This window comes from Coenobita brevimanus, chromosome 44, assembly GCF_032717465.1.
Source record: "Coenobita brevimanus isolate Jiangsu-jjx chromosome 44, ASM3271746v2, whole genome shotgun sequence".
Lineage (NCBI taxonomy): Eukaryota > Metazoa > Arthropoda > Malacostraca > Decapoda > Coenobitidae > Coenobita > Coenobita brevimanus.
In genome coordinates, this window is record NC_136997.1 from 15,950,410 (window position 1) to 16,217,192 (window position 266,783).

Sequence of the window (266,783 nt, forward strand, 5' to 3'; positions counted from 1 at the left end):
TATGGATGGGGTGGGATAAAAAAAACACGAGCAATGTGGAGGGGAAGGGCGTTGGTGATGAATGGTGATGGATGGAATATCCCAAAGTTGTTTATGTTGATGATGCAGTACTACCTGCAAATACCGGACAAGAACTTGGAAGACGAATGCAGAGTTTTGTTGATGTCTGTGAGCGTCGTGCCTTGACAGAAAATGTAGAAAAGAGTGAAGTGATTGTTACTGAGAGAGAAGGTGACTCCCAGTGCGATGTTACAGTGAACGGAGAGAAACTAGAATTGGTGAGTGAGTTCAAGTACCTGGGTACAGTGACAGAAAAGAGAGGAAAATGTGCAAAACGGTTGAAAGTAGAGTGACACAAGGAAGGAAAGTAGCTGGTGCAATGCAGGCCTTGATAAGAAACAGAGGATTGAGTGTTGCAGCTCCACGAGGCTTACATGAGGGAGTGTTAGTGTCAACTTTAACATATGGATATGAGACTATGGTGTGGCTTGAAAATGAAAAGACAAAAGTGAGAGCAGTGGATATGGGACAGCTGAGGAATGTATGTGGAATGCAGAGAGTTGATAGGATATGAAATAATGTGATTCGTGAAAGTTGTGGAGTGAGGAAGTCTGTGGACACCAGAATCAAAGAGAGTGTACAAAGATGGTTTGGTCATGTGGTGAGAATGAATAACAATAGAGTGGTGAAAAAGGTATATCTTTGCGAATTTGAAGGAGGGAGGAGGCGAGGTAGGCCAAAAAGAAAGTGGAGAGATATGGTAGATTAGTGTGTGAGGAAGAGAGGTTTGGAAGTCGGTGAGGCTATGGAACTGACAAGAGATCGAGCTGGCTGGATGAATATTGTGAGAAGTGCATGATAGGGGACTTGGCACCTCTTTTTAACGTGACACCGTCATGATTGAGTCAATCAGATACGATTATGTGAAGCTACAGAAAGTGGTGAATGTTTCTGGCATATTCGATAGACAGGATTCCGTGGGCTTGAAAGATGAGTGAATGGTGCTGTGGCCCAACGGACTTGGAAGATTTGGGCTGTCTGGACATTGCTACTCCTCACCCCGCTGTAGGGTGGGAAAGGAGGTCCGGACGATGATGATAATGATGAATGATACATACATTTATCTATCTGTATACCTAGGCTGCTTCCCCCAAGGAAAGGGAGGTAGTTGAGACAGGACGACACACTCCCTATTTACTCATCCATTCAAACACATTCATTCGCATCATAGCCCCAAAGGGAAGAAGGGACAGATCCTCACTGCACAACACCGCACAAGGGTCAACTGCGCAGTGCAATCAGTGACATCCGCAGCAGGGCCTGACAGCAAAGGTGCTTTACCCCTGCCACATCATAATAGACCAATCCCTTACCCACACCTGACCTGATCGGCTGATCAGACCAAATGCGGGAGAATATCCCCTCAGGGCTGCATCATCATTTATTCATTAACAATTTCTCTCCATTTATTTCTGTCATGCACAGCCACTCTTCCTTGCTCAACAGACATCCCTCTCACATCCAACACTCTCTTCACACTGTCCATCCATTCTATTCGTGGTCTTCATCTCAGCCTTACACCTCTCACATCAGATCTAGTTATCTTTTTCACCAATCGCTCATTATCCATTCTCTCCATATGCCCAAACCATCGCAACACCCTCTGCTCAACTCGATCAGCTATCTCCCGAACAAGTCCAGTTATCATTCGCATTTAATTATTTCTCACTCGATCCATATGCGTCAGTCGACAAATACTCCTCAGGCACCTCATCTCAATTACATTCAAACATTTCCTCCGTGCCACACCCATATTCCATGTTTCAGACCCATATAACACAGTCGGTACCACAACACCCTCATACAGCCTTCTCTTTACGTCCATTCTACACGACCAACATCTAAACACTGTTTTCTTTCCTCCCAGCACCTTTCCTACGTCATTCATTCTAAACCCCACTTCTGCATCTATTCTTCCATCCACAGCAACATGTGACCCCAAATACTAAAACACTCTACCTCCTCAAGCAACTCACCATTCAAATCAATATTCATCCTCCTACCATTACCAACCTCGTACAATTCATCACTTTACTCTTATTCTCATTTACTTTCAATTTCCTCCTTTCACACACCCTTCCACACTCCTCTACCAACCGTCTCAATCTCTCCTCTGAATCAGTCACCAGTGCAGTATCATCTGCAAAGAGCAGCTGCTTCAGATTCCACTCTCCACCATCAACATTCACCAGACTCAGACCTCCACCTAACATTCTTGTATTCACCTCCCTTACACCATCCATATAAATATTACACAACACATGCTCTACTATTTACATAAAAAATTTTCACCCCTTTCAGTAACCTACCGTCAAGTCCATACAACTTTAAAACAGTCCACAAAACCTCTCTATCAATTCTATCATATGCGTTCTCTAAATCCATAAATGCCCAAAACACATCCTTGCTTTTCGCCAAATACTTTTCACACACTTGTCTCACGGCAAACATCTGATCCACGCATCCCCACCGTCTCCTAAAGCCACACTGCCTCTGTGGCCTCTCTAACTCTCTTAATTAACACTTTACCATACACCTTACCTACAACACCGAACAGACTTATACCCCTAAAGCTAGTACTTTCATACTTATTACCCTTGCCTTTATACAACGGGACCACACAAGCACTTGCTCAGTCAACTGGCACCATACCTTTCACAAAGCACACATTCAACAATCTCACTAGCCAGTCAACAATAGTCGCTCCGCCACTCTTCAGGCATTCCACAGCACACCCATCCATATCTGCAGCTTTCCCTGTTTTCATCTCCTTTACTGCCTCCTGCACTTCCTTCTTCGTGATCAAAAAATCAATCAACTCTCCCAACACATATATTCCTTGTTCCCTTCCTTCTGCCACAATCTCAGCCTCCCTTTCCTCCTCTATATTTAACAATATTTCAAAATACTCTGCCCATCTCTTCTTTACTGCATCCATCACAATTAACATCCTTCCATCCTCTGCTTTTACTCGCTCTTCCTTCCCAGACTCTCCCTTTTGCACCCTTTTCACCTCCTTCCAAAACATTTTCTTATTCTGTTGAAAGTTCTCAGTCAACCGCCTACCCCACCTCTCACCTGCTGCCACTTTAGCATCAAGTACAGCCCTTCTCGCCTTATTCCTCTTTTCCTTATACCTCTCATATGGCACCTCATCCTTTGTAGCCACTCTTCATATGCACGTCTCTTCTCAGCCACAGCCCTTCTTACTTCCTCGCACCACCATTCATTTCCTTTTCTTACACCATCACCCACAAGGCTCACACCACACACCTCTTTTGCATGCCCCACCACAGCACTCTTAAACAGCTGCCATTCCTCGTCCATACTGCCTTTTCCTGATCTTTCACTGCCTTCCACTCATCTTTCAATTTCTCCTGATACTCTATCATTTTCTCTCTTTTATCCAACTCACTCACTTTCAAAACCTCCCTGCCACACCTAACTCTCCTAGCTCTCACCCATCTCTTACCTGCTCTTAACTTTCCCTCCACCAGGTAGTGGTCAGACATACTTCCACCCTCCCCTCTCAGAACTCTCACGTCCAACAATCTTCCTATTATATTCCTTGACACAACCACATAGCCCATCAATGCTTTATCCACAACCATTCCACTCTCCTGTCTCACCCATGTATACTTATAAATATCTTTCTTTTCAAACAGCGTATTTCTAATCACCATCTCTCGCTCGACACACATCCCTATCATTCGTTCCCCATTTTCCTTTCTTCCAGGCACACCATGCATACCAACTACACCTTTAACTGCTACATTTCTCACTCTAGCATTCAAACCTCCCATGAATACCACGTTCACATTCGCTCCAAAACTTTGCAGACACTCATCAACATCATTCCAGAAAGACTCCCTCTCTTCTTTATCCCTTTCACTACCAGGCCCATATGTACTCACAAACACCTCAACTCACTTTCAAATTTCGCTTTCACCCACATCAGTCTCGATGACACCTCCTTCCATTTAATCACACATTGCTGTACTTCTGGACTCACTAACAAGGCCACACCTTCTCTTGCCCTTCCTCTATCAACACCTGACAATCTTCCATTCACACTTCCAAACATAGACTCACCCTTCCCTTTCATCTTCGTTTTACTCGAAGCTAACACATCCAACTTTCTTCTCACAAACATTCTCCCAATCTCCTCCTTCTTAGCCTCAATCGTACTACATCCACGCACATTCATAGACCCAATCTTCAGGGTACGGGGATACCTCAGTCCCCCATCCCTTTCTCTGGCCTGACTCTTTCTAGGAACTAAAAAAAAAAAAAAAAAACAGAGGAGGGGTCCTTAGCCCCTCAACCCCCCCCCCTTTTAGTCGCCTTTTGCGACACGCAGGGAATACGGTGGCAGTATTCTTTTTAAAACAACCTGGCCGCAGAGTAGTAGTACCACCCCATAGTGCGGCCAGATTGTGTCCCCCCTCTGTGGCGGGGGGGACACAATCTGACCTCATACCTTTCATAGAGAGAGAGAGAGAGAGAGAATAAATATATATATATATATATATATATATATATATATATATATATAGAGAGAGAGAGAGAGAGAGAGAGAGAGAGAGAGAGAGAGAGAGAGAGAGAGAGAGAGATGGAGCCTCTGTGGTATAGTGGCAAAGTGTGCGTATTCGTACACTGAAGAACGAGGGTTCGGGCCCCGCCAGGGTAATAAACTTTGGGATCATTCTTCCTGCCATGTACCGCATTAGCAGACACAAGGGGTGCTGTGGTTGAACCAGTGTCGCATACTGTATATGTTTGCTTGCACACAGTCGGCTTGCGCGGGCCGATTACAATTGGTTCACAGACAATACACACATCCAAACATCCAAAGCCACTCCAACACTACAATTACACTTACAAGCACTTCTTACCCTACATACAATCTCTACCAGACAGCCTAAGCCACTTGGTAGAGATACATTGGCTGTATCATCCCCACTTCGGTCAGGATAGGTCGGTCCTACAGTTGACACTCAAACGTCTAATGATAAATATATATATATATATATATATATATATATATATATATATATATATATATATATATATATATATATATATATATATTGCCAAACGCCTTAATCCCTTATACGGGGTGGCCACAAAAAAATCGCCTCCACGTCACCCTTTCTCCCGCCATTTCACTGCCCCGCTTCCAATTGGCACCCCCCTCTTTCATATATCTCTCCACTCCATCCCTCCATCTCATCCTTGGCATTCCCCTCCCTCTCTCCCCCTCCACCTCACTCACATACACTCTCCTTCTCAGTCTCTCACTCTCCGTCCTCTCCACATGGCCAAACCACCTCAATGTGTTTCTCCTAATGCATCCTATCACATCCACATCCACACCACAATGCTCCTTCACATCCTCATTTGTCATTCTATCTCTCCATGTGACTCCACAGGCCCCTCTGAAAAAACTCATTTCCACTGCTCTCAGTCTTGACTTGTGTCTCTCCAACAACGTCCAAGCTTCAATTCCATAGGTCAGATTTGGTATCACAATACTGTTATGTAATCACTTTTTCATTTCCACGCTCACTTCTCTGTTTCTTATCACTGCCTTCAAGGAACTAGCAACCTTTCTTCCTTGTTGTACTCTTTCAAGCACTTCACCCTCCAAACTGCCATCCTCATTAATCACAATACCCAAGTACTTAATTGTACCCACATTTTCCATTTCCTTATCATCCAACCTCACTGTACATTCACTGACTTCACCTCTCTTGAAGACCATAACTTTTCTCTTCCCTACATTCACCTTTAAATTCCGTTTCTTACACACTCTCCCAAACTCATCCACCAAGCCTTGCAGCTGCCCTTCGTCTTCACTTAACAACACAGTATCATATTTTTCAAACAACAGTACAGGGACGGCTGAAGAGTCACACTATCGTGACCATGAAATAGGATACAAAAACCCACACTGGCAGACGAAAAAAGATGTATTCCAAACAGTTTCGGCGAAAGCTGTCGCCCTCTTCAGTGGATCTACAGACCAAGAGTGGTACATACAAATGCTGAGAAGCTGCTTATATGCAGGGTGAGGACACTTTTTCCCAACCACACCTGATGTGACCTCACCTGACTCTCCCTCTACTCTGTCCACGACCTGAGTGAGGGATTACAAGGGGCGGCAAGGACCTTGCCACTAATCCTCTCATCACTGGATCTAATTTATACATTCCTTCACTATGGTTAAAATTATTATATCTCTCTATACATACAGCTTCCACAATCCGACGTTTCTTATAGTTACTACATTTGTACAATATTTGGCTAGAATTCCAGTCGATTCTATGGTCGTTTTCCGAAAAGTGAACGGACACTGCGTTATTTATGTTGCCTATCATACAAGCATACTTGTGTTCCTTAATGCGAGTGTCCAAATCCCTTCCCGTTTCACCAATATAAACCAAATCACAGTCTCTACATGGAATTTTGTATACCCCTGCAGTTTTGTTACTAATTGGTTTATTCTTTACCAGCATTGATCTTAAGGTGGGAGTATATCTAAATGCAATGTTTACATCCAAATCATGACTCACAGACTTCACCAAGCTAAGATTTGACACATACGGAACCGTGATGTATGGCTTATTTTGCTGACTTTGTGATGTTGGTCTAGGTACAAAAAAGGCTTTTCTGGCTTTAAAATATGCTTGCCTTATAAACCAACTGGGATATTTTGGATCTAAAAATATTTTCCATATCTTGGCGTTTTACGTATCCAGATGTTGGGGACTACTAATTCTGAGTGCTCTAAGGAACGTAGAAGAATAACTGACATTTTAGTGGAACTGTGGTGATATGAATAATAATGTATATACAAATTGCACTGGGTTGGTTTCCTGTATACAGAAAAGCTAAGTGTCCCAAGTTCATCCCTGTGCACAAGTACATCTAAAAATGGAAGGGAACCATTATTTTCCCATTCAATTTTAAATTTAATTGAGGGAACCAGTGCATTTAATTTTGTAAGAAACTCGTCAAAGTTAGCGTATACGTCTGGCCAAAATGAAAACACATCATCAACATACCTACACCAAATTAAATTTTGAGGAGATATGGTGGTAAGAAGGTTGGATTCAAAATATTCCATGTACAGGTTACTAAGAATTGGAGAGAGGGGCGAGCCCATACCCATACCAAACTTTTGCATGAAAAACTGGTCACCAAAAGAAAATGCATTACACTGCACACAAAGGCTAATAAGTTGGAGAAAGACATCATGTGGCATGCCGAGATCAATGTTACAATTAGGTAATTTTTCTTACAGGAAACTAATTACATCTTCAATAGGGACTTTAGTAAAAAGAGAGTCTACATCAAAACTGACCAACCTGCCACTGGAGAAACTGAGAGACTTAATCTTATCAATAAAATCAGTAGAGTTTTGGTCATAGGATTTAGGGAATGTGCCAACCAATGGTGCTAATTTGTTCGCTAGAAATTTTGGAAGTTTGTAAGTGAATGAGCCACACTGTGAGATGATAGGACGAAGGGGAATCTGTGGTTTATGGGTCTTTGGTAACCCATAAATGTAAGGTAATTTTGGATTAATTTGAATGAACTTACTTGCATCAATGTTTGGCACATCCTTTAAAAGGCTTTTGACTTTCTTATTAAAGTCTGTGGATAACCTCTTGAGAGGGGATGACACAAGTTTTTTCGTAAGTAGTGGCATCACTCAACAGGCGGTTCATCTTTTCCACATAATCAGGTTTGTCTAGAATGACCACACAATTACTTTTGTCCGCTTTCGTAATAAGAATGGAATAATTTTTCTTGAGACTTTCAAAGGCCAAACGAAAACGTCGTGGTATGGAGTCATTGGATTCAAAATTTCCTATGAAACTGCTAATTATTAAACCAGTAAGGCACGGGATATCCAGCTTGCTGTTAAAGGTAGAAGAAACAAAATCAAGTGCTACATCATTTCCTGGTTTCAAGGCAAAGGACAAACCTAAATTTAACACTTGCTCCTCGACACGACTCAGTACATACGTAGAAAGAATTAAGATGGAATTAGGTAACATACACATACTCCACGGACTGTGGTTACACAAATCACAAAGTTTTTCTTGCAATCGGATGCGGGTGAAATAAGTTTCTCTGTTACATTTCTTATCAGCTGTTTCACATATTGCTTCAAATAAATCACTTGACATTTGTTGCTTGAGGAAACTCAACGTACGTCGTAGATGGTAGTATGTTTCATCAATTTCTCTCTTTACAGACTTTAATAAGAAAGTCAAAAGCCTTTTAGTTTTCTTCTATAATAAATATCTGGTAAACTGTGTACGACCTTCTTCTTACCTTCTTTCTACATACGTGTCGTGTGTTCTCACCTAATTGTATCTTTACAGGAATGAGTCAAGCTCGTACCGTCCCGTGTCTTAAACCATTTTCTTCATACATCTCCTTAAATTGATGAATTGTTTTGGCATAAACTATTTCATTCGGTAGTGCATTCCACTGATCAGTTGCCCTATTTGGGAAACTAATTTTCCTTACGTCTTTATCGCCTCTCTTGTTATGCAGTTTTTTTGCAAAGTCCTCTTGCTGATGCTTCCTCATAGGTTATATATTCATTTATGTCTATTTTCTCCTTCCCTGATATGCATTTATATAGCATAATCATGTATCCTCTTTTCCTTCTCTCGTGTAGTGTTGGCAGATTCAGGTTTTCTAGTCTTTCTTCGTAGCTTAGATCCCTTAAGCTTGGTACCCATCTTATAGCGGCCCTTTGAACTTTTTCAGTCTTACTTATGTGTTTTTTGAGATGAGGATTCCAGACTACTGATGCATACTCCAGGGTTGGTCTGATGAATGATGTTATTATCTTTCTCAGCAAGTCTTCATATATGTATGTTAATGTATACATGTTCCGTACCTTCTCACTGATGTGGTCAACCGGAGATAGTCTGTTATTGATATTCACACCTAGGTCCTTCTCTCTTTCTGATATGTGTAGGGTTTTACTTCCTAACTTATAATTCCAATCCGGTCTTTTCCCACTTTTAACAAACTTGATTACATGACACTTGTCCATACTGAATTCCATTAGCCATACATTACTTCATTCATGAAGTTTATTTATTTGTTCTTGTAGCTCTGTACAAGAGTCTGTGTTAGTAATTCTCCTATGTATTTTTGCATCATCGGCAAACATATTTTGGTAGTTTTCATTTCCAATATTACTATGTCATTTTCTACACTATAAACATAATTGGTGCCAGCACTGAGCCATGTGGAACTCCGCTGGTCACTTCCCTCTATGATGAGTAATTTCCCTTTAGTACTGTTCTCATTTCCCTTTCTCTGAGAAAATCTTGCATCTAACAGTACAGTTTGCCTCAGATTCCTCCTTGATGGTACAGTTTCCATAAATGTCTTTGGTGTGGTACTCTGTCAAATACTTTCTTGAAATCTAAATTGATATTGTCCACCCACCCTTCACTTTTCTGTAATGTTTCAGCAACTTTGTCATAGTAGCTTAATAGATTAGTAACGTGTGTGTGTGTGTGTGTGTGTGTGTGTGTGTGTGTGTGTGTGTGTGTGTGTGTGTGTGTGTGTGTGTGTGTGTGTGTGTGTGTCCCCATAGGAACCACCTTGTCGTGGTAGGGGGCTTGCATCCCTCATAAATCTGATGGGCCGTACCAGTAGAGGGAGATCACACCCGAACTCAGTGGGAGGACAGGGTTACCAATGGTGGAGGGGCCGTCAGCGAGGGTCACGCTAGGTGTTCCATGGCCCATTGCGTTATGGATTACCCTTGGATTGATTTAGCCACCGGAAGTAAAGCACACACGAAAAATCCGTGAGTGGAGTCCCACGAAAGGCGGGCCTCGACAGAGAGAGTTCCCGTAAGACTCCTGCAACCCTGAGCAGTAGACCGTCGTCGTCAATCTTTATGCTATCATCACAGGCTGAGAAGGACCAAGTCATGTGGTGGTAAGGACTGTGCACCCTCATCATCATATCAAATGCACTCACTGTGCAACCCCACTGCTAGACTCACTTCTCATTTCATCCGTTCAACAAAATCAAGAGACCCATGGCAACAGCATAGGGTGACGGTGACAGGTCATGTCAGTGCCTGGAAGTCGCTAACTTGAGTCCTACACATAGGCAGCACCGGACCAGTGGGCGCTGACATGATGGCATAGTAGCAGGTCATGCTTTCGGCGGCAATCAGTGCGTCTAAGCAGCCGGAAATGGACGCCAAACTGCTTACCTCTGACGAGGAGGGGTTTATAAGAGGAAACTTAATCAATTGCTGCTGCACACGACCTGGGCAGATAATCATTTCTGTTAAGTCATCCCACACCGTGGGCAAAAATAATGCCTTTCACTCTTGCTACCTGTAATATACAAACCTTGACTCATACCACTTAAGACACACGACCACGTCATAGTGTCTGTAACCATTTGTAATAATATGTAGTGTGTAAGTAACTGCTATATAAATGCATATCAGGGAAGGAGAAAATAGATATAAATGAATATATAACCTATGAGGAAGCATTAGCAAGAGGACTTTGCAAAAAAACTGCATAAAAAGAGAGGCGATAAAGATGTAAGGAAAATTAGTTTCCCAAATAGGGCAACTGATCAGTGGAATGCACTACCGAATGAAATAGTTTATGCCAAAACAATTCATCAATTTAAGGAGATGTGTGATGAAAATGGTTTAAGACACGGGACGGTACGAGCTTGACTCATTCCTGTAAAGATACAATTAGGTGAGAAGACATGACACGTATGTAGAAAGAAGGTAAGAAGAAGGTCGTACACAGTTTACCAGATATTTATTATAGAACAAAACTAAATGACTAGATATCTAGGGTAAGGCCATGACCTCACCAAATGCTTGCAATCGTGGCTGGTTGCAAGCACGAAATCAGAATCACTGTAAATCACAGCAGTTCTTGCCTGCATCCACCCCCCTCCACTGAGGCATCTTGAATGGATTATAGTCATGCAAATTCATGGCTGCATCTGCCCCTGCCAGAGAGTTGTTTGTGTGGAGTGGGGGTGCGGGGGAAGTGATCTTACTCAGTGGGCTGGAGTGAGGCAGAGTAAATGAAAGGTTGGGAAGAAGCAGGGTGCAGGTAGGGTGGGACTGACGCAGAGTGAAGGGAGGGCAAGAGGAGGAAAGTTAGGGGGAGGGCTGGGGAGAGGGAAGGGAGAGGAAGGACTGGAATGAGGCAGAGCGGAGTAAGGGCTGGGGTGAGGCAGGGTAAAGGTAGGGCTCGGATGAGGCAGGGTCAAGGTAGGATGGAGGAAGGGCTGGGGGGAGGCAGGATGGAGGAAGGGTTAGGGCTAGGCTACGCTAGGTTAGATGAGGTGCTCCAGCATCAGGGTGAGAGAGGCAGCAACCAGGCCCAGCACCAGCACGATGAAGGCGCCCTGTAGATGTCCCAGGTTCAGCACCCCGTCACCATGAACCTGAGAAGCACAATGAAATGCCAACACTCACTTGCTTAACACACAGATAATGTATGTAGTGGTTGAAATTATCGTTTATCTTTGGAGGAAATATATGTATTACACTGCTAGAAAGAGAATATAGGGTAATTCATTTCTTGATAGTATTTTTAAAAATGTTGTTGGTTGTTCATTGATTCTGCTTAACACGTTTACTTTTATACCTTTAGACGAGCAATAAGAGAAAGTATCAAACCATTGTTTCGTTTAGACTGGGATTTCAGCCATGGAAGTAAATTTATGCTAATGTTATATAATCAAGTGGAAGTGAGGAAGAAAAACAGGACTGCACACTGTCAGTTACGGTAAATGAGCAAAGTCTGTAGCCTAATACAGGCGATAATGTAAGTGATCTTTCCTCATTATATAAAAATCAATTAGTATAAACCCGGTCCTGCCTCTCCAACAACGCTATCATCAACAAAATGAGCGACCGAAATGGATAAAGAAAAGAGCTAGAAAACTTGAACTTACTGAAAAGGTTAATGTTCCCATTGTGATTACGTTCTACCCAAGAGCATCAGCTCCAGGCAGAACAACTGGTTATCATCCCTGGCGCTGCCCCAGCGGTCAACCGCGCTGCACAATGCAGCTCCCATACACAGCTACTCCAGATCTACACTGGCGATGTATGCGTTCTACCTCTTCCTACCTGTACACATCTGACTATGGTTGTAGCACTAAATTACTTTGTGTTCACACCGCCTTCTCTCCTCTTATTTTAATAAATTAATAATTGGTAGTCTCTGATAGATCAGATCTTTTAAAATTGCACTCTTTCATACTATACTCGTATATGCAGTTTGCATTTTATAGTCATTTAGCAACATAATGAACATGTAATGTGATCATGCCTCATAAATCCAAGTTGACAATTGTTCACACTAGGTATATACAGTGGGTCACTTCATATCATTGTGTAAAGCATATACATTCTGTGATATATGATTTAACATTACTGTTATAATTAAATACGATAATACCATTCTTAATGTTACTTTGATATTATTACTTTGATATCACTTTAATGCTTTACTACTATAATAAACATAAAATAATAATGACATATGTATAATATTTCACTGTTTAATGGTACTGTACAGCTAGTTTTAAAATGTTTAGTAATACAATGCTGTCACATTTTCTACAACCTAGAATAATGCTACAGAAATTCTGATGCTAATATACGTGACCATCATACTCTTACACTGTTTGACATAATGGTATTGAAATAGCTGATTGAGTAGCGAATGCTCTTTACATCTAGTTAGTCATCATCCTCATTTACACCACACTTATATTCACTCTACGTTAGGCAGTATGCTTGCACAACTTTATTATAAACACTGAGATTAATAACATAACACCCCTTCATTATATGAAATATCATTTCATATTAATTATATATTAATCATTTATAAAGCAGAGTATCACTGTAATAACATTACAATAGTTATATTGTAGAATTTGATGGCTGGGACAATGACTCATTACGGATGACTGGGTCTTACAGCATTGTAGAGATCATATGGCAAGTATTAATTAAACACGACATATTGCAGTGTCTTATTTGAAGTCGCATTTTATTTATTGTATATCGGGTAATAATCATACTGCTTCTTAATTGCTAATAATGTGAAAAATTATATTTGAGGTACAATGATGAGAGAAAAAGGTATAGCAATACCGCTATATTTAATACTGATTATATATACAGCATATTGCAAAGATATGGGAAAGTGTTTCACTAAGTTATCACGTACGAACCTTATTACTTGTTAGGGCTTAGTATTTGGGGTGGGGGCTGGAGCACTGTTACACGGTGTGTAAGTTTCACCGATTGTTTAACAGATTCATTATATGCGATAAAGGCCACACTTTGGACATATATGAGCGAGCTTTGATACTTGTTGCTTTGGTGTGTGTCGGGATGTTGGGGGTGGCGGGAGGTTCTCAGATGAGTGAGTAACTTAACACTGAAGTTTCTTGTTAACTGTTTTTAAAGGTCAACTTAACTCAAAATATTTAATGTGGTGAAGGTGTGTGTGTGTGTGTGTGTGTGTGTGTGTGTGTGTGTGTGTGTGTGTGTGTGTGTGTGTGTGTGTGTGTTGAAAAAATAACTCAATAAGATTTCATCCAATTTTCGGCAAACACGGGGGAAATGTTGAGGATATGAAATACACTTTTTTTTTTTTTTTTTTTAATGTCAGACGGTAAGGTCACAGGAAGAGGTCAAATTCTAAGTCGTAAGATCATCCAAAATACTTTTTTTTTTTTACCCACGTCACACCAAACTTAGCAGGAGTGTTGAGTGCATGGCAAGAACAAAAGGAATCAGTTTGAGAACAATCAATCAAAGGTCAGATTCACAAGGTAAGGTCGGATTCCAATCCGTGTGTCTGTACGTGAATAAAATATCAAAAATAATTCCGATCTGAGTTTAACCAAGCCAGATTGAGGGGAAGCGAATTATTAGAACAGTAGGTCACATGTCAAGGTCACTTGGCAAGGCCAGACTTTCTGAAGCGACCAGGGTAAAGGAAGCATAATGTGATTCGAATTTATTAAGTCACTCAAATATCAGTTTCAGTGGGCAAGATCAACTCAGTTATGATCCAGATATGGATCCATGCAGTGGATCTGACGGTTAAATTTTGGTCACAGTTCAAAATGAAAATTCACCCAAATTAACCATGATCAACAACTGAGATGCGCATCAAACCATGAAAAGTTTGGCATTAACATGACAAGGTTTGTTTGTCAGGACATTAAGCTGCATTCAAGGTCTGGAGAACAGTAAGTTCATGCATGGGCTAACAGACAGCTGAAGTAGAGCCGAGTACTGAGACTGAGACCCAGGATCTTCCCAGTAAGCCCATGACCATCACTCATTTCTCTGCATATTTAACACATCCAAATTCTATCGTTTTTCATATCAATTATACAGTTTTCTGGTATGTTGTGTGCTGGAATATTCAAGTAAGAAGCAGTATGCGATTTTCAATAAATCTGATACACTTTCAAGCAGTGTGCGATTCTTCCTACAGCATGTATAACTTGTACGGTACTTGCTAGCAGTGGTGAATGCAATTCATCAGACTCAGCAAATTCATCTGGTGATGAAGATGAGAAGTTCAAGCCAATGATGTACCCATGTGGAGCTTACAGTTTTCTGAAAACCCCAAGATATGCCATGGAACTGATTAGGGGTGATGTCTCTTGCAATCTTGGGGCAAGTCTTGCCAATGTTTTTCTCCTTGACCTACGGTCTATGCTTGCTCAAGCCTGGGCTCGTTGTCAAACAGATAATAGTTGATAAATCGAAAATTGATAGGGAAAAGGCTAGATTAAAAGTAAAAAGTGATGGAAAACACAATGAAGGCCTTCAAAATTTACTATGTATTGGAGCTGATGGGAAAAAAGACAAAGACACGTTGCTATAATATAAAGAAGTCAAAGATAAAGATGGTGAAACTAAACTGAAGAAAGGAAGAGAACAAGAGCACAATATGACTTTCACAAGGTAGCCAGGAACTGAAAGTGGAATATATCTCACTCACAGAGTTACTCCATGTACTGGTGCAACTGGTGCTCGACTTTGTGAAGAAACTGCTAGGGTTTTGGAGGAATTTAACAGTGTTGAAACCCCGGAAGCTGTACTACTTGACAACACAAGTACAAACACTGGCTGGCAGGGAGGGCTTGTCACATCTCTTGAAAATAAAATTGGTCGTAAACTGCACACCATCGGTTGTGCACTGCATCAGAATGAACTCCCTTTTAGAGCTATTTTCAAGCACCATGATGGCAGAGTAAAGAGTCCCACTGCTTTCACTGGTCTACTGGGAAAATTGTATGACACTGATTACGAAGATTTGCCTCAAGTGGAGTTCACCAAAATCAGCGGTGCTCTGGATGACATGGAGTTTGCTGAGGAGACACTGAATGATCTCAGTAATGACCAGAGGCTTCCCCTGGAGTAAGTGCATGGAATTTCCAGAAGGGTAGTCAATCCAAGGTTTGATGCATGGAAAATTGGACCACTAAACCCTTCTAGATGGTTGACTTTGGCCATTCGACTAATGTGTCTATGGACAAGAGTCACTTACCCTTCAGACTTTCAAGATAAACTTTATCAGCTTGTGAAGTGTATTGTGGAAGTGTATGCAGTCTGCTGGTTTGAAATTAAAAAGGACAGTAAGTTCCACAATCAGCCTCTGTATATATTCAACATAATCCAGAGGATCAAGATGCAGTCTGAGGAAATACAGACTGTTGCTTTCAACAACTTGAAGTACAATGCTTTTGCTCTGCTTCCTGAGAATTTGCTCCACTGCATGATGAAGTATGATGGCTTGGAAGTCAGAGAATCTGCTAACAGAAAAATTATGTCCATCAGAAATGGGAAGCCAGCCAAGCAGCGGCTAAAGAAGATCATAGCAATCAATACTAATGCTAATCACCGGTCAGAAGTCATCAATCTTTCTCAAAGTGGCATCTGTGAACCTGCTCTCACGGATGACTTCTCTGACCAGGAGCTTCAAGAGGCACTGCAGAATGGAGCAAAGCTGCCCCTGCCAGATCTCCTTCTCATTCACAGTGTTGAAAGAGCTATAAAGCTGACATCTGAAGCATCTCATGGTGTTTATGGACTTGAATCAAGGCACAAACATATTCTTGCTAAAGTCATTAGCCGCCAGATGATGCCTTTCTTTGCTTCAAAGGGTTCATACAGTGAACATTATTATGGTTTTGTTATCTAAGTAAGCCAGTTTAACCCCATAAATGTTAGTGTTAAGAAACTTTAAAAAGGTGTATCATTTTTCTGATCAATTAATGACATTATGATTCTTTTCTGTTGGAACTTGTGATGATGGTAGTAGCTGTGATGGTGTTGGTGGTGGAGGTGGTAACTGTGATTGTGATGGTGGTGGTAGTTTTTTTTTTTTTTTTTTTTTTTTTTAATGGGTCCGACTCTGGGCAAAGGCGCCAGGGTCTATATCTCGGGGGCAGTGACCTATCACAAGGCCCAGTAGTCCTCCTACACCTCCACATGTCACCACTTAGGGGCTAACACCCATCGTCCATATTGAATACGTGCTAGGGCTGTCTCATACAGGACTGGTGTATTGGTATTAGCGGGGGTACTTTTACGACATGTCGGCGGGTCATCTGGTAGATCAGGAAAGCCTGCTTTTGTGAAATTCAAATCCTTAAACTGTTTCCTGCCCCAGCCGGGATTCGAACTTGGGTCCATCAGGACAGCAGCAAGCCGCCTCTCTACCGATTCACCCACCGCTTCCCCACAGCTGTGATGGTTTTGGTGGTAGCTGTGATGGTGGTACCTGTCATGGGGATGAAGTAGGTAGTGGTGATAGCTGGTAGTAGTAAATATGGTATTTTATGATGAACGCAATGATGGCTGTTGACAGTGGCAGAAATTATGGCTTTTGTTGGCGGTGGTAATAGCGGTGGGTGGTGGTGGTAATTGGTGGCGGTAGTTATGGTACAGTAATAACATTTATGGTTGACGGAGTAATAATATAAGTGTCTTGGAATTATGCGATAGTGGTGGGAATGGCGATAGCGTTTGTTAGTAGTGATATGATGTTTTGGTGTGGATTGTGGCACCAGTTGCGTAATTGGAGAAACTTCCCTATATAGGATAAAAACTGGGCTTGTTGTCTCCATTGACCGTGCTATAGTTTATGTAATTGGCGTACTTTTCTCACCATGTTTTTATTTTTTATGCGAGGAAGAAGGAACCAAAGGCCGTGAGCCCGCAAAACAGTTCCCTCTAAGAGAACACAAAATACAACAGAGAGCCCAATTCAAGATCCGATCATTTCGAGATGCCTGGACACACTGCGTTTGAAAGACTGGAGATCATAGGCAGCAGAAAATACAGACAGAGGGAGACAGTTCCAGAGCTGACCTGTTGCATAAATGAAGGACTGGGAGTAACGGTTAACTCTTGGATTAGAGAGTTGGACAGAAAAGGGATGAGAGTTTGCTGCTAGATGGGTGCTACACGCCTTCGTAGAGGTGGAGGAATGCATGCAGACAGTTCAGAGGAGCAGTGACCATTAAAGTGGCGATAGAAAAGAGATAAAGATGCAACAGTGCGGCGAAGAGACAGAGGTTGAAGGGAGTCAGTAAGAGGAGGAGAGTTAATGAGGGGAAAAGCCATTGACTCCACCCTATTGAGAAGAGCTGTATGTGGGGGAGCCTCCCCACACATGAGAGTTGTACTCCACACAGGGGCGGATAAAACCCCTGTATGCTGTAGTCAACAATTGTGCAGGGGTAAAGAAAGAACGGAGTCGGCTTAGCACACGCAATCTCTTAGAAGCAGATTTTACAAGAGATGTAATATGATCTTTCCAAGATAAGTCCCTACTAAATGAAACCCCAAGCATGTTCAAGGATGATGCAGGATTAAGTTGAATATTATTAAACATTAGTGGGTATATCTGTGGAAGATTTTGTCGGGTTGATAGGTGTAAGAACTGAGTCTTAGGTGCATTAAAAACGATAAGATTATATTTACTCCAGTCAGAGATACGAGCCAAGTCAAACATTACGCTCACCTTCCACTCACTCGATGTCGTGCTGCTTTAGGGTGACTGCTCTTACCTCTCTCCCTTCCTTCCTTCTTTCCTTATCTGTCTTTCTTTCCTTCTTTCTTTCCTCTTCCGTTTGTCTACGGGTGATCTACTCTGAGTGATAGGCGCAATAGTTTACTGTACACCAGGAAACCATTTACTACGCTGGGTGGTAACCATATAACCAAACTATGGCACCTGATGATTTAATGGGTAATTAAGGCGCTTCAGCCGGATTGAGCCTGTGAAGTTTATATCCAAGGAGTGGATGGGGTTTATTGCTCACATAATGCCAGTCAGGGATGAGTGCGGCTGGTCATTCTCATTTTAAATGTTAGGACCAACTTGTGTAGCCCCGGGCTCCTACGCTCCTTATGGGGCAACACAGGAGTAGATGATGTGTGTATGTCTAGTTATATTTTTGGTCGGTATTTGACCAAATTCTAATGGAATCGTCTGACTCTTAGTAATATTGCGTATAAAGAAGACAGGTCATGGCTGCAGTTAGCAGTGTTGACTCATTGTCCATAGTCATAATATAGGAAGGAACACAATATTTGTAAGCTACACTACATGACAAGCATCACGTTCTTCTTTTTCAATGCTCAACGAAACGACTATCTCACAGGCACCTTGGAGCAGGTTTTCGTGTGAATCATTTGGCCTCTTGAGAAAGAGCCGAGAATTTCGAAGGCTTTGACTAAATGGATGTGCGACCCACTTCAGTGGGTCTGTTATCATTAGCGATGTATCTGGTTTCTTGCGCCCATTTCAGCAAAGTGGGATGTGATGATGATACTGGTGTTGTTAACGATGATGATAATAATATCACTTGCATAAATTCTAGGCTCACTAACGAGGCAAACTGAACATCTTTCAGCTGGCCTTTGCTTTATCCATTACAACGAATGTTGATATTTAACGGCTATAAAGTGTAGCCTGCCATGATAATTAACTTACCTGAGTTACTTTTTCGGTCAATTTTGTTTTGTGAGTTTCTACCATCTTGGGATATACTCCAGTCTCCACTAGTCGGGTGAGGTGATCAGAGATGATGGTGGTGTAGGGAGAGTTGCGTCGCAGATACCACGCCAAATAGCCTTTGTAGAGCTGTGAAGATGCACAGTAATCACCATCTCCTTGTACAGGACACAGACTTAATAAACTTAACCCCGAGAAAGCTGCACTGAGTAATGTTTGTTCTATTAAAACACTGCAGTATTTCAAGAGGAAATTGATTTAATCAAGTATGTTATGTATTATGACATCACAACTTTTATGGCAAAATAATAATCCTCTTTGAACGAGGTTGGGCTGGGATACTCGAACATATTTACAATCAAGTCCTTGTCTTAACCGTGGTCTGTTTTCGCAGGAAGAACTGACTACATGAAAAGTGTCTTCCTTCTTAGTTGTTCCATCCAAAGCAGATAACAACCATGACAATTTTCCTCTCGTAACCAGAAACTGTTTCTTACAAGAGACGCAAGGCAAGGAAAGATTCTTATGTCGCTAACCATCCTGTGAAATCCAATCTGAGATACGACATCGTAAATACCTTTGAGAATCCCATCCTTGGATATTTACCTTATCATTCATGACGTAGGTGGTATGCGTAACCTTTGCTTTGTGCAGGGTGAAGATGAGATAATCATAAAAACAAATCAGGGCATGAGTACCTGCAAGAACCTTTCTAAGCAGGAATCTATATGGGTCTGAAGCAATAAAGTTTGTGTCTATAAACAGCTTATCCCCCAGGGTTGCCAAAGTGGGGTTCTCGGAGGACTTCAGGGCTTCCGGCACTATATCTCCGTAGTCAGTCATGCAAGGTCTTAGTATGAGGTGGTAAGGAAAGAGACAGGAATGAATGGTTAGTCACTGGTAATGAATGAATGAAGGATTATATATATATATATATATATATATATATATATATATATATATATATATATATATATATATATATATATATATATATATATATATATTGTTACGGAACAGAGAAAACTGTCCCACAAACTTCCAGGTAAAAAAAAAAAAAAGAGTTAGGTAAAATTACAAGTTAAAGTTTAATGCTCAAACTAACAACAAAACATTCAGGACTCATAAGGATAATGTAATGGCAAAAAACAGGTTAAATATATGGTTAACTGCAATAGCCTCTATTATCACGAAATTAGCAAGTGTAAATTTATCTAAGTCAGCCCTGATAAAATGAGAAAACCGGATAATACTCAGTGAATGCAAGATATATTATTACAGATACAAAATATTATCAAAAAATGACTGACATAAACACACATGAATCACAAAAACCTCACTAGGCCTACAAATCATCACCTTATGCTGTACAGTACAAGGAAGAAATGTAATAACACTTATACTCAAATTACACAGCTGCTAGATGGTTGGAGACTTCCTGAGCACTCACAATAATAACAACTGTACAGGGGAGGACAGAGATGTGAGCAAAATGAGGAGTAGATCTAAGTGGCAAATAATGCAGAGACTAAGCTCATTATATAGGGGCCGGCAGAGCTTGATACAACTTGTAAGAAGGACGCGCAAATGAAACCAGAGGGGACAAAGAGTTGACAATCCTGCTCTGAACAACAGAAAGAACGACTTACTCTACTATAAGGAAGGAGGGGGGGGGAGTGAGGTAGAACACGGTCGTGATCAAACATGCAGCATACTGTACGTTAGAATTACACAAAGGATGATGAAATCATAGGCTATGTAACACCTCCCCACAAAGAAAAAGAAATTTACAAAGGAAATTTCTTATTACTATAAAACAATCTGTCTAAAGTCTAGATAAGCAATCTGCAATAACATTTTCTTTCCCCTTGACATTTTGTATGTCTAATGAATACTCCTGAAGAAGTAGACTCCATCTTGTCAATCTCTGATTTTTATCTTTAAACTTACTAAGGAATTTCAGTGGGTTATGATCGGTATAAATGACTATGGGGTCAAAACCAGAACACAAATAAAATGAAAAATGCTGTAAACCCAAAATCAAGGCCAAAAGCTCTTTCTCAATAGTTGAGTAGTTCTTTTGAGGTGGAGTGAACTTCTTACTGTAATAAGATACAGGGTGTTCAATACCCTGATCATCCTCTTGCAGCAAAACAGCCCCAGCTCCTATATCACTTGCATCAACAGCCATCTTAAAAGGCTTAGCAAAATCTGGAGTAGCGAGCACTGGCTGACTTAATAGGATAGCTTTAAGTTTGTTGAAAGAGGATTCACAGTTATCGGACCAGACAAATTTAACTCCCTTTTTCAGTAGGTCTGTAAGTGGTGATACAAGAATTGAAAAGTTAAGAACAAATCTCCTGTAATAACCTACCATTCCCAAAAATCTTTGTAGCTCTTTCCTAGTTTTAGGTCTGAGAAGATCACTTATAACCTGAACCTTAGCTCCTGGTGGTGCAACATGTCCATCACCAATTACATACCCAAGGTACTGAACTTTAGCTTGACCAAACTCACACTTTGATAAATTAGCTACAAGATTAGCCTGAACCAAATGCTCAAGAAATTTACTGACATGGCATAGGTGACCTTTCCAGTTGTCACTGAAGATTAATACATCATCAATATAAACAACACACCCTGCCAAACCCTCTGTTACAACATTCATGAGCTTCTGAAATGTGGCTGGTGCATTCTTCATACCATATGGCATTACAGAACATGCAAAAGTCTTTCCTAGTGTTACAAAACATGAGATCTCCCTAGCACGTTCAGTCATAGGTACTTGCCAGTATCCCTTTAACAAATCAAACTTACTTATGTACCTAGCCTTTCCGATCTTGTCTATGCAATCTTCCACGCGAGGGAGAGGGTAAGTGTCTGTTTTGCTTATCTGATTAACACGTCTGTAGTCGATGCAAAGCCGCTGTGACCCACCTGGCTTAGGGACTAGAGTGACAGGAGAACTCCACTTGCTTTGACAGGGCTCAATCATCTTGTGGTCCAACAGGTACCCAAGCTCCTTCTCGATGAGAGGAACTTTCACTGGGTTCACATGGTAAGGAGGCAGTTTAATTGGCTTTGCGTCTCCAGCATCGACATCATGCATCAACACAGTGGTTCTTCCTGGAGTGGCACGGAACACTTGCGGGTACTCCTGCAGTAATGCCGAAAACTCCTGCCTTTCCTCGGGAACTAGATGAGAAAGCTTAGTCTGGAGATCATTCATGATATCAGGATTCTTCCCCAAACTATCACTCAGGCTCATGCTGCATGGGAGAACTTCACTTGCAGACTCGGGTGGAACAGCTACAGTGCAGACTGGGTTATTTTTGTCCCGCCTGTGATATAACTTTAGCATGTTGATGTGACAAAATTGCTTGTTCTTTCTACGATCTGGTGTGGCGATGACATAGTTGACATCACTGAGTTTCTTCTCCACGAAATAAGGACCACTAAACTTGGCTTGAAGAGGTTGCCCATGCACCGGTAGCAGAATCAAAACCTGATCTCCTGGCTGAAAGTGGCGTAACCTGGACTTCTTATCATACCAATTCTTCATCTTCTCCTGAGCAGCTCCTAAATTCTCTCTCTCCAGCTGTAAAGCAGTGGACAGCCGTTCTTTGAACTTCATCACATACTCTAGCAGGTTGACGTCATCTTCCTCCGACAGCCAGCATTCCTTGAGTAACTTAAGGGGTCCTCTTACTTCATGGCCAAACAGTAGTTCAGAAGGTGAGAAGCCCAGTGTTTCATTTGGAATACAACGAATGGAAGACCTTTGTACCAGTCTTTCTGATGTTCCAAACAGTATTTCTTGAGCATCAATTTGAGTGTTTGATGATATCTCTCCAACGCTCCTTGGGTCTGGGGATGGTAAGCTGAAGACGTGATCTGGGTGATGCCCAACTCTTTCAGAGACTGCTTGAAAACATTTGACATGAAATTACTTCCCCGGTCAGACTGTACCTCCTTGGGCAGACCAAACTTTGTGAAGAACCCTAGCATTTCCTTAACCACGTTCTTTGCTGAGATATTTCTAAGTGGAATGGCTTCCGGATAACGAGTAGCCATATCAGTCAGGGTCAACACATAAGAAAATCCTGAAAAAGTCTTAGGAAGAGGGCCCACAATATCCACCAACACACGGGTGAATGGCGCCTCAAAAGGAGGAATGGGAACTAGAGGTGCAACCTTTTCGGTCTGATTACACTTCCCCACAACTTGACAGGTGTGACAAGACTTACAATACCAGGAAACATCTCTGAAGATACCTGGCCAGTAGAAGTGTTTCAGAATGCGTGCCACAGTCTTCCTCACTCCAAGGTGTCCTGCCAAACTGGAATCATGAGCCACTCTAATGATATCCTGCCTACAAACACGGGGGATTACAACTTGATGTACAACCTCCCATTCACAGTCGGCTGATGCTGTTGGGGGTCTCCACACTCTCATAAGTACTCCTGACTTTATATAATAACAAGTAGAAGCACCAGCTGACTCTTCCTCACTGCAAGCAGAGTTAGCTAGACCTTTCAACTCAGGGTCAGCAACCTGCAACTCAACCAACTCTTGACGAGACAAATTATCAACACTACGGGGTACTGCCTCATCTGGTGAGTAGTCCAAATTAGCAAGAAAAGTGTCAGCTAGGATAACATCATCATCATCATTATCATCTAAGTCACCAGTAACTTTAGACTTAGCCCTAGTGACAGCACATGCAGAGAACACATCAGGGATATCACAATCCTGGGCCGCAGCCACTGGCTCACTAGACAACTGAGGAGCCGGACTCACTTGACTTCCACCAATATCATTTCCAAGTAAGAAAGTTACACCTGACATTGGGAGTGTCTCAACCAACCCAACCATAACAGAACCATTAACAAAACCAGACTCTAAATTCACTCTGCACAGAGGGACAGAGAAGTAATTATTCCCTACACCTTGTAAGATTACAGTTTCATCAGAGGAATTAACATTAGAGCCTAGAACACTGGTCAGCATAAGGGATTGGCAAGCACCTGTATCACGATATATTCTAACTGACTTCCTGTCATTACTGTCCAGAGGACTGACAAAACCATCAGACAGGAAATTAGCACATGAACTCTTGAGAGTGTCACCCACGTTACTGCTCAAAAGAGGAGCTCCATCATGAGAATTTAATTTACCCCTCAAAGCAGGTTCAGTTAACTCAGTTAAAGAATTCTGGGAACTCTCAAGGGTGGACACTAGACCAATTCACTGAATATTTAAAGACTCCTATTTGTTCACATCACGCTGTCTCCTGAAACATTTCTCCTTAGTATGACCAAGCTTACTACAGTAAGTACATTTACTTTTCTGAAATCTAGAGGTGAAGCTGGTATTTACTTCCTGAGAAACATCATCTTTATTCTCTTTCCTGTTACCTGTACTCTGAGTAGAGGCAACGTACTTACTCTCAGCTTTCCTTTTTTCTTTAGAATATCTCTTGTGAGTGAGAACATATTCATCAGCTAAAACTGCAGCATCAGACAAATTATCTATTCTGTTCTCATCAAGATATAGGCTTACATCTTTATTAATACACCTTTTGAAGTCCTCCAGCAAAATCATCTGCTTAAATTTACCAAAATCAGTATCCACATTCTTAGAATTTAACCACTGCTCTAACAGATCTTCTTTGATTTTTGCATACTCAACATGGGATTGCTTATCTTGCTTATAAGTTGTCCTAAATTTTACTCTATAGGCTTCAGGAACAAGCTCATAGGCCTTAAGAATCAAGCTCTTAACTACATCATAATTATCAGATTGATCCTGAGGCAAAGATGCATAAGTTACTTGAGCTTTACCGGTGAGAACAGTCTGAAGGAGTACTGGCCAATACTTTTTGGGCCAATTAAAACCTGTAGCTACCCTCTCAAACAACTGAAAATACTTTGCTAAATCAGACTCATTAAAAGGAGGGACAAGTTTAACATTTTTAGCCACATCAAAATCATCAGAGCTAGATGATCCAGTTCCACCTTGTTTCATGCGATATTCATGGTCTGCCTGAATCCTAGCAAGTTCAATTTGTGCCTGAGCCTGTACCTGTGCCTCCTGAATACGAGCATTTGCCTGAAATTCAGCCTCCTGAATACGAGCCTGAGACTCCGCCTCCTTAGCATTTGCCTGAAATTCAGATTCCTTAGCACGAGCCTCCTGCAGAGCTAGCTGTAACTTAGCTATTTCAATCTGCGTTTGCTCATTTGGAGGAGTTACATTAAACAAGCCTTTATTAATCATGCCAACAATTTGATCTTTAGAATGATGAGAATGAACTGCAATTCCCAATTGTTGAGCAACAAGCTTAAGTTCATTCTTTGTTCTGTTTTCTACATCACACACTGTTTGCACATATTGACAAAAAATCTTTGACTTCATCAAGTGTAGTAATAGTAGACATCATGAATAAATCACAGTTACAAAATATCAAGCAATATCCTTATGATAATATCCTGAATATCCTGATAAGAGGTCGCCAAACTTATGTTACAGAACAGAGAAAACTGTCCCGCAAAGTTCTAGGTTCAAAACAAAAGAGTTAGGTAAAATTACAAGTTAAAGTTTAATGCTCAAACTAACAACTAAACATTCAGGACTCATAAGGATAATGTAATGGCAAAAAACAGGTTAAATATATGGTTAACTGCAATAGCCTCTATTAACACGAAATTAGCAAGTGTAAATTTATCTAAGTCAGCCCTGATAAAATGAGAAAACCGGATAATACTCAGTGAATGCAAGATATATTATTACAGATACAAAATATTATCAAAAAATGACTGACAAAAACACATGAATCAAAAACCTCACTAGGCCTACAAATCAACACCTTATGCTATACAGTACAAGGAAAAAATGTAATAACACTTATACTCAAATTACACAGCTGCTAGATGGTTGGAGACTTCCTGAGCACTCACAATAATAACAACTGTACAGGGGAGGACAGAGATGTGAGCAAAATGAGGAGTAGATCTAAGTGGCAATTAATGCAGAGACTGAGCTCATTATATAGGGGCCGGCAGAGCTTGATACAACTTGTAAGAAGGACGCGCAAATGAAGCCAGAGGGGACAAAGAGTTGACAATCCTGCTCTGAACAACAGAAAGAACGACTTACTCTACTATAATGGAGGAGGGGGGGGGGAAGTGAGGTAGAACACGGTCGTGATCAAACATGCAGCATACTGTACGTTAGAATTACACAAAGGATGATGAAATCATAGGCTATGTAACAATATATATATATATATATATATATATATATATATATATATATGTTATATATATATATATATATATATTTATATATATATATATATATATATATATATATATATATATATATATATATATATATATATATATATATATATATATATACTACATTCATTTAGTGTATCAAAATCCTTCATTAGTTATTGAGCAACTTAACTCCCTTATCAATTTTTGTCTCAGTGTAGGTGTTAATGCTAGGATCACCATGTTATTTAGTCTTTTAGCCTAAGATGCTATAATCATTATAAAGACATGATTAACACTGCTAGACTGGGTTATCCTTGATCTCTGAAGGCTGCCATCCACAAGTCTCAGTCTGGATGAGTGTCGTCTGAAGTCATGGGCATGGTTTCACCCACAGTTTATGATTATACAGCGTAATATTTCTTTTATATAAAATGAAACATGTAATTTTCTCTTATGATTTATTCCTCATATAACCTTACTTCATGATGTTCCTAATTGTTTTACAATTATTCAGTATTGCTGAGTTACTGTATTGAGAGTAATGAAGCAGATGTTGTCTCGTCTCACCGTATCATGTGCGAAGCTTACAGCACCCCCCCCCCTCCCTCTCTCTGACTCCATGTGGGGGATCCTCCCTCTTACCCAAGTGGGGTTGGAGATCACCCTCCCCCCCCCACCCTCCTTTACATGTCAGTTCACCTCAAAACTGTGGACAGTCATAATAGGTCATATAAGGACGATTATTATCTTTATGTAGAACAATGTAAATTATACCAATAATTCGGGTTGAAATATCAACCTTGCGAAATGGAGCTTACATACAACACACATCTTTCCTTAGCGCAACTATACCGAGGTTACTCCGCTTCACTCACGGGGAATGTTTCGTAGTAAAGAATCACAGTGGTGCCACATCTCTTCAAACCCTCGTGCCCCTGTAACACACGGGAGTGCTGGCACTGTGTATTAAAGGATGGTCTCATCAAACTCCTTTGTGAGATTTTTTTTTACATCATGTTCCTCTTCATCCTTCATTTCTATCCATGATCATTTATATATATAAAATGGATACTGTCTGAAGTGCCAGAAAAAAAAAAATCAAAAGCTTACACTGTATGCTAACCAAATGGAATAATCATTAGTTTTGTTACTGAATGCGATGAACTTACCCAGTTTGCTGGATTCTCGTCAGAAAATATACTCTACGATTTAGGCATAGAAAATACTGCCTGTCCCTCTATCCATAGCCAGACGCCATAATCCCGTAAGAGGTGACTTCTGGTCTTGGAGATATATATAGGGAGGTGAGAAGACAAGAAGAAATCAGTAGGATAGAAGTTGTGGAAGCAATGAAGAAAGTTAAATCGGGGAAAGCCCCAGGAATTGATGGAGTGTGTGGTGAAATGCTGAAGCATGGGGAGAGATAGTAGTAGAATGGATGTGGAAGATGTGCAGATTGGCCTGGGAGGAAGGTAGAGTCCCGGAGGATTGGAAGTCAGGCATAATTATTCCCTTGTACAAAGGAAAAGGGGAAAAAGAAGTGTGTGGTAATCAAAGGGGCATTTGTCTTCTTAGTATAATAGGAAAAGTGTATGGTAGGATACTTATTGACAGAGTTAGAGAAAGAGCAGAGAAATTAGTTGGAGAAGAACGGGGAGGCTTTAGGAAGGGAAGAGGATGTGTAGATCAGATATTCATTCTCAGATCTTTAGTGGAAAAGTTTCTAGAGAAGTGAAAGAAGTTGTATGCGGCTTTCATGGATTTGGAGAAAGCATATGACAGGGTGGATAGACAAGGATTGTGGAAAGTCTTAAGAATAGATGGAATAGATGGGAAGTTGTTGAATGCTGTGAAGAGTATGTACGATGGTGCGAAGGCTGCAGTGCGTGTGGATGGTGAACTAAGTGAATTTTTCTCTTTGAAAGTTGGGTTGAAACAGGGATGTGTCATGTCTCCATGGTTGTTCAATCTGTACATGGATGGGGTAATAAAAGAGGTACAAGGTAGGGTAGTGGATGTTGGAGTGGCCCTGGTGAGAGAGGATAGTGTTTGGAAACTCCCTGCACTGTTGTTTGTAGATGATACTGTGTTGTTGAGTGAAGACGAAGGGGAGCAGCAAGGCTTGGTGGATGAGTTTGGGAGAGTGTGTAAGAAACGGAATCTAAAGGTGAATGTAGGGAAGAGTAAAGTGATGGTCTTTGAGAAAGGTGAAGTCAGTGAATGGACAGCGAGGTTGGATGGTGAGGAATTGGAAAATATGACTACATTTAAGTACTTGGGTAGTGTGATGAGTAAGGATGGAGGTTTGGAGGGTGAAGTGCTTGAAAGGGTACAGCAGGGAAGAAAGGTTGCTGGTTCTTTGAAAGTAGTGATAAGAAACAGGGAAGTGAGCATGGAAGTGAAAAAGTTACTACATGACAGTATTGTGATACCAACTCTAACGTACGGAAGTGAAGCTTGGACGTTGTTGGAGGGACACAAGTCAAGAGTGAGAGCAGTGGAAATGAGTTAATCAAGAGGAGCCTGTGGAGTCACATGGAGAGACAGGCTGACGAATGAGGATATAAAGGAGCATTGTGATGTTGATGTGGATGTGATAGGAAGCGTTATGAGGAACACACTGACGTGGTTTGGCCATGTGGAGAGGATGGAGGGTGAAAGACTGACGAAGAGAGTGTATGTGAGTGAGGTGGAGGGGGGAAGAGGGAGGAGGAGGCCGAGGATGAGATGGAGGGATTGGGTGGAGAGGTATATGGGAGAGCGGGGTGTGAGTTGGGAGCAGGGCAGTGAAATGGCGGGGGGCAGGGCGACTTGGAGACGATTTGTTTGTGGCCACCCCAAACGGGATTGAGGAGTCTGGCAATATATATATATATATATATATATATATATATATATATATATATATATATATATATATATATATATATATATATATACCACGTTGAGTACATCGCTTCCCGTCCGATCAGCGAAGTTAAGCAACGTTGGGTCTGGTTAGTACTTGGATGGGTGACCGCCTGGGAACACCAGATGCTGTTGGCATCCCTACATGTCAAGTGGGGTTGGTGGAGGATTAGTGCCCCTCCCTGTAAAACAATTAACTCTAAGCCCTTGGCCACCCCGTTTGGGATACATGGCGTCTGGCAATGAATAAAATATATATATATATATATATATATATATTGATGGGGAGGGGCATCAACCCTCAGCCAACCTACTTGTCGGCACGTAGGGAACACGTATGGGATGGTTAAATGATTGCAACCCACAGTCGTAAATGGTTTCCTGGCTTACAGGTATCCTACGCTTGTCACTCACTGTAAAGCCACTTGAAAAAGAAAGACACAAACACACACACACACACACACACACACTTTCCTTGCTTCACCGTGTTCTACATGACCTTTTTTTTTTTTTCCTACAGTATGTGAATTTCGTAATAAATACTTAGTGTCAGCATAACAAAACAAAACAAAACAAAAAAAGGTTTACGGAATTACTCCGTACGAAGACAAGTAACTTCATCCCCATGTATAATACACACATCGTTTGCTTTATTTTGATTGCTGAAGTCTTGTGGTTTATGAATCAATCTTTATTATACAACACACACACACACACACACACACACACATATTGTCGATATGTTTGAGTGCCCGATTATCATTTTTGTCCATAAATATAAGAATTTCATTATTATTAAAGCTTGCATATGTCACATGGCATTAGAATAGGAAGGATATTTGTGTGTGTGTGTGTGTGTGTGTGTGTGTGTGTGTGTGTGTGTAACGGAGTACGATAGAAACTAGTTCACACCCACATCCACCAAAGTTTCCGTGTAGATAAGTACTTTGAAAAGAACAGAGCTCTGTCTTTTCCTAATTCACACACACACACACACACACACACACACACACACACACACACAATTGTTTGAAGTAACAAATGATCGTAAGGGTAAAGTATAAAATATGAACATAAAAACATATGAGGACTGTACAGTCGGCCTAAGAAGTGACGGCAGAGTATCTAGAAGATTTCGGTCAGCGACAATGCACATACTCTTCCTTATATCTTTAGTAGGTGAAACATTTTATGTATAACTTGCAGAAGACAGTAAGTAAATGCCGAAGTACCCCCTGGGGGTAGGGGTTTTTTTCAACCCCCTGGGGGTAGGGGGTTTTTTCAACCCCCTGGGGGTAGGGGGGTTTTTCAAGAATACTCCCCCAGTATCCCTGCTTGTCGCAAAAGGCGACTAAAAGGGTTGGCGGAGGGTTAGTGCCCCTCCCCGGAAAACAACTAACTAAAAAAACAAACAAGAAGCCTCGGACAAGGACTGACCAAACGTTGACGACCAAGGACCGCACAAAGGACATTGCAATTGGAACTTGGAATGTAAGGGGAGCAAATGATGAGGTGAAAGAGAGAGAGATTGGCCAGGTGCTTGAGGATGCGAAAGTGGATGTATGTGGAATAACTGAAACAAAATGGAGAGGAGAAAGTGTGAGAGAATGGGAGTATGGATGGGGTATATGTGCAGGAGTAGGTGAGAATGAGAGGGCAAAGGAAGGAGTATGTATAGTTGTGAGTAAAAGATGGAAGAGGAGCATAAGACAGTATGGATCAGTTGGATCAAGGATTGTGTGGGTAAAGTTGAAAGTTGGAATACAAATGGGGGCGATTGTATGTGTGTATGCGCCAACGCAAGATCGTGCTAGAAGAGTGAGAGAAGAGTTCTGGACAAATGTAGAAGTGTGCATGGAAAAGTTTGGAAGGAATGAGAGAGTGTTTTTGATTGGTGATATGAATGGTAAAGTTGGGAATGTGAAGGTGGATGGAATAGTTGGTGAGTGGGGTGTGCCTGCTGAGGTAGATGAGAATGGGAGTGCGTTAGTGGACATTTGTGCTGGGAGGGGGTTGGTGATAGCCAATACCCTCTTCAGGCATAAAATGATCCACAGGTATACATGGTGAGTGATGAGAAGGGTGGGTGGTGAACTGAGTGAAAGGAAGGCAGTGATTGATTATGTGTGTGTGGATGAAAGGATGCGAAGATGTATATTGGATGCAAGAGTTTATAGAGGTTGGGGGAGTGGACTTTCTGACCACTACTTGGTGGTGGCCAGAATTAAAGTTCAAGTAAGATGGAGGAATAGAAGAAGGGAAAGACGAGAGGAAGGAGTAGTTGCAAGGAGAGTGGAAAGGTTACAAGAGGATGAGAAAAAGGCAGAGTATAAGAGAGAAGTGGAGGAACGATTGGGCAAATATGAATTAGAGCAGATGGAGGACGTTTTTTTTTTTTTTTTTTTTACGTGTCCGACTCTGGGCAAAGGCTTCAGAGCCTATTTCTCGGGGGCAGTGACCTATCCCAAGGCCCAGTAGTCCTCCTACACCTCCACATGTCACCACTTCGGCACAAACACCCACCATCCATATTGAATACATGCTAGGGCTGTCTCATACAGGACTGGTGTACTGGTATTAGTGGGGGTATTTTTACGACATGTCGGCGGGTCATCTGGTAGATCAGGAAAGTCTGCTTTTATGAAATTCAAATCCTTAAACTGTTCCCTGCCCCAGCCGGGATTCGATCCTGGGTCCATTAGGACCGCAGGCCGCCTCTCTACTGATTCAGCCACCGCCTCCCCAAAGGTGTGTGTAGAATATTTACAGAAGAAATATGTGCAGCATGTGATGTGGTGTGTGGAAGGAAGAGAAGACGGAGGGGGGTGCAAGGAACAGCGTGGTGGGCTGAAGAGGTTAAACGGGCTGTGGCACAAAAGAAGAAAGCATACAATGAATGGATGAGAAATAGGGGCGTGGAAGAAGTTGAGAGGCGGAAGAGAGAGTTATATGTAGAAAGAAAGAGAGAGGTGAAAAGATTAGTAAGAGAGAGTAAGAAGAGCGTGGATGAGGAATTTGGAAGGAATTTGAGTGTAAAGTGGAGGGACTGTAAGAAAATGTTCTGGAAAGAGGTGAAAACAGTAAGACAGGGTGGAAGTGAAGTTAACAGGGGAATGAAAGATAAAAATGGTAGATTACTAGTGGAGAAGGGAGAAAAAGTGAGCAGATGGAGAGAACAATTTAAGGAATTGTTGAACGTGGAGGATGGAAGTAATGCGAGTATAAGTGGCTGGGGAATGGCTGGGAGAAGGAGGGAGGTGAGAAGACAGGAAGAAATCAGTAGGATAGAAGTTGTGGAAGCAATGAAGAAAGTTAAATCAGGGAAAGCCCCAGGAATTGATGGAGTGTGTGGTGAAATGCTTAAGCATGGGGGAGAGATAGTAGCAGAATGGATGTGGAAGATGTGCAGATTGGCCTGGGAGGAAGGTAGAGTTCCAGAGGATTGAAAGTCAGGAATAATTATTCCCTTGTACAAAGGAAAAGGGGAAAAAGAAGTGTGTGGCAATCATAGGGGCATTTGTCTTCTTAGTATAATAGGAAAAGAGTATGGTAGGATACTTATTGACAGAGTTAGAGAAAGAGCAGAGAAATTAGTTTGAGAAGAACAGGGAGGCTTTAGGAAGGGAAGAGGTTGTGTAGATCAGATATTCATTCTCAGATCTTTAGTGGAAAAGTTTCTAGAGAAGGGAAAGAAGTTGTATGCGGCTTTCATGGATTTGGAGAAAGCATATGACAGGGTGGATAGACTAGGATTGTGGAAAGTTTTAAGAATATATGGAGTAGATGGGAAGTTAATGAATGCTGTGAAGAGTATGTACGATGGTGCGAAGGCTGCAGTGCGTGTGGATGGTGAACTAAGTGAATTTTTCTCTTTGAAAGTTGGTTTGAAACAGGGATGTGTCATGTCTCCATGGTTGTTCAATCTGTACATGGATGGGGTAATAAAAGAGGTACAAGGTAGGGTAGTGGATGTTGGAGTGGCCCTGGTGAAAGAGGATAGTGTTTGGAAACTCCCTGCACTGTTGTTTGCAGATGATACTGTGTTGTTGAGTGAAGACGAAGGGGAGCTGCAAGGCTTGGTGGATGAGTTTGGGAGAATGTGTAAGAAACGGAATCTAAAGGTGAATGTAGGGAAGAGTAAAGTGATGGTCTTTGAGAAAGGTGAGGTCAGTGAATGGACAGCGAGGTTGGATGGTGAGGAATTGGAAAATATGAGTACGTTTAAGTACTTGGGTAGTGTGATAAGGATGGAGGTTTGGAGGGTGAAGTGCTTGAAAGGGTACAGCAGGGAAGAAAGGTTGCTGGTTCTTTGAAAGCAGTGATAAGAAACAGGGAAGTGAACATGGAAGTGAAAAAGTTACTACATGACAGTATTGTGATACCAACTCTAACGTACGGAAGTGAAGCTTGGACGTTGTTGGAAGGACACAAGTCAAGAGTGAGAGCAGTGTAAATGAGTTATTTAAGAGGAGCCTGTGGAGTCACATGGAGAGACAGGCTGACGAATAAGGATATAAAGGAGCGTTGTGGTGTTGATGTGGATGTGATAGGAAGCGTTATGAGGAACACACTGACGTGATTTGGCCATGTGGAGAGGATGGAGGGTGTAAGACTGACGAAGAGAGTGTATGTGAGTGAGGTGGAGGGGGAAAGAGGGAGGGGGAGGCCGAGGATGAGATGAAGAGATGGGGTGGAGAGGTATATGGGAGAGCGGGGTGTGAGTTGGGAGCAGGGCAGTGAAATGGCGAGGGACAGGGCGACTTGGAGGCGATTTGTTTGTGGCCACCCCAAACGGGATTGAGGCGTCTGGCAATAGATAGATAGATCGGTAGTATTGATTTGTTAGTTAGGATAATAGGATGTCCTAAACAGAAATAATTGAAATTTCAGAACTATCGCTGCAGGACACTCAGGAACAATTTGCGGAGTTCAAATCTTGTATGGTAACATGTAATATTTTTTTTTAGTAACGTAAGACTGAAGAGAACTGGGTTTCAATTAACATTTAAAATTAGTTATTTTTAATTATCAAATAATTTCCGTGACAATACTTGGAAATAAATTAAGGCATTTGTAGCCGTTTTTGTTGTCTTCATGGACGACACAGAAAGCGGGAAAGCAGGGTAAGCTAGTAGTCTGTTTTAATTAATTCGATCACCAAGCATGAGAGGAGACAACTTTTACTCAAAGTGTCAGGACACTAGAATATCATAACACGTTTCATAATAGCTAGTGACGTATATGCTGTATATATAATATGTATTACAGTGGTCTGAAGAAAGTCGTGCCTCAGCTCGAGAGATCTGAATGAAACAGCTATGCACATTCTAGCCAGGGAATTTCGCAACAGTGCAATGTGACACCGGATAGGAAACTTCCACAGTCGTGAAAAGTTCCTTGACACCTGCCTTCACGCTTTACTCAACCAGTCATATATAGGAAAAATTGGAGAGACGGCAGAAGGGGTTAGGAGAAAGAAGAGGCACAGTGAGAAAGGCAGGAACAGTGGGCACAGAGTTATCTAGCATAAACAGGTCTTCTTTTGAAGAAAACTTCCTCTGGAGAATAAAACTCCAGTCAAACCCTAGACTCATCTTTATCTTTCTCCTGCCATGAACAACGCGAACAACTTGAACATACTCTCCTCCTAAAATTCGTACAATCTAACACATTTTTTGGAAACACTCGGCAACGACTGATAGAAGACAAGTAATTACAATGCATTTCCCCAGTTTTCCATTAAGAAAAATCTGTGGAAGACTAAATATAAGCATGAGTACTATCAGTGGATGGAATATAAAGAAAGAACCTCGAAAATTTACCAAGAGTCAAAGCTCCTTGGAGAATGCCAGTTTTGTGTCATTCCCTAGTAACCCCAGTGCATAAACGATTGGCAAGAATATTAAAATGCATAGGTTCATAAACAAAATATCACTCAGTTCAGAACTTCTAAATCAGCATTTTCAGTTAAGCAGGAGATAGTGGTTCATTTAACCCCCTAACCGAGGGGATGTTGGGAGCGAGCCGTGCCCGTCCCACGGGGATAATCGCGATCCGACTGACTTTTTAAAAATATTTGCCAAAAAGCAGTTATTTGTCCTAGAATATTATAATTATATAGGCATATGGTACATACCTTCAGCTTTCTCCTGGGATGTTTTTTGATCCTTTGTCGACTACCCTAGGACTTGTGGAGACTTCTGAAGTAGGGTAACGAAGTCTCCACTTTACACTTGCCAATACCCCATAATATGGTTACCACTGTCTGATATTATCACTACAAACATTATTCTATCAGTTTCTAGTAGTGTGGAATCCATATTCCCCCCAAAATGTGAAAGTAATGTAAATTACGAATGCGTACGAGCTTTCCACCCGCGCTCATTCCCCACTGGTAATCTAAGGTGGAGATGTCATTTATTATTCATGAACACACTCACATTTTATATTCTTAGTACTTTATACACTTATTTATATATACAATATTTATCCATAAGTTTCCTGCAGTACTAGTCGTTTATTTTCACTCTGGGCATTCACTTTCTCATTCAGTAAACTAGCATAGAAAGCGAAGCTTTCACTTTCACTGTCATTGCTCCAAGTATTTGTACTCATATTCTTATATTAGTAGTTGTTTACATTTCTATTTCTATTTTCTATTTTGTTTACATTATTTACATTTCTATTTTATTTACACCAAGTTATGCACTGTCACTTGCAGTACGGTAACTTATAAAACTATTTTTCACTGTACAATTATATTTACATTCACTGCTTTCACTTGCTATTTACACATTATTTACATTTCCACTTGCACTGTTTTAGAACTTGGGACACAGAAGCACTCGTACTGGGGGGTTTCCATCACCATTTCCTCCACTGCCTCATCCCATGAGTCACCAGAAAGATCGTAGTCACTGTCCATCATTACCATGGAAAAACTAGCCAGTTCATGTTCCTGGGCAGAGTCACATAGCCTTTTACCCTTTCCCACATGAGGTTTAGTAGGGGTAGAGGTCACAGGGTCCTTTGCAGTGGGCTCAGAAGCGGCGGAAGTGGACGAGCATGGATCCGACATGGTTTCACCTCGAAAGATGATAGTAAACTGAATGATATGGTGTATTTGGGCTGGGAAGGATTGACAATGTCAGTGTGGTGACAGTTGCTAATTTATATGCTATGAAATGATTGGCAGGAAATATAGACAATACATAATAAATTAGGTAGTTCCAGGTGAATGTTAATATCACTTAGGCTTCTCCATTCCTTTCTTATATATATTTTTATTATGAGAACAGGTCATACGGCATATTGCAAGGGGAAATAAACAGGGAAAATTAGCGAACGAGTGCACGTGGGGTGTTGCCAGGTGATAATTAGCCCATTTCAGGTGTATGGCAGTATCAATTACCTTTTCTCTTTCTTTTATATATTGTTTTGTATAAGAATATGGCATAGGGATAAAATGAGTGGAAAAATCTGTCCAGGATTCGAGTAGTGCAGCACGGTTGGGCAGGCGGGAGAAGAGGGTAATGGAGGGGAGGTAAGGAGGAATGTCAAGGACAGGGGAAAAATGGCTAAATTGTCAACAATGGATGGGAGTACAGATGACATTAGCAGCACTGACTATAGCTTGACACTTGTGGTACTGATAGATTATACTAGACACCATTTGAAAGCCGGGGCAATTCAAAATAACACAGAATCACAAAAGTGATGCCCCGCGGTATAATCCCTTGTGCCCGAGCATCACGAAAGTGACGTCCCGCGGTTAAGGGGTTAAATAGAAAGATAGTACAGATTAACAGATAAACCAAAAGTATGTCCTTTTGAACTTCTAGAGGTAATAAACTAATATTTTGGTCCTCTTTATTGCATAGTATAAGAGAAAGGTAAAATCTGTCATACTTCCTAAAAACAGAAAATAATTTTGCATCAACTGGAAATACAGTAGCCATTTATAATTATTATATGACAAGGAATAAAAGGCAGAAAGGTGTACCTGCTACCACGTATAGGGTATCCTACGAATAATTTCATTGTTGTGGCATCCTTATTGTTGCTGTATCACCACCAAAGCATTTGACAATACAGTAATGTACTGCAGTTACAAGAATTTTCCTTAACTGGTCTTTGAAACTAGGACATCAGTATTTGAAATCCTGGGAAGCAAATACATTAGGAACACACGGTTATCCTGTGTGCTGTGCATGGAATAATACACATTCATTCAAATCAGGAAACATATTAAATGTTAACTTCTAATATATCGTTGTGTCATGTTATTCATTTTACATAATTGTTGGCGTGATATAGGCTACTATGAAGGCACAGAATTTTTACTTTATATTCTCTAAAATTTTACCGAACGTACGGCAGCACAGAGTGACCGAAGGACTCTGAAATTTTGTACGCCTCCTCCATCTTTTGGTCCTTACGTGGTAAATCGAGGGATGCCATAGTGAGGGGTGGACATGAGTTTCAATACAGTTCCATCATCCCATTTTTTTTTTTTACTTCCTTTCTGTGCTATATTGTGAGGAAAGATTCATCGTTTATTATTATTATCAAGATAGCGTGCAAGTTGATTTGGTTATTGAATTGTGGAAATATTGGGAGAAGGTATGTATTACTTGGTGATGTAGGAATGCCTTGCGAGAAATGACATGACTAGTATTTATGCTTTGTTAATGACTGCATAAAAGTTTTCATTATTATACTAACTTTTGGGTCGTTTTCATTTTAGTATATTGCATTAAAATGGCAGGCATATTATAAGCCATGATGATGGTGTTTAAAAATTTTGGTCTACTGAATGATAGACTTCTGTGGAAAATGTACATTTAATTGCCTGATTCAGTTTTTTTCCCTCTCATTTTCTAGGGTTCTAGTGTTAATTTTACTTCGTCAAACTGTACCAAAATACAAGATTGAAATATGTAGAAGTTGGTGAAAATGGAAAATCCAACCGTTTCCTGGCGACACTTTCATCCAACATGTACAAGCACAGTACTCTGCAAACAGGTGAGCAGATACTGTAAGACATGTCACTATTAATTATCTTGCCAGCATAACAGCTAAATCACTCATGTCCAACCAGAGCAACAGTTCATGGTATGCGGCAGGAATGTTTGTGTATTTTGTGGTGAACAACATTCCAGGGCATCTTGTCAACATTATCCTGATTATGCTTCTAGAGTAGGAAAGCTTCAGGAACTGGTATGTTTTATAATCTGTATGAATTCCGAACACTTCCGTGAACTGGAAAACTAAATTAAATCTTTGTTTTAAATGCAAAAAGGATCATCATCATAGTGCTTTGTGCCAAAGGATGAAAAATGAGGTTCCTAAACCTGCAAGTGTCAATATGACAATTGCTAGGTGGAATACTCTTGTAGTAATGCTAGCTGCAGTTCCAATAGCTGAGGTGAAGGTAATGACTGAGAATAGGAACCTATTAGCATGTACTCTTTTTGATACGGGTGCTCAGAAAACATTCATTTCTGCTGACATTGTGAAGAAATTAAAGTTACCTATTATTGGCAAGGTAAATCGAGTCATTACAGGATTCTTAACTACAAAGGAAGCTCTGTCCTTTGATTTAGTTAGACCTGTATTACAACTAGGCAGATATAAATGCCGTATAACAGCAGCTGTACTTGATAATATGGAGACAAGGATAAATATCAAAAGACTGAAGGAAACCTCTGGTCATCCACAGAGCTCAGGGATAAAGTTGGCTAAACGGAATGTGGAATCAGATACTGTGGGTCCCATAATAATGATAATTGGTTCTGATTACTGTAGAAGAATCAGACATAGGACTTTCAAGAAGAATAAGGTACAGTTGTTCAAGAGACCAGGAGGTAACCTTATTATAGTCAGTTGCCTTTTCCAAAACAAGTTAAAGGAGAGGTCAAACTAGTAGACTCAGTCTTTGTTATCCCCACACAGTCATCGATGGTAGCTAGAATAGATGTAGAACTGGAACCTACTCAGATAATTGACTTGCTGGATGAACAAATTGAACCTGTACACAAATATTGGGACCTAGATAGTGTAGGAATACACTCTGAGGAACCAACCCCTGAAGATAAAATAACTTTGGATTTGTATAATCAGCCAGTGGAATTTAAGGATGGACAGTATTGGATAGGATTACCATGGAAACAAAACCATACAGAACTACCAACAAACCACCAAGCAGCTAAGGCTCAGTTAAATCCTCTTCTAAGAAAGTTGAGAGATAAACCAGAACATCTAACCATATACGAAAATATTATAAAGGATCAATTGAAGAATAAATTTATTGCAGAGGTAGAATTGCCTGTTAACCACAAAGAAGGACATTATTACCACATCATGCTGTAAGCAAGGACTCAGTAACTACTCCCATAAGGATAGTTTTCAACTGAAGTAGTAAAGTGTCCAAGGAATCAGCTGTCTTGAACGATTGCCTATACTCTGAATGTACACTAACAGAGAAGTTAGGGAATGTGTTACTAAGATTTAGAGAGAAACCTTATGCATATACGGCAGACATTAGTAAGGATTTTCTCAGAATAGGACTGAGAGAGGAGGATACGAAACTTACAAAATTCCTCTGGCCTCATGATCCTCATAATGAGGATTGTCCATTGAAGACTTACTGTTTCCGATCGGTGCTCTTTGGCTCTTGTGCTAGTCCTTTCCTACTTTGCCACACTTTAAATCATCATTTTGGAAATGCCAAATGGCCAGAAATAGGGCAAGCTTTTTATATAGACGAATTGCAAGGCGTTGCTGATACAGAATCGGAAGCAATGAAGGCTTATGAAGTAGCCAATTCCGAATGTGGAAAGGGAAATTTGCCGTTCAGGGCTGGAATACAAACTCGCTGCTTTTGAGGAATAAAATACAAGAAGACTCCAATTAACGACATTCCCAAAATTCTAAATGTGTTGACTCTTAACTGGGATACAACAGCTGATGATATAAGTTTGAAACCAGTTACGTTCTCTGATGTCACTCTCACCAAGAGGTTCTTGTTAAGTCAGGTCTCCATGTTATTTGACCCATTAGGTTTGGTCAGTCCTATAGCTATTAGGGGCAAATGTTTATTGCAGAAGGCTTGGCGAGAAAGGTTAGGCTGGACACGGAATTAGGTGAGACATATGTGGAACAATGGGAACAGATTAGAAAGGAGTTTGGAACCACATCAAGCATATGTATTCCCAGGGAAATAAACAGTAATGAGAAGTTGCACTAACACATATTTTGTGATGCTTCATACAGATTATAAAACATACCAGTTCCTGAAGCTTTCCTACTCTAGAAGCATAATCAGGATAATGTTGACAAGATGCACTGGAATGTTGTTCACCACAAAATACACAAACATTCCTGCCGGATACCATGAAAGGTTTTACTTCCTTATCCCCTTAACCGTGGGGCATCACATTCCTGAAGCTCGGGAGCAAGGGATCATACCGTGCTGTGTCACTTTTGTGATTCTGTGTTATTTTGAATTCGCCTGGGCTTTCAAGTGGTGGTTTGTATCACCTGTCAGTAATGCCAGTGTCCAGCTATAGTCAGCGCTGCTAATGTCATCTGTACTCCCATCCATTGTTGACAATTTAGCCATTTTTCTGCTGTCCTTGACTCCCCTCCTTACCTCCCATCCATTACCCTCTCCTCCCGCCTGCCCAGCCGCGCCATGCTTTGCAAATCCTGACCGGATTTTTCCACTCAATTCATCCATTGAAATGTGCCCTATGTCATATTCTTATACAATATAATATAAAAAAAAAAGAAAAAAGGTAATTGACACTGCCATACACCTGGAATGGGCTAATTATCACCTGGCAACACCCCACATACACCTGTTTGCTAATTTTCCCTGTTTATTTCCCCTTGTAATATGCCGTATGACCTGTCCTCATAATAAAAAAATAAATATAAGAAAGGAATGGAGAAGGCTAAGTGATATTTACATTCACCTGGAACTACGTAATTTATTATGTATTGTCTTGATTTCCTGCCGATCATTTCACAGCATAAAAATTAGCAGTTGTCACCATGCTGACATTGTCAACCCTTCTATGCCCATAATATGCCACATCATTCAGTTGACTGTCATCTTTCAAGGTGAAACCATGTCGGATTCACGCACCTTCATTTCCGCCACTTCTGAGCCCACTGCAAAGGGCCCTGTGACCTCTACCCCTACTAAACCTCGTGTAGGAAGGGGTAAAGGACTAAGTGACTCTGCTGTGGAATGTGAACATGATAATGATGGATAGTGACTACGATCTTTCTGGCAAATAATGTGATGAGCCAGTGCAGGAAATGGTGACAGAAACTCCCAGTATGAGTGCTTCAGTTTCCCAAGTTCGTCCTGGCTCCAAGGGAAAGGAGCCCTTAGTTACTGGAAATGACAGTGCATAACGTAATGTAAATAAAATAGAAATGTAAATAATGTAAATAAAATAGAAAATGTAAATAGAAATGTAAATAATTACTAATATAATAATTTGAGTATAAGTACTTGGAGTAATGACAGTGAAAGTGAAAGCTTCTCGCTCTACTCTAGTTTACTGAACGAAAAAGAGAATGCCTGGAGTGAAATTAAACTACTACTAACTTATAGATAAATATTGTATATGTAAGTGTAATAAAGTATTAGGAATATGAAGTGTGAGTGTGTTTATGAATAATAAATACAGCTCCGCTTCAGAATACCAGTGGGGAACAAGCGCGGGTGGAAAGCTTGTACACGCTCATAATTTACATTGCTTACTCAGTGTTTTTTCTTTTGGAGTATGGATTCCAAACAACTTGAAATTCATAGAAATGTGTTTGTAGTGATAATATCAGGCAGTGATAACCATATTATGGGGTATTGGGAAGTGTAAAGTGGAGACTTCGTTACCCAACTGGTTAGGGGGTTAATTTCATCAGCTTGTCTATTCCTTGTTTTTAATATTTTATCCTTAGCCTTTAAGGTGCTAAGGAATGTACCTATTTCTTCTTTAAGCACATACTTAGCCTTCTCTGACTTAGGTTTCCCAACCAGTTGGTTAGTGTTTTTTTTTTTTTTTCAGTCTTCTGTTTAATCTCAGTAGGCTTTACTGTTCCTTGCAAATGTTTCAGAGTTGCATCAAGCCTTCCTCAATCTCTTCGCAGGAGAAATTATCCTTTTGATATCTACCATACAAGGCATCCTTGGTTTTTGGTAGAAGCTTTTAAGGACACAATTCTAGAAAGCACCCAATATGCTGCCTTATTATCTTCTTAAGTGTCTAAAGCTTTTAAATTACAACTCATTGCAATTTTAAAATTTTGCAAGGAATCAAAATCTTGTTTAGGAATGGGTAATTCATTTAGAGCCTTCAGTAATTGGGTAATAATCTGCTCCCTGTCTTCGAAGTTTTGTCTAAGGATAGTCAAGGCCACCTCATAATTGTTTTCTTCTATTGGTAAGTCTTTTGTCAGCTTGTAAGACGTTCCCTTGACCTATCCTAACAAATATGAGAGTTTGCTCACCTTAGGGAGAACTGTTCTGTCATGAACTAAGAATTTGAACTGATCCCAAAAGGATTTTCAATTTTGCTCCTCATCAAACTCCGGTAGCGTAATTTGTGGTAGTAAGGCTTTATACTCCGCTGTTCCACAACTTGCATTTCCTCGGCAGTCTCAGCCAATTTTGACCCTAGTGATTTCACTACGGTTAAATATTCTTCTAATTTACCTTCAAATTTAGTAGTCTCCGACTCTAAAGGACCTTTATTATTAGCTTTTACTATGGCCACTTCTAGAGTTACATAACCTTCTTCATACGTCTTAGTCCATCTGTCTTTCAGTGTATTCAGGAGACTATTTAATTTCTCCCTAGACAGAGGTATTTCATCTAATGATTGCAGTTATGTATGGCTCTTGTTACCCATCCTGCCTTACTACTAGAAAATCTCTGCAACAAGGAAACAGACATGTTGACTGATTTCTAATTTAATAATTGAACCATTAATATCAACTACAACTTACCCCAGCTTAGTAATATCTAATTATTCTAAATTTTGAAGAGGGTAGGGACAAGGTCCGTAATATCAAGCCTATCCCCATGGGTTGTTAAACCTCTAAGGTTATATCTTATCCCCACAATCAGTTTCCAGTATACCCATTTTCCCAGTTCAGCTAATTAATCATTTTAAATTTTGAGAAGTGTAGGGATTAGGTCCACAATATCAAACCTATCCCCCTGCATTGTTAACCCGCTGCATGCCAGTGCCGCTTTAAAATGGTCTGACAAAAATCTGCGGTCACTGCCAGTGTCGTTTTAGAATGGCTTAAAATTAAAATAATCACTGTGACCACATTTTTCAAGATTTGCGGGTAAAAATTGGCAGGCATGTATGTTAACTGTTCCTCTAACATGCCTCAGGCGGTCAAGGCCATACACCCAGTCACTTCCCCCCCCAACACTCGCTCTGCCTCACTCTGCCTGTGTGTCTCACCAAGTGCTGTACATAGTGAAGGTATGTTGTAAATATTTTCACGTAAATGTAGGGACTATACACAGTGACATCAAGTAGTAAATATTTTCTTGTAAGTGTAAGAACTGTACATAATAATGTTAAGTTGTAAATACCTTCTTGTAAGTGCCAGGACTGAACATAGTGAAGTGAAGTCTTACCTATCTTCAAGTAAGTGTAAGACAATGCATTCACAGTGAGAGAGACAGATGTTGAAGTAATAAGTACTCAGAAAAGTGTACTGAATATCGCTATACCTTCCCAACATAAATACCTGAGTTTACTTTACATAGAAAACGGCATTCTCTCACCTACGTGGCGAGCATGAGAGAACGGGAATACCTGTATACGAGTATGCAGGACTCAATAAAACCCATTTCCGAGCTTTGGTGAGTATTTTAATGGCGAAATTCGTTGTATTCACATAAAAATATATCATTTTAGCCAAAAAAAAAAAATGTAAAAAAAATGGCTGGCACGGGGGCGACATATAAGGCTAAAAATAGCTGGCACATGGTGGGTTAAACCTCTCCCAGGGTTATGGTTACCGAGGATTTACGTGAACCTTCTGTGGCTCCTACCATGACTAGAATGTTTTCCACAATTTCATTAACTTCCACATCTTCATATCATTTCTTCCCAGGAAAAGGTTAGTGCGGTCATGTTTCTAATTTAATACAGCATTTAGCCTTCCATCGCTGGAAAAGGAACCTGCCCTTCCACCCGGAGCTCAGAATATATGTATTTCCACATAATCCACGTGTACCGAAAGGAGTAGTAGGCTATGGCCAACAAATCCAACCTTACAAACATTCAATGCTTCTGCACACTTCTGCTTTCCTCACTCTCCAGGGGCACCAATAATGTAGAAAATTTTTAGTATACAAGTCATAGGCCTTCACTTGTAGGACACCACAAAATATGTGTAAGAAATTCTTATATACTCCTTTGATGAGTATAATAGTAGCTGCAGCGAGAAATGAACGCTGTGGTGGGGCAGGCGGGATGACCGGGGATTCCCCCACTGTAGCCATATCCACATGTCACCGACCATAGAGGTAGGATGTCACCATCCATCGGCCACCGCTGCAGCCCCGCTCCATGATCCTTACCCTGTGTCTCTGGCTTTCTCTTTCTCTCTCGGTTTCTATATAAACTGGTGTATTTCCGAAACTAATTATGAAATTATTATGACTTTTGTTCCACACCACCACTGAGGTAAAAATCAAGGAGAGTTTTCTGTATAAAGGTTTCCCCCCCCTTGTCTGAGGGCAGGTCAGTTCTGGCGAGTGTATAATTATAGGTCAGGCGGAGGTATCGGCAAGGCCGCACTCCCCCGCTCATATGCCACATTTAGGAGGGGGGGGAAACCTTTATACAGAAAACTCTCCTTGATTTTTACCTCAGTGGTGGTGTGGAACAAAAGTCATAATAATTTCATAATTAGTTTCGGAAATACACCAGTTTATATAGAAACCGAGAGAGAAAGAGAAAGCCAGAGACACAGGGTAAGGATCATGGAGCGGGGCTGCAGCGGTGGCCGATGGTCGGTGACATGTGGATATGGCTACAGTGGGGGAATCCCCGGTCATCCCGCCTGCCCCACCACAGCGTTCATTTCTCGCTGCGGCTACTATAGTCTAACTCGACCTTATGTAAATTCACTTAAGTCTCTTAGGAGGTTTACTTGTACCATAACTGATACTCTAACTCACCTAATTATTATTCTCCTAGCTATTCTCCTATCTCCTAGCTAATTCCCAATTGAATTGGCCAATTCGTAAAGGTTTCTTAGCTAGAAAGAGTCAGACAACAGATGATGATGAGCCTGATCTTTAGCTTGGTTGCCTGGGCTGCCAAGAATCCTTGAGATGCTTGTTTACAACGTGCTAACTCGACGAGATCTAGGAGCAAAGTGAACTAACATGGCAAGCTTCTTTCTTCCTCATAGGATTTGAAGAGATGCCAGCTATTTATTAATTTCAATGCTAAATACAGTTAGATTACATCATGATATATACAGGGCGAATCTAGCCAATATATCGTAGTTTTCATTAAACTAAAGCCAAAGCAAATATTCCCTTTATCTGTGTAAATATTTTAAACCTATGTCTGCTTTTATGTAAGGGCTTTTAATCCTTATCCTCAGAACACGTCATCTACCACACAGATGCAGTTTAGGTCAATGGAACTTTCCAAGTAATTACATGTATTTACAATATAGCTGTCCACGGGGCTTACGCGCTGTAGCATTTAATTTATTAATGATTTTTAAAAGTAGAGCGCACAACCGCTTTGGAGGAAAATATTTCCCACACCCGGTAGTCAGGCTCGAGGGCTGTGTGAGCGTGCCGCTGATCATTTAAACCAGTGTGACCTACTACCGCACCGTTAATACCTTACATGTGTATAGTGATATTGTGTTATATATAGTGTGGTGTACTTGTGAAGATCGTGCATATTTCTTATATATTTTCAGAGAAAGCCAGATTTGAAACTCCTAAATGATTTTTACTGTTCCCTTCCTATTTTACATTAAACCTACAGTGTCTCGAAAGGGCTTATCAGAGAAGGAGTATATGACATCTGACACCACTGCCATCACTCCTATGACAACTGACACCACTGCCATCACTCCTATGACAACTGACATCACTGCCATCACTCCTACGACTACTGACACCACTGCCATCACTCCTATGACAACTGACACCACTGACATCACTTCTATGATAAATGACACCACTGCCATCACTCCAATGACAACTGACACCACTGTCATCACTCCTATGACAACTGACACCACTGCCATCACTTCTGTGACAACTGACACCACTGCCATTACTCCACATACACACAATGCACGCACAGATCCACACACACACACACACACACACACACACACACACACAGGCTGTCATTGTACCTGTCCTCCTCTTTGCAACTCCATTTCCTCTCCAGAAACACCACAACACTGCTAGAGGACAAGAGTAGCCAGCTGATTTGTTTAGTTTTTATACTATTGTATTGTAAGGTATAAGATTTGTGTTTGCTATATATTTCTCATAGGGAAAATGTGGTGTATTTCATTGCTATTTTCTCAGTCACTATAGTCGTAAGAATAGGTCGCATCAAAAATCTGAAGAATGCTTGATCAAGCTGATTTCTTATGCATCCTTTTGTAAAGCAAAGTAACCTATGTGTGAAAATAATTGGGGAAAAGTTACGAAAGACGAACATAACCTACGGACTGGAGTGTAGGTGTTTGTGCGCAACCCATCGTAACTTTTCACAATTCATTTTCTCCATGACAATAAGGGTTATATGACTGAATTATATCATGGGCTTCCTTAATCTTTGGGCTACAAAATTAGATAGAATTTACTTATATGTATGTTACAGTGTCACTAACAACATACGAAATAATAAACAAATCAGTTTTTAGGCGATTTTCGTAGTTTTGTTTTTTTCATTTACTCCAAAACTATTGGACGTATCAACTTGAAACTTTCGCAGATGAAAAATCGTGAAATTCTACATATTGACATGTCCTTTGCAGCTGCGCACCACGGGAAAAAATTTTCATGATGTTGGAAAGTTATGAGAAGCTAGTTTTCACGAAAATAAAGTTTATTCAGGCTTCATTTCTGTGCATTTATTCCTCTGTTTTATGTTTTTTTTTCTTATCTGATAGTATAAACATCAACGAAGATGATGGGAAGCGATTTGTAACAATGTAAGCACTTTCCAAGGGAAACTTGGCTATGGAAAATTTTCCCTTGCCGCTCGGGCAGAACCAGCCTGAGCAAGGTTTTGGTTCTGTGCATGGAATCAAAACTTACTGAAAACTTATGGTTCGTGAGGGGGTTAATGTACAACTTACAAAACAACTAGGCTTACAAACAGCTAACTGGCAACTGTGACTCTTAACGGAACTAAGGGATATATCGGGAATTCTCCAGCACTACATAACTACCAAATCCCGCTTCATAACACTACCCCCTCTGTAGTCCTTTGTCGTCTCAACAAAACTACACAATGTGTGTAAACATAATCCTTAATCCAAAGTAACATTTAATTGTACACAAAATAATCCTTCAACATGTCAGCTCTTCTCCTATGCCGCTTCCAATGACGTCCTAGCTCCTCCACATAGTCCACTCCTTGGTCCTCTTCCTGATGCACTTCTTTTTTGAGGAAACAATCATCATCCTCTTGCACCTCAGCTCCTTGGTCCTCAACATCCTCAGCTGCAGGTGAGCACGATTCCTCAGAGACATGTCCTGGCCCATGGTACTGCCACAGACGATTCACGTGTACCACCTTTGGGCAAGACTTCCTGCCTGATAGGAGGTTCAACACAGTGTAAGGCCCGTCCCACGGGCTCTACAGCTTCGGTGATTGTCCCTTCTTCTGCTGATGATTGTAAACCAAACCCTGTCACCATGCTTGTAGCTCACCTCACTTGCCTTGGCATCATACTTACATTCCATCACTTCTGAAAACTTAAGGCTCCTCGCACTTGATGTACCCCAGCCAGCCTTTCCTGAAGATGCTTCGCATAGCTGGAGGTGTCTGTTGGTAGCCCTTCACCAGGTGGTCCTCCCATTAACAAGTCAATGGATAAAGGTAACTCCTGGCCCAGCATACAGTTTTGCACGGGTGTAGCCAGTAGACTCATCGGAAGCAGACCAATATGCCATCAGCAACGCAGGTATTTTTCTGGTCCCATTCCATTTGTCCCTCTATGCAGTACTTGGGCAGTTCTTGACCGAGGGTCCAATTGAATTTCTTCACCATCTCATCTGACTGTGGCCTTAGTGGGGTCGTCCTAGGCTTCTTGATCCCCAGTAACTTGCAGCACTCACGGAACACAGCAGACTCGAAGTTTCTACCGTGCCCTGAATGTAGCTCTTGTGGCATCCCAAAACGACAGAAAAACTGGTCAACCAACACCTGAGCAACAGTCGCAGCCTCTTGATCAGGGATAATATAGGCTTCTGGCCACTTTGTGAAGTAGTCCATGACAACACATATATATTAGTTTCCTCTTTCAGTGAGAGGCAGAGGTCCAGCAATGTCCACTGCGACCCTTTCAATCGGTGCACCCATTTGGTACAGCAGGAGAGGGGTGCAACCACGTATTTTAGGTCCCTTCTTGGTGCAACATACATCACAGACCCAACACCACTTTTCAACATCCTGACGCATGCCAGTCCAAGTGACCTTTGTTACAGCCGACTTAGAGTTTCCTTCATTCCCAGTGCCCACTGGTGATCTCGTATTGAGACTCATCCAAGATCCGAGACTTCATTTTCTTTGGAAACACCAGTTGCTAGTACTTGCTGAGGCCATAGGGTGTCTCCCACTGATGTTCCAATGGTCTGTTGTTCACATGAAAAAGGTCCCACTGACTACAGTAGCTCTTGGTTGCAGGGCTGAATCTAGAAACCTCTTCCCAAGATGGTTGCACTGTATTTCGCTGCAGCCACTCTAACACTGATTATAACTACGCATCCTCCATCTGCATCCTCTTCAGGTCTTCTTCATGTGACTCTGGCTCCATCAGAACAGTCTGTTGGCATTTCTTGCCAAGAAGCCTATTCCTGCTACAATGCTTTTCGTCTCTTGTTCAGTCTTCTCACACACTATTCATCAAGGTTCTCTTGCATTTCCTCAGTGGTGGGGCTTCTTGGGAAAAACTGGCTGGTTGTTGCCTCTTGTCACCAGCCTTCACAAAATGACTCTGATCCTTCTTATTGGGGCACTCATATCTGAGGTGTCCCACCTCACCACATATCCAACAACCGTTTGTTGCATTTGTGGGTTTCCTTGCACTGTCGTGCTCTTGCTGCTTCTTCCATTTGTAACACTCGTCCTTCTTGTGTCCCGGCTTCCCGCAGAACCAGCAACCTCCTCCAGTCTTCTTCTCTTCCCGCTTCCACTTGTAGCAGTCCTCGTCCGTATGTCCTGGATTTTCACAGTACCACCAATTTACTTCGAATTTTTCTGCTTCACATACCTGCCCCTTTCTTGCCTTGAATCCTGCACTATGACCTGCCTGAGAAGTGGATGTACTGGCCCTGACTTAAGACTCAACTTGTTGAGCCCTGGCTAGTGCTTCTTGCATGCTTCCGGGTTGTGCATGCTTCACTTGCACTTAATCTCTGCACTGTCATGAACATCGATGAACTGGTCCCTCTAAAGAATAGCCAACAGGTTAGATGTTGCTCCAGGGTATGCTTTGTATGCCATACTCTCCAGGTCATGAGCAAGCTGGTTTAGGGATTTTCCTCGAGCCTGTACTCGGCACTGGAATCCTGCTCTGTAAACCTCAGTCTGGTACATGGTTCTATATCTATGCTCCAGTACTTCTACTAAGAACTGATAATTCTTCCTCTCCTCTACTAGTATCTGGCCCATAATTTCCATTGTGGTACTCTTAAGACCAGTAGCAAGCTGCACTGCCCTCTGCATATCATCGAAACCATTCTGACCAGCAAGTAGCTCATACTGTGCACAGTAAGCTTCCCAAAATACTCGGCCATCAGATTCCTGAGGTTTCTTTTTAACCCGCACTGTGCTGGGCCAAAAAAAAAAAAAAAAATGATACCCCTCTATGTTGACAATTTTGATTTTTTTCATGGCTAAATGGGTTTAATACATCAATATAAGATCCCTGACACTAATAAAAGTTATCATTAAAGTCAGTAGTTAGCTGAATCGAGGCAGGTTGCTGCCACCCTACCTCTGGAATCTTCTAAGTTACTGAGAGCACAGAGTGGCTGTGAGCTTGTGAACCGATTTTGGATTTTTTTTCTGGCTAAATGGACTTAATACATCAATATAAGATTCCTGGAACTAATAAAAGTAATCAACAGAGCCATAAAGTTGGTTGAATTGAGTCAGGCTGTGCCACTTTACCTCTGAAATCTTCAAGGTTACTGAGAGAGCAGAACGTCTGGTCTGTGAGCCTGTGAAGAGTCACTCACCTGCCGCACACCTAAATCGGTGTTGTAAGTGTAGCGGAGAAATGTCTGAAGTTGGTGAGATACGATATTACCTTCCATTTTACTTCAGTTTGTTGCAATGACTTCTCAGTGCTACAGGTCACCAGCGTTTTGAAGGAGATGTAGATCTATGTCGCTAGTGTGGCACATTTTAATTGGATCCCCATTGTAGCCATGCACTTCATTGGTTTGGGGCCTAAAAATTGGGGCACCATAATTAAATCCAGGACTAAAAGCTGCATTCTAATTATTCAACCCTGTAATGCTACCCTTAGATGCTTGGAATTCGTCGAGCCACCGTACATTGTCCATTTTCATATGCACTAACCTGAGGCAGTGCAATACTTTTCTGCAGTCTTCTTTCATAAATTATCTTCAAATCACCATCTACATCCTTCAATTGGTCATCTACTTGCTTTTTGCACTCCATTACCATTCCCTCACTAATCTTCAGCTAGTTGTCTATATGCTGTCTGTACTCCATCACATTTTGCTTACCTCATACTTCTGCTTCTCTAACTTGGCATCTACTTCCTCCTCAACCCATTGGCTCCCAGATTTCCTGTGCAAGGGATTTTGCTGGAAGGGTGCTAGGTGCACCACCCTTCACCTGTCGGTTCATAGTTGCGAAGCTCATAGGTCCCTACCCTGGGGTTCCCTTCTTTATTAAGTTTTGAAAATGCCCAGTTCCGTCCTATATTGAGTACACTGGGCGCCAATGGGTTAAATTGTTGCAGTTCTTCCTTAATTTCCCCCATGAAAGCATGTAGCTGTCGTTGCATCCTCAGTTTTAATTCCCTCTGTTGCTCCTGTAATGCCTCTTGAAACTGTTTATATAGTTCTTTCTATTCTTCACTTTGTGCCTCTAGTTGTTCAGTCTGTGCTTGCAATTGCTCTTTGATTTATTTCTGTCCTTTGTTTTGTGCTTGTACATGTTCTTTGATTTATTTCTGTCCTTTGTTTTGTGCTTGTACTTGTTCTTTGATTTATTTCTGTCCTTTGTTTTGTGCTTGTACTTGTTCTTTGAGTTCTTTCTGTCCTTTGCTCTTTCCCTGAAATGGTTCTTTAAGTTCTTTCTGTCCTTTGTTCTGTGCCAATAACCATTCTTTGAGGTCTTTCTTTGAAACTTGTAATAGCTTCATAATTGCAGCCATGGACACCTCCTCCTGCTCAGCACGGCTCCTTGTCTGCACATCCCATTGCTCCATGTCGAAGATTAGACTCACTGCAGCACTTTCTAAAAATCCCACTCCTGACACCATTGTTACATCCCCATCCCATTCTGCCACAGGTTTTAGCAGCAGTAGTTCAGTAAAGGAAAGACGTTGTTCAGCGAGTTGTTCTTCCTAGAGGCAGCCTTTCAGTGTACAGTACACAGGGTCAGCTCAGGTGTCACAAATTAACACTGGCTTCTTAAGTTCGTTTTGTTTCGTTTTTAAAGGCTTCAACATGCTTGCATGCGTCGGCCTTGGTCACCTAATGGCGGCTGTCCATGCTGCACGATCCATCGCAGCCTCCCTGTTCAGTCCCTTAACCCTGAGGTCACAATGACCTAATCCCACGTCTTTCTTGGTCCACCCCTCGTAACCCTACCCCCAATATTAACATTTCTCACCTTCCTCACCCAATTATCATCCCCCATCCTCTTCACATGTCCAAACCATCTCAATCTACCTCTCCTCATCACAACACCAATACACTCCAGTCCCATCCTACCTCTCAACTCTTCCATCGCGAAACCAGCCCTCGCAGACCTTGGACGCAGGGATGCGCTACACATCCACCTAATCATTGTCATTTCTGTACGTCTGAGCCGGCGAATATCTTCCTCCTTCACTGCCCAGGTCTCACTACCATACAGCATTATGCTCCTAACACATGCTGCATACAAAGATCCCTTAGCACGTAGGGAGAGTCCTCTCAATGTCAGGAGGGGCAAGAGCTCCCCGAACTTCTTCCAACCACTTCTCACCCTAGCCACAGAGCTAGCTCCAGCCCCTCCTCCAGCACACAATATGTCTCCCAAATAACAAAACTCTTCCACACACTCAAGAGATTCGCCAGCAAGTTCAATTCTTTCACATCTGACAATCTCCACCTGCTCTCCCTGACACGCCGTACACATAAAATCAGCATTATCTCGCAGTCTACCTCTGATACCACTACATCTCTTATGCACCCATTTATCACAAACACTGCACAAGATGGAATTACTTCCCTTGCCCTTGTGGCAAACTGCACATGGCCACTCTCCCTCGTCTTTGACAGTACCTTCACCAACCCTAGATATCATCACTTTTGTTTTATCTGCATTTACCCTTAATCCCTTGTGCCCCATACCATCTCTCCACTTCCTAAACCTTTCCTCTGCCTCCCTTTCGTTCTCTGCAATCAACACCAAATCATCAGCATAGAACAAGTCCCACGGAAGTCTGTTTCTAAAGTCACGTGACAGGGCTTCAAGTACCATGATAAACAACATGGGACTCAAAACTGACCCCTGATGCACACCAACATTCACGGGAAACCCATCACTCAAATCTCCATTCACTCTTACCTGGGTGTGAGCATCCACATACATGGCCATAACCACCCTAACCAGCCACTCCTTCAAGCCAAGCTTCACCACCTCTCTAGGAACCCTGTCAAAGGCCTTTTCCAAATCAACAAAAACAAAATAAAAAGATCCCTTCTCCTACCAATATATTTTTCCTGAAGCTGTCGAACAATGAATATGGCATCACTGGTCCCCCTTCCTGGCATAAACCCAAACTGCATCTCATCAATATTCACTCTTTCTCTAATCATGCCTTTTAAAACTCTCTCCATTACCTTCATTATCTGATCCAAAAGCTTTATACCTCTATAATTTCCTCTTTCCAGGGCATCACCATTCCCTTTATACACATTTACAGTTACACTCTTCAGCCAATCATCTGGGACAACACATTCATAAATAATCCTATTTATCAGGTCAGTGACTAACTTCACCCCTATATCGCCTGAGGCCTTCAACACTCAACAAAATTCACTGTCTTTATTTTCCAGATAATTACAGTGAATGCTTACCACCTTCACTTCACTGTTTTCACAAGTACTGGAGATAATCTTCACTAACTGCAGTTGCACTGAATGCTTGCCAACAGCACTTCACTGTTTTCACAAGTATCAAAGATATATAATTTTCACTAACTGCGCTAACACTTCACTGTTTGCCAACATTATTTCACTGTTTTCAAAAGTACCGGAAATATGCTACACTGCAATGACACTGAACTACATTCAAACTGAACTGAAACTGACTGAACCTGCTCTACTCTCTTCCCCATCCTTATATAAGCTTGCATTACTGTGTACTTGAAATTTCGAGTATATTCTCAACGGGCAACAGTTGCCAATTCTGAGATATCCAAAACATGCCACAGTTATTTTACATTACATAACACTGTAAATTGTTTTGCATACAAACTTCAGTTAAAGTACATAATTTAACAATTACGTAAATAAAACGTTATAGAGAAAAAGAGCACAAAAATTAATGTACAACTTACGAAATAACTACTCTCACAAACAGCAGGCTAACTGGCAACTCTGGCTCGTTACGGAACTTCGAGAAATATCGGGAGTTCTCCAGCACTGTCTAACTAAGACATTCCGCTACATAACATTATTTATGTGCAAAGCCATGGGGGGTTGAGGGACCCAACCCCCACTCTCCATTCTCTTCCAAGGAATAAGGTAAGTGGGAAGATCGTTGTTCAAGGAGATCTGCCAAAGCAAATGTATCAAAGTAACAGAGAGAGAGAGAGAGAGAGAGAGAGAGAGAGAGAGAGAATCACACCAAACACCTATTTTAATAAACAATGAGCTCGGCCCTGGTCTGCATACTGGTAGATATGTCCAACGTAATTATGTAACTGATTAAATTTTATATAGGTACGCGAGGTTCACAAACAGGCATTATGCTCAAGGGAACTCCTACATGGACGTAGTGATGAGGTGCATGGCAAATCACTATTCATACACTCACGTTAGCGACCAATATACTTCTACTGTCAGTAATGTACCATATGATGTTTGGAGCAATGAACAGCGGAGTATGATGTATTTTTATGAATTTTTAACAAAACAGACGTAATTATAATTTAAGTAAATATGTATGGACATACGCTACTAGCCTTCTGTAATGTCAGTGACTATGGAAGTAACCCCGAAATTTGGCATTTTATCTTATTCCTAGTGACAGTATGATAGAAACGGAACTGAAGAATATCATGGTACGTGAAACATTTTTTTCGTCCGTAATAATAATTGAGATTTTCTGTCATATTCACCAAATTTGTTGACAGTTACATTAAAACCCTGCATGTTATCACCAGGAATGTTGTAGGAGTTTGAAATATGGGGTAAACAAGATTGATATGAAGGTAGTCAAAAAAGACAAAGTGCAGGATTAACAACCTGAAAAATTTCAGGTGGCTACTGGGATGGTCAGGCAGCGAATATTTTAGGGGTGGCCAATGCCATCTTGGTTATCCTTCTGGATACGCAACTGAACACTGCAGCGATTACAACAGACTTGGCGGATTATATGTACGAAGGTGTGGGAAGCATAACTACAATGTAAACTAGAGGTTGCATCTGATATCTGATACGAGATGGCATCAGCGTGCAGGTGGTGAAGGTTATTCCCGCAGAGAGGTTCTTCCCCCTAGTTTTGACCATGCACTTAATACATTTTCTTTTGATTTTCCCTGAATGCAGAATGCCGTAGTTTTTGGAATATGAATTGAATTCATCAGCAGCGAATACCCCCTAATTCCATAATTATAAAATAATTCAAATGGATTAAATATATTCAAGTAGCCATTCATTTATATTTTTATCTACCTACTCAGTTGTTGATGATCCTTTCCTGGGTTGCTTCCTTTATGTTTAACATGATACATATTTAGTAACACAGATATATAATATAAAAAATACTGACCATCATATATCAGGACTCCTTCCCATAATTAGACCGTTATGTTGGGTACTAACCATGTTGGCAAATTTAAATCTTTGTTCACAAGTATATAAAGAGAGGAACATGGATGTAGCAGCAGTGACAACATAATAAAACTCCAATGGATTGACCATTGTATCATTACCGGTGTTCTTTTAAGTATCCCGTCCACTAAATACTGTTCAGTAAGCCGCTCGGGTTTCTACAAATGCAGTAAAGACAAGTTTTGGAGTGAGAATACTTTCTGTATTAGAACGTGCAATACTTGGGGGAATTCTTTGCCGACTTAGTTGAAGAAACGCCTCAAGATTGTGAGTGTACATGAGCATCAGTGTGAATCTGATGACTAATCCCAGGATTAGTTTCAGACTCATTTATAATACAGAGTATAAAAGTTGCACATCGTCCTGTTTGGTGAGAGTTACCACTCCTACAGTATACATGCTGGGAAGAATTTCAATATACATTAACAGAGACTAGTCAGATTTTTTTTTATCATCGGGAATTTCAATATACATTAACAGAGAGTAGTCAGATTTTTTTTATCATCGGTATGGAAGAGAGATGAACTGATATCGAACTTCGTAAAATTTATTTTGTAAGTCTCCATATCAGATTCCTTGTATGAAATAACATTCGTAGGAAAATATTGTATACCGAAGGGCAGACCTATGTTATGTGGAAAAAAGGTTATTGGGAGAATATACCCTGTATTCACAAATGTTTATTATACATATTATTTTGCTTCTGGAGCTTTAGAAAACCCTGCTTGTCACATGATTGTAGGGAAATGGGAGGGTGTAAGTGTGAAAACCGTAGATATACAGAATGAGGACATCCAAGGTGGCATGGATATGGTGAGGCTTTCATCGCTGTAGGTAAGAAAGAAGGAAGACATGGAACCCCATCAAGGGATTCACCAGGTTGCCAGGTCGAAGCAAACCACATAGTCTCTATGTACTGTACAGGGTGTTCCCCTCAAAAAGGATTTTTTCTTTTTTCTGTAGCACAAAAGATATCAAACATAGAACGGTGAAATTTTGTCTACAAATAAACAACATTTTAGAATTTTATTTACAATTATAATTATATCAATATCATGATTATTATGGGCTCTGCATGGCGTGAATGACATGCTCAATATGAGCGCCGGAGTGATAAGGCATTCGCTGATTCTCACAGTAAAGTTCTGGATTATTGCCGTGCATATGTCAGCATTAATGGTTCTCATGAACACCTCAATCTTATTCGTGAGCTCAGGGATTGAGCCAGGGTTGTTCCGGTACTGTCTTTAGCATAATCCTACAAAAAGAAGTCCAACGGGTTGAGATCAGGCGAATGTCGAGCCTAGTGATCCCGTCCCTAAACTTCTCAGACAGAAGATTTCTAGTCCCAGTTGCTGTGTTGGGTGTCGCCCCATCCTGCTGGAACCACTGCATGTTCAAGATCAAGTAACGACGACGAAGGCAAGCACAAAATTTCCTTATGACACGGTGATAGTTTGCATTATTAACCATCACCGCATTTATGTCGTCATCCTCTAACCAGAAGGGTCCGATGATCCCTCTAGTGCTTAGTGCATAATCAGGCAGTGCAATTCTTGCTGTGGAGTGGCCTTGTAGCTAAAAAATCAGGAGGCTTTGTCCCCAAAAAGCGATAGTTCTGTCTGTTCATTACGCAATCCAAGTGAAAATGCGCCTAATCTGAGAGCCAAACGTTTTAAACCTATTGTTCGTCCTCTTCCAGCATTTGGTTAAACCATTCATACATTTGGACTCGCAGGGCCTTGGCATTATCAGACTGCTTTATTTGAAAATTTTATGGGTATGACTTGAGGTCCTGTTCCAAAAATCTTTGGACAGAAGATTTTGACATACCAAGTTCTTGCAAACGCCTACACAGCAATTTCTTCAGACTTCGTGATGTTAACTCGTGGACCGACTCAGTGTTTGCTTCGGTACAAGCAGATTTCTTTCTTCCAGAATTTCCACGATGTCTGTTCTAACAGGTTCCATGGCTTTTGAGTTTCTGGACAATTTTCTTGATTGCTGGTGTAGATGGGGCATCTCTAACACCAAAGTGTTTCCAGTATACTCTGTGAGTCTGTACTAATGATTTAGTCTGTAGGTAAACTTTAACAATTTTTGTTCACTGGTCGACTGAGAGTGTCATGGTTGAGCTAGGATGATGAAACTTTCAGGAAAGAAACTTCCACATGTCTAGAACACAATCTTAAAAAAAAAAAAAAAAAAAAAAAAAAAGAGTACAGTAGGCTATGTGGTTAAAGCTACCGTCATTTTTAGTCAAGCGAGAATCCCTAAACCAGGGAAGGAGACACCCAAAGACAATAATTGCGACAACGTTTTGCCAGCGTACTGGCTGTCACCTGAGCTTTAGCAGTGTAACAGTGTAATATGGTTTAGGTTCTTTTTCCTTCATTTGGTAGCCCGTAGTGTGCATAGCATTATTAAAAATTTTTTGACAACACATTAATTTTCCAGCATTTCACCTAAGGGATTGCACACACACACACACACACACACACACACACACACACACACACACACACACACACACAGACTCACATATAATGGGACTGGGCCAGTTCTTCAGCTGTCTGGATACGGCTGGGGTAGGCAGGGATGGTGAGGATGGCCACCAGGTTGCCAGTGTAGACAACAGCCAGGATTTCCACCACCAGCCACCAGGATGTCAACCACACTCGCACCCACCACATACGTATCTTCTTGTCATCCATGGCTTGACCCAGCAACACACCAGCCACCTGAAGCATCAGAACCCTTAGTATATATATATATATATATATATATATATATATATATATATATATATATATATATATATATATATATATATATATATATATATATATATATATATATATATATATATATATATATATATATATATATATATATACATATATATATGTATATATATATATATATATATATATATATATATATATATATATATATATATATATATATATATACATATATATATATATATATATATATATATATATATATATATATATATATATATATATATATATATATATATATATATATATATATATACGGAGTCTCTGTGGTACAGTGGTAGAGTGTGCGTTTTGTACACGGGTGAACCAGGGTTCGTGCCTCGCCTGGGTAATAAACTCTGGGAGTGTTCACCCGGCCACGTACTGCATTGGCGGACAGAAGGGGTGCTGTGGTTGAACCAGTATCGCTTACAATAAAGTATGCTTGCACCCAGTCGGCTTGCACGGGCCGAGTACGCTTGGTTCACAGACTACACACACATCCAAAGCCACTCCAACACTACAATTACACTTACAAGCACATCTCACCTTACATACAATCTCTACCAGACAGCCTAAGCCACTTCGTAGAGATACATTGGCTGTATGGTCCTGACTTCAGTCGGGATAGGCCGGTCCTGCAGTGGATACTCAAACGGCTGATAATGATGATGATGATATATATATATATATATATATATATATATATATATATATATATATATATATATATATCCCATACCACGTTGACTACACCGCTTCCTGTCCGATCAGCAAAGTTAAGCAACATTGGGTCTGGTTAGTACTTGGATGGGTGACCGCCTGGGAACACCAGATGCTGTTGGGATAACGTTCTCCCTATGTGTCAAGTGGGGTTGGTGGAGGATTAGTGCCCCTCCCTGTAAAACAATTAACTCTAAGCCCTTTGCCACCCCGTTTGGGATACATGGCATCTGGCAATGAATGAATTATATATATACATATATATATATATATATATATATATATATATATACATATATAAAAATATATATATACATACATATATATATATATATATATATATATATATATATATATATATATATATATATATATATATATATATATATATATAGATATATATATATATAGATACATATATATACATACATATAGAAAGATATATATATATATATATATATATATATATATATATATATATATATATATATACATATATATATATATATATATATATATTATGTATGTATATATATATATATATACATATATATATATATATATATATATATATATATATATATATATATATATATATATATATATATATATATATATATATATATATATATATATACCGTATATATACAAATCATGATGATGATGATCATCATCAGCCGTTTTGAGTATCATATGCAGGACCGGCCTATCCCGATCGAAGTCGGGGTGATACAGCCAATGTATCTCTACCAAGTGCCTCAGGCTGTCTCGTAGAGATTGTATGTAGAGTGAGAAGTGCTTGTAAGTGTTACTGTAGTGTTGGAGTGGCTTTGGATGTGTGTGTAGTCTGTGAACCAATTGTAATCGGCCACGCAAGCCGACTGGGTGCAAGCATTCTTTACAGTAGGCGACACTGGTTCAACCACAGCACCCTTTGTGTCCGCCAATGCAGTACGTGGCTGGGTGAACACTCCCAAAGTTTATTACCATGGCGGGGCGCGAACCCAGGTATATATATGTATATATATATAAATACATATATATATATACATATATATATATATATCCATCCACCCACCATCCAATTCTAAGTTGCCCCATGAGAAGCGTAGAAGCCCGGGGCTAGGCAATTTAGTCCTGACACACACGCACATATATATATATATATATATATATATATATATATATATATATATATATATATATATATATATATATATATATATTGCCAGACGCCTCAACCCCGTTTAGGGTGGCCACAAACAAATCGCCTCCAAGTCGCCCTGTCCCAAGCCATTTCACTGCCCTGCTCCCAACTCACACCCCTCTCTCTCATATACCTCTCCACCCCATCCCTCCATCTCATCCTCGGCCTCCCCCTCCCTCTTCCCCCCTCCACCTCACTCACATACACTCTCTTCGTCAGTCTTTCACCCTCCATCCTCTCCACATGGCCAAACCACCTCAGTGTGTTCCTCATAACGCTTCCTATCACATCCACATCAACACCACAACACACCTTTATATCCTCATTCTTCAGCCTGTCTCTCCAAGTGACTCCACAGGCTCCTCTTAAATAACTCAATTCCACTACTCTCACTCTTGACTTGTGTCCTTCCAACAATGTCCAAGCTTCACTTCCGTACGTTAGAGTTGGTATCACAATACTGTCATGTAGTAACTTTTTCACTTCCATGCTCACTTCCCTGTTTCTTATCACTGCTTTCAAAGAACCAGCAACCTTTCTTCCCTGCTGTACCCTTTCAAGCACTTCACCCTCCAAACCTCCATCCTTACTCATCACACTACCCAAGTACTTAAACATACTCACATTTTCCAATTCCTCACCATCCAACCTCGCGGCACATTCATTAACTTCACCTCTCTCAAAGACCATCACTTTACTCTTCCCTACATTCACCTTTAGATTCCGTTTCTTACACACTCTCTCAAACTTATCCACCAAGCCTTGCAGCTCCCCTTCGTCTTCACTCAACACAGTATCATCTGCAAAGAACAGTACAGGGAGTTTCCAAACACTATCCGCTCTCACCAGGGCCACTCCAACATCCACTACCCTACCCTGAACCTCTTTTATTACCCCATCCATGTACAGATTGAACAACCATGGTGACATGACACATCCCTGTTTCAAACCAACTTTCAAAGAGAAAAATTCACTTATTTCACCATCCACACGCACTGCAGCCTTTGCACCATCGTACATACTCTTCACAGCATTCAACAACTTCCCATCTACTCCATATATTCTAATCACTTTCCACAATCCTTGTCTATCCACCCTGTCATATGCTTTCTCCAAATCCACGAAAGCCGCATACAACTTCTTTCCCTTCTCTAGAAACTTTTCCACTAAAGATCTAAGAATGAATATCTGATCTACACAACCTCTTCCCTTCCTAAATCCTCCCTGTTCTTCTCCAACTAATTTCTTTGTTCTTTCTCTAACTCTGTCTATAAATATCCTACCATACAATTTTCCTATTATACTAAGAAGACAAATGCCCCTATGATTACCACATACTTCTTTTTCCCCTTTTCCTTTGTACAAGGGAACAATTATACCCGACTTCTAATCCTCCGTGACTCTACCTTCCTCCCAGGCCAATCTGCACATCTTCCACATCCATTCTACTACTATCTCTCTCCCATGCTTCAGCATTTTACCAAACACTCCATCGATTCCTGGGGCTTTCCCCGATTTAACTTTCTTCATTGCTTTCACAACTTCTATCCTACTGATTTCTTCCTGTCTTCTCACCTCCCTCCTTCTCCCAGCCATTCCCCAGCCACTTATATTCGAATTACTTCCATCCTCTACGTTCAACAATTCCTTAAAGTCTTCTATCCATCTGCTCACTTTTTCTCCCTTTTCCACTAGTAATCTACCATTTTTATCTTTCACTCCCCTACTAACTTCACTTCCACCCTGTCTAACTCTTTTCATCTCTTTCCAGAACATTTTCTTACAGTCCCTCCACTTTACACTCAAATTCCTTCCAAATTCCTCATCCACTCTCTTCTTACTCTCTCCTACAAATCTTTTCACCTCTCTCTTTCTTTCCACATATAACTCCCTCTTCCGCCTCTCAACTTCTTCCACGCCCCTATTTCTCATCCATTCATTGTATTCTTTCTTCTTTTGTGCCACAGCCTGTTTCACCTCATCAGTCCATCACGCTGTTCCCTGCACCCCCCTCCGTCTTCTCTTCCTTCCACACACCACATCACATGCTGCACATATTTCTTCTGTAAATAGCTTACACACACCTTCCACGTCTCCCATCTGCTCCAACTCATATTTGCCCATTCGTTCCTCCACTTCTCTCTTATACTCTGCCTTTTTCTCATCCTCTTGTAACCTTTCCACTCTCTTTGCAACTACTCCTTCCTCTCGTCTTTCTCTTCTTCTATTCCTCCATCTTACTTGCATTCTAATTCTGGCCACCACCAAGTAGTGGTCAGAAAGTCCACTCCCCCAACCTCTATACATTCTTGCATCCTTTACACATCTTCGCATCCTTTCATCCACATACACATAATCAATCATTGCCTTTCCTTCATTCATTTCACCACCCACCCTTCTCATCACTCGCCATGTATACCTGTGGATCATTTTATGCCTGAAGAGCGTATTGGCTATCACCAACCCCTTCCCAGCACAAATGTCCACTAACGCACTCCCATTCTCATCTATCTCAGCAGGCACACCCCACTCACCAACTATTCCATCCACATTCGCATTCCCAACTTTACCATTCATATCACCAATCAAAAACACTCTCTCATTCCTTCCAAACTTTTCCATGCACACTTCTACATTTGTCCAGAACTCTTCTCTCACTCTTCTAGCACGACCTTGCGTTGGTGCATACACACACACAATCGCCCACATTTGTATTCCAACTTTCAACTTTACCCACACAATCCTTGACCCAACTGATCCATACTGTCTTATGCTCCTCTTCCATCTTTTACTCACAACTATACATACTCCTTCCTTTGCCCTCTCATTCTCACCTACTCCTGCATATAAATATATATATATATATATATATATATATATATATATATATATATATATATATATATATATATATATATATATATTGAGAATTGACTTGAAAACTTTTGAAATACAGGACGTTAAAGCAATTGGACGATAGTTGGAGGGCTGGGAGTGGTCACCCTTCATTGGGACTGGCCTCTTACGGTTTCTATCCTTCTATCTGTGCCTTGTTGAAGTAACTGCTGAGATGGGCGTTATGGAAAGGTGAAGGGTGGAGTCATCAGCGTATGAGTGGATGGGGTTAGATGTACAGCTTAGAAGGTCATTGATGAATAGAAGGAAGAGAGTTGGAGATAGGACAGAGCCCTGAGGAACACCACTGTTGATAGATCTAGGGGAAGAACGATGGCCATCTACAGCAGCGGCTATAGAACGACCAGAAAGGAAGCTAGCGATGAAGGCACAGATAGAAGGATAGAAACCGTAAGAGGGCAGTTTGAAAATTAAAGATTTATGCTAGACTCGATCGAAAGCCTTTGAGATGTCATGTGCAATGGCAAAGGTTTCGCCAAAGTCCTGAAAGGAGGATGACCAGGAGTCTGAAAGGTAGGTAAGATCGCCTGTGGAGCGTCCCTGACGGAATCAGTACTGACGATCTGAAAGAAGGTTGTGATAGGAAAGATGCCTTAAAATTTTTCTATTGAGAATTGACTCGAAAACTTTTGAAATACAGGACGTTAAAGCAATTGGACGATAGTTGGAGGGTTGGGAGTGATCACCCTTCTTTGGGACTGGCTGAATGAGAGCAAACTTCCAGCAAGAAGGAAGGTACAAGTTGACAGACAGAGGCGAAAGAGTTTGCCTAGGCAGGGTGTAAGCACAGAAGCACAGTTCTTGAGAACAACAGGAGGGACTCCATCAGGCCCATATATATATATATATATATATATATATATATATATATATATATATGTGTGTGTGTTATATTTGTATACACGTATATTAGTGTGGTCCATGGTCATATACTGAATTTTCACATATCATATAATTGATTCATTCAAAAGATATCCTGAATCCAATTCACTGACTTAGTAACATGTTAAAAAATGAGACCGATCTGACAACGTTAGAGGTCGCTATAAACGTGAACTTTTACGGTGGTGTAGATCGTTCAAGAGAAATTTAGGCTGTAGAATGTTCTAGAACGTCTGTTGCATTCCACCAAGCTAGGTGGATAGCGAAACCCATCTACACTTTCAAGATATACCTGTTCAAGGCTCAGTGTAAGCTTACTATTCAGGAAAGGCATGTGATGAGCAGTGTTGGGCTGTTTGTCGCACTCAGCTGTGTCAAGTATTGGAACGAAGCGATGATAGTGAGATATGCTCCCTCAAAAGACATTGACTTTGTGTGGCATCTTCCGAGCAGCCTGCCTGAGCGAAAGCTCGCCAAGACAGCCATTGCAGCTTGGAAGTGGCATTTCTGGTAGGTTTCGGAGGAGATCATTGGCTTGGCCTTTTTGGACGAACGGATCGATTGCTTAGATAAGAATGCTGTGATTCAGAACCTGAAGAGGCCTAAAAAAAGAAAATGCCCTGAAGCAATTTGAAAGGATGGATTTCTCTTCTCGGCAACCGCCGAGTGAGTTCGTGACAGACAAGGCATATAAGCATTTTTGTAACCCTCCTTCCAGATGGAGATGAAGAAGCTGACTGACTTTTACAGATGTCCCAGGAATGGGATGAAGACCCCATCTATAAATGGTTCAAATTGGCCTGTGATAGAAAAAAACGGTTGTCAGTGACTGCGCTGAAAGAGCCGTTTCTCTTGTGACAAAATTCAACTCGACCTTCACGAAGGTCGAGAAATAGAAACAGTACATCCTGACCGTCATGAGGTAATATCTGCATGACATTCCATGCTGTTCGAAGGAGGCTTTAACTGAATTGCAGTTTCATTGAAAAATAATAAGGTTTACTATGCTGAAAAGAATAATCTGAGTACAGTATGTGCTTATTGTATATTTCAATACTAGTAACAAAAATTTCTCTTTTTATGTTCAATGTTCCGTCGTCTATGGTGTGGTGCAGTAAGGTGATGGTAACAAAAACTGAAAACTATAGCGACCTTTATATATTAAGCTAGAGAACTGAAGTTTTGTAGACTCGTTTGATGAAAAAAAAAAGAAGAATTGAAGCAATTTATGTATGTCATGTTAGCCTGTTATATTTTTGGACCACCATTATAGATATATATATATATATATATATATATATATATATATATATATATATATATATATATATGTATACTTTTCTTCTAAAATTATTGTTAAGAAGTAGGAATCGCAAAAGTGCATAGATCTGAGATGAAAAAAGCACAGAAGCAAGACCACTCCACCATCCACCAGCTACAAAAACATGCTTGTGGCTAAGGTGTGTAACATTTTTTTTTTTATGCAAGGAAGAAGGAACCAAAGGCCAGGAGCCTGCAAACCATTCCAAGAAAAAAAAAAAAAATACAAGAGGGCCAAATTCAAGACCCATTCATTTCGAGATGCCTGGACACACTGTGTTTGAAAGACTGGACATCATAAGATGTAAGAAATACAAACAGAGGGTGACAGTTCCAGAGCTGACCTGGCATTAATGAAAGACTGGGTGTAACGGTTAACTCATGCATTAGAGAGTTGTACAGAAAAGAAATGAGAGTTTGTTGCTGGACGGGTACTACGCGCCTGTCTTAGAGGTGGAGATAATGCAAGCAGACAGGTCAGAGGAGCAAGCAGTGACCATAAAGTAACGATAGAAAAGTGATAAATATGCAACAGTGCGGTTAAGAGACAGAGGTTGAAGGGAGACAGTAAGAGGAGGAAAGTTAATGAGACGAAAACCCTTTGACTCCACCCTATTGAGAAGAGCTGTATGTGGGGAGCCTCCTCACATATAAGAGTTGTACTCTACACAGGGGTGAAAAAAAAAAAATGTATAAATTCAACAACTGTGCAGGGGTAAAGAGGGTCGGCTTAGCACACCTAATCACTTAGGAGTCGATTTTACAAGTGATGTAATTATGATCTTCCCATGATAAGTCCCAAGAGAATGAAACCCCAAGTATGTTTAATCTATGGATTGTGAGCCGCAGCTCAGGCTGGATAGCGTCGTGTTATGAGCCACAGCTCAGGCTGTGCTAGCCGTGCATCACCGTTAACTACTCAACCCTTACGCAAACTTACGCATGGTGCTACACAAAGACGGAGAGAGAGAGAGAGAGAGAGAGAGAGAGATTATATTTCTTTTCACCAGATGATGCCCTGGATGTTTATCTTTAAATATATAATAAACAAAAACAAAAATATATATATTTTTTCACTACTCCCTACATAAACTTACGCATGGCCCTATGCAAAGACGGAGAGAGAGATTTTTTTTTTTTTTTTCCACCAGCTGATCCCTGAATGTTTATCTTCAACTTAAAAAAAAAAAAAAAACTTTTTTCCTTTTATTTTTTCACACCATGGGGTGGCATAAAAAAAGGTAATTGCACAGTCCGCGGGTTAAGGATGAGGCAACATTGAGTTGCATATTATTAAACATTAGTGCGTACTCCTGTGGAAGATTATGTTGGGCTGATAGGTGTAAGAACTGAGTCTTTAATGCATTAAAAAAACAAGATTATTTTTACCCCAGTCAGAGATACGAGCCAAGTCAGACATTAAGTGTGCCGTAGCCTCATCCCTTGCTTGTTGAAGTAACTGCTGAGATGGACGTTGCAGGAACCGAATGGAAAGGTGAAGGGTGGAATCATCAGCATATTAAAGGGTAGGGTTAGATGTACAGCTTAGGGTCACTGATGAGTAAAAGGAAGAGAGTTGATGATAGGATAGAGCCCAGAGGAACACCACTGTTGATAGATCTAGGAGAAGAACGATGGGCGTCTACAACAGTGGCTATAGAACAACCAGAAAGGCAGCTATAAATGAAGGCACAGACAGAGGGATAGAAACCATAATAGGGTAGTTTGGAAATTAAAGATTTATGCCAGACTTGATCGGAAGCCTTTGAGTTGTCAAATGCAATGGCAAAGCGTTCGCCAAAGTCCCGAAAGGAGGATGGCCAGGAGTCTGAAAGGTAGGTGAGAAGATCGCCAGTGGAGCGCCCTTGACGGAAACCATACTATCAGAAGGAAAGTTGTGATAGGAAAGATGCTTCTAAATTTTTCTGTTAAGAATATACACAAAAACTTTTGAGACAAAGGATGTTAATCAACTGGACGATAGTTAGAGGGTTGGGAATGGTCACTCTTCTTTGGGATTGGATGAATGAGAGTAAACTTCCAGCAAGAAGGAAAGGTAGCACTGAAATCGTCTAAAGTGGAATTGGAGGAGAGTCTGAGTGAAGAGATCAGCTTTATCAGTAGAAGAAAGAGCTACAGAGTCATTCAAGTAGAAAAGAGAAGGGAAGGATGATGAGATAAAATTGTTAGAAAGGTTGTTGACAAGGTGCCAGGAGGAGCGGGAAGAAATCAGGTTGGAGATTTGGGGGCATTTAGTATGGATGAAATTATTTTTAGCAGAGAGGAGACCAGACTTGTCGTGATTCTGGGCAGAAACATAAAAAAAGATGTGATTCAGGGATGGGTTGGCTCCAGTACCTTTTATAGGCCCTCTCCTTGTTGCAGCCAGCATTAGAACAATTGTAATTAAACCAAGACATTTTTGCACTAGTCAGAAGGCTATGAGAAAGGAATGTATGCTTCAGTGCTCTAGAAAATAACCTCTGTAACGCATAAGGCACAATCAGATGGCTCCCGGCTATGGAAGTAATAATCATTCCGGGGAAAATCAAAGAAGTACTGCCTGAGGGCCTCCCAATCAGCAGCTCCAAAGTCCCACAACTGTCATTTGTTTGGAGGGTCCAGAGGACGTACTGGAGTGATAGGACAGGTTAAGGTAATAAGGTTGTGATCGGGGGAGCCCAACGGAGAGGAAAGATTAACAGTGTAAGAGGAAGGATTAGTTGTCAGGAAGAGGACAAGTATCTTGAAACTCTCTCCAAGGCAGTCAGGGATTCTGGTAGGGTTCTCTACAAGCTGCAGTAGGTCATTAAAGTTAGAAAAGAAGTAAGCTTGTTCACCATGTGGATCAGTGAAAGGAGAAGAGAGCCAAAGATGGTGGTGAACATTGAAGTCTCCTAGAACGAAGTTTTCAGAGAAAGGAGAAAAGCATACGATGTTGTCCATCGTAGGAATTAGTCAAAGAATTGTTCATGGTCAGTAGAATTAGGGGATATGTAAACAACAAAGATATAGTTAGTCATAGAATGATAGGAAAGCCAAAGCCAGAGAGTAGAGACTTCAGAAGAATCAATTTCAGGAACCCGAGAACAAGATAAGTCATTGCGTACATTTACACAACAGCCACCTTTGGCTCTGAAATAAGTATAGAGAAGGTAGGAGAATACGGAAAAGTGTTTGGTATCAGTTGCCTCAGAGAGCTGAGTCTTAGTTAAGAAAAGAAGGTGAAGTTTAGAGGAGGAGAGGTGGTATTCAACAGAAAGTTAGAGGAATGGCCATGAATGTTGCAGAAATGAAGAAGTGAGTCAACCAGAGGCTCCAGACAGCTTACTGAGTCGTCACCGGGAGAGGAGCAGATGGGGGCATTTATGATCCCCCCCCCCAAGGGGCTTCGAGGCCTGTTTATTAGATGCCATTTTTCTATTTGAAAAGGAAGTGTAATGTGTAATGTGCATGTACTTTCGAGTTGACAGTTAGAGAAAACTGTATTGGATAGCATGCTGGCCTACTATCTGTGTTACTAAAACACTGAGAAAGTTCAGCAAAAGGGGGATGGTCAGGAACTAGTCCCGAGGGCCGATGAAACGGGAGCTCCAGCTCTCCCTGTCATCAGCTTTCTATCCACCTTGGAAGTACTGTCCTGCACAATTGGTGCTACAATCTACTCCTATATGGGTAGTAATGAGTATAGGTCTCCTAATCTGCAAATGGAAAAGGTGCTAACAGGTGGAAAAAAAAAACAGTAACAAGAGAACATTAAGGATGGTAGGAGATTTGAAAACCTATACCCATTACTACATTCCACACTTTAGCCACAGACTTGTAGCTGGTGGAATGATGTAATGGGCATAGGTCTCCAGATCCCTCCCATCCTGAATGCTATCTTATTTCTGCATTTTTTGTTCACTTCTTATCTCATCTTGTTTGCCTATTGCACATTTGGAGACCTATATGTATTACTACATTCCACACCTTAGCCATAAATATGTATTTGTAGCTGGTGGAATGCTATTGTTTCAAAGCTTTGGTCGTCTCTTTTCAGTGCACTTTTGTCATTCCCATTTTTTAATCATTTTATAAGACAATTTTTGTTTTCTAGTTTACGATCGTCCTGTGGATGTATTATGCATAAAGCAAGTGTTACGTTTGGATTGTTAGATGCATAGCATGACTTCAGCATTCCAAGCATGCATGTACATGTTTCATGTGATGTGATTGGGATATTTCTCACATGCATGGCATGATTTCAGTGCACAAATGAGGATTCTGAGCATTCATGGACATGCACCACGCTCTTAGGTCTGTCGCCAAGCAGAGAGATTGACAGACACACAGTAAATACAGGAGGAAACAATGACAAACTAAACTTAATTAAAATGAGAAACCATTAACAAATTATTTTTTTAACCCCTTAACCGCGAGGCGTCACCTTCGTGATGCTTGAGAGCAAGGGATCGTACCGCAGGGCATCACTTTTGTGATTCTGTGTTATTTTGAATTCGCCCGGGCTTTCAAATGGTGGCTTGTATCATCTATCAGTACTGCCAATGTCCAACACTAGTCAGCATTCCTAATCTCATCTGTACTCCCATCCATTGTTGACAATTTAGCCATTTCTCCCTGTTCTTGACTCCCCTCCCTACTTCCCCTCCATTATCCTCTCCTCTCGCCTGCCCGGCCATGTTATGCTAAGTAAATCTTCCCTAGAATTTTCCACTGATTTAATCCATTGAAATAAGCCCTATGTCCTATTCTTATACCAAATAATATATACAAAAAAGAAATAGGATAAGTGATAGTGCCATACACCTGGAATTGGCTAATTATCACCTGACAACACCTCACGTGCACTTGTTCGCAAATTTTTTCTGTTTATTTCCCCTTGAAATATGGCATATAACCTATTTTCGTAATAAAAATATATATATAAGAAAGGAAGGGAGAAGCCTAAGTGAATTTTACATTCACCTGGAATTACCTAATTCATTATGTATTGTCTAGATTTTCTGCCAATCATTTCATAGCGTATATATTAGCAGCTGTCACCAAGCTGACACTGGCAGCATTGGACTCCCCCTAGGCGGCTAGGCCACCACACTGAATTCAGTTTACTGTCGTCTTTCAAGGTGAAACCACATCGGATTCGCGCCTGTCCAATTCTGCCACTTTTTAGCCCCATGCAAAGGGCCCTGTGACCTCTACCCCCTACTAAACCTCGTGTGGAAAGAGGTAAAGGGCTAAGTAACTGCTGTGGAACATCAGCTGACTAATTTGTCAATGAAAATGATAGACAGTAACTATGATCTTTCTGGTGAGTAAAACAGTGCAAGTGGAAATGTAAATAATGTGTAAACAACAAGTGAAAGCAATGAATGAAAATATAAGTGAACAGTGGAAAATAGTTTTATAAGTTACTGCAAGTGACAGTGCATAACACAGTGTAAATAAAATAGAAATGTAAATAATGTAAATAAAATAGAGAATGTAAATAGAAATGTAAATGAGTAGTAATATAAGAATACGAGTATATATACCAGGAGTATTGAAAGTGAAAGTTTCACTCTAGCATTTATTAATACTATGAGTTATGAAAGTGGAAGTGAAGGTGACAGATTCACTCTCAACGCTAGTATACAGGACGAGAAAGTAAATGCTACGTATTTTACTGAATGCCTACAGTGATAATAAACTACTATTACTGAAGGAAACTTATGGACAAAGACTGTAGTTATATATGTTATATAGTAATAGAAATGTGAAGTGTGAGTGTTTTTATGAATAATAAATGACAGAACACCAGCGGCGAACGAGTGCAAGTGGGAAGGTCATACGCGCTCGTAATTTCCATTGCTTTCACAGTGTTATTTTTTGGAATATGGATTCCAAACTATTTGAGAATCATAGAATAGTGTTTCTAATGATAATATCAGGCTAAGGTAATCATATTACTGGTTGTTGGGAAGTGTAAAGTGGAGACTTCGTTATCCAACTTCAGAGGTCTCCACAAGTACTACGGTACTCGACGAAGGCTCAACAAAATCCCAGGGGAAAGCTAAACGTATGTGCCATAGGCATACGTAATTTTAATATTCTAGGACTAATAACTGATTTTTGGCAAATATTTTTAGAGAGTCTGTCGGAGCGCGAATATGCTCGCAAGACATGCAAGTCAAGCAAAAACAACCCCGCGCTTTAGAGGTTAATATTCAAGACTGGAGTAAAGAATCCCTTAATACTTTGCTCCCTGAATGCTAATTGATAATAAGAGAAAGTAACTTGGTCTGTAGCACTGTTACATCACACCTGGGGCAAACACTAGATATTATGCATGTGCATGCATGCGCATGTGTAACACCATGCGGGCATACACTGTTGTGTAAAGAGAAGTATCCTGAATTGTATCACCTAGGCTTCGCCGTCAAAGTCAGTAGAAAACTAGCTTGCTTGCCGAGATTTACTGGTATTCAAGGTAGTGTTTAACCTACTGTTAGCCTTCTACACAAATGTAAAAGGTACTGTTGTCAAAAAGTAGAGATAAAGTTGAGACCCGGAGAATAATACTGTAAGCTGTAGCTAGCTACGGTAGAGCAATGCTGTTTAGACTGCAGTTGACTGCTAGAATAGAGCTGCATTGCTACTGAAAGACTAAGACGAGGGTACCTGCCTGTGAAAAGAAGTGTTTTGGGACATTATCTGTAGGCGAGCTGTAGCTAACCAATATTGCGCAAAATGCCGTGCTTACGGGTGACTGCCATAGGGTGATCCTTATTTTTCAGCTTGAAAATTTTGCCTGAGCTGCTGCGGGACTTCGTTCTTATTGATTAAAAAATGGTGTCTGCAAATCTTTATGCTTATTAGATAATTTTAAATGGTGCCGCATCATGTTCTGAGTTGTACTGTTATGGCGTAAAGCTAATATGCCTTTGGATTATCTAGGTTTCACTCTTTGCAAACTATTAGCCCCTCATTGGGGGCGTATCATGGGAACCCAACTCCCACTCATTGTTGCTTAGTTTCATGGCTTGTAATTGCTGCCAACTGTAGCCTTCTTCGCATCTGGATAAACTTGCATGTGTTGCTCAACAACCTGGAGAAGAAACTGCCGTTAATCTTCGTTCTTGGCCAACACTGGATTAAACTCTTGAATCAATGCTACCCCTTTTTTCAGTAAAGTCATTTGTTATTTGTAGCACCTGGACGATGCGCTCAGCTTCATGTAATCCTCAAAACTTTCCCATGTGAATTGATCGAATTCAAGAAATGAATGAGGCAGGCCAAACACTGTGAAGATCTTCTTGGAGTTGCTTGTCACAAAACTTGAAATTGCTTTCTGATTCAGCACTGTCACCTCATGTTCAACTGTTGCTCTCTTTAGTTGATCTTTGCTTCCTTTTTCATTAAGAGTCATCACCATTTTTCGGTTCCTTTTAGGGTCAACAATTGGATTCAGAAAAAAAAAAAGGCCAATCCAACTAACTGCTCTGACAATTTCCACAAATGACGACCAAATTCTTTCAAGCAGACTTGTGAGGTCCTTATCAGGATAAATGACAATTCCTGGAGAAGCCTCAGTTTGTTGGCTGGAGGTAGAGCTGCTTTTTTTGCCATGAACCATGATTTCAGGTATTGATTCATGATAAACACAACAAACCTCCTCAATCCTCGGCCTTGATTCGGTGTGATGCTTGTCTGATGATGGAAAAGATAGACTTTGATGCTGTATAACGTTAGCCATCCATCTCGCACGGTGGCAAGAACCAAGGTGCTGAAACTTCGTTCCACGGGGCAGCACATCACCCAAGATGACAACGGACAATTCTAGCAGTTCTTGATAATCACCTCGAGGTTGACTTTCTTGCAACTGTTTCATACAAAATGCTATGAACTCATCACATTGGTTACTATCAATTACCGGTATTTCCTCACTGTCATTTGAGGTCTGAAAACGTGTTGTGTCAATAGCATTCCACTTGGCTCTGAACTGCTTGAATATGTGAAGGACGGGACCAGAGGACGGTCTAAGGCAAATGGTGAAGGCGTTTTGAACAAGGATCTCAAAAATGTGATGCCAACAAGAAAGTTTTTTTTTTTTTTTTTTTTTAATAACAGAACGAAGGAAAGAAAAACAAAAGGGTAAAAAAAAATAATCCATACACCAGATTACTGGTGTCCTCTGTTCATAAAATATCTGTAACAGTTAGACTTGAACAGTTGTGGGTTGAAATTTGGAGGAAAACAACTCTGGGGAAGCGAGTTCCAGAGAGATGCAGTTCGGGGAATGAAAGAATTCTGATAGGCAGAAGTTCTGCAATATGGTTGAGTGACATTCCAGTCATGAGCGCCACCAGATGCCCGTGTAGCACGAGGGAAGGCATGGAGAGGTGGCACCATGGACGCAACTTCGTCTGAGCATTTGCCAAAAAAAAATCTGTAAAATAATGCAAGGGAGGCAACATTCCTTCTTACTTGCAGGGGAGGTAGTTTATATGTAATGGCAGGGTTGTTAATGATTCTAACAGCTTTATTCTGAATTTTGTCTAGTTGTCTTAATGCAACCTCTCCACAACCATTCCACAAGGGTGAGCAATATTCAAGCTGAGAGTGCGCATGACTCTTATAAATTATAGCTAACTGCTCATCGGCGAAGAAGTTACGGACTCTGTACAAGAATACAAGTTTCTTTGAGGCGGTTTTAGCAAGTGATCTGACATGAGAGGTCCAGCTGAGGGCACTGTTAAGTGAGACACCAAGAATTTCAATACTTTTGGAGATGGGAATATTAGTAGCACTGAAGGTAATGTACGAATCTGGCAATATCTGTCTATTAGTAAACTGTATATATTTAGTTTTACTAGCATTAAAAGAGACAAGGTTGTTTTGTCCCCATTCACTGATTGTAGATAGATCTTGATTTATGGAGATGGCTGTACTGAGTTGAGAGGTAGAGATATTAGACTTTGTAAATGGATTTCTGAGTGTGAATGAACTATGTAGTGTTGAGTCATCTGCATATGAGTGAATGGGATTGTGAGTGACAGATAAGAGATCATTAATATGAACCAGAAATAGGATTGGTGCCAGAACTGATCTCTGCGGCACGCCGGCGTTAATTGAGGTGGAAAGGCGACTAAAAGGGGCGGGGTGAGGGGACTAGGGACCCCCTCCTCTGTTTTTTAGTTCCTAAAAAGAGACAGGCCAGAGAAAGGGACGGGGGATGGAGTTATCCCCGTACCCTGAAGATTGGGTCTATGAATGTGCGTGGATGTAGTACAATTGAGGCTAAAAGGGAGGAGATTGGGAGAATGTTTGTGAGAAGAAAGTTGGATGTGTTAGCTTTGAGTGAAACGAAGATGAAAGGGAAGGGGGAATCTATGTTTGGAAGTGTGAATGGAAGATTGTCAGGTGTTGATAGAGGAAGGGCAAGAGAAGGTGTGGCCTTGTTAGTGAGTCCGGAAGTACAGCAGTGTGTGATTGAATGGAAGGAGGTGTCATCGAGACTGATGTGGGTGAAAGTGAAATTTGAACGTGAGTTGTGGGTGTTTGTGAGTGCATATGGGCCTGGTAGTGAAAGGGATGAACAAGAGAGGGAGTCTTTCTGGAATGATGTTGATGAGTGTCTGCAGAGTTTTGGAGCGAATGTGAATGTGGTAATGATGGGAGATCTGAATGCTAGAGTGGGAAATGTAGCAGTTGAAGGCGTAGTTGGTATGCATGGTGTGCCTGGAAGAAATGAAAATGGGGAACGAATGATAGCGATATGTGTTGAGCGAGAGATGGTGATTGGGAATACGCTGTTTGAGAAGAAAGATATTTATAAGTATACATGGGTGAGACAGGAGGGTGGAAGGGTTGTTGATAGAGCCTTGATGGACTATGTGGTTGTGTCTAGGAATGTAATAGGAAGATTGTTGGATGTGAGAGTTCTGAGAGGGGAGGGTGGAGGTATGTCTGACCACTACCTGGTGGAGGGAAAGTTAAGAGTAGGTAAGAGATGGGTGAGAGCTAGGAGGGTTAGGTGTGGCAGGGAGGTTTTGAAAGTGAGTGAGTTGGATAAAAGAGAGAAAAAGATAGAGTATCAGGAGAAATTGAAAGATGAGTGGAACGCAGTGAAAGATCGGGAAAATGGCAGTGTGGAGGAGGAATGGCAGTTGTTTAAAAGTGCTGTGGTGGGGCATGCAGAAGAGGTGTGTGGTGTGAGACGTGTGGGTGGTGGTGTAAGAAAAGGAAGTGAATGTTGGTGCGAGGAAGTAAGTATGGCTGTGGCTGAGAAGAGACGTGCATATGAAGTGTGGCTGCAGAGGAAGGATGAGATGTCATATGAAAGGTATAAGGAAAAGAGGAATAGACCGAGAAGGGCTGTGAGTGATGCTAAAGTGGCAGCAGATGAGAGGTGGGGTAGGCGGCTGACAGAGAATTTTCAAAAGAATAAGAAAATGTTTTGGAAGGAGGTGAAAAGGGTGCGAAAGGGAGAGTCTGGGAAGGAAGAACGAGTAAAAGCAGAGGATGGAAGGATGTTAATTGAGATGGATGCAGTAAGGAAGAGATGGGCAGAGTATTTTGAAAGATTGTTAAATGTAGAGGAGGAAAGGGTGGCTGAGATTGTGGCAGATAGAAGGGTGCAAGGAATAAATGTGTTGGGAGAGTTGAATGATTCTTTGATCACGAAGGAGGAAGTGGAGAAGGCAGTAAAGGAGATGAAAACAGGGAAAGCTGCAGGTATGGATGGGTGTGCTGTGGAATGCCTGAAGGGTGGTGGAGTGACTATTGTTGACTGGTTAGTAAGATTATTGAATGTGTGCTTTGAGAAAGGTATGGTGCCAATTGACTGGGCAAGTGCTTGTGTGGTCCCGTTGTATAAAGGCATGGGTGATAAGTATGAATGTACTAGCTTTAGGGGTATAAGTCTGTTGAGTGTTGTAGGTAAAGTGTATGGTAGAGTGTTAATTATGAGAGTTAGAGAGGGTACAGAGGGAGTGATTAGTGATGAGCAGTGTGGCTTTAGGAGAGGGAGGGGATGCGTTGATCAGGTGTTTGCTGTGAGACAAGTGTGTGAAAAGTATTTAGCGAAAGGCAGGGATGTGTTTTGGGCATTTATGGATTTAGAGAAAGCGTATGATAGAATTGATAGGGAGGCTTTGTGGACTGTTTTAAGATTGTATGGACTTGATGGTAGGTTACTAAAAGGGGTGAAAAGTTTTTATGTAAATAGTAGAGCGTGTGTAAGAGTGGGAAATGCTGTGAGTGATTGGTTTCCCGTGAGAGTGGGGCTGCGACAGGGATGTGTGATGTCGCCTTGGTTGTTTAATATTTACATGGATGGTGTTGTAAGGGAGGTGAATGCAAGAGTTTTAGGTGGTCTGAGTCTGGTAAATGTTGATGGAGGAGAGTGGAATCTGAAGCAGCTGCTGTTTGCAGATGATACTGCACTGGTGACTGATTCAGAGGAGAGATTGAGACAGTTGGTAAAGGAGTTTGGAAGGGTGTGTGAAAGGAGGAAATTGAAAGTAAATGAGAATAAGAGTAAAGTGATGAAGTGTACGAGGTTGATAGATGGTAGGGGGATGAATATAGTTTTGAATGGTGAGTTGCTTGAGGAGGTAGATTGTTTTAAATATCTAGGGTCACATGTTGCTGTAGATGGAAGAATAGATGTAGAAGTGAATTTTAGAATAAATGAAGTAGGAAAGGTGCTGGGAGGAATGAAAAAAGTGTTTAAATGTCGTTCGCTTAGAATGGATGTAAAGAGAAGGCTGTATGAGGGTGTTGTGGTACCGACTGCATTATATGGGGCTGAAACATGGAATATGGGTGTAGCAGAGAGGAAAAGTTTGAATGTAATGGAGATGAGATGTCTGAGGAGTATGTGTGGAGTGACGCGTATGGATCGAGTGCGAAATGATGAAGTGCGAAGGAGAACTGGAGTTGTTCGAGGAGATGGCTGGTAGAGTTGAGCAGAGGGTGTTGCAATGGTTTGGGCATATGGAGAGAATGGATAATGAGCGATTGGTGAAAAAGATAACTAGATCTGATGTGAGAGGTGTAAGACTGAGAGGAAGACCACGAATAGGATGGATGGACAGTGTGAAGAGAGCGCTGGATGCGAGAGGGATGTCTGTTGAGCAAGGAAGAGTGGCACTGCGTGACAGAAATAAATGGAGAGAAATTGTGAATGAATAAGTGATGACGCAGCCCTGAGGGGATATTCTCCCGCATTTGGTCTGATCAGCTAGTCAGGTCAGGTGCGGGTAAGGGGATGGGTCTGTTATGATGTGGCAGGGGTAAACCAGTTCTGCTGTCGGGCCCTGCTGTGGATGTCACTGCTTGCATTGCGCAGTTGACCCTTGTGCGGTGTGATGCGGTGAGGATCTGTCCGTTCTCCCCTTTGGGGCTAAGATGCGAATGAATGTGTTTGAATGGATGAGTAAATGGAGAGTGAGTCGTCCTGTCTCGGCTACCTCCCTTTCCTTGGGGGAAGCAGCCTAGGTATATAGATAGATAGATAGACTTTTACTCTTATTTTCCTGTCACTAAGATAAGAAGAAATCAAAGGAACAAAAGACGTTAGTCCATAGCAAGGGAGTTTGGACAGCAGGGAACGGTGCCATACTCTGTCGAAAGCTTTAGAGATATCAAGAGATACTGCATGAGTTTCTCAAAAAAAATCAATTGATTGATGGATGGTATGAGTTAAGAGATTGAGTATGTCAATGGTGGATCTTTCGTGGCGAAAACCGTATTGTCTATCACTAATTAAGTTGTTGGATTCAAGATGTTTAACAATATGCTTATTAATTAAAGTTTCAAATACCTTACCAAGAGAAGATGTGACAGCTATTGCTCTGTAATTGGAGGGGTCAGACGAACTTCCTTTCTTCGGAACTGGGTGGATATTGGCTTCTTTCCATGAATTTGGGAATAAAGAAGTACGTATGCATAGTCTGAATAATTTAGCTAGGACAGAGGTAAGTTCAGGGGAACACTTTTTCAAAACAATTGGCGGAATTCCATCTGGGCCTGGAGCTTTGTTGGTAGGTAAATTGTCTAGGATGGATTTTACGTATCTTGCGCAACTGATATTGAATAAGGATGCACGCCCCTTCAGACAATCCAGGTATTGCTGGCAATGGTTTCGATTGCTATTCCTACCACATGTTCAGATATAACAGTCGTACAAGGTTCCAGTGATGACACTGGCCATGGCCTTTCCTGTCCCTGACTCCAATTAGGGTACATTCAAAAGCTTTGTAACTCCATCACCTGAAATGAGAATTGGAAGGTATTCAGTGACATCTGCTCCCGTTACAATGGGAATTAATTTTCCATCACGGTGCACTGCAAGAGGCACAGTTGAATGGAGTGATTTCTTCAGCCATTCTGATGATTCACTCCTACTTTTGATTTGATCTGGGTGGGTACTTTGCCTGTAGAGCATATACATTGTTGGATCTTGTCCAAAGGCAAAACGGTTGCAGAAAGCAGATAGACTGCAGCACGGTTTGAGGTATTGGTAGGATCTAAAGCAACAGGAACTGGAGAAGTGACAGCTGTTTTTCGTGATCGTTGGCATTTCAAAGGAGGTGTTACAGCCGAAAAGGAAGCACCTGCCATATCTGTATAATCGTCACGTGTTTCGTCGTCATCACTAGTTGGGCTTTCCTCCAGCTCCACTATTTCCCCTCTCACTGCTCGATGACATTTCTCATGCTTTTTCCTATCCTGTTCAGTCTGTTATCTCTCTGTCTGTCTTCGTTCTTTTCTGTGGAGTTTGACATGAATACCTAGCATAGAGTCAGGTCTCCCTCTCTCCCTCTGAGCTACAAGAAACTCCCTATCCTCACGATTTTTCATGAGGTCAAAGGCATTCGTGTGTGCAGTGTCAAAGAGATCTTCTATCTGTTCTTGAAAGTTCTTTCTCCTCTTCTCATCTCTCTTTGTGTTCCAGCTCTTACTCTTCCCCAACTTTCTTCATTTTTTTTATAGAGATTCGATTTGAGGGATACTATTCTGTAGCACTGATCCAGAAATGCAAGCTCCCTCCCAGGATGCCCCTAGATCCTCAGACAGAACACACGCACAATCCCTCAGTGTTCGTGTCTCTGTTCGCATTAGGTAGAAAAGTCGCGCTAACGTTTCCCCACAAGAAGGTAACTTACATTCAAGTAGTCTCTCACTTGGTTGGCCAAATGCTTAATAAAATCTCAAAAGGCAAATTCCAGAAAAAGAAAAAGAATTACCAGAATGTAGCCTTCCATGAAGTAGGCCTAATGCAAACTTTTTTAAATCCAAAAAATATATATATATTATCACAATAATAATTTGGTTATCAGCCTCAAACTTTGGGTAAAATGTGGCACAAGTAAATAACATCCAATTCGGCTATAATTTGGTGTCTCAAGAGTTTACACCTAAACACACAATATACACTTCCAGCAAACAAAATATTGCAGAATTAATTTTTACCCCTTGATTATAAGAACCATCCTAGACTGACTGTGATGCGGGTATTAGGCTGTATCTCGCGAACCATAGCCTGAATCCTTTTCCAAACATGCAAAGAAACATCTGCACTTGACAAGAAGAGTTTTGGTGTAGCTATAGTACGCTCAAGTACGCCTTTTTGTTTCGGAGTTACGACTGACAAAAAAGAAAGCAAGAACAAAATTGGTATTTTTGCGGTTCGATTTAGCATCACTACGAAGGTTAGCAAGAATTTGCAAGTAGTTTTGCAACTGAATAACGAACGCCTTTCAGCTCATTAAGCTTAGAACTTGGCTATGTGACCGTTTTCGTGCAATAGCTACTGTACTCTATATACAGGAGGCCATTTTGAACCTGTGCACTTCCTACTCATGGGGTGGCTACTGCACTTCTTTATATATATATATATATATATATATATATATATATATATATATATATATATATATATATATATATATATATATTTGTATATATATATAATATATATATATATATATATATATATATATATATATATATATATATATATATATATATATATATATATATATATATATATATATATATATATATATTGCTATATTATAGTGGTAAACAGGCTTGAGCACTGCTCCATTCTACGAGGGCAAGACTAGAGATGGTGCAACAATGCTAGAAGGGCCTACTAGCAGCAAGCAGACTAAGAACACCCCCCCTCTTGAGTTGCAACCAGCCAGGATGGATGGAATAATTATGGTTCCCCCTCACGTCTCCTTCAGGAACAGGGGCGAGAGGAGGGCAGACAAAAATGACAAGGCAGCCGCATCCCCCACCTGCTACGAGATCCTCATGAGCCTGAGCCTTAGTTGACGGTGATCCTTCAGGGGAAGAGATGAGACTGGTATAGAGGATTGAAGGGCACCTCAACCCCTATCTCCTTTGAGACCCTGTTGAGTCTAAGTCCACCTGGAAAAGGTGGTGTGGTCTTGTGAAGGTTAGGGAAGAGAGGAGCACAGGGGAGGTCGGCCAGGCCACCTCATACCCCACCCCTCTTCAGGGTTGGAGACGAGCTTGGTACTGGAGAACTACCATACAGTGAGGAGCAGGATTGAGTACTGGATCGATCTAATACACCCTGACCAGATGGGTGCAACTCATGCTAGAACTGACTGGAACCAGTATAATGAGTTAAGGCACTTTCCCTAATCAGACTAAAAAACCAGCCAGCATAGTTAAATAGGCTGTTTTTTCCCCCAAATAAAACTGTTGGCAGACACCTAAGACAAAGGCCCCCAACACCTGGCAGCAAAAGAGCTGCTGTTTATAATGGCGATCAGAATAACTATGAAGCAGGCGGTGCTACGAATCTCCTGGGTAGAGGATTAGGTCACCATAGATTATCCCTTCCTCCTTCAGATCAGATGAAGCAAGTGATGACTGAGGGATTCTAGTCTCTACGGGTCACGAGGTATCACGCAATCGCTGCTTCGCCATAGTTTGATAAGCGCGTCCTCTGGTATCTGATTACAGTCAGGTGAGTGCAGATCGAGCAGTGCCAGTCACACTCTTGTCTCTGTTGCGAGAAATGTACAAAGTGGCATCGTTCCATTCCTTGCCTGCCACATCCATCCCTGGCAACACGCCAAAGAAAGGGGCTTAGAGATAGCACCATAGGGCGTGAATTAGACGTACTATACTATATTTTTTTCCAGCTGATAATCTATTTTTGTGAATGTGGCACCTGCGCAGTCCTGCTTCGTGATTGGTTGGTTTCAATTTCATACCTGAAGTATCATATTTACTACTCCAGGGACTAGGGGGAATTCATGTACATCTTTTTTAGAGAATTACTGTTCATTTTTATTGAATATATTGGTCCTGCATGCCACAAGGGGCAAAGAGCCATACCAGCTGAAACCTGTTCTTCTCCACTATCTGCTCCCTCAAACACTACCCTATGACTGCACAAAGTCTCTTTGTTCATTTCTGATTAGTGCAGTAAGGGTGAAAGTCTGAAGTGAGCAAAGCGACTTTGTGCAGTCATATGGTAGTGTCTGAAGGCACAGATAGTGGAGAACAGGTTTCAGCTGTTATAGCGCTTTGCTCCTTGTGGCATGCAGGGCCATATGTCAAAACATTCCAAAAAAGTGAGGGTACCACTTTCAAAGCCGGCAGGTTTGGTACGTACAGCCTGTGAAAGAAATTTTTGCTCATGAAATTTTTTAAAATAGAGTGTTCCCGTTTTTCAGCCGTATTTCATCAGTTTATACATAAAAAAGATAATGTATCAAATTTTCTCATTACACTGATGTACATGAACAGGAAACAATACAATTTGTGACGATTCTAAGGGCTATGTTGGAATCTGACACCATATTTTTTCAGACGAACTGGCTTCAATTGTTCCTCCCCTTCACATTTTCTCCCGAAATACTCGGGCAGCTGGGAGAGCCCATGAATTCAAATTCTCTCACCCACAACGCAGAACCTCTGCTTATAAAAATTCATTTATCCCCAGAACTACTACTCTCTGGAATTCACTTCCTGAGAGTTGTTTCCCACAAACATTTGATCTACTTCAGTTCAAGTCCAGTTGTTATGGGTATTTTATGAATGGAGGATGCCTTTCGGCACATGGACTTACCTTTTTTTCCTCTTTGTTTTTCCTTCCTCCATTCATTATCTATATATATATATATATATATATATATATATATATATATATATATATATATATATATATAAATAAAACTTACCAAAAGATGTGGCTGCTATTGGTCTGTAATTGGAGGGGTCAGACGAACTTCCTTTCTTCGGAATTGGGTGGATATTGGCTTCTTTCCGTGAATTTGGGAATGAAGAAGTACAAATGCATAGTCTGAATAATTTAGCTAGAACAGTGGCAAGTTCAGGAGAACACTTTTTTAAAACAATTGGCGGAATTCCATCTAGGCCTGGACCTTTGTTGGTAGGTAAATTGTCTAGGATGGATTATACGTATCTTGTCTGTATTTTAAATGGGGCAAATTCGGGAGAGTCAAGTTCTAGTACTGGGACGTTCTGGCTGGCATCCTCTATGGTGGAAATTCTTGCAAATGTACTGGCAAAAATATCTGCTTTCCCACGCGGGTCATTTGTGATGTTGCCATTTGAAGATTTTAGTGGGGGAATGGAAGATGACTTGTTAAAGTTATTAATGAAGGAATTAAGAGTTGACCAGAATATTCCATTGTCATTAGGGTTGTTAAGTAGTTTTGATGCTTGCTTTTGAAGAAAGTTTGATTTAGCGCGATTTATTACAGCTTTTGCATGATTTCTAGCAATTATAAATTGAGAGAGTGATTCAGATGTTTTTTATTTTAAGTAAGAGTTATATGCTAATGACTTTTGGGCTGTTGGTCTGGTACAGTTGCCATGAAACCATTTTGGAGAGTTCGATCTTTTAGTGAACTGTTGATTGGGTATGAATAAATCCATACCAGCTAGTATTAAATCGCAAATGTGGGACTGGGTAGAATTGGGACCACTAGAGAAGAAAGACTGCCATGGAATGTCAGCAAGATATATTTCTAAATCCATTCCAGTTTGCCCTATCAAAGTGCCATCGGGTCACCCTGACAGGTTCAGAACGGGGAAGTGTGAGGGATTAACTAATGAGTCTTTGATGAGATTGTGGTCGGAGGATCCAAGTGGTGAGAGCACCTCTAACCTGTATTGATCTGGATTATTTGTCAAGAATAAATCCAAGAGATGGGCATTCTGCCAGGACTGACGACGCTGGTCTAGAGTGCAAGCTGTTCGCAGAATCGCTTAATCTCACCCAGCTGGTAAAGCAACCAAGCAGAATACCTGATAATCCTGACCAAAGAGGACATGGACTGAAGGAAGAAATGAACTGAGTTTAAATTTGTGCTAAGGCCGCGGATGTTGGATGCAGTTTTTACTAGAACTTGTGATCTTCAAGAACCCAGCTTTGTATTTGGTGCTGACATTTGTTACCACAATGAGTGTATGGTTAAGTACATATACAAATATGAGTCACAGTCTAAGGACATAAGGCCCACAATGTCCCCTAAACAACACGCCTGAATAAGATTGTACCAGAATTAGAACAACGGCTGATGGATGGAAAAGTTTATGAACTGAGTGAAATCAGAGATCATCTAAATACGATAGATTACACGTGTAATTTCCGCAATAGAGATGTTAAAATTTTTCTTGTGAATCAGTTCAAAAATGATATTCACTTTTCTTATCCACAAGACAGAGCTAAATCACTAATGGTTTTTCATAAATCTACCTATACATCACATGTTCTAGCAGATTCAGAACATTCCACAGATCCCATAAATGTTTGTGCTAACATCATCAGAAAAGCTGTTGATGACTATGATTTTGGTCTCGAAGGCAGATTTTGTGATGCCCATGACCTTCAACATGCATGCAGTGATATGCATATTCCTGGACCCATCCTAAAATTTTTAGGCAGTTTGTATGCTTTCAAAATTGAGGATTATGAAACGGCTGCTAAAACTATCATGCATGAAGAAGAGGAGTGTGTACAAGAGGAATTATGTGAGTCATCTTGCTCTTCTGCTAAAGGCATACTTTCGCCTCAGAGATGCCGGAAAATCCAATCGCTTTTCCAGGTAATGTTTTACATATACCATCATGGAAGAAAACGAACACCCATGCATATCATGAATACAGAGTCTGTCCATAGTCTTGGGTGTGGAGGTAAAGTTGTAACGTCAATTTTGAACCATGAATGATTGGCCCTGAGCTATCCAGAACTTCGCAGACATCATTATGATCTTGCAACATACGTAGCACATCAAACCAGGGAACACATTGCTCTCCCAGTTCATTTTGTACCAGAACAATTTACATCAGGGGCAATAGACAACTGGGATCATGAAGGTGCCAATGTATCAGAACATGACACTGTGGCAGTTTTGTTTCAGGACCAGGCACCAAAGTGTACATCTGAAACCCAGAATATCAGACTCAGCTGTAACACATGGTCCTCAGGGTTTTACAGAAACACTGCCATGTCAGGTGTTGATGGAAATTCATAAGTCTGCTCAGCAGCCTCCTCTACCAGAGTCCTATCAAGTAGATGAAAATGTGTTCAGGTCAGAAGTGGGGGTGGTGGCCAAAGTAAAAGACACTGCATGGAGCCTGGCACGGTTAGATTTAGAAAACAATATGTCCATCTATCCCCAGTTACAGAACATACCATCATGGAGTGCCAGTAACTCTCTCTGGACAAAAGAGAGCATCCCAGTTAAAACACTGGCCTTTCTCCCTGTGTTCCCTTAGCCAGTAATTGCATACTCTACTGTTGACACTGGTATGAGGACCTTCATGTCTATAAAGTCTCAGTTACTTCAAGGAGAAATACCCTTGTACCGCGATAAGAAAGTGTTTTCGCTTGTTAAAGAAATACAGCTGAGACAGCCACAGGAAATCTCTTCACTGGTGCCAATGCTAGGCACCTTCTCTTGGTAAAAACTGCTCTTAAATGCCTTGGGAAGGCATTACATGGAAGTCGAGCAGATCTCATCTGGCCTGATGCTGGGGTGTTTGGTCCAACCATCATTAAGAATTCTGTCCTGAATGGAGGTCACTATGGTAGGTCACAAGGGAATGCAACTGCTTTCTCAGGCATTCCAGCGACATATCTACAAAGAATTTTTTTCATAGAAAGGTGTGACTCCATATACTGAAGTTCTGTGTTCCCTACCAAAGTTGAAAGCAACATCAGTAGTAAGGACATCACAGGCAGTCAAGTGACCATAGCAGAAATTCTCTCTGTCAAGAGACACACTCATGGAAGACCTTGCTGTCTTAACAGAGGTCTGTTCCACTGAAAATGAAAACTTCAGATTCTGAGTTCAGTTTCTCCAAATGATGCAAATTGTCTGAGACCTACTGAGAGCAGATCTTGAGGGCATCTAGGATCTTCATCTTGATGCAGTGCAGAGAGCTTTGTACCTATTTGCAGCATTTGACTTTATCAACTACCTACGTTGGGGATCTTTGTATTTGGAGGATATGAGACACCTTCCAAAAACAGCAGCCTCTTTACAAGCACTTTTCACAAGGAAACTTTTCAATCAAGGACAAGCCTGATCGTTCACAACTGTAGGTGGCGCCCAGAAACTGGAACAGAACATCAATCTATCATCGAAATGTAGTGATGGAGTAATTAGTCATTCCAAACAAAAACAACATATTGCTCAGTGGGACCTCATTTACCATGACATGGTGGCTGTGAAGAATCTCCATCGAGAATATACGAGTGTCACTGAAGGTACTTATGAGTCGTGGACGCACCATGAACCATCACAAAGCACTACAAATCGCAAAGAAGATCACATCCAGGCAATGATCAAGTTCATAGAAGAGAAAGGGTCTCCAGTAAAATCAGAGTGTCCCACAGCCCTGTGCAATTTTGTCACCAAGCAAATAATTACACCTCAAATAAGAAAGGATATGTTAAATGCCATTGAGAAGGGAGACCAGTAATATTTAGAATGCAGAGCTCAGAGATTAGTCCAAAAAACTGCCAAAGTTTGTGAAACAATCCACAGATCTAATCTGAAATTCATGAAAAGTATTAGCAACATCCTCCAGAAAACAGCAAAAAAAAAAGCAATACAAGCTGTTAACATCACCGACATAGCAGTGGCTCGTGATCATAAACTGTCAACTGATGAGCTTCTTAAATATGCTGTTCCATCTCCTGTGCTCTTCACAGAAGATGGAATTATGACAACAACTGACAAGAGTCATCTTATAAATGAACTTGAGACACTCCTGACTCCAACATATTATCAGTACAGGCACACAGAAAATTCTTGTTTTGTTGTTGATGTAATGGCAAGTGTACGCAAAATTAGGACTGTTGGTCTGCCAGATTACCAAAGCTTTGCCACATCATTCTCTGCAATGATGGCTGTTTACCATAGATGTGGTCGATGTGATTACATGTTTGACAAGTACTCAGATAGCCCCTCAGTAAAGGATAGTGAGAGAATGCGTCGTGTCAGCAGAAAGCCAGTTGAATTGTGCATTATTGAACCATATACCCCCATACCGAAGGACATGGATTCTTTTTGGCCATCAAAACTAAACAAATCACTTTTAGAAAAGTTCATTTATAGCCACATAAAAAGTAACACGCCTGCAGGAAATCAGTATCCAACTGTGCTTGGTCAAGTAGCTAATGATGGTGAATACAAACACTGTTTCCATCCACAGTGGAACTGAAGAGACTTCCACTCATTTGACTTCAACATTTGAAGAAGGTGACCTGCGAATATTGCTGGATGTCGCTGACTGTGCCAAAAATGCATAAATAAAATGCATTGTCCTCAGTAGTGACACTGATGTGATTGTAGCCCTACTGTATCACATGCAAACTTTCGCTGAGCATTGCCATCGAGAGCTGTGGATCCGTGCAGGAGCAGGAGACAAAACCCGCTACCTGTCTTTACACACCCTCCACAAGGCCTTGGGTCATTCAGTCTGAGGTGTCACCAGCGTTACACGGTCTCAAAGGTGTGATATCACTAGCAAAGTAGGAACAAAGAAAGCTGCCATGAATGCTGAACCAGAAAAATTTCTAAGACACTTTGGAAAATCACCAGCAACTTTACCTTCAGTGTTAGATGAGGCTGAGCAATATCTTGTAAAGGTCATTGACAGATAAAGCCAAGCAAAGACTTTCATTGAGCTGCGTCGGGAAATATACCATTTCAGCAAGTCAAGTTCCCACCAGAACCTTCCTCCAACCAGTCAAGGACTCCAGCCTTATCTACTGTGCAGCTTCAATATTTCATACAATGTGATACATGCAATGGAGTACCAACAAAACCCCAAAACTTGCATATCGTTGGATCCAGAACTGTGGGGATTATCTAAGATCAACACCAACTTCTTCCTTCTACTTCGTGGAGGGACCTTGATTCTCAGAGAACACTGGTGTGCCCCTGTGGTATGTATGCGAAAGCAAGCTGCCCCTGTAGAAAGGCTGTAGTGACATGCTGTAAATTTTGCAAATGTAATAAGGTTTCAGATGTAAGCAAGAATCCATTTATTTGAATGATTATTATATTGTTGTTATTACTGTAAAATAGTTGTACAGTTGAAAAACAAAAAGATACATGTGTCACTGGCATAAAATTTATATTTCAGGCTTATATATAATATTATGTATATTCATTATTTGCACTGAATTGAGAAGAGGAATATCTGCAAGGATTTGTTGTGTTAGGAACATTGTAATGCATAACTATTTGGATAAAATATGAAAAGTTTTATATTTAAAATGGCAAAAGAACTAATTTCAAATGTCATGAAGTTTTTGCACTGCAGGTCATTATGTCACATCATCATCATCCGGACCTCCTTTCCCACCGCAGGGCAGGGTGAGGAGCAGCAATGTCTAGACAGCCCAAATTAGCCCAGTCCAATGGGCCACGCTTCCATTCACTCATCATTCAAGCCCCCGGAATCCTGGCTCTATCGGATACGCCAAAAACCTTCACCACGTTCTGCAGCTTCACATAATCGTACCTGACAGAGTCAATCCAGACGCTGCCATGTTAAAAAAGGGTGCCAAAAATCCCTGATCATGCACTTCTCACAAAATTCATCCAGCCAGCTCGATCTCCTGTCAGTTCCCTAACATCACCGACTTCCAAACCTCTCTTCCCCACACATTCATCTATCATATCTCTCCACCTTCTCCTTGGCCCACCTCGCCTCTTCCCTCCTTCAAATACGCTCAGTTATACCTTTTTCACCACTCTATTGTTATCCATTCTCTCCACATGACCATACCATCTCAGCACATTCTCTTCATTCTGGTGTCAACAGACTTCCTCACTCCACATCTTTCACGAATCACACTATTTCGTATCCTATCCACTCTCCGTACTCCACATACATTCCTCGGCAGTCCCATCTCCATTGCTCTCATATTCATGCCACACCATAGTCTCGTATCCATATGTTAATGTTGGTATTAATACTCCTTCATGCAAACCTCGTGCAGCTGCAACAATCAATCCTCTGTTTCTTATCAAGGCCTCCATTGCACCAGCTACTTTTCTTCCTTGTGTCACTCTACTTTCAACTTCTTTTGCACATTTTCCTCTCTTTTCTGTCACTGTACCCAGGTATTTGGACTCTCACCAATTCCAGTCAATCTCCATTCACTGTTACATTGCGCTGGGAGTCACCTTCTCTCTCAATAACCATCACTTTACTCTTTCCTACATTTACTCTCAAGGAACGACGCTTACAGACATCAGCAAAACTCTGCACTAGCCTACCAAATTCTTGTCCAGTACTTGCAAGCAGTACTGCATCATCAGCATACAACAAAATTTGAGATATTCCATCCATCCCCATTCATTACCAATGCCATCCCCCTATCCATTATTCGAGTTTTTACTTCTCTCATCACCCCATCCATATCTATCTTTATGTCACAAGTGGTAAAATTCAAGGATACATGACGTAGATGTTGTTCTTTTATAAAAATACTTGAATAAAAATATTTATGTTGCAATAACTTTTATGTGAATATTTCATGTTCAAAAGGGAACATGTGGGAAGCTTTTGACCTAGTTTCATTGATCTAGATGCAAAATTGACGAGGTGACACTCAAGCAAAGTTTTGTGTATTTTTTAAAATGGGAGGAAATTTCCTTGGACTTTGAACAAATATCGTGTCAGATTCCAATATAGCCTTTAGAATCGTCATATATTGTATTGTTTTCCTGTTCATGTACATCAGTGTTATGAGCAAATGTGATACATTATCTTTTTTATGTATAATCTGATGAAATACGGATGAAAAACGGGAACGCTCTATAAAAAAAATTTCACGAGCAAAAAAATTCTTTCACAGGCTGTACGTACCAAACCTACCGGCTTTGAAAGTGGTACCCTCATTTTTTTTTTGGAGTGTTTTGACATATGGCCCTGCATGCCACAAGGAGCAAAGCGCTATTCCAGCTGAATCTTTTTCTTCTCCACTATCTGTGCCCTCAAACACTACCCTATGACTGCACAAAGTCGCTTTACTCACTTCAGACTTTCACCCTTACTGCACTAGTTAGAAATGAGCAAAGAGACTTTATGCAGTCATAGTGTAGTGTTTGAGGGATCGGATAATGGAGAACAGGTTTCAGCTGGTATGGCGCTTTGCCCCTTGTGGCATGCAGGGCCATTATATTCGATAAACATGAACAGTACTTCTCAAAAAGAGAGATGTACTCGAATCGCCCCTAGAGCCAGCACTATTCAAAAAACAATTGTAGCTTATATTCCAATTTTCATAAATGCTGATTTGCATTGTCATTGTACTATACAAAAAGACATGTGTCCCGACTTTGGGTCCAGTCACTGTGTAACTCTGGGTCCTTAATTCCTGACAGGGTCAGCACTAGCAAGGAAAGGAAATACAAACACCACGAGTAAACAGATACACTATTATATTAATAGAGAATAAATACACACACAGCATTCTATGATCAGAGTCGTAATTACACAATGCCTTACACTGATATTGATCTCAATCACTGTCCGCCTAATTCAGCATCTTTGTCTCACATCTGGGTTACTTCCCACACAGTATCACAGGCAGTATTTCATTAGACACCTAGTTGCGCCTATACACCATTAAACCTGGGTCTCACAGACCCACCAAATAGAAAAAAAAAAATACTTGTGTTTTATTTACTGAATCTTTGACCAATCTACAACCTTTTTGGTTCAATTTACTATGCAATAATGAATATACATTTAAAATTAACATATTTAAAGCATTTTTGGCAAATTTTTGAAAAAAATCTGTACCGCTTCTGTTTACATGGACCCCATAAGAAAAGAAACGACACAATGATGCTCACACTGCTGTCAAAGCTAGTGGCATGAAGGGTCTTCGTGGTGTGGAGAGGGCAATTCACAGGGTGAAAAAATTTGCATCACACAACAGTAAATTTCAGCTCCCCTTATCCAGGACACCTGGGTCTCACAGACCCGACCACGATTTTAGTGTGTTATACACCAAAACAGAAGGAGACCTGGAAAACCACACAGCCACCTTTAGCATGGGCATCCAAACTTAGGAAGCTAATGGGAAGGACAGGGGTCCCTGGCATATAGTAGTTGCTGAACCAGTAAGTGGCAAAAAGTGGCCGGGTCTCACAGACCTAGGTGTACTATTTAAGGGTTATTATAGGTGTACATTAACACAGACAGATTTACATACAACACAACCCAGTATACTCACAGGGATAGTTCTTAAGCCTAGGTGTTTGCGTGACATAGACGGGTCCTAGCTAATACATCATCTCCGTGTGACACGTATGGAAGTCCCTAGCTAACTTAGCTTCTATACACGCGTCACACAAGTCGAGAATATACCGTACATCACACTGGGGGGACGTGGAGGGGGAGAGGGGCTTAATGAGGATAGGGAGGATTTCTGTGGAGCTGGGATGGGGGCAGGGAGGAGAAGGGGGGGAAGGATATAGTACTGAGATACTGCTGTGTTACGTAAGTGATATGGACTTGTCTGTCACTGTCCAAAAGGAGGGGGGTCTTGACCCGGGGCGAGGGTTATACACTCCACGCGTGATTCACAGGGGCTCGATTCATTGACAAGGTGGAACATTATATGTGGGGGGGAGGGGGCATTTGCTGCGTATGGGGATAGGGGAAGGGAACACAGGAGAACGGTTCACTGGTAGTTCACTGAGGAGGGGGGGTCCACAACACTGGGGAGGTATATGATCACGAGACTGTCACTCACAGTTCTTACTGAGAGGAGACCACTGCCCACGGGTAAGGGGGGCCTGTGCAGGGAGCTCCAGGTGGCAGCCAGGCATGGGAGGCAGGCCGTTCAGGGAGATGTGCAGAACAGTGGAGCCTGTGAAGTTGCCACTAGTCTGGGAGTAATGGGGTGGCGTCTGGGGTGGCTTTCTCACCACGAAGGCCCTACAGGAGGCAGGGCTCTCCAGACTGGGCCCGAAGAGGGCCAGAAGTCGGGCAGTGCACAGTCGGCCCTTGGTCGTCTTTGGGGTCCGGGGGAGGGCCTGATGGAGGCCCGGCCTGAGTGTCAGCTGGGAGGAGGATGCTGCCGAGATAGGGCGGCCTGTACCCTGGTCCTGGGTGGCTGTCAGGAGAGAACTGCAGCCACCTGCATCGGGGGAGGCCCTTCGGCCTCAGTGAGCACCTGGGGAGGTCCGCTGGCTCTGGGGACTGCAGCCTCTGCTGCAGGGGGAGGCCGACAGGGGAGAGCTGTGGCCTCTGGTCCTGGCGGAGCTCATCAGTGTCTGGGGTGATCCGGGCTGCAGGGATCAGATTCCGGGCCTCGGGGGCATCTTGTCTGGTCTGGACTTAGGAGGGAAGCCTGTAGGGGTAGAAACTCTAACTCTCCAAGGAGAGAGCTGGAAAGAGTGGCACCTCACTCTTACACCAGGGCAGTGAGGCGAGCCAGAGGTGACTCCTTCCATCAGACAGCCCCGTCGGGCACTGCCTGTGCTCCTACGTGGAACAGGGGTACGAGGGCACTCCTGTCGTAGGGCTAGGGCCTCCTGCCCTGGAGACGTTGGGAGGAAGAGGTCAGATGTACATTCTCGGCTTTCGCCACAGCTCTGACGGAGTGTGCCCTCCCTGCGTTGGGTTGGGGGTTACTGTTCCAGGGACATCAGGAGGAAGAGGTTGGACGTACTCTCTCGGCTATTGCGGCAGTTCCGACGGAGCGTGCCCTCCTTCCGTCTGGGAAGGTCTTGTGCCTGTAATATCAGGAGGAAGAGGTCTGACATACTCTCTCGGCTTTCGCTGCCACTCTGACGGAATGTGCCCTCCTTCAGTCTTGGCAGGGGAACAGCAAACCTAGAGGCTCCTCCTGAGTCCTCAGTTAGGTGTGGAGCCGATCCAGAAGACTCGCTGTCCGAGGGTGTGCCTGGGAACTTGCCATTGCAAGTCCCATCCCAATTCTGGCGAGCATTCCCTCTGCTGGAGAGTAGTGTACCTTTTCCGTACACTATTGGGTGGTCTGGCTGCGCGGAAGAGGGGCGCCGGGTCGCGAGGGAGATGCGCCGTTGTTGCCTGGACATCTGGCCAGGTACCGTAATTCAGCCCCTCCGTTGTCTCCTTGTGGGGTGGGTGTCACTCGCTCACTCTCTCCTCCTGGGGTGGTGGTGTCAGGCTCATTCCGCCGCGCTGATATTTCATATATATATATATATATATATATATATATATATATATATATATATATATATATATATAATATATATATATGCAACAACTCTGTACCTTTTACAACAATATTTCAATTCAGATTCAACTTCCTCAAATTTATTGTCCGTTTGGGTGAAGCACAGATACATACTTGTTTCATGTCTGTTTGTATAGTACAATGATAATGCAAAACAGCATTTATGAGAATTGGAATATAAGGTACAATTGTTTTTTGAAAATATGATACGTCAGGTATGAAACTGAAACCAACCAATCACGCGGCAGGAGTGCGCAGGTGCCACATTTACAAGAGTGGATTATCAGCTGGAAAAAAAAAATAGAGTATAGTCTCTACTCTATAGAGTCAAATTATGTCGTCACCGACAGACGAGAGAGAACAAGACGCCGTACTGGCTCCTCTCCTCTCATACCGTGTCTTCCCCCCCCCCTACCCTCCACGCGTACGATGCCTTTCCTTGGCGACAGTGATCTGTTTGTTTGTTTCATGGTTTCAGCTCTCACAGTGTAAACAGTGTACAACAGCGACTTCCCTAAACGCTTTACGCCAGTGACATTAGAAAACACTGTCCGCAAGTGGCGTGGAAGTAGCAGGTGATGTGCTTAAACATGAGCAACAGTGACGTGTAATTCCCGAAAGTGACGTGGTAAAATGTGTGCAGCATGACGTGTATATATTTACGATAGTGACATGTATATATTTTACGGTAATAACCTGTGTATAGTATTTGGAATTATTGGTTTCTAGACAAATAAATCATATGTATGAGTGAATAACGTATATCTTGTTATGAATAGAAAATAACTGACTGTTCAAATGCTATTTTCATAGAGTAAGAAAGAGGAATAAAAGAATTATAAGGGGAAAAAAACAGCATTTAGCACAATATACGATAAGTTTACTAATTTATCTATCTATCTATCTATCTATTGCCAGACGCCTTAATCCTGTTTGGGGTGGCCACAAACAAATCGCCTCCAAGTCGCCCTGTCCCCCGCCATTTCACTGCCCTGCTCCCAACTCACACCCCCCTCTCTCATATACCTCTCCACCCCATCCCTCCATCTCATCCTCGGCCTCCCCCTCCCTCTTCCCCCCTCCACCTCACTCACATACACTCTCTTCGTCAGTCTTTCACCCTCCATCCTCTCCACATGGCCAAACCACCTCAGTGTGTTCCTCATAACGCTTCCTATCACATCCACATCAACACCACAATGCTCCTTTATATCCGCATTCGTCACCCTGTCTCTCCATGTGACTCCACAGGCTTCTCTTAAATAACTCATTTCCACTGCTCTCACTCTTGACTTGTGTCCTTCCAACAACGTCCAAGCTTCACTTCCATACGTTAGAGTTGGTATCACAATACTGTCATGTAGTAACTTTTTCACTTCCATGCTCACTTCCCTGTTTCTTATCACTGCTTTCAAAGAACCAGCAACCTTTCTTCCCTGCTGTACCCTTTCAAGCACTTCACCCTCCAAACCTCCATCCTTACTCATCACACTACCCAAGTACTTAAACGTACTCACATTTTCCCAATTCCACACCATCCAGCCTCGCTATACATTCACTGACTTCACCTCTCTCAAAGACCATCACTTTACTCTTCCCTACATTCACCTTTAGATTCCGTTTCTTACACACTCTCTCAAACTCATCCACCAAGCCTTGCAGCTCCCCTTCGTCTTCACTCAACAACACAGTATCATCTGCAAACAACAGTACAGGGAGTTTCCAAACACTATCCTCTCTCACCAGGGCCACTCCAACATCCACTACCCTACCTTTTACCTCTTTTATTACCCCATCCATGTACAGATTGAACAACCATGGAGACATGACACATCCCTGTTTCAAACCAACTTTCAAGGAGAAAAATTCACTTATTTCACCATCCACACGCACTGCAGCCTTCGCACCATCGTACATACTCTTCACAGCATTCAACAACTTCCCATCTACTCCATATATTCTTAACACTTTCCACAATCCTTGTCTAATTTATAATAGTTAAAAAAAGTAAAAAAAAAAATACAAATTTTATAAGAGAGACATGAATACTTTACGACAGTGACTTGTGTACATTTTTTGACAGTGACGTGGACAGTATATATATATATATATATATATATATATATATATATATATATATATATATATATATATATATATATATATATATATATATATATATATTTTTTTTTTTTCTTGAATAATAAGGCTTACTGATAAGCCAATAAAATACTTCTTCAGTAATTTGCATGGACAGAGAATAACAACCTGCCCACAGGCTATTTTCACAGAGTGAGATATAAGAATACAAAAGTTTACGAAAAACAAGTATTTAGTACAGGAAGCAACAAGCTTACTAAGTTATAATAGCGAGATGAGGTGAAAAATACATATTATACGACAGTCACATGTATATTATTTATGACAGTCACGTGTGCATATACTCTGTCTATCGCCAGACGCCTCAATCCCGTAAGGAGTGGCCACAAACAAATCGCCTCCACATCGCCCTGTCCCCCTCCATTTCACTGGCGTGCTTCCAGCTCACACACCCCGCTCTCTCATATACCTGTCCACTCCATCCCTCCATCACATCCTTGGCCTCCCCCTCCCTCTCTGCCCCTCCACCTCACTCACATACACTCTCCTCGTCAGTCTCTCGCTCTCCGTCCTCTCCACACGTCCAAACCACCTCAGTGTGTTTCTCACTTCCCATCACATCCACATCCACACCACAACGCTCCTCATTTGTCAGTCTGTCTCTCCATGTGCCTCCACATGCTCCTCTCAAATACTGTAATTAATTTCCACTGCTCTCACTCTTGACTTCTGTCCCTCCAACAAGGTCCCAGCTTCACTTCCATACGTTAGAGCTGGACTCACAATACTGTCATGTAGCAGCGTTTTCACTTCTCACTTCCATGCTCACTTCCCTGTTTCATATGACTGCTTTCAAGGAGCCAGCAACCTTCCTTCCCTATTGCACCTTTTTAAGCACTTCACCCTCTAAACTTACATTCCTTACTCATCACATTACCCAAGTACTTAAACGCACTCATATTATCCATTTCTTCCTCATCCACCCTCATTGTACAATCGCGCTCACGATTCCCTGAGACACCTGTGGTGGAGGGTGTTTGGCCCCGCTCTTCTCTTGCTGAACGACAGGTAGTTGAGTCAGACTGCCCTGCTAACCCACTGAAGCTGAAAATGGAACCGTTTCATGTAAACGGGAGATCATGAAACAAGAGATGGGTGAGATATAAACAATAATGATGGACAGTATTATTGCACATACAGTAATACAACACGGAATATTTTTACTGAAATAATTCCACCTACTACTGATCACATATAGCTTGAAAGATGAAGAGATATGTTACGTGGTTTGTTGTCCGCCATTCAACTCCCCAACAATTTGCTACGGATGTGTGATAATTCATTAGTAAATTCCTCTACATACTGCAGGTTTGCCTGTTAGTTATTTAGCAATGATAAACGTATTATAGAAATGTATGGATATTTCACAATGTCATGGTTGTATGACCGAGTCCCTCTAAGTCGTCACACTGAGTGGATCAAGTAATAACATTTCAATACTCTGTTACACGTATCAGGTGTTCTACCCTTGTTATCAGTGATATTTGCACGACAACTAATGGTATTCGAGGGTACTGAGACAATCAAAGCAAAGAAAAGATATTAACTGCAGGAATAGGGAACCATTTCTCATTTCATGTATTAACTCGAAAGAAACACATAATGAAACAATAACGTGATTGTGATAGCCCCCACAAATATCCTACAAGAGGATGAATAGAAATAAAAAATATTCCCCACACCATATATCTATCTATCTCTTGCCATACGCCATAGTCCCATAAGGGGTGGCCATTTGACTTTGAGTTATTTGTTTTACGGGGAGGGGCACTAACCCTCCACCAACCCACTTTTTGACACGTAAGGAGCACGTATGGTTTAGTTATATGGTTACCGCCCAGCGCTGTAAATGGTTTCTTGGTTTACAGGAAACCATTTGGCTTGTCACTCAGTGTAAAGCCACCTGTAAAGGAAAGAAAAATAATAAGAAGTGACTGGAAAAATGGGAGAAACGGGAAGACAGGGGGGCAGGCATATATATATATATATATATATATATTAGTGTTAGTGGTAGTTGGTGGCGACCATCATCCACTCACTTGATGTAGTGCTGCCTACTTTTTCCTTAGCCTTTATCATTCTTTTTCTGTGCCTGCCCTCCTGTCTTCCCGATTCTCCCATTTTTACAGTTACTTCTTATTATACAACCGCTTATTAAATCATAGTCTATTTATCTCTCTCTCTCTCTCTCTCTCTCTCTCTCTCTCTCTATATATATATATATATATATATATATATATATATATATATATATGAGAGAGAGAGAGAGAGAGAGAGAGTTACATAGCCTATGATTTCATCATCCTTTGTATAATTCTAACGTACAGTATGCTGCATATTTTATCACGATTCGCCTCGTGGCTCCCATAGTGACCAAGCTTCCGTGTTCTACCTCACTCCCCCCTTCTCCTCCCTTATAATAGAGTAAGTCGTTCTTTCTGTTGTTCAGAGCAGGACTGTCAATTCTTTGTCCCCTATGGCTTCATTTGCGCGTCCTTCTTACAAGTTGTATCAAGCTCTGCCGGCCCCTATATAATGAGCTCAGTCTCTGCATTAATTGCCACTTAGATCTACTCCTCATTTTGTTCACATCTCTGTCCTCCCCTGTACAATTGTTATTATTGTGAGTGCTCAGGAAGTCTCCAACCATCTAGCAGCTGTGTAATTTGAGTATAAGTGTTACATTTTTTTTTTCTTGTACTGTATAGCATAAGGTGTTAATTCGTAGGCCTGGTGAGGGTTTTGTGATTAATTTAAAGTTTTTACTGTCAGCCAGTAGTAATATTATTTTGTATCTGTAATAATATATCTTGCATTAACTGAGCATTATCCGGTTTTCTCATTTTATCAGGGCTGACTTAGATAAATTTACTCTTGCTAATTTCGTGTTAATAGAGGCTATTGCAGTTAACCATATATTTAACCTGTTTTTTGCCATTACATTATCCTTATGAGTCGTGAATGTTTAGCTGTTAGTTTGAGCATTAAACTTTAACTTGTAATTTTACCTAACTCTTTTGTTTTGAACCTGGAACTTTGCGGGACAGTAGTGATTTTGGTGTTCTCACTTGAAGTGTTCATTATCTATCTCTGTTCCGTAACAATATATATATATATATATATATATATATATATATATATATATATATATATATATATATATATATAGGCTGACGAATGAGGATATAAAGGAACGTTGTGGTGTTGATGTGGATGTGATAGGGAGCGTTATGAGGAACACACTGAGGTGGTTTTGCCATGTGGAGAGGATGGAGAGTGAAAGACTGACGAAGAGAGTGTATGTGAGTGAGGTGGAAGGGGGAAGAGGGAGGAGGTCAAGGATGAGATGGAGGGATGGGGTGGAGAGGTATATGAGAGAGGGGGTGAGTTGGGAGCAGGGCAGTGAAATGGCGGCGGACAGGGCGACTTGGAGGCGATTTGTTTGTGTCACCCCAAATGGGATTGAGGCGTCTGGCAATATATATATATATATATATATATATATATATATATATATATATATATATATATATATATATATATATATATATATATATATATATATACAGGGGCAGGATCCCACTGCTACCTGGCACGTCCCCAGGTGATAGATAGGTGAAGGCCTTGTACATATATGAGGTACCGTCTTAGACGGCACGAACCATGGGACCCCCCATAGATATAAAGGACTCCACCGAATATAACGAATAAGGTGGCAAAAAAGATTACATCTCACCAGCAACTATGTGGCAGGGAGGTGAGTTTATTTGCCATAATCCTCCCAACCAAACATGAGTTTTTTTGGAAATGATTTGACGGGCGTTCCCGTTGGCTCATTGTCTGGTAAAGGTCCGACCGCACTACCTCCTGTGCTTATGGGCAGTGTGCCACCGAAAGTGAGTAGACACTGTATTGGAAAATTAGACTCTTGGATGTTAATCAAACTGAAATCGATGAAGATGTATCTATACAATGTAAGAAGCCTCGCAGAAGATTACAAACTTGATAACCTGATGACTGAACTGGAAAACATTAGTTGGGATATTGTAGGTTTGAGTGAAATCCTCAGAAAATAAGAAAAAGTAAATCAGCTCGAAGACAGCAAACACCTATTTTACTACAGAGGAAAGGAAAATGAAAGAGTTAGTGGTGTAGGATTTCTAATTAACAAAAATCTTGCAGAAATCATTGTTAAATTCAGCAGTGTATCTGACAGAGCAGCATTTGTTGTCATTAGACTATGCAAAAAATATACCCTGAAAGTAATACAAGTATATGCACCAACTTCTCAAAGCCCAGATGAAGAAATAAACATTCTACGATGACATCTCCCAGATTATGGAAGAAGAAAATACAACATGTACTATACTCATGGGAGACTTCAATGCAAAAGTTGGGAAGTCGAAAAATGGAGAAGCATGTATGGGAGAATTTGGAGTGGGAGAAAGGAATGAAAGAGGAGAAATGCTGGTAAATTTTGCTGAAATGTTTAACATGAGAATAATGAACACATTCTTCCACAAGAGAACAGGAAGAAAGTGGACCTGGAGAAGCCCAAATGGAGAAACAAAGAATGAAATCGACTTCATTATAGCAGATAATAACACGATCACAAATGTCACAGTTATCAACAAAGTAAATAAAGGTATTGATCATAGAATGGTGGGTTGCACAGCCAGATTCAATTTCAGAAATGAAAGAAAGAAGATGATTAAAGATAAAAAGATATACCTAATAACAGTAAATGAAAACAAAGCAGCCTTTCAGTTGGAAATAAGGAACAGATTTCAGGCTCTAAGTAATGCTGAATGTGACATTGATGAGCTGAATGACAGACTAACAAAAGTGCTAAGAGAATCAGCAGAGGCAGTAGGAAAACCTAATACAACCAAAGCCAAGAAGTATTTAGAAAAGACACTCGAGCTTATCAAAAAACGAAAGGAAATTAAAGCAAAAACAAAGAAAGATGAAATAGAACAAGCAGAATTGAATAAGTTTATCAACAAAAGACAAAGAGAAGAAAAAAGAAAGAGAAACATGGATCAGGTCAAAGAAACCATCAAAAATGGAAAAAGTCTGAAACAGGTCCGAAGTAAAATGACACTAGGAAAGCAACAAATGACATCACTGGAAGAAAAAAACGGCGAAATCATTACATGCAGAGATAAGATGGTGAAGAGAGTTGAAGAATTTTACAAAGAACTGTATCAAAGACAGTAGTTCCAGTAGCTAACTTTTCAGTTGACACAAGTGAAATACCTGAGGTAACACCAGACGAAGTAAATATTTGTCTTACAAATATGAAACGAGGGAAGGCTCCGGGAGAAGATGGAATAGTAACAGATTTACTGTTGGATGCCGGAGTAGAAGTACAAAATAGGCTTGCTCACTTACTTACCCACTGTATAAAACAGAAGAAAATTCCAAAAACATGGTGTAATGCAATGGTTATTTTACTCTACAAAAAAGGTGACTCAAAAGATCTTAGTAACTATCGACTCATTAGCTTATTATCAGTCATTTACAAACGCTTCACTAAAGTCCTTACGAACTGAATAACAACAATTTTGGAGGAAAACCAACCTCGTGAACAGGCAGGATTCCGAAACGGATATTCGACCATTGATCATCTACATACAATGAACCAGCTAATTGAGATACAGTATATAATAAACCATTTTGCTTAGGTTTTGTTGATTACGAAAAGGCTTTCGACTCAGTGGAGCACATAGCAATTATAAATTCATTGCGAGAACAAAGAGTGAATGAGAACATTGTAAACCTGCTCGAAAACATATATAAAGAGGAACTGCTACAGTTAAATTACATACGGACCCCCCCAAAAAAAAAAGATTGAGAAGGGCCTGCGTCAGGGAGATACAATTTCACCAAAATAATTTACAGCGTGCCTAGAAACTATTTTCAGAAAGCTAGCCTGGGAACACAAAGGAGTGAACATTGATCGACAAAAGCTGAACCATTTAAGATTTGCAGATGACATTGTCCTAATCCCAGAAACAGCAGAGGCATTGCAAGAAATGTTAAATGACCTGAACAGAGAAAGTCTGAAAGTAGGACTGAAGATGAACCAAAGTAAAACTAAAGTAATGTTTAATCCACAAACACCAAAGAACGTCATCAGAATAAGCAACGAAATTCTTGAAGAAGTTAAGGAGTACAACTATTTGGGACAAATACTAAAATTTACGAAAGATCATGATAGCGAAATAAAAGACACATTACAATTGGATGGAAAGCTTTCGGTAAACATAGAGACATTATGAAAAGTAGCTTGCCAGTTTGTATGAAACGAAAAGTATATAACGAATGTATATTTCCAGCTATGACGTATGGTTGTGAGACCTGGAAACTTACAATATCAGTGGAAAATAAAGCAATCCGTTCTCAGAGAGCAATGGAAAGGTCAATTTTGGGAATATCTTTAAGAGACAGGAAAAGATCAACTTGGGTGAGTAATATATATATATATATATATATATATATATATATATATATATATATATATATATATATATATATATATATATGATAAAGGTAAAACACCTGATATGTGTAACAAATAGAGTATTGAAATGTTATTACTTGATCCACTCAGTGTGACGACTTAGAGGGACTCGGTCATACAACTATGACATTGTGAAATATCCATACATTTCTATAATACGTTTATCATTGCTAAATAACTAATAGGCAAACCTGCAGTATGTAGAGGAATTTACTAATGAATTATCACACATCCGTAGCAAATTGTTGGGGAGTTGAATGGCGGACAACAAACCACGTAACATATCTCTTCATCTTTCAAGCTATATGTGATCAGTAGTAGGTGGAATTATTTCAGTAAAAATATTCCGTGTTGTATTACTGTATGTGCAATAATACTGTCCATCATTATTGTTTATATCTCACCCATCTCTTGTTTCATGATCTCCCGTTTACATGAAACGGTTCCATTTTCAGCTTCAGTGGGTTAGCAGGGCAGTCTGACTCAACTACCTGTCGTTCAGCAAGAGAAGAGCGGGGCCAAACACCCTCCACCACAGGTGTCTCAGGGAATCATGAGCGCGATTGTACACCTCCGGACAGAAATCCGTGATGCAGGGTAATCTGCCACCAGAGGTCAGGTTAATCACACAAGTCTACCCCCCCCTAACTCCCTCTCCTTGCCCCCATCAAAACACTGATTTGTTAGGCGGATGGATCGGAGATATGAAGCTTTGCTCACTCTCACGTCTTGCAGCATGTATTGTTACTTTAATTTATCTTACTTTTAGGTTTATTATCAGTTGCATAGATCCATCTTCAGTTCCTTTAGCAGATTTCAATACAATGGCCTTAATGTATAGAGTCTGGTTTCTAAATAGTTATCCAACGTGTTCTAAACGATAGACTAAAATCCAAGTAACAGTTAAAAGTTATATGGCCAGAATATCCCTCTCCTGCCTTGTCATCTGGAGAGCCACATATGCACCCAACTACTTTCCACCTACCCACTCAACCCATCCAACACGATCCACCGACCTCACTCCTGCCACCCACCCAGCTCATCGATCCCTGCTATCCACCCTGCTAACCCACGAATGCCACACACGGAGTTCAACCAACAATGCCACACAACCCATTTACTCCTGCACTTCTCCACCCTGAACCCATCCAGCCACCCAACCCAACCACCCACTTAGATCATCCCGACCACACAATCGTCTCAGCCACCCTGGCGACCAACGGTGCCCACTCATCCTGGCGACTCACTTTGCCCACACATCCCGACAACCTATCTTGCCCATCGACCCCTACCACCTACCCTCACCACTCACAAACTCCACCCACCCTTCCCACTCATGAATTCCACCCACCCTGGTCACCGAACTATGCCATCCATCTCATCCATCCACAAAACCCTCCCATCTCTCCCTGAACACTGACTCGCAGCCCATCTCCCGTCCTGGCAACACCTCCACCGCTGTTCCCGGCGGGACCAGCCCTCCACAGCAGCTGTACCGGCCGAGGTCAGGCCTGACCTTCCATCCTGAGGGAGTGCCCTGGTCTGTCCACCAGGAGATCGAGGCTCCTCCGCCTTTGAATACCCGGCCGACGACCCTCTCTCCGCCACTATCTGTACGGGGTTGTGCCCTTGCGACCACGAGGACCGGGCCTACCTTTCGTGCTTCCACCTGCTGCTGTTTTGGAGGGCTGGGCTAGTGTACATCGCCCTATTTCCATCAGGGCAATGGGGGTTGAGGGCAGAGTCGGGACGTTCACATCCGGAGCTTAGGCGCCCTCTCCATCGGCGCCGTGACGTCTACATAGCTCTCATCCCGCCCTGCCCTCTACGATCATCGAGCAGCCGGCCTACCAACCACCGTCGAGTCGTTTGGGGGTTTTCCACCTGAGCTCGTCGGCGCCTCCTCCATCGGCGCCGTGCAGTCTACCGCTCTCTCTCCCCTGTCTCTCAGATCATCGGGCAGTTACCACCACCACTGCATCGTTCCCTGCCTCTGCCGCCTTTCCCCGTCTGCCAGTCTGCCGTCAGAGTTTTGCTCCTTCATAGGAGCCTTTATCTGCATTTCTCTGATGGGCTGTCATGTTTGCCCGTGTCCTCACCTCTGTTGTGGGACAAATATTCAAACAACAACAACAACAACCTGAACACTCCCCACCCACCTCACCCTGCCCATCCACCCATCCTGTCCACCCACTCCTCCCACCGACCCACCCTCCCATCCATCCATCTCACCCAGTCCCATATACTCCGCCATACAATTTATTCATTTGAACCCGATTTATCCGTCAAACTCATCTTATCCAAACCTAACATACCGACCCCTCCCCGACCACCCACATATCCAGCCACCTACCCACTCAGCCCAGTAAACGCATCCACTCACTATCCCATTTACCCCTACAACCCACCAAAAACCACTCCACACACCACGCCCAACAACTGTCCCCCCCCCCTCTCCACCATTACCACTGTCCACCCACCATGGCTATGTACCGAACTACAACACCCACGAATTCAACCTCATCTACTCCACCCACCCAACCAACTGAGACACACAAACACACACAAACACACACACACAGACTGACACAGTTAGGGTGCATCCACACGTGTGCTCGCACAAGTGCTGGCAACATGGAAGGAACACAGTAAAGACCATGCTGCAAACATGTTGGGAATAGCAGCATCCAGATCATGTTGGCAACATCATGATGAAGTCTCAACTGCCTGGTATGGATACACTTATCTCATCGCCTCTCCTGCAAGTGTTCGAAGCTACACTGAAATATGTTTGCATACATCTGTCCAAATACTGCTGTAAACATGTTCCCGAAAATGTTGCCTGCTTTGTTGCCAATATATGTTATAGAGCACTTGTGGACTCGCCCTAAGAGAAACAAAACACGCATAAACAGACAGACAGACAGACAGACAGACACACACACACACACACACACACACACACACACACACACACACACACACACACACACACCAGTCCAAGAGAGAGCAGACGCACATCGACACCGCTCTATACCTGGCCAACTTGGCCAGGATCATTACCTAAATAAGTATCTCTATATGAGTCAAGCTCTGTACAAGGTTAGACTAAATGGTGTTCTAATATATAAAAAAAAAAGAAGTTTTAAGTAAGACTTGGTCAAACAGAAAAGTAAACAAGCAGCACAGGAATGTGCACAATTAGCTGATCATTGTTTAGTCTACAATCTGCCCCAGGGAATGTAAGTACTATATGCTCTTTTAGTACTGCAAAATGACCACATACTTTAGTAAAGCAAATTTGGAAAAGAAAAGGGATTAAGGTAGAAAGCAGGATGATGATTTCTACCAAGAACTGGTTGAAATAGAGACTCACAACAAACTGGTTGAAAGAGTACATAAGTTGGAGACGGCTTTTCAAAATGAGATTGATGAAATTAAGAAACAGATGCACTTGCAAGAGGAAGAAATAGAAAAATTAGGAAACGAAGTCAACAAGAAAGAAACAAACATAAATGAGCTAACAGTTGAAGTGGGTACACTTAGGAGGAAAATTAGTGAAATGGCAAGTACAGTAGTCAACCACGAGATTATTATGGAAGAGTTCAAAAATGATGCAGAGACAATTAGGCAAGTAAGCAGCCTGATAGATCAGAGAAGATTGAGGAGAAGATAACACAGGTGAATGAAGCTGTGCAAAGCTACAAAAATGATGTGGAAACCACTTATGCTGAAATGGTGAAAGTAAAGAAAGACTTGGAAGCAAGGGTGGAAGAAAAAAGCATTAAAAAGGAAGTGAAAAGAATAATCCAAAACAATCCTAAGTTAGTCAGAGATTCAGTAGATATTAACAAATCTATAGTAATCATTGGTATAGAAGAAGAAGAAGTAAAAAACAAGATCTCAAGAGGCAAAAAGGAGATGGCAAATGTAATGGGCATATTAAAAGAAGTATAAGAGGAAATCTGTAGTAAAGACACAGAGGAACACAAAAGGTTAGGGAAATACAAGAAGGGCAAGTCAAGACCCCTAAAGGTAACCTTCCAGAGTGTAAACACCGTGGAGAAGATACTAAAAAATGCAAAGAACCTTATGGAAACAGAGGAGTTCAAAAATGTATGGATAAAAAGATGCCTAACACAAGAGGAACTGGAATTACTGAAAGACAAGAGGGAGGGAGCAAAAACAAAAAATGAAGGAAGAACAGAGGAGAAGAATACATTTTTTTTTTTTTACAAAGTAATTGGATTGCAGGTACGAAAGTGGTACATAAACAGGAGGGAATAAAAAGGAGGAAGGTAGTAGAACCAAATCATGGTAAGTATATAAACAAGATGATTAAGTTGATATACTCAAATGTGGATGGAATGGCATCTAGATTATTAGAGATGTATGATTATGTCAGAGAAAATGAACCACATATAATATGCCTAACTGAAACGTAATTAACACCAAGGATATCGAATGACATCCTAAACTTAGAGGAATATAATGTATGGAGAAGAGATAGGAACTTAAAAACAGGAGGAGGAATTATAATATTAACTAAGAAAAATCTAAAAGTCAAAGAAATAGATATACCCTCACAAGTAGAACTGATTGCAGTAGAGATAAATACATCTGAAGGGAAAGTAATTGTAGCCAATTTGTACATGCCACCCAGATCAAACACATGGGAAAGAGACGATATGAGGACCTGGCATAAAGTACAATTCAGAGTTTAAGAGCATTACTACATAAAATGGAAGGGAAATCGAAAAGAATTATACTGATTGGAGATTTTAATACAAAAATATATTGGAATACTCTAGATATAATAAGCCAAGAAAGCTGTTGGGACCAAAAGCTCCTGGATCTTGTGCAAGAGTTTTTCCTAACGCAACATGTAAGGGAAAGCACCAGAAAAAAAGGACTCGATGTGCCCTCAATGCTAGATCTCATATTTACTAGGCAATATAACGATGTTGACAATTTAATATATCACCCTCCATTCGGCAAAAGCAACCATGCAGTACTAAATTGCAATTTCAGGATTGCATATGACATAGATAACAACAATGAAAGTTACAAAAAGAGCCTAAACTATAAAAAAGGAAAGTATCATGACCTAAAGAAGTACTTCTTAGAAATTGCTTGGGAAAAGGAGCTTAGAGGACAAGATTTAAATGCTATATATGAAAAATTCTGTGAACTTTATGAAATAGAAGTCCAGAAGTACATCCCACAGCACAAAGAAGCAGAAAAGAAAATAAAGAAATGGTTCAATACAGAATGTAAAAAATCAAAAGAAAAAAGAGATTTGTTGTGGAATAGATACAAAAGACACAATAGTGAAAGTACATATAATTATTACAAACGGGCAAGAACGACTATACGAAAATAAGGAGAGAAGCCCAAAAATAGTTTGAGGAGGATGTCATAATTAAAAGTAGTGATCAACCAAAGCTATTTTACAGCTACATCAGAAGCAAAACCAAAGTAAAATATAAAATACAATTCATTACGGATGATGGAATCACCTATACACAAGAGAAGGATATTTATGAAGCACTAAACAAGAATGTTCAATCAGTCTTTACAGAGGAAAAAAAATTTGAGAGGGATTATGTGGAACATGCATGCCCGCACATACTACCAGATATACAAACATCAGAAAAAGAAATACAGGATGAGCTAAGTAAATTAGACAAAGGAAAAGCAAATGGTCCTGATGAAATTTCATGTTGGGTGCTAAGTGAATGTGCAAAGGAGTTAAGTAAACCATTATTTTTAATTTTCAAGAAATCCTTGAGTCAAGGTAAACTACCTGATACTTGGAAGAAAGCAAACATTGTTCCCTTATTCAAGAAAGGGAATAGACAAAATCAACTTAATTACCGACCAGTATCACTAACCAGTGTTGTAAGCAAGGTATTAGAAAAGCTTATAAGAAAAGCTTGGGTAAATCACGTAGAAGAACACAGTATGATAACCGAAAGACAGTTTGGTTTCAGAAAAGTAAACTCATGTTACTAATCTTTTGAGCTACTATGACTGAGTAACAGACACATTACAGGAAAGAGAAGGATGGGTGGACCGTATCTATTTAGATTTCAAGAAAGCATTTGACACAGCACCACACCAAAGACTTTTATGAAAACTGTTCCATCAAGGAGGTATTCGAGGCAAACTGTATTGTTGGATGCAAGACTTTCTCATGAAAAGAAAAATGAGAACAGTACTAAGGGGAAATTACTCATCATGGAAAGAAGTGACTAGTGGAGTACCACATGGCTCAGTGCTGGCACCAATCATGTTTTTAGTGTATATAAATGATATAGACAGTAACACTGGAAATGAAAGCTATCTAAATATGTTTGCGGATGATGCAAAAATACAAAGGAGAATTACTAACACAGACTCTTGTAAAGAGCTACAAGAAGAATTAAATAAACTTCATGAATGGAGTAATACATGGCAAATGGAATTCAATGTGGACAAGTGTCATGTAATTAAGTTTGGTAAAAGTGGAAAAAGACCTGATTGGGATTATACATTAGGAAATAAAACCCTACACACATCAGAAAGAGAGAAGGACCTAGGTGTGATTGTCAATAACAGACTATCTCCGGCTGACCACATCAGTGAGAAGGTACGGAACATGTATATACTGCTTCCCAATATAAGAATAGCGTTTATATACAGAAATAAAGACATGTTAAGAAAGATAATAACATCATTCATCAGACTAACCCTGGAGTATGCATCAGTAGTCTGGAGTCTCAAAAAACACATAGACAATATTGAAAAAGTTCAAAGGTTCGCTACAAGATGGGTACCAAGCTTAAGGGATCTAAGCTACGAAGAAAGACTAAATAAACTGAATCTACCAACACTAGAGGAGAGAAGGAAAAGAGTTGACATGATTATGCTATATAAATGCATATCACGGAAGGAGAAAATAGACATAAATGATTACTTAACGTATGGGGAAGCATCAGCAAGAGGACACTGCAAAAAAACTGCATAAAAAGAGAGGTGATAAAGACGGAAGGAAATTTAGTTTCCCAAATAGAGCAACTGATCAGTGGAATGCACTACCGAATAAAATAGTGTGTGCCAAAACAATTCACAAATTTAAATGATATGTACGATAGATATGGTTTAAGACACGAGACAGTACGAGCTTGACTCATTCCTGTAATGATACAATTAGGTAAGAAAAATTAGGTAAGAACACACACACACACACACACACACACACACACACACACACACACACACACACACACACACACAGTAGCTCACAACAACTTCACTCACTAATCATCCTCAGTGGTTGTTTATCCCCGAGGAAGATTGGCCCCACGTCTTACGAATTACTGTTTGTTGGTTGACCATAATCACTGAACAGTATGAACAGCATGTAATACTGAAACTAGCATAGTTATGATATTCAATATTTTATCAAAGTATTCGCTCATTAAAACCATTGCCAATTGGATGGCATATCATGGAAGGCTAATGATAATACGTCCATAATACAACTACAGTAAATTAAAGGGTATATGTCGGAGATACGAGTCAATGTTCTGTGCAAGCTGCCACAAGAACAATATTAGACACTTCCACATCTCATCCGTCCCCTTCACCGTCCCCAGATCCTCCCTCCCTCCTTTCCCTTCTGCATCTGTGTGTGTGAGTGTGTGTGTGTGTGTGTGTGTGTGTGTGTGTTTCTGTCTGTCTGTCTGCTTATGCGTGTTTTGTATCTCTCTCTCTCTCTCTCTCTGTATGTGTGTGTGTGTGTGTGTGTGTGTGTGTGTGTGTGTTTCTGTCTGTCTGTCTGTCTCCTTAAGCGTGTTTTGTATCTCTCTCTCTCTCTCTCTCTGTATGTGTGTGTGTGTGTGTGTGTGTGTGTGTGTGTTTCTGTCTGTCTGACTGTCTGTTTATGCGTGTTTTGTTTCTATGTGTGTGTGTATGTGTGTGTGTGTGTGTGTGTGTGTGTGTGTATCTGTGTGTGTGTGTGTGTGTGTGTGTGTGTGTGTGTGTGTGTGTGTGTGTGTGTGTATGTATGTGTGTGTGTGTGTATATCTGTGTGTGTGTGTGTGTATCTGTGTGTGTGTGTGTGTGTGTGTGTGTGTGTGTGTATCTGTGTGTGTGTGTGTGTGTGTGTGTGTGTGTGTGTGTGTGTTTGTCTGTGTGTGTGTGTGTCTCAGTTGGTTGGGTGGGTGGAGTAGATGAGGTTGAATTCGTGGGTGTGGTAGTTCGGTCCATCGCCATGGTGGGTGGACAGTGGTAATGGTGGAGAGGGGGGGGGGGGTTGGGCGTGGTGTGTGGACTGGTTTTGGGTGGGTTGTAGGGGTGATTGGGTTAGTGAGTGGATGCGTTTGGTGGGCTGGGTGGGAAGGTGGCTGGATATGTGAGTGGTCGGGGAGGGGTCGTTATGTCAGGTTTGGATAAGATGAGTTTGCTGGATAAGTCGGGTTCAGATGGGTGAATGGGGTGGCGGAGTACATGGGGTTTTATAAGAAGGGTGGATGAGTGGGTGGGTCGGTGGGAGGAGTGAGTGGACAGGATGGGTGGATGGGCGGGGTGAGGTGGGTGGGGAGTGTTCAGGGAAATGTGGGAGGGTTGTGTGGATGGATGAGATGGATGGCATTGTTTGGTGACCACGGTGGGTGGAGTTCGTGAGTGGGAAGGGTGGGTGGAATTTGTGAGTGGTGAGGGTGGGTCGTAGCGGTCGGTGGGCAAGATAGGTTGTCGGGATGTGTGAGCAAAATAATTCGCCAGGGTGAGTGGGCACCGTTGGTCGCCAGGGTGGCTGAGATAATTGCGTGGTCGGGATGATCTAAGTGGGTGGTTGGGTAGGGTGGCTGGATGGGTTCAGGGTGGAGAAGTGCAGGAGTAAATGAGGTGTGTGGCATTGTTGGTTGAACTTCGTGTGTGGCATTCGTGGGTTAGCAGGGTGGATAGCAGGGATCGATGGGATGGATGGGTGGCAGGGGTGACCTCGGTGTGTTGTGTTGGATAGGTTGAGTGGGTAGGTGGAAAAGTAGGTGGGTGCATATGTGGCTCTCCAGATGACAAGGCAGGAGAGGGATATTCTGGCCATATAACTTTTAACTGTTACTTGGATTTTAGTCTATCGTTTAGAACACTTTGGATAACTATTTGGAAACCAGACTCTTTACATTAAGACCATTGTATTGAAATCTGCTAAAACTTTGATACAATCACTTCTCATGGAACTGAAGATGGATCTGTGCAATTGATAATACACCTAATAGTAAGATAAATGAAAGTAACATTACATGCGGCAAGACGTGAGAGTCAGCGAAGCTTAGTGTCTCCGATCCATCCGCCTAACAAATCAGTGTTTTGGTGGGGGTAAGGAGGGGGAGTTGGGGGGGTAGACACGTGTGATTAACCTGACCTCTGGTGAAAGATTATCCTGCATCACGAATTTCTGTCCGGAGGTGTATATTCACTAAGCTCATTTCTCCTGAAGACCATAACTTTACTCTTCCTTACATTCACCTTTAGATTCCGTTTCATACACACTCTCCCAAACTTATTCACCAAGCCTTGCAGCTCCCCTTCGTCTTCACTTAACAAAACAGTATCATCTGCAAACAACAGTACAGAGAGTTTCCAAACACTGCCCTCTCTCACTAGGGCCACTCCAACATCCATTGCCCTACCTTGTATCTCTTTTATAGCCCCATCCATATACAGATTGTACAACCATGGTGACATGATACATCCTTGTTTGAATCCAACCTTCAAATAGAAAAATTCACTCAGTTCACTATCCACACGCACTGCAGTCTTAGGACCCTGATACATACTCTTCGCAGCCTTCAGCAACTTCCCATCTACTCCATATATTCTTAATACTTTCCACAATCCTTGTCTATCCACCCTGTCATATGCTTTCTCCAAATCCATGAAGGCCGCATACAATTTCTTTCCCTTCTCTAGAAACTTTTCCACTAAAGATTTAAGAATGAATATCTGATCTCCACAATCTCTTCACTTTCTAAAACTTCCCTGTTCTTCTCCAACTAATTGCTCTGTTATTTCCCTAACTCTGTCAATAAGCATCCTACTATATACTTTTCCTATTACACTAAGAAGACAAATGCCCCTAAGATTACCACACACTTTTTTTTTTTCCCTATTCCTATGTACAGGGGAAGAATTATACCTGATTTCCAATCCTCCGGGACTCTACCTTCCTCCCAGGCCAATCTACACATCTTCCACATCCATTCTACTACTTTCTCTTCACCACACACTCCATCAATTCGTGGGGCTTTCCCCATTTTGACTTCCTTCATTGCTTCCACAACTTCCATCCTGCTGATTTCTTCCTCTGTTCTCACATCCCTCCTCCCAGCTATTCCCCAGCCACTTGTACTTGCATTACTTTCATTCTCTATGTTCAACAATTCCTTAATGTGTTCTATCCATCTGCTCACATTTTTGCCCTTCTCTGCTAGTAATATACCATTTTTATCTTTCACTCCCCAGTTAACTTCTTTGGCACTGTGTCTAACTTTCTTTACCTCTTTCCAGAACATTTTCTTACATTCTCTCCAATTTACACTCAAGTTCCTTCCAAATTCCTCATCCACTGTCTTCTTACCCTCCCTTATTGATCTTTTCACCTCTCTCTTCCTTTGTACATATATCGCTCTCTTCTTTCTCTCAGCTTCTTCCATGTCTCTGTTTCTCATCCACTCACTATATGCTTTCTTCTTTTGTGCTTTAGCCTCTCTCACCTCTTCATTCCACCATGCTGTTACTGCATCCCCTTTCGTCTACTCTTTACCCCACACACCACCTCACATGCTGCACAGATTTCCTCTGTGACTATCTTGCACGCACCTTCCACATTCCCCATCTGCTCCAGTTCATATTTACCCAATCAGTCCTCCACTTCCCTCTTATATTTGCCTTTTTCCACCCTCTTGTAACTTTTCCAGTTTCCTTGTATGTACTACTTCCTTCCGTCCTTCCCTTCTGCTATTTCTCCATTTTATTTGAAAGTCCACTCCCCCAACCTCTATATACTCTTGCATCTACTACACATCTTCTCATCCTTTCATCCAAACACACATAATCAATCATTGTTTTTCGTTCATTCAGTTCACCTCCCACCCTTCTTATCACTCGCCATGTATACCTGTGGATCATTTTGTGCCTGAAGAGGGTATTAGCTATCACCAACCCCCCTCGTGGGACAAATGTCCACTAAAGCACTGCCATTCTCATCCATCTCCGCAGGCACACCCCACTCACCAACTACTCCATCCACATTGACATTCCCTATTTTTCCCCCTGCTGAGGGGCGGTCACCTTGAAGTGGTGGCGGAGCTTGAAGTGTGGCAGGCAGTGCCACCTGCTTTGGAGACATGCCTACCTTTGTAGAGTTCTGCATTTGTCAGTCTCATGGACCAAGCACCCCTTAAGTCACTAGTGGAGGAGGCCTAGTGATGTTAGTCCCTGTCCATTTACCATCTATGGTGGGACTGTTGCCTCCCCACGTGTTTGCCGTGCATGGCATCCCGTAATGCTGGGAGATGGGAGTCCTGGGGTTGAGCGATCCTGCACGATGCACCCTGCAGCTAGCAATACACCTCTTTGGTCCCTTATTCTGGCTAGACGGGTGGCCTGGTTAGACCTGACCAGGTCAATCGGCTGGTCATGTGTTGGCTAGGGTCAAGTGGGCACTGGGGGGCCTGGTGACTCCTATTGTCCTGGAGTCAACCTTGCCCAGGTCCCCCCATGGTTACCCGCGTATACTCTCCACTACCTCTGGGGTCGCCAGTCTTGTTATCCCAGGCATATGACCTCCCCTTGTTGGGCTCCACGGTGGGTGGAGGGCTGGAGGAATGAAGTAAGTGTGTAAAGTTCATGGAGGGAATAAATCAAAATATTGTTCACGACCATGCATCTATCTCTGGCCACTCTCTTACAACTTCACTCATTACTACTCTTGAGCCCTACCAGGCCTCTAGAGAATATCTTCCTCTGCCCCAGCATTCAGCTGGGTCTGGGAGGCGTTCTCATCAGGGTGGTTTGGTTCGGGGGTCGGGCCACAGACGAGACTGTGTCGGCGTCTTACGCCAAGAACCTAGTAAGAAAATCTGCTCTTGGTGGGTCTGTCCAAGATATAGATACTTTTGATATGCACCATGCCATCGTCCCAGCATGTGGGAGAGAACCAAGAATCTCTTCCGAAGGGGATAGAAGTCTCCTGGTTGAGGTGTCCTCCCCGGAAGAGAGCTCTCGTTTACTAGCATTAACCTCAGTTTCTAATACAGCCATTTCATGCACTCATCATGGCAGTTTTAACCAAACAAAGGGAGTCTTATTTTCCCGTGACCTCCTCTGATATTCAGAGGCACAGCTGTTGGAGGAATTACGATCATCTCGTGTGATAAAGCCTGAGCGCCTTCATAAGAAAATCTATGGAATTTTGACTCCGACCCCAATCTTGTTTCTAACATTTGACATATTAACGATGCCTAAATCTGTGAAACTGGCTTGGCTATTGCTTCCATTGAAGCCATATGTGCCCACTCCAAAACGGTGCTTCTGCTGTCAGGAGTATGGACATGTCAGCACATTTTGCCGCTGTGCACAGGTTGGAGTTCCTGGATTCTGTTTCTCTTGTGGTGAATCAAGCCATACCAGTGACTGTACAGGACCCATTAAATGTTATCATTGTGGAGGTCCCCATGCTGTCTCTTCGAAAAACTGTCCAAGATGCTGCCTTGAGAAGATCTAATCCATCTGTACACGAGAGAGGATTTCGTTTTCTGATGCAAAAAGAAGAGCCCAGACACTCTTCTTTCAGCCGAGGGTTACTTATGCTTCTGTCCTTTCTAGAAAACCAGTGCATCGCCCTGTATCTCAGAGAAAGCCTCGACCCACTCCAGTACCCACTCCTTCAACTCGTGATATGCAAAATGCTGTCCCCATGGTTAGTGCTGTTGGTGAGAATGATGTTTACCTGACTGCTACTCAGACTGTTTCCCCCTCCCCCCCACTTCTGTGACCAATGTCTTGCACACTTCTGTGGTGATGACAGATGTCCACACTGACCAGACTCCTGCTCCCATCATAGCCAGTATGCCTGAGGCTACATCTGTACCTGGCAAACGTCACCGTTGTTCATCAGAGTCCTCTGAATATGAAGACCGGCCACCTAAGGTGTCTGTTGTCAACCCTTCTGTCGACACCTCTCTTGTTCCCTCTGTCCAGCAGGCTGAGGGATCTAGCCAGGTGACAATAGAAGCTGATGGTTCGGCTCTGGTCCAGTCCCCACATGGGGATGTTGGACAGCCCGTTGGTGCTTCAGATCTGAAGCACAAGATGGCCTCTTAAAATGACTCGAGTCCTGTGGACTCGACTTACACTTCTAGGGCTTCTGGTGAAGGCACTGGCCGTCCTACATCTCTAAAGGCAACCCGCAAACTGCCTTACAAACAACCTGGTATGCCCACTAGTAGAAAGAGTGTAGCAAAACTTACTTCCTCATCCCCACGTTTGCCCTCAAATGTCAGACAGAGGGTGCGGCTTTCTGGTGCTGGGCAGGCTCCTCCAAAGGACACTCATAAGCATCAGTCCAAACCCGTTTGGGGGGTATGGTTCTCTCGCCCCTCATCCTGATTCTTCCTTCATTATGGATACTATAGCATTTTCAGCCAGCATACTATAATGGAACTGTCGAGGGATGAGCGGTAATTGGGAGGAGCTGCGGATCCTCCTGACTTGTTCCCCCATATGAGACCATTAGAGGGAAAACCAGGTAAGCGCCAAAAAAAGAAAACAGAAAAAAACGCTGTTAAAGTTTGTGTACTTTAAATATGACAACTTTTCAACCAGTGAAGATATTCTGCTCTTGTTTTTTTTTTCCCATGTAGCCTAATTCATCTACTTTTCCGTAATGATACTCAGACGCTGATAATTAATGGTATTTTAAATTAAAAAATTCAATAACATCTTCTTTCTCCTCTTGTTAGAGAACAATCAACGACAAAGTAGCAGTACTTTTACCCATAATATGTGTTAGTGTAGGTCAGCTATAAGATATTGAGACTGAAAATATGTCATTAGGTAAGTAAGGACATGTGCCTTTATGGTGGTGTCATAAAAAAAAGCTTGGTGGTATGCGTTGAGCCAAGCGATTGGCGCGTCTTGCAGTCATCTCCTGCTGTGTGGCACTCACCTGGTTTTCCCTCTCACACTTAGCCTCACACACATGCAGACTACAATAAGTGCGTGTCTTGACATGAATACTATGGTAAAATCGCCTTAACTCAAGTAGGAAAACCGGACATGATGTTTGTTTCCAAGGATGCAGTACTTGGGAGAAGAAAATACTAAGCCAAAATGGACCTAATGGTAATGTCATGGAGTGGTTGGCTATCAATAGCAGTACAGTCGTTTATGCTTTTTGCAAGTTTCCTTTATATAAATGTTTACCTTGTTAACATACATTGCATGGGACATCCATGATCCCACTGCTCTCTCTCTCTCTCTCTCTCTCTCTCTCTCTCTCCACAGCCCTTTAAAAATCGTAATTTTCAACCATCTTAGGGACATCTTTTTCACTTAAACCTTTGTTGTAGTGGTAGAAGAGGATTTGGGGAATAAAGTGATATATGTAACTCCGTTTCTGGCCGGGGGGGCTCTTACCTGGTTTTTCCCTCCAAGTGCCACATGTGTGTGTGTCTCCAAGAAACTTGTAGGGTTTGCCACTCCCCATGCACCACTTGGGTACAATGCTTTTTACTCAGCGCCAACCCAGGGTCCTGTTGGGGGTAGTGCTGTTTTGGTGAGACCTGACATCCCTCATCGGCCAGTTCATCTCCAGTCCAACCTCCAATGTGTAGCGGTGCAGTTATATGCCCACCGATGTTATACAGTGTGTTCCATTTATTTACCGCCCAACACAGCAGTTGGTAGGGTGGAACTTGAGAACCTTCTTGGCCAGTTAGCTATGCCCTTTCTTCTCTTGGGGGACTTTAATGGTTGCCACCCTTCATGGGGCGACTGTCTTGTTAACCAACGTGGGAGTTTGTTGGCATCCTTATTGGAATGGAATGGAATATGAAGTTTAGGCAAAAGGCCAAGCACTGGGATCTGATAGGTCATTCAGCGCTTCGATGAGTGAGATATGAAAGATGATAGTTTAAAAGAATGAGTATAAATAGAGCAAAAACTACTACACAGTAATCATGCAACTAAAATCGTAGGTAAAATGAAAACAGATGTAGACAGCAAGCCCTGAAACATAACTATGACAACACTAATCGCAGCTTGCAGTGTAGCCCTGTCTCCTTTAAAAACACCATAAGGCTAGAAACATTTGCCCTATTACCTAAAACAACTGATAGGGATCCCCTGTTTGTTAAAAATTTCGCCCGAGAGTGGGCATAGGTCGGACAGTCCAATAAGAAATGCCTGCAAGTTATTGTGACATGACAGATGTCACACTGGGGTGGGACCCCTCGGTCCAAAAAGAACCCATGAGTCAAACGCGTATGATCAATTTGCAGCCTAGTCAACCTTGTCTCAAAACCCAGAGAAGCCCGAGAAGAGGATGACCTGGCATAGACTAATGGCCGAATCTCTTTATACTTCGAGTTATTGGCCAGGGAGGGGGAACCCCATCTCGCCTGCCACTCAGACCAAACAAAGTTACGGATAACGGTCTTCAAATCAGAATAGGGAACCTTATTGTACCCAACAGAAGGAAGAGAACATGCCGATTTTGCCTCTTTATCAGCAAATTCATTCCAATAGAGATTAACATGTGACAGTATCCAGCAGAATGAAACAAATTTTACTTTGTAGCCAGGCGCCAAAGCCAAGACTGAATCTTCCTTATTATATGGTGGAATGTGTTAAACTGCTTAATGGCGGTCAAGCTTCCATAGGAGTCTGAATATATTGTAAACGTCTTTCCCGGCATTAAGTAAGCCTCTTCAAGAGCCTTCTCAATAGCAGTTAGTTCAGCAGTGAGAACAGAAGCATTATTTGAAAGCCGTCCAAGACGTACACCCCCTTTATGGATGACTGCACAGCCTACACCATGGGGTGACTTTGAGCCATGAGTATACAACTTTATTGAGTCTCTGTGGAGAAGGTCATGGCGCAAAAACTTCGATTTAGTTTCTTCATCCAAAAAGATTTTTCTACATATGGTTTTGGGACACACATTAGGTTCTGGAATGAGCCAAGGAGGGAGACTGCTGTAGCTTACTGGTTCAATTTTTTGCTCCCTCAGTGATGCGTCACCCACAGGAAGCATGCGAATCTGGAATGGTATAGAGGCTCTTGGACCAAAGAACTTAGACAGGTCACACTGCAACAGAACATCGACACAAAGATTGGTGTAACGATTGCTCTTAATTCGCGCAATGTAGCGAAGCCCTAACTCATGCCTGTGTAAGTCCAGAGGAAGCTGGTCTGTATCTACATATAAACTTTCCACAGGGGAAGTGCAGTCGGCACCCGAGCACAGTCGTAGTCCCATATTGTGGAGCACATCAAGCTCATGAAGTTTGGTCATACATGCAGAGGAATAAATTTGGCATGCATGGTCAATCTGTGACCAGCACAAAGAGTTATAGAGCCTGAGAAGGGAGTTCCTATCAGCATCCCAATCAAAACCAGAGACCACCCTAAGGATATTTAATGATTTCTTGACTTTAAGCTTCAGATAATCAATGTGCTGTGACCAAGAGAGACGTGAGTCAAAGATCATGCCCAGAAACTTAACCTCCTTCTCAAAAGGGATGATGTCGTTGTTTAACTTTAAGTGTGGGACAATCTCCTGGCATGTGCTTCTAGTGAAGCGGACTGCAACAGTCTTGGAAGGTGAAAAGCAAAAACCATTTTCATCAGCCCAACGACAAATAGTATATATGAGGCCCTCCGTATAAGAAGGGCGAAACACGCCACCCCCCTCAAAGTGCGTTTTATGTGGTATAGCACTGTACTGAGGTGTCTACTTTTACGTGGAAGTGGACAAAAGTCCATTCTCCCAGTGGAAATATGGTAGAAAATCACATAAAACCAAGTGATACTCTCGACCATCAGTGCAGCAGGCACTCCGTGCTGAGTGAGAAAATCCCAATAAGAGAGGCTTTTCGTACCGTCAGAATAGTGGCGCCAGCCGAGCCGAGTCGCCTATCTTATTGGGGACTTCCCTGGGGCAACCACCCGGATTACAATGGCGGAGTATCCTGTGTGCGTTCGTCCTGTGGCGCGGGGGCTGTATCAGCCAATGAGAACCTCCGCTTACCATCACGTGACTGCCCGCAGCCAATGGGAGCCCAGTATGCGGGCGGCCATGACAGTCCCTGTTGTTTTGTTCCCGGCTGCGGAGCTAGCACGGACGCTCTTAGCTTTTTTGTTTTTTTCCCTTGACATACTAGTGCAACTTCATTCAAACTGTGCCAAAAATGTCAGGAAAGCAGCTGGATCATGAGGAAAGTGTTCAAGGGCCATCACGTCCTCGGGAAGAAAGTGATACGAGTGGTGATGAAGGTCATACCCTAAGCAAGCACTCGTTCTATGGGATAGTGGATTATGGAATGGATTAATGGAATGCCTCTTCTGTTGATGACCTGGAACTGTTTATGCATCATGGATAACACAATCATGAACTTCAGCCTTCACCCATTACTGGTGAGTGTTAAATTGTTATAATAATAATAATCGTAATAGCAGTACTTACTATTACTGTATTATTAATAATACTTACTGTTATTATTATTATTATTGTTATTACTATTATTATTATTACTATCATTAGTATTATCACAGCCATAACATTTTACTAGTCTTACTGTACAATACAGGTAATGATATTCAAGCCCTAGTAAGAGTAATAATAATAAGAAGAAGAATAAGAATAATACAGGTAATAATAGTTATGATGCTGTTATTATTATTGTTACTGATGCCTTCTGTAAGACTGGTTTACTCATGCAGTACTAAAGTGTATTCCGTGTTATTACTCGTGGGTAGGTTCAGTCAGCTACGACACTATTAATAATAGTATTTCTGGATTAGTATCATTAATAATATTGGTGTATTACGACAGGCAGTAGTACTTTGGAACAGTAACCAGTGGGTTCTTAACACATGCGGATTGTCTTGCCTCTTGGCATCATTATTATTATTTAGTAGTAGTGGTAATAGTACTATTATTTAGTAATATTAGTAATAGTACTAGTAGTGTCATTATTAGTACTATTATTACTTAAGTTTTTACCCAAATTATTAGTATTACTATTAGAAAGAAGGAAACGTAAGTGAAGTGACGTTGAGAATGAATATTGGCGGGAAGCACGTATTATTATTAGTAGTAGTAGTAGTAGTAATAGTACTAGTAGTGTCATTATTAGTAATTATTATTATTATGACTTGAGTTTTGGCCATACTTTTAAAAGTATTACAATAAGAAAGAAGGAAACTTTAGTGACATTGAGAATGATGTTCTGGCAGCGCGTACTCAGCGCGTATTCATAGCGATCGCTCTCGGAGCGTTTGTGACGTGAGTCGCCCAAATGTCCCTTCTTATTTCATCATCATTATTCACTATTGTGGGAAGTCTATTGAGGTTATTCTTACTTTTTTGTTTTTTATCATTAATAGTGATGGAACATCAATACTTTATACATTACAAGCAGAAAATGCAGTTAAACTTCCCTCTAACTTCCAAAACCATAACAGATGATGCTAACAAAACGTAATATTTCTCTTTCCTGTTCTTAATAGTTACATTCAACCGAAACAAAAATACCAGTGTCATGATCGGCAATGATTCACGCTCATTTTAAGACTAAAAGCAATGTTCTATCTTAGTATATAACGAAGTTATGGTTATTAGAAGTTGAGCGAAGTTTGACTGCGTTTTCTGACGTTTTTTATTTTGGAGCGTTTCACCCTTCTTATTCGGAGCGCCTCATATGGACTTCTGCAGGTGATGACTAATCTCGACTGCATCGTAGCCAGACACACAAATTACCAAATCATCAGCATACAGGGAGCCCAACACAGGGCGGGAAATCTGATCGAGAACACCATTGATAGCCACAGTGAAACAGGTGACACTAAGAATGCTGCCTTGGGGAACACCCTCCTCCTGCCTATAAGGGCTGGATACAACATTTCCGACATGAACCTTAATGTAACGTTCCGACAAGAGGGAGAGGATAAAGTGAAACATATTTCCCTCTATGCCATATCAAGACAGCTGAAGAAGGATACTAGTGTGCCTAGTTGTGTCATACGCCTTCTTGAGGTCAAAGAACACCCCAATAGTCTGACAATGGTTGGCAAAGCTTTGCTGGATTTTATTTGAGAGGATCAGGAGGGGGTCTAATGTCGAACGGTTCTTCCAAAACCCAAACTGGTAAGGAGAAAGCAGCTTTTCGGATTCTAAGTACCACACTAACCTTGCATTAACTAGCTTTTCCATCATCTTACAAACACAGCTGGTCAATGCAATAGGCCTATAGGTGGTGGCCAAAAGGGGATTTTTGTTTGGCTTGCTGATGGGAATCATGAGGGAAACTCTCCAACTGGAAGGAAAAATGCCCGTTTCCCAAATTTTGTTAATGATCTTTAGGAGGAACTTTGTAGCCATAACAGGCAAATTTGTGAGCATTGAATAGAGAATGTTGTCCTCACCTGGAGATGTAGGGGTAATCGATGACAAAACGTCTTCCAGTTCCCGTAGTGTGAACGGGGCATTAAAGGCAGCATTGCAAGAAGATGAAGAAGGTAGAGGCATGTCAGGAATACCATTCCCTGATATTCGAGAGGACTTGGAGACATCAGCAAAATGTCTCCCTAAGGTCTCTGCAACCTCAGCAGGATCAGTGATGAGGTTGCCACCTATTTTCAATGTCGGGTTGGGAGATGGGATAAATTTGCCTGAAAGCTTTCTAATTTTCCTCCATATAACTTTAGAGGGAGTCTTGGAATTAATGCCGTTGATGTAAATATCCAGGAGTCCCGCTTGGCCTTTTGAAAGTAGCGACGCTGCTTTGCCATGGCACGTTGGTAAATTTAGCGTGTGGCAGCTGAGCCACTGGTCTTGTAACGCCGATAACATTTTCTCGAAATTTTCCTTAGTATGGCACAGGTTTTATTCCACCAGGAGACCGCAGTTCGACTCGGTTTACCTTTCGACATAGGGATGGCCACGTGGGCACTGCCCATAATCACAGCAACAAAATAATCATAGGCTTCCAAGTGAATAGAGAAGGACTCGAAAGGCCTAGCTAGAAGTATACCGTTTTTGTAATTCAACCAATCAGCCTCCCGCTTCCTCCACCTAGGAGAGGAATGAGCAGGAACATTTTTCACACACTTTAAATGGATTGGGTAATGATTGCTTCCATTCAGAAAGGGATTTACTGACCAATGAAAATCCATCCTAAGGATGGAGGGAGAACACAAGCTCAAGTCAGTAGCAGAGGAGGCTCCACTACAGACATTGTGGTAAGTCATAGAGCCATCATTGTAAAATGAGATACTATATGATTGGAGTATATCATCTATAATCCTCCCACCAGCATCCAAAATTGTACCACCCCATAGCGGATTATGGGTGTTAAAGTCCCCAAGAAGGAGAAAGGGGGCAGGAAGCTGACGGATTAAGTCTTCAGTGTCATGCTCACTGAAACCACCACCATGTGGAAGATACAAGGAGCATACCATGAGCGAATATTCCAATACAACCGTAATAGCAACGGCTTGAAGAGTCGTCTGCAGCTGAACAGAAGAGTGCTGCAAGGACCTGTGAACAATTATTGCTGTACCCCATTACGCACGATTTCCTGGCGGAGGGGCAGACCCATGAAAGGTATAATTCAATCCAGGATTGTATACCTCAGAGCCCAACATGGTCTCCTGGAGACAAACGATACCTGGATCAAAGTCATGCATCAGAACTAAAATTTTAGTTCCTCAGACCTAGAGTGAAGACCCTTACAATTCCACTGCAAGATGTCAGAATGGAAAATTACCTGCTAACGTCAGAAGCCCCAACCTTTCCATTACACTGTTGGGAAGATGAAGGCACACGTTTGGTATCAGTGTCCAATGGCAGACGACGGCTCCTCACGGACTTGTCAACATTGGATTTGGTGACTGGGAACTTAGAAGTTTCAGACGAAACAGACACGGGTTTTTGTTGTTTCAGGAGGGGATGGACAGCTGTACCAGACGCTACAGGGGGGTCTGAGACAGAAGGTAAAGGAGAAACATCCATCGAACGGTCGTCAGGTGAACAGTCCTTATCAAGATTTGAGAACTTATTGGATAGTGGGATACCACCAGTATCCATAGGGGGAGAAGAGTTCCGGGATCTCTTAGAACAGGGAGGACAAGTGAAGTCATTGTCAGCCTTTACATTCATTGAACGAGAGTGCTCCTTCACAGAGGTAGCAACTGCACTCTGCTTTCTGATTGCCTTTGAAAGACGAGGTGACAACGACATTGCTCGAGAATGCTTCCCCACAGAGGGAGCAACCGCTCTCCACTTACTGACGGCCTTTGATTTACGGGGAGACAGCAAGATTGCTCGAGAGTGGTCCCGCACAGAGGGAGCAACTGCATTCTGCTTACTGACGGCCTTTGAAGTGCGAAGTAACAATGACTGGGCAGAGGACGACCGAGAAAAGGAGGGGCCCTTACCAGAGACAATACCAGTACCAGGAAGGGCTTGGGATAAATGCAAATCTGAAGAAGTTGAAAGACCAACAGAAGACCTGTCGCCAAAAGCTGGAAGAGGCTTAGCGGGTGACTGAGGGACATTATGCTTAGTGCTGCTAATAGTTGTGCGAGGAAGTTTAGGGGACTGTCCATCAGAACGATGGGATTGAAACCCTTGGACGATACTTGAAAATTTGGAGCTAGGGTGTTTGTGGGCCGTCAACAACCGATGCCGAGCGCTTCCAAAGCTAATATGCTCATTATCAGTGAGTGCAATGATTTTCAGCTCGAACTGGTACCACAGGCACGTTTTTTAATTAGGAGAGTGAGCACCACCACAATGCTTGCAGAACTTAGAGTTAGAGCATAATTCAGGGTAGTGACTGGCAAAACAAATAAACCATAATTTCTGACTTTTGCAGAAGTCCTTCACATGACCATATTCGAAACAGTTATACCACTGTGTTGGCCTACGGCGAAACTTCTTGAGATGAAATCTCAGGTGTCTGATTTTGATGTAGTCTGGCAGATGAGGTGATGAAAATGTCAGACAAATAGCGGAATTTGCGCCTTTCAGCTTCTTTACTTCAATAACATTCGCAGGACAACGATGCAGTATCTCTTCATCCTTAAAATCACAAAGATCACTGCTGTAAATGACTCCTTTACCAGTGTTGAAGGTTTTATGTGGGGAGACAGACTGAAGAACCGAGTCAGGAGATGGAATATAGTTAGACAAAAGGGCGGCCTGTGTGTCATTCCCCGCTTTGACTAACAAATTTCTCCCATACCTCTTCAAATTGCTGTCAGGGATATTCCCTATTTTCCTCTTGAGGCATTCAGATCCCTTGATAAAATTGCTGAGTCCGTCCTTATATGTGGCGACATGCCAGTATGGCTTAGGAACGTCCCTAGGAATGTCTGGAATGCCGTCTTCATCCTCAAAAGACTTAGGTATGAAGTCAAAGTCACTGTCAGACAGATTCACTGCACTGAAAAGTTTACCCTTGCATCAAAGTAATGCAGTACCTTCATCTAAAGCTAGTAGAGCAGCCAGTGCAGAAGCGCTCTCATAGAAGGTAACATAAGCATCAAATGAGGCTCCATCCTCGCACAAAATCAACTTTAATCTGCTCATGACACCAAAAGGCCTCATGGCAGCATAAAGAGTATCGTATGCGATAGCTTCCCGGATTCCAGCACAAAAAAGTACCCTTAAATGCGGGTTTTCGCTGGCAGGGGACTCGAAAGTCTGGCTGTCCTCCACACGAGCACCAAATTCGAGGGGAGTGGATTCGATAATAAAAGAAACCTTCATTCCCCCACCCCTCCACCCACCATGGAGCCCAACAAGGGGAGGTCAGATGCCAGGGAAAAGACCACTGGCGACCGCAGAGGTAGTGGGAGAGTATACGCAGGAGGCGGTGGCTCAATCGGTAGAGAGTTGGCCTGCAGTCCTGACGGACCCGGGTTCAAATCCCGCTGGGGCAGGGAACAGTTTAAGGATTTGAATTTCATAAAATCAGACTTTACTGATCTACCAGAAGGCCCGCTGACATGTCGTAAAAATACCCCCGCTAATACCATTACACCAGTCCTGTATGAGACAGCCCTAGCATGTATTCAATATGGACGGTGGGTGTTAGCGCCGAAGTGGTGACATGTAGAGGTGTGCGGTACGTAGGAGGACTACTGGGCCTTCGAAGCAGGCTGTGAAGCCTATGCCCAGAGTCGGACACATAAAAAAAAAAAAAAAACTGGGGGACCCGGACGAGGGCGACCTCAGGACAATAGGAGCCACCAGTCTCCCCAGTGCCCACTTGACCCTAGCCAACGCATGACCAGCCGATTGACCTGGTCGGGCCCAACCAGGCCACCCGTCTAGCCAGAATAAGGGACCAAAGAGGTGCATTGCTAGCTGCAGGGCACATCGTGCACCATCGCTCAACCCCCAGGACTCCTACCTCCCAGCAGTATGGGACGCCATGCATGGCAAACACGTGGGGAGGCGACTGTCCTGCCCTAGGTAGCAAGTGGGCAGGAACTAACATCACCAACAGGCCTCCTCCACCAGTGATGTGGGGGGTGCTTGGTCCACGAGACCAACAAATGCTGAACCCTACATAGGTAGGCATGCCTCCAAAGTAGGTGGCACTGCCAGCCACACTTCAAGCCCCGCCACCACGTCAAGGTGACTCCCCTCAGCGGGGCGTCCTTATTGGAGGATAAGGATCTTGCCCTGTTCAATACTAGGGTGTTTACAAATTTTCATCCCCAAATGGGCACATTTACTGCAATTGACACCTCTATCTGCTCTTCTGACTGTCTCCTGGCCTTTACCTGGGAGGTTATGGGGGATCTCCATGGAAGTGATCACTTTCCCATCCTCCTTACTGCAGCAGCCTCTAGTCCCTGTTCCTGTCTACTGAGGAGGAGATTGGTTAAGGAGGACTGGTCCCTTTTCTCTTCTCTAATTTCTTTTGATGTCTCAATTGAAGACTTTCTGCATATTGATGAGGCTGTCTCGTTCTTTACCTCCGTTCTGCAATCTGCTGCCCTTCTTGCTGTTCCTAAAACTTCTGGCATGTATCGCTATCGACCTGTCCCATGGTGGAATGAGGATTGCAGCATTGCTGTATGTGCTAAGAAGTTAGATTTCTCCCGTTATCATAGATGCAGAACAGAGCATAATCTTGCCGAGTTAAGAAGGGCTTGGGCTAAAGCTCATCAGGTACTGAAACAAGCTAGGCGGGACTCTTGGATGGCTTATGTGTCACCTGTTAACTCAAAGATGCCAGTGTCTCAGGTGTGGAAGAGGGTGCGAAAGATCTCAGGAAAATTCACTCAAAGCAGGTCCCCTGTGCTGATGTCTAACGGTGAGCTTGTTGGTGACCCTACAGATGTAGCTGATATATTTGCATCTGCCTTTGCAGCAGCCAGTCAAAAAGACACTAGCTCACCAATTTTTGCCAGACAACGGGAGATAGAGGAGGCAAGGGTGTTGGACTTCCGTTCAGAGAATGTGGAATCCTACAATCCTCCCTTTCTCTTAACGTGAACTCCAATCTGCCCATTCTATCTGTCATGACACCTCACCAGGGCCAGATGATATTCCCTACACAATGCCTCGACACCAGAATAATGAAGCACTGTCTTTTCTCCTCAGCCTTTTTATTAGAATCTGGAAGGAATCTTCTCTTCCCTCCTCTTGGCGTCCTGCCATTCCAAAAGCCGGGGAAGGAAGGTTTCAGTCCTCTGGAATATCAGCCAATTGCCTTAACATCTTGCTTGTGTAAATTATTTGAGAAAATGGTCAACACTTGCCTAATGTATTTCCAAGAAAGGAATGAATGTCTCTCTCCGTGTCAGTCTGGTTTTCGAAAATATTGCTCAGCAATAGATGCACTGGTCTGTCTTGAGGCTGCAGCTTGTGATGCTTTTGCTAGGCAGCAGCATCTGCTGTGCGTTTTCTTTGACCTAGAAAAGGCATATTATACTACATGGCGGTTTGGTATCTTCCAACAACTCCATTCTTTATGTTTACGTGGCAGGCTGCCCCTATTTATAGTAAATTTTCTGCGTGACCATTCACTCAGGGTTAGGGTTGGTGTCACCCTGTCTCATTCGTACCCTCAGGAGGAAGGGGTGCCTCAACTGTCCTCAGTGTAACCCTTTTCGCTCTAACTTTGGACGGTATTGTGTCCTCAATTCCGGAAGGGGTGTCAGCCTCGCTGTATGTTGATGATTTGGCTCTGTGGTATGCTGCTTCCCGAACGCCGCATGCTTCCCGAACGCTGCTGAACGCCGCATGCAGATTGCTCTGGACAAGGTCTCTCAGTGGGCCACCATGCACAGCTTCTGTTTCTCCCCAACGAAGATGGTGGCCTTGCATTTCTGCCGTTTGAGAGGTGTACACGCAGACCCAGACCCCCAGTTATATGGCCACAGGGTGTGATGTGTGGATGAGACAAGGTTTCTTGGTATTATTTTTGACAGGAAACTGACGTGGATTCCTCTTATCCACTCTTTATGACTGTCGTGCCTCCGTGCCCTGTCTCTCCTATGGACTCTATCCTACTTGTCTTGGGGCGCTGACAGAGCCATCCTGCTCTGCCTTTACCATGCCTTATTAAGGAACAAATTGGACTATGGGTGTGTGTTATACTTTTCTGCTACTGAGGCAAGGCTGTGGCCACTAAATTCTGTCCATCATGATGGAATTCGTTTGTCAACTGGGGCTTTCTGGTCTTCTCCAATTGAAAGTCTGTTGGTTGATGCAAACGAACCGCCACTAGATCTCCGCAGGCAGTCCTTAATGGTGCAGTGTTGGCACCGTCTTTACCGACTTCCGGCCTCACTGAGTTGTAAGACTATATCTGAGGTCGCTCTTCTTCCTTTTTATATCACCCACCCTCGCTATCCACACCCATCCATTTGGGTACAGAGCGAGGGCTGCCATGGGGGAGTTGGGTGTTCAGTCCTACCCTGTGAGCCCTATGCATGTCCCACGAGTGGCTCCCTGGCTTCTCCCAGAGGTACAACCATGTGATTACTTTCTTGGAAGGAAAGCCTCCCTATCCTCACAGGCAGCTTTGTCCTATTTTTTAGAACACACCTCTGCTCACAGTGACTCAATTCCTGTATACACTGATGGCTCTAAATCCCGTATGGGGATAGGCTTTGGTGTCATTTTTCGTGATTTTAGTCATATAGGGAGTCTCCCTCTTTCTACATCTGTTTTTATCGCTGATTTTACAGCCATATTAGTAAAAGTTGAATTAATTTTTAGTTTTCCTCCAGCTTCTTTTACCCTTTTTAGTGACTCGGCCAGTGCATTACAAGCTTTGTCTTATAGCTTTCCATCACATCCCCTAGTCCTGTCTGTCTTGGAGTGGCTCTACTTACTAGGTAGACGAGGATACTCTGTACAACTGTGTTGGGTCCCTGCACATGCAGGGGTCGTTGGCAATGAGCGTGCTGACTCTTTGGCAAGAGCTGCTGCCTCTAGCCCTTCATCTCCTCATTTCTGTGTCCCATCTGAGGATTTATGTACAACCATTGTGGAGGCTGTCCGTCTCTGTTGGCAGAGAAGGTGGGATGCAGTAGGGGCGAACAAACTCTGCAGCATTCATCGGAACCTGGGCGATGGGGGGTATGTGGGACTATCATGACAGTGGGAAACAGCTTTCACCCACCTCCAGATTGACCACACCAGGCTGACTCATGGTTATTTAATGGAGAGGGCGCCCCCTCCCTATTGCGACAACTGTCTGGTTCCTTTGACTGTTGTTACATAGCCTATGATTTCATCATCCTTTGTATAATTCTAACATACAGTATGCTGCATCTTTGATCACAATTCGCCTCGTGGCTTCCATAGTGACTAGGCTTGCGTGTTCTACCTCACTCCCCCCTTCTCCCCTTATAGTAGAGTAAGTCGTTCTTTCTGTTGTTCAGAGCAGGATTGTCAACTCTTTGTCCTCTATGGCTTCATTTGCACGTCCTTCTTACAAGCTGTATCAAGCTCTGCCGGCCCCTATATAATGAGCTCAGTCTCTGCATTAACTGCCACTTACATCTACTCTTCATTTTGTTCACATCTCTGTCCTCCCCTGTACAGTTGTTATTATTGTGAGTGCTCAGGAAGTCTCCAACCATCTAGCTGCTGTGTAATTTGAGTATAAGTGTTATTACATTTTTTCTTGTACTGTATAGCATAAGGTGTTAATTCGTAGGCCTGGTAAGGTTTTTGTGATTGATGTAAAGTTTTTACTGTCAGCCAGTAGTAATAATATTTTGTATCTGTAATAATATATCTTGCATTAACTGAGCATTATCCGGTTTTCTCATTTTATCAGGGCTGACTTAGATAAATTCACTCTTGCTAATTTCGTGTTAATGGAGGCTATTGCAGTTAACCATATATTTAACCTGTTTTTTGCCATTACATTATCCTTATGAGTCCTGAATGTTTAGTTGTTAGTTTGAGCATTAAATTTTAACTTGTAATTTTACCTAACTCTTTTGTTTTGAACCTGGAACTTTGCGGGACAGTAGTGATTTTGGTGTTCTCACTCGAAGTGTTCATTATCTATCTCTGTTCCGTAACATAAATTTGGTGACCTCTTATCAGGATATTCAGGATATTATCATAAGGATATTGCTTGACATTTTGTGACTGTGATTTATTCATGATGTCTACTATTACTACGTTTGATGAAGCCAAAGATTTTTTGTCGAATGTGCAAACAGTGTGTGATGTAGAAAACAGAACAAAGAATGAACTTAGGCTTGTTGCTCAACAATTGGGAATTGCTGTTCGCTCTCATCAGTCTAAAGATCAAATTATTGACATGATTAATAAAAGCTTGTTTAATGTAACTCCTCCAGATGAGCAAACGCAGATTGAAATAGCTAAGTTACAGCTAGCCCTGCAGGAGGCTCGTACTAAGGAGGCTGAATCTCTGGCTCGTATTCAGAAGGCACAGGCACAAATCGAAATTCCTAGGATTCAGGCAGACCATGAGTATCGCATGAAACAAAGTGGAACTGGATCATCTAGCTCTGATGATTTTGATGTGGCTAAAAATGTTAAACTTGTCCCTCCTTTTAATGAATCTGATTTAACAAAGTATTTTCAGTTGTTTGAGAGGGTAGCTACAGGTTTTAATTGGCCCAAAAAGTATTGGCCAGTACTCCTACAGAGTGTTCTCACCGGTAAAGCTCAAGTAACTTATGCATCTTTGCCTCAGGATCAATCTGATAATTATGATGTAGTTAAGAGCTTGATTCTTAAGGCCTATGAGCTTGTTCCTGAAGCCTATAGAGTAAAATTTAGGACAACTTATAAGCAAGATAAGGAATCCCATGTTGAGTATGAAAAAATCAAAGAAGATCTGTTACAGCAGTGGTTAAATTCTAAGAATGTGGATTCTGATTTTGGTAAATTTAAGCAGATGATTTTGCTGGAGGACTTCAAAAGGTGTATTAATAATAATGTAAGCCTATATCTTGATGAGAAAAGAATAGATAATTTGTCTGATGCTGCAGTTTTAGCTGATGAATATGTTCTCACTCACAAGAGATATTCTAAAGAAAAAGGGAAAGCTGAGAGTAAGTACGTTGCCTCTACTCAGAGTACAGGTAACAGGAAAGAGAATAAAGATGATGTTTCTCAGGAAGTAAATGCCAGCTTCACCTCTAGATTTCAGAAAAGTAAATGTACTTATTGTAGTAAGCTTGGTCATACTACGGAGAAATGTTTCAGGAGACAGCGTGATGTGAACAAAAAGGAGTCTTTAAATATTCAGTCAATTGGTCTAGTGTCCACCCTTGAGAGTTCCCAGAATTCTTGAACGGAGTTAACTGAACCTGCTTTGAGGGGTAAATTAAATTCTCATGATGGAGCTCCTCTTTTGAGCAGTAACGTGGGTGACACTCTCAAGAGTTCATGTGCTAATTTCCTGTCTGATGGTTTTGTCAGTCCTCTGGACAGTAATAACAGGAAATCAGTTAAAATATATCGTGATACAGGTGCTTGTCAATCCCTTATGCTGACCAGTGTTCTAGGCTCTAATGTTAATTCCTCTGATGAAACTGTAATCTTACAAGGTGTAGGGAATAATTACTTCTCTGTCCCTCTGTGCAGTGAATTTAGAGTCTGGTTTTGTTAATGGTTCCGTTATGGTTGGGTTGGTTGAGACACTCCCAATGTCAGGTGTAACTTTCTTACTTGGAAATGATATTGGTGGAAGTCGAGTGTGTCCAGCTCCTCAGTTGTCTAGTGAACCAGTGACTGCGACCCAGGATTGTGATGTCCCTGATGTGTTCTCTGCATGTGCTGTCACTAGGGCTAAATCTAAAGTTACTGGTGACTTAGAGGATAATGATGATGATGATGATGATATCCTAGCTGACACTTTTCTTGCTAATTTGGACCACTCACCAGATGAGGCAGCACCCAGTAGTGTTGATAATTTGTCTCATCAAGAGTTGGTTGAGTTGCAGGTTGCTGACCCTGAGTTGAACAGTCTAGCTAACTCTGCTTGCAGTGAGGAAGAGCCAGTTGGTGCTTCTGCTTGTTATTATATAAAGTCAGGAGTACTTATGAGAAAGTGGAGACCCCCAACAGCATCAGCCGACTGTGAATGGGAGGTTGTACATCAAGTTGTCATCCCTCGTGTTTGTAGGCAGGATATCATTAGAGTGGCTCATGATTCCAGTTTGGCAGGACACCTTGGAGTGAGGAAGACTGTGGCACGCATTTTGAAACACTTCTACTGGCCAGGTATCTTCAGAGATGTTTCCTGGTATTGTAAGTCTTGTCACACCTGTCAAGTTGTGGGGAAGTGTAATCAGACCGAAAAGGTTGCACCTCTAGTTCCCATTCCTCCTTTTGAGGCGCCATTCACGCGTGTGTTAGTGGATATTGTGGGCCCTCTTCCTAAGACTTCTTCAGGATTTTCTTATGTGTTGACCCTGATTGATATGGCTACTCGTTATCCTGAAGCCATTCCACTTAGAAATATCTCAGCAAAGAACGTGGTTAAGGAAATGCTAGGGTTCTGCACCAAGTTTGGTCTGCCCAAGGAGGTGCAGTCAGACCGGGGAAGTAATTTCATGTCAAATGTTTTCAAGCAGTCTCTGAAAGAGTTGGGCATCACCCAGATCACGTCTTCAGCTTACCATCCCCAGACCCAAGGAGCGTTGGAGAGATATCATCAAACACTCAAATCGATGCTCAGGAAATACTGTTTGGAACATCAGAAAGACTGGGATAAAGGTCTTCCATTCGTTGTATTTGCCGCAAGAGAATCTCCAAATGAATCACTGGGCTTCTCACCCTTTGAACTACTGTTTGGCCATGAAGTAAGAGGACCCCTTAAGCTACTCAAGGAATGCTGGCTGTCGGAGGAAGGAAGATGACGTCAACCTGCTGGAGTATGTGATGAAGTTCAAAGAACGGCTGTCCACTGCTTTACAGCTGGAGAGAGAGAATTTAGGAGCTGCTCAGGAGAAGATGAAGACTTGGTATGATAAGAAGTCCAGGTTACGCCACTTTCAGGCAGATCAGGTTTTGATTCTGCTACCGGTGCATGGGCAACCTCTTCAAGCCAAGTTTAGTGGTCCTTATTTCGTGGAGAAGAAACTCAATGATGTCAACTATGTCATCACCACACCAGATCATAGAAAGAACAAGCAACTTTGTCACATCAACATGCTAAAGTTATATCACAGGCGGGACGAAAATAACCCAGTCTGCACTGTAGCTGTTCCACCCAAGTCTGCAAGTGAAGTTCTCCTAGGCAGTATGAGCCTGAGTGATAGTTTGGGGAAGAATCCTGATATCAAGAATGATCTCCAGACTAAGCTTTCTCATCTAGTTCCCGAGGAAAGGCAGGAGTTTTCGGCATTACTGCAGGAGTACCCGCAAGTGTTCCGTGCCACTCCAGGAAGAACCACTGTTTTGATGCATGATGTCGATGTTGGAGAAGCAAAGCCAATTAAACTGCCTCCTTACCGTGTGAACCCAGTGAAAGTTCCTCTCATCCAGAAGGAGCTTGGCTACCTGTTGGACCACAAGATGATTGAGCCCTGTCAAAGCGAGTGGAGTTCTCCTGTCACTCTAGTCCCTAAGCCAGGTGGGTCACAGCGGCTTTGCATCGACTACAGACGTGTTAATCAGATAACCAAAACAGACACTTACCCTCTCCCTCGCGTGGAAGATTGCATAGACAAGATCGGAAGGGCTAGGTACATAAGTAAGTTTGATTTGTTAAAGGGATACTGGCAAGTACCTATGACTGAACGTGCTAGGGAGATCACATGTTTTGTAACACTAGGAAAGACTTTTGCATGTTCTGTAATGCCATATGGTATGAAGAATGCACCAGCCACATTTCAGAAGCTCATGAATGTTGTAACAGAGGGTTTGGCAGGATGTGTTGTTTATATTGATGATGTATTAATCTTCAGTGACAACTGGAAAGATCACCTATGCCATGTCAGTAAGTTTCTTGACCGTTTGGTTCAGGCTAATCTTGTAGCTAATTTATCAAAGTGTGAGTTTGGTCAAGCTAAACTTCAGTACCTTGGGTACATAATTGGTGATGGACACGTTGCACCACCAGCAGCTAAGATTCAGGTTATAAGTGATCTTCCCAGACCTAAAAGTAGGAAAGAGCTACAAAGATTTTTGGGAATGGTGGGTTATTACAAGAGATTTGTTCTTAACTTTTCAATTCTTGTATCACCACTTACAGACCTACTGAAAAAGGGAGTTAAATTTGTCTGGACCGATAACTGTGAATCCTCTTTCAGCAAACTTAAAGCTATCCTATTAAGTCAGCCAGTGCTCGCTACTCCAAATTTTGCTAAGCCTTTTAAGATGGCTGTTGACACAAGTGATACAGGAGCTGGGGCTGTTTTGCTGCAAGAGGATGATCAGGGTATTGAACACCCTGTATCTTATTACAGTAAGAAGTTCACTCCACCTCAAAAGAACTACTCAACTATTGAGAAAGAGCTTTTGGCCTTGATTTTGGGTTTACAGCATTTTTCACTTTATTTGTGTTCTGGTTTTGACCCCATAGTCATTTATACCGATCATAACCCACTGATATTCCTTAGTAAGTTTAAAGATAAAAATCAGAGATTGACAAGATGGAGTCTACTTCCTCAGGAGTATTCATTAGACATACAAAATGTCAAGGGGAAAGAAAATGTTATTGCAGATTGCTTATCTAGACTTTAGACAGATTGTTTTAGAGTAATAAGAAATTTCCTTTGTAAATTTCTTTTTCTTTGTGGGGAGGTGTTACAAAGCCTATGATTTCATCATCCTTTGTATAATTCTAACGTACAGTATGCTGCATGTTTGATCACGATTCGCCTCATGGCTTCCATAGTGACTAAGCTTGCGTGTTCTACCTCACTCCCCCCCTTCTCCCCTTATAGTAGAGTAAGTCGTTCTTTCTGTTGTTCAGAGCAGGATTGTCAACTCTTTATCCCCTATAGCTTCATTTGCATGTCTTTCTTACAAGTTGTATCAAGCTCTGCCGGCCCCTATATAATGAGCTCAGTCTCTGCATTAATTGCCACTTAGATCTACTCCTCATTTTGTTCACATCTCTGTCCTCCCCTGTACAGTTGTTTTTATTGTGAGTGCTCAGGAAGTCTCCAACCATCTAGCAGCTGTGTAATTTGAGTATGAGTGTTATTACATTTTTTTTTCTTGTACTGTATAGCATAAGGTGTTAATTCGTAGGCCTGGTGAGGTTTTTGTGATTAACGTAAAGTTTTTACCGTCAGCCAGTAGTAATAATATTTTGTATCTGTAATAATATATCTTGCATTAACTGGGCATTATCCGGTTTTCTCATTTTATCAGGGCTGACTTAGATAAATTTACTCTTGCTAATTTAGTGTTAATAGAGGCTATTGCAGTTAACCATATATTTAACCTGTTTTTTGCCATTATATTATCCTTATGAGTCCTGAATGTTTAGTTGTTAGTTTGAGCATTAAACTTTAACTTGTAATTTTACCTAACTCTTTTGTTTTGAACCTGGAACTTTGCGGGACAGTAGTGATTTTGGTGTTCTCACTCGAAGTGTTCATTATCTATCTCTGTTCCGTAAGATTGTGTAGCATATTCTTGTGGAATGCCCCAATCTTGGGGACCTTCGTCGGCAGTACCTTTCCGTGTGCAGAGCCAGCAATGGATCGTACCTTCTCTCCTCGGTGCCTGGGGAAGAGGCTTGTGGTATGGGGGGAGGCACCCTCTCTTTTGTGTTGAGTTCTGACCTTCTCCACAAGCTGTAGGGCTTTACCATATTTTAATTTGTGTTTTATAATGTTCTCATTTAACATCATTTTTTCCACCACGTTTTAGTTTTGGTAGTTTCTTTTATATTGTAGGTTTGTGTTATGTATCACTTCTCTCTTTGGTTTTTATTGTTTTTTTATAGTTTTATTCTCTTTTAATGTTTTTGTTCTGCGATATGACCTCTGCTGTTGCGCCGCCATGTCATATTTTCATTCATTCAATTCAATTTCCTACTTTTCTCTTCGTATCCCCAATCAAAAACACTCTCTCATTCCTTTCAAACTTTTCCATGCACACTTCCACATTTGTCCAGAACTCTTCTCTCACTCTGCTTGCACGGTCTTGCATTGGCGCATACATGCACACAATCGCCCACATTTGTGGTCCAGCTTTCAATCTTACCCACGCAATCCTCGAGCCAACTGATCCATCCTCTCTTATATTCTCCTTCCATATGTTACTCATAGCAATAAACACTCCTTCTTTTACCCTATCATTCTCACCTACTCCTGTATATATACCCCATCCGTACTCTAATTCTCTCACACTCTCACATCTCCATTTAGTTTCCCCTAACCCACATACATCCACTTTTGCACCCTCAAGCACCTGGACAATTTCTCTTTCTTTCACCTCATCATTTGCACCCCATACATTCCAAGTCGCCATCCGGTATTGTGTCCTGTGTTTGGTCCTTAGCAGTCACCTTTTGGTCAGTCCTGGTCCGAGGCATCTTGTTCATATTTTTAGTTGTTTTCCGGGGAGAGGCACTATAGTACAGTATTTGTAAATATTTAAATAAAAATAAACCATACACGTAAGTGGATTAGTGATTACTTCAATAATGACCAACTGACCATGCAATGAAAATTACTCTGTTCATATGTTATTTTCACAGAGTAAGAAATAAGAATGTAAGATTTACGGAAAAATACATAACGCGATATGTGCGCTTAGTCATAGTAAAATGTGATGAAAAAAGTTTTTAGAATAAGAATCTGTGATTTTCATTCAGGTATAATTTTTTCGTTAAGATTATTACACCATGAACACCACTGGTCACAGTGTCACTCTTGAGTGGATGAAAACTGGGAAAAATGGTAAGCATTTTACAATTAGGGTGGGTCGGAAAAATTACTTTGGCTGTATTGATAGAGCTGGGGTTGCAAATGTTGCGTTTTGATGAACACATCAATTAAATTTTTATGATGAAAAAAAAAAAAAAATCATCATCTACTGCCCCAGAGCAGGTCAATAGGCTATTCAGTAATTTAACCATTATTCATGCATTGGTCAGAAACTATTTGAGATATTGCGATTGCTAGAGTTGTAAAAGCATCTTATACTCGACCTTGGCAACACTGCTTACAGTCAACCAACCTATAAATAGCTCCACAACAATATTACAGTACTCACTATCTCACCAACATTGGTGAAGAGCGGTGAGAGCCAGAGGTAAGGGTGCTGTCCCATGGGATTTTTCCATCCACTACTGGCATGACTTTCACAGTTTCTCACAATTATTATCCCATTATATCTAGAGATCTCGTACAGATTACATTTTTCTTCTTTGCCCCTACAGTATAATAACATTACATTTTTCTCTCCTTTCTTCCAGGCAATACGTGTACTACCAGAAAAAATTTATTTTGCCCGATATTTGGTGCAGCTAGTGACATTGCACTGAACACTTTACCAACTCATGAATCACTGATGAAATGCTGTCTTTTGGAAGAAATCAGTTCAGATAATGAGTGGTTATTATAGGAAACTGTTGAAAAGGTTGCAAACAAAGTTGAAGTTGTATGGGCTAAGGCAAGCATTCCTACCATTTCACACAAAAGATTTATAGCCAAAATCAAAGCTTGTCATATCAAGTACCACAATATTCTCAAGCCTTACAAACAGCGAAAAGATAATGAGTCTTACAAAAAAAAAAAAGGGTTAGAGAATTTTAAAAGTGAAGCATCTCAGTTGTTTGATATTGCAGCTTGTAAATGTTTGATGAGTTCCACCTGCAGTTGTCCAAAAGAAAGGAAAGTGCCTGTAGAAGAGAGGCTACTTCTCAATGACCAAAGAACTGAGAGAAAGATGATGATTGGAAGTGTCGACCCAAAGAAAACCAAGTAACTAAGGAAGTCATTGAAACGAAAAACAGAATCTCAAGAAAGAACTGCTAAAGCCAAGAGAAAACTCGCATGTGACCACAATTCTCCTGCTACTTCTGACAGTGACTCCGATGAATGTCATGATTCTCCTCTTCAACACTCCCCTGATGAGACAGATTCACAAATTTGCATTGAAGCCACCAAACCTTCAGTTACTAACTCAAAAGCTATGAGAAAAATTCATCTTCCAACTCTAGCTAGAGAAGCTGATAGACACCATATCTCAGATAGGAGTGCAGCTCTAGCATCAGCATTTCTTGAAGATATTGGGATGATTTCTGAGGGAGATAAATCACTCATAATTGACAAAAATAAGATAAGGCGAGAACGAGAGAAGATCAGAAAAACATTTGACACCAACTGCACAGATTCTCTGGTAAGACTATACTTTGATGGAAAAAAAGATAAGACAAGAGTAAATGTGAAAAGAAGATGGGACATATTATGCCGAGACAATCACTGAAGAACATGTATCTCACATTGCTGAACCAGGATCAAAATACTTGTCACACGTAACTGTCCCAAATGGAACATCTCAAGCAATTTTGAATAGTATTTTAAAGTGCTTACAAGCAAAAGGGATCCAAATGGATTCCCATGCAGCAGTTGGATGTGATGGCACTAATGTGATTACTGGTGTTAATGGGGGAATAATTCGGTTACTTGAACTCCATTTAAGACGTCCCCTTCAATGGCTGGTATGTCTCTTACATATTAACGAGTTGCTACTGCGTCATTTTATGGCACAGACTGATGGTGTTACAAAAGGACCAAGTGTATTTTCTGGTGCAGTTGGGAAAGCACTACATAACTGTGAACACAAGCCAGTTTTGCAGTTTGAACCAATTGCTGCGGAAGATTCCTTACCAGACATAACCAAAGTGAAGGATCTCAGCAAGGATCAGAGGTATCTTTATGAAATATGTCATGCAGTTTCATCAGGTATTTGTCCCAAAAATCTGGAAAACCGTAATCCGGGTCCAATATCTCATTCTCGATGGGTGACTACAGGCAACAGAATTCTTCGGTTGTACATGAATGTTCAAAATCCCTCCTTTGAGTTATACATTTTGGCAACCTATGTGAGAAGAGTTTATGCACCAGTATGGTTCACATCGAAACAGGATCCATGTGTAATAATGGACCTAGACATTTCTTCAGACTAGTGAAATTTTCTCGTTATCTAGAAGGCAAAGCAAAGCAGATAGTTTACGATGTACTAAGCCGCAATGCATATTATGCTCATCCAGAAAATATGCTGATTGCTATGTTGACTGATGAGAGAACAGCTGTGAGAGAGCTAGCTTGAGAAGAATTCTAGCAGCACGCACTCAGCAAAAGAGCTGTGAACAGCACAATATTTGACAGTTCAAAGTTCCAACCATAAACTTCAGCGCACAGGACTACGCTGACCTCATAGATTGGACTGAGTGTGAAAGGATGAAACCTCCACTAACAAGAGCAATGCATGATGATGACCTTCAACTCTACCTCAGATATGGAACAGAGTCTGCTAATTTCGAAATGAAATTGCAATATCACACTCAAGCAGTCGAGAGGTGTGTCAAATAAGTGACCGAAGCTTCTGCATCTGTCTGCGATGAGGAAAGCAGGGATGGCAAAATCAAAGCAACAATACAGTCTCAGAATATTATGGGTATTCTCGACTCCAAGAAAGATTATAAACTAAATATGAAGTAGTTGAAATTTAGACTACCAAAGTGACAATAAATATACAAAAGTGCTCAAGACAGGGTGGTTGGGATGGCATGGGTGGAGCTCTGCATGCAACCACCTCCTCGTGGTGAGCTCTGGGTGATAGGTCCTTAGGTCTTATCAGCTGAGAATTGCATACATGGAAAAAAGACAAAAAATAAAAAAGTAAATTAAATATAACCACTTATCATTACGCAGTTAGCAAGAAAGAATACGTACGGGGCTAGAACTCATATTATTGGCAATAAACATATAAAACTGGGGCAGTGGAAGATATGCTAGTAAGCTCACATTTTTAAAATATTCGGTATTAATATAAAAGGCATCTTTTGCCACCCTAGCCTTTCAAAAATTCGGAAATGAAAGTCCATCACGTACGGGGCTAGACTCATATTATTGGCAAATAACATATAAATTTAACCCACTTGGGGCAGTGGAAGATATGTTAATAGGAAGCTCATATTTTAAAATTTTCATTACTAATATAAAAGGCATCTTTCGCAACCCCAGCCATTTAAAAAATCCGGAAATAAAAATCCATCACCTATAGAAGCGACCCACCCTATCATACATACAGTGTGAATGAAACATGCTTCATGACTAGGGAAATGTGAGGGGATGCAGTGTTGCAGTTAGGAGAGAGCGGCGCATGACAGCTAGCCAAGGCTGCAGCCACTGTGCACACCGGAATATTGCCTCTCGACATATGCAAAAGCTACCTCTAGTATCCACCTCCTGCATCTGAGTGACCCTGCCTAGTGGCCTTGGGAGAACTGCACTGGAAAGCGAAAGGATTGCTGAGTATTTTGGTAGTTAATTGATTGTTCCAGGTGATATGGTTTAGAAGTGAGTGTGTGAAAATGAACAATTTCAGCATTTTCACCCATAAGGAGATGCAACACGAGTTTAACACCCAACCACCTCCCACTTCCAAGGACGTGGGTTAATGAACATCTGCACCTACAATATAAGGATTGTGAGAACGGAGGCTGATCTGTTAGTATTGATTAAAGAACTATCCACTATCAGATGGGATGTAGGTCTTAGGGATATGAAGAAATTAGATCAGAAAGTATTAAATAGTGGACATGTATTATTCTATAGGCAAATCGGAGGGTTGTATGGAGTAGGATTCTTAGTTAACAGACATCTTGAGAAGAACACTATGGAACTTTTTAGCATTAATGAAAGAGCTGCTATAGTCAAGATAAAAGTACAGTAAATAATACATACAAACATTTACTTGTGTAAAGACAGGAAAGAGGAGACTAAGGACAGAGAAACGTCAAATGTTTGCATTAAAGAATCCAAATAGTGAAATAACAGAGGAAGAAACTACCAGAGTGATGAAAAACTCTATGGCCATCTCCAAGCATAGAACTCAGATGACAGACCACGTATGCAATGAAACCAAGTATTGACAGAAATTCCAGTCATACCTTTAGAAGAGACAAACATGACTTTCAATAATATAATAAGAGGTAATGCATCAGGAAAAAGAGGTATATACATTTAATATATACACATTTAATATGTGATGCACTAGTGGTCATAATAGGCTACATAAGAAAGTAGACTCCTGAAATCGAAAACTCTCTCATATATATATATATATATATATATATATATATATATATATATATATATATATATATATATATATATATATATATATATATATGATGAGAAATGACTGCAGCTATAGATTTGGAGCGCGGAAATCGCAGACGTAATAGGAAAAGGATCACCAGGCAGAACACAAACATCGTGGGGAAGTTAGAGTCTTTATTTGCTGACGTTTCGGAAAATACTTATTCCATCTTCAGAGAAAAATCTACAATCGAGAAATATACACAGTTAAGATTTTTATATGCTATAACGATCATAACAAGACTAAAAACATGAAAGTAAAAAATCGAAGTCCGCTAAAATACTGTGTTCGTAAACCAATAAGTAATATAATCTAAAATGAATGGGGTAGGAGTAAGGAAGCAAAAAAGTATCTCTAAAACAGTAAGTGCAATACTGTAAAATAATTTACCTCACAGGAAGCCATGTCACTGATCGAAGGGTTAAAACGATATTGGTACAAAGCTTCCATAATTGGAGGGTCCGTGTCATTGTTGCTACCACAATGAACTGTGAAGTGGGAATGAGAGAAAGGATGGTCGTGTTGTTGTGAGTGGTCCCGTATTTCCGAGTGTGATGGACTGGTGATTAACTGGCCTGTTCGAACTGAACAACCTAAGTGTTCATGGATTTTAAACCCTTGTTTTATCATCGTTATGTTGATGACATCTTTTGGGTTTTTAGATCTATTAATCATGTCCCGTTGTTTCTTAGTTATTTGAATTCTCAGCATGGCAACATCAAGTTCACTTGTGACCTAGAAAGTAATAACAGCTTAGCATTTTTAGATATAAATATTCTCCGTAGGGACAATAGTTTTGAAACTACCTTATACAGGAAGCCAACTTTCATTGGATTATGCATGAAATTTTCCTCATTCCTCCCACTGAGCTACAAACGTAATCTAGTCAGCACCCTCACTCATAGAGCTTATGAGTTGTGCTCGAATTATTTTCATCTTGATAAGGAATTTAATTTTCCTAAAGATTTGTTGTTTAAAAATGGTTTCCCGAAAAGATTAACCGAAACGTACGTACATTGGTAAGATCCTTAATAAATTTTTTACGGCTTCAAAGGTCCAAGTCATCGCTGTTCCAAAAAACATTATATACTTTCCCATAACATACACTGGACCCCTTAGCTTCACACTGAGAAACAAACTTAAAAACTTCTAGCTGAACACTTCCCGTAAGTGTTACTTAGAGTTGTATTTAAAACCCCAAAAAACTATCCAGAGTTATTTTCAAGGTAAAAGACACCATTCCCTCACACTTCCAAGCATCCGTTGTTGACCTCTTCACGTGTGCCAGCTGTAGGGCGGCATATATAGGTAAAACAAAAAGACACATAAAGACACGAATCCATGAACACTTAGGTCGTTCAGTTCGAACAGGCCAGTTAATCACCAATCCACCGCACTCAGCAATGCGGGACCACTCACAACAACACGACCATTCTTTCTCTCATTCCCAATATATATATATATATATATATATATATATAAAAATATATATATATATATATATATATATATATATATATATATGTAAAAAATATATATATATATATATATATATGTAAAAAAAAATATATTTATATATATATATATATGTATCTCTCTCTCTCTCTCTCTCTCTCTCTCTCTATTGAATGATGAGTGTATATCAATAGATTCTTTATTGATTGCAATGCCTGAAAGAAATTAGTGGAGATGGACAGAAGATTAGAACTGTTTTTGTAATATGAAAATGAATTGACTAATTCCATTAATGTTAATAATACTATTTTTTAATATAGCATTATTATTATTTGAATGATTGATTCCTTTTATTTTACATTATATTACCGACTTATCTTTTCCTCCTGGCATCTGGCATGAATCCTTTACCAAGTCACAATTAGGTGGGAGGAGAGAAGGTTTTGGGTGAAGCGTGATGGGTGGAGACAGTGAGGATGATGGTAGGGTCAACAATGTTGTTTGCTATGTTAAATACCGATGATACTTATGTGATCAACCTCCCTAACTCAAGGGAAGGGAATAGATTAGAATTCAGATAGTAAATTTACACCAGCTTCAGACATCCGGGCTTGTGCAAGACGAGGAAAGATCAGAGTGACTAATTTGGGAACCTCTTAGTTTGGCTGACGGTGAACCAGGTATTTCAAATGTGTCTGGCTTAGCAATGAAACTAGAATATATTACAATATCACTCACCATGGTATCCAAGTTAATGTTCTAACCCCTTCACAATGGAATCAGTTCCGTGTACGTGGTCAGGGAATCGGGATAGTGAGGCAGACTTAGTTTCTGTTACACGAATGTTCTTATTGGGCTACAGCTTCAAGTCTTATCATCTAAATATGAACACCAGTATTTGCTGCTGCCTCCCCTCTTGTCTCAGTAACGAATGACCAGGAGTTCAGCCAACCTTTAGTCACTCATAGACATTTGTGAGTGGAAGCAGTTTTGAGTCTGCCAATTGGCTCTGTTAACAACATAATAAAGCTTCGGATGACAGTGAAAACCCCAGGAGCTTTCTTGTCTTAGTTTTGTTGTGTGTGATAATGTAGAAATGAGCCTGATGTGAGAAGCATCTCTGCAGTAAAGATGAAAATACCGGAACCAACCCACCCCTGAATCACATCTTTTTTACGTTTCTCCCCGGAATCGTGCTAAGTCTGGTCTTCGCTCTGATAAAAATAATTTCATCAGTACTAAATGCTCTCAACTCTCCACCTCGAATTCTTCCTGCTCCTTCTGGCACCTTATCAAAAACCTCTCTAACAACTTTACCTCATCATCCTTCCCTCCTCCTTTCTACTCTGATGACTCTGTAACTATTTCTTCTTCTGATAAAGCAGATCTCTTCGCTCAGACTTTCTCCTCCAATTCCACCTTAGACGATTCCAGTGCTGTTCCTCCGTCACTTCCGCCCTCTGACTTCCTCATGGCTAACATTAAAATTTCTACAGCAGATGTATTTTCTGCCATCACTGGCCTCAATACTAACAAGGCATATGGGCCTGATGGAGTCCCTCCTGTTGTCCTCAAGAACTGTGCTTCTGTGCTTACACCCTGCCTAGGCAAACTCTTTCGCCTTTGTCTTTCAACTTGTACCTTTTCTTCTTGCTGGAAGTTTCTCTCATTCAGCCAGTCCCAAAGAAGGGTGATAATCCCCAACCCTCTAACTATCGTCCAATTGCTTTAATATGCTGTCTCAAAAGTTTTTGAGTCTCTTCTTAACAGAAAAATTTTAAAGCATCTTTCCTATCACAACCTTCTTTCTCATCGTCAATATGGGTTCCGTCAAGGACGCTCAGCTGGCGATCTTCTCACCTATCTTTCAGACTCCTGGTCATCTTCCTTTCGGGACTTTGGCGAAAGCTTTACCATTGCACACGACATCTCAAAGACTTCCGATCGAGTCTGGCATAAATCTTTATTTTCCAAACTGCCCTCTTACGGTTTCTATCCTTCTATCTGCCTTCATCTCTAGCTTCCTTTCTGGTCGTTCTGTAGCTGCTGTTGTAGACGGCCATCGTTCTTCTAGATCTATTAACAGTGATGTTCCTCAGGGCTCTGTCCTACTGTATCACCAACTCTCTTCCTTCTATTCATCAATGACCTTCTAAGCTGTACATCTAACCCTATCCATTTGTACGCTGATGATTCCACCCTTCTCCTTTCCATTCGGTTTCCGCATCATCCATCTCAGCTGTTACTTCAACAAACAAGGGATGAGATTATGGTACCCCTAATGTCTGACTTGGCCCGTATCTCTGACTGGGGTAATAATAATCTTGTTTTTAATGCGTCAAAGACTCAGTTTTTACACATATCAATCTGTCAGCATCTTCCACAGGAGTACCCACAAATGTTTAATAATATCCAGCACAATCCCGCATCATCCTTGAACATGCCTGGGGTTTTATTCACACGGGACTTATCTTGGAAAGATCATATTGCATCTCTTGTAAAATCTGCTTCCAAGAGATTGGGTGTGCTAAGCCGACTCCATGCCTTCTTTTCCTCTGCACAGTTGTTGACTTCATACACGGGTGTTATTCCCCCTTATTTAGAGTACAACTCTCATGTGTGGGAAGGCTTCCCACATACAGCTCCTCTCAATAGGATGGAGTAAAAGGCTATTCGTCTTATCAACTCTCCTCCTCTTACTGGCTCACTTCAACCTCTGTCTCTTTGCCACACTGTTGCATCTTTATCTTTTTTCTATCGCTACTTCAATGGTCACTGGTCCTCTGAACTGTCTGCTTGGATCCTTTCACCTCTACGATGGGCGCATAGCACCCGTCTAGCAACAAACTCTCATCCCGTTTCTGTCCAACTCACTAATGCAATAGTTAACCGTTACTCCCAGTCCTTCATTTATGCAATAGGTCAACTCTGGAACTGTCTCCCTCTGTCTGTATTTCTTACTTCCTGTGATCTCCAGTCTTTCAAACGCAGTGTGTCCAGGCATCTCGAAATGAATGGATCTTGAATTTGGCTCTGTTCTGTATTGTTTTTGTATTTTTTTCTTGGAATGAACGTTCTGCAGGCTCAGCCTTTGGTTCCTTCTTCCTTGCATAAAAAAAAAATAGATGACATACATGAGAGACATTCTACATAACTGAAGTTGCTAAGAAGTGATAGGGTATTGAGAAACTCACGTCATACAGCGTGGAATTTCCCACAACTTCGTTACAACTATGCCACCAGGCATTGCAATACATTATCTAAAATTGTGCCTCCTTGCCTGGGGGTCATGGTCCTTTGTGGAGCATTAGCGTATTCTCGAGGGTCATGGGATGATTTTAAGCATCTGTAGTTACAGAATTTCCTATTAATTTGCATGAGGCAAAATTTCCCAAGCAAATCTTTTTCTCTTAGCCTTCCTGTAGATAGTGCAAGATAACAATATTCATCCAGTTAAGATACGATCTATCCACTAAGGACACATTCAGAGTCTCTTGATGGAGTTTGGGTTAAGGACTGGTCGCTATTCTGTTACCAGTATATAGCCAGTCTGGGTACTTCTGCGATTCTTGTGAAGCAGTGACATCCAATAGGTAGTTCCATGTTCATGATGACCTTCTATGCCATTACCGTGACGCAACCAATAAAAACCCATTTGGGGACTAAAATATTCCTTAAACCTGAATATGTTCAAAAATCAAAAGGATTTTGAATGCTCATTCATGTGCATGCCCAGTATCCTTAGTTCTGATTACCTGAGTTGCTAGAATCTCACGACCAACATATTCATTTTGGCGATAATGTTCCATTTACTTCGTCATTGCATTTAAACATGCAGTAGGGAAGTTGGTGGCCACAGAGGCTGTAGCTGCAGTTTTTTGTCCATAGCGCCAAAGAACGGGAAAGGCTGGGAACCGCTGCTCTAATAAATCATACCATTTTTTCCCCAATAAGACACTTGTACAAAACCCTTGCAAATCACAATGGTAGCACAGGCTTCGGTAACTTTTTGTTTCAATTATGAGACTGTTATGACTGATCATATCAATTAAATTAAACTGCAGCTCCATTGTCACTTGGGAAGGAGTGGGAAGATCACAGTAATGGAAGGGATACTGAAGCGAGAACAGAATGGTGCTGGGCAGTGAAACACTCATCATCCCCTCACACACACACACACACACACACACACAGATATATATATATATATATATATATATATATATATATATATATATATATATATATATATGCTACATGCTCCAATCCAAAAGTCCTCTACCCAGGGGCAACGCCTTAGCCCTTCGGGGATACCTGGCATAAAACCAAATTTTATATATATATATATATATATATATATATATATATATATATATATATATATATATATATATATATATATATATATATATCTGTGTGTGTGTGTGTGTGTATGTGTGTGTGTGTGTGTGAGGGGATGATAAGCGTTTCACTGCCCAGCACCATTCTGTTCTCGCTTCAGTATCCCTTCCATTACTGTGATCTTCCCACTCCTTCCCAAGTGACACTGGAGCTGCAGTTTAATTTAATTGATATGATCAGTCATAACAGTCTCATAATTGAAACAAAAAGTTACCGAAGCCTGTGCTACCATTGCGATTTGCAAGGGTTTTGTACAAGTGTCTTATTGGGGAAAAAATGGTATGATGTATTAGAACAGCGGTTCCCAGCCTTTCCCGTTCTTTGGCGCTATGGACAAAAAACTGCAGCTACAGCCTCTGTGGCCACCAACTACCCTACTGCATGTTTAAATGCAATGACGAAGTAAATGGAACATTATCGCCAAAATGAATATGTTGGTCGTGAGATTCTAGCAACTCAGGTAATCAGAACTAAGGATACTGGGCATGCACATGAATGAGCATTCAAAATCCTTTTGATTTTTGAACATATTCAGGTTTAAGGGATATTTTAGTCCCCAAATGGGTTTTTATTGGTTGCGTCACGGTAATGGCATAGAAGGTCATCATGAACATGGAACTACCTATTGGATGTCACTGCTTCACAAGAATCGCAGAAGTACCCAGACTCATCTCTATCAGTTACCATACCATGCTTGACGTTTCCTCCTGTTTCATGTCTGCTGAACACCTCAGCTTCCCCTCTAAGCCTCAGATTTTCCTCACTGCAACCCAGCTGATGGAAACCAGTGGCAGCACCCCTGTTGTGTGGCCTTCTACCTCCCCTACACTGATTTACAGTGCCAGGGTGGTTCTTGTTGTCTCAACCTTGAAACTTCTGAAAATCCACTCTCTAGCTAAAACTATTGTGCCAGTCTCTGACTGATATATCAGAGTCATCTACTTGTTCAGTAACTGTAATGACTTTCAAAAATTTTTTGCTGATGTCATTTATAAAATGGAACACTTTCTTTTTACTGCACATAATTTGAACACTTTATTTTACATCTCATTACTTTCAGTGCAATATGGAACTACTTTTCCATTTAACAATTTGCTTGATGAACAAAGTCATATTTGTTCATTATCACCGATGTAGAGTAGTTTATGGCTACCCTTATTCCTGATTGAGTCGGATATAGCTCAGCACAACCTGTCCTTGAATTTGCGACAGATCCTTATGGCATCTGCCACTCTTACTTCTACAGTGAGCCCCACTGATTATGGTATGATCTCAATAAACTCTCCTGTTACTCCCTAAGTGCCTGTTCACCTGCCCAAGAAGAGATATCTTTTTTTTTTTTTTTTATGCAAGGAAGACGGAAACCATATAGTAATAGGCCATAAGATTGTTCCCAATAACAGAGAGAGAGAGAGAGAGAGAGAGAGAGAGAGAGAGGGAGAGAGAGAGAGAGAGGGAGAGAGAGAGAGAGACTCCTAGACACACTGACTTTAAAGGATAAGAGGTCATAGGCAGTAGGGAATACTGACAGAGGAAGACAGTTCCAGAGTTAACCTGCTGCATGCAAGAAGAACTGTGAGAACTGGTTAACTCTTATATTAGAGTGGTGGGCACAAAAGGAGTGCGAGTTTGCTTCCAGACGGGTGCTGTGCACCCGCCGTAATGGAGGAGGGATGCATGCACAATCCATAAGGGCAGTGGCCACTGGGGTACTGATAGAAAAGAAATAAACATGCAACAGTGAGGAGAAGAGACAAAGGTTGAAAGCAGCCAGTGAAAGGAGGAGACTTAATGAAACGAATAGTCTTTGACTCTACCATTTTGAGATGACCTGTATGTGGGGAGCTTCTGGGGGGATAAAGAATTTTGACATTTTGGCACAACTGATTTGACAACCCGTATTCAGTATGTCTTTCTCTTGACATGATTATCGCTTCCATTGCCGAGATCCACATGAGTGTGTTCTGTGTATTGCTATGATTTTCGTCTTGGGCATAGCTGGATGCATTCCGTACCCCCTCAGTAAAGTGAAAAGTTGATGTTATTATCAAACATTTTTTGTGTAGTCCAAAACAAGGAGATAGTTTCTAAAAGTCAGGGGGAAAACCCTACCTCTGAATCATGTGCAAAGTGCATTTGCCTGGCATTGTTAAACATCTGATTTTTTACTTGGCTTTGCCCATTCCAAGTGCAAAGAAAATTGTAATACAATAAAGTCGTGCCAAGGCACTGCAAACCCTTCCCCGGCAGTCATTTTAGGGCTGACGCATAAACATGACAGGATATCTAGTCAAAGATGTCACATGTCAAATTTAGAGTAAATCGGGTGAAAATTGACAATTTTATGCTCATTTGAAATTTTAGGCCCGACCCACCTGATATGGACCCCCTACCGCTAAATGGAGGTGACCCCCCTGATGTACTGAGACATGTTATAGGATGCAGATTTGAAAGATGCGCCTTTAGGTTTTGGTTTCCTGTCGATATGACGAATTTAAAAGGAGTTATAGTGAAAAAACGATTGTTTTTGTATATTCTTCGGGCCTATAGCCTGGCCCTTGGCTCAAATTGGGGAAAGATAAAATCTGGTGACCAGAAGGTCATAGCCCATTATTACTGTAAGTTTAGTCAAAATCGCACCAGCAGTTTTCGCGTAAAGTTGTTAACAGGAAGACAGACAGACAGACAAACAAACTAACGGGCAAACCGAACGAAAACAATACCTCTCTCTCTCTCTCTCTCTCTCTCTCTCTCTCTCTGTATATATATATATATATATATATATATATACATATATATATATATATATATATATATATATATATATATCAGGTGGGTCGGGCCTAAAATTTCAAATGGGCATAAAATTGTCAATTTTCACCCGATTTACTCTAAATTTGACATGTGACATCTTTGACTAGATATCCTGTTATGTTTATGCGTCAGCCCTAAAATGACTGCCGGGGAAGGGTTTGCAGTGCCTTGGCACGACTTTATTGTATTACAATTTTCTTTGCACTTGGAATGGGCAAAGCCAAGTAAAAAATCAGATGTTTAACAATGCCAGGCAAATGCACTTTGCACATGATTCAGAGGTAGGGTTTTCCCTCTGACTTTTAGAAACTATCTCCTTGTTTTGGACTACACAAAAAAAGTTTGATAATAACATCAACTTTTCACTTTACTGAGGGGGTACGGAATGCATCCAGCTATGCCCAAGACGAAAATCATAGCAATATACAGAACACACTCATGTGGATCTCGGCAATGGAAGCGATAATCATGTCAAGAGAAAGACATACTGAATACGGGTTGTCAAATCAGTTGTGCCAAAATGTCAAAATTCTTTATCCCCCCAGAAGCTCCCCACATACAGGTCATCTCAAAATGGTAGAGTCAAAGACTATTCGTTTCATTAAGTCTCCTCCTTTCACTGGCTGCTTTCAACCTTTGTCTCTTCTCCTCACTGTTGCATGTTTATTTCTTTTCTATCAGTACCCCAGTGGCCACTGCCCTTATGGACTGTGCATGCATCCCTCCTCCATTACGGCGGGTGCACAGCACCCGTCTGGAAGCAAACTCGCACTCCTTTTGTGCCCACCACTCTATAATATAAGAGTTAACCAGTTCTCACAGTTCTTCTTGCATGCAGCAGGTTAACTCTGGAACTGTCTTCCTCTGTCAGTATTCCCTACTGCCTATGACCTCTTATCCTTTAAACTCAGTGTGTCTAAGAGTCTCTCTCTCTCTCTCTCTCTCTCTCTCTCTCTGTTATTGGGAACAATCTTATGGCCTATTACTATATGGTTTCCGTCTTCCTTGCATAAAAAAAAAAAAAAAAGATATCTCTTCTTGGGCAGGTGAACAGGCACTTAGGGAGTAACAGGAGAGTTTATTGAGATCATACCATAATCAGTGGGGCTCACTGTAGAAGTAAGAGTGGCAGATGCCATAAGGATCTGTCGCAAATTCAAGGACAGGTTGTGCTGAGCTATATCCGACTCAATCAGGAATAAGGGTAGCCATAAACTACTCTACATCGGTGATAATGAACAAATATGACTTTGTTCATCAAGCAAATTGTTAAATGGAAAAGTAGTTCCATATTGCACTGAAAGTAATGAGATGTAAAATAAAGTGTTCAAATTATGTGCAGTAAAAAGAAAGTGTTCCATTTTATAAATGACATCAGCAAAAAATTTTTGAAAGTCATTACAGTTACTGAACAAGTAGATGACTCTGATATATCAGTCAGAGACTGGCACAATAGTTTTAGCTAGAGAGTGGATTTTCAGAAGTTTCAAGGTTGGGACAACAAGAACCACCCTGGCACTGTAAATCAGTGTAGGGGAGGTAGAAGGCCACACAACAGGGGTGCTGCCACTGGTTTCCATCAGCTGGGTTGCAGTGAGGAAAATCTGAGGCTTAGAGGGGAAGCTGAGGTGTTCAGCAGACATGAAACAGGAGGAAACGTCAAGCATGGTATGGTAACTGATAGAGACGAGTGAAACAGTGGTGCAGGGAAATTCAAATGGTCATCACACCATATGGATCACGGGTCCAGACATTTCTTGACACCTCTCTTGGGGACTCAGTTGCTATGCAACATGCTGTCATGTACTATCACGTAATTTTAAAGGATCATCCTTCCTGAAATAGGCAAATAGTGTTCTGAGGCATAGATGAGGTATGAGCTGATGTATGTTTCATTCCCTATTAAATAGCACTGTTAACCCATCCCCTCCGGGTGTCATGTATACATGTCTTTCTGGGGCCGTCTGGGAGTCATGTATACATGATCTAGTAATTTGTGCCATTGTTTGTATTTTCAGCTGATTATTTTCATCACCCGCACCCACTGGCAACCCTCCCACATGCATCTCAGTCACACTCCAGTTGCCTGCATACCTCTGTGATGGATAGGCCTATGTGGAGAGATACTCCTGTCTCCCAACCCTCAGCCGACTGCCCCCACCCACAGACTTCCACTCCTACGAAGTCAAAAGACCCTCAAAGGAAAGGCCTTAGTGATAGTGCAATAGGGAGGGAGTTAGATGTACCATTATCATCTATTGTGAGTGGGGAAAGTGACTCCTCCTCTGAAGAACCAGATTTAACGATGCTGAGTATGGAAAAATACGCATCAGAGGAGGAGAGTGACCATGAAATCTCCACTCTGTGGCGAAATTTTCTGTCTGCAAGATCATCATCCTTTTCTGATGATGAAGGATCAGATGTTGTTGATGATCCTGCAGAGGCCGATATACACACAGTGGAGAAAGTGGTGGGGGAAGCAGAGAAAGAAGGAAGTGAGGAGGCTGGCAGGAGGAGAAAACGCCCCACGCTGAGCTGCCAGGCACAAGAGGGGCCTAGGGTGGAATTTTGCACCCACACACCATCACCACCACCCTCACCCACACGGCCTGCATCACTTTATGCATCACCACGCAGGCCTGCATCACTCCAGGCCTCACCACGTGCATCACCACGCCAACCTGCCTCACCACGTGCATCACCACGCCAACCTGCCTCACCACGTGCATCACCACGCCAACCTGCCTCACCACGTGCATCACCACGCCAACCTGCCTCACCATGTGCATCACCATGCTGACCTGCCTCACTTCGGGCCTCACCACGTGCATCACCACGCCGACCTACATCATTCCAGGCCTCACCAGGTGCATCACCACGCTGACCTGCCTCACTTCAGGCCGCACCACATGCATCACCACACCAACCTGCATCACCATGTGGTACGCCATGCCAGCCTGCCTCACCACGTGCTACTTCACCATAGCCTGGCCCATCTGGTTATGTTGCACGCCAGCAGGCACGTGCCTGCTGATACCTTTCACCAACACCATCACCACCACGATCACCATCACCAGCATCATCACCTGCCTTATCTAGTGGTGAGTTGGTGGAATCGCCACCACACCGCCATGCTAAGGGCCGTGGCAAGGCACGGGGCAGATCACGTGCACGGCAGACAAGGCAGAAACCACGGACTGGTAGATTTGAAACCTTTGTGTGGGAGGAAGGGACGGGGTTTCAGCCTGAAATACCTGTGTCTGATGACACAAACGCAGGTGAGCAGCCAGAATTTCCCTGCACCAGAGCTTCTTCTGCAATGGACTTCTTCCTTGTTTTTTTCGCAACAGCAGTGATGGAGTTCATTGTAAAGGAAGTGAAAAGTTTCAGGGATTTCTGCTGCAATTGGGCTGAAACCTTGCACCTGAGGGAGTGCAAAAATCAAGGAAAGGACTGCAATGAGTGTTAGTGAAATGTATGTTTGGCTAGCATTGACAATGTTGATGCCTCATGCTAGGAAACATAACATAAACAATTACTGGCTTGTGGACGATATTGCTGTGACGCCAGTATTCAGTAAGCATATGCCACGTGACAGATATCTTGACATCTTGAGGTATTTAAATTTTCCCACCAATATGGGCCCACATCCAAATGATAGGCTGTGGAAAATTCGCTCGATTCTAGAGATGATGAAGGAGTAATTTCAATCATTTTTCAGGCAATTTCGGAAGGTTGTTATCGATGAGTCACTTGTTTTGTTCAGGGGACGTCTTGCCTTCATTCAGTACATTCCATCTAAGACACATCGTTTCTTTGTCTTGTGTGATTGCAAGACTGGGTACGTGCTTGATTTCATTGTGTATACAGCGAGTGATGCGGTGTTGTCGAAGGACAATCCCCATGGTTTCTCTGGCTCTGTGGTCAAGAAACTAATGGACAGGTACTTCGGTGTCAACCATATCCTTTACAGTGATAATTATTACACGGCACCAAGTCTTGCAAAGTACCTGCAAGAACACCTGATTGGATCATGTGGCATTGTCTGTGCAAAGAGGAAGCACTGGCTAGTGCCATCCTTTCCCAAAGGCACTGCGAAGGGGGAGTGGAGGACCTTGCAGTCAGGTAAACTCCTGGCAATTCACTGGCATGATAAGAGAAAGGTGAATGTCCCCTCCATGGTCCACGAGGGTAAGTTGATTGACACAGGCAAGGTCGATAAAAGAACGAGGCAGCCAGTCTTCAAGCCTGATGCTATTCTGGACTATAAAGTGAACATATGACTCGTCGATAAATCAGATATGCAGATTGGCACAATCGACTGTCTGAGGAGGTGCTGTAAGTGGTATAAGAAGGCATTCCTACATGTACTGGACATCTGTGTACTGAATGCCTTCATTCTGTACAAGGATGCTACACAGACCAGGACATCCCTCAGACAGTTCGAGAAGGATGTGATTTACGGCCTTCTGGATAGGTATGGACAGGTGAATCCTTTCGTGAAACGTAGGCACAGTGTGCAGCAACTGCCTGACCGCCTGCAGTGCAGGGACTACCTCAGCAGGCATTTCATGGAAATATTACCTCGCACACCTGCAGGCAAAGAAGCCTTCCGGCGTTGCTATGTTTGTGCCAATTCATCGCACCGACCACAACAACGCCGTATGACGAGATGGTGGTGTGCTGAATGTGAGGTGGCACTGTGTACTGACTGTTTCTTTGATTTCCACGCAAAGACCGAGTGGTAGGAGCGAGCATTATGAATATGGTAGTTTTGTACATAAACATACCGGTATGTTGCTTTTTAATGAAAATAGAAAATATGATATCACTGCCCTGCGTATATTTATGTGAATAATGGAGGGACAAGCAATGTTTCATGATAAACTCGCCGCCTTATTTTATTGGGAAAAATTTTTAAAATACATTTTTCTTGTTGAAAATGTATAACAGAGAGGAGAAAGTCATATTGGTAAGTACTTCCGTTTGTGGACAGTACGTAAATAACTACCGATATTTGGCTCACATTTTTATTTATTTTTTTTGCAGGAGTACTTGTACTGGTAGTAGTAGTGGTGGTATGTGTTGTAGGTGTGGTAGTTGTAATAGTAGTAGTTGTGTTAGTGGTAGTAGTAGTGGTGGTATATGTTGTAGGTGTGGTAGTAATAGTAGATGTGGTAGTTGTAATAGTAGTATGTGTTAGTGGTAGTAGTACTTGTAGCAGTGGTAGCTGTAGTATTAGTAGTAGCTGTTGTAGTGGTAGTTGTACTTCTAATAGGCTATCTATCTATCTATTACCAGAAGCCTCAATCCCGTTCGGGGTGGCCACAAACAAATCGCCTCCACGTTGCCCTGTCCCCCGCCATTTCACTGTCCTGCTCCCACCTCACACCCCCCTCTCTCATATACTGTACCTCTCCAACCCATCCCTTAACCCTTTAACCGAGGGTGTCACTCCAGAATGACATTGACAAAACTGGACCAAACCGCGGGTGTCATTCTGGAATGATCGTGAATATTTTGAACACTGCGTGTTTTCCCGGCGCACAAAGTGTCTCACGCAAGAGTAGCTGTCGAGTTCTTTCACGCCAGCCATCCCACACCTCCCTCCTCCAACCCCGAGGGGGCCTCCCCCACCCCTGCCCTGACTCGCATCAGTCAGTATCAGTCCAGCTCTGTGCGTGATAATGGCGCTCCGTCCTGACTCATCGTCGCTCGCTTCCTCCTCTACAATGATTAGTGCTAGTGTTCCCTCTACCTCTACACCGGTAAAGGAACTGCTGACGGCGAGGCAGAAGGGGTTGAGCACTCCTGAAATTAGAACTGAGCTGGACAAAACTGTAAGTACTGCTCTTGATTGTGGCAGTGAAAGTGACACACTCACAGCAAGCAGTGATGATTTGGCAGTGATTGGTGGTGAACCATTTTCCATTGATAGTGACAGTGATGAAAGTGATCGTGTTGTTTCCCCCCCACCACCCCCAACTTACTCTGGGAAAGGAAAGGCTCCTATGGGCAAATCTGGTATTGCACGTGGGAAGGGAGTGAAGCGCAGGCTCACGTCTCCCACACCAGGCCCTAGTAAGCATTTCCCATCAATTTCCCATTCCCCTAGCCCTATTGCCCTCACATCATCATCATCATCTGCTGTGCCCTCTCCTCAGTCTACATCATCTGAGGAGTACGAATTACCAAAGCCTGCAAAGCGAGGGAAGGCAGGCCGTGCAGGCCGTGCAGGCAGGGCAGGCAGGCCTAGAACAAAGGGGATGCCTGGCAGTTGGAGGGCAAAGCTGGGCGATAAGCGGGGAGATAAGCGAGGTGATAAGCAGGGTAGAAAGGGTCAAGTTTCACCACGCACCAGGTCAGAAACCCCCCCGCCTGCCCCCCCGCTCAGCTCCCTCACCCTCACCCCCCCCACACTCACCGCCCCCACACTCACCCCCCTCCCCGTTGCCTCCTGCCTCACCCCCCTCCTGCTCGCCTCCTGCCTCACCCCCCTCCTGCTCGCCTCCTGCCTCACCTCCTGCCTCACCCATTGCCTCACCCATTGCCTCCACCTCAGCTCCTTCTCACCGGGAAACGAGTGAAATGCAACCTGCCCCTGCCACTGAACCACGCACAGGGCAAGTGGATGCATTTGTTTGGTCTGACGGTGCAGATTTTCAGCCACACAATCCACCGTTTGATATGACAAATGCTGGAATACAACCTGCCTTCCCATGCAACACAGGAGATGACTTTGTTGACTACTTCCTGGCCTTCATGGATGATGAAATCGTGCAGCATGTCAGCGATGAGACCAATAGGTATGCAGCTCAGTGTGCAGCAGAAGGGCTGGGACCTATTGGCTCACCAAAGCAAGTGTCGTGGTTGCCTGTCGGAATCAGAGAGCTGTATGTTTTTTTTGCCCTAATGTTTCTTATGCCCCATATAAAGAGACATGAGTTGGAGGAGTACTGGCTCGTGGATGACATTACTTCTATCCCAATATTCGGGAAGTATATGTCATGGGATCAGTTCCGACAGCTGCTTGGATACCTGCACTTCGCTGACAATGCAAACCTGTCCCAAACTGACCCTTTGTGGAAAGTGAGGGATTTTCTCAACAGGATTAGGGATCGATTTATGCGATTTTTCCGGCCTATGCAGAAAGTCGTCATAGACGAATCCCTGGTATTGTTCAGAGGACGTCTAAAATTCATGCAGTACATCCCCAGCAAACGCCACCGCTTTGGGATAAAGTTCTTTGTGCTGTGTGACTGTGAGACGGGGTATATCCTGGATTTTGTCATCTACTCTGCTAGCACAATGGATGTGAACAGGAAAGACCCACTTGGCTTCTCTGGCTCCGTTGTAAAAGTGCTGATGGAGAGGTATTTTGGTGGTAATCATGTGCTGTACACAGACAATTACTACACAGCACCGAAACTCTCCAAATACCTGGATGAACACGGCATTGGCACTGTTGGCACTGTACGGAGCTATAGGAAAGAGTGGCCAAGTTTCCCCGAAGCATCATCATCATCCAAGGGAGATGTTCACCTGAAGAAGTCAGACAAGCTTCTTGCGATCAGGTGGCATGACAAGAAGGTCGTGAATATGATCAGCACCATCCACAAGGGGGAATTGCAGAGAACTGGGAAGGTCAGCTACAGGACGGGAGAGCCAATCATGAAGCCTGATGCCGTCATTGATTACAATGTCAATATGAGACTTGTTGATAAGTCTGATATGATGACTGGCGAAATCGATTGTCTCAGGAGAAACACCCGATGGTACAGGAAGGCTTCCCTGCACATGCTCGATATGTGCATGCTCAACGCCTTCATTCTCTACAAGACACAAGTCGGGGGCATAAGGCAACCATCACTGAGACAGTTTTCCAAGACTGTCGTGCAGCAGCTACTTGCACGATTTGGTCAGGTGACGGCATTGATCCCGAGGCGACACTCTGACACACAACCTGACCGTCTTGAGTGCCGCAATTACATGAGCCGGCACCAGCTTGTGAAATTACCTCTTACAGCAGGCGGCAGGTTGTCACAGGGCCGCTGCAGAGTATGTTCTAACACCACACGGAGGCCTAGGACGAGAAAAATGAGCACACACCAGTGCCTGGAATGCCAAGTCGCTCTATGTGTAACTCCGTGCTTTGCCGAGTACCACTCTCTGAGTAAATACTGAAAGTGACAGTGATATATAGTGATGCGACAGTGACGTGCTTTGCCAATAATTGTATAATAGATAATGTAGTAATAAGGGATATTTTGCCTAGAAAAAAATGTAAATATTGGCCAGTATAATAAGTGATATTGTAATAAGAGAATCTGCGGCACTTGTGTAATTCTGCGGCATCTGTGTAATTCTGTGATGCACCAGTGACGCAATATAGTAATAAGTGCAGTGTAAATATAATGTATATTGCCCAGATTATATATAAAATAATATTAGAAGTTAGAAAGAATGAAAAGATCGCATGAAACGTCAGTGAGCGGGTGCCGCCGCAGTGAAGTGAGGCGCAGCCTCAGTGAAGAGCGGGCGCAGCCGCAGGGAAGTGCCTTTTACCTACCTCAGTGAACATAGAGTGGGTGTTTATCGTATGTACAGTGTTCATATATGTTTATATTACTGTTATGAGAGAGTGGTTGGCATTTGGTACTGGTGTGTGAGGCGTAAAATAGTTATTTCACACCCCTCACTTCTAACGGCTCTCCCCGTCCTGTGAAAGTCAACAAAGTCATGAAACCTACATCAATGGAAAGCTGAAGGTTAGTACTTTCTAATGGTACCTTATTTTTTTCTCTAGCTTTATTCTGTCCAGAGTTATTAAGGTTCAAAGGTTTGTTTACATTTGGCTGAAACCCCCGCGGGAGAGGACAGTCAGACCAAAACAATACCCGCGGTTAAAGGGTTAATCTCATCCTTGGCTTCCCGCTCCCTCTCTCCACCCCTCCACATGACTCACATACACTCTCTTCATCAGTCTTTCACCCTCCATCCTCTCCACATGGCCAAACAACCTCAGTGTATACCTCCTAACGCTTCCTATCACATCCACATCCACACCACAAAGCTCCTTTATATCCTCATTTGCCAGCCTGTCTCTCCATGTGACTCCACAGGCTCCTATTAAATAAATCATTTCCACTGCTCTCACTATTGAATTGTGTCCTTCCAACAACGTCCAAGCTTCACTTCCATACATTAGAATTGGTATCACAATACTGTCATATAGCAACTTTTTCACTTCCATGCTCATTTCCCTGTTTCTTATCACTGCTTTCAAGGAACCAGCAACCTTTCTTCCCTGCTGTACCCTCTCAAGCACTTCACCCTCCAAACCTCCATCCTTACTCATCACACTACCAAAGTACTTAAACGTAATCACATTTTCCAAATCCTCATAATCCAACCTCGCTGAACATTTACTGACTTCACCTCTCTCAAAGACCATCACTTTACTCTTTCCTACATTCACCTTTAGATTCCGTTCCTTACACACTCTCCCAAAATCATCCACCAAGCCAAGCAGCACCCCTTCGTCTTCACTCAACAACACAGAATCATCTGCAAACAGCAGTACAGGGAGTTTCCAAACACCCCTCTCTCACCAAGGCCAATCCAACATCCACTACCCTGCCTTGTACCTCTTTTATTACCCCATCCATGTACAGATTGAACAACCATGGAGACATGACACATCCCTGTTTCAACCCAACCTTCAAAGAGAAAAATTCACTCCGTTCACCATCCACATGCACTGCAGCCTTAGCACCATCATACATACTCTTCACAGCATTCAACAACTTCCTATCTACTCCATATATTCTTAATACTTTCCACAATCCTTGTCTATCCACCTTGTCATATACTTTCTCCAAATCCATGAAACCCGCATACAACTTCATTCCCTTCACATGAAACTTTTCCCCTAAAGATCTAAGAATGAATATCTGATCCACAGAATATCTTCCCTTCCTGAAGCCTCCCTGTTCTTCTCCAACTAATTCCTCTGTTCTTTCTCTAACTCTGTCAGTAAGTATCCTACCATACACTTTTCCTGTTATACTAAGAAGACAAATGCCCCTGTGATTGATTACCACACACTTCTTTTTCCCCTTTTCCTTTGTACAAAGGAATAATTGTATCTGACTTCCAATCCTCCAGGACTCTACCTTCCTCACAGGCCAATCTGCACATCTTTCACATCCATTCTGCTACTATCTTTCCCCCATGCTTCAGCATTTCACCACACACTACATCAATTCCTGGGGATTTCCTCAATTTAACTTTCCTCATTGCTTTCACAACTTCTATCCTACTGGTTTCTTCCTGTCTTCTCACTTCCGTCCTTCTCCCAACCATTCCCCAGCCACTTATAGTTGCATTACTTCCATCCTCTATGTTCAACAATTCCTTAAAGTGTTCTCTCCATCTGCTCACTTTTTCTCCCTTCTCCACTAGTAATCTACCATTTTTATCATTCACTCCCCTGCTAACTTCATTTCCACCCTCTCTTACTCTCTTCACCTCTTTCCAGAACATTTTCTTACAGTTCCTCCACTTTACACTCAAATTCCTTCCAAATTCCTCATCCACTCTCTTCTTATTCTCTCTTACTAATCTTTTCACCTCTCTCTTCCTTTCTACATATAACTCTCTCTTCCGCCTCTCTACTTCTTCCACACCCCTATTTTTCATCCATTCATTGTATGCTTTCTTCTTTTGTGCCACAACCTGTCTCACCTCTTCATTCCACCACGCTGTTCCTTGCATCCCCCTCCGTCTTCTCTTCATCCCACACACCACATCACATGCTGCACATATTTCCTCTGTGAATATCCTGCACACACCTTCCACGTCCCCCATCTGCTCCAGTTCATATTTGGCCAATCGTTCCTCCACTTCTCTCTTATGTGCTGCCTTCTTCTCATCCTCTTGTAACCTTTCCACTCTTCTTGCAACTACTCCTTCTTCCCATCCTTCCCTTCATCTATTACTCCATCTTATTTGGATCTTGATTCTGGCCACCGCCAGTAGTGATCAGAAAGTCCACTCCCCCAACCTTTATAAGCTCTTGCATCCATTACACATCTTCATATCCTTTCATCCACACACATAATCAATCATTGCCTTCCTTTCATTCAGTTCACCACCCACCCTTCTCATCACTCGCCACGTATACCTGTGGATAATTTTATGCCTGAAGAGGGTATTGGCTATCACCAAACCCCTCCCAGCACAAATGTCCACTAAAGCACTGCCATTCTCATCTGTCTCAGCAGGCACACCCCACTCACCAACTATTCCATCCACCTTCACATTCCCTACTTTACCATTCATATCACCTATCAAAAACACTCTCTCATTCCTTCCAAACTTTTCCATGCACACTTCCACATTTGTCCAGAACTCTCCTCTCACTCTGCTTGCACGATCTTGCATTGGCGCATACACGCACACATTCGCCCACACTAATATTCCAACTTTCAATCTTACCCACACAATCCTTGACCCAACTGATCCATACTCTCTTATGTTCTTCCATGTTTTACTCACAACTATACACACTCCTTCTTTTGCCCTCTCATCTCACCTACTCCTGCACATATACCCCATCCATACTCCCATTCTCTCACACTCTCACCTCCATTTAGTTTCAGTTACTCTACATACATCAACTTTTGCACCTTCAAGCACCTGGACAATCTCTCTCTCACCTCATCATTCGCACCTCTTACATTCCATGTTGCAATTACCATGTCCTTTGTCCGGTCTTGGGTCGTCATCTTTTGGTCAGTCCTTGTCCGAGGCTTCTTGTTCGACCTTTTACTTAGTTGTCTTCTGGGGAGGGGCACTAACCCTCCGTCAACCCTTTCAGTCACCTTATACGACAAGCAGGGATACTGGGGGAGTATTCTTGAGAAACTCCCCCTACCCAGGGGGTAACTTCTAATAGTAATAGTATTATTTCTAGGAGTTGCAATACCCAGACTTCTACATGCTTAACAATGTAGTGCAAGAATCGAGCATCAATCCTAGCCAAACATACATTTCCGTGTATTTGTGTGTGTGTGTGTGTGTTCTTATAAAATTGTTCTTACCTAATTGTATCTTTACAGGACTGAGTCAAGCTCGTACTGTCCCGTGTCTTAAACCATATTTATCGTACATATCCTTGTATTTGTGAATTGTTTTAGCACACACTATGTCATTCGGTAGTGCATTCCACTGATCAATTGCTCTATTTGGGAAACTAAATTTCCTTACGTCTTTATCACCTCTCTTTTGTTGCAGTTTTTTGTAGTGTCCTCTTGCTGATGCTTCCTTATATGTTAAGTAATCATATATGTCTATTTTCTCCTTCCCTGATATGCATTTATATAGCATAATCATGTCACCTCTTTTCCTTCTCTCCTGTAGTGTTGGTACATTCACTTTATTTAGTCTTTCTTCGTAGCTTAGATCCCTTTAGCTTGGTACCCATCTTGTAGCAGTCTTTTGAACTTTTTAAATTTTGTCTATGTCGTTTTTGAGATGAGGACTCCAGATTACTGATGCATACTCCAGGGTTGGTCTGATGAATGATGTTATTAGCTTTCTTTGTACGTCTTCATTTCTGTATGTAAACGCTATTCTCATATTGGCAAGCAGTGTATACATGTTCCGTACCTTCTCACTGATGTGGTCAGCCGGAGATAGTCTGTTATTGACAATCACACCTAGGTCCTTCTCTCTTTCTGATGTGTGTAGGGTTTTATTTTCTAATGTATAATCCCAATCCGGTCTTTTGTCTTTTTCCACTTTTACCAAACTTGATAACATGACACTTGTCCACATTGAATTCCATTTGCCATGTATTACTCCATTCATGAAATTTATTTAATTCTTCTTGTAGCTCTTTACAAGAGTCTGTGTTAGTAATTCTCCTTTGTATTTTTGCATCATCCGCAAACATATTTAGATAGCTTTCATTTCCAGTGTTACTGTCGATATCATTTATATACACTAAAAACATAATTGGTGCCAGCACTGAGCCATGTGGTACTCCACTAGTCACTTCTTTCCATGATGAGTAATTTCCCCTTAGTACTGTTCTCATTTTTCTTTTCATGAGAAAATCTTGCGTCCAACAATACAGTTTGCCTCGAATTCCTACTTGATGGTACAGTGTCCATAAAAGTCTTTGGTGTGGTACTGTGTCAAATGCTTTCTTGAAATCTAAATAGATACTGTCCACTCATCCTTCTCTTTCCTGTAATGTGTCTTTTACTCTGTCATAGTAGCTCAACAGATTAGTAACAAATGATTTTTCTTTTCTGGAACCAAACTGCCTTTCTGTTATCATACTGTATTCTTCTACGTGATTTACCAAAGCTTTTCTTATAAGCTTTTCTAATACCTTGCTTACAACACTGGTTAGTGATACTGGTCAGTAGTTAAGTGGATTTTGTCTATTCTCTTTCTTAAATAAGGGAACAATGTTTGCTTTCTTCCAAATATCAGGTAGTTTACCCTGACTCAAGGAGTTCTTGAAAATTAAAAATAATGGTTTACTTAACTTCTTTGCTCATTCGCATAGCACCCAACATGAAATTTCATCAGGATCATTTGCTTTTCCTTTGTCTAATTTACTTAGCTCATCCTGTATTTCTTTTTCTGATGTTTGTATATCTGGTAGTATGTGTGGCCATGCATGTTCCACATAATCCCTCTCAAAATTATTTTACTCTGTAAAAACTGATTGGAAATTCTTGTTTAGTGCTTCACAAATATCCTTCTCTTGTGTATAGGTGATTCCATCATCAGTAATGGATTGTATTTTATTGTTTACTCTGGTTTTGCATCTGATGTAGCTGTAAAATAGCTTTGGTTGATCACTACTTTTATTTATGATATCCTCCTCAAACTGTTTTTGGGCTTCCCTCCTTATTCTTGTATAATCGTATCTTGCCTGTTTGTAATTATTATATGCCCTTTCACTATTGTGTCTTCTGTATCTGTTCCACAACAAATCTCTTTTTTCTTTTGATTTTTTACATTCTGTATTGAAACATTTCTTTATTTTCTTTTCTGCTTCTTTGTAATGTAGGATGTACTTCTGGACTCCTATTTCATAAAGTTCACAGAATTTTTCATATATAGCATTTAAATCTTGTCCTCTAAGCTCCTTTTCCCAAGCTATTTCAAATAAGTACTTCTTTTGGTCATGATACTTTCCCTTTTTATAGTTTAGGCTCATTTTGTAACTTTCATTGTTGTTATCTATGTCATATGAAATCCTGAAATTGCAATTTAGTACTGCATGGTCGGTTTTGGCGAATGGAGGGTGATATATTAACTTGTCAACATCGTTTTCTTGCCTAGTAAATATGAGATCTAGCATTGAGGGCACATCGAGTCCTCTTTTTCTGGTGCTTTCCCTTACATGTTGCATTAGGAAAAACTCTTGCACAAGATCCAGGAGCTTTTGGTCCCAACAGCTCTCTTGGCTTATTATATCTAGAGTATTCCAATTTATATTTGTATTAAAATCTCCAGTTAGTATAACTCTTTTCGATTTTTCTTCCATTTTATGTAATAATGCCCTTAAACTCTGAATTGTACTCTCCCCCAGGTCCTCATATTCGTCTCTTTCCCATGTGTTTAATCTGGGTGGCATGTAGAAATTGGCTACAATTATTTTCCCTTCAGGTGTATTTATCTCTACTCCAATCACCTCTACTTGTGAGGTTATACCTAATTCTATTTCTTTGAATTTTAGATTTTTCTTAGTTAATATTATAATTCCTCCTATCTCTTCTCCATATATTATATTCCTCTAAGTTTAGGATGTTATTCCATATCCTTGGTGTTAATTTTGTTTCAGTTAGGCATATTATATGTGGTTCATTTTCTCTGACATAATCATTCATCTCTAATAATTTAAAATTCCATCCACATTTGAGTACATCAACTTAATCATCTTGTTTATATACTTGTCATAATTTGGTTCGACTACCTTCCTCCTTTTTATTCCCTCCTGTATATGTACCACTTTCGTACCTGCAATCCAATTACTTTGAAAAAAAAAAAAAAAAGTATTCTTCTCCTCCTCTGATCTTCCCTCATTTTTTGTTTTTGCTTCCTCCCTCTTCTCTTTCAGTAATTCCAATTCCTCTTGTGTTGGGCATCTTTTTATCCATACTTTTTTTAACTCCTCTTTTTCCATAAGGTTCTTTGCATTTTTTGGTATCTCTTCCACGGTGTTTACACTCTGGAAGATTACCTTTAGGGGTCTTGACTTGCTTTTCTCTTATTTCCCTAACCTTTTGTGTTCCTCTATGTCTTTACTACAGATTTCCTCTGATACTTCTTTCAATATGCCCATTACATTTGCCATCTCCTTTTTGTCTCTTGAGATCTTGTTTTTTACTTCTTCCTCTTCTATACCAATTATTACTATAGATTTTTTAATATCTACTGAATCTCTGACTAACTTAGGATTGTTTTGGATTATTCTTTTCACCTCCTTTTTAATGCTTTTTTCTTCCACCCTTTCTTCCAAGTCTTTCTTTACTTTCACCATTTCAGCATAAGTGGTTTCCACATCATTTTTGTAGCTTTGTACAGCTTCATTCACCTGTGTTATCTTCTCCTCAATATCACTGCTGTGCTCTATCAGCCTGCTTACTTGCCTAATTGTCTCTGTATCATTTTTTAACTCTTCCATAATACTCTCGTGGTTGAATACTGCACTTGCCATTTCACTAATTTTCCTTCTAAGTGTACCCACTTCAACTGTTAACTCGTCTATGGTTGTGTCTTTCTTGTTGACTTACTTTCCTAATATTTCTATTTCTTCCTTTTGCAAATGCATCTGTTTCTTAATTTCATCAATCTAATATTGAAAAGCCGTCTCTAACCTGTGTACTTGTTCAATCAGTTTATTGTGATTCTCCATTTCAACCAGTTCTTGGTAGAAATCATCATCCTGCTTTCTAACTTTATCCCTTTTCTTTTCCAAATTTGTTTTGCTAAAGTATGTGGTAATTTTGCAGTACTAAAAGCACATACTTACATTCTCTGGGGCAGATTGTAGGCTAAACAACGATCAGCTGATTGTGCGCATTCTTGCTCTGCTTGTTTACTTTTCTGTTTGACCAAGTCTTACTTAAAACTTCTTCTTTTTTATATTAGAACACCATTTAGTCTAACCTTGTACAGAGCTTGACTCATATAAAGATACTTCATTAGGTAATGCCACTGGCCAAGATGGCCAGGTATAGAGCGGTATCGACGTGCGTCTGTTCTCTCTCGGTGCCTCAGTGTGTGTGTGTGTGTGTGAGAGAGAGAGAGAGTGAACAAGAGAGAGCAAGAGTGTCTGTCTGTCTGTCTGTCTGTAATGAGGAAGACGAGCAGTGTGAGTTCAAGGTTGCTGCTACTCTGACCAGCCTTCATTCACCCAGTACGACCGATTATGGAAAAACATTCACGGAATCAGTGTTTGTAGTGGATTTTGGTGTCCTAGAAGTGTCATCGAAGTGATATCAGTGTGGTGGGCTAGTGAAAGCCTTTGTTGTCACCGAACCTTCGCCACGCATATGGACATCAACAAAAAAAATACAAAAAATTGCCCTCATTCCCCACTCACTCACTCACTCTATCTGCACTTCATGGACCATCTGATGCCATCATCTTGAAGTCAAAGGATTGACGAGTAATATGAAAAATCATTTGTTGCAACTGGTTAAATATTAACCCGCCCCATCCCGACGTTTTCTGGGCAGTGGTACGCTCCAGTCCCAACATTTTTGGACCTTTTTTTTTTTAGGCTCAAACATTTGCTTTTGGTGAGAAACATCGAAAATTCATAGAGAAATTGCTCACATGAGGTTTAAAATACTCGATCCAGGTACGAGTACCTCCTTACCTGATTGGGTTTTCTAACAGGCTGGCACCAAAGAAAACGAGTTCTATAGGAGGGTAACTATTTTATCCACTCATAAACAGTATTCATTTATTTACTTGGTATGAATTTATATGTAGTACAAGAATATATTGGTTTTCAAACAGTAATATAGGCATTATAACCATTGTTTCACTCACTAACTCATCACCATTCATGACCTTTTTTTTCCACATTACCTGATCATCATTTCTGACTATTTCTTCCTCTAATGCTATGTAAACTTTGTCCTCCACATTGTCATCGAATGGGGAATCACTCTGGCCCTGAATGTCTTTATTGGCCAGGTCACTGGTAACAGATGAATTGCCGAGACAATGGCGTGCAGAGGGGAGGGAGAGGTTATGCGGTGTAAGGCATTGTCCCTGCTTGGCATCTTGTAGAGGAATAGAGGAAGGTGTCCCGTGTATACGTGCCAAAATCACTCGCAAAATCACTCGCAAAAATTTAAAATTGTGCAAATTAGAGACCTTGCAATGTTGCCGCTTCAATTTACGTCTCCGGGATATGAGTGCACATCATGTGAGGACGTGAATTCACGTATCCAGGACGGGGCAGATTAACAGAGATATGAAGGTTTAAAGATAGACGATTTTGCCCATTTTTGTCGGGAATCCCTGGCTGGGGGGAACGTCTGCCAGATGGGAGGGGTTAAAGGGCATCATTCTGTCTTCCGATGGAGTGTTGGGTACTTTATCACTAGCACTTGTATATGTATCGAAATGCTTCATTTCTCCATTATATGGCCAGTACATGTTAATGTCTTCCACAAAATTAGTTTCTATGGTACTTTTTCATAATCAAATTCAACCACTGTCACACTATTTTCTTATGACTTGATGGGGCACCTTCTGTATATGCTGCTTTTCCAGTCAGTCACATCGCTAATTACCTCTGCCAATGAAGTAGGAGGAGGTTATGTATTCAGCTATGTTTGTTTGTCCACACGATGTCTCAAAATGTTCTAAGTGAGTTTCAGTGAAATTTTTTGGAAGGATGGGCCATGGGGCATGAAAGAATTGATTAAATTTGGGGCGGATTCAGTTCTGGATCCCGATCCTGCAATGGCATTGGAGGAGGTATGCGCTCTCTGAGTGATTTCTAGTTTTGTGGATGAAATACATGCAGGAGGCTGCACTTTTTGATATTAACCCACCTCGTCCCGTTGACATATATATGCATCCACACATTATGTCACTATCAGTCCCGTTGATGTACATAAACGCGCATCAATTGCAAGGTCCTTAATCTGCACAATTTTCAATTTTCATGTGTGATTTTTGGTACGTATACACGGGACACCTTCCTCTACAAGATGCCAGGCAGGGACAATGCCTTACCCCGCATGACCTCCCCCCCCCTTGCACGTCATTGTCTCAGCAATTCACCTGTTACCAGAGTAAAGACATGTCTTGCCTCGGTACGAAATGTAGGGCCAGAGTGATTCCTCAATCGATGACAATGTGGAGGACAAAGTTTACCTAGCATTAGCCCCTTAACCGCAGGGCATCACTTTCATGACACTTGGAAGCAAGGGATCATACCGCGGGGCATCACTTTTGTGATTCTGTGTTATTTTGAATTCGCCCAGCCTTTCAAGTGGTGGCTTGTATCATCTATCAGTACTGCCAATGTTCAACACTAGTCAGCACTCCTAATCTCATCTGTACTCCCATCCATTGTTGACAATTTAGCCATTGCTTCCCATTCTTGACTCCCCTCCCTACCTCCCCTCCATTACCCACTCCTCTTGCCTGCCCGGCCGTGCTACGCAAAGTAAACCTTCCCTGGAATTTTCCACTGATTTCATCCATTGAAATAAGCCCTATGCCCTATTCTTATACCAAATAATATATACAAGAAAGAAAGAAGCTAAGTGATAGTGCCATACACCTGGAATTGGCTAATTATTACCTGAAAATACCTCACAGGCACTCGTTCACTAATTTTCGCTGTTTAACTCCCCTTGAAATATGCCGTATAATCTACTCTCGTAATAAAAATATATATAAGAAAGGGAGGGAAAAGCCTAAGTGATATTTACATTCACCTGGAACTACCTAATTTATTATGTATTGTCTAGATTTCCTGCCAATCATTTCATAGCGTATATATTAGCAGCTTTCACCCCGCTGACATTCGCAGCATTGCATTTCCCCTAGGCAGGCCACCACACTGTATTCAGTTTACTGTCGTCTTTCAAGGTGAAAGCATGTCGGATTCGCGCCTGCCCAATTCCGTCGCTTTTTGCCCCATGCAAAGGGCCCTGTGACCTCTACCCCCTACTAAACCTCGTGTGGAAAGAGGTGACCTCTACCCTCTACTAAACCTCATGTGGAAAGAGGTAAAGGGGTAAGTGACTGCTGTTGAACGTGAACTGGCTAATTTGTCAATGAAAATGATAGACAGTGACTACAATCTATCTGGTGAGTAAAACAGTGCAAGTGGAAATGTAAATAATGTGTAAATAATATGTAAACAGCAGGTGAAAGCAATGAATGTAAATATAAGTGAACAGTGGAAAATAATTTTATAAGTTACTGCAAGTGACTGCATAACACAGTGTGAATAAAATAGAAATGTAAGTAATGTAAATAAAATAGAGAAATATAAATAGAAATGTAAATGAGTAGTAATATAAGAATATGAGTATATATACTAGGAGTAATGAAAGTGAAAGTTTCACTCTAGCATGTATGAATACTATGAGTTATGAAAGTGGAAATGAAAGTGACAGATTCACTCTCAACGCTAGTATACAGGACGAGAAAGTGAATGCTACGTATTTTACTGAAAGAGAAATTGAATGCCTACAGTGACAATAAACTACTGTTACTGAAGGAAACTTATGGATAAAGACTGTAGATATATATAAGTGTTATATAGTAATAGAAATATAAACTGTGAGTGTTTTTATGAATAATAAATGACAGAACACCAGCGGCGAACGATGTCAAGTGGGAAGGTCATACGCGCTCGTAATTTTCATTACTTTCACAGTGTTGTTGTTTTTTTTTTTGGAGTATGGATTCCAAAGTATTTGAGAATCATAGAATACGTTTTCTAGTGATAATATCAGGCTGTGGTAATCATATTACAGGTTGTCAGGAAGTGTAAAGTGGAGACTTCGGTACCCAACTTCAGAGGTCTCCACAAGTCCTACGGTGCTCGACGAAGGCTCAACAAACATCCCAGGAGAAAGCTGAAGGTATGTGCCATAGGCATATGTAATTTTAATATTCTAGGACTAATAACCGATTTTGGGCAAATATTTTTAGAGAGTCTGTCGGAGAGCGAATATGCCCATGAGACACGCAAGTCAGGCAAAAACAACCCCGCAGTTTAGGGGTTAGAGGAAGAAACAGTCAGCAATGATGATCAGGTAATGTCGCCAAAAAAAGTCAGGTATACTGATGTGTTTGGTGAGTGAAACAATGCTTATATTGCCTATATTACTGCGTGAAAACCAATATACTCTCGTACTACATATAAAGTCGTACCAAATAAATAAATAAATACCATTTATGAGTGGTGTGGAATAGTTACCCTCCAATAGAACTCGTTTTGTTTGGAGCCAGCCTGATAGAAAACCCAGTAAGGTAAGGAGTACAGCTACCTGTATCGAGTATTTTAAACCTCAGGTGAGGGATTTCTCTACGAATTTTTGATGTTTCTCACCAAAAGCAGAGGTTTGAGCCAAAACATTTATTTTCAAAATTGGTCGGGATTGGAGGGAGTCAGTGATGGAAAATCGGTCGGGATGGGGCGGGTTAACAGTTCATCACAGTGTATATACAGTAAACACAGCAAAGGGCATAGGTGTACTTGTAACAGAAATATGGCAGGTGAAGATGTTTTGCCTCAAGTGGGGCTAATGCATATGCCACAGCAAAATGCAAATTGATCCCACTGATATCTAGTGAGTGCACACACTTAAACGGAAAACATATATGACAAAGAAAGCGTACATTTGTCACACTAGAAAGAATATTACGCACAGATGGAGCTAGGCTGAAAAAAAAAAAATGTTTGAGTAGCAGAGGATGAAATATACCGTTACGCTATAAACAAACTATAGTTTGCAATCAAAGAATATGATGTAGCCATAATGAGCATAAACAGTAATTCTGTAATAAGGGTAGATAAGAGCAGTGATGACAAGTACAAAGTGCATACCAGTTAATGAAGGATGAGTGTTGTGGTGAAACAGGGAAAGAAAGTGCCAGTTATGTCAGTGTGATTCGTCACCTTGAAAACGATACTAGTAGGGTCGCTGGTGTGATGGAGTCTGTGAAGGATGAATGCCAGCGGAAAGGAGATCACCACCGTGGTGACAAACACCAAACCCCATGTTAACAGGGAGAAAGGATAAAGGATGTTCCTCCATTGGGGTAATGGCTGAGGTATTTCCAGGACGATTCCAAAACTACTTTCCCAATATGGGTAAGTCGAATCAAAGTCGCTTATTGAATCAGGAGCGATGTCCAGTGAGTTTATCACTAGATCCCTTTTTTTGTACATCAGTTCACCAAACATTCCCTTCCATGTTCCATTCCTTTTGACTCCCCATATTACATCATCCATGTAGTAAAATTTCATTCGAAAGTTAAGTTTATTACCAATAGTCTTTGCAGCATCTGCGTTGGCTCCAATACAATCACCTGCCATGTTTTTCTTGTCAAAGTAAATAAAAGGTTCATCAAAGCATATCACTGGCACCCTGAAGACATGACCTTCAAAGTCTTTGAAGTGGGGAGGAAACAGAGCCTCCCGACTAAGAAATTTTTCAGGACTCCAGGCTCCTAGGGTTGTCTTTTTGACTGAGTGGTGAACATCTGTAGGTCTGGAGGTGAAGGCAAGAAGGTGAGGTCGGCTGGCTTTGGCAGCTGGCTGGAGCAGCAGAATGAACCTGGAGCGCTGGATGACGGGCTGGCTGAGGACAGTGGTGGTGTTGAGGTGCGTGTCCAGGCAGAAGAGGACGAGGTAGCTGGGGTTCCAGTGTTTGTTGTTTGCCAGGAGGAGAAGGAAGGTGGTGGGGTCATGCTGGAAGAGAAGGATAGCGGTGAGGAGGGAGCCCTGGGTGTGGTGGGGGGGATGTGCGGTGTGGAGGAGTGAGAGCTGGGTGAGGTGAAGGACAGGCGTCTGTGAGGTTCCAGCTGCTGCCACCACCCGGCCCACGTCCAGCAGGCGCTGACTTTCGTCGTCTGTGACCAGCAGCAGGTCGTGGCCACGCAGTGACTCGGATGCCAGTGTTCTGAGAGCATCTTGAGCCAGGATCATGTTCTCTGGGGGAGAAGAGATCGAAATTAGTGACTGTTATCAATCCTGTGGTGTGGCACACGAGGGAAGGAGTTCCATCACATTCTTCTTCCTTTCACAAACAAAATAAAATTGACTGCTCGTTACTGAAAACATATTGGAGACAGGTTAACCAAAAAAAAGTTGGTGACTGCAATCACGAAATACCTGACAAAGAGTGCTTAATATGTGGAAGTTTAGCACAAGCGCTGATTAGCAAAAAATAAATAAATGAGTGGTATATGGAAGATGGACAACGAGGAAAAAATGGATGAATTGGTTGCCTTGGATGACAGAATGTAGCTCTAGTAAAATGACGATGGAGTACAGTGAGGACAGAAATTTATGAGGGTTAAGGTATAGATGACAATGAATGCAAAATAGTAGTAGCAGCAGTAGTAGTTGTAGTTCCAAGTTTATCTGAAACGTGATCCCGTTGGACTGCTGACTAAAGCTGCTCTTCTTTGACAGTCTATCATCCCCGAGTCGGAGGATAGGAAGTTGAGGGATGTGAATAAATGGGAACAGAACCACCCTGTTACATTGACTGCATAGCACAATTGAGTCCCTCTCCAGCACCACTAAGTACTCTGAAATTATGAAATGAAATTGATAACGGACTTTAAAAAAATAAAGAAAAAAAATGCAAAAGGTGGAGTAGAAAAATGCAGACAAACGACGACAAGTAAGGAACAGAGGGATGTGATATTTTGAGAAACTGGAGAGTAAACGGGACTCGATATGGTGATATAAAAAGAGAGAAAGGACACCACAGAATAACAAAAATACAGAAATGAAAAATGATATGAAGAGGCTGACGAATAGGAAAGCAGTAGGTATCAGTGAGATAGCGTAAGTCCTTATTACAGAGGCAATAAAATGTTCTGGAAGGTTAGAGAGAATAATGTGTAAGAAGTGCATGTAATAAGACCGTTTCTGGAAAAACTGCATGTCAGTGACTATAATACGCGTATGGTTAGTGTGCCTTGAAAACTGGTTAAAGCACCATATTAAAGTAAAAGCCTTTATATTTTCAGATGTGTAACATTTCGCCTTGGTCCGGTCTTTATCAGACACAAGTCATTTCTGCCATAGTTCTGTCTGTATACAGTACCATCAGACCTAGTTACATCAAGAGGGGAAGGGGAGAGGGGATTTCGACTATGTGTCTAGATGCGTGGACAAATATTTATTACAATTATTGTGTAGATATTATTATTATTATTATTATTATTATTATTATTATTATTACTACAACTATTTATTACTATTATTATTATTATTACCTGTCCCTGACCTGGAGGGGCTCGGGTCCAGCTATCATTTTCTCTCCGTTTGTCTGTTTGTTGGTTTGTTTATCTGTGTGTGTGTCTGTCTGTCTGTCTGATAATTTCTTTACGAGAAAACTACTGGTGCAATTATAACTAAAATTACAGGAATGATGGGCTTTGAACTTATGATTACCTGATTAAATTTTGGGCCAAATTGGGCCAAGGCCCACATTGTAGGCCCAAAAAAGGTAAGAAAAAGTTTTTTTTTTTTTTTCGCCATAACAGCTTTCAAATTCGTTATATCAACATGAAACCAAAACCTAAAGGCGCATTTTTTCAAATCCGTATCTAATATCATGCCTAATTACATCAGAGGGTCACCCCCAGTCAGCGGTAGGGGGGTCAGTGTCAGATGAGTCGGGCCTAAAATTTCAGATGGACATAAAATCGTCAATTTTCACCTGATTTACTCCACGTTTGAGAAGTGACATCTTTGACTAGATATCCTGTTCCGTTTATATGTCAACACAGGAATGATTGTATGTAACGGGTTTACTATGCCTTGGCACCGCTTCTTCTTGTTCTTGTTGTTGTTGTTATTATTATTATTATTATATTATCCTAGGAAGAACGAACCAAAGGCCACGAGCCCGCAAAAACTGTTCCTTCCAAGACAAAACCAAATTCAAGAGAGAGCAAAATTCAAGATCCGATCGTTTCGAGATGCCTGGACACACTGCGTTTAAAAGACCGGAGATCATAGCTAGCAAGAAATACAGACAGAGGGAGACAGTTCCAGAGTTGACCTGTTGCATAAATGAAGGACTGGGAGTAACGGTTAACTCTTGCATTAGAGAGTTGGACAGAAAAGGAATGAGAGTTTGCTACTAGACGGGTGCTACACACCCGTCGTAAAGGTGGAGGAATGCAAGCAGACAGTTCAGAGGAGCAGTGACCATTGAAGTAGCGATCTATCTATCTATATCTATATACCTAGGCTGCTTCCCCCAAGGAAAGGGAGGTAGCCGAGACAGGACGACACACTCCCCATTTACTCATCCATTCAAACACATTCATTCGCATCTTAGCCCCAAAGGGGAGAAGGGACAGAACTTCACCGCACCACACCGCACAAGGGTCAACTGTGCAGTGCAATCAGTGACATCCGCAGCAGGGCCCGAAAGCAGAGCTGGTTTACCCCTGCCACATCATAATAAACCCATCCCCTTACTCGCACCTGACCTGACTAGCTGATCAGACCAAATGCGGGAGAATATTCCCTCAGGGCTGCGTCATCATTTATTCATTCACAATTTATCTCCATTTATTTGTCACACACAGCCACTCTTCCTTGCTCAACAGACATCCCTCTCGCATCCAGTGCTCTGTTCACACTGTCCATCCATCCTATTCGTGGTCTTCCTCTCAGCCTTACACCTCTCACATCAGATCTAGTTATCTTTTTCACCAATCGCTCATTTTCCATTCTCTCCATATGCCCAAACCATTGCAACACCCTCTGCTCAACTCTACCAGCCATCTCCTGAACAACTCCAGTTCTCCTTCGCACTTCATCATTTCGCACCCGATCCATACGCGTCACTCCACACATACTCCTCAGACACCTCATCTCCATTACATTCAAACTTTTCCTCTCTGCTACACCCATATTCCATGTTTCAGCCCCATATAACGCAGTCGGTATAGTCAGCCAAAAAAGTCGTGTCCTCGTTCCGAACCCCGTAAATGTTCGAACAGATAAATCGAAGAAGCAGAGAGACCTTCACAAGTCTGGCAACTGTGTCAGACCAGACGGTGGTGGGGGTGAGTGATTTGGGGTGCCATGTATTACTGTCGGCTGGAAATTGTTGGGAATAACATACTGGGTAATAGGGTTATAGTCAACTATCATCACTGTTACGTCACTAAATATCTACATATGCATCATTCATCGTGTATTTACATGTAATCAAAATATACTGCAGTTTCATATACATGAGTTGTCATGTCTAATTCATCTTTGATATTTGGAATACTTTAGAGGACGGAATAACGGTGGAATACGTTTCATAATATGTTTGGAATTTAATGAAACTTCAAGAATATGATATAAAACAGCTTTTATTAATGATAACTGGAATCTCCCCTCTATTTCACGTCGTCCAGTATAGATAACTGAATGACTGTGAAGATATGACTATGTGCTGGTGGGTGTATATCTTGGTTTCATCACCTTACGTAACACCTGTGGCTGGGTTTCCCCATAGATATAAATAAGACTAGATGCCGCATCGCCCATTCTTCAATACAGCAGCGGTGCGTCTGTGTGGCCGCCATCTTGGAGCGGTCAAGCATGTAAAAGTGGGGCTTGTTTTAAAGTGAATTCAGACTATGAGAATGAATGTTGTTGTGGTGGAGGTGGTGATGGTGGTTATTGCCGTGGTGGTGGTGATGGTGGATTTTGTTGTGGTGGTGGTGATGGTGGATTTTGTTGTGGTGGTGGTGATGGTGGATTTTGTGGTGGTGCTGGTGATGGTGATTTTTGTTGTCGTTGTGGTGGTGGTGATGATGGTGATTTTTGTTGTTGTGGTAATGGAGATGGTGTTTTTTTGTTGTTGTGGTGGTGGTGATGGTAATTGTTGTGTTGGTGGTGATTGTTCTGGTGGTTGTTGTTTTTTGGTGGTGGTTGTTGTTGTGGTGGTGGTGGTTGTTGTGGTGGTGGTTGTTGTTGTGGTGGTGATTGTTGTGGTTGTTGTTGTGGTGGTTGTTGTTGTGGTGGTGATTGTTGTGGTTGTTGTTGTTGTGGTGGTGATTGTTGTTGTGGTTGTTGTTGTTGTGGTAGTGGTGGTTATTGTGGTGGTGGTTGTTGATGTGATTGTGGTTATTGTGGTTGTTGCTGTGGTGGTGGTTGTTGTGGTGGTGGTTGTTGTGGTGGTGGTTGTTGTGGTGGTGGTTGTTGTGGTGGTGGTTGTTGTGGTGGTGGTTGTTGTGGTGGTGGTTGTTGTGGTGGTGGTTGTTGTAGTGATGGTGGTTGTTGTGATGGTTGTGGTTGCTTTTGTGGTTGTTGTTGTGGTGGTTACTGTGATGGTAGTGGTTGATGTGATGGTGGTTGTGGTGATGGTGGTGGTTGTTGTTGTGATGGTGGTGGTGGTGGTTATTGTTGTCGTGGTGATTGTTGTTGTGATGGTTGTGGTTGTTGTTGCTGTTGTGGTGGTTGTGGTGGTGAATGTGGTGGTGGTGGTGATGGTGGTAACTTGTGGTGGTGGTTGTTATGGTGGTGATGGCGGTTGTTGCTGTTGATGTGGAGGTTGTTATGGTCGTGGTGGCGGTTGTTGCTGTTGTTGTTGTTGTGGTGGTTGCTGGTGTTATGGTGGTGGTGGTTGTTGTTGTTGTGGTGGTGGTGGTTGTTGTTGTTGTGGTGGTGGTATGGTGGTGGTGGTGTTGTTGTGGTGGTGGTGGTGGTGGTGGTGGTTGTTATGGTGGTGGTGGTGGTGATTTTTGTTGTTATGGTGGTGGTGATGGTTGTCGTTATGGTTGTTGTTGTTGTGGTGGTGGTGATGATGGTGGTGGTGGTGATGATGGTGGTGATGGTGTTGGTTGTGGTGGTGGTTGTGGTGGTGGCTGTTGTTGTGGTAGTAATGGTTGTGGTTCCTGGTTCATCTGAAACGTGAACTCAGTGGACTGTAGGTTTAAATTTCCCTTCTACAACCCACCATCCTCCTTTCTGGGGATAGGGAATCAGCTGAAGGACGTTTGCATAACCAGACAGTTGAGCCGCTCAGGCTATCGGTGTCACTCTTGATATATTCCGACACTTTCTACACCCAAAAGCAGCAATGCTGCAGGATTTCTAGGTAAACAGTGGTCAACTTTGCCCATTGTCAGGAACACGACATCGTCTGCCTCGACCGTTCCAAGATGGTGGCCGGGCAGACGCATCTCAAGTAGTGTCATGCGGCATCTAGACTTATTTATATCTATGGGTTTCCCTCATCCCTTTACCAAAACACTAACCACATGTGGAATGCTTTTCTTGTTATTACCATGAAGGCACCGCATGCGTCTGCCACACCACACATGGTATATATACAATATATATCCTGCCATGTTCAGAAGGTAAACATACTGGAAAAACACACATTTCTGTCTTTTATTCCGATGTCATGTGGTTTGTTCATACCCGACGGAGGGGGTGTGGCAGGAAAGTGGGGAGGGGGCGGGGTTGCACCTCGTCGTTTCATTTAACGTTTGATTGACTAAACGATTAAGGCATTATTTCTGGCTGACGATACATTTCATTATTTACAGGTATCAAATCATGTGTAATATCACATTTAGCACCTTTACTATGCGGTGTAATGCTAGACTACACTGCCAACAACAACTACAGCACACACATCCTTCATTGACCCTCCTCCACCCCCACCACCGTCTGGTCTGACACAGTTGCCAGACTTGTGACGCTATCCCTTCTGCTTGGACTTATCTGTTCGAATATTTGCGGGTTCGGAAAGAAGACACGACTTTTTTGGCAGTCGGTGCCACAACACCCTCATACAGCCTTCTCTTTACATCCATTCTAAGTGAACGACATCTAAACACTTTTTTCATTCCTCCCAGCACCTTACCTACTTCATTCATTCTAAACTTCACTTCTGCATCTATTCTTCCATCCACAGCAACATGTGACCCTAAATATTTAAAACACTCCACCTCCTCAAGCAACTCACCATTCAGAACTATATTCATCCCCCTACCATCTACCAACCTCGTACTCTTCATCACTTTACTCTTATTCTCATTTATTTTCAATTTCCTCCTTTCACACACCCTTCCAAACTCCTCTGCCAACCGTGTCAATCTCTCCTCTGAATCAGCCACCAGTGTAGTATCATCTGCAAACAGCAGTTGCTTCAGATTCCACTCTCCACCACCAACATTCACCAGACTCAGACCTCCAACTAAAACTCTTGCATTCACCTCCCTTACAACACCATCCATATAAATATTAAACAACCAACGCGACATCACACATCCCTGTCGCGGCCCCATTCTCACGGGAAACCAATTACTCACAGCATTTCCCACTCTTACACACACTCTGCTATTTACACAAAAACTTTTCACCCCTTTTAGTAACCTACCATCAAGTCCATACAATCTTAAAACAGTCCACAAAGCCTCCCTACCAGTTCTATCATACACTTTCTCTAAATCCATGAATGCCCAAAACACATCCTTGCCTTTCGCTAAACACTTTTCATACACTTGTCTCACAGCGAACACCTGATCCACGCATCCCCTCCCTCTCCTAAAGCCACACTGCTCATCACCAATCACTCCCTCTGTACCCTCTCTAACTCTCATAATTAACATTCTACCATACACCTTACCTACAACACTCAACAGACTTATACCCCTAAAGCTAGTACATTCATACTTATCACCCTTGCCTTTATACAGCGGGACCACACAAGCACTTGCCCAGTCAATTGGCACCATACCTTTCACAAAGCACACATTCAACAATCTTACTAACCAGTCAACAATAGTCACTCCACCACCCTTCAGGCATTCCACAGCACACCCATCCATACCTGCAGCTTTCCCTGTTTTCATCTCCTTTACTGCCTTCTCCACTTCGTCCTTCGTGATCAAGGAATCATTCAACTCTCCCAACACATTTGTTCCTTGCACCCTTCCATCCGCCACAGTCTCAGCCACCCTTTCCTCCTCTACATTTAACGATCTTTCAAAATACTCTGTCCATCTCTTCCTTACTGCATCCATCTCAATTAACATCCTTCCATCCTCTGCTTTTACTCGCTCTTCCTTCCCAGACTCTCCCTTTCGCACCCTTTAAACCTCCTTCCAGAACATTTTCTTAATCTGTTGAAAATTCTCAGTCAGCCGCCTACCCCACCTCTCATCTGCTGCCACCTTAGCGTCACGCACAGCCCTTCTCGCCTTATTCCTCTTATCCTTATATCTCTCATATGACACCTCATCCTTCCTCTGCAGCCACACTTCATAATTATGCACGTCTCTTCTCAGCCACAACCATACTTACTTCCTTGCACCACCATTCACTTCCTTTTCTTACACCACCACCCACACGTCTCACACCACACACCTCTTCTGCATGCCCTACCACAGTACTCTTAAAAACTCCCATTCCTCCTCCACACTGCCATTTTCCTGATCTTTCATTGCATTCCACTCATCTTTCAATTTCTTCTTCTATCATTTTCTCTCTTTTATCCAACTCTCTCACTTTCAAAACCTCCCTGCCACACCTAACCCTCCTAGCTCTCACCCATCTCTTACCTACTCTTAACTTCCCTCCACCAGGTAGTGGTCAGACATATCCCCACCCTCCCCTCTCAGAACTCTCACATCCAACAATCTTCCTATTACATTCCTAGACACAACCACATAGTCCATCAATACTTTATCCACAACCATTCCACCCTCCTGTCTCAATCATGTATACTTATAAATATCTTTCTTCTCGAACAATGTACTTCCAATCACCATCTCTCGCTCAACACACATCGCTATCATTCGTTCCCCAATTTCATTTCTTCCAGGCACACCATGCATACCAACTACACCTTCAAATGCTACATTTTCCACTCTAGCATTCAGATCTCCCATCATTACCACATTCACATTCGCTCCAAAACTCTGCAGACATTCATCAACTTCATTCCAGAAAGACTCCCTCTCTACTTCGTCCCTTTCACTACCAGGCCCATATGCACTCGCAAACACCCACAACTCACGTTCAAATTTCGCTTTCACCCACATCAGTCTCGATGACATCTCCTTCCATTCAATCACGCACTGCTGTACTTCCGAACTCACTAACAAGGCCACACCTTCTCTTGCCCTTCCTCTATCAACGCCTGACAATCTCCCAATCACGCTTCCAAACATAGACTCACCCTTCCCTTTCATCTTCGTTTCACTCAAAGCTAATACATTCACCTTTCTTCTCACAAACATTCTCCCAATCTCCTCCCTTTTAGCCTCAATTGTACTACATCCACGCACATTCATAGACCCAATCTTCAGGATACGGGGATAACTCAATCCCCCATCCCTTTCTCTGGCCTGTCTCTTTATAGGAACTAAAAAACAGACGAGGGGGTCCCTAGTCCCCTCACCCTGCCCTTTTTAGTCGCCTTTTACGACACGCAGGGAATACGGTGGCAGTATTCTTCCTAACACAACCTGGCCACAGAGTAGTAGTACCATCCATAGTGCGGCCAGATTGTGTCCCCCCCGCCACAGGGGGGTAGCGATAGAAAAGATATAAAGAGGCAACAGTGCAGTGAGAAGACAGTGGTTGAAGAGAGCCAGTAACAGGAGGAGAATTAATGAAATGTAAAGCCTATGACTCCACCTTACTGAGAAAAGCTGTATGTGGGGAGCCTCCCCACACATGAGAGTTGTACTCCATACATGGGCGGATATAACCCGTGTATAGAGTCAACAGTTGTGCAGGGGTAAAGAAGGCACGGAGTTGATGTATCACACTTAATCTCTTGGAAGCAGATTAAACAAGAGATGTAATCTGATCTTTCCAAGGTAACTCCCGAGTGAATGAAACCTCATGCATGTTCAAGGATGATACAGGATTAAGGTGAATATTATTAAATTTTAGTAGATACACCTGTGGAAGATTTTGTCGGGTTGATAGGTGTAAAACTGAGTCTTTGATGTATTAAAATAAGAGTATTTTTACGCCACTCAGGGATACGTGCTAAGTCAGACATTAGGTGTGCCATAGCCTCATCCCTTGTTTGCTGAAGTAACTGCTGAGTTGGACGTTGCGGGAACCGAATGGAAAGGTGAAGGGTTCAGTCATCAGCGTATGAGTGGATAGGGTTAGATGTACAGCTTAGGTCATTGATGAATAAAAGGAAGAGAGTTGGTGATAGGACAGAGCCCTGAGCAACACCACTGTTGATAGATCTAGGAGAACCGTGGCCGTCTACAACAGCGGCTATAGAACGACCAGAAAGGAAGCTATAGATGAAGGCACAGATAGAAGGATAGAAACCATAAGAGGACAGTTGGAAATTAAAGATTTATGCTAGACTCGATCGAAAGCCTTTGAGATGTCAAGTGCAATGGGAAAGCTTTCGCCAATGTCTCGAAAGGAGAATGTCCAGGAGTCTGAAAGGTAGGTGAGATGATCGCCAGCAGAGCGTCCTTGACGGAACCCATACTGACGAATAGAATGAAGGTTGTGATAGGAAAGGGGCTTTAAAAATTTTTTATTAAGAATTGACTTGAAACCTTTTGAGATACAGGATGTTAAAGCAATTGGACAATAGTTAGAGGGTTGGGAATGGTCACCCTTCTTTGGGACTGGCTGAATGAGAGCAAACTTCCAGCAAGGAGGAAATTTACAAGTTGATACAAAGGCGAAAGAGTTTGCCTAGGCAGGGTGTAAGCACAGAAACGCAGTTCTTGAGAACAACAGGAAGGACTCCATCAGACCCATATGTCTTGTTAGTACTGAGGCCTGTGATGACAGAAAATACATCAGCTGAAGAAATTTTAATGTCGGCTCTAAGAAAGTCAGATTGGGGAAGTGATGGGGGAAAAGCACCAGAATCGTCCAAGGTGGAATTGAAGTAGAAAGTCTGAGTGAAGAGATCTGTCATATCAATAGAAGAAATAGCTACAGAACCACCAGAGTAGGAAAGAGGAGGGAAGGATGATCAGGTAATGTTGTTAGAAAGATTTTTCGCAAGGTGCCAGAAGGAGTAGGAAGAATTCGAGTTGGAGAGCTGAGAGCATTTAGTACGGATGAAATTATCTTTAGCAGAGCAAAGAACAGACGTAACACGATTCCGGGGACAAACGTAAAAAAGATATGAATCGGGTGGGTTGGCTCCGGTACCTTTTATAGGCCCTCTCCTTGTTGTGGACAGTATTAGAACAAGCGTGATTAAACCAAGGCTTTCTTGCATTAGTCAAAGGATATGAGAAAGGAATGTATGCTTCCATGCCCGAGAGAATAACCTCCGTAATGCTCAAGGCACACTCAGATGGCTCCTGGCCATGGAAGCAATAATAATTCCAGGGAAAATCAAAGAAGTACTGCCTGAGGGCCTCCCAATCTGCAGCTCCACAGTGCCACCGACGACGTTTCTTTGGAGGATCCACAGGTCGTACTGGAATGACAGGACAGGTTAAGGTAATAAGGTTGTGATCAGAGAAGCCCAATGGAGAGAAAAGATTAACAGTGTAAGCAGAAGGATTAGTTGTAAGGAAGAGGTCAAGTATGTTGGAGCTCTCTCCAAGTCTGTCAGGGATATGGGTAGGGTGCTGTACTGTACAAGCTGCTCTAAGTCATTAAGGAAAGAAAAGATGTAGGCTTGTTCACCAAGTGGATCAGTGAAAGGAGAGGAGAGCCAAAGTTAGTGGTGAACATTGAACTCTCCTAGAATGGAGATTTCAGAGAAATGAGAAATGGATAGAATATGTTCTATTGTAGAAGTAAGATAGTCGAAGAATTTTTGATAGTCAGTAGAATTAGGGGATAAGTAAACAGCACAGATATATTTAGTAGGAGAATGACAGGAGAGCCGAAGCCAGAGTGTAGACAATTCAGAAGAATAGAGTTCAGAGACACGAGAGCAAGATAAATCGTTGTGTATATATACAAAACAGCCACCTTTGGCTTTGAAACGTGTGTAAAGAAAGTAGGAGGATACAGAAAAGGGTTTGCGGTCAGTTGTCTCAGACAGCTGTCCCAGTTACGAAAAGAAGGTGAGGTTTAGAGGAGGGGAGGTGGTGCTCAACAGAGTGAAAGTTAGAGGAAAGGCTGCAAATGTTGCAGAAATGGAGAAGTGAATCAGACAGTGGTTCCAGGCAGCCCGAGTCATCACTGGGAGAGGGGCGGAAGGTAGGGGCATTTATGCCCCCCCCCCCGGGGACTCTGAGGTTAAGTTTTGCAGAGCCATGATTTTTTATTATTATAATTATTATTATTATTATTATTATTATTATTATTATTGTAAGGAAGATCTAAATCGCTGCCTTTACATACAGCTTGAGCCGCAGAATTCATTCCTCGCCATATTATGGTACTGGTTGGCCGATTCATCTGACCAAATATCCTCCTGATCCGACTACCGGAACCCAGATAGGATCCAGAAAATATAAGGACCCTAAAGCTTAAGAAGCACTTAAGTTAGAGAGATGAAATTTGTATGGCATACACCTGGGACACGGCCAGAATGCAGTGCTTAATATTCTCTGAGATAAAAATTTTTTGACTACTCGCAAAGACAGAGAAGTCATCTGAATTTACATGAAAGGGTCTATGAAATTGTCTGGAATAGCAGGGAAAAGATAAAACAGACGTCATGGAAAAGAAGGGGGTAATCCTCTTATTACAATAGATTCATAGCTCTTTCTTTATTGTTATGGTCAGACGGTTTCAATTAGTTTAGGAAAGGCATCTCGTCCTTTGAAGATTACAGTAAATACAATGTTCAGGGGAAGAAAAAACACTGTAAATAACAGAACGTAAATTAAACACTATCTGTGTAATATAGTCAGAGTTAAAGGAGGTACTGTACAGGAGAATGGGCTGCCTCGTCTTGTCATCCCCGAGTGCTTCGCCCGCGATGTGCATTTTGCTTCTCACTACCAATCTTGGTAGACTTACAGATCCTGATGACAGAAGGTGACATCCAGAAGACCTTGACCACAAAGTCACTTTATAGCAATGTCTGTGGCAATTTTTCATTATCAAAATTGTCCTTAGACGATATAACGGCATTGTAGTTTTTATTGTTGTTATTATTATTATTATTATTATTAGCAGTAGTAGTAGTAGTAGTTGTAGTAGTAGTAGTAGTAGTAGTAGTAACAGTAGTGCTGGTGGTAGTAGTAGTAGTTGTTGTTGTAGTAGTAGTAGTAGTAGTAGAAGTAGCAGTAGTAGTAGTTGTAGTGTTATTGGTATACTGTAATATTATCATTAACCATAATTTTCTTTTTATTATTGTTATTATTATTATTATTATTATTATTATTATTATTATTATTATTATTAACAGTAGTAGTAGTAGTAGCAGTAACTGCAGCAGCAGCAGTAGTAGTTAGTAGTAGTAGTAGTAGTAGTAGTAGTAGTGTCACTATTGTTTCTACACACCGAAAGCACACACAAAGACACTTAACCACGCATGTACACTCAGCTGCCCTACTGTACATCCTCCCACCGTCCCACCTCCGTAGCCAGGCCTGAGGGCACTGTACACTGGGCCAGAGTTAGGCTGAAACGTTAACATAAGATAATAAAAAGGCCATTACCTCCAAATGGAGCTTCAGTTAACCATATGCCATTCATGGGTCTAGGTTAAATATGCGTATCACAAGGTGAATAATAGTAGGGCAGGATCCAGGACTTTGGAAAAGGGCGGCCGTGATAACCAACAGAATTTAAAGTTTGGAGTCATGCTAACTCACACTCAATCCTCCAGCTTTGTTGCCAAATCCTTCTTTGCACTCAAATGATTCTGAGAAAACATTGAGTCAAGTTGGTTCTGCATATATTATGGTAAATAACATTCTTCTTATATTACAAGTAACTACTGATTTGCCAAAACAAGGGAGCTACGCCCCCCATGCCCCCACCAAATCCGTGCCTTGAATAGAGATTATGGTAGGTGTTAGGGATATATGGTGGACAGAGAAAAAGATGTACTTCTGCTTCAGGTTTCTGTAATGGAAACGCAGCCTGTGACAGGGTAGATGAACGTATGAATGGTTCCGTGTTATGGACAGAGAGGGAAAGGTATGTTAGGTATGGAAAACACCTTTAATTTTATTGCACCCATGTACCTCTTTTAGGGTACATGAGAAAGGTTTCTAAAAGGTATGTGTTTTATTCCAGGTAAACTGATGGAACATCACATATATTCAGAATTAATGGCATATTATCTAAATCTAATGTGCCCGGCATAAACAGCAAGGAAATGAACCATTCCAGTTTGATGACATTATATTTTTGCTGTCGATCAGACGACGTAATACACCATTGAAAAGACCACTCGCATTGAAGGGGTTCGTGACAGCTTTATCGGCTGTCCAACTCAATCTCTAAGACTCTGTAAAGTCTCTGAAAGTTCAGGAGCTGCACTAAAATATGCGTTCATGCGACCCAATTCGTGAAGCACCAATGGCACCTCAGATAAAACTTGCTGCAACTTCATTTGATGAAGCCCTGACCATGTCAAATAGTCAGTAACGGGTCCTTCACACAGATATACTGTACCTCAACACTGGAGAGAAACTTCAAGAACTGTGTGCAATGGCAAAGCAGAGATTTTCTTTTTTATTATCCGAGAGACAAATGTACTTGCCTTCGCTAACTCAGTAGAAATTTAACAATTCCATTGTCATATATTAGGGCAGAATTAAATCAGTTCACACACACACACACACACACACACACACACTAAGAATAATGCTGTTTAATTCAGAGTTATTTCGGTCAGTTTGAATGCCTATCATTCCATCACCAAGACAGCAACTTCATTTTTTTTTTTTTTTTTTTTTTTTTTTTTTAGTAAACAACACTGGGTGTCAGCCTAATATTTTTTCGTCTTTGAACACATCACACACGAAGAAGTTTATACCACAGGACAGTAGCATCTGCTTTTGACTGGCTTCAGCCCCATTCCGTCTCCTTATTAATGTTATTTGCACTAGTATTTGTGCCCAGCTCCTGGGATACTAAATCGTCGGCAACATTTTATCGGCAGATTATATGGAGCAGCGCCAAAACCAGGCTTCATAGGACTCTCGTTTGGTTTCATCGTGAAGCTTTGTGTTTTGTCATCCAGTAAAACGCAGTTCGTATGAACATTTTGAATTCTTGTTCCTGTGAACATGTTGAATTCATGTTTTTAAGTCAAAATGCAAGTATCACTTCAGTGTCTTTAAGTGTTTACTTTTCTAATTTTCTACATTCTTACAACAACGAAGTTATTATTTTATCTTAATGACCAACAAGATTACAATTACCTTAAAAAAGTGTAACTGTACTGGGTTCTTGGCAAAGAGGCCAGTTAGTTGGAGTTTACCAAAACGCAAAGTTTTACGTTATTATGTAAACAGTGGGGTCATTTTACAGACTGAACAGTTTCATAAGAAGGCTGTAGTATATAAATAGCTGGGTTTGTAGATCTGTCAGAAGTTACGAAGTGTGGAGTGAATCTGGTGATATATAATGAAAACAGAAGAGTTTTGGATCCTTTGTATAGAGATGATCATGTGGTGCTTGCCAGTAGTGCACGAAATTTTTACAGCTCAGTGCTTAGTTTTGTGAGAGCAATTCAGCTGAGGGTGTATATACCCGCTATGCGTGTTGAGATACAGCGATTCACGTTATAATAATCTAGTAAATGAGGAGAGAGGAAGTGATGTAATTTAAGCAGTTTGGATAAGAAACAGACGTAAATGTCAAAGAGACCCCTAAAATAAAGTTCCCAATGAAGAAAAATGGTCTGGACTATGAAGACCATGATATTATTGAAACGCTCGAGTCTATCTATCTATCTATTGGCAGACGCCTCAATCCCGTTTGGGCGGCCACAAACAAATCGCCTCCAAGTCGCCCTGTCCCCCGCCATTTCACTGCCCTGCTCCCAGATCACACCTCCCTCTCTCATATACCTCTCCACCCCATCCCTCCATCTCATCCTCGGCCTCCCCCTCCCTCTTCCCCCCTCCACCTCACTCACATACACTCTCTTCGTCAGTCTTTCACCCTCCATCCTCTCCACATGGCCAAACCACCTCAGTGTGTTCCTCATAACGCTTCCTATCACATCCACATCAACACCACAAGGCTTCTTTATATCCTCATTCGTCAGCCTGTCTCTCCATGTGACTCCACAAGCTCCTCTCAAATAACTCATTTCCACTGCTCTCACTCTTGACTTGTGTCCTTCCAACAACGTCCAAGCTTCACTTCCGTACGTTAGAGTTGGTATCACAATACTGTCATGTAGTAACTTTTTCACTTCATGCTCACTTCCCTGTTTCTTATCACTGCTTTCAAAGAACTAGCAACCTTTCTTCCCTGCTGTACCCTTTCAAGCACTTCACCCTCCAAACCTCCATCCTTACTCATCACACTACCCAAGTACTTAAACGTACTCACATTTTCCAATTCCTCACCATCCAACCTCGCTGTACATTCACTGACTTCACCTCTCTCAAAGACCATCACTTTACTCTTCCCTACATTCACCTTTAGATTCCGTTTCTTACACACTCTCCCAAACTCATCCACCAAGCCTTGCAGCTCCCCTTCGTCTTCACTTAACAACACAGTATCATCTGCAAACAACAGTACAGGGAGTTTCCAAACACTATCCTCTCTCACCAGGGCCACTCCAACATCCACTACCCTACCTTGTACCCCTTTTATTATCCCATCCATGTACAGATTGAACAACCATGGAGACATGACACATCCCTGTTTCAACCCAACTTTCAAAGAGAAAAATTCACTTAGTTCACCATCCACACGCACTGCAGTCTTCGCACCATGGTACATACTCTTCACAGCATTCAACAACTTCCCATCTACTCCATATATTCTTAACACTTTCCACAATCCTTGTCTATCCACCCTGTCATATGCTTTCTCCAAATCCATGAAAACCGCATACAACTTCTTTCCCTCCTCTAGAAACTTTTCCACTAAAGATCTAAGAATGAATATCCGATCTACACAACCTCTTCCCTTCCTACAGCCTCCCTGTTCTTCTCCAACTAATTTCTCTGTTCTTTCTCTAACTCTGTCAATAAGTATCCTACTATACACTTTTCCTATTATACTAAGAAGACAAATGCCCCTATGATTACCACACACTTCTTTTTCCCCTTTACCTTTGTACAAGGAATAATTATACCTGACTTCCAATCCTCCGGGACTCTACCTTCCTCCCAGGCCAATCTGCACATCTTCCACATCCATTCTACTACTATCTCTCCCCCATGCTTCAGCATTTCACCACACACTCCATCAATTCCTGGGGCTTTCCCCGATTTAACTTTCTTCATTGCTTCCACAACTTCTATCCTACTGATTTCTTCCTGTCTTCTCACCTCCCTCCTTCTCCCAGCCATTCCCCAGCCACTTATACTCGCATTACTTCCATCCTCTACGTTCAACAATTCCTTAAAGTGTTCTCTCCATCTGCTCACTTTTTCTCCCTTCTCCACTAGTAATCTACCATTTTTATCTTTCACTCCCCTGCTAACTTCACTTCCACCCTGTCTAACTCTTTTCACCTCTTTCCAGAACATTTTCTTACAGTCCTTCCACTTTACACTCAAATTCCTTCCAAATTCCTCATCCACTCTCTTCTTTCTCTTACTAATCTTTTCACCTCTGTTTTTCTTTCTACATATAACTCTCTCTTCCGCCTCTCAACTTCTTCCACGCCCCTATTTCTCATCCATTCATTGTATGCTTTCTTCTTTTGTGCCACAGCCTGTTTCACCTCTTCAGTCCACCACGCTGTTCCTTGCACCCCCCTCCGTCTTCTATTCACCCTACACACCACATCACATGCTGCACATATTTCTTCTGTAAATATCCTACACACACCTTCCACGTCTCCCATCTGCTCCAATTCATATTTGCCCAATCGTTCCTCCACTTCTCTCTTATACTCTGCCTTTTTCTCATCCTCTTGTAACCTTTCCACTCTCCTTGCAACTACTCCTTCCTCTCGTCTTTCCCTTCTTCTATTCCTCCATCTTACTTGAATTCTAATTCTGGCCACCACCAAGTAGTGGTCAGAAAGTCCACTCCCCCAACCTCTATAAACTCTTGCATCCATTACACATCTTCGCATCCTTTCATCCACACGCACATAATCAATCATTGCTTTCCTTTCATTCAGTTCACCACCCACCCTTCTCATCACTCGCCATGTATACCTGTGGATCATTTTATACCTGAAGAGGGTATTGGCTATCACCAACCCCCTCCCAGCACAAATGTCCACTAACGCATTCCCATTCTCATCAATCTCAGCAGGCACATCCCACTCACCAACTATTCCATCCACCTTCACATTCCCAACTTTACCATTCATATCACCAATCAAAAACACTCTCTCATTCCTTCCAAACTTTTCCATGCACACTTTTACATTTGTCCAGAACTCTTCTCTCACTCTTCTAGCACGATCTTGCGTTGGCGCATACACACACACAATCTCCCACATTTGTATTCCAACTTTCAACTTTACCCACACAATCCTTGACTCAACTGATCCATACTGGCTTATGCTCCTCTTCCATCTTTTACTCACAACTATACATACTCCTTCCTTTGCCCTCTCATTGTCACCTACTCCTGCACATATACCCCATCCATACTCCCATTCTCTCACACTTTCTCCTCTCCATTTTGTTTCAGTTATTCCACATACATCCACTCTCGCACCCTCAAGCACCTGGACAATCTCTCTCTTTCACCTCATCATTCACTCCCCTTACATTCCACTTTCCGATAACCATGTCCTTTGTCCGGTCCTTGGTCGTCATCGTTTGATCAGTCCTTGTCCGAGGCTTATTTGTTTTTTTTAGTTAGTTGTTTTCCGGGGAGGGGCACTAACCCTCCGCCAACCCTTTTAGTCGCCTTTTACGACAAGCAGGGATACTGGGGGAGTATTCTTGAAAAAAAAACCCTACCCCCAGGGTAAAAGAGGCCAACATGCAGTTAGGTTAATACCATCTGTGATGTACGAATGTGACATCTTCGTACGAAATGAGTTTGGAAAATCAAAAGACAAAGAAGGAGAGAAATGTAAATGTGATTGATAAGAATGCTAATCGGTTGTGTAGAGTGACAAGAAACAGTCACAAGAAATGAGGAATAAAGAAGTCTACCAATCGGAGGGTGGGAGCACCCATGATCAACTCAGTCGATATAGTGCTGCCTCTAGCTGGCTCTACATTGACTGTCCTAGGAAACCATTTACAACGCTGAACGGTTATTGTATAAACAGATAACGGGGTAACGTTGCCCCCTTTAACTAAACGGAGAGACTCAAGTGCTCATTCAACCACTTACCATTAGCAACTGTAGTGCACGCCATTAAATACGTCGGAAAAAGACGCACCTGTTAGAACTGCTTAGAGAGTTCAACATGCATCCCCCTCGATTTCTGTATACACACACACACACACACACACACACACACACACACACACACACACAATTAGAGAGACAGAGAGAGAGAGATATATATATATAGATAGATAGATTGATCATATAATGTGTGTGTGTGTGTGTGTGTGTGTGTGTGTGTGTGTGTGTGTGTGTGTGTGTGTGTAGCAAATGCATATGTGAGAATGCGAAGGATGAATATAGACGAAACTAAGGAATTAAAAGAGAATGAAAATGGACACTGGCAAGAGTTACCCTTATCTTTACCTTGGAAGACAATGCAGTGTCTGTCACACAGCTGAGAGGGTCACAGAAAAGGAGAAATGCAATGTATTTGTAAAGACTTATTTTTTTCCATATAGTAAAGACTAACATCTTTCCTGGGAGAAGGAAACGAGAGACACAATTTGAAATGTGATCTAATTTGTTTAAATAACTGAACAGAGGAAGGAAAAACAAATGAATAAATAAATAATCCATACACTAGATTACTGGAGTCCTCCATTCATAAAATATCTGTAACAGTTGGACTTGAACAGTATAGGTTGAAGTTTAGAGGGAAACAACTCCGGGGAAGTGAATTCCAGAGAGATGTAGTTCTGGTAATAAAAGAATTCTGATAGGCAGAAGTTCTGCAGTATGGCTGTGTGAAATTCCAGTCATGAGCACTACCAGATGTCCGTGTAGCACGAGTGATGGCATGGAGAGTTGGCACAATGGTTACAACTTTGTCTGAGCATTTGCTATGAAAATACCTGTAAAATAATGCAAGGGAAGCAACATTCCTTCTTACTGGAAGGGGAGGTAGTTTATTTATAATAGAAGGGTTATTAATAATTCCAACAGCTTTGCTCTGAATTTTGTATAGTTGTGTTAGTGCAACCTCTCCGCATCCATTCCACAAGGGTGAGCAATATTCAAGCTAAGAGGACACATGGCCCTTAGAAAATTTTGCTAACTCCTCCTTAGTGAATAAGTTATGGGCTCTGTACAATAATTAAATTTTCTTTGAGGGGGTTTTAGCAAATGATCTGACATGAGAGGTCCAGCTGAGGGCACCGTTAGGTGATACACCGAGAATTTCAATACTTTTGGAGATGGGAGTATTAGTACCATTGAAGGTAATATACGAATCTGGCAATATCTGTCTATTAGTAAATCGTATATATTTGCTTTTACTAGCATATAATGAGATAAGGTTGTTTTGTCCCCATTCACTGATCGTAGATAAGTCTTGATTTATGGAGATGGCTGTACTGAGTTAAGAGTTAGAGATACTAGTCTTTGTAAATGAGTGTTTGAGTATGAATGAAAGCGAAGTGTTGAGTTATCTGCATATGAGTGGATGAGATTGTGGGTGACAGATAGAAACAGGGCTTGCGCCAGAACTGATCCCTGTGGCACGCCGGCGTTAATTGAGTGGAAATTGGAATACGCATAAACTACTTTACTGTTATTTTTCTGTTGCTGAGATATGAGGAGAGCAGAGGAACAAAAGACATTAGTCCATAGCCAGGGAGTTTGGACAGCAGGGAATGGTGCCACACTTTGTTGAAAGCTTTAGATATATCAAGGACTAATGCATGAGTTTCTCCATGTTGGTCAATTTATTGATTGATGGATGGTATGAGTCAGGAGACTGAGTAAGTCAATGGTGTATCTTTCGTGGCGAAAACCATATTGTCTATCACTAATTAGGTTGTTGGATTCAAGATGATTAACTATGTGCTTCTTAATTATTCTTTCAAATACTTTACCAAGAGGTAATAAGAGGGGTCAGAGGAACTTCCTTTCTTTGGAATTGGGTGGATATTGGCTTCTTTCCATTAATTAGGGAATTAAGAAGTACGTATGCATAGTCTGAATAATTTAGCTAGAACAGAGGCAAGTTGTGGGGAACACTTTTTCAAGACAAATGGAGCAATTCCATCTGGGCCTGGGGCTTTGCTGGTTGGTGAATTGTCTAGGATGGATTTTATATAACTCGTCTGTACTGTAAGAGGAATAATTTCGGGAGACTCAAGTTCTAGTACTGGGACGTTCTGGCTGACTTCCTCTATGGTAGAATTTCTGGCAAATGTTCTGGCAAAGATATTTACTTTCCCACGTGGGGCATTTGTACTGTTGCCATCTGAAGATTTTAGTGTGGGAATGGATGATGACTTGTTAAAGTTATTATTGAAAGAATTGATAGCTGACCAGAATATTCTATTGTCATTAGGGTTGTCAAGTAGTTATGATGCTTGATTTTGAAGAACGTTTGATTTAGTGAGATTTATTACAGCTTTTGCATGGTTTCTAGCAATTTTAGATTGACTGAGTGATTCAGATTTTTTTATATATAAGTAAGATTTATATTCTAATGATTTTTGGGCTGTTGCCTTGGGACAGTTGCTATCAAACCATTTTGGAGAGTTTGATCTTTTGGTGAAGTGTTGACTTGGTATGAATAAATCCATACCACCCAGTATTAGTCATTAATGTGGGACTGGGTAGAATTGAAATCACTAGAGAAGAAAGACTGCCATGGAATGTCAGCAAGATAATTTCTAAATGCATCCCAGTTTGCCCTATCAAAGTGACATCAGGTAATCCTGACGGGTTCAGAACAGGGAGATTTTGGGGAGTTAACTAATTAGGCTTTGATGAGATTGTGGTCAGAGGATCCAAGTGGTGTCCTGTATTGATTTGGATTTTTCGTCATGAATAGATCCAAGAGATGGGCATTATGGTCAGGATTATCTGGTATTCCTGTTGGTTGCTTTACCAACTGCATGAGATTAAACGATTCTGCAAACAGCTCGCAATAACCATTCAACATTATGTATGTTAAAATCACTGAAAATGGTATTTTTGGTGCTAAGGGCAAGGTTGAGGTTACTCAACCGTGTGGATATGGAGTCAAATACACTGGGTTCTGAAGAAGCATTGGGGTTTTGATAGACTACACAGATATATTTGGTAATATTTGGGTAATTTAGTTTATACAGTGGATAATCAAAATTAGTTGCAGTGAAGTTTAAAACAGTGTCAACTGCATATTCTGATTTGAAATAACAACTGGTTCCACCCTTGTTACGTAAGTTTATGAGGAGATGGTAACCAGGAAAACAAAATGGGGATATTTCGGTAGAGGGAGAGATTTGTGGTTCTGTGAGGAACACGGCCGGAGGGGATATGGACTGCAGGAAAAATGAGCTGAAATAAGATTTGTGCTCAGACCACGAATATTGGTGAAGAATAAGGCCGCACCTGCACTTCTCTATTGACGAGCATGAATGGAATTTGCAACAGTCGCTGCCAGCACAGCCGTTTGATGGCGACCGGGAAGACCTTGTGCCGCCAGCCCTACCCTGCCGGTGGTGCCAATCCGAGATACCACTTTGTTTGCTAGTAATAATGCAACGGCCATTGTTAAAGGGAGTGAAAATAGGTATGATATCTTACGTGTTTATAGTGTGGTGTAGGCAGTAAATGACAGAGGTATTGAGAGGGTATGCTGGCCTACTCTCTGTGCAATGAAAATGAGCAGAAAAGGGAGATAGTCAGGATCAAGTACTGAGGGCTGGTGAAAAGGGAACTCCAGCTCTCCCTGTCACCAGCTTGCCATCCACCTTTGGAGTACTACCCTGTTCGACTGGTGATACAGTCTAGTAATCAGCAGCCCTTAGCTCTGCTGCAGTTCAGTATGCGATACTTGCCCAAGTTTCTGTGCACTCATAAAAAATACTACAATCTGTATATCTGTACAGTACCTGTAGCTGTATTTCAGTTCATGATAAGTGTGGTTGTTTGTTTTTCCTAGCACTCACATACACGGATTCCCCGTGGGCTGGTGAAAAAAAAACTCAGTCTAAATTTCACCAAGTAGGTTGAAATTACTCATGAACTACTCGGGTCTTCTACCACATCCAACCAACGCCCATGGTGGGCCAGGCTGTTAGACGTCTCAAATAGCCCATGAGGTGACTTCCTGGCCGTCATGATACTCCCACAATCCTTTGAATGTCATTGTTCCCTAACCAAGTTTGGCACTTATAGCAGCAGCTCTCGTGGCCAGAGCAAACCCACACAGGGACCCCTATTCTTTCCTTGCCATGGAGTGGTTGCATTCTGTGTACGACAGTACTGACATCTGGCACTGCCCTGTGTTAAGTGCAGCGTCAACAGTGCTCACACATTCGCCATTACCAAAACTACTCAAACAATTTTTCCTCGTTGCTAACGGCAAGACCTTACCCGTGCTATACATGTACAGCTCCGGACAGATGAAACGGCTACACCCCATCCACCAGCGACTTGGTTTGGGTCTCAGTGGTTCTGGTAACAGTTGCAGGTGGAGGGAGGGGGGATGTGGGAGGGTGAGGAGGGGAGAAATGTGGGCGGAGTTATATAGGGGGTAGTGTGGGAGGGTGAAGAAGCAGCACAGTCTGGCTGGTGGGAGGGGGAGACGAATGGTTGGGTAGCGGAGACGAGAGTCTGCTGGAGGGTAAGACAGATGAATGTGATTAAATGAAAAGAAATTACCAAAAATGAATTATTATAATATCTGCTGCATATATTGCATTTTATCTACTAAATAAAAACACTGCCTATTATTCACCACCGTATTTGGGTATCCTACTCATTATTATTATCCTTTGGATATTAGGCAATAAATAAAGATATTGGACGGTCTTTCGGACCCGAACCAATTTTTTCATAACTTTTTCCTTCAGCTATTTCCGTATTCCTATTATCCCTCGTGCTTGAAGTCCCCCTTTTTATCACTTTCTCCTACGCCCTACATTTTTTTTAGGCATAAGGCAGTTTAACTTTCTCTTTAAATAACCATATTTGCCAACAAATATTCCTTTCATTAATCTATTTAATTACCTGTTTTCTTTCAATATGCATTTGTCTAATAATGGGTGTTACACCTTAATTGGCGCCGCTATTTGACGTTCTGAATAAATTTGGTCTAAATTTACGCATATATTGCAGTCTCTCTCAAGTAGGCTGGCAACCTCACATCCTCCCCCTGCTTTCTCCTTCTCTCGCTACCCGTTCCCTCCTTTCCTTTTGTAGTACTGTTTATCTATTCTTTCTCATATTTTTAACCTCATTCCTTCTTACAAACTTTTAGTGCCATAGGAATTTCTCCCTTATCACCTACAGTCCTACTACATGAATGTGGAAAAAACTGCCATCGGGAAAAGAATAACTGGAAATTTATGGCGAAGGTTACGATATTAGTTATTTAGAATGAAAGTGTTGGCAGATACGCATTCTTGACGTGATTATCGCAGCCACAGCATTTCGCCTTCATAAAACAGAAGGACTATAGGTTTCATGCATTACCTCCTTACGTCCAGCATTACTGTGCAGAACGCCATGTATAACACATTAAGGACCACAAGGACAGTACTGGTAGTCATCGTGATTCTCATGAATCTCTCCATAGGCTATTGAAAACAGTGCTTTATGCTCAACTTCAGAATTATGTTCTCATCATGGCAATGATAGGCAAAGATAATAAAAACAATATATACAACCAAATTATCATTTATTATACAATAAAGCTCAAACTGCCTCCGTGCTGCAGTCTCAAGGGTGTAACCAGCTCATACAATCACATGTAACCTGAAGAAATTAAATACATGATCCTATATATATATATATATATATATATATATATATATATATATATATATATATATATATATATATATATATATTAATAACCATGAACAACACTGTTTGATCTAAAATTTATTGTGTTGGGTAAAGCAGAGGACACTAACTAGCATGGCAACCTACCACACGGAAACCACCATGTTGCACTACACGCCACAGAAACCGATGCACAGACCATGATATCAGCGAAAAGACTATGAGAAGAGTATTGCACGAAGCAGGGTTGCATCACAGGACCCTAGCAAACGTTATGTTGACAAGCCAGAGGATTTTTGGAAGTGTGTCACTGAAGGCGCAACTGCTGGAGAAGGAATAATACTCGGTGAGTATTATTTCTGAGGTTTTCGCTTGTATAAACTAAACTATTCAGTCATACATGACCATAAAAATATATTAATAATTACTGCAGGGGGACAACCAGTTTCGTTACAACGTCAGTCCATGCAGAGGAAATTACTTTGGGCATATAGGCTTACTCGATGTTAAATTTCATAAGTGTAGAGCCTGTATGATTATATGTATATATATATATATATATATATATATATATATATATATATATATATATATATATATATATATGAGAAGGTATTTAATTTTTTTCAGGTAGCACGGAGGCAGTTTGAGCTTTGTTGTATAATAAATGATAATTTGGTTGTATATATTGTTTTTATTATCTTTGCCTATCATTGCCATGATGAGAACATAATTCTGAAGTTGAGCATAAAGCACTGTTTTCAACAGCCTATGGAGAGATTCATGAGAATCACGATGACTACCAGTACTGTCCTTGTGGTCCTTAATGTGTTATACATGACGTTCTGCACAGTAATGCTGGACGTAAGGAGGTAATGCATGAAACCTATAGTCCTTCTGTTTTATGAAGGCGAAATGCTGTGGCTGCGATAATCACGTCAAGAATGCGTATCTGCCAACACTTTCATTCTAAATAACTAATATCGTAACCTTCGCCATAAATTTCCAGTTATTCTTTTCCCGATGGCAGTTTTTTCCACATTCATGTAGTAGGACTGTAGGTGATAAGGGAGAAATTCCTATGGCACTAAAAGTTTGTAAGAAGGAATGAGGTTAAAAATATGAGAAAGAATAGATAAACAGTACTACAAAAGGAAAGGAGGGAACGGGTAGCGAGAGAAGGAGAAAGCAGGGGGGAGGATGTGTGAGGTTGCCAGCCTACTTGAGAGAGACTGCAATATATGCGTAAATTTAGACCAAATTTATTCAGAACGTCAAATAGCGGCGCCAATTAAGGTGTAACACCCATTATTAGACAAATGCATATTGAAAGAAAACAGGTAATTAAATAGATTAATGAAAGGAATATTTGTTGGCAAATATGGTTATTTAAAGAGAAAGTTAAACTGCCTTATGCCTAAAAAAAATGTAGGGCGTAGGAGAAAGTGATAAAAAGGGGGACTTCAAGCACGAGGGATAATAGGAATACGGAAATAGCTGAAGGAAAAAGTTATGAAAAAATTGGTTCGGGTCCGAAGGACCGTCCAATATCTTTATTTATTGCCTAATATCCAAAGGATAATAATAATGAGTAGGATACCCAAATACGGTGGTGAATAATAGACAGTGTTTTTATTTAGTAGATAAAATGCAATATATGCAGCAGATATTATAATAATTCATTTTTGGTCATTTCTTTTCATCTAATCACACTCACCTGTCTTACCCTCCAGCAGACTCTCGTCTCCGCTACCCAACCATTCGCCTCCCCCTCCCACCAGCCAGACTGTGCTGCTTCTTCACCCTCTCACACTACCCCCTATATAACTCCGCCCACATTTCTCCCCTCCTCACCCTCCCACATCCCCCCTCCCTCCACCTGCAACTGTTACCAGAACCACTGAGACCCAAACCAAGTCGCTGGTGGATGGGGTGTAGCCGTTTCATCTGTCCGGAGCTGTACATATATATATATATATATATATACATATATGGACATATATATATATATATATATATATATATATAATATAGATATAATATAGATATATAATATATATATATATATATATATATATATATATATATATATATATATATATATATATATATATATATTGTGTGTGTGTGTGTGTGTGTGTGTGTGTGTGGACTATTCAATTGTTAGATCCTTTAGAATAAACCGTGAGGGTGCTAAGTGACTAGCACCAGCAGAGAGGAGTTCGAGGAAAGTCCCAGCCTTAACTCCTCGTCCTCGGATCGCTCCCCCGTTATTCAATAGTCAACCGTCGCATCTGTTATGATCAGCTTTTTCCAATTATTTAGGTCCTTTATCCTCATCATTGTCACTATCTTCCTTCTAACCCAGTGGTACTTAAACTTTTTTGGTCCCAATACCCCTAAGTTATACTCCAAGTCAATCTGATGCCCCCTCTCGAGCATTATTCCTTGCACTTTCAAAATCTTATAAGAAAAAATAAGAGAATGACAGAAAACAAACAACTGAACCGCAGGACCTACTGGAGGCTGCCAGTTGGTCATAGTTACCTGACACATTTTTTGTTTTTCAATATGCCTCCCTGGATACCCCCAAGAACCCATTTCAATACATCCTGTGGATATCGAGACAGTACTTTAAGAACACTCGTTATAAGCAGTTGTTCATGCCCTTAAGATCATAATTTTGTACTCTTAGCTGGGGTCATAGAAGGATTTTTAGCTGGGAAGCTGGGGTCATAGAGGGATCTTTAGTTGCGCAGCTGGGGTCATAGAGGGATCTTTAGTTGGGCAGCTGGGGTCATAGAGGGATCTTTAGTTGCGCAGCTGGGGTCATAGAGGGATCTTTAGTTGGGCAGCTGGGGTCATAGAAGGATCTTTAGTTGCGCAGCTGGGGTCATAGAGGGATCTTTAGTTGCGCAGCTGGGGTCATAGAGGGATCTTTAGTTGGGCAGCTGGGGTCATAGAGGGACCTTTAGTTGCGCAGCTGGGGTCATAGAGGGATCTTTAGTTTGGAAGTGTGACTCAGCATTGAGGGTTAGTTATCGGGTCAGCCTTTATAATGGAAAACCCCAGCATAAATAGGACCCACTTACACAGCACCTCTAGTTTAACCCATTAGCTCCCAGGGTTCCTGTTTGTGACTGTGTTGGAAGGGTGCTAAAGGTACTGCCTTCTGCCTACCGGCTCATAGTCGCAAAGCTCATAGGTCTCTTGCCTGAGGTTCTCTTCTTTATCAACTTTTGAAAATGCCTAGTTCCTTCCTATATTGAGGACCCTGGGCACAGATGGGTTAACAAATGCGTATTTAAATGGGAGGGCAGCCGTGGATCGGTCCCTGCTTTAATTGAATTTGGATCGTAAATAGTGAATTGGTTTTTTGTTTACTCAAAATTCATCAGCACATTAGTAGGCAGTAACTCAGTTCCCCCACAATTTTAGCAGAGTTTGTGCTATGCAGGGTGTGTATTATAATACAGGGTGTTCTGTAGGCCTATGTTTGTGCTGAGTGGCTCACCTGACAGCACTGTGGATTTAGTGAAGGAGGATGCCACTGCGGGGACGAGGGCCAGGTAGAGGAGCAGCAGGCAGAGTTGCCTGTTTGAAGGCGTCATGCCGAGTGAGGCAGCGCCGCCTCCGATCTCACCATTACACCCATACAGTGCTCACATTTATGAGCAACACGACCTTTCTCTTCTCGCCAAGGCGCACGTCTAAATACACCATTCAACAGCTAATCTGCCTTGGAGATAAGCATGCTGAATTATGATAGCACAATTAACATAACTGCTTGTTGTTGGATCTTCGTTCAGGCAGGTGACTGTGTGTCATAGGTCGACCAGGGAGGGACTTTCTTAAAAAACAGAGTGAAGTCTGCTTTGTGATTTGAAGGGAAAATACGAAAAGGTGTAAGAGGGCGGCATGTTAGAGTGGTTTGTTACCGTAATATTATGAACACATAAAGCAGTTTAGACTTTTCTCTCTTACAAGCCAATATAGCATGATTTTATTAAATCTGTTCATCTGTCTCTGACTGACGAATTATGAGATATATATCAATACATCCCTCCTACTCTTATATCAATACTGCTCCCTCTCACTTCCCATTAATTTACAATTTGTTGTCCAGTTGTTCTTGGTATAAATTACAATATCTAGTGGCGTCTTTTGTGCAGGGGAAGGGTACAATTATAGCTATCATAGCACTGATTTTATTGCTGATTCTACGGTACATCCTTCGAAATGAAATCGGTTTCCTAGACTTTTTCTTCACTACACAGGATCTGGATCATGAATTAAAATTCAGTTACTTTGAGAAAATAATGTTTAATGCTATAGAAAGGAGATAATATTAAAAGAAAAAAGAACGATTGTCCGAGGATAGGAAAGGTAAACACAAAGCGACATAAAATCAAATACACTTTATTCACACAGGGCTATACATTGTCTGAAACAGTGATCATACACAAAGCTTAAAAAAAAAAGTTTATAGTCCTTTAACAACGCTTAAAATTGGCCTCTGTCTCCTTCTTCAGTGTTCGGATGTAACAGCAGATCCACAGGTCTACATAATCAAACTTTTCTCTCTCATCAGGTGTATAATATAACATTTCTAGACCTATTTTTGACAATCACGAATATGCAGTCCATTTTAGCGTAGCACGTCACAGTATTATGGTAACTACGTTTTATCATTTTGGCTGAATTTTACCGCTGGACACAAATGCTTACATATAAAAACGAAGTTTTTCTTAGTATAGTTGAGGTTTTGAAGTTTTTTGAAGTATGTCGATTCCTCGTGTGAATTCAGTGTACCCAAATAGTTCACAAATATATTCTGTTTTCACTCAAAATGAAATGACAAAGCATGAAACTCTCCTGCAAGGCATATAACAGACAGTGAGTTTCGGTGCACTTTTGAAAAAGTCACACTACTCAAAATCGTCAAGCTTTAGACTTCCTTCAATGCTGCGTTCCAGGCTAGTCCCTGCACAGCATCCAGCAGTTATCCGTGAGCATACTTTCATTCCAAAAGATTTGATAGTGATGTTCCATTGCACTGATATCTTGATGGAAGCATTCTCCCTATTCGTCAGAGACGGCTTTCAGGTTCAGCTCGAAAGCTTCAAGGTGCAAATGGAGAAAACGAACTTTCAGCGACATCCGACAGCCCAAAGCAGCAAATGAATTGAGAAATCTCTCAAGACCATCTTCATAATCCGGTGACCTCTTGTTTCCCAGGAAATTTTCACATATCCACTTGAATGTGGTCCAGGCAGCCAGTTCCACGTCAGCCAGATAGATGCTGAAGTTGTGGTCTCTCAGAAGTTCCATTATTTGTGGGACGATGACTATACCTTCTTTCAGCTTCAGTGATGCCTGGGTATTTGCTTGCAACATATCCGAATGCCTCAGTGTTTCATCTTCCCAGTGTCTTCACGAACTGCTTCATTTACCCGAGCTTTACATGAAGCGGAGGACGAAGAATGTCTCCAGGGGCAACCAGGGGCTCATTCGCGATATTTGAAGTTCCTGGCTCGTGTGTCTGTCTCGGTGGCCATGTCGACTGCACGTAGCGCTTGGAAGTGTGTATTTACACACAGTATTAAGTGTACACAAAGTATATGCTACATTGATAAAAAATAGATATGGGTTATTGAAACGATGGCATGCTCAATGCTGGATTTAATTTCTATAAAATCTTAGTTTTAATCAAAAGAAATATCCCAGGTGGTATTCAGTAACAATCATTTTAACTTTTTAACCAAAACAATCCCTTACAGAAATATGAAATGCAAAATATTAAGTTCCTGAAAAGCTTAACTTTCTGAAAGAAATTTTATTTCTTGTAAACGAAAGAGAAAAGGTAAAGCTTATTGTATACCGCAGAGACAAACCTGAGTAAATTATCCTCCAGTTCAAGTCACGCAGTGATGTATTTGGCAGAACATATCAAAGATCATCACCCACACAGTCTGTTGCAACGCTTTGTTTTGGCAAGTAAGAGCAACAGAAGACCTGCTTCATGGCAGTATGTAAACGTAAATGGATGCAACTAGAGCAAAACACTGTTGGTGGGAAAAGAATATTCCATCAACATAACTGTCCAAATAATTTTCCGAAATAAGTTCCTTAAACTACATTCTGATCGCAGAGACAATCAGTTTTAAGAAAGTTTCCTTTGAAGGGTGCACCTTCTAGGCTGCTTCAAGGAAGCTTGAAATGTTGTCGAATCCGTAGGCCAGATTCCAAGTCTACTCGAATGCATTTTTCTTGAACGGTGTCCTGGCACCATGATGACTGAGATTACCTCCTTTGAAGGAGCTTTTTACATTCTTCTCCCCAAAAAATATTGTTCAGTTCATAAAACTATAGTAGGATTTTTATAATGACTCTTCTTTTGCAGAGGATATTCTGATCATAGAATGCACGCAGATTCTTGTCGTCTCCTTGGAGAGAAAGATTCAGTTTTAGAATATATCAACTATACTGTAAAATTTTGCGGGCGTCTCAAGCAATGATGCCAGCTTTAATTTTCAAACATTGATAGTATATTCCTAAACTGCTCTTTCAAGATTTAATTCGAAGGTCAAGCATAAATTATATAACAGTACAAATTTTACTTGAGATACTATAAATTTGTATTTTAAACTTTCTGTAGTTTGCAGTTAGTTTTGTTCGGAATTTCCTAGCGATTATATCTGATAGACTGACAGAGCCTTAGCCTTGTCTTAAGATATGACATCTGTAATATGTGTATGGATTTTTTCATTTAATTTGTTTTTCCTTTCTCTGTTCATCTCCTGTAAAAAAGAATATATTACCACTGAACTATGTGAAATAAACTGCAAAAAGGCAAGAACCTTCCTATGCTAAGCTGAAAAGAGTATATATAGTAAAGTATTTTCCACAATTGGATCCAGGTCATCAAATATTTAGTTTCTTAGCATTTCCATTTCTTTTCTTTTCTTTTTTTTCTTTTTACCAGTGAGCTCCATAATTTTCCGTCTGGTTGGTCTATGATTCTCAATAAAAAATGGACTCTTTTTTTTTTTTTTTAATTCCGATGGTCTAGTGATGAACGACACCAGTCAAGGGGAAGATCTTATGATATGTGCATTAATCTAAATCACCAAGAGGTAGACATGTGTATTTTGGTCATATACTACTCCATGACCATCTGAGGGCCAAGGCTAGTATTCTCGTTGGTTAAGGAAACTCCCTGACACCTTCCTAGACATTTTTTTAAATGGCTACCTTCTTTTTATGTGATTATATGCAGATTATGGCTACAGTACAGTATATAGGACAGTAATGTGTAATGAGCAAAATAAATTGCTTAGGGAAAGGTATTAGAGGATTTCCTCAACTGAAGAAAATACGGACCCCAACTTTAAGCCCTTAAACATACAGAAACTTTCTTTTCGTTTCTCCACTCCTCTGACCCATAAATCCACTCCTGTATACCGTCTTGACTACCTATTTACACTAGCCCTTTGTGTAGCCTAAGCATTTCATCTAGTAAACACTGTTCTACCCAATCGTTCGTCAATAGATTTTTTATCTCCACTTGTGTTACGAATTTCTGCATCTCTTATCCTAGTTGGCTAACAAAACCCAAACACATGTCAACAGTTCCATTTCCTCATCTGTTACTCTTAACTTTTGATACTTGGGCCATTCTGAAGGAGCACACCCAAACAGCACAGGTAATGTGAAGTCTAACACACACTTGCAATCATCTTGTAGCCTCCGTACTCAGTTTCTGGTCCCATGTGAAGGCATCCCTAGCATTACCGATAATCATAAGAGAAAGTATTTCACGACGGAAGGAGTTTTGCCCTCAAAATGCTCGTAGCTGCCTTGATCTTCAAAGCAATATTATCAAATAGGCATATCACATGAATATATAAGTAATTATAATAATAATTTATGTTTAAGACATTTATATGCTTAAAATATCATGCTCCAATTCCGTGTGTGTGTGTGTGTGTGTGTGTATATATATATATATATATATATATATATATATATATATATATATATATATATATATATATATATATATATATGCAGAGACTTCACTTCACCGTGAAGATATGTATACAAACTAACCACAGGAGAAATGAAAGGAGCGACAGTGCGTACTTTCATATATTAGATCTTCAGACAGAGTGAGACAGAAACGTAAAGGGTAGAGGTCATTTATGCACACCCGCAGCAGGTAGTGGCACGCAGAACAATGGATGACCTGAATTTTTACCTGCAGCTTAACTTATGGTCACCTGCAGCAGGGAGTGGAACACAACAAAGGATGACCTGAATCTAAAAATGCACGAGACAAAGGATGAGGGAGTAGGAGGGGAGGAAAGGGGAGTGGGAGGGAGGGGGAAGGGGAGAGGGGGGGAGGGGAAGGGGGAAGGGTAGAGGGAGGAGGGAGGAAGGGATAAATACTGCTGCTTAACTTAAGACCTAGAGGATTAATGCTTAGTGTGTCCCACACAGGTGTGACTACACCACCAGGAGATGACAGGGAACAATCACTTGTTAGTCTGGGGGATACTGCTTTAAAATTAATTCAGTTAACAATTTATCACATTTAAAATGACCATAGCTCATCTCTCTCTCTCTCTCTCTCTCTTTCTATATATATATATATATATATATATATATATATATATATATATATATTTATTCCCGAGGGGAATGAGAATGTTGGTGATAGGGAGAGAAGGGGCTTCCTAACCATCCCCTTTTGCTGACCTTTTCAGCGTGACAGTAACATGGGGAGTAGACCAGCATACTCTCCCAAACATTTCCTCCATCTTATGTACTACACCACATGCACTTTACATTTCACACAACGTATCCCACTACGTTACAGGGGTTGGTGCCAGCAAGGGCATGCGGCCAGAAAACTTTTGGAGGACTTCTAGGGGGAGGCGTGACAGGGTTTCCGCCGGCATATATCATGGGTCCGGGGCGAGATGGGGCTCGGACCAATGCTAGAGGGTACAGGGCATTGTGGTTCCTAGGCTGCCGCTTCCGCCCAATAGAGAGGGGCCTGAACCTGGGAGTAGTGCCCCAGGAGGCTGCCCTATCAGTGGGTCTATAATGGCGGGATAGTTGCAGCGCCAAGGCGTGCTTGGAGGGTGTCCCTGCAGCTGTCCTGGCAGGGTGCCCCGAGGGCACTACCACAGCCACTGGTAAGCTGATGGGCTAGGGGTCCCAGATCCATTGCCTGGACCTGGGCCTGTGCAGTGAGTGGGGCCTGTGGTATGTCTATGCCCCCTTTATTAATCCTGACGATGACAAAACACAAGAATAAGTTTCAAAGCAAGCCTGAGGACAGTAAATCACCCAGGGGATGAGGAGGGGTTCATGGAATATGGGAAGGTTGAAGGAAAGAGCGGGGGAAGTCATTGAGTCATTCAGTAGGAGGTGGGTGGATGTGGCATGTTTGCAGGAAGTCCGGTACAGGGGTGGATCTGCCAGAAAGATTGTTGGGACAGACTGTTACTATAAGTTGTTTCAGCAGGGGTGACAGACGGATATGGGGGTGTTGGTGTGATGGTTGCAGAGAAATGGGTGGAATATGTTATGAATGTTATAAGAGTAACCAATAGGATTTTGGTAGAGAAAATTCTAATCGGTAAAAAGATAGCTGCAGTTATATCGGCATATGCTCCACAGGCAGGATTGGATGAAGCAGAGAAAGATAGCGTTTGGGATGATTTAATAAGTGTAGTAGGTGGTATGCGGGATGATGAGATAGTGGTTTTGGAAGGGAACTTAAATGGTCATGTAGGTGAAGCAGCACAAGGTTATGAAGGAGTACATGGAGGATGTGCTTATGGTATAAGGAATGCGGAAGGGGAAATGATACTCGAGTTTGGGGAAGCAACGGACATGATTGTGTGCAACACATATTTTAGGAAAAGAGAGAGTAGGTTAATTGAGTATGAGTCTGGGGAAAATAGCAGTCAGATAGATTATTTTCTGGTTAGGAGGGCTGATAGGAGGTTAGTGAGGGATGTTAAAGTTATAGGAAGTGAGAAGTGTGTGCAGCAGCACAAACTGTTGATTTGTGATATGGTGCTTAAAGAACGAGTGATGAAAAAGAGGACTTATGTACCTAGGGGGAAAATATGGAAGCTGAAAAACCAAGTAGTAAGGGATGCCTTCTATAGCGAGATGAGGAGAGTGGTGGCTGAACAGGGAGCTGTAGACAAAGGCGTTAATGAACAGTACAGAACCCTCAAGAACAACTTCTTGAGAGTTACTGATGTAACATGCGGTTGGACAAGAGGACCACCAAGACATAAAGGAACTTGGTGGTGGGATGAGGGTGTAGAAGCTGCAGTTAAGGAGAAAAGAAGGCTTTTCCGGGAATGGATGAAGGGTGGTAGCAAGGAGGAATACTTGGCTGCCAAGTGTATGGCTAGAAGAGAGGTATACAGGCCGAAGTTTGAGTCACAGAGACTTATACTTGATAACCTAAATCATGGGGAAAGGAAAAATATATTTAAGGTGGCAAATCAGATGAAGAGGAAATAATCGGGATATAATAGGTGAGCAGTGTGTGAAGAATGATGAAGGAAGGGTAGTGGTGAACAGTGACGATATTAAAGATGCATGGAGAGAGCATTATAGCCGGTTGTTGAATGAGGAGTTTGACTGAGACAAAGAAGGTTTGGAGCCAGCAGATCCAGTGTTTGACCCTAGGCCTTTGATTGATACTGCTACTGTGAGTGAGGCAATACGCAGGATGAAGGTGTGTCTCGGTTGACTGCCGAAATGTTGAAGGCCTCCGGAGATATAGGGGTGAGGTTAGTCACTGACCTGATAAATATGATTATTTATGAGTGTGTTGTCCCAGATGATTGGCTGAAGAGTGTAATTGTAAATGTGTATAAAGGGAAGGGTGATTCCCTGGAAAGAGGAAATTATAGAGGTACAATGCTTTTAGATTAGATAATGGTGGTAATGGAGAGAGATTCAGAGGGTATGATTAGAGAAAATGTGAATATTGATGGGATGCAGTTTGGGTTTATGCCAGGCAGGGGGACCACTGATGCCATATTCATTGTTCGACAGCTTCAGGAAAAATATATTGATAGGAAAAGGGATCTGTATTTTGTTTTTGTTGATTTGGAAAAAGCCCTTGACAGAGTCCCTAGAGAGGTGGTGAAGTGGGCAATGAGAAAGCTTGGCTTGGAGGAGTGGCTGGTTGGGGTGGTTACGGCAATGTATGTGGGTGCTCGCACCCAGGTAAGAGTGTGACGGGGTTTTGTGAATATGCAATATTAAAGAATAATATTAAATAATACTTTAAATGTGTTGGTTGAAAATAGGGACAAAGAATTGACTTGTGAAAATCAAGTAATAATTGATACTTTATGCTGGGTTACTTCGTCGATTCTCTAAGGACGAGAATTTATTTAATTTCTCAGCAATACACAGCAGAGACTAATTACTCACAAATGCTGTTTGTTAGTACTGCTAGCCTCACGAGAAAGTGATTCCACTCCTGACAATCAATAACTAATGCTATGAACGATAAGCAGGTTATTGCTGGTGCATTAACTCCAAGTCGGCACAATGGATTTAAGTTAAATGCAAAAAGGACTGGCCTAAGTACCAGTTATGAATAATACAAAGCGTTTATGCAAACTAGGAGCGATAAGTGAAATAAGCTTAAAATGGAGAAATAACACACGAGTTTACATTACATTAAGCTCAAGAGAAAGAACTGCTAATTTATTGATTACAATGAGTTAAATTTACGTTACATGTTTCAAAATGAATTCAAAAATAAGGAGAACACACTCACTCGCTCACTCAAAAGCTAAACTCTTAAACCTAGGAAAATACAAAAAGAAATACTGGTCAGAGAGTGGGCTAAGTGGGATGAACTGGGCGTCATTGCTGAGGAAGGACGCTGCCACACACGCTGAACCTCTCGCCGATTCACGCTAGATGGGGATTCAGGAACTCGCTGCACACACGCTGCTCCAAGCTGGGCCAACGAACCTAATCCCACGGCACTCTAATCCTGACTTAATTCAAACAAGCAAGGCGAGGGCTGAGGCCAGCCGATAACTGGTAACGGCTAACGGAAAAAGAGTGAGCAAAACATCTATCTATCTATCTGTAGCCCGACGCCCTAATCCCGCAAAGGGTGGCCGCAGACAAAACGCCTCCAAGTCACTCTGTCACCCACCATTTGACTCCCCTCCCCCCAACTCACCCCCCCCCTCCCTCATATACCTCTCAACTCCATCCCTCCACCTCATCCTCGGTCTACCCCTCCCTCTCCCTCCCTCCACCTCACCGACATACACCCTCTTAGTCAGTCTTACATTCTCCATTCTCTCCACATGTCCAAACCACCTCAGTGTATTTCTCCTAATCTTTTCAACCACATCCACATCTACCCCACAACGTTCCTTCACTTCTTCATTCGTCAACCTGTCCCTCCTCGTCACTCCACATGCTCCTCTCAAGTAACTCATTTCCAATGCTCTCACTCTTGACTTGTTCCCCTCTTGCAATGTCCACGCCTCGCTTCCATACGTCAGGGTAGGGATTGTGAGATTTAGAAGCTTCTGGTGTTGCTGTTTGCTGATGATACAGTATTGTTGAGTGAAGATGAATGGGAGTTGCAAGGTTTGGTGAATGAATTTGGGACAGTGTGTAGGAGGAGGAAGCTGAAAGTTAATGTAAACAAAAGTAAAGTTATGGTGTTTGAGAGGAATGAAGCCACAGAGTGTGCAGTGAGGTTGGATGGTGAGGATATGGAGAATGTGAGTGCATTCAAGTACTTGGGTAGTGTGATGAGTAAGGATGGAACTTTGGGGGATGAAGTACGTGAAAGGGTACAGCAGGGAAGAGAAGTTGTTGGTACACTGAAAGCAGTGATGAGAAATAGGGAGGTGAGTATGGAAGTTAAGAAGTCACTGCAATACCATCATGCAGTGACTTCTTAACTTCCATATGTTAATTTCGAGATGCCTGGACACACTGCGTTTGTAAGACTGGAGATCATAGGAAGTAAGAAATACAGAGGGAGATAGTTCCAGAGTTGACCTGCTCCATAAATGAAGGACTGGGAGTAACGGTTAACTCTTGCATTAGAGACTTGGGCAGAAAAAGGATGAGAGTTTGTTGCTAGACGGGTGCTACACCCGTCGTAGAGGTGGAGGGATGCAAGCAGACAGTTCATAGGACCAATGACCATTGAAGTACCGATAGATAAGAGATAAATATGCAACAGTGTGGCAAAGAGACAGGGGTTGAAGGGAGCCACTAAGAAGAGAGTTGATGAGACGAAAAGCCTTTGACTCCACCCTATTTAGAAGAGCTGTATGTGGGGAGCCTCCCCACATATGAGAGTTGTACTCTAAACAGGGGCAAGTAAAACCCGTGTATAAAGTCAATAACTGTGCTGGGTTAAAGAAGGTACGGAGTCGGCTTAGCACACCCAATCTATTGGAAGCAGATTTTACAAGAGAGGCAATATGATGTTTCCAATATAAGTCCCGAGCGAATGGAACCCCAAGCATGTTCAAGGATGATGCAGGATTGAGCTGGATATTATTAACCCTTTCATACACGGGGCCCTGTGAAGAATCCAACCGCTTACACTCTTTCGACGCAGGTTTCGTCCAAGTGAAATCCAAGCGTTCGCACTGTTTTGACTCAGGATTCGTCCAGTTGAAATCAACTGCTCACACTCTTTCGATGTAGGTTAGGTCCTACCATATAATTTGCTGTATTTTTTTTTCACACCAATTTGTTGTTTGATCTTCATAATGAGCGAAAAAAATAAAAGGAATTACCATATTGTATCATTCACTTTTATATACATTTCTCATTTACTCACAGACATATAAACATTTCGGCAATGATTATAGAATACTGTAGAGCAATTATCTGCGATCCATTTCGTAAAAAAAAAAAGACACTTCTAGCTATACTAGAAAATTTTTTATGGCATTCGGAATAACAATAGTCGTTCATCACGCCTAGCTGCTCTGAGTGATCTGTTTCCTATCCTTTCATTCTAGCCCGCCCTGACCTCACGCTCCCCATATTCCTCACTCAGTGATTTGTGCGGCATCGAAAAATGATTACAGTCATTTCATTCCCCGGACCCATTTTTTAACTGTATTGATATGAAACTGATACATGTTACAAATGAATAAATGATCTTCCTAATGAATGAGCAAATAAATAAAGGATGTAAAACACCATACATTATCGTTCAGTAATGTACTGATTTACTTACTGACATGTACTCATACAGTATACACAACTGACACACTGTATTTTCTTCACAACAATTTCCTGTGGTGAAAAAAAATATTGTGTGGATACTGAATACATGTCAGATGGCAGAAAATACATCACCTGAATAAATTTTAATGTCAACCATGAGGAAGTCAGAGAAGGGAAGTGATGGAGGAACAGCACCGGAATCGTCTAAGATGGAATTGGAGGAGAAACTCTGAACGAAGAGATCTGCTTTATCAGTAGAAGAAACAGCTACAGAGCCATCAGAACAGAAAATAGGAGCGAAGGATGATGAGGTAAAGCTGTTAGAAAGGTTTTCGGCAAAGTGTCGAGTTGGAGAGTTGAGAGCATTTAGTACGGATGAAGTTATTTTTAGCAAAGCAAAGAACAGACGTAGCATGATTCCGTGCAGAAACTAAAACAGGGTGTGATTCAGGGGTGGGTTGGCTCTGGTACCTTTTATAGGCCCTCTCCCTGTTCTGGACAGCATTAGAACAAGCGTGATTAAACAAAGGCTTTCTTACATTGGTTAAAGAGAATGAGAAGAGAATTTATGCTTCCATAGCTGAGATGATAACCTCCATAATGTGCAAGGCACACTCAGATGGCTTCCGACCATGGAAGCATAATCATTCCACGGAAAATCAAAAAAGTACTGCCTGAGGGCCTCCCAATACACACACACACACACACACACACACACACACATATATATATATATATATATATATATATATATATATATATATAATCAGACCCTCGATATAATGAACTAATTGGGACCAGCCTCTTGACGTTAAAGCCAAGCGTTCGTTAAAGCCAACACCATGCTGTTTGTTAATTTCCTAACTCTCATACCTTTTAACAAAGAGCGTTAAATACATAGCAAAGGTCAGTCGTACAATAATTGTTCACAGTAACATACAGCTAGGTCTAACTGGCTTTTTTTTTTTTTTTCGATAAGTGCCCATTTTAGCTCTTTAACAATACTGGTTTCCCAAAGTCTGTTGCGGCATCTGCATGATGCAGACCTGTGTGTGTGTTCTTACCTAATTGTATCTTTACAGGAATGAGTCAAGCTCGTACTCTCCCGTGTCTTAAACCATATTTATCGTACATATCCTTAAATTTGTTTATTGTTTTGGCACACACTATTTCATTCGGTAGTGCATTCCATTGATCAATTGCTCTGTTTGGGAAACTGAATTTCCTTACGTCTTTATCACCTCTCTTCTTATGCAGTTTTTTGCAGTGTCCTCTTGCTGATGCTTCCCCATATGTTAATTAATCATTTATGTCTATTTTCTCCTTCCCTGATATGCATTTATGTAGCATTATCATGTCACCTCTTTTCCTTCTCTCCTGTAGTGTTGGTAGATTCAGTTTATTTAGTCTTTCTTCGTAGCTTAGGTCCCTTAAGCTTGGTATCCATCTTGTAGCGGCCCATTGAACTTTTTCAATCTTGTCTATGTGTTTTTTGAGATAAGGACGCCAGACTACTGATGCATACTCCAAGGTTGGTCTAATGAATGATGTTATTATCCTTCTTAGCATGTCTTCATTTATATATGTGAATGCTATTCTTATATTTGCAAGCAGTGTAAACATGTTCTGTACCTTCTCACTGATGTGGTCAGCCGGAAATAGTCTGTTATTGATAATCACACCTAGGTCCTTCTCTCTTTCTGATGTGTGTAGGGTTTTATTTCCTAACGTATAATCCCAATCAGGCCTTTTTCCACTTTTACCAAACTTGATTGCATGACACTTGTCCACATTGAATTCCATTTGCCATGTATTACTCCATTCATAGAGTTTATTTAATTCTTCTTGTAGCTCTTTACAAGAGTCTGTGTTAGTAATTCTTTGTATTTTTGCATCATCTGCAAACATATTCAGATAGCTTTCATTTCCAGTGTTACTGCTTATATCACTTATATACACTAAAAACTGTCCACCCATCCTTCTCTTTCCTGTATTGTGTTTGTTACTTTCTCATGGTAGCTCAACAGATTCGTAACACATGATTTTCCTTTTCTGAAACCAAACTGTCTTTCTGTTATCATACTGTGTTCTTCTAGGTGATTTATATACCCAAGCTTTTCTTATAAGCTTTTGTAATACCTTGCTTACAACACTGGTCAGTGATACTGGTCGGTAGTTGAGTGGATTTTGTCTATTTCCTTTCTTGAATTAGGGGACAATATTTGCTTTCTTCCAAATATCAGGTAGTTTACCTTGACTCAAGGATTTCTTGAAAATTAAAAATAATGGTTTACTTAACTCCTTTTCACATTCTCGTAGTACCCAACATGAAATTTCATGAGGACCACTTGCTTTTCCTCTGTCTAATTTACTTAACTCCTCCTGTATTACTTTTTCTGATATTTGTATATCTGGTAGTATGTGTGGACATGCATGTTCCACATAGTCCCTCTCAAAATTTTTTTCTTCTGTAAAAACTAATTGGAAATTCTTATTTAGTGCTTCACAAATATCTTTCTCTTGTGTATAGGTGATTCCCTCGTCCGTAATGGATTGTATTATATCTTTTACTTTGGTTTTGCTTCTGATGTAGCTGTAAAATAGCTTTGGTTGATCACTACTTTTATTTAATATATCCTCCTCAAACTGTTTTTGGGCTTCCCTCCTTATTCTTGTATAATCGTTTCTTGCCTGTTTGTAAGTATTACACGCCCTTTCACTATTGTGTCTTCTGTATCTATTCCACAACAAATCTCTTCTTTCTTTTGATATTTTACATTCTGTATTGAACCATTTCTGTATTTTCTTATCTGCTTCTTTGTGCTCTGGGATGTACTTCTGGACTCTTATTTCATAAAATTCACAGAATTTTTTATATACAGCATTTAAATCTTGTCCTCTAAGCTCATTTTCCCAATCAACTTCTAAGAAATACTTCTTTAGGTCTTGATAATTTCTGATTTTATAGTTTAGGCTCTTTTTATAACTTTCATTGCTGTTAACTATGTCATATGGTATCCTGAAGTTGTAATTTAGTACTGCATGATCGCTTTTGCCGAGTGGAGGGTAATATATTAAACTGTCAATATCATTTTCTTGCCTAGTAAATATTAGATCTAGCACTGAAGGTACATCGAGTCCTCTTTTTCTGGTGGTTTCCCTCACATGTTGCGTTAGGAAAAACTCCTGCACGAGATCCAGGAGCTTTTGGTCCCAAAAGCTTTCTTGGCTAATTTTATGTAGAGTATTCCAATTTATATTTGTATTAAAATCTCCAGTTAGTATAATTCTTTCCGATTTCTCTTCCATTTTATGTAGTAATGATCTTAAACTCTGAATTGTACTCTCTGCCAGGTCCTCATATTCGTCTCTTTCCCATGTGTTTGATCTTGGTGGCATGTACAAATTGGCTACAATTACTTTCCCTTCAGCTGTATTGATCTCTACTGCAACCAGTTCTACTTGTGATGGTATATCTAGTTTTATTTCATTGACTTTAAGATTATTCTTAGTTAATATTATAATTCCTCCTCCTTTTTTTAAATTTGTCTCTTCTCCATATATTGTATTCCTCTAAGTTTAGTATGTCATTGTATATCCTTGGTGTTAAATTTGTTTCAGTTAGGCATTTTATATGTGGTTCATTTTTTCTGACAATCATTCATATCTAGTAATTTAGATACCATTCCATCCACATTTGAGTACAACTTTATCATCTTGTTTATATACTTGTCTTGACATGGTTCTACTACCTTCCTCCTTTTTATTCCCTCCTGTTTGTGTACCACTTTCGTACCTGCAATCCTATTACTTTGTAAAAAAATCTATTCTTCTCCTCGTCTGATCTTCCCTCATTTTTTGTTTTTGCTTCCTCCCTCTTCTCTTTCAGTAATTCCAGTTCTTCTTGTGTTAGGCATCTTTTTATCCATTTTTGAACTCCTCTTCTACCATAAGATTCTTTGAAATTTTTAGTATCTCTTCCACAGTGTTTACACTCTGGAAAGTCACCCTTAGAGGTCTTGTCTTGCTTTTCTCATATTTCCCTAACCTTTTGTGTTCCTCTACATCTTTACTACAGATTTCCTCTGGTACTTCTTTCAGTAAGCTCCTAACATTTGCCATCACCTTTTTGTCTCTTGTGATCTTGTTTTTTACTTCTTCCTCTTCTATACCAGTGATTACTATAGATTTGTTGATATCTACTGAATCTCTGACTAACTTTGGACTGTTTTGGATTATTCTTTTCACTTCCTTTTTAATGCTTTTTTCCTCTATCCTTGTTTCTACGTCTTTCTTTACTTTCACCATTTCAGCATATGTGGTTTCCACATCATTTTTTAGCTTTGCACAGCTTCATTCACCTGTGTTATCTTCTCAGTATCACTGCTCTGGTCTATCAGACTGCTTACTTGCCTAATTGTCTCTGTATCATTTTTGAACTCTTCCATAATACTCTCGTGATTGACTACGGTACTTGCCATTTCACTCATTTTCTTCCTAAGTGTACTCAATTCCACTGTTAGTTCACTGATGGTTGTCTTTCTTGCTGGCCACCCTTCCTAGTTTTTCTATTTCTTCCTTTTGCAAGTGCATCTGCTTCTTTATTTCATCAATTTCATTTTTGAAAGCCATTTCCAGTTTGTGTACACGTTCAACCAGTGTATTGTGAGTCTCCACGTCAACCAGTTCTTGGTAGAAATCATCTTGCTTTCTACCTTTATCCCTTTTGTTTTCCAAATTTGCTTCACTAAAGTATGTGTCCATTTTGCAATACTAAAAGCACAGTGTACTTACTGTACATTCCCTGGGGAAGTTGTAGTCTAAACAAACCTCAGCTGACTGAGCGCATTCTTTTGCCACTCGGTTCTCTTTTCTGTTTGAACAAGTCTAGTTTAAACTTCCTAAATTTTTTTATTTTCAATAATAAAAAATCATTTAGTCTAACCTGGTACAGAGCTTGACTCATATAAAGATACTACTTTAGGTAATCCCACTGGCCGTGCTGGCTCGGTATGGAGCACTGCAGGCGAACGTCTGCACTCCTTGGTGTCTCCAGTGTGTGTCTGTGTGTGTGTGTAGGGGCACCATCCTGGTTGGCGTTTCCTGCGTGTCCATTCTCTTACCGAAAATTCATTAAATGAACATAATATTCTGCCAGCCAAGAGTGGTCATTAAAACCGAAATTTGTTAAAAGAGGGGTCTGTATATAGTAGTTTACTGTATCTCTTTCTCTCTCTCTCTCTCTCTCTCTCTCTCTATGTATATATATATATATTATATATATATATATATATATATATATATATATATATATAGGCAGGATCCCACTGCTAGCTGGCGCTTACCCGAGTGGTGCATAAGGGAAGGCCATGTAGATATACGAGGTACCATCTTAGACGGCGCAGACCATGTTACCCCTTGTAGATATATAGGGCTCCACCGAATATAATGAATAAGGTGGCACAAAATTACATCACAAGAAAACTGTGGCAGGGAGATGAAATTATTTGTCACAATCCTCCCAACCAAACATGAGCTCTGTTGCAAATGATTTCACGGGCGTTCCTTTTCGATCATCGTCCACTAAAGGTCCAACCACACTGCCTCCCGTACTTTTTTTTTTTTTTTTTCTTATGCGAGGAAGGAACCAGCTTACGGGCAGTGTGCCAACGAAAGTGAGTAGGTACTGTGCTGGCAAGTTAGAGAATGTATACAATGTAAGAAGCCTCGCAGATTACAACCTTGATAACTTAATAACTGAAGTGAAAACATTAGTTGGGATATTGCAGGTTTGAGTGAGACTTATAGAAAAGGAGAAAAAGTAATTCAGCTTGAAGACAGCCACCACCTATTTTGCTACAGGGTAAGCCAAAATGAAAAAATTAGTGGTGTAGACATCTAAATAACAGAAATCTTGTAGACAACATTGTTATATTCCACAGTGTATCTGACAGAGCAGCATTGGTGGTAATTAGACTGTGCAATATATCCTGAAGTATATGTAGCAACTTCTCAAAGCTCAGGTGAAGAAGTAGAAACACTCTATGATGACATCTCCCGGATTATGGAAGACGAAAAGACCACATTTATTTTACTCATGGGAGACGTCAATACAAAAGTTGGGAAATCAAAAAGTGGAGAGGCATGTATGGAAAAAACTGGAGTGGGAGAAAGAAATGGTGGAAAATTTTGCTGAAATGTATAGCATGAGAATAAGGAACACATTCTTTCACGAAAGAACAGTGAGATAATGGACCTGGAGAAGCCCAAATGGAGAATCAACGAATGAAATCGACTTCATTATAGCAGACAAAAATAACACAATCACAAATGTCACAGTTATCAACAAAGTAAATATAGGAAGTGACAATAGAATGGTGGGTTGTACAGCCAGATTTATTTTCAGAAGTGAAGCAAAGAAGATGATTAAAGATAAAAAGATATGTCCAATAAAAATAAACGAAAACAAAGCAGCTTTTGAGTTGGAAATAAGGAACAGATTTCAGGCTCTAAGTGATGCTGAATGTGACACTGATGAGCTGAATGACAGACTAACAAAAGTGTTAATAGAATCAGCGGAGGTAGTAGGAGAACCTAACACAACCAAAGCCAAGCAATATTAAAAAAAGACACCCAAACTTATGAAAAAAAGAAAGGATATGAAAGTAAAAACAAAGAAAGATGAAATAGAAAGAGCGGAAGTAAATACGCTTATCAAAAAGAGACAAAGTGAAGAAAAAAGAAAGAGAAACATGGATCAGATCAAAGATGTCATCAAAATAAAAAGTCTGAAACAGGTCCGAAGTAAACTGGTACTAGGAAAACAACAAATTAAATCTCTGAAAGACAAAAACGGTGAAGACATCAAATTCAGAAATAAGATGGTGAAGAAAGTTGAATAATTTTACAAAGAACTGTATGCATCAAAGACAGTAGTACCAATAGCTAACTTTCAGTTGACCCAAGGGAAATACGTGAGGTAACACCAGACAAAGTATATATTTCTCTTAAGAATATGAAAAGATGGAAGGCTCCTGGAGATGATGGAATAGCAGCAGATTTACTGTTGGAGGCACGAGTAGAAGTACAAAACAGGCTTGCTCGCTTACTTGCTCAATGTACAAAAAAGGAGAAAAATCCCAAAATGTGGTGTAATGCAATACTCATTTTACCTTACAAAAATGTGACTCAGAAGTTCTTAGTAACTATCGACCCAGTAGCTTATTACCAGTCATTTACACACTCTTCATTAAAGTCCTCACTAACAGAGTAACGACAAATTTGGAGGAAAATCAACCTCGTGAACAGGCAGGCTTCCGAAGCAGATATTCGGTCACTGATCATCAACACACAATGAATCAGCTAATTAGGAAAACTATTGTCATGGGGGGAAGTGGTAATAAGATTGAAATCCGAACAAATATAGTCGATTGACACGAGGAATCGACTTGTGAAATCAAGCAGTAAATCTTACTTTATGTCGGTTAATTAACCGATTGTCTAAAGAAGAGAATTTTATAAACTTTCTCAACAGTACACAGCAGAGATTAACCACTCATGAATGCTGTATTGCTCGTATTGCTGGCACCTGAGAAAGTGTCCCAACCCCAGACAATCGATAATTAATACCAATAACAATGGACAGGTTCTTCCTGGTTCTAAAGCCTAGTTGGCACAAAAATTTTGAGAATTAATACCAAAGAACTGGCCTAAGTACCAGTTGTGATTAATACAAGAAATTTGTGCAAACTGGGATGAGCAAACTAAAAAAGCACAGTGTGGAGAAATCAAACACGATTCTGTATTTACATTAAGCACAAGAAAGGAACTATAAATGTATTAATTGCAAAAAAATATTACGTTACAAGAATCTCAGTGAATTCAAAATATCAAAGGAAATACACTCACACTGTCAAGGAAATAGCTAATAATATTAAGCCTAGGAAAAAAAGAGGAAATACTGGTCAGTGGTGGAGACTGAGCTATAGCTGCGAAGAGGCTGGGCGTCTCAAACTGCTATGGCGCTGCAATTCACTGCTAAGGTCCACTGCTGCCGATCACCAACTCGGTGGGGAGATACGGGAAATCGTAGAACTGCTGGAGACTAGTCGCTACGATGAGGGTCTTCCTCAGCACTGCACACGACAACACCTGCTCCCGTGGCTGTGCGACACTAACTGACTGATGTAATCAAGCCGGGTACAAGGGCGTGAGAAATGAGTATGTTCACCGGAAGTGGGCGTGGCCTAACCTCAACGTTCATCAGAGGCAGGGCGAATGATATACACATGCAATAAAATCACTCAGCGATTAATGTCGTGCATTAGAACAGTCACTTTAGAAGCAGTGACGAATGTTCTGAAAAACCATCCCGCTCAAAGTGCATACAAGGACGGTTTAACTGAGTGATACACAGTGGGTCTTCCACTAGAGTTCGTGGCTTCCCAGCAAAGTACAATGTCACGAATTTGTATCAATACACAATCTCACGAATTCGTGACAACTGTAGAGTATAATGTGCTTAGGTTTTGTTAATCACGAAAAGGCTTTCGACTCAGTGGAGCACATAACAATTATAAATTCATTGTGACAACAAGGAGTGAATGAGAACATTGCAAAATTGCTCGAAAACATAATATAAAGAGGGAACTGCTACAGTTAAATCATATAAGGACTTGGAAAATTCACCAAAAGTTTTTACACCATGCCTAGAAAGTATTTCCAGAAAGCTAGAATGAGAAAACAAAGGAGTAAACATAGAATGAGAAAAGCTATTTTAAGGTTTGCAGATGATATTGTCCTAATCTCAGAAACAGCAGAGACATTGTAAGAAATGTTGAATGACCTAAACAGAGAAAGTCTCCAAGCGGGGCTCAAGATGAACCGGAGTAAAACTGATGTTTCATCCACACACACCAAAGAGCGTCGTCAGAATAAGCAAATAAATTCTTGAAGAAGTCGAGGAGTACAATTACTTGGGGCAAATACTAAAATTAACGATAGACCATGATAGCGAAATAAAACGATGCATTACAATAGGATGGAAAGCCTTCAGTAAACATAGACACATTATGAAAAGTGGCTTACCAGTTTGTATGAAGAGTATATAACAAATGTATAATTCCATCTATGACGTATGGTTGTGAGACTTGGAAACTAACAAAATCGATGGAAAATAAATCAATCCGTTCTCAGAGAGCAATGGAAAGGTCCATCTTGGGAATATCTTTAAGAGACAGGAAAAGACCATCTTGGGTGAGAGAGCAGATTAAAGTCAAAGATATTATAGAAGGTATAAAAGAACAGAAATGGGGGTGGGCAGGCCATTTAACAACACTAAGGGATAACCGATGGAGCACGAGGCTGAGTAGCTGCACAGTGTCACAGGGTTTTCATGTATATGATATATTAAAGAATAATTATTCAATAATACTTAAGAACAGGACAATGAATTGTCTTGTGAAGATCAAGCAATGATTACTTTATGCCGGCTTACTTCGCCGATTCTCTAAGGACGAGAATGTATAAACTTTCTCAACAGTACACAGCAAAGACTAATTAGTCACGTGTGCTGTTTTATTAGTACTGTTGGCCTCTGGAGAAAGTGACTCCACCCCTGACAATCAATATCTATTAATGATAAACAGATTCTTGCTGATGCAATTAACTCCTACATGGCATAACGGATTTAAGTTAATAAAAAGGACTGGCCTAAGTACCAGGTGTGAATAATGCAAAGCGTTTATGCAAACTAGGAGCTACAACTAGAATAAGCTTATGGAGAAATAAAACACTAGTTTACATTACATTAAGCTCAAGAAAAAGAACTGTTAAATTTATTGATTACAAAGAAGTAAATTTACGTTACATTTCAAAATGAATTCAAAATAAAGAGATCGCACTCACTTGCTCACTCAAAAGCTATTTCTTAAACCTAGGATAACGAAAAGAAATACTGGTCAGAAAAGTGGACAAAGCGGATGGTTGGGCGTCGTTACTGAGGAAGGACACTGCACACGCTGAGCCTCTGGAATTCAACGGCAGCGGCAGGAACTGGGCATCGTTGCTGAGGAAGGACACTGCCACACACACTACCTGCTTCCACGGCTCACAAATCTTAACTGACTTCAAATCGTGAAAGAGAGGCAAGTGTTGAGCCGCACTTCCTAACGGCTAGAATGAGCAAAACATGCCTATAACAAAGTACTCAGCAGAGGTGCTAAAGTCACGCACAAACACGATCATTTATGACAGTGAAAAATTTTTCTGAAAACACTCCCAATCCGGTGAATACGTGGCGGTTAAACTGAGCAAAAAATACTGGGATTCCACTAGAATTCGCGGTTTCCCATCAAAGTTAATGTCACGAGTTTATTCAAATACTTAATCGCGCCGACTCGTGACATTACGCCCCATCAAAAATGATTTTTTTTTTTTTTCAGGAAAAAAAAAAATTTAATATTCATACATGTAAATCCTAACTCAGTCACACAAGATTCACACTGTGGTGTGTGTGTGCTATCCTGCTACAGGAGAAAGTCACAGTCGCCAGTGAGTAAAAAAAAAATTATTTACATTAATAGAAGCAAGCTTGAGGGAAAAACTCCATGACGACGGTGAAAAATCCTGTACTCAGATCAAACTGAGCGAAAAGTTCGCTACATTTACATTAACAACTAATTATTATAGCGTAATGTATGAAATACATGGTGTAGGTGTGACAGTTGTGGTGTAACTGTACCTACGTGTAAAATTACATAATGCAAATCAAGAATAAATGATGATGATGAGGCAGAAGAGAAGAGGCGGCAGCATGCGTCAGGGATGATCAGCTGTTTTGCACGGCAATGCTGCACCCACCAGCTGCACCCGTGAAAGGAATCAAGATGGAGCATCAAAAGTGTCATTTCTCTCTCTCTGCCTAGCAATCAGTACTTATGTCATTATTAACCAGGAAACGTAGTCTTAGGATTTACAAATCTCTCAGGACCCTTATAGTTTACTGGTTAACGCTTATTAACTAGAAAACGTGCCAGTTCTTGAATTGCTCAAATCTCTTAGAACGGGCAGTTTACTAGTTAACCTAACATTATTAACCAGGAAGCGTGCCAGTTCTTGAATTGCTCAAATCTCTTAGAACGGGCAGTGTACTGGTTAACCTAACTCTGCACTTAAGGTTAATGACAGGAAGCTGAGAATCGCTACGCGATCTGGGGCAGGTCACGTTTTAACACCCACCGTGGGTGTGAATACTCGTGTGGATACTGTGGATTCTCCGGGAATCCTCAGAGAAGCCCACAGCTCGAGACGTTCCACAAGGTAATTCATACACAGCCTTGTACTGTCTCTGCAGGGTTCTCAAACTTCCCCCTTAACTTATTGTATACATGTATATACAAGTCCTGGACGTAACATGTCCTGTGGGACCAACGGACAAGATGTCAGCAATTACTGGTACACTTTTAACTGGGAACCAGGCTGGTCATTGGATTACTCAAATCTCTGAGGACGCCAATCTTACAGAACCCAGCATACAACAGTCGCCCGTGTTAGTCACCAGTTAGCAGGCGAGACATCAGGTCTGCACTTACGTTATCACTTCCCTTGATGTATCTCACAACAATGTTAAACTGCTGTAAATACAGTGTTCAGCGTGTCAATCTTGCATTAGCCGTCTTTGTCGTGCTGAGACTAGTGAGTGGCGTATGATCAGTTTCCAGAGTGAATGGTGCTCCATATAAATAATAATAATACTTCTTAACACCATCAACCACGGCCAAGAGTTCCTTCTCAACAGTACTGTATTTCCTCTCGGCGGGTTTTAGCTTACGGCTGTGGTATGCCACTGGGAAGATTCCACCTTCCGATACCTGCATCAACACGGCACCTACTCCATCTTGTGAAGCATCAGTGCGCAGTATGAAAGGTTTGTTGGAATCAGGCAACTGCAAGATAGGCTCCTTGCACAACATGTTCTTAAGGGTGGTAAAAGATCTCTCTTGCGCTTCTCCCCATTCAATGGTGTTTGGAGCATATTTCCGTAGCACCTCATACAATGGTTGGGCAATGAGAGCAAAGTTGGGGATAAAACTCCTATAATACCCGACTAGGCCAAGGAATGCCCTAACCTGTTTCTTGGTCACGGGTTTCGGGGCTTCTCTAACCTTCTTGATCCTGTCACCCTGACACCTGCAGTGATTGTTGCCAACAATATGTCCGAGGAACTCCACCTCACTGTGAGCAATCTTACATTTGCTAGGCTTCACAGACATGTTGAAACTCTGGAGTCTACTGAAGACAATTTCCAAGAGTCTGAGGTGCTCCTCCAACGTGGCGGAATGAACGAGGACATCATCAGTGAACATCTCTACTCCTACAATACCATGGAGCACTTGTCTCATGGCACGATTGAATACTGCTGGGGAATTGGCAAGTCCAAATGGGAGGACTTTATACTGATACAACCCCCAAGGAGTAGCAAAGGCAGTGAACTGACGGCTCTTGGGGTGAAGGGGAATCTGGAAGAATCCCTTCGCCAAATCGAGCTTCGTGAAATATCATTACCCTGCCAGCCTGGAGAAGATGGCAATGTTGTCACCCATCGGCTCAGCATCCACTTTGGTGATTGCACTGAGCCTCCTATAGTCGCCACAAATCCTGACTCCACCATCTTTCTTGCAAGCTACTACCATTGGACTGCAATAAGGAGATGAAGACTTTTTAATAATACATGCAATCTCCATGTCATCAATTTCCTTGTCAACTGCTCCCAGTAGTCGCATGGGAATCGGATATGGCTTAACCTTTACAGGAGTATCGCTGGTCAACTCAATTTTGTGACAATCAACCTTTGTAAGTCTAGGTTGGTCAGAGAAGGCATCAGCATACTGACAGAGCAGTGACATTATGGCATTCTGATCACCTAATGCCAAGTCAGCGTTAATTAAAACATCTCCGATAGTCTCTTCCTGACGGGACTGAGCAGTTAAAGGCTCATCATCATGGTCATCAGCTGGGATCACCGCGGCTGCCCCGGTTTCTTCCAGTGGCTGGTCACTATCATCAGCTACTCGTAGGCCAGTCTCCTCGGGGTTTGACTCATGATAAGCCTTCAACATATTAATGTGGAACCTTTTGCGAAGACTTCCCATCTGAATTATGTAGTTGAGGTCTGAAATGCGCTCTACTACATCCATCAAATGGACCCTTCCACTGCGCCAGCAACTTGTTCTGGGCAGTGGGGAGTAACACCAAGCACTTATCGCCTGGACTAAACTTCCGAAATTTTGCCTTCTTATCATAATAGGCTTTCTGAACTTCACGAGCCTTGATCAATTCTTCCTTAGCTAATCTGTACGTTGACTGGAGGCGGTCAGCTAGATCAAGGACGTAGGTGTATGTGGTCTTGACTTCAGGGTCGGGTTCTTCGTTGTCCCATAACTCGCAAAGGACTTGAAGTGGTCCATGGACCAACCTTCCATACACCAGTTCAAAGGGTGAGAACTTCAAGGAGTGCTGTGGGGCTTCTCGATAAGCAAACAGAAGAGGAGCAATGAACCGCGGCCATTCCTTTGGCTGTTCGTTGGCCATGTGCTTTAACATCTTCTTGTGAGTCCCATTGAACCTCTCACATAGCCCTTTACACATGGGATGGTAAGGCGTAGTTCACAGGCCTCAGATGGACAACAACCTGAATGCTTCGTTCATCATTGCAGAGGTGAACTGCGAACCTCGGTCACTTAAGACCTCTTTGGGGATACCTACGCGACAGAACACTTTGATCAATGCCTCAGCAACAGTGACAGCCTCTATATTCTTAAGGGCCACGGCTTCAGGCCACCGTGTGCTGAAATCAACAATAGTGAGGATATGCCTTGATCCATCACATGCCCTAGGAGAGATTGGCCCAACAATGTCAACTGGTACTCTCTCGAACGGTTCAGGGATTACAGGCATTGGTTTCAATGGCGCGAGACAGACACGTCCTCGGTCAGTGGATGCTGACACACATCACAGGAACGCACAAGCCTTTTAATTTCCTGTCCCATTCCTGGCCAGAAAAAGTCAGCATGGATGCGGTCAGAGGTTTTCTTTTGGCCCATGTGACCTCCCATGACTGAACAGTGACCTAATTCGAACACTGCCTGGTGATACTTCGCGGGAACGACGAACTGCAGTCGAACCTCGCCCTGGGGTGTTCATGACTCACGGTACAGCCATCCTCGCTTGCTAAGAAACCTGGCTTGACCTCCCCGTGAATACTTAATCACTTTACCCTCCAGCTTCTTATGCACTGAGGCAAGTGTCGGGTCAGACTGTTGTTCTTGGACAACGTCTTGACTACCAATCAAATCTTGCGGCATTGTGACGGTCAATGGGGTGACACGATTCGGAGCCTTGGCCATGGCTCGTGTTACTGCAACAGCCGAACTGAGTAGCAACATCTACAGCACAACTGTTTCTGACGCCCGGTATGTTGCCGATAATGAGGTCAAACAAGGGTTCTGGCATGACAACAGCAGCTGTCAAGCCAGTGTAGAAAGGAGATGCCACCTGGATACGTGCCTCATGGAACAATCTCAGTGACCCATCAATAAGTCTAACTTGGATCTGCTTACCTGTATACTCGTCGGGCCGAACTAAACTTTGACAGAGCAACCTGAGGAACCATTATCTCTCAGGACATTTACAGAAACACCTCCTACAAACCCTGGCTGAACAAGAAAGGCAGTTTTACTGGTGGAAGGGTCTGAGGAGGTAGCAGTCAGTCATTGGTGAGACTGCGGAACAAACGATGCAGCAAATGTGGTGCCCTGAGAACTTGATACCTGAGGGGTCGTGCTCGCCATCTGAGGAGCTGGAGCATTGACCACCTGTGGAGGAGGGTTCACTGTCTCTGCGGAACTAGTGAACTGTGGGGAAGTACCTGTGCTGATGGGGTTGGCACCACTGTACGCTTGTTGTGGCATAAGGGTTGCATTTGCATCCTGTCTCCAAATCACTAAAGTCGATTGTCCTGACTGAGGGTTACGTGGTTTGTCCTTGCCCTGCTGCTGCTTGAAATACCAGTACTGCTGCTGGTTAGGGTTCTGCTTATCGTACCGCTTCCACTCAGGTTTCTGAGTATTTTGCCCCTGGTCCTTCTTCTGCAGTTTTAGACCTTGGCCATTATTCTGAAAACGGCCTTGTTGCTGGGGTTCAGTCTGAGACGGTTTTCCAGATTTATCAGGTTTCCTGTTCCAGGTATGCTGCTTGCGAGTTTGATACCCGTATACAGTAAAGAATGTGTCAGCCTTCTTCACCATTTGGCTGGCATCTCTTACCTGGCAGATCTTAAGCTGAGCCATAAGTTCAGTAGGCCACGACTTTTCTAGCTGCATGCGCAGCATAAGGTCAATTATCCCCTCACGCGTGGAAGGAGTTTCATCTTTCTCCATCCACTCATCTAAGTAAGCAGTAAGCCGGTCAAGAAACTGAACAGCAGTCTCTTTTTCCTGTAAACGCGCCCTCATGAACTGACTCTTCTCGCCGTCAACTGTGAGACCGTACGCTTTGACGAGTGCGGCCTTCATCATCTCATACGTGAGATTGTCTCCACGAATTCTGTGGAGAATATCGAGGGCAGGGACCTCAAACAGGCTAAAAAACTGAAGCCACTTAGCTGCATCACCCAGCTGGTACAGTTGAGCCATGTCTTCAAAACGAGCTATGTATGGCTCAATTTGCTCAGCTTCCTTGTATGGAGAAAGCTTGATGTGTGGGGTCGCCATAATATGTGCAGGGATAGTGCTCGTGGAGCTTGGGCCAGCTGCACCAGATGTATCTGAAGCCAAGGAATCTCGCTTGAGCTTCAACATTTCAATTTCATGTTTTTTGCATGCTTCTCGCTCAGCACATTCGTGTTCTCGTTCTCTCTCACGTTGTTGTAACTCGTATTGACGTTCTCTCTCTCGTTCCTCACGCTGTTCTCACTCGTCCTAACTCGAGTTCACATTGTTTTTGTTCGTGTTTGCACTGTTCTAGCTCTTGTTCACGTTGTTCTCGCTCGTGTTTGTGTTGGATTCTACGCACTTCACGAGCATCACTCTCGCATTGCTGCTCGTGACTAAGCTGAAAGAGGACATAATTCTTTACTTCAGTTGGGTCTGTAAGCCCCATATCTTTGGCTTCCTGTACATAGATGCTGGTAGACATGATGGTAACTCAATCTAAGTGAACTAGCAACTCAGTACTGACTGCAATTGCAAAGAAAGATGCCAATAATCAAGAATAAAGAATATAGGCACCGGTTAGTGGTGACCAGTTTATCTAATTAAACTGGTAAAGAAAGAAAATTAAACAAACGACTGACTGTGAAAACTATTATGTAAATTAATAAAAATGAATTAATAATCACCGGTAAGATAATGCCTATAGACTTTAATGATAAATACCTACGTATGATTGAGTATTATCTTGTGAATAGCTTTAGAGCTAGAAGTTAATATCCTGGCGAGGTCGCCAGTGTCACAGGTTTTTATGTACATGATATATTAAAGAATAATTATTCAATAATACTTAAGAAGAGGACAATGAATTGTCTTGTGAAAATCAAGCAATGATTACTTTATGCCGGCTTACTTCGCCGAGTCTCTAAGGACAAGAATTTATAAACTTTCTCAACAGTACACAGCAAAGACTAATTATTCACGTGTGCTGTTTTATTAGTACTGTTGGCCTCTGGAGAAAGTGACTCCACTCCTGACAATCAATATCTATTAATGATAAACAGATTCTTGCTGATGCAATTAACTCCTACATGGCACAACGGATTTAAGTTAATAAAAAGGACTGGCCTAAGTACCAGGTGTGAATAGTGCAAAGCGTTTATGCAAACTAGGATCTGCAACTAGAATAAGCTTATGGAGAAATAAAACACGAATTTACATTACATTAAGCTCAAGAAAAAGAACTGTTAAATTTATTGATTCCAAAGAAATAAATTTACGTTACATTTCAAAATGAATTCAAAATAAGGAGATCGCACTCACTCGCTCACTCAAAAGCTAACTCTTAAACCTAGGAAAATGAAAAGAAATACTGGTCAGAAAAGTGGACAAAGTGGATGACTGGGCATTGTTACTGAGGAAGGACACTGCACACGCTGAGCCTCTGGAATTCAACGGCGACGGTGGGAACTGGGCGTCGTTGCTGAGGAAGGACACTGCCACACACGCTACCTGCTTCCGTGGTGCACAAATCTTGACTGAGTTCAAATTGTGAGAAAGAGGGAAGTGTTGAGCCACACTTCCTAACAGCTAGAATGAGCGAAACACGCCCATAACAAAGTACTTAGCGGAGGTGCTAAAGTTGCGCACGAAGACGATCATTTATGACAGTGAAAAATTGTTCTGAAAACACTCCCGATCGGGTGAATACGTGGCGGTTTAACAGAGCGATAAATACTGGGATTCCACTAGAATTCGCGGTTTCCCACCAAAGTTAATGTCACGAGTTTATTCAAATACTTAATCGCGCTGACTCGTGACAGACAGCAAGAGATTGTATGCATAGCAGAAAAAGTCCAGACTGGAGTTGGACAGATGAGGTAGAAAAATTTGCAAGGGAAATATGGCAAAGATTGGCTCAGTCAAGAAATTCGTGGAGAAGGTTGAGGAGGCCTTTGTTCAGCAGTGGACCTGTAATGGCTGCTGATGATGATGATGGTTATATATACATATATATATATATATATATATATATATATATATATATATATATATATATATGTCTATCTATATACTGTATGTATACAGCCACATACAGGTCCAGAGTCTTTTTCATCTCAAGCTTATCATTCTCCTCATTCTCCAGAGCTGCGACCATGGCCCTTTTTTTTCCAAGTCGAGGGACTCATTGAAGAACACCAGGTCAACCAGCTCCTCAGAGACTACCAGAGATGACAGCTCAAGGACTTCACAGTAGTGGATGAGACATCTAAGTCACTGTAGTCCAGGATGTCTTGAAAGAACTTAAAGTCGTCCAGAGGAGCAGACCCTGTGAATGGTGCTGTGAGCCAGTGTGGAATGTATATCGTGATGGCAAAGATGGTCAACCGCTCGAGTGTGGCGAGCTCTCGCACTGTTCGCTTGAACTATCCAGGGAAGAGGTATATCTTGACTGAGTAGATGATCTTGGCCATCCAACGGGTAAGGCGGTAGGCACCAGGCTAAAAATTGTGGAAGCCCTGAGGAGGAACTCCACAGAGGAGGATCATTGTGAGCTCATGCAACTCCTAGTAATCGTCCAGAAGCTGTTGGGTGGTGAGTCGAAGATGACAGAAGAAAATGACTCCATCGCAATGGGGAGGAAACCTGGCGAGTGGCTCAAAACTATCTCCTGCCATGTAGGTCCATTCCAGTGTGAAATACCTGAAGAAAGGGATGTCCAGAACTAATGTGATGATGCAAGTGCAGACTGTGAAGACTTTCTGAACGATGATCTTGCTGATGTGCATCTTGAAGGCTAGGTGGAGGAGTTCCTGCTGCAGGACAGTGCAGGCCCCAGAGCAGATTCCAGTGTTGCTATCAGTTATGTTGAAGGCCATGCTTGTCACTGGACCTGCTTGGACCACTTACTGGAGGGTAGCAAAGATCACATCTACCATGGCAGCTCCTGTCCCTGATCACAGCTTGGGAATGTTCAGCTGCTTCACAATTCCCTCTCCAGACATCAGGATGGGTAAACGTTCGAACTTTTCTTGGCCAGGTTCATCATCAACAAAATTGCCATGCCAGAGAATGGTGAGGGGAACACCATGCTTGAAGGACAAAAGCAGAGTTACTGCCTGTTAGTTACGGGTCTTGATTTGTCCCCAACAGATGTTCTGCCAGCTCAAAGCCACTGTTGAATGATCTTTGCCATATGCAGATGCTGCAGGAGCCAAGATATGGACAGCGTTTGGTCACTGGGCATCGTTCGGTAAAGAGTATTAGAGAACTTTGGAGTGATGACTGGTACTTGAGATCACGATCGTTGTCGTTTGGGTAAGAATGTGGTAGCTGACGTGGATGGTCTGGGAACAGTTTATTTGTCTTCTTAGCCTTCTTCAGAGTTTTCCAACTCAATGGAAGTTTCCACCATTGCTCGCCACTGCTGCTCTCGTAGCTCCTGAACTCAGGAAGCCTCCTCTCTCTTTCATGGTACTTGACTTCAGCATCAGACTGCTTCCGGTCAATTCTGAGCATGGTGGCTTGGTGGCCTTCCTCCCATTGAGCCGTCAGAAATGCCCTGTCCTCTTCGTTCTTCAGCAGCTTCATGGCATCTGTGTGTGCCAAGATGAAGATTCTTGGCTTTCGTTGTATTAGCTTTCTCCGCTACCTCAGTTGATTCCCTTAGCACTTCTCTTAGGCTATCATTAAACTCATTAGTATCACACTCAGCATGACTTAGAGCATGAAAGCTTTTCGGTGTTTCTAACTGAAAGGCTCCTTTGTATTCGGTTACTTTTATTTGACATATATTTTTATTTTCAATTATCTTCTTTCTTTCACTTCTGAAACCCAATCTAGCTGTGCAACACACCATTTTATGTTCACTTCCTACATTTTCTTTTTTGATAACCGTGACAACTATGATCGTGTTTTCTTATCTGCTAAAACGAAGTTGATTTATTGATTTGGACATCTCTAGGCCCATTCTCTCTCTGTTCTTTTGTAAAAGAATGTGTTCATTATGCTCAGGTTATACATTTCAGAATAATTTACACCGATATCTCCTCTTCGATTTCTTTCTAACACTCCAAATTTTCCAATACATGTTCTCCACTTTTTGATTTCCCAACTTTTGCATTGAAGTCTCCCGTGAGTATAACATATGTGGTCTTTTCTTCTTCCATAATCTGGGAGATGTCGTCATAGAATGTTTCTATTTCTTCATCTGAGCTTTGAGAAGTCGGTGCATATACTTGCATTACTCTCAGGGTGATTTTTGTTTTCACAGTCAAATTACAATCCATGCTATTCTGCCAGATTCACTGCTTGATATAACAGTGTTGACTTTAAGATTTTTTGGTAATTAAAAATTCTACAACACTAACTCTTTTACTTTGCCCTCCCATGTAGTAAAATATGTGGCTGTGGTATTGGAGGTAAATTACTTGTTCTTCTTCTCTTTGGATCTCACTCAAACCTACAATATCTCAACTAACGTTTTCTACTTCACTCATTAAGTTATCATCTTTGTAATCGTCTGCGAGGCTTCTTACATTATACGTATGGGTCCTCATAGATTTTAGTTTCTTTAATGTCCCAATCTCTAAATTGCATATACAGTGGCTACTCACTTTCGCTGGCACACTGCCTGTAAGCACAATAGGCAGTGCTGTTGGACCATTAGTAGACGATGATCCAACAGGAACGATCGTCAAATCATGTGCAAAGGAATTCATGTTTGGTTGGGAGGATTATACCTAATAATCTCACCTCCCTGCCGCATAGTGTCTGGTGAGGTGTAAATTTTGTGCCGCCATATTCAGTATACTCAGTGTAGCCCTATATATATACAAGGGTTCCCATGGTATGCGCTGTATAAGATGATACCTCGTATAATTATCAGCAAGGCATTTCGTTATCAAACACCCATGGACATATCCGGTACCAGTTAGATGCTGCACCTGTGTGTATATATATATATATATATATATATATATATATCTATATATCTCTCTCTCTCTCTCTCTCTCTCTCTCTCTCTCTCTCTCTCTCTCTCATATATATATATATATATATATATATATATATATATCATCCAATCCTACGTTGCACCATCAGGAGCGTAGGAGCCCGGGGCTAGGCAGTTGGTCCTGACATTTAAGATGAGAGTGGCCAACCTCACTCATCCCTGAGTGGTATTACGTGAGTAATGATCCCCAACCACCACTTGGATATAAACCTTCACCGGCTTAATCCGATTGGAGCAGAATAATTACCCACTAAACCACCAGGCGCCAAAATTTGGTTATATGGTTACCACCCAGCATAGTAAATAGTTTCCTGGTGTACAGGAAACCATTTGGCTTGTCACTCAGTGTACATGCAGAGTCACCCATAGGCAGAAGGAAGAGGAAAGAATGAAGGAATGGAAGACAGAAGACGGAGTGTAAAGTCACCCAAAGGCAGAAGGACAAGGAAAGAATGGAGGAAAGAAAGATAGAAGATGGAAGGAAAGAAGAATGGAGGAGAGGACAGAGCAGACACACAAGAGCAGCACTACAATGAGTGAGTGGATGGTGAGCGCCCCCACCTATATATATATATATATATATATATATATATATATATATATATATATATAAAGGGATGTGGGAGGGAGGGGGAAGGGGGAAGGGTAGAGGGAGGAGGGAGGAAGGGATAAATACTGCTGCCTAAATTAAGACCTAGAGGATTAATGCTTAGTGTGTCCCACACAGGTGTGACTACACCACCAGGAGATGACAGGGAACAATCACTTGTTAGTCTGGGGGATACTGCTTTAAAATTAATTCGGTTAACAATTTATCACATTTAAAATGACCTTAGCTCATCTTTACATTCTTTGTCACGTGCATTTATATATATATATATATATATATATATATATATATATATATATATATATATATATATATATATATATATGTGTGTGTGTGTGTAACTTCCAATACTTTGGTGATAGAAACTCCGTGTACAAACAGCTAGATAAGGAGTTTATTACAAACTCACAGTAAAATAGTCTGCCCGTCTTGGCTGCCTGCTAAGAACTGATGCAATAACGCCTTCTTCCCAGGCTTGAGGTCCTGGGAAAGCGTGCTAAGTCAGCAAGTTTTGTGGAGGCATGTATGCATTGAGGGGGGACATATATACATCGGGGGTAGACATATTGTGGAGGGGGTACACTACTCCCCTGGGTAGTTGAGATGGTGTCTTCTGACACCAGGAGGTACATGGGGTTTGATGATAGTAGTAAGGCAGGACCGGGGAGGTTTGTACAAGGGATAAGTATGATACAGGGGCAGTAGGGGAGATATGGCCATGTTGAGGGGAGGGAATTAGAAGGATATATACATATAAGATATACAAGGATTAATAGGTACGAGTCCAGTAAGGGTCGAAGGTATACATAGACATAATGGGAATTACACAATAATAGTTTGATACATGATAAACAAGGAGTAGATATGGGAGTTCCATTGTGCTTCATTCTTTTTTTTTTTTTTTTGTATTGTCTGTAGGATACACTGTCACTCAGTAATGCATTAAAGAAATATCATCATTTTCTAGTAGGCAGAGTTCTGTTCACAGTTTGGTTAATGGTCAGATGGCATTGGTAGTCACTGAATGTGAGGGCACAAAGTACGGGGAGTTTCTACGTCGTGTGTAAGGCGTACTACGCCTGTAGCAACTCTGATTTCCTGGAGTCGACGTTCCAATTTTCTGACACAACAATGCACTGCACATATGATGAGTAGAAAACCTATGATAGCGATAACCACAGGGGGAAACACAACTGTTGGATGAACCCATGAACGGCTGAAGGCCAGAGAAAATTGATCCATAATGAAATCACTGTCACTCAGGAAGGTTAGCATGCGCAAGTTAGGGGAGGTGAGGGTAATGTTGGCAGATGGTAGGGTTGAAGGCATGTCGATCGGTTGAAAGATGTCATAGGAGTGTTTACGGACAGCTTGGTGATAGCGAGTGGCGTAAGTGATGACGGACTCTGATTTGACGGCACAATAGTCAGGTGCTTTGTAGAGACCACTAGTGGGGACGGATCGAACCAAAGAACCAGGACACATGATTGTGACAGAGATGGGAACAGCAAAGAAGAAGTACTGGGCATGGTTGAGGTGAGCATGGTGGACCAGGAGGTCAGGAGCTGGGACAAAAGAACAGGCCGAGTAGATGGAATGGTTGCGAACGAAAGCAGACTCATAGGGTGTAGCACTGCTAGGGAAGATAGCGAAAAGGTGGGCAGCACAGAGACGAGAGGTCGGAGTAAGGGAGGAACATTGCTGGAGGTCTGTGGAAGAAAGGAAAACAACTGAAAGATGATCATGTGAGAGGAGGAAATATTCTGAAGGAACAGATACTTGTAACAAGGAGTTGTTGAGGCGGAAAGGGAAGGGAATGATGTGGAAAAGGTTAAAGGTCATGGCAGAACGGAGAGGAATATGGACGACGACGTATGTGGTGAGAAGAGTGGCTTCGAGAACAGGATAATAATATTCAAGGGAGGAGTAGGGGAGGACTGGGGAGAGACCGAAGGTGGAGTGAGCCCATTCCAGGACAGAACGGAGAGCTGAGACAGGTACTAAGTCGGCAGTGACACGCCCATTGATAGCATCGACCAGGATACGAACCAAGGCAGAGACTTGAGACAGGAGAGAGTCAATGGCCAGTTGGAGATTATCCATGTTGAGTTTGAGGTAGAAGAACTGAGAGATAACGTTGAGATCTGAAAGGTGGCGTTGTAAGATATCGGTGAAATTGTTTAGAGTGGACGTGACTTCATTGAGTTGGGTCGTGAGCTTCTGTAACATAATGTGTTGGATTTTAATGACTCCCCGTTGTGATTCTAGGGCTGAAGCTAAATGAGTGAGATCAGATTTGAAGCCAGAAATATCACGGGCTGTAGCAACGTCAAACAAGCCTCTCAGAATCTCACCGCCGAAGTCGAAGAGACCTCGTTTCACACGAGAATGACCAACGGGTGTCTTAATGGAAAATGTGTCATTGAGCTCGGTGAATCTGTTACTTATGTATTGCAATTGCCAGGAGAGTGGTAGGAAAAGGTTATAGAGATACTCATTCGGGTTGTGTGTCCCCATGAGGGCCGTGAGATGGGTCCTAATTCCGAGGAGCTGGTGCACGTAGGCAGGTAGGGCAATTGCTATGTCGGCCAGGGGCGCAAGATCGTAGCACAAGGAGATCTCGCCTCCTGAGCCGACCAAGGTTCCGGGACGTACTCCACCATCGTCCTGACCTGACCCAGACCCCAGGAGGGTCAGCACTGCCAGCAGGGAGATCGCTAACATCGTACCTAGAAAATCAAGGTAGAGTTAATGGGGGAGGTCATGAAGAGGTTGATGGGCAGAGCGCAGTTTGGACCGATATTGATTGGTTGATGAATGAGCAGGTGGAGGTGGAGAGGAAGGATACTGAGGGATAGGTGGAGACAAAGTAGACTGAGAGATGTGTGGAGGGGAAGAGGGGACAGGAGGTTGAGTAAGTGACTCTTCCAACACAAGGCCACGGGGTGCTCGCTTTAAGTCATCAATGTGGACCCATCTGGTGTCCCTAGTGGACAGGTCCTGGAGGTGAAATTTGTTGCCTTGTTGAGTGAGGACGCGGTAGGGCCCTGTAAATTTGTCATCCAACTTAGAGGAAAGCGTATGGGAATGAGCAAAGACAAGATCGCCTACATTGATAGTGATAGGAGAGGCGGACCTATGTTGGCGCTGCAGCATGTCCTCCTGAGAGGAAGCCAAAGTGGATTGGACATACTGGTGGATTGTCTGGAAGTTGGCCAATTTTAGTTTAACATAATCATCCATGTTGTAGATGGATTCTGGCTTTGAGGATAAGAGAGAGTATGGGAGGTCCTTGTCAAAACCAAAGAGGACGAAGAAGGGAGATTCAGCAATGGATGCATTGATGGAGCTATTGATGGAGGACGCCACTTGGGGAATCCAGTCATCCCAGGACGAACTATGGGAGCCTAGATGTTTGAGGCACTCTAAGATTTTGGGGTTGTGGCGTTCTACAAGGCCATTGTAAGCCGGATGTTTAGGCACGACATTGCACTTACTGATATGAAAGCGGCGACAGATCTCATCTAGAAGGTTATTGTTGAACTCTGTACCGTCGTCAGTAAGAATGGTATGAGGGGTACTGAACGGGCAAATTACGTGATCTACAAGGGCATGTGCAACGCTCTTCGTGGTCTTGTCGGAGAGGGGTACGAGGACACAGTAGCGGGAGAAGTGGTCGACTGCTACGAACAAGTACTCAGAGCCAGATTCTGTGAGAGGTAGTTTTAAGAAATCGATTGAGACAGTTTCCCATGGTCGTGACGGAATTGGGTATTGTAAGAGAGGCGCTGGTAAGCCAGTTGATCCTTTGTGGCAGTGGCAGGAGAGGCAAGAGTCACAGTGGGCATTGATATCGCGGCGCATGGTTGGCCAATAGTATTTGAGACATGCTTGGCGCAAGCGTCGGTCTTTACCTGGATGGGAAGCTTGAGGAGTATTATGAACATTATGAAGAACCGTTGGTATCAGGGCAGTGGGGACGACAAGTTGGCGTACTTCGCGATTGGGCATATCTTTGCCTGTTAGCAGTGTTTTCCTGTACAAGAGATCATCATCTAGCATGAACTCATCTCGTGATACTGGCAGAGTAGGTAAGGTCGAGGCATCGCCAGATTCTAGGAAATAAATGACTTTGGACCACATGGGGTCTTGGTGCTGAAAGTTTCGAACAACTTCTGACGTTAGTGTAGTGTTTTCAGTTACTTCAGGCAGCAGTGATGTTATAGCTGCTGCTACGTGACGGGAGAGTTCGTCTTCGACTACATTCAACTTGCCTGGTACATATTGAAAAGTGGGATTAAAGTCCTGGATGATGACAGACCATCTAGCTTACCTACCTGTTAGGTTGCGATTCTTGAACAAATCACATAGTGGAAGGTGGTCTGTTTGGATATGCACTAGATAACCATAGACTATATCTCTGAAATGTTTCAAGGACCAGACTACCGCTAGCGCTTTGAGATCTGTGACACTGTAGTTACGTTCAGCGGTTGTAAGGGTGCGACTAGCATACGGTATTACACGCTTCCTTGATGCTTCATCAAGTTGCATCAAAACGGCACCAAGCCCAGTGCCTGAGGCGTCTGTGCAGAGAAGGAAGGGTGTGGTATAATCAGGGAACGCTAGAACAGGGGCATTTACAAGAGCTGTCTTTAGCTCTTGGAAGGCCTGTGACTGGTCGTTAATCCAAACAAAGGGCACATTCTGCTTGAGTAAGTGGGTCAGAGGAGCGGCGATCTTTGCATAATCCTGTATGAATCGACAATAATAGCCACTGAGGCCCAGGAAACTTCGTACAGCTTCGGTAGTGGTAGGTTCTGGGAAGTTAATAATCGCCTTAGTTTTATCCTCATTAGTATGAATGCCTTGTGCATCTACGACATGGCCTAGGAATTTGATTTTCTTTTGCAAGAAGTCACATTTACTGAGATTGATTTTCAGGCCTGCGAGCTGGAGACGTTCAAAGACTTGCTGGAGTTTGGTAAAATGATCAGGGATGGATTTACTCACAACAATGATATCATCTAGGCAAGCAAAAAGAGAGTGTCCCATCATACCGCTGAAGACTGAATGGATAAGTCGCATGAACATGGAAGGAGCATTTCTCAGACCAAAAGGGAGTCTCTTAAACTGAAAATGTCCGGAAGGGGTGCTAAAGGCTGTAACTGGGCGAGAGGACTCTTCCATTTCGACCTGCCAGTACCCGCTGAGGAGGTCTAAAGATGAATAGACTACGTTATTTTCACCAAGGGATTCTAGCAAATCAGTGAGGACAGGTAACGGGAAACGGTCTGGAACGGTGACAGAATTGACCTTACGATAGTCGACTACTGGTCTAAGGTTCCCGTCCTTCCTTGGTACTAAGAAAAGTGGGCTATTCCTTGGACTAACGGAGGGTTCAATAACGTCTTGGTCTAACATGTTCTGTACCATTTGATCTGTCTGCTTTCTCTGGCTGTGAGGAAATCGATACGCTGGTATGTAAGTCGGCTGAGTTCCTGGCAGTAGTTCAATCGTATGTTTGACAAGGTCTGTTCTACCCATCAGTTCACCGTGTAAGGCAACCACGTTTCTGTACGAGGTCAGAAGGTCGAGGAGTTGAGGCGTATTTTCTGGGAAATCTGTGCAAGTGAGATGTGAGAGCATATCGGGTGAATATGTTGGCGCAGATCCCGTAGAGTTAATAGTACATACACCGATTGGCGTACTATCATCAGTCTGAATAGTAGGAATTGAGGAATCTTGGCACACCCTTACGGCCGCTGGGTATACTAGGAAGTCTCCAATCTTTACACCACTTTTAAGTTTTAGTGGAGCATTTGTGACATTGAGCAAGTACAGGTAGCATAAACTGTCCTCTAAGACTGTACACCATGCTGACTCACAAGTCAAGCCATTCACACAACACGTCTCAGGTAGTGTTAGTACATCCACTCCTTCTTTCGTACCGGCAACACAAACAGAGACTTTGGTGAACTCATGCGGTAACAAAATTGTGCACGTATTCGTTACTGCACGTTTCGTCTCTGCGTGTTGGAGAAGATCATTCAGACTGTGTGAGGTAGGTAACTGAGACATGTCTGAGTCAGCATTAGTGTTGTCAGGAGAGGAGGTAAGAGCCATGTTCGAAGGCTGAGATGATGTATCAGGAGACATTGAGGAATTTATGTCCTTGCTTGCAGTCAGTAAAGGAATGATCTCTGTATTCTCAGATGATGATAGTGGTGGTTTGGGCTGGGTTGGACTTTTTGGTAGTGATAGGGACAGAGGTAACTGAAGGACTGATCTGATTGGAAGAACAGGACGGGGACATTCCATAGTGTAAACCGGGAATCCAGAAATGTCTATACTACCACAAGCATGTAATAATGCAATGGAGTGTTGTGCCATGGTGGAGAAACCAATAAGGGCATCTGCGGGATACTGCAAGTCATTAGTGACATGAAATTCAATGGGGATAGGGGGCAAATCTCTGTGGAGTTTGACTTCAAAGGTGACTCTTCCCTTAACCTTAAACTCTGAGCCTTCGACACCACATAGGCGAATGTCTGGTGGTTCTAGGAAGCTGACGTGGTTGTGATGTCGATGAATAATTTGTAAGGAATTTTCGGAGATGAGATTTACTATAGATCCTGTGTCCAAGAAGAATGACGTTGGTATGGCTTTGAGTGAAACGAAGATGAAAGGGAAGGGGGAATCTATGTTTGGAAGTGTGAATGGAAGATTGTCAGGTGTTGATAGAGGAAGGGCAAGAGAAGGTGTGGCCTTGTTAGTGAGTCCGGAAGTACAGCAGTGTGTGATTGAATGGAAGGAGGTGTCATCGAGACTGATGTGGGTGAAAGTGAAATTTGAACGTGAGTTGTGGGTGTTTGTGAGTGCATATGGGCCTGGTAGTGAAAGGGATGAACAAGAGAGGGAGTCTTTCTGGAATGATGTTGATGAGTGTCTGCAGAGTTTTGGAGCGAATGTGAATGTGGTAATGATGGGAGATCTGAATGCTAGAGTGGGAAATGTAGCAGTTGAAGGCGTAGTTGGTATGCATGGTGTGCCTGGAAGAAATGAAAATGGGGAACGAATGATAGCGATGTGTGTTGAGCGAGAGATGGTGATTGGGAATACGCTGTTTGAGAAGAAAGATATTTATAAGTATACATGGGTGAGACAGGAGGGTGGAAGGGTTGTTGATAGAGCCTTGATGGACTATGTGGTTGTGTCTAGGAATGTAATAGGAAGATTGTTGGATGTGAGAGTTCTGAGAGGGGAGGGTGGAGGTATGTCTGACCACTACCTGGTGGAGGGAAAGTTAAGAGTAGGTAAGAGATGGGTGAGAGCTAGGAGGGTTAGGTGTGGCAGGATTTTGAAAGTGAGTGAGTTGGATAAAAGAGAGAAAAAGATAGAGTATCAGGAGAAATTGAAAGATGAGTGGAACGCAGTGAAAGATCGGGAAAATGGCAGTGTGGAGGAGGAATGGCAGTTGTTTAAGGGTGCTGTGGTGGGGCATGCGGAAGAGGTGTGTAGTGTGAGACGTGTGGGTGGTGGTGTAAGAAAAGGAAGTGAATGGTGGTGCGAGGAAGTAAGTATGGCTGTGGCTGAGAAGAGACGTGCATATGAAGTGTGGCTGCAGAGGAAGGATGAGATGTCATATGAAAGGTATAAGGAAAAGAGGAATAGAGCGAGAAGGGCTGTGCGTGATGCTAAAGTGGCAGCAGATGAGAGGTGGGGTAGGCGGCTGACAGAGAATTTTCAACAGAATAAGAAAATGTTTTGGAAGGAGGTGAAAAGGGTGCGAAAGGGAGAGTCTGGGAAGGAAGAACGAGTAAAAGCAGAGGATGGAAGGATGTTAATTGAGATGGATGCAGTAAGGAAGAGATGGGCAGAGTATTTTGAAAGATTGTTAAATGTAGAGGAGGAAAGGGTGGCTGAGATTGTGGCAGATAGAAGGGTGCAAGGAATAAATGTGTTGGGAGAGTTGAATGATTCTTTGATCACGAAGGAGGAAGTGGAGAAGGCAGTAAAGGAGATGAAAACAGGGAAAGCTGCAGGTATGGATGGGTGTGCTGTGGAATGCCTGAAGGGTGGTGGAGTGACTATTGTTGACTGGTTAGTAAGATTATTGAATGTGTGCTTTGAGAAAGGTATGGTGCCAATTGACTGGGCAAGTGCTTGTGTGGTCCCGTTGTATAAAGGCAAGGGTGATAAGTATGAATGTACTAGCTTTAGGGGTATAAGTCTGTTGAGTGTTGTAGGTAAAGTGTATGGTAGAGTGTTAATTATGAGAGTTAGAGAGGGTACAGAGGGAGTGATTAGTGATGAGCAGTGTGGCTTTAGGAGAGGGAGGGGATGCGTTGATCAGGTGTTTGCTGTGAGACAAGTGTGTGAAAAGTATTTAGCGAAAGGCAAGGATGTGTTTTGGGCATTTATGGATTTAGAGAAAGCGTATGATAGAATTGATAGGGAGGCTTTGTGGACTGTTTTAAGATTGTATGGACTTGATGGTAGGTTACTAAAAGCGGTGAAAAGTTTTTATGTAAATAGTAGAGCGTGTGTAAGAGTGGGAAATGCTGTGAGTGATTGGTTTCCCGTGAGAGTGGGGCTGCGACAGGGATGTGTGATGTCGCCTTGGTTGTTTAATATTTACATGGATGGTGTTGTAAGGGAGGTGAATGCAAGAGTTTTAGGTGGTCTGAGTCTGGTAAATGTTGATGGAGGAGAGTGGAATCTGAAGCAGCTGCTGTTTGCAGATGATACTGCACTGGTGACTGATTCAGAGGAGAGATTGAGACAGTTGGTAAAGGAGTTTGGAAGGGTGTGTGAAAGGAGGAAATTGAAAGTAAATGAGAATAAGAGTAAAGTGATGAAGTGTACGAGGTTGATAGATGGTAGGGGGATGAATATAGTTTTGAATGGTGAGTTGCTTGAGGAGGTAGATTGTTTTAAATATCTTGGGTCACATGTTGCTGTGGATGGAAGAATAGATGCAGAAGTGAATTTTAGAATAAATGAAGTAGGAAAGGTGCTGGGAGGAATGAAAAAAGTGTTTAAATGTCGTTCGCTTAGAATGGATGTAAAGAGAAGGCTGTATGAGGGTGTTGTGGTACCGACTGCGTTATATGGGGCTGAAACATGGAATATGGGTGTAGCAGAGAGGAAAAGTTTGAATGTAATGGAGATGAGATGTCTGAGGAGTATGTGTGGAGTGACGCGTATGGATCGAGTGCGAAATGATGAAGTGCGAAGGAGAACTGGAGTTGTTCGGGAGATGGCTGGTAGAGTTGAGCAGAGGGTGTTGCAATGGTTTGGGCATATGGAGAGAATGGATAATGAGCGATTGGTGAAAAAGATAACTAGATCTGATGTGAGAGGTGTAAGACTGAGAGGAAGACCACGAATAGGATGGATGGACAGTGTGAAGAGAGCGCTGGATGCGAGAGGGATGTCTGTTGAGCAAGGAAGAGTGGCTGTGAGTGACAGAAATAAATGGAGAGAAATTGTGAATGAATAAGTGATGACGCAGCCCTGAGGGGATATTCTCCCGCATTTGGTCTGATCAGCTAGTCAGGTCAGGTGCGGGTAAGGGGATGGGTCTGTTATGATGTGGCAGGGGTAAACCAGTTCTGCTGTCGGGCCCTGCTGTGGATGTCACTGCTTGCATTGCGCAGTTGACCCTTGTGCGGTGTGATGCGGTGAGGATCTGTCTGTTCTCCCCTTTGGGGCTAAGATGCGAATGAATGTGTTTGAATGGATGAGTAAATGGAGAGTGAGTCGTCCTGTCTCGGCTACCTCCCTTTCCTTGGGGGAAGCAGCCTAGGTATATAGATAGATAGATAGATGTCATGACTGCTTCCGAGAATGACTAAACCCGAGGATGTTATGGGACCTACATGGCGGATGGGGAGTTGGGTGTCTGGTTCTACGCGATATTGGTCCGATACGGGCGCGGCGCTTCCCCCGACTGTTGGCGGTTGAGGTAACGACATTCCTTAGTGGTGTGAGTCGTGCTTGATTTGTAGTATTTGCAGTGTGGACGACGTGAGCGGGAAGGCGTACGCTGTCTGGTTTGGGAGTGAGGACGTCTGTATGTACGGTCGCAACTAGATGCTCGATGTCCAGGATGACCACAGTACCAGCAAAGAATCGAAGATTGTCTGTTTCGTCAGGCGCTAGATTGATCACGACCTGCGGTAGGAGAACGATGTGTGGCAGGTCTGCTGTGTGTGGTGGGACGGGAGCGAGATTGGTCTGGGGTAGTGGAGGTGTGACAGACTGAGGAGACCAAGGGTTGGGTGGTGCCCTGACACGTGTAGTTCGAACCGGTTCTTTCATGAATGGCTTTAGTGACCTGAATAATTTTATCTCCTGGATTGAAACCGATTTCCAAGGCTAGCTCTCGCTGTTTAGGAGTAAGCCAGTGAAGGAATCTTAGGTAACCAATTAAGTCAGCATAGTTGGTGAGTGAAAGCATTGGAACGCCATTCTTGTCTTCTAACCATTTCGTGCCTACCAGTAATTGGAGCATCTCACTACTAGTTGCTTTCATGGCGGTGGCAGCTTCGCGGAGCTTGGCGTATTGCGCTGGGACTCTCAAGTCCTCATCTAGTTGGTTTAGGAGATTAATGAATCCCATGAGATACGCAGTATTTGAATGCTGGCAACAAAGGCTGATGAGTTCCGTACGAAAATCAGCAAAAGTACGAATGCTATTGAAATGTCCTGCACGGATCGCGAATCCGATGTCCGATTTGCCATGGTGCAAGCGACCCATGAGGTAGGCTACTTTGAGCGATTCATTGGTTATTTGTCTATTGTGGATTTCTGTTTCGACTTCTCTGAGGAAATCATAGACAGACCAAGTTGGGTCCTGGCCGGTAAATTTGAGACGATTGGCATCGTCGAGATAGATAAATTGTGGAGGGTTGGCCATGGCTGGAAGTGCAGAAGTGGCGGCAGGAGAGATGTGGGAGAGAGAGAAGGTAGTGGCAGGTAAGGGTGAGCAAGACGGGGTATGGAGGGAGGCAGGAGAGGGAACGACAGGGGAAGGAGTAGAGGAAGAAGAAGGGAGTGTAGTGGCAGGAGTAGAGGAGGAGGTATCTGGATTTACGAGTGTAGGATGGGTAGGAAGTGATTCTGCTGGAAGTGAAACGGGAGTCTCAGGTACAGGGCGGTGGTACTCTTTGCCACTCCGTAAATGAGTGATTGTGTTAGAGTCGGCAGACGGGGTATGATCAGGTGATATTTCCGTGTCGAGAGGGCTGGTGTTAAGCGGTTGACGTGGAAAGTATGACATTTAATGCGGCAATGGAAAATGAAAGGATGAAGATGGATACGTAGGTGGAAATGTATAAATAATAATGAGAGAATGGAATATATGAGTATTCGTGAAAATGAATGAAGGTGCGGGGATGGATGGTTGAAATAAAAGGCGAAGGATGAGATGGAGTATAAATAACGTGGGTGAAGATGAAAACGGGGTAATGGAAATAAGATGGAATATTTACAATATCCAATCTGTGGAGAAAATCGAGGATAATCTCTATAGAAAGGAAAGATATACTACAGTTACACAGTAGAGACGGGAGTTTCGAGATGTATGACGTGCAGTGGTGGCTGGGCATAGCTGGGCTGGGGCGGGGCAGGGTGGGGCGGGGTTGGGCGGGCCGAGGCGGGGCGGAGGTGGAGAGACAGCTGGGCGGAGAGGAGAAGAGACGTCGCGATGAGTCACTGGCAGGGAGTGAAGGTCTTAGGAGGCTCACGTAATGCGGACCAGATGTGGCAGCGGCAGAGGCAGGTGGTGGGTTATGAGGGCAGATGTTGGCTCAAGGCAGGTGTAGAGCTGTTGAGTTGCAAATGCAGAGAATGGTGGTGGGCAGGCAGTGGGCAGACAGTGATAAGTGGCACCGTGGGGGCAGGAGTTATGATGATTTCAGAACAGGTGCTGGGAACAGGTGCTGGGAACAGGTGCAACAGGTGCGTAGGTCGGCGACGGTGACACTTGCGGTCAGGAACAAGGCGTGGGGGTGGGGTTGATTGAGAGGTGAGCACTGGTGAGAAAAATTGTACACTCGGAAAGCACAGCCAGGTATTACACCACTAGAGGCACTGGGGAGGGGTGAGGCTGGCAGATGCGAGATGTCGTGTATCTTGTGATGTCACTAAAAACCGGTGGAGGCGGTCAGAAGCTGATGGTTCGAAACACCGCTGCTACCAAATGTAACTTGCAATGCTTTGGTGATAGAAACTCCGTGTACAAACAGCTAGATAAGGAGTTTATTACAAGCTCACAGTAAAAGAGTCTGCCTGTCTTGGCTGCCTGCTAAGAACTGATGCAATAACGCCTTCTTCCCAGGCTTCAGGACCTGGGAAAGCGTGCTAAGTCAGCAAGTTTAGTGGGGGCATGTATGCATTGGGAGGGGACATATATACATCGGGGGTAGACATATTGTAGAAGGGGTACATATATATATATATATATATATATATATATATATATATATATATATATAGATAGATAGATAAATAGATAAATATACATATATATATATATGTATATATATATACTGTATATATATATAGATAGATAGATAGAATAGATAGATATAAGGTATATATATACAGTATATATATAGATATAGATATAGATAAATAGATAGACAGATATATATATATATATATATATATATATATATATATATATATATATATATATATATATATATATATATATTTTCCCGAGGGGAATGAGAATGCTGGTGATAGGGAAAGCTGGGGCTTCTGTTTCACTAGGTATGTAACCATCCCCCATTGCTGACCTCTTCAGCGTGACAGTAACATTAGGAGTAGACCAGCATACTCTCCCAAACATTTCCTCCATCTTATGTACTAAACCACATGCACTTTACATTTCACACAACGTATCCCACTACGTTACAGGGGTTGGCGCCAGCAAGGGCATGCGGCCAGAAAACTTTCCCCCCACTACCTAGTGGAGGACTTCTGGGGGGAGGTGTGACAGGGTTTCCGCCGGCATAGATCATGGGTCCAGGGCGAGATGGGGCTCAGGCCTGTGCTAGGGGGTACAGGGCATTGTGGTTTCCAAGCTGCCGCTTCCGCCCAATAGAGAGGGGCCTGAACCTGGGAGTACTGCCCCAGGAGGCTGCCCTATCAGTGGGTCTATAATGGCGGGATAGTTGCAGTGCCAAGGTGCGCTTGGAGGGTGTCCATGCAGCTGTCCTGGCGGGGTGCCCCGAGGGCACTACCACAGCCACTGGTAAGCTGGTGGGCTAGGGGTCCTAGATCCATTGCCTGGACCTGGGCCTGTGCAGTGAGTGGGGCCTGTGGTATGTCTATACCCGCTTTATTAATCCTGACGATGACAAAACACAAGAATAAGTTTCAAAGCAAGCCTGAGGACAGTAAATCACCCAGGGGATGAGGAGGGGTTTATGGAATGTGGGAAGGTTGAAGGAAAGAGCGGGGGAAGTCATTGAGTCATTCAGTAGGAGGTGGGTGGATGTGGCATGTTTGCAGGAAGTCCGGTACAGGGGTGGATCTGCCAGAAAGATTGTTGGGATAGACTGTTACTATAAGTTGTTTCAGCAGGGGGGACAGACGGATATGGGGGTGTTGGTGTGATGGTTGCAGAGAAATGGGTGGAATATGTTTTGAATGTTATAAGAGTAACCAATAGGATTTTGGTAGTGAAAATTCTAATCAGTAAAAAGATAGCTGCAGTTATATCGGCATAAGCTCCACAGGCAGGATTGGATGAAGCAGAGAAAGATAGCGTTTGGGATGATTTAATAAGTGTAGTAGGTGGTATGCGGGATGATGAATAGTGGTTTTGGGAGGGGACTTAAATGGTCATGTAGGTGAAGCAGCACAAGGTTATGAAGGAGTACATGGGGGATGTGCTTATGGTATAAGGAATGCGGAAGGGGAAAGGATACTCGAGTTTGGGGAAGCAACGGACATGATTGTGTGCAACACATATTTTAGGAAAAGAGAGAGTAGGTTAATTGAGTATGAGTCTGGGGAAAATGGCAGTCAGATAGATTATTTTCTGGTTAGGAGGGCTGATAGGAGGTTAGTGAGGGATGTTAAAGTTATAGGAAGTGAGAGGTGTGTGCAGCAGCACAAACTGTTGATTTGTGATATGGTGCTTAAAGAACGAGTGATGAAAAAGAGGACTTTTGTACCTTGAGGGAAAATATGGAAGCTGAAAAACCAAATAGTAAGGGATGCCTTCTATAGCGAGATGAGGAGAGTGGTGGCTGAACAGGGAGCTGTAGACCAAGGCGTTAATGAACAGTACAGAACCCTCAAGAACAACTTCTTGAGAGTTACTGATGTAACATGCGGTTGGACAAGAGGACCACCAAGACATAAAGGAACTTGGTGGTGGGATGAGGGTGTAGAAGCTCCAATTAAGGAGAAAAGAAGGCTTTTCCAAGAATGGAAGAAAGGTGGTAACAAGGAGGAATACTTGGCTGCCAAGCGTAGGGCTAGAAGAGAGGTATACAGGGCGAAGTTTGAGTCACAGAGACTTATACTTGATAACTTGAATCATGGGGAAAGGAAAAATATATTTAAGGTGGCAAATCAGATGAAGAGGAATAATCAGGATATTATAGGTGAGCAGTGTGTGAAGAATGATGAAGGAAGGGTAGTGGTGAACAGTGACGATATTAAAGATGCATGGAGAGAGCATTATAGCCGGGTGTTGAATGAGGAGTTTGACTGAGACAAAGAAGGTTTGGAGCCAGCAGATCCAGTGTTTGACCCTTGGCCTTTGATTGATGCTGCTACTGTGAGTGAGGCAATACGCAGGAAGAAGGTGTGTCTGGGTTGACTGCCGAAATGTTGAAGGCCTCCGGAGATATAGGGGTAAGGTTAGTCACTGACCTGATAAATATGATTATTTATGAGTGTGTTGTCCCAGATGATTGGCTGAAGAGTGTAATTGTAAATGTGTATAAAGGGAAGGGTGATGCCCTGGAAAGAGGAAATTATAGAGGAATATAGCTTTTAGATCAGATAATGGTGGTAATGGAGAGAGTTTTAGAGAGTATGATTAGAGAAAGTGTGAATATTGATGGGATGCAGTTTGGGTTTATGCCAGGTAGGGGGCCCACTGATGCCAAATTCATTGTTCGACAGCTTCAGGAAAAATATATTGGTAGGAGAAGGGATCGGTATTTTGTTTTTGTTGATTTTGAAAAGGCCTTTGACAAAGTCCCTTGAGAGGTGGTGAAGTGGGCAATGAGAAAGCTTGGCTTGGAGGAGTGGCTGGTTAGGGTGGTTATGGCTATATATGTGGGTGCTCGCACCCAGGTAAGAGTGAATGGAGATTTGAGTGATGAGTTTTCCGTGAATGTTGGTGTGCATCAGGGGTCAGTTTTGAGTCCCATGTTGTTTATCATGGTACTTGAAGCCCTCTCACGTGACTTTAGAAACGGACTTCCGTGGCGGATGTTGTATCCTGATGATTTGGTGTTGATTGGAGAGAACGAAAGGGAGGAGGAGGAAAGATTTAGGAAGTGGAGAGATGGTATGGGGAACAAGGGCTTAAGGGTAAATGCAGATAAAACAAAAGTGATGATATCTAGAATTGGTGACGGTACTGTCAAAGATGAGGGAGAGTGTCCATGTGCAGTTTGCACAAGGGCGTGGGAAGTAATTCCATCTTGTGCGGTGATTGTGACAGATGCGTCCACAAGAAATGTAGTGGTACCAGAGATAGACTGCGAGATAAAGCTGATTTTATGTGTAAAGCATGTCGGGGAGAGCAGGTGGAGATTGCCAGGCGTGAAAGGATTGAATGCTGGTGAATCTCTTGAGTGTGTGAAAGAGTTTTGTTATTTGGGAGACATGTTGTGTGCTGGAGGTGGGGCTGGAGCTAGCTCTGTGGCTAGGGTGAGAAGTGGTTGGAAGAAGTTCAGGGAGCTGTTGCCTCTTCTGATATTGAGAGGGCTCTCCCTACGTGCTAAGGGGTCTATGTATGCAGCAAATGTTAGGAGTGTAATACTGTATGGTAGTGAGACCTGGGTAGTAAAGGACGAGGAGATTCGCTGGCTCAGACGTACAGAAATGACAATGATTAGGTGGATATGTAGTGTATCTTGCGTGCAAGGTCTGGTGGGGTTGGGTTTATGATGGAAGAGTTGGGAGGTAGGATGGGACTGGAGTGTATTGGTGTTGTGATGAGGAGAGGTAGATTTAGATGGTTTGGACATGTGGAGAGGATGGGGGATGGTCATTGGGTGAGGAAGGTGAGAAGTGTTAATATTGGGGGTGGGGTTGTGAGGGGTAGACAGAGAAAGACATGAGACGAGGTCATTAAGTATGACCTCAGGGACTGAACAGGGAGGCGGCAATGGATCGTGCAGCATGGAGAGCCGCCATCAGGTGACCAAGGCCGACGCATGCAAGCATGTCGGAGCCTTTAAAAACGAAACGAAACGATCTGCATGAAAATTAATAGGGAGAAGACGATCTTAATGTTGGGAAAAGCTTTAACCATAATTCTTTTGAAAGGTTCAGGTACACCATCAGAAGCAACTGCCCTGAAAAAAACAACCTTTGTCGTGAATAACACATTTTCCTGGGCAAGCTGCCACCCCTCAGACCCACTGCTTCATACGCCTATGGCACTAGGCTCCTTATTACCTTGAGTCACTCTACTTTTCACGTTTCTCATACATTTATTATCACTGCACCAAAGTGCCTAATATCTTCCACCACTTCCAACCTCTCTCTCTTCACAAACACAGCACGTTGTGAATCTTCTTCACTGTCAACAGCCATAACTTTTAACAACGTATAAATTCATAGTTCACAGAGCTATATTACAAGCAATCCCTACTTCTTTTTTTTCAGTATTCATGTTTCAAACATTCAACATCTATAACGAACATTTCCTCTGATACCTGTAGTTAACTAATAATAACTTTTAACACACACACACACACACACACACACACACACACACACACACACACACATATCTATCCGTCTATCTATATATCTATATATCTGTCTCTCTCTCTCTCTCTCTCTCTCTCTCTCTCTCTCTCTATATATATATATATATATATATATATATATATATTGTTACGCTGTCCGCCTTTCCGTTCCCACCGATGCAGCCGTTACAGCTGGGCTAGGGGGATTATGCAGTATGTATCCGTGTCATTCGCGGAGTTTACATTAGCGAGTGTTACAAGTTCTTTTGTTTCTTTCGTTCCTGCCACTGAGGGCAATTTTATTTCATACCATGCTGAATATGCATTTGATTATTTTGATTGTCTTGTGTGAGCTACCAGTATATTTAATGATGTTTTGCTTGTATTAGAAGTACCAATTCATTGTATAGAGAGAGAGAGGGGCACGAATATAAGTTCTTATTAATTAATTTGATTATGCGTTCGCGCTTGGCCGTGCGCGAGCCTTGATCAGAGTCAGTCTCTTCCCAGCCAGCTTTAGTATCGGGTGTCTGTACACTCTCTCTCTCTCCCCAGTTATTTTTATGCCGAGCTGGCTTTTCATTTACGTTTATTTTTATTCTTTTGTTGCTGACTGGGGAAAGTAGTTATTTTATTTTGTTTTTGTGACCTTGTTGTCTTTGGAGGGCCAGTCTGGCTCACCGTAGTCTCTCGCTGCCTTAATTAACGTTCCCCAACACACGTACATACACACACACCCCTAACCCCTACACTGTTTAATCCCATCTCTTTGCACAAGGCTAGTGAGAACTATCGTGAGCCGTTAACTGCGTTCCCCCCTTGGACACGGGTTAAGTAGAAAGTCGTCACCACCGGAAGTAAGTGGGAGGTGTTCCTGTATACTGTCTCGGGCGGTATTACTTCCGGTAGTGACGATAGTAGGCTAGATCTATAGGTAGGCTGTTCCGTTTATTATCAAAGTACAGAGTGTTGCGTTCTTAAGTAAGTACCTTTCCGTTGCGCAGTTTTTCTCTAGTTTGCGGAGTGTCAGTGCCGGGGTCTGCGTTATTTTTGCAACGCAGTGGAGGCTGATCATCTAAGGCTGACTTGTCTTTTTTGTAATAGCCCCGGGCTGGCGCCACCGTAACAGTGGCGACCTCGCCAGGATATCCTAACAGTGCCTTTTTCTTGCTAGGATATCGTTACCTTGGTGTTCTCTGTGCTTTGAGGTGAAGTTGATGTGTTTGTAGTTTCTCAGTCAGCATTAGTATTTCATTATTGAGTACTGCCATTGATTTGTCGCCATGGAGTCACGCGTGTCTACACCAGATCGCGTACGTGCTGAGTCACCTGTGGATATGGAACAACGAGAGGCACATAGCAAAGGTACTCCTCGTGTGAGCCCTGAGTTTGACTATGGTGCTGAGTTGCCTCGTTTCGCTACCCCACTATTACCATCTATGATGCCGCCGAGCCAGTTTAGAGCAGTTCCCCCAGGTATGTCTAGTGCTTTCCCTGGAGCTGTTCATTCCACTCCCATATACCCTGGAGTCTTGTCACCGGAGGCTCAGTTGCAGTTGGAGTTGAAAAAGATGGAGATGCAGCGTGCAAGGGAAGAGAGGGAGATGGAAATGCAGCGTGCAAGAGAGAAAGAAGAGATGGAGATGCAGCGTGCAAGAGAGGAGATGGAGTTGCAGCGTGAAAAAATGCGATTTGAGCTGGAGAAGACTCGCTTGGAGGTGACTGCTAATAGACCAACTTCAGATACCCAAACCTCAGGCCGTGCAGAGGATAGGGAGAGTTGGTTCTCAAGGAGTCTAAAATTAGTGCCAGCATTTGATGAGTTGAAGGTGACAGAATGGTTTGTTAGATTTGAGAAGAAGGCTAGGGAGTTTGAGTGGCCCAGGCAGCGCTGGGTGGGCTTGGTATCTAATGTGCTGAAGGGAAAAGCTTTGGAAGTGTATAATAGGTTGAGCCCTGAGGATGTAGATGATTATGATGAATTTAAAACAGCTATCCTGAAGGCATATGAACTTAGACCAGAGGCTTATCGGTTGTTGTTCCGTGGTGCTCGGAAAAGGCCTGCTGACACCTATATGGCCTACGCTAGGTATCTGGAGGAGAGGTTAGACGGGTGGTTGCTGAGTGAGAGCGCCACTTCGTATAACGAGGTGCGTGAACTGCTTTTGATGGAACATTTTACCAGCATGGCTGACAAAGAAATTGGTGTTAAAATTAGGGAGAAGAGATTTAAGACCGTGAAGGAAGCAGCGACGTGGGCTGATGACCGGGTGTTTGCCTTGCGGAGTATGGGGGTCAAGTATGCTAATTTTCAGTATTCCAGGGAGAGGACTGTGAGTGGCCCTGCCTGGGATAAATCTCCCGTGAATCAGTCCAAGGGAAGTTCAGAGGAGAAAAAGAATTCAGGGAGAAAGAGCCCTGTATCCAGTTCGAAGCTAGTTTGTTACTTTTGCAAACAGAGTGGGCACATCAAGCCTAACTGCCCTAAGTGGAAGGCCTCCCAAAATGCCAAACCAGTGGCACTAATTGTAGGTTCGAGTCAGGTGAACGAGAGGAGTTGGGAGAGTGGTAACGGTGAGGGAGAAGTCTGTGGAAAGCTGGAGTGCAGCCGGCTGTGCTCGCTGCCAGCTCAGGCTGAAAAGGTTACCCAACATGCTACGCCACCTCCGGATGAACTGCCTCAGAAATCGTCCCTAGACTGGTGTAAACCTTTTATATGTCACGGCACAGTGAAAATTCATGGGATCAGTTATCCAGTTACTGTGGCTCGTGATACCTGTGCACAACAGTCTGTGTGCAGAAACGTGACTGGAGGGCCTGTAAACTCAGGGAAGTATGTGCTGTGTAGAGGCATGAACTCAGATGAATACTATGATTATGTTCATGTGGAACTCGATTGCCCCATTGTTCAGGCTGCAGCTCAAGTAGCTGTTGCTGATGTAATGCCACTAGAGGGGGTTGATTTTCTGCTGGGGAACGACCTGGCTGGAGAGAAAGTATTTCCATCTCTTCCCCCACCAGTTGTTGTGGCAGAGAAGTGTTTTGACGCCCCAGAAATTGGTATTGAAGTTGATGCAGAAGTGGAAGCCATGTTCCCGGTCTGTGCAATTACACGATCTATGGCACAGGTTGCAGCCCGGGAGGAAGAACTGGTGAAGTCACAGGTTCTTGGGGTCGACTGTGATGAGGCAGGGCCACCAATGGAGGAACCTAGTGAGCAGAGTGTTGCTGTGGTGGGTGAGGAGAGTGGGAATGCGTGCATGGGTGCCGCCCCACTTCCCACTCAGGACACTAGAGGTGGTGCTGAGTGTGTCTGTGTGGAGACTGAACCCAGCCCATCGACTGAATTAGGAGAATTTCAGGACGCTGGGGTCGACTGCGGGGATGCAGGACCACCGTCAAACGCGCCTGAGGAACAGAGTGTCACTGTTGAGGGTAGAGGTGATGATGATGTCAGTGTGGAGTCTGACATTCCTCCCCCTGTCGAGTGTACTAGAGGTGACGCTGAGATTGATCGCCCTTCGCAATCCAGTGTCCCGACCAGTCCCTTATCTCAGTCCTCAGTAGAGCTGGCGGGTGTTGGGCCAGCAGAATTGAGGGTGAAGCAACAGGAGGATGTAACATTAAAGCCCTTGTTTGCTCGAGTAGGGGAAGAAAGAAGTATGGAGTGTGGTAAGGAGGAGTTCCTGATTAAAGACAATGTTTTACATCGCCGATGGACGCCCACTGGCGCCACGGTGGATGGAGGAAGTGAGTGAGTTAGTGCAGGTGGTGGTGCCTGTGCAGTATAGGGTGCCGTTAATACAGTTAGCACATGAGGGACCTTTAGCAGGTCACTTGGGAAACAGAAAGACAGTGCAGCGCTTAAGATATAACTTTTGGTGGCCAAGTATGCCGGGACAAGTTGCTGCGTACATCAAGAGCTGTCACACGTGTCAGATAGTGGGCAAGCCTAATCAAGTTCTTCCTGTGGCCCCTTTGACTCCCATTCCTGCAGTTGAACCTCCGTTTACCCGGGTAATCATTGATATTGTGGGCCCTTTACCTCCTACTTCTGCTGGAAACAAGTATTTGTTAACCATAATGGATGTTACAACGCGATACCCAGAGGCTATACCAATCAGAAGCATGCAGGCGAAGTCAGTAGTCAAGCAACTTATCCTGTTCTTTACTCATTTTGGCCTGCCCAAGGAGTTGCAGTCAGACCGCGGAGTAAATTTTACATCTAATTTGTTTAAGCAGACAATGACAGAGTTGGGCATCAAACATATTTTGTCCAGTGCCTACCATCCGCAGTCACAAGGTGCCCTGGAGAGGCATCATCAGACCTTAAAGACAATGCTGCGCACCTTCTGCTATGATAGTGGAAAGGATTGGGACCTAGCGGTACCCTTTGTTATGTTTGCAGTGAGAGAGGTGCCAACTGAGTCGTTAGGGTTTTCACCCAATGAGTTAGTGTTTGGGCACAGAGTTCGTGGTCCCTTGGATGTGGTGCGAGAGGCCTGGAGTAACAACAAATCTGGCAACCAGGAATCCATGCTTGACTATGTCTGCCGCACTCGGGAGAGACTGCATTGCGCTTTAGAGCTTGCCCGTGACAATCTAATCGGGGCTCAAGCGAAAATGAAGGCTCATTACGATAAGAAGGTCAGAAGTCGTGAGTTTAAGCAAGGAGATGAAGTTTTGGCACTGCTGCCCATGCAAGGAAAACCTCTGGCGGCTAGATTCAGTGGTCCTTATATTGTGAAGAAGAGAGTTGGGGAACTTGACTATCTAATTGTTACCCCAGATAGGCGGAAGAGTACTCAGTTGTGCCACATTAATATGTTGAAGCCATACTATCGCCCAGTTGATTCTCATTGTGGGATGACTGCTGATGTCTCTCACCTGGGATGTGAAGGACGGGAAAGAGAGGACGTGGCATCAAAGGGACGTGCTGTGAAGGGAGCTGTTGGTGCCGGTGATGTGAGTAGTGGACCAGGGTTACAGCCACAGTCCCTGGAAGGTGACTTTGGAGTGGATGTTGAGGGAACCAGGGATAAGAGCGCTCCTGTAGTTTTGGTGGTTGGTAGTGAGTTGGAGGAGCAGGAGGAAGTGCTTAGTTGTGGTGAGATGTTACCAGCTGACTTATGGGAGGGCAATGGTTATGCAGCTCTGGTGGAGAAATTGCGACACCTTGATCCAGTAAAGCGAGAAGAGCTGTGCAACAGATTATGGAAACATCCAAAAGTTTTTGGAGATTCACCGGGATTGACAACTTGGGCTACTCATGACATTGACGTTGGGGATAGTAAGCCTGTAAAATTAGCTCCCTACCGCATCAACCCTATCAGACAGAAAGCTCTCGATAATGAGATCAAGTATATGTTGGACCATGGATTGATCAAGAGGAGTTTCAGTGAGTGGAGTTCACCAGTTACTTTGCAGCCGAAGCCAGATGGGAAGGTTAGGTTGTGTGTGGACTTCCGGAAGGTTAACTCACTGTCTAAGACCGATGCTTATCCCTTGCCTCGGGTCGATGACTCCGTGGACAAGGTGGGAAATGCCACTTATATCACCAAACTTGACTTAGTAAAGGGATACTGGCAGGTCCCGCTGACGGAACAGGGCTAAACAAGTGGCTAGCTTTGTTGTCAGTGGTGCAGTATATCAGTGCCAGGTGATGCCTTATGGATTGAAGAATGCTCCAGCCACTTTCCAGAGGCTTATGGATAAAGTGGTGGATGGCATACCCAATTGTGTCGTTTACATCGATGATGTCATTGTGTATGACACCAAGTGGGAGGAGCACCTTGATCATGTGGAAATGCTCATTAAGCGGTTGGAGGAAGCTGGCTTAGTAGTCAACTTAGACAAGTGCGAGTTCGTACGTGCTAAGGTCCAGTACCTTGGATTTGTTGTGGGACATGGGCAAGTGGCTCCACCTCAGGCTAAGGTGGATGCCATTTCCAACTTTGCAGCACCCCAGTGTCGCCGTGCCCTCCAGCGGTTTTTGGGCATGATCGGCTATTACCGAAGATTCATTGGGAATTACTCCACAGTGCTTACTGACTTATTGCGCAAGGATAAGAAGTGGCAGTGGACAGCCGAGTGTGAGCAAGCTTTTATTACGGTTAAGTCTCTGCTGTGCCACCACCCTATATTGCGTGCACCAGATTTTGACAAACCTTTTGTGCTGGCAGTTGATGCTAGCCGAGTAGGGGTAGGAGCAGTGTTGATGCAGCCAGATGAGGGCCAGGTTGAACATCCCATATCATACTTCTCAAAGAAGTTTAATAGAGCCCAGAAGAACTATTCCGTCATAGAGCAGGAGTTATTAGCGATTATCCTGGCCCTGCAACACTTTGCTGTCTACCTGCCCCCTTTTGGCCCTGTGATCAAGATTTATTCAGACCATCATCCCCTGCAGTTTTTGAACAAGTTTAAATTTAAGAACCAGCGTTTGACCCGCTGGAGTTTGCTTTTGCAAGAGTACAATTTAGAAGTTAGGCATATTAAAGGGACTGATAACGTAATTGCTGATTGTTTATCCAGGGAGGGGTCAGGGTCTTGATTCGAAAATTTTGATCCAGGGCTCAAAATTTTCCCTTGGGGAAGGGCGTGTTACGCTGTCCGCCTTTCCGTTCCCACCGATGCAGCCGTTACAGCTGGGCTAGGGGGATTATGCAGTATGTATCCGTGTCATTCGCGGAGTTTACATTAGCGAGTGTTACAAGTTCTTTTGTTTCTTTCGTTCCTGCCACTGAGGGCAATTTTATTTCATACCATGCTGAATATGCATTTGATTATTTTGATTGTCTTGTGTGAGCTACCAGTATATTTAATGATGTTTTGCTTGTATTAGAAGTACCAATTCATTGTATAGAGAGAGAGAGGGGCACGAATATAAGTTCTTATTAATTAATTTGATTATGCGTTCGCGCTTGGCCATGCGCGAGCCTTGATCAGAGTCAGTCTCTTCCCAGCCAGCTTTAGTATCGGGTGTCTGTACACTCTCTCTCTCTCCCCAGTTATTTTTATGCCGAGCTGGCTTTTCATTTACGTTTATTTTTATTCTTTTGTTGCTGACTGGGGAAAGTAGTTATTTTATTTTGTTTTTGTGACCTTGTTGTCTTTGGAGGGCCAGTCTGGCTCACCGTAGTCTCTCGCTGCCTTAATTAACGTTCCCCAACACACGTACATACACACACACCCCTAACCCCTACACTGTTTAATCCCATCTCTTTGCACAAGGCTAGTGAGAACTATCGTGAGCCGTTAACTGCGTTCCCCCCTTGGACACGGGTTAAGTAGAAAGTCGTCACCACCGGAAGTAAGTGGGAGGTGTTCCTGTATACTGTCTCGGGCGGTATTACTTCCGGTAGTGACGATAGTAGGCTAGATCTATAGGTAGGCTGTTCCGTTTATTATCAAAGTACAGAGTGTTGCGTTCTTAAGTAAGTACCTTTCCGTTGCGCAGTTTTTCTCTAGTTTGCGGAGTGTCAGTGCCGGGGTCTGCGTTATTTTTGCAACGCAGTGGAGGCCGATCATCTAAGGCTGACTTGTCTTTTTTGTAATAGCCCCGGGCTGGCGCCACCGTAACAATATATATATATATATATATATATATATATATATATATATATATATATATACACATACATACATACATTAGAGAGAGAGAGAGAGAGAGAGAGAGAGAGAGAGAGAGATTTATGGAAGAAAGAACCAAAGGCCAGAAGCCCGCAAACAGTTCCTTCAAAAAAAAAAAAAAAAAAAAGCCAAATCAAGATATGTTCATTTCGAGATGCCTGGACACACTGCGTTTGTAAGACTGGAGATCATAGGAAGTAAGACATACAGACAGAGGGAGATAGTTCCAGAGTTGACCTGTTGCATAAATGAAGGACTGGGAGTAACGGTTAACTCTTGCATTAAAGACTTGGGCAGAAAAAGGATGAGAGTTTGTTGCTAGACGGGTGCTACACCCGTCGTAGAGGTGGAGGTATGCAAGCAGACAGTTCATAGGACCAATGACCACTGAAGTAGCGATAGAAGAGAGATAAATATGCAACAGTGTGGCAAAGAGACAGGGGTCGAAGGGAGCCACTAAGAAGAGAGTTGATGAGACGAAAAGCCTTTGACTCCACCCTATTTAGAAGAGCTGTATGTGGGGAGCCTCCCCACATATGAGAGTTGTACTCTACACAGGGGCAAGTAAAACCCGTGTATAAAGTCAACAACTGTGCTGGGTTAAAGAAGGTACGGAGTCGACTTAGCACACCCAATCTATTGGAAGCAGATTTTACAAGAGACAGTATGATCTTTCCAAGATAAGTCCCGAGTGAATGGAACCCCAAGCATGTTCAAGGATGATGCAGGATTGAGCTAGATATTATTAACCCTTTCATACACAGGGGCCCTGTGAAGAATCCATCCGCACACACTCTTTCGATGCAGGTTTCGTCCAAGTGAAATCCAAGCGCTCGCACTCTTTTGACTCAGGATTCGTCCAATTGAAATCAATTGCTCACACTCTTTCGACGTAGGTTAGGTCCAACCATATAATTTGCTGTATTTTTTATTTCACGCCAATTTGTTTTTTGATCATGCTAATGAGCGAAAAAAAAAAAAAAAAGAATTATCATATTGCATTTTTCTCTTTTTTATTCAATTCTCATTTACTCACAGACATATAAACATTTCGACAGTGAATATAGAATATTGTAGAGCATTTATCTGCGATCTATTTCGTAAAAATATGACACTTCTAGCTGTACTAGAAATTTTTTTTATGCCGTACGGAATAACAATAGTCGTTCATCACGTCTGGTCACTCTGATTGAACTATTTCTTACCATTTCATTCTAGCCCGCCCTGACCTCACGCTCCCCACGTTCCTCACTCAGTGATTTGTGCGGCATCGAAAAATAATTACAATCATTTCATTCCCCTGCCCTATTTTTTAAATGTATTGTTATGAAACTGATACATGTTACAAATGAATAAATGATCTTAATAATGAATGAAAAAATAAATAAATAAATAAAGGATATAAAACACCATACATTATCGTTCAGTAATGTACTGATTTACTTACTGACATGTACTCATACAGTATACACAACTGACACACTGTATTTTCTTCACAACAATTTCCTGTGGTGAAAAAAAATATTGTGTGGATACTGAATACATGTCAGATGGCAGAAAATACATCAGCTGAATAAATTTTAATGTCAGCCATGAGGAAGTCAGAGAAGGGAAGTGATGGAGGAACAGCACCGGAATCGTCTAAGATGGAATTGGAGGAGAAACTCTGAACGAAGAGATCTGCTTTATCAGTAGAAGAAACAGCTACAGAGCCATCAGAACAGAAAATAGGAGCGAAGGATGATGAGGTAAAGCTGTTAGAAAGGTTTTCGACAAAGTGCCGGAAGGAGCGGGAAGAATTCGAGTTGGAGAGTTGAGAGCATTTAGTACGGATGAAGTTATTTTTAGCAAAGCAAAGAACAGACGTAGCATGATTCCGTGCAGAAACTAAAACAGGGTGTGATTCAGGGGTGGGTTGGCTCTGGTACCTTTTATAGGCCCTCTCCCTGTTCTGGACAGCATTAGAACAAGCGTGATTAAACAAAGGCTTTCTTACATTGGTTAAAGAGAATGAGAAGAGAATTTATGCTTCCATAGCTGAGATGATAACCTCCATAATGTGCAAGGCACACTCAGATGGCTTCCGACCATGGAAGCATAATCATTCCACGGAAAATCAAAGAAGTACTGCCTGAGGGCCTCCCAATACACACACACACACACACACTCACACATATATATATATATATATATATATATATATATATATATATATATATATCAGACCCTCGATATAATGAACTAACTGGGACCAGTCTCTTGACGTTAAAGCCAAGCGTTCATTAAAGCCAACACCATGCTGTTTGTTAATTTCCTAGCTCTCATGCCTTTTACCAAAGATCGCTAAATACATAGCAAAGGTCAGCCGTACAATAATTGTTCACAATAACATACAGCTAGGTCTAACTGGCTTTTTTTTCGATAAGTGCCCAGTTTATGCTCTTTAACAATACTGGTTTCCCAAAGACTGTTGCGGCATCTGAATGATGCAGACGTGTGTGTGTGTGTGTGTGTGTAGGGGCGCCATGGCGGTTGGCGTTTCCTGCGTGTTCATTCTTTTACCGAACGAAAATTCGCTAAATGAACATAATATTCTGCCAGCCAAGAGTGGTCATTAAAACCGAAATTTGTTAAAAGAGGGGTCTGTATATGGAGAGTTTACTGTATCTCTCTCTCTCTCTCTCTGTATAGAGAGAGAGAGAGAGAGAGAGAGAGAGAGAGCGGCAGGATTCCACTGCTACCTGGCGCGGCGTATGCGGGTGGTGCATAAGGGAAGGCCATGTAGATATACGAGGTACCATCTTAGACGGCGCAGACCATGTTACCCCTTGTAGATATATAGGGCTCCACCGAATATAATGAATAAGGTGGCACAAAATTACATCACAAGAAAACTATGTGGCAGGGAGATGAAATTATTTGCCACAATCCTCCCAACCAAACATAAGCTCTATTGCAAATGATTTCACGGGCGTTCCTTTTCGATCATCGTCCACTAAAGGTCCAGCCACACTGCCTCCTGTACTTTTTTTTTTCTTATGCGAGGAAGAAGGAACCAGCTTACGGGCAGTGTGCCAACGAAAGTGAGTAGGTACTGTGCTAGCAAGTTAGAGAATGTATACAATGTAAGAAGCCTCGCAGATTACAACCTTGATAACTTAATAACTGAAGTGAAAACATTAGTTGGGATATTGCAGGTTTGAGTGAGACTTATAGAAAAGGAGAAAAAGTAATTCAGCTTGAAGACAGCCACCACCTATTTTGCTACAGGGTAAGCCAAAATGAAAAAGTTAGTGGTGTAGACTTCTAAATAACAGAAATCTTGTAGACAACATTGTTATATTCCGCAGTGTATCTGACAGAGCAGCATTGGTGGTAATTAGACTGTGCAATATATCCTGAAGTATATGTACCAACTTCTCAAAGCTCAGGTGAAGAAGTAGAAACACTCTATGATGACATCTCCCAGATTATGCAAGACGAAAGGACCACGTATACTTTACTCATGGGAGATGTCAATGCAAAAGTTGGGAAATGAAAAAATGGAGAGGCATATATGGGAAAAACTGGAGTGGGAGAAAGAATGAAATGGTGGAAAATTTTGCTGAAATGTATAACATGAGAATAAGGAACACATTCTTTCACGAAAGAACAGTGAGATAATGGACCTGGAGAAGCCCAAATGGAGAAACAACGAATGAAATCGACTTCATTATTGCAGACAAGAATAACACAATCACAAATGTCACAGTTATCAACAAAGTAAATATAGGAAGTGACAATAGAATGATGGGTTGTACAGCCAGATTTATTTTCAGAAGTGAAACAAAGATGATTAACCCGCCCCATCCCGATTTTCTGGGCAGTGGTACGCCCCAGTCCCGACATTTTTGGACCTTTTTTTTTCTTTTTTTGGCTCAAACATCCGCTTTTGGTGAGAAACATCGAAAATTCATAGAGAGATCGCTCACCTGAGGTTTAAATTACTCGATCCAGGTAGGAGTACCTACTTTCCTTACAGGGTTTTCTATCAGGCTGGCTGCAAAGAAAACGAGTTCAGTGGGAGGATAACTATTCTACACCACTCATAAACGGTATTTATTTATTTATTTGGTACGAATTTATATGTAGTACGAGAGTATATTGGTTTTCAAACGGTAATATGGGCATTATAAGCATTGTTTCGCTCACTAATTCATCACCATTCATGACCTTTTGCCACATCACCTGATCATCATTTCTGACTTTGTTTTCCTCTAATGTTTGTCCTCCACATTGTCATCGATTGGGGAATCACTCTGGCCCTGAATTTCGTACCGTGGCATGACAATGTGAAGAGAAAGTTGGAGGACGTGAAGCGAAAGCTGGAGGACGTGAAGAGAAAGCTGGAGGACGTGAAGAGAAAGCTGGAGGACGTGAAGAGAAAGCTGGAGGACGTGAAGAGAAAGCTGGAGGACGTGAAGAGAAAGCTGGAGACCGTGATCGTGAGCTAGAATTGCAATGCCTTAAATACGAGCATGAGGTAAATATGGCCAAGGTCAATAAACTAGCTTGTAGTCATTCTGAAATGGATAACGCCAAAAAGCCTAGCTTACCTGTTTATCATGAAAGTGAAGATATTGCCAACTACCTTATTAGATCTGAAAGGATAGCAACGCTTTTAGGAGTGGAGAAGGAAACTTACGCAGTCCACCTTGGTAGTTTACTCACTGGCAAGTGTGTTGATATTTATACTAGCCTACCTGAAGACGTTACTGAAGATTATGAAAAACTGAAGAATTTTTGCTAAAGGGGTTCAATAAAACTCCAGATGCATACAGAAATGATTATAAATCTGCTAGAATTAGAGTAGGTGAAACCTATGACCTTTTTGCCATTCAGTTAGGTCGAATGTTTGTTTTTTGGACAGACCCCTGTAAAGTGGAGAAAACTTGTGAAGACCTATGCTCCTTTATTATTTTGGAGCAATTTCTCTCTTCTGTACCTCCTGAGCTGCGGACATTTATAAAGGAACAGAAAACTACTGAGTTAGATGAGGCAATAGCCCTCGCAGATAACTGGTCTTCTGCCCACAAAGCTTACCCAAAGACCAGTACTGGTGCAGTGAGGAAAAAACCCTCTCCCGATGTACGGAAAACTACAGACCAGGTAACGCCATTATCTGGTAATCCTAGTTCCTCTAACGAACCCAAGAAGAAATATGTAAACCCAAATGTGACTTACCATGGGTGTGGTGAGAAAGGCCACATTAGACCCCGTTGTCCACAGAACCCCCTTAACTTTAGACTTGGTACTTCTACTGGTGTACAACAAGTGGGATTTTGCTTAGAAAAGCATCAAAACTCCAACTTTCTAGCTTCAGGAACAGTTAACGGGGCTTGTGTATCCACAATGGTGAGAGAGACTGGTTGTAATTGCATCATTGTGTTGGAAGAGGTTTGCGTGATTATAATATAGAAGACTGTAAAAAGGTGGAGATTGCGGACTACCTGGGCCGGATAAATTCATTCCCTCAGGTTAGATGCTACATAAATTGTCCATACTATGTTGGTTGGGCTGATGTACTTAGAGCCCCTATTAAATTTTGCTCTGTTCTTATAGGCAATGTTATTGGGGCATGCAAGCCTGACGTTCAGCTCTCTACCCAGAATACTAGCAGTAAAACAGTCAATGCAATATCCACCAGATCTTCTAAATCAAAACCCCTTCACCCATTGGTTGTCCCGAATCTTGAACCTTTAAGCATAACTCCCACACAGTTTGCAGATTTACAGGAAAACTGCCCTAGTCTGGTTAAGATAAGAAACTTAGTACAATCAGGTAATAATAAGACCAGGGATGGCACAATATTTAAGTATGTACGTAGAGATGGGTTGATCTACAGGGCGTGTACAAATTCCAGAATCACTGAGAGGATTGGCATATCTACACTAGTCATTCCAGCAGTGTGTCGGAAAACTGTTCTAGCCACAGCACATGAAAGCACTCTAGCAGGACACTTTTCACTTCGTAAAACTGAAATGCACATAAAAGACCATTTTCATTGGCCAGGTCTGAGTTCAGAGGTCAGATTACTGTCAGTCCTGCGATGTTTGCCAGAGAATATCACCTAAGGGAAGAGTTAAACCCGTTCCCCTCAGACAAATGCCTATAATAACTGAACCCTTTTCAAGAGTAGTTATAGACATTGTAGGCCCACTTAACCCTCCTTCCTCTGATGGACATAGGTATATCCTAACCCTTATTGACTTTGCCACAGGGAAATTACATCTATTGCTGTAGCAGAGGCACTTATTTCAATATATTCTAGGGTGGGTGTTCCTAAGGAGATCTTGTCTGACAGAGGTACTCAGTTTACATTGCAAATGATGGAAGAACTTCATAGATTACTTGGGGTTAAACCTTTATTCACAGCCCCTTTTCACATAGTGGGAATGGCCGTATTGAGAGGTTTCATTCTTCCCTAAAGGCTCCTCTGAGGAAATTTTGCGAGCACAAGCCTAAAGAATGGCATCGGTATCTAGTACCGGTTATGTTTGCGATGAGGGAGATTCCCAGTGATAGAACAGGCTTCTCGGCATTTGCACTGCTTTATGGTAGGCAAGTAAGAGGCCCATTATCTGTCTTAAGAGATTTATGGGAAGATAGAAGAGGATGATAGGCCTATTTTTAGGTATGTGCTGGAGCTAAAGGAAAAATTAACAGTGTGCAAAGATTGCTGCCAAGAATGCTGACATTAGCTCACAGAGGTATAAGTCCTATTTTGATATGAAATCCCAAGATAGAAAGTTTAATCCAGGTGATGAAGTATTAGTTTTATTACCTGAGAAGCACAGTAAACTTCTTTTGGCTTGGAGTGGGCCGTACAAGGTGTTGGAATGTAGAGATAAAGTAACTTATTTAACTGATGAGAAAGGGAAACCTAAACGGTATCATGCTAATCTTCTAAAAAGGTACCATCGGAGAGCTCAAGCTTCGGTAACCTATGTGTTGGATGAAAATGCAAATACTGATTTCTCTTGCCAACCCCTAATGAGAGTTCAAATGGGAGTTGCAGAAACCAGTGTGGAGGTAGAGGGTGAATCGAAAGACTTTCCCTTATTGTATGATGATGAATCTGTTGGTGAGAGGGGTGAGCCAGATATATCTCCTAACTTAAGTACTGAAGAGGTTGATGATGTTAAATAATTGTTGAATGACTATGATGATGTTTTTTCAGATGTACCTGGCTGCACAACTGTTATTCAGCATGACATAAATCTTTGTACTACTGAGTATCTTAAAACTAGATCCTACCCTGTACCTATCCATTTGGAGCCTTATTTTGAAGACGAAGTAGAAAAACTTTTAAAACAAAGTATTATTAGGCCATCAAGTTCCTCTCATTCTTCGCCAGTTGTCATGGTTAAGAAATCTGGTGGTGGCTATCGCATGGCCATAGATTACAGAGACTTTAATTCAGTGACAGAGTTCCATGCTGAACCAATGTGCTCTATTGAAGAAAATTTACATTAATTCTATGGTTCTAAATATTTCTCAGAGTTGGATCTTACTAAAGCCTGCTATCAAATTCCCTTGACAGATAAAGCTAAACCACTTACAGCTTTTCCTACTCACAAAGATTTGATGGAATTCTGCAGACTACCCTTTGGCCTGGTGACAGCATGTGCTACGTATATAAGACTAATGCGCATTATTTTGGCCGGGTTAAAGAATATGTCTTTATATTTTGATAATGTGTTTATTTATGCAAGTAACTGGAGAGAACATGTAGAAGCTGTCAAACGGGTTTTGGACAGGATTAGATCCTACGGGTTAACAGTAAGACCAGCCAAGTGTAAGTTTTGGTTCTGTTTGATCCAGTACTTGGGATATATGATTGATGGTAAAACTGTGAAACCCATTGATAAGGTAAAAGCTATCCTGGAGGTTCCACCTCCATCCACTAAAGACTCTGATATCATTCCTTGGCATGGTATCATTCTATAGGATGTTCATCCCAAATGTTTCCTCACTCACAGGGCCATTATCAGATATACTGAGGAAGAATGTCCATGAACCATTACAATGGAGTACGGAGTCTTTAAGTTCTTTTAATGCTCTCAAATATGCCCTGTCTACTAATCCCATTCTTGAGTTAACTGATGTTACGGAGTTATTTGTCCTGAGAACGGATGCTTCTGACTCGGGTATTGGCGTAGTCTTACTCCAATACATAGACATCAAACCTTTCCCTGCAGCCTATGCTGGCAGGAAACTCTTAGACAGAGAAGAAATACTCAACCATAGAAAAGAAATGTCTAGCCATAGGTTTTGGGGTGAGGAAATTCAACGATTATCTTCTAGGCAAAGAATATATATATATATATATATATATATATATATATATATATATATATATATATATATATATAGATAGATAGATATAGATATATCTATCTATCTATCTATCTATCTATCTATATATATATATATAGAGAGAGAGAGAGAGAGAGAGAGAGAGAGAGAGAGAGAGATATACACAGGGTTTAACGCGATGTATGACAAAAACTGATACTATTGATCTATCATGTAATTTTGACTATATTTTGTTCTATAAACGTATGCTCTCTGTGACCCCAGTTCACTACCCAGCATTCGGCTGTTTAAGTCTAAAAGCTTCGTGGATGGCATAATGCCATTAGGTGATAGCTTCGCAGGGCGAAGGGAGACGAGTATTATAACATTATACTGTACTACACATGAAAATCCCATATCCTATCAGTACACGCGAGTTTTAAAAAGAAACTATACGTAGTCTATTGATTCTTTAACATAGTCATGCATTCATGCAATTCTTTTGCACAAATCGACTGTAATTAAGGATTAAATTCAAATTTTATGGTTTGCAAGGGAGATGGGAGGGAGGGAGGAGAGGCTGGTGTGTTTTTGCCAGTTATGTAACATTTGGTTTGTAGGCTATTACTACTAGCATTATCATAACACCCACAGCTCATTTAGTGAAAAAAAAGTTATTGTAAAAGGAAATTAGCCCCACTTTAAGTCAGGAGTAATATTATTATTCATTACAATGTTTCTGCTGGAAGTAAACGTGGCACCCTTTTTTTCATCTGATGACGTGAGAATAGTGACACAGGATTGCCAATGTAACGACTAAGGCGCTAGACCTGTTTTTTGTTTCTACCTAACGTCACTATTTAACATCTGGCAACATGATATCTAGCTACATTCTGGTTACTTTTACCATTTTTAGGTGATATTCTAGAGATTTAATCGTATTTTCTAGCGATGTTTTGCGCGTTTACTATCTAGCGACATTCTAGCAAGTTTTCAGGACTAAGCTAGCAAAATTGATGATACGGACTTGGCAATCCTGCGTCCACTGACTGTCATTTGAATGGGAACATTTGCTGGAGTGGCACACACTTTAAACACTGTTCTCCGTGTTCAGTTGTTCGCTGGGTTCAGCTTCACTTGTTCTCGAAACAGCATGCCACGTACGTACAACAATGAAGAATATGCAGATATCGTCTATTTTTTTACGGATTCTGCGATGGTAATGCCAGTGCTGCAGAGAGGAATACAGGTGGAGATAGCCAATGGCGCCACGTTTACTTGCAGCAGAATAATTGTAATAAATAATATTCTTCAAGACTTAAAGTGAGGCTAATTTCCCTTTACAGTAACGTTTTTTCATTGAATGAGCTGTAAGTGTTATAATAACGCTGGTAGTAACAGCCTACAAACCAAACATTACATAACTGGCAACAACACACCAGCCTCTCCTCCCTCCGTACTCCCTTGCAAGCCATAAAATTTGAATTTAATCCTTTTAATTACAGTCGATTTGTGCAAAAGAAATGTATGACTGCATGACTTGATGTTAAAGAATCAATTGACTACGTAAAGTTTCTTCTTAAAACTCGTTTGTACTGATAGGATATGGAAATTTCATGTACAGTACAGTATAAGCTAATAATACTCGTCTCACGTCGCCCTGAATATCACCCAATGGCACATGCAAGGGACAAAGCTTTTACACAAACAGCCGAATGCTGTGTACTGAACTGGGTCGCAAAGAGTATATGTTTATAGAACAAAATACTGTATACTCAAAATTACATGATAGATCATTGGTGTAAGTTTTTGTCATACTTAGCGTTACACCCTGTATATATATATATATATATATATATATATATATATATATATATATACACACA

The 266,783-nt window shown here is 41.9% G+C and overlaps 1 protein-coding gene and 2 pseudogenes across 1 annotated transcript; 2 read left to right on the plus strand and 1 right to left on the minus strand.

Annotated features, from left to right (window-relative positions):
• Nucleotides 1–11,430: 11,430 nt before the first annotated feature.
• LOC145397993 (glutamate receptor ionotropic, delta-1-like) lies at nt 11,431–199,973 on the minus strand. Its single transcript, XM_080270961.1, has 6 exons — nt 199,877–199,973; nt 171,166–172,202; nt 58,467–58,666; nt 19,773–20,016; nt 19,146–19,295; nt 11,431–11,541 (listed from the first exon to the last, which is right to left on the minus strand). Exons 1-6 carry the CDS (start codon nt 199,971–199,973, stop codon nt 11,431–11,433), a joined length of 1,839 nt encoding a protein of 612 aa, XP_080127087.1.
• On the plus strand, nt 29,376–29,494 carry LOC145398268 (5S ribosomal RNA; annotated as a pseudogene).
• LOC145398223 (5S ribosomal RNA) lies at nt 59,436–59,555 on the plus strand (annotated as a pseudogene).
• Nucleotides 199,974–266,783: the final 66,810 nt, after the last annotated feature.

What these genes read in the sequence shown, in the direction of transcription:
- LOC145397993 (XM_080270961.1), bottom strand. Translation starts at nt 199,973, where the DNA reads ATGACGCCTTCAAACAGGCAACTCTGCCTGCTGCTCCTCTACCTGGCC. An exon ending in TAAATCCACAGTGCTGTCAG is followed by an intron (nt 172,203 to 199,876) that starts GTGAGCCACTCA and finishes CTTCTCCCCCAG; the next exon opens with AGAACATGATCCTGGCTCAA. An exon ending in CTACTAGTATCGTTTTCAAG is followed by an intron (nt 58,667 to 171,165) that starts GTGACGAATCAC and finishes CTGATGCTTCAG; the next exon opens with GTGGCTGGTGTGTTGCTGGG.